The sequence below is a fragment of the Trachinotus anak genome, unplaced genomic scaffold, assembly GCF_046630095.1.
Source record: "Trachinotus anak isolate AG129_WGS33_773 ecotype Australia unplaced genomic scaffold, CSIRO_AGI_Tana_v1 ptg000005l, whole genome shotgun sequence".
Classification (NCBI taxonomy): domain Eukaryota; kingdom Metazoa; phylum Chordata; class Actinopteri; order Carangiformes; family Carangidae; genus Trachinotus; species Trachinotus anak.
The window spans coordinates 23,820,068-24,101,392 of NW_027273856.1; the positions used below are offsets into that span (position 1 = coordinate 23,820,068).

At 40.5% G+C, this 281,325-nt stretch overlaps 17 protein-coding genes across 32 annotated transcripts; 8 read left to right on the forward strand and 9 right to left on the reverse strand.

The window, feature by feature from the left end:
- Positions 1–4,904: 4,904 nt before the first annotated feature.
- Positions 4,905–17,400, forward strand: bmf2 (BCL2 modifying factor 2). The gene is made up of 4 exons (XM_071479149.1): positions 4,905–5,061; positions 8,116–8,361; positions 9,802–10,019; positions 13,393–17,400. Exons 2-4 carry the CDS (start codon positions 8,139–8,141, stop codon positions 13,507–13,509), a joined length of 558 nt encoding a protein of 185 aa, XP_071335250.1. The 5' UTR covers positions 4,905–5,061; positions 8,116–8,138; the 3' UTR covers positions 13,510–17,400.
- Positions 17,401–61,148: 43,748 nt separating this feature from the next.
- Positions 61,149–111,261, forward strand: LOC139622060 (disheveled-associated activator of morphogenesis 1-like). Of its 3 annotated transcripts, none has more exons than XM_071479151.1 (26): positions 61,149–61,286; positions 87,618–87,907; positions 90,620–90,709; positions 95,343–95,414; positions 95,859–95,953; positions 96,436–96,769; positions 96,895–97,005; positions 97,126–97,229; positions 97,549–97,615; positions 97,722–97,839; positions 99,695–99,833; positions 100,050–100,108; positions 100,204–100,391; positions 100,715–101,023; positions 101,115–101,222; positions 102,188–102,217; positions 102,662–102,759; positions 102,861–102,945; positions 103,967–104,073; positions 104,836–104,924; positions 105,196–105,364; positions 105,572–105,679; positions 106,813–106,873; positions 107,002–107,133; positions 108,667–108,837; positions 109,707–111,261. In XM_071479151.1, the coding sequence occupies exons 2-26, from the start codon at positions 87,722–87,724 to the stop codon at positions 109,917–109,919; spliced, it is 3,243 nt and encodes a 1,080-aa protein (XP_071335252.1). In that variant the 5' UTR covers positions 61,149–61,286; positions 87,618–87,721; the 3' UTR covers positions 109,920–111,261. The 3 variants fall into 3 exon arrangements, with proteins under 3 accessions (XP_071335252.1, XP_071335254.1, XP_071335253.1); XM_071479152.1 differs by lacking the exon at positions 61,149–61,286 and adding an exon at positions 76,121–76,545; XM_071479153.1 differs by lacking the exon at positions 102,188–102,217.
- Positions 111,262–111,788: 527 nt separating this feature from the next.
- On the reverse strand, positions 111,789–114,648 carry LOC139622062 (trans-L-3-hydroxyproline dehydratase). The gene is made up of 5 exons (XM_071479154.1): positions 114,171–114,648; positions 113,917–114,086; positions 113,049–113,171; positions 112,742–112,879; positions 111,789–112,110 (listed from the first exon to the last, which is right to left on the reverse strand). The coding sequence occupies exons 1-5, from the start codon at positions 114,646–114,648 to the stop codon at positions 111,985–111,987; spliced, it is 1,035 nt and encodes a 344-aa protein (XP_071335255.1). The 3' UTR covers positions 111,789–111,984.
- Positions 114,649–115,917: 1,269 nt separating this feature from the next.
- On the reverse strand, positions 115,918–132,334 carry kcnh5a (potassium voltage-gated channel, subfamily H (eag-related), member 5a). Its single transcript, XM_071479150.1, has 12 exons — positions 132,106–132,334; positions 130,617–130,740; positions 130,255–130,361; positions 129,995–130,123; positions 129,136–129,251; positions 128,229–128,621; positions 128,017–128,109; positions 127,160–127,589; positions 122,935–123,134; positions 121,709–121,961; positions 121,303–121,499; positions 115,918–118,925 (listed from the first exon to the last, which is right to left on the reverse strand). The coding sequence occupies exons 1-12, from the start codon at positions 132,176–132,178 to the stop codon at positions 117,780–117,782; spliced, it is 3,261 nt and encodes a 1,086-aa protein (XP_071335251.1). The 5' UTR covers positions 132,179–132,334; the 3' UTR covers positions 115,918–117,779.
- A 1,396-nt stretch (positions 132,335–133,730) lies between these two features.
- On the forward strand, positions 133,731–140,622 carry sgpp1a (sphingosine-1-phosphate phosphatase 1a). Its single transcript, XM_071479155.1, has 3 exons — positions 133,731–134,776; positions 137,016–137,105; positions 138,550–140,622. The coding sequence occupies exons 1-3, from the start codon at positions 134,048–134,050 to the stop codon at positions 139,099–139,101; spliced, it is 1,371 nt and encodes a 456-aa protein (XP_071335256.1). The 5' UTR covers positions 133,731–134,047; the 3' UTR covers positions 139,102–140,622.
- A 1,166-nt stretch (positions 140,623–141,788) lies between these two features.
- On the forward strand, positions 141,789–151,021 carry abcd4 (ATP-binding cassette, sub-family D (ALD), member 4). Of its 2 annotated transcripts, XM_071479158.1 has the most exons (19): positions 141,789–142,145; positions 142,500–142,618; positions 142,952–143,079; positions 143,676–143,815; positions 144,099–144,215; positions 144,767–144,892; positions 145,363–145,413; positions 145,608–145,702; positions 145,793–145,914; positions 147,247–147,338; positions 147,466–147,555; positions 147,727–147,932; positions 148,696–148,787; positions 148,929–148,965; positions 149,304–149,353; positions 149,480–149,532; positions 149,611–149,687; positions 149,864–149,979; positions 150,281–151,021. In XM_071479158.1, the coding sequence occupies exons 1-19, from the start codon at positions 142,105–142,107 to the stop codon at positions 150,380–150,382; spliced, it is 1,854 nt and encodes a 617-aa protein (XP_071335259.1). In that variant the 5' UTR covers positions 141,789–142,104; the 3' UTR covers positions 150,383–151,021. The 2 variants fall into 2 exon arrangements, with proteins under 2 accessions (XP_071335259.1, XP_071335260.1); XM_071479159.1 differs by lacking the exon at positions 141,789–142,145 and having other exon boundaries at positions 142,957–143,079.
- LOC139622064 (acetyl-coenzyme A synthetase 2-like, mitochondrial) lies at positions 150,808–161,623 on the reverse strand. The gene is made up of 14 exons (XM_071479157.1): positions 161,133–161,623; positions 160,760–160,856; positions 160,471–160,670; positions 159,198–159,373; positions 158,155–158,307; positions 157,629–157,776; positions 156,984–157,121; positions 156,105–156,197; positions 152,755–152,867; positions 152,144–152,270; positions 151,892–152,019; positions 151,619–151,682; positions 151,409–151,530; positions 150,808–151,317 (listed from the first exon to the last, which is right to left on the reverse strand). Exons 1-14 carry the CDS (start codon positions 161,443–161,445, stop codon positions 151,141–151,143), a joined length of 2,049 nt encoding a protein of 682 aa, XP_071335258.1. The 5' UTR covers positions 161,446–161,623; the 3' UTR covers positions 150,808–151,140.
- Positions 161,624–162,645: 1,022 nt separating this feature from the next.
- LOC139622066 (visual system homeobox 2-like) lies at positions 162,646–169,282 on the reverse strand. Its single transcript, XM_071479160.1, has 5 exons — positions 168,701–169,282; positions 168,025–168,115; positions 167,216–167,339; positions 165,037–165,217; positions 162,646–163,826 (listed from the first exon to the last, which is right to left on the reverse strand). Exons 1-5 carry the CDS (start codon positions 169,128–169,130, stop codon positions 163,504–163,506), a joined length of 1,149 nt encoding a protein of 382 aa, XP_071335261.1. The 5' UTR covers positions 169,131–169,282; the 3' UTR covers positions 162,646–163,503.
- Positions 169,283–182,564: 13,282 nt separating this feature from the next.
- On the reverse strand, positions 182,565–185,488 carry eif2b2 (eukaryotic translation initiation factor 2B, subunit 2 beta). Its single transcript, XM_071479161.1, has 8 exons — positions 185,229–185,488; positions 184,739–184,859; positions 183,732–183,883; positions 183,433–183,596; positions 183,212–183,307; positions 182,994–183,131; positions 182,846–182,912; positions 182,565–182,759 (listed from the first exon to the last, which is right to left on the reverse strand). Exons 1-8 carry the CDS (start codon positions 185,398–185,400, stop codon positions 182,602–182,604), a joined length of 1,068 nt encoding a protein of 355 aa, XP_071335262.1. The 5' UTR covers positions 185,401–185,488; the 3' UTR covers positions 182,565–182,601.
- Positions 185,489–186,558: 1,070 nt separating this feature from the next.
- tmed10 (transmembrane p24 trafficking protein 10) lies at positions 186,559–191,659 on the reverse strand. Its single transcript, XM_071479162.1, has 5 exons — positions 191,427–191,659; positions 190,238–190,358; positions 189,977–190,050; positions 188,255–188,381; positions 186,559–187,998 (listed from the first exon to the last, which is right to left on the reverse strand). The coding sequence occupies exons 1-5, from the start codon at positions 191,601–191,603 to the stop codon at positions 187,877–187,879; spliced, it is 621 nt and encodes a 206-aa protein (XP_071335263.1). The 5' UTR covers positions 191,604–191,659; the 3' UTR covers positions 186,559–187,876.
- Positions 191,660–196,995: 5,336 nt separating this feature from the next.
- Positions 196,996–199,528, reverse strand: fosab (v-fos FBJ murine osteosarcoma viral oncogene homolog Ab). The gene is made up of 4 exons (XM_071479165.1): positions 199,218–199,528; positions 198,530–198,757; positions 198,306–198,413; positions 196,996–198,193 (listed from the first exon to the last, which is right to left on the reverse strand). Exons 1-4 carry the CDS (start codon positions 199,350–199,352, stop codon positions 197,519–197,521), a joined length of 1,146 nt encoding a protein of 381 aa, XP_071335266.1. The 5' UTR covers positions 199,353–199,528; the 3' UTR covers positions 196,996–197,518.
- Positions 199,529–204,058: 4,530 nt separating this feature from the next.
- On the forward strand, positions 204,059–207,357 carry LOC139622069 (protein c-Fos). Its single transcript, XM_071479163.1, has 4 exons — positions 204,059–204,340; positions 204,883–205,098; positions 205,747–205,854; positions 206,067–207,357. Exons 1-4 carry the CDS (start codon positions 204,212–204,214, stop codon positions 206,766–206,768), a joined length of 1,155 nt encoding a protein of 384 aa, XP_071335264.1. The 5' UTR covers positions 204,059–204,211; the 3' UTR covers positions 206,769–207,357.
- Positions 207,358–215,141: 7,784 nt separating this feature from the next.
- LOC139622075 (jun dimerization protein 2-like) lies at positions 215,142–226,023 on the forward strand. 2 transcript variants are annotated; one of them, XM_071479182.1, is made up of 5 exons: positions 215,142–215,296; positions 216,445–216,497; positions 223,836–224,053; positions 224,716–224,820; positions 225,129–226,023. In XM_071479182.1, exons 3-5 carry the CDS (start codon positions 223,859–223,861, stop codon positions 225,318–225,320), a joined length of 492 nt encoding a protein of 163 aa, XP_071335283.1. In that variant the 5' UTR covers positions 215,142–215,296; positions 216,445–216,497; positions 223,836–223,858; the 3' UTR covers positions 225,321–226,023. The 2 variants fall into 2 exon arrangements, with proteins under 2 accessions (XP_071335283.1, XP_071335282.1); XM_071479181.1 differs by lacking the exon at positions 215,142–215,296 and adding an exon at positions 215,390–216,113.
- A 1,213-nt stretch (positions 226,024–227,236) lies between these two features.
- LOC139622073 (leucine-rich repeat-containing protein 74A-like) lies at positions 227,237–232,846 on the forward strand. Of its 7 annotated transcripts, none has more exons than XM_071479175.1 (14): positions 227,239–227,460; positions 227,747–227,988; positions 228,391–228,566; positions 228,661–228,768; positions 228,952–229,045; positions 229,171–229,220; positions 229,304–229,385; positions 229,909–229,994; positions 230,093–230,287; positions 230,436–230,531; positions 230,635–230,763; positions 230,958–231,062; positions 231,231–231,316; positions 232,152–232,846. In XM_071479175.1, the coding sequence occupies exons 2-14, from the start codon at positions 227,796–227,798 to the stop codon at positions 232,156–232,158; spliced, it is 1,407 nt and encodes a 468-aa protein (XP_071335276.1). In that variant the 5' UTR covers positions 227,239–227,460; positions 227,747–227,795; the 3' UTR covers positions 232,159–232,846. The 7 variants fall into 7 exon arrangements, 5 of the variants coding, with proteins under 5 accessions (XP_071335277.1, XP_071335276.1, XP_071335278.1 ...); XM_071479177.1 differs by lacking the exon at positions 232,152–232,846 and adding an exon at positions 231,874–232,133 and having other exon boundaries at positions 227,240–227,460; positions 227,747–227,856; XM_071479172.1 differs by lacking the exon at positions 232,152–232,846 and adding an exon at positions 231,874–232,132 and having other exon boundaries at positions 227,241–227,460.
- Positions 232,847–235,416: 2,570 nt separating this feature from the next.
- Positions 235,417–242,583, reverse strand: LOC139622074 (dihydrolipoyllysine-residue succinyltransferase component of 2-oxoglutarate dehydrogenase complex, mitochondrial). Of its 2 annotated transcripts, none has more exons than XM_071479180.1 (15): positions 242,332–242,583; positions 240,340–240,373; positions 239,968–240,010; positions 239,764–239,828; positions 239,597–239,671; positions 239,415–239,470; positions 239,202–239,310; positions 238,414–238,551; positions 238,219–238,292; positions 238,029–238,126; positions 237,754–237,884; positions 237,518–237,591; positions 237,337–237,420; positions 237,019–237,186; positions 235,417–236,692 (listed from the first exon to the last, which is right to left on the reverse strand). In XM_071479180.1, exons 1-15 carry the CDS (start codon positions 242,392–242,394, stop codon positions 236,558–236,560), a joined length of 1,347 nt encoding a protein of 448 aa, XP_071335281.1. In that variant the 5' UTR covers positions 242,395–242,583; the 3' UTR covers positions 235,417–236,557. The 2 variants fall into 2 exon arrangements, with proteins under 2 accessions (XP_071335281.1, XP_071335280.1); XM_071479179.1 differs by having other exon boundaries at positions 238,414–238,557; positions 242,332–242,578.
- Positions 242,584–242,612: 29 nt separating this feature from the next.
- LOC139622072 (prospero homeobox protein 1-like) lies at positions 242,613–250,357 on the forward strand. Of its 2 annotated transcripts, XM_071479171.1 has the most exons (5): positions 242,613–242,975; positions 243,585–244,978; positions 245,381–245,482; positions 246,063–246,257; positions 250,100–250,357. In XM_071479171.1, exons 2-5 carry the CDS (start codon positions 243,590–243,592, stop codon positions 250,265–250,267), a joined length of 1,854 nt encoding a protein of 617 aa, XP_071335272.1. In that variant the 5' UTR covers positions 242,613–242,975; positions 243,585–243,589; the 3' UTR covers positions 250,268–250,357. The 2 variants fall into 2 exon arrangements, with proteins under 2 accessions (XP_071335272.1, XP_071335271.1); XM_071479170.1 differs by lacking the exon at positions 242,613–242,975 and having other exon boundaries at positions 243,014–244,978.
- On the reverse strand, positions 245,764–271,621 carry ylpm1 (YLP motif containing 1). 4 transcript variants are annotated; one of them, XM_071479166.1, is made up of 23 exons: positions 270,744–271,619; positions 269,366–269,584; positions 268,267–268,305; positions 267,566–267,754; positions 266,718–267,232; positions 263,579–266,095; positions 263,090–263,213; positions 262,696–262,840; positions 262,512–262,601; positions 262,226–262,406; positions 262,091–262,114; positions 261,789–261,979; positions 261,396–261,544; positions 261,235–261,297; positions 260,911–261,030; positions 260,605–260,781; positions 260,429–260,512; positions 260,245–260,328; positions 260,083–260,157; positions 254,439–254,490; positions 253,872–253,999; positions 253,465–253,652; positions 252,567–252,889 (listed from the first exon to the last, which is right to left on the reverse strand). In XM_071479166.1, exons 1-22 carry the CDS (start codon positions 271,308–271,310, stop codon positions 253,506–253,508), a joined length of 5,880 nt encoding a protein of 1,959 aa, XP_071335267.1. In that variant the 5' UTR covers positions 271,311–271,619; the 3' UTR covers positions 252,567–252,889; positions 253,465–253,505. The 4 variants fall into 4 exon arrangements, with proteins under 4 accessions (XP_071335270.1, XP_071335267.1, XP_071335269.1 ...); XM_071479168.1 differs by lacking the exon at positions 268,267–268,305; XM_071479167.1 differs by lacking the exon at positions 262,091–262,114.
- Between the last annotated feature and the right edge of the window lie 9,704 nt (positions 271,622–281,325).

A 281,325-nucleotide genomic window follows, 5' to 3' on the forward strand; every position in this document is an offset into this window, starting at 1 on the left:
TATTACTTGGCTCTTTTACTGCGAAAGCAACCTAAGGACTCAACTAGTGTAATTTTGTAACAGTTTCTCAAGTCATTTGGAGTAAGTGATGAGTATGACTATGAACAATCTTAGTCATCTAACTCAGAGTAATGAGTGAAACGCAGCTTGACTTCCTGTTCAGTTGTGACTGATGAACTGTTGAAGTTCATCATGTTGAATAAGTAGCAAATTGTCTTCATGACCAAACAAGTCTGGTTGCTTTCTCTTACTCACTGCTCCCAGATAAATGGATGTGTATAATGTCATATGTTGTTATATGATAGAATTAATCACAACCAATTATTTCAATAAATGATGCAGCCAAAAGCATATCCAACAATAGCAATGTGACAACTATAATCTGTAGCTGTGCACCAGTGTAAGGACACTTGCAAATTGGATCTGTGAGTTGTTTTGGATGTTGCACAGGTGTCACCGTGGCTGCCAGTCTGCCTGACAAATGGTTTGTTTACCACCTGAGCTGCTGCTGCTCAGTAATCATTAAGTGTTCATTTACTGCAACTTGCCATCGCAGCTGGAAACATGTGAAGACAAACTGAAAGACACATTATAACATATTCATTTCCGCACAACCACGCTTCATCCAAAACGTGCTCGGTATTATTTCTGTATAGAATTACATTTAATTCATGGCATTAAAGTGGTGTCAAAATACGCATAATCATAGGGATGTGTTTCCCTCAGGTGGCTCTGGGCTTCAAATGTGTTACCTTTGGATGAACTCTGGGGAGAGCCGCGTTCATTGGCTGAGCCCCCCCCCCCCCCCACTGTACCTGTGGTTAAAATCAAGAGGTGTTGACAGAACAGACAGGAGGAGGAGTGGAGGCGGACAGAGGTTTCCAATAACCTGTGAAAGCTTGGCATCTCTGTCACGTAATTTCACAATCAATTTATGTGAGGAACTGGCTCCTAAAACAGGGATTTAGGTAGATAATTAAATGGCATGGCGAATGAAACCATAAAATTGTGATGCAAAAGCGAAGTGCAGTACAAGCACAAACACTGATGGAGCTGTTTGGGTGTGGAACGAATTGAAGATTGAAGACAAAGTGTCTGGACGTCTGGCACCATTAGGGAAAACGCCACAAAGCAAATTGTATCATTATGCAGTGATCTTTGAAAAAATTTCAACATCCAGAGCCTTATCACCTCCGCTGGCAGCATGTAGTCAGAAATAACTCACTGTGGAGAATTTGTGACTGCTTCACTGGGGAAAATTGCTCAGATAAAAATGGGCTGGGACACATTGTCTGCCACTGCACCTGACACATTAGAGGTACTGGAAGTTTCAGTTTATATGACAAGTTCTTAGTTCAGCGCCACCACAAAGGCTGTTTTCCCTCTTCAAAGGGGTTGAAGCTGTGCAATTGAGAGCAAAAGACAGCAAATGACTTAAAACAGTGGATGAGATTGCACAATGCATGGCGTCTGTGTTTTTGAGAATGTCTTGCATTGACAGCACATCATGTTATGTTCTCTGCCAAAACAAAACAAAAAAAAAAAAAATCCAATGTGCAACACAAATATGGTTAACAGCTCTGAGTTCAAAAAGACAACAAGACTTCACCAAACTGCAGTTTAACTGATGAAAAACTACAGGATACCACAGAGTCTTGGCAATGAGCAAAATAACTGTGATTGAAATGCACTATTCTTAGAGCTACTGTTTGGGAAAACTAATTAGTTATTGATAAAGGGAACTCGGGGGGGGGGGGGAAGCGATGTAATACTTATGGGCAATTCGATTTTTTCATTCCTTTGTTTTTCCAAAAGCAGGACACAGTGGACTAATTAACTTTTGAAAGCTTCCACCTCTCAAAAGTAGCTTTAAATGCTTGAATACCATATTAAACTGAAGTTTTTCACTAAATTCCCGTGGGGTTTTTTTTTTCACCCTTTATATTCTTCAAAAGGTGCTTTCATGTTGAGGTGTTTATTAGTAATTATTCACATAACACAGCAGTGTCCTTCAACATAAATATCTGAAAATCCGTCCACAACAGATAAAATAGTATAGTTGGCGTCCAACATGAAACTTGGGTTCATCTAAATTATTTAGCATAGGCCTATATTTGCTCTTGACACCTCTGTGACTCTTCATGCTGCCACTATGAAATGCAAACATATGACCTCAGGCTCAATGCCACTGGGTCAGAAGCTGTAGCTGAAGAAGTAGCATTATATTAGCAACCAGTCAGTAGGTCTATTTTGAAATATTTCCTTTTTAATGCAGCTTCAATGCAAAAGGAGTTTAACATTTGTTTGGTTGAGAAGATTTAAGATTTAATTAAGTGGCTGCAATCAAGATGCACTGAGTGAAGGAGTGGGCTTCTTTAGAGCAAAATAACTGAAAACACTTTTATTTTTGGCCATTCCTATCCATGCAATCTGCTTCAATATTCATCGATTGACCACTGATGAGCTTTATTGAGGTTTACAGCACAACCCCCCCCAATACAAACACATGCAGAGAGAGCAAGTGAGAGAGAGCGAGCAAAAACAACCACCATCAGATCTCCAAATTTTGGGTGGGGTCCCTTTCGCTGCAGGATTAGAGTTGGTGGGGGTTGGTGTGCATGGGGGGTTGGGAGCCATCAAGCAGCAGCTTAAACAAGGCAGAGGAGGGGTTGTTTGCTGGTCTGCCAATAAACTGTGCATGGGAATTTTGTTGAAAGTTGAGAAAATCACACTTCACACATTACCAGCTGTACGACAAAGGAGTGGGTTAGTGTGAAAACACAACAACCTGCACGAGCTGACCAGTGCTCCACAGAGCAGCATTTGCTTTCATCCAGATATTGTCTCTTGGGAAAAATCTGACTCACACCATGGATCAAATAGTCTCACTCCTCTTGCCTGGCTGTTTTGCACTCAATAACCCATTTTTACAGATCAGGCTTCGTTTCACTGTACTTTTTTTTCTTCCTCTTTTGAGTGATGCCATGCGTAGGCGTGCCCCCACCCTGCACCCTGTGAGGGTCACCAGCCATGGCTGCTGTTTATTTCACTGTCACTGTAGATCCATCAGAGAGGGATGCCATGTCCAACAATGGATGCCCTCAGGGGCTGAACTGAAAATGGCTCAATGCTAATATCAATACACTGTTGTCATGCCATTGCCAAGCCAGGATGCATTTAAGGACATCCTACCATGTTACTTAAGTAATAGTAAAGCTGTATCATCAGCAAAATGTACTAACAGTATCAAAAGTAAAAGTACTCATTATGCATAAGGAAATGGCCTGCTGCATAGTTCATTACATGTTTGCATAATTGTTACTGTTGTCATAGTAATACAATTGTTGGAGGTAGTGCATGTTATGTATAGATGCTGGTAATTTCATCTGTAAAAAATGCATTGTATTTTATAAGATGACCACAGATAGGCTATATGTAAAATCATAATGTGCAGTGTTGCTGGCACGAAGCTGTCACATAAATAGAGTGAAGTAAAAAGATCAATATTTGCCTTTGAAATATAGAAGAGTAGAAGTATAAAGTAGCTTTACATGATAATATTCATGTGCAAGTGACTCAAAACTGTACTACAAGTACAATAAATGTACAGTTACATTTCACCAGTATGATGTTATGTTATGTTATGTTATGTTATGATGTTGGTTTGACACGTTTATACAAACAGAGAATATCATTCTATATAATCAGATACAATGATAATAACAATATCAAACTTAAAATAAATAAAATCTGTTTCACTGACATGCATGTGTAACCATTGAATTCGTGAACCTATTATTTATTTATTTATTTTTTGCCTTGACAGTACACCTCTCATCACCACAACGACTCCAGCAATTGGGTGGGTGCTATCACTCTATCTAGCAGCGGCTCCCAATCAGCTGAGCTGAGCGCTGAGAGCAGTCACATGTCCGACCCGGGTTTGTGTTTTTCCCCCTCCACGTGTCAAGATACACGAAACAGAAGGCGGGACCAAAACAAACCATCTGATTGGTCCGCTGCGTGTCACCAGCTTATGGTCGCCAGGGGGACTGCTCTCTTAAAGGGCCAGGCACAATGTTTTTTTTTTTTTTTTTTTAAACTCAACAACAAAACAGCATCAGCTCAGCATCTCATGCAGACACCAGTTTTAGTCTCCAGCGCTTTAATTTTATACATATTTTTGTTTAAAATCAATAAAATAATTCAGCCACAAACACTCAAAATGGCAGGTGATGGATTAATTTAGCAAAAGATTATATTAACCCATTTGCACTGGACTGGTTGTAACTGAGTAAATTTACTACATTAAGTACAAATTTAAGGTACTTGTACTTTACGTGAGTATTTCCATTTGATGTCACTTAATACTCACAGTTCAGAGGAAGATATCACTTGACAGGTATAATTAGGCAACTGCAAATTTCAATTTTTCATGCAAAACATAAAATGAGTTGATATGATGTATTGTTATAGATTGAAATACCCGACATTAAATACACCACCTGATCAGCTTTAACAGTAAAATGCCACCTACACATTATCACTCAAGTAATCTGATGATGAGACTCACAAGAGCCATCTTTCTGTATTGAGTGCATGTTGCTAGTTATTTACTATTACTGAAACAATATTACAGCGATTTTACTTGTAATTCAGTAAAATATTACCAATTTTACTTAATGATCTGAATGCTTCCTCCACCGCGACCCATTTACAAAAACACAAATGTAAGATGATTTTTTTTTTTTTTTTTTTTGTAGAAATACCTGCATTTTATATCCTCTCTGTCTGCTGTATTTGCATAACAACCGTGTAGCTGACTCTGTTCCTTTCACGTTATTAAGGGGCGGGTCCCAGCCTGGAGGGCGGACCGTTTTGACACAGGGGGGGGAAAAAAAAAAAAAACAACAACCCCTCTCTACTCAGCAAACATCCATGAGTGGCTGTAATGCACAGACGGATACGAATCGCACCACCACCACCGCAATCCGTAGGAAACAAGGCACCAGCAGGCTGTCAAGATACCACCGATCGCAACGGAAAGCGCGTTTGCTGGCGGTGAGTGCAATGGTCGCATTTACAATAAATAAATAAATAAATAAATAAATAAATAGATAAAGTAAAATCCTCTCAATGCACCGCCGCTTGCTTTCGCTGTGTGGGAGAGTTTGTCAACAAATGTGCGGGGAGCCCGGTCGTGCCCGGGCAGAGACGGGATGAGGGGGCGCACGGCAGAGAGCATCCACTGCGCCTCTGCGTTTTCCGTCCCGCTCCTCATATCAGGGACGTTTTCGTCTGTAGTCTCGACGGACGACGTGAGCAAGCGACGGGCTCCGTCCATCACCTCCTGCGCGTCCCGGCATGTGTTTTCCCGGTGATTGAGACAGCGCTGGTCTGTACTTCTTTTTTTTTTTTTTTTTTTTTTTTATCATTACACAATATACAGCCAGTTGGCACAGCTGGAGACCGCAGGAAAAATGGCCTGTCCTCTGGTTATTTCACCCAGGAGGTAATATCTGCTTCGAGCGAGTGACCAGATCTACTTACTGATCTCAGGGGTGTTTGTTTTGGCGAAGAGTTGTCAGGCGAAGTGAAGAGAAAGTGTCAGAGGAGGATAATGGGAGCCAAGCGACTAACAGTTATCACAGTGCTTTCTGAAATGTTGCTGCATTGTTTGCTTAAAAAAAAAAAAAAAAAAATAGCCACAGTCCAGGTTCAAGTTGTTGGTTGCTCAAGTTGCTCCTTTATTTTTAAGCGAGAAAAAAAAAAAAAAAAAAAAACAGTGAAGGCGAAAACGGACGAAGTTTAAATTCTCAACTTTTGCAGGGGGTGTTATTATTGTTGGGCATCGCCCTGTGTCAGCATCCTGTTTGGACAGGTTTCTTCAGTAGACGCCGTGTTGCCACTTTGTGGATTTTGTGTCTACAGTGATGAGCGGTCAGACTTTGCGTGTTTACGCAGTGAGCTGCCCCCGGGCAGTGTGCTCCTGATGCGGATAAAGATGCAGCATGTCTCCGGTGGTCATCCGGAGCCCACATATAAACAACATCTCAACCTAATTAAAATATAAGTTGGTTATTATTTTTTGTGCAGCCACAGCAGTTCTGTAACAAAAACGTCGTTCACTATACAAATTCACCGTTTAGCTGAATGAGCTCTTGTCCCTCTCCAGGGATGGGTACAGTAGGGTTCATGGCTTCATTGGAGCATGTCACCTGCACACTGATATCCACGGGATATGCATTGCTAGTTACATGAGGACAGTGGGTGAAAACGCAGCAGAGCTCACCTTGTGTGCACCCCCAGTCCGAGCTGTGGGTGGAGGGGAGCCTGGTGCACAGATGGTGCAGCAGAGGGAGCCACTTTCTGCTCCAGCTCTGAGCCTCTGACCAGCACTGCGTGTTGGCTGCCAGGCCTCCCTGAAGCCCCAGGCAGTGTGTGTATGTGTGTGTGTCATAATGTCTTTCTGTGTGTCTCCCTGTCTATGTTTGTTTTTTGTTTTTTTTCATGTGTCTGACACTATGGTAATCCTGCCAGTCCTCTGCCTCTGTTGTCTGCCAGTGGAAATTCAAGACAGGGCTCACATTGTCATTGACCCACAACACAAGTTCACATTTGATCTCAGCGAAACTTGCTGCACAGTTACAGAGATGGCCCCACTGCTTGGATAGTACTAATTAATCACTATTAACTTGCCTGGAGGAGAGGTTAAAACAAATTCAGGCTGTGCTGAATTTCAGTAATGCACAATTACTTAGTGTGCACTGGCAAAATGGACCCATTTCATTGCCATGGAAATAAGGGTAGGGGATGTGTGGGTCAATAATTAATTTTTCTGTTTACCAGTGAATAGACAGTCTGATTAAAAGACATACATATTACATTAATAACATGGCCTAGCTAATCAGACAGTGTTTTATCACAGTTTCCTCCTTTGACTCCATATGTTGTGACATCATGCAAAGGGACAGTTTCACAAAGAGATACAAAACCTGCTGCCTTACTCAGTAAACACAATACCAGTGTATCCAGTTTCAACTTTTGCGTTTGCCAGTCAAGCCAGCTCATTTGTCTCCACTTGCACAACAAAAGGAAAAGAGAGGCACCCTTGACAAAAAGATGAAACAGTAGTTCAGATTGTGGCACGCGGCCAACAAGGAAGAGAGTGCGAGTGTTTGCTCTCAGCAGGCACAGTTGAGGATGGAGTGAAACTTGTTATCTCCCTCATGAAACGGTTTCTGCATTCAGCACATGACAGTCTAGCCAGAACTTTGGTTTCACTGAGGTTTCACTCACGCACCACCTGCTGCTGAGTGTGTGCGTGTGCTGAGAGAGTAGACAGGCAACTATCCAGTGTTTGTGTGATCGAGAGAGGAAACGGTGAGCATAGGTCTGAATGTTGAGCAGCAGAATTGTGCAGGAGGAACCTGATCCCCTGACTGTGCTCTGCCCTGTGGCACACTGTTCCAGATTAAGGTAATTTTGAGGAGAAAAAAAAAGCCTCTCTGGTGAATCTTTTGGCACTCAATTACAATTTGGCACATATTCAAGAATAGCTTGGCAAAATCAGCTGCGGGAGGGTGGCAAATCTGGCATAGCATTTTCAGCCGCCCACTGGGTCCCCCTACGCAGGGTGTTTCCATACGTGCGGCTCCTGTTGCTACTCATCACTATGTTAAAAAAAAAGAGATGATGGCTGTAGCTACATCTGGCCTCTTGTATGTTTATTGCCTTTCTGTGCATATGGATTTACATTACTAGATCCATCTGTGCTTCTGAGACGATTCATCTCTCCTTGTTTGTTTTCACGTCACACAACATAAGCCTCTTAGTGGGTATTATAATGACTAATGATTTATTTACATTTAATGTAGACAGAGTGAGATAATTTTCCATCTGCTGGAGTGCAAAGTTTCCACTGATAACAGGATGATATTGAGCACTTTTTGTTTGGTCTTGACACAAATCACACCCAAATTACCTTTGAGTCAAAGCTCGTAATCACATAGGTATGAGTCAGGCACAGTATTTACGTTACCAAAGCACTTTCAAACACACATAGTTGTTATTGCATTCTAAAGTTTCTATCTCATGTCCCCTTCTTCTCTCCAGGGAGTTTACCGCTGAGGCGTCGGATGGATGATGAGGAGGAGGACATGTCACAGCCCATCTCGCAGCTCTGGGGAACGTCCTTTAGGGACGTCAAATACGAAGACCGAGCCACACCGATTGCAGCCGGACAGGCCTTTGCTGCCGTCACTGCTGCTGTGCCCACATCACAAAGTCACAACAACAATAGCATCAGCATCAACACGCTGCCCTGCAGCTTGCACTGGCAGCCTCGCATACCCTTTCACGGTAAGGAGGGATGAGATATTTCAAAGTGATCTGGGCTTAGGGATTTAGAAACTGAGTGTACAGCATTGAATGATGTATGTGCAGCGTAACCTCAAACTATTAGTCATTCCTTTTGTTTAGCGGGTTCCTCATCGGGAACTGTCCTCAAGCACCAAAATGAATATGTGAAGGTCCTCAGAGATACCAAAAGTAATGAAAATCTTTCTCTGGTTTGAAAATATTCAGATGGTATGAGAACAGGACTGTTAGACAAACTAAATTCTACTTATTTATTAATTATTACTGCAAAACAGACAAGCCTAGATTAATTTTCCTTTTACTTGGGAGATTCCGTCGTAGTAATATATGCATGCTAAGAACTTAAAAGACATGACAAGCTGCTTGTTTTCTGTGTAGTAGTAAATTTATTTCATAATTCTTTATGTATATGTCATTAGCTTAAATTTTGTATACAATACTCACATCCCTGCCATTTTATAATGTTGAAAACAATAAAAACAAACAACAATAATTTCATACATACATAAAGGTACATACCCACACTAATATGCCCATCTATTTTAATTCAATAGTGTTTTGCCATGTGTAATCAAATCAGTGTGACATCACACTAATTGAATTGAACGAATGTTGAAGCAGAATGTTGTTTGTTCATTGACTCAGTGTCAGTGTGGTGAGGTACATGTTGTTCTGGGTTTAAAGTCATCAATACACAAGCACCACTGACTGGTATTACCTTGTCATTCATTGTAATCTAACCAGTAATGGATGTCATGCGCTCGGCTCAGTGCCATTTCTTCTCCCAAACACAGTCCGGTCCGCTCACTTCCTTAGACGTATTACGTTCCCCTGTCAGGCAGAATAGCAAGGCATTCTGCACACATGATAACACATAAAAACTATTGTTTTCCCTCCAAGTGGCATGACTGCAGAAGTGCATGCTAGAGGCAATGAGTAAACTCAGTGACACAGCCCACAGAAAGGCGGCAGTTCACTGAGGCTGTTCACTGAGGCTGTTGTTGATTTAATAAGGTGTTTGAGTTTTCCGCCTACCAAGACTCTCTCTTCTTGTTTGTGGACTCTTCAGTTGTACTTTGAGTGCCTATCTTTTAATTTGTTCATCCACAAGAAGATCTGGGGTAAATTTGATAAGATTGACTAAGCTGGGCAGACACAGCTGTGTTTGAAGGCTGTTAATAGTAATCAAGATCATTTGTCATATCTTAAGACTGTCCACAGTGTTTTCATTATCTAGTCTAAGATCAAAAAGGAAAACATTAGTGCTTTTACTGAACTGAAATCTAATATAAAATACCACTCGTATCAGAGATGTCTCTTTGCCTTGTATTCATCTTGGCACTGCCGTCAACTACAACGGCGTAGCATTTTAAAGATCCAACAACAACACAAGTTTTAAGAAGCTTGATGTTTTCCTTTTAGGCAACGCTGGATTACGCTCACATTTCCCCGCTCAGTTTGAGCCTATGGAGGACCGGGGAGAGAGGCAGATTGAAGAGGAGGAGGAAGAGGGCAGAGGGGAGGAAGATGACAGGATGGCAGAGAGGCCCCAGGAGCAGGCAGGGGTGAGCGTCGAGGCGCAAATTGGCCGTAAACTTCGGGAGATTGGCGACAAGTTCCAACAGGATCATGTTGAACCGGTAAGCCTCACTCCCAAGCAGTGAAGTGGAACCTTCAACGACCTTGCACCTCAAACAACCGACCTTTGAGCCTGTGTGCACTTTTATTCACAAAGTGTAAACAAAACGAACACAAGAGGAGTTGCATCGCCTCAAAGACGAAATGGATATCACCTAACCTATTAACTCAGTTCACTTTTATCTGCATATCACAGATAAGGACAAGCAAGGGACACTGGGTCCAGTGGGTAACTAGTACTCAGAGTATATTTTTAGACACTATATATTTTTCAGACAAAAAGTTTGCGTTTGTGTGTCCTGTGTGAACTATTTATGTGTGTCAGCTTTTACTTGATTAGAGACAAGAATCAAAGCTACTTTGTGCCAATTTGTGGCTCACTCTTGGGAAGAAAGGCGCAGAACATTTTGCCAGCTGGATTGGCCACCACCCACACTGGATAAAAATAGCCTGTGCAGTGATTCAACCACTTTTTTGGCCATACTGAAGGATAAATCCTAAATCACTAATAAGGGATAGTTTAGTTACATAGGAGACATAGGAGAATGTCCTAGGAGCACATTTTCTCACTGTAAATATCCAGATATTAACTCTTAACCTGGTATTGTGGTCATGGTCATTTTTGTCTTCTAAAACTCTGAAACCATACCTCAGTCTGGGAAGTGAGGTTACAGGCTATGCTGCCAATTTTCTGTGTCACTGTAGCACTGATACCTTGCCATTACAGTCAGTAGGAATAGGGTACGGTCCCTGGTTAAAGAATCGAAAGAAAACAAATGAGTAAAATTCCTGCCGTCGTCTGTTTGAATACTGCCAATGTTTTTTTGGATAGAGCAGATGAAATGTCACTCTCCCATTTCCGAGCAGGATCCTTTATTCCTTTGCCTCCGCTTCGCAATCTAAAAGTTTAAAAGTCGGTTTGTTACATGTATCTTTTACCTGAAAGTAGACAGACTTTTTTTTTTTTTTTTCCTCAATTGAATTCTTTATACTGAACACACCACACGAAGCATGAAGCAATTTGGGACTTGTGAAGGCTTCAGGGATGATGAAGTGAATTGAGCGTGGAGGTTCACTGTTTGCAAAGCTCCCGAGAGAGTAGTTAGGCACGCATACCCTGTGTAGTTCGTGATGTGCAGTTAATAGTGCATGTCAAGAAGTAAAATCCACATGGAAAGGAATTATGTCATAATCTTACAGATGCCCTTAGACTGAGACTATCTCAGCCGTACCTGGAACATGACAAAGACAACAACATGTTTGGTATCAAGGTGTGATGGATAACAGGTCAGATTGCTACTTGTATCAGGGTTTACAAAGCACTTACTGGTCTGACTAATAATTCACACTGGTCACGTGATCATGGACTTAGTTAATAAGTGCAGATATAATGGAGGGGGTATCATGTTTCTTATATGCTGCTGTGACTGCCATGGGGTCTGTGTTAACAACAAGGTGTGGTTGATAAGTTTTGAAAAGCACTTAACTGTGTGGTAAACAGGGTAGCAGAGACTCTACAAGAGAGAAGAGAGACTAAAAGAGAGAAAAAGGAAGACAGATAAAGAGTGAGAGAAAAAAAGGGATATATGGTTTGAGAACTTGACAAAGACTTTATAAAGATTGAGGAAGAGCAGGTGAGTTTGATGTGACTGTCACGAACAAGAGCAAGCAGCTCCTGTTCTGTGTCTGGGTAGACTTGGCCGGCTGTTTATATGCTCGTCTAAAAATAGAGTCTGACTCACACACTTATAGACGCAGCCAGTAACATGACGGCTACCCACAATACCTCAGTTGTCCCACTGACTGTCTCAGTGTGTGTGTCTTTGTGTGTGTTTTGGTTTGTGTGTGTGACTTTGTGACAGAGATAAGAGAGAAATTGATTCTTTTTTTTTCTTTTTTCTTTTTTTTTTCGCCTGCTGTCTGCGCTCGAGTTGGTTTTATCCTGCAGGATCTGATACTGCTGTTGTAGGAATAATCCAAAGGGAGAATAATCACAAGTGATCCTTCATGATATCCAATCACTTCTCTGTACGCTCTCTGCTGCTATTGTTAGACCGTTTCACTTGTTTCTCCAAGCAGAAGTTGCTGATGTGGGCTAATGTGTGGGTTTTTGTTTATGTGGAGCACATTGTGTTTGTGGTTTGAGTCGAGTACTTCTTTGAGCAATAAAATGTTAATGCTTTATTTCAGGGGGAGAAAAAGTTCACCCATCCTAACATTAAGTGAAAGAGCACAAATTCACATTGTCCGTTTTCATAATCGTTTAGTATGCGTTAACCTAAAAACGACACACAAAACAGGTCATTCTCCACTACCTACGGAAATGAGAGCAGAAAGATGAGCCTCATGTGGAACAAACCAGGGTGCTGTTTAAATAAGCTCAGCAGTGTAGAATTAAGGTAATTAAGGACAATTAGGGTTACATTTAGTGGTGCTGGTTCAATTCAATTCAGTCTGCTAGTTCTGCATCAAATAGCCTGTGGCTGGTAGAGACCTTGATGGAGAGAGCCGGGAGAGTGAGAGAGATCGTAACAAGAATGCTTATGCAACGGGCTGCAATATCTGAGTGCAACTGTTCAGAAAGCCAGTGGGAGCTGTGTGGCATCAGAGATGGGGATGGGGGGGAGAGAGGAGATTGCAGGATGCAGCAGGAATCCCTTCATCTGTCTGTAGTCCACAAGGGCTACACACCCCACTAGAAAATGACAGAGCCGGGACAAGGCAGCTCCATGGGTGGGAGAAGTTTTGGTTTCCTTTGCTTTGTTTTGGTAATTACTCAGCTGACTCTGCTGTTACAAGAGAGCTGTGATGAAATAGGAAGCATGTTCTCTGAAAGCATTTCACTTTGAGCTTCTCGTCGAAAAGTCAACAGTGCAACATTTAATAAGAGAGACTGACTCGAATGTGAGGGAGGAGGATAGAGCGATATTGTTAAGACGAGCTCCGGTGGGTTAAAAATATCTTGTTTTACAGTTGTTAGCCTGAACCTTTTCATTCTTTCATCAGCTTTTTGAGTTAAGAAAACATCCAAATTAACATGTATTATTTCTGTATTAACTTCTGTCTGGGAATGAGAGCCACTGCACTGATACTGCATATATTCCGCGGAGGTGTTGTGCAGGACGTGCATGTGAAAGACATGTTTGCTAGACACAGGTTGATGTTGTGGAAACATTCGGTCTTCTTGGTCATATGGTTTTAGCTCACAGGGTTTACCACAGTTCACAAGGCTTCACCAAGACGTGATGAAATCAGATTTCGACCAGTGATTTTCACGACTGTGATTTGTAGTGATTTAACATGTTTAAGTTTTGAACGTCCAGCCTTGCTCAATGCTAATACTTTTCTGTCTTTTTTTTTTCTGTCTTCTTGTAGTTGATGAGGCACCAGAGACAAAACCTGCCTGCCTGGATGCGCCTTACGATGGCCCTGTTTGGCTTTCTGTTTCCAAGACAGGCTCACGTCCCCCGCCTGAGAGGAGAGCAGAGATGAAGGGACTTCCTGTTGGCCCTTGCCTCGGCCCTTGTTTTCCCTCAGAAGTAACAAGGGACCAGACTTTTAGAGATGGCACTGTAAGATGGAACACGGGTTTGGATTTTGTTTTTTAATTGAATATGAAGATGAGATGAAGAAAACAATGGTCACCGCTGGACGGAGACTGAATACAATTTTTTTTTCTTTTTCTTTTTTCTTTTTTTTTTTTGTTTTGTTTGGTTTTTTTCCCGCCTCTCCAAGAAGAAGCCATTGTGTTTGAAGAGATATTTTCGAAATATTTGTAAGATTACCTATTTTGTACAGTAAACTGCTCTTTTTATTTGGTAATTCAAGTCTTGAAGGACCTCCATCAGTCCAGGGAATGCCTTATTCTCTCCTGCCACAGTACATACTCCTTTGCATCAAGGATATCGTATGAAAGAGATCAATTTTAAGATTAGGCCACTTTTTTTTGGCGAAACACTGTGGACATGGACATTTCTGTGCTGCAGTTACTGACTTAAAACCTTGAGGACTCGAGGCACATTTCTAATTTATTCTCAGAAAAACAATAAGCCCTGTACTTATCTTTTACTGTTCCACACTGGCTAATTTGAAAATGGTTGTCATGACATTGTGGCAGTGTTACACACTGGTGTTGCGCTGTTGGTCAGTTTAGATGCGTGTTTTATCCGCTTCCACTGTAGACGTAGGGACATTATATCAACCTGTGTCTGTTTCCTGGTGTCATCCATCAGCTCTCCATCTCCAGTACCACTCATGTTATTCGCCTAAAGACCCACTGTGTAGTTTAAGATCTTGTTGATTTAAAGGATAAATGCATGTATACTTGAATTGAGGTGTACTGAAGATTACAAGGTCTGATATCGTAATCGTGATTACTCTTTCAATTTGTGATCATTTGTCTGTAGGAGTGTGTGCTTACTGTTTTCAAAATGTGCAGTAATTGTGAAACCAAATAAGCACAAAGTCAAACAAATCTCCTTAGTGGGATTACGATCAGGGAACTGGAAACAATCAGACAGCTGAAAGGCTTTGGATAAATTTCATCCTTTTCTGAAGCGTTTCAGGATTTCTTTCTCTGGCTGGAATGACAATCGCAACTTTGCCCTCTGCTGCATTGTGGGTCGCCTGTGGGGGAAATTTCTCAACATTTTTAGGGGTGAGCAATATTCAAGCCAGTGGAAGGAAGAAAAATCTTAGGGATCAGCTGCATTTGCAATCAAACTGACATCCATAGAAGGACATTTCTCAAAACATGGCTGTTGTCAGTGAAATACGCCTCTTTACAAATAACTTTGTTACAGACACATTTTGGGTTCAACTTACTGAGATGCTTTTTCATTTTGTTTCACTCCAGGTGTAAATGTCTCGAGCACTGATTCAAACCTGATGTGCTAATACGTGATATCCCAACTTTAACCTCTTATTCAAGTGCTTTCTTTCACAAAACCGCCAGTTGTACATTAAGCTTCACTGAGAACTTAGTAAAACACAGCTTCTGTACAGTTCAAAAACCGTTTTACGAACACACAGACACATCTGGGTATAGGAGAACGTTTATACATCCTCGTGTGACAACTGCTAAGTTAGCATTTTGCAATGACACAGCCACTGTTTCTCAATGTAAGGTTTATCAACGAAGTCTTTGGAGACTTTAAATAAGATGTTAAAAATTCCTCATTTGATGTATTATTTCAGTTTGTTGTAGATTCATGATATGAGCTTTTGAAGACACTGATGGGTTTATTTCTGCTTTATGTTTTCTTCAGGGAGTAGTTAATAACCGTGTTCATTAACTGATGCTTCTTATGAGACGTGTGCTAAAAATCTGCCTCTCTGCAGACTCCATTCATGCTTTTAGCCGTTCATTGTTCACGTTAGGCGGCGCTGAACAAGCAAAGACACTTCGTTTTACTTTTGACATTTTCCTAAGCATTTTCCCTCAACATCAACATGGAAGTGTATTGTTAGGAGGTTTCTTCTTTAACTACGTGAGTAGCTGAACCAAAAGTTTGTTTCCTGCAAACACTGAACGCTGAGCCAATTCAGATAGTCTTCAGTCCAAAGCTTCACACTCGCACTCTCTTCTGTTCATTGAACGTCATGTTTAACTACTCCCTGTCCTTACTGAGAACATTTTGTTTGGTTTCTTTGAGATAATTTATTCTAATTTATTTTGTGTATATTTGCTCAGTGCTACTGTATAGATGCTATCTCAGTGTGTACAGTCGTTTTCTTCTCATTGTTGACGTGCATTCAGTTGTGTGTTTGATGCCTGTGTGTGGGGAGGTTGGACTAAAGCCATGTGCCTCGTGCGTTCTCACACAAATGGTGCGAGTCTTTACAAATCACGTGAACAACAGACAATCAAATGTACAAAATGTGCCTTGTGAGTAACAGACCTGCCACACTATCATCGTCATCAACACTTGGCATAATTACCCAAAGTCACTGGCCACAGCTGCTTGTTTCACTTGGGCTCTGTGAGATCAACATACTCTGATACAATGGAGTTGGCACAATCAGTACGGCGCGTTTGTTGTGCCTTGATACAAAATAAAAATCAGTTTGATTCCTCACATCAGCTCACGAGGCACAGGCTCAACCTTTGACATCTGTCAGCACGAACGGCGAGTTTCACCACGCGAAACCTTCTCAATATCAGAAACGACTGATTGCAGTCAATGTGCACTGTAAAAAAAAAACAAAAAAAAAAAAACAACTAAACAATTTTTTAGCTGTATACTGTTTTTTGCGCCTCTCTCTTTCTACTCCTGTGCTGAACTTCCCCTCTAGATTCCTGAAACTTTTTAAGATCTGTGATATGCTGGATCGGCCCAGCACGCCTGGGTCCTTGTGCTTTATTTTCTACAATCTAGCAGGGCTGTGGGTTTACATTTGAAGGAGGAATGAGCCACCATGGTGCCCAGTATTATTTGTATGTGAGATGGGTTGAACAGCCACTCAATCAGTGTGGTGTTGATCTGAGCCTGTCATTACTAGCCACTGTTGCAACCCTGACTCAGATGAAAAATTTGTTATATGTTCAGCCTTCAGTGTCTTTAATATCAAATTTCTTCAATCAGTTTTTTGAATATCCAAGAAAGAGTGCATCTTTACTGTCAAGTGCTGTGATTAGGTGTTTTTATACATTAGCGATGAATTTGACACAGCTATTGTTGCTATCTTTATGAAAAGTTTTTTGCTAAATTTTTCCATACATTTTTCTAAGAAGACGAAGAAAGAACTACAACAACATGACTTTTTTTTTTTTGCTTTTCTATGATTGCTGTTTTTTTCAATGTTGTGGCATTTTTAGTTTTGGATATTGCCAAGTCTGCTGTGTCACTCTCAGTTCAAGGGCTTTTTCAATATATGTAAATGGAGTAAAAATGCATGTCCAACATTCCTGAAAAAATCTGTATCTTAAGGGTTTGAATGTAATTTAATGGAGTGAAAAAAATATCTCTTTTAATACATGAACTGAACAGTGGAACTGATTTCAGACTCCCGGTGCGGTGTACGCAGGGAGTTTGTATTGTCTTCACATTGCTTTCTTTACGTTCAGAGTGGTCTCAAGGATTTCACATTCATGTGTCGTATGAAGTGAGACCCAGTCCAGATGTAGCAGTTTTTTGTTAAAGCATTGGCTGTGTTATCTTTGGGACTGCTCTGTGTCGGCTGCACAGTTTTCAAACAGCGCTGGACATGGAGCGATGGAGGGACTGGAGGAGGACCAGGGGATGTTTGTTCTTTTTCTAGTGCAATATGCTGTACATAAGAGCTTGGCTCTCGAAATCTTACAATTTCTCTTAATTTCTTTTGTTGTTAAATGGGTACATCGCTGGTTTTTTTTTTTTTCATTAAAACTTTATGGATAATTGACATGGCTTGTGCATCATTTCTTGTACTGAAGTTACATTTAAGTTAGAAACGAAAAAAAGTAATGATGAAGAATGTAATGACGGTTTACACAAAAGTGTAAAGATCTGACAGTGGAAGTGCAGAGGATTCTTGATGTCAATACTCATGATTAGATGGAGAAATGAATTCAGCAAAGTGAAGGCAGACAAAGACTAATACTCTCTTGTTGAAGTGACTTGGTCAGCACAGAAAAGATTAACTTCAAAATAATAAAATAAATGTCACTGGAAAAAGTAAAATAAAATAAACTGGACATGAAAGAGTTAAAAACACCTGCCCCGTCACAGACAATCAGACACCTGGATCGTGTATAAAGGGAGGTAAATAACAAGGTTTCTCATTGTTCCATGAAGACATTGTGTTCCAAATGTGATCAAATCCAGGATTAGACTTAAAACCGGGCTAACTAATGTGAATGTAAACATAAGTTAATGTAGCAGTAAAAATGAAAGCAAATAGTTCTTACCATGAGTCCTAATGTGACATAATTTTTTTTTAACATACAGCCAATAAGAATCACATGTGGCTTTTTTAATTCCCAGAAAATCACATCTCTGAATACAAATCTATTTTTTGACTTGACACCAGGGATTTAACCTCACTGATGCTCCCTAAAAAGTTAATTTAGCATTAACAATAGAGGCATTTTACAGGCCCTAGAGGCAATGATGGAGCTAAGCTCTACTTCACATGCCCTTTCCTCTGGGGAGAAAGATGCAACCTTACATAAACTATGATTCACTTTTCTGTCACCAAGTTTCTAAAGCGATCACCCCCAGGCAGTCGCTTTGTGTAGACAGGGGCAGCAAGGGAGGTTAAAGGAGTGTGCGCTTATGTATGTGTGGCTGGGGAGTGCGAAAACACATGGCCTCAGGAAAATGGAGACTTCATGTTTTCAGAGAAGGCCTGACCTGAGCCTCATCAAGATATTAACTGCAATTGTGCTGCAGGCCAAGCTGATATGAATCGATATTATAAAGTGTCAAAAGCAGTTACAGCTGTCACCTTTGGGGCATTGGGTTTGTACTACTCACGCAGACGATGAACATGGGTGTTTTTGCTTTTGTAAACAGTGCCAGTGTACGTTTAAGCACGATCAACATAAATCACTTGCAGACAGGCTGCCTGCCCTGCACAGAGCAAGTTGTCTGAGAACATCATGAGACAAATGACTAATTTTAGACTGTCAAGTTACTTCAAAGAATAATGCCATATTGTTCATATTCCCAGAAGTCACAGTACACCACATTGAACAAGGACCCAGTGAGATGGTTTTCACTCTCATTTCTAATTACAGAATAATTTAATGCCCTGGTTTATGTGAAACATTTTGATTTTGCCTGAGCAGTAAAAAAAAAAAAAAAAAAAAAAGCAAGGCTCATTCAAAAAGACGTATCAGTTGTGTTGTTGTTGCTGTTGTTTTTCTGTGTGCTCTTGGCAAACCTTCAGTGTGAAAATTGCAAGCAGACCAGTAAACACGGAGTTAGTTGTGCACAAAACACAAGTTATTTTAATCCTCATACTGAATTAGTAATGTGGCCCTGGGAGTCAAAATGCAACAACATTTCACAAAGCACAACAACATTTCAGATTATTGAAAAGGTGGAACAACACGTCTTGGTTTTAATTGGACAGTACCTGGCGACTGTTCATTGTCACTTCCTGTTTCTACTGTTACCTACTCCCAACAGTGTCCTTTGAAAGAATTTTAAAGTGAGTTTGAAAGGACGGGGAGGAGATTCTCGATATGCTTTTAATCTATCATGACTTTGAAATGTCCCGTGGAACCGTGAAAGCACGCTAGAACGAATCAGGGTGGCTAAGCTTCAACAAGTGACGTCTGCAGCTGGTCTCGCACAAGGGAGGATGAGCCTATACAGCAAAAACTCTTCAGTCAGAAATCACGACACTGCAGAGAACAAGTGGTAGTGGGAAATTGACTTGTCATGGTGTAGCTTTCTCAATAAAGCCGAAGGCCTGAACAATTGGCCAGGTAAGCCATCTAAGAGACTTCTGTGTAGCTGACCTTTGTAGTTAACTGTAACACAAGCACAGAGCGCCATCAGTTACCTGACAGTCCCTCCGGCTGATCCAGTCTAGCATCAACCCACCTAAACACACCCATTAAATAAACTCTGAATTTGCCTTGGGTTCTGCCCAATTACAAACAAGTGTCCCACCCTCTCTGTAATCAGAAATGCCGTTGTGTTTTGTAAGATGTTGTTGTGTTTTGTTAAATGTTGCATTTTGTGAAATGCTGTGTTTTTGACTGTAAGGGCCACTGTACTTTCAAGATGAGGAGTTGCCAGAGAGGATAGTCAATTTAACAGCCCAGATTGTTAGAAACTCTTTTCTGCAGTTTTGTGTTAATGCTTAAAAATGCATCCCAGAATGCAGTGCTAACATATCCAGGCTTTATGTTTTAACTACAAAACCAGCTCTGTGTTCCCCTCTTTAACCTCCCACCAGCTGGAGGGAAAGCTTCGTCCCCTGAGACTGCTGGTAAATACAGACAAGTGTGTGTATGAGCATTTGTGTGTCTTCAGGGAGAGAGAGAGAGAGAGAAAAAAAAACATGGGGGTGGGAGGGGTGATGGGGGCGAGTGAGAGCCTGCTTGGGTCAGCAGTTTTTCGCACACAGCCCTGACAAAGACCTCTCTGTTCTCCTGGCCAGTCGCTGAGGGAGACGCCCTCATGATAGCCCGGTGCCTATCTCAAGGGTCACGCCTCAGCTTCAGCAGCGAGAGAAGCTCCAGTCCCCGGCTCTTTTTGTTTACTTCTGCCTCTCTGCCTGGCAGCTCCACATATTAACCCTTTGGTGTCTGGCTGTAGCCTGAGTGGTACAGCACTCACAGGCAGACTCAAGGTTTTCTCAAGGAGCTTTCTTTGCAATAATGTGATTTTTCTCTATGTGTGATGTAAACATGTTTTCCATAGATGTCTTTAGCTTGCTCTACCATAAAACCACATCTTCACCACATTTCTTTGTTCAGTTGTTTCTTGTTTCTCCATGTGTTCTGCACTGCTGAACAAAGACAAAGTGAGAACAAGAAATGAGCTCATGATATCTCCCTGTTTTATGAACCCACTGAACAATCTCATGAGATGTATCAAAGAGTGATGACATTTCAATTATCACCTCCTGAAAGCTTCCTGTGTCTCACTGTCTCAAAAGGTCAGAGGATGCATCTTCCTGCATTGTGAGTGTCAGCAACATCCGTTTGTACTGTATGAAGTCATTGATCTTCAGTGATCTTGCCCACCACCTACAAAACTGTACAAAGTATTGATGCATATATGTTGCATATATGTTCAGTTAGTGTTAGTGTGAACCCCCCCCCCCCCCCCCCCCCCATCCTTTTCAGTGTAACAAAAAAGCATGAAGAACAGAAATAGGCCACATTTGGGTGAAAAAAAAAAACTATTGCAATATAAAATTCAATAGGTGTGGCTCCATCCTCTGAGGAAATGAACTTCCTGTCCGCAGAGAATAGGTCCTGTCGCTCAGAGAGGGCACACATGTCAGGTGTAGCACTTAAGAAGGGTGTTAGGTCAAAACACGTTGGTGCAGCTGCAGCTGAGGAGTGGCTCTGGGGAATAACATGACTTCCTTCATAGATGAGTCTCTGCTCTGTGGACCATCTTGTACTAACTGACTGACTTGAATCCAAACACCTACCTGTGTTTTGGAGGTGAGAACATCGTTGCATATGTAAGAAATTATGCAGAATATTATTGCTTGTTCATAAAAATTGGTATTAAGCAACAACATAAAAGAGTAATATAGTCAGAAAAGATCACACTCAGTTTGTTGTGGATACAGTTCTATTATTCTATTTCATTACTGAAGTTTGATATTCAACATGAGTGATGAAGCTGTAGGTAAATTCTGTCAAGTTGAGGAAAAAAACAGCCAAGGCTACTTCAGCCATCTAGCTTAGCTTAGCAGTGTGTCAGTCACTGCCATCTCAGCTTTTCACTGAGTGGATTCATAATGGGTGTGTTTAAGTCAACTCTACGCCACATATTTAAGTGCATTATGATGTATGTTCATTTTTACATTGATTACTATATAAATTGTTACAGTAAGTCAGCAGGAAGACACAGTATATGTTTATTTTCTTAAACAAACTAATTGCAATAGATAAGAAAAAAACATCCTTGTAGAAATGCCTTTTCCCTGTGAATATTATCCAAAGTGCCATATTTGTATTGTTCGGGTAGACTATATTTCAAAGATTTTCTAAAATAAACACCCTCAGAATTTGGCATAAAATGAGAACCTTTGACTTTCTGCCTTTGTTGGACAGGATGGATAATTGAAAAAAAAGACTGGGAAACAAAATGTCACAAAAAATACCTATAAATAATGTGAATGTCTGAACTAATTTCCTTATGAAAAGATCTTTGCAGCTCAAGGTCAAGAAATTTGATTTCCTTGTTCAGGGACAGTTGCAGGCAGCTGAGCAGACACTGAAATTGGGTTCCTCTAACCCATCTTAACCTTCAGTTTTAGAGATATATGCACCATCATTTTCCAAAACCAAACATGAAGGGCCTCAAGTTACTGTTTCATGACAAAAACAAGTTATCTACATTAAAAAAAAAAACACACAAATTAGCCATGAGTCACGGTTTCTTGGAGGCTAGCTGTTGCAAATTGGCTGCAGCGTTCCTCAGTTACCTGGCTCCGCTCTGACTGAGCCACGCTGCCTTCACTTTACAACCGCAGCCCCTTGTATACACACACCACACCACCAAATAAGGGTGGGGAGCAGCCAATCCATCTCCTGGGGTAATAAAAGTTAAATACAGCCCATGAGTCGAGACATGCCTCCAGGGGGGGACTTGGTTGGTGCACTGGTCGTCCACTATTGTCTCTGTCATCTCAGGCCTGTATCAGGGGAGGGTAAACTACTGAAATGATAAGTGGGTATTTATATGGTGCTGACTGCTGTCTAACTCAAGACAGATGAGTGGTAAAGACCTGTAACAGACAGCCAAACAGTCTCTAAAGACTAAAGCACAGAGACGTCCCTTGTGATGTCTCTCTGGCATAAGGGGAAGGAATGATAATATGTAATAAAATGATAACATATTTTATAGACAGCCATCAGATTGTGTGTGTTCACATTTATAATCACAAAGTATTTGCTCCAGGCTTGAAGAGGGCAGAGGGCACTCTACAGTATAATACATCTGTTGAACTCAATGTTGATGCAAATATTTTATCTAAGCACAATCCTGGCGAAATAGGGACAGATACAGTGTAGTATTGTACATGAGAGGTTGAATGTGAAATTATGATTAATCACTTGGTATATAGCAGTCTGTACTGTCATGGCTCAGATTAAGGAGGACTCAATACCACCACTCAGAGACACTGGAAAGTTCAAAACAGTCCATCTTTATTAAGGCTCGGCAGGCAGGAGCAGGCACAGGCAAATATTAGGCAAAGTCAGGGCATGAACAGTGGTCAGTAACAGGCAGATAGACCATGTGAAATCTGAAAACAGGCTGGAGAGCTGCAGTGTGGAAAGCACAATAGACAGTGTGGCTGGGAAAGAGTCCAGATGGAGTACGGAGTATAAAAACTAAGAGCTGATTAGGGAAGAGGGAACAGGTGAGTAGGTGGGTAGCTGACAGGCAGGATAGCCGGGGTTACTGCAGGGCAGGAGGGCCTGGCAGAGGGTCTGAAATGAGAAGGAAAAGGCAGGCAGGGAATGAATGACTGCACGAATGAACTGGCAGTGTGACAGCAACAAAATCAATTGGCTGTGACTGCGGTGCTTTAAGCTAAATACTAGCACCAGCATGCAAATATAATGACCATGCTAACATTCCGATTTTTTTTATTTGCAAAAATCACATCTGCCATGTTCACTGTGTTGGTTTAGCGTATCGGCACGCACAGCAAATTCGTGGACCTTCTGACAGACTGACATTGCCATGATCACAGCCACACTGCTATGTTTCAGCTGGTCCCCTCTTTACTCTCACATTAACAAAAAATCGATTGCGAAGGAACAGCAGGTTAGGATTGCTTTGAATTTTGAATGTTGTTCACTGTGGTATTACTCTACCAAGTATTCACAGACAGGTCAACAGCAAGTTAGATAATAAAATATACTATTGCTCTGTCTTTAAACATTCAAATATTATTTCTCTGAGCATTACACCTTTATTGCACTTGTTTCCAGTATCCAAAAACAGGTTTCTCTTTGTCTGATATGGAATTTGCATCTGTAGTCCCCACTCTCAGGCTTTAGCTGAGACAGCCTCTGTGGGTTTTTCTTTTCCTGATAATTACAGCGAATCTCTGGTGTGTCCCTTCCCGGAAAGTTGAGCTTATGACAGTGTGCCTGTTGGATGAGGGCCAGACTCTGATGATCGTTTGTTTGTTGGCTCTGCAAACAACCGTGAATACTTCCTGAAACCTGAGTTGGTGGCAGTATCACTGTACACAGTGACATAATGACTTGGTGACACGACACCATGCGTGTCATATACATGTGTGATACATAACTAATTGTGTAAGAACAGAGGGGTAATAATATCCTGGAGACGGCCTCTGAATCATGCATGATGATGAATTAGTTTTGCAAAAGACAGAAAACAATTATGTGTGTGTTCACAGGGACGAGTTATATGCAGGTAGTGAAAACACCACATGGGCTTTGCGGTGCTTTCAAGATGTACATGTAGACAGACAAGATATTTATAGAAAGCATAGGCCTCATGGACATGATGGAGCAGGGTAAAGGAACAAAGAAACTGACTAGTTGACTTATTGCAGGATAAACAAGAATCTACGTATTCTCTTTGATGCATGTGACAGCGTTTTTTTCAAGAGATAACTTTAAATAAACTGCATTATGTGCTGTTTATCAAAAGCACACAGCACTTTTGTATGAAAGCCCTGTTTTTGTTATTAGCTATATGAATGTGTAAAGTCATCAGCTTGTTTGTGCTTTTGTATGTTATTTTTGTTTATTAAAGGTGCACGCCACCAGTTTTACACATGAGGATCAGTTTACCTAGATTAGTTAGACAGCCAGTGAAAACAGTTGTAAACTGCTGTGTGCAGCTCTGAGTTATCTGCCTTACAAACTGGAAGTTTGCGATTTGACTGATTTGTTTGCCAGGCAGGGAGAGTCTAATGAAAGACACTATCGAGTTGCATTATAGGAACTGTAGGATTTTTTGTTTTTTGTTTCGGTTTTAGCTTTGACTTTGACCATTGTTTTATTAATCTGTTGTTGTTTTATTAAACTTTAAGGTTTCCCACCTAATATTATAACTAACTCCTCCAAACAATGAGGAGGGCAAAATATCATGAACATAACAAGTGTCTGACGTAGGCAAAATACGATCATAACATTTACAAAGAAATTGTTGCAGAGCAGTTTTAGACACATTAGATTATGATTTTATTTTTTATATTGTAAATTATGATGGTGTTTGTGGGTCCACATGCTCTGCGGATATTCAGTGACTGTATCTCAGTTATGGTTCATCTAAGAGTTGAGGTTGAATGAGGCTAAGTCATCATCAGGTTATACAGTTTGCAGAGAAACTTTCTGCTGACATTCAGTTATTAAGGGACTTTATATAAACACTATCAAGTGTCACGCTGTAGAGCAGCCAACAAGTGTAGCAATCCTACTTGCTAACCTGCTCTGGTAACAACAAATATTTCACCTTGTTCTGACCTGTAATCTTTGTACACACCTCGGAGCTGTGCCATTTCTCAGGCGTGGGAATTAATCCAAACAAAGCTCAGTCACTGCAACGCTGATTTAGAAAAGACAGAACCATACGATGGTGAACTGCATAATTTCTCTAGGTTTGGCCAAAATGTGACTAGTGGTCTCTGAGATATTGTACATAAGAGAAAATTAAGTGAAGGAGACATCAAAAGCAGCTCATGGACACAGAGAGAAGGCACGAAAAATAAATAGAAATAGATCCCAGAAACATTTTCAGCTTCTTAATTTTCACCATCTCCTTGCCTTTACCATCACCAGTATCTCATTGGCTGTTATGTTTTAGAATTGATTGACTACTTGATTGTTATTTCTTACTGTATAGCTCTCCTTCATTGCCATCTGGAGCAGAAGAGGTCTATTAGTACTGTAATATGATGTGGAGGGCAAACAATGTGAGCAGTCATTATGTCTTCCCTTAAAACACAGATCCTTTCCCTTCCAGTGTTTTCATTATAATTACTCAGCCCAAGTATAATTTCCTCTGAGTGCCCTGAAATATCTAAGGTCCCTGCATTAACTGTGGCCTTAAGAAGTCCATTGTAAACTTAAAAGAAAACGAATTGAACACTCTCCTCGTTTAGCGCAATGAACGGATATGAAATATGACTTTGGCCCTCGTGGGAATGTGCAGAAAAGCAGCTTTGGAGTCTGGGAGGAGTAACCGGGGAACTCTTCTCAGGCCAAGTTATTGTGTTTTATCAGTGTTTATATAGCAGGGAGATTGAATGTAGAAATGGGTGATGAAAGAGTACATTAATACTAAAATAATTTCAGTCTTTACATATGTTTAACGAACATCTGGAAAACTACGGGCCTCATGTCTGGTGGATGACGTGAGAGAATTTAGCTGTATATTGACTGTCCCACAGTAACTGAACATACTATTGAAACACAATGTGATGAAATGTTATAACCTCAACAAAAAAAATCAACCTTATGAGCTTCACAAAGAAAGCTGCTTTTTGTAGGACAAGTGTGTTGGATTGTGGTGAGTGTGGTGTTTTTGCCACTTCATTTTTGTTAGCACTTGAAACTCAAAAACTCAGAGTGCCTGAGACTTACTAAGCACTGTAAGTCAAAACCAGAGAGGTTAAAAGGTCACACATACTGTTATTACCCTGAACGCAAGCATCAAGCTCGAATGTGGTGTGTGTTCGCACTCTCCAGCATTTACTGCCCTGCTCTGCAGCTGGATGACCAGGGGATAGAGGCATTGTTTTATATGTTAACACAGTCTATCCCGCTGAGGTAAAAATAGTTCCCAGCTCTATTCTCTCGCAGCAGAGCCAGCGATGGCTCGGCCAAAAACAATATTTGGACATGGCAGCAGATGTCCCCAAACAAGCCCAGTGTGGGGAACTTTTGGCATTGCACGACTACGGGGAGAGGGGGGAATAAGCGGGAAACAATGTGGTTTATGAGGACACTTGAGGGAGAGCATGAGTGCCTGCTTGTATCTCGACTTGAGACACTCAATGGGAGGCTCAGATTTATAGATGATGAAGAACCTCCCTCTTTAAATGAAGTGGGGGATAGTTCACAGGGTTTGGCAACTTATTCCTGGCTGTGTGTGTCTGCACTTTTTCTTTGATTTGGGACCTGAGAAAGCAGTCTCTCCCTTTTTCTTTTGCAATTGCTTTGGTTTTATGTGGTATGATATCTGCACACTGAGACAGAAAATGACAGGAAATGAACACTAATGCTTGCCTTTCAGATACAGATAGTGTGATCACTGTCAGATTTTCCCAGTAGCAAAGTCCTTCACTGCCTCTTTTTGCTGCTCTTTTGTTTGGCTTCTGAAGGGCCATATTTAAAATGGCGTTTCTCTACCAGAGGATCTGTGAATAGAATTATGCTCCACGGACTGCATGGAAAAACAATGTAAAGCCAAGTCAAACTCCCCAGGATCTGACAAGTAAATCACTTTCATACATTTAGAAAGTATATGTCCTTATTTCCCCCATACTGACCACTAATCCACCCTCTGAAAACATTAAACAATGATGAATGTTTTCACAAATTAAAATGCATCTTCATTGTGCCTTTGCTTTGTATATCAGAGAACAGTGAGTTGTCTCTGTGACTTTCATGTTTCAGTTAATGCATGCAACCTGAGTCACCGCTGATCTGCTCTTGAATTCCTGTTTGACCCTGCACAGTGTCAGTGTGAGTAGTACACAAATTTCCACAGTAACTGATGCACTTAAAGGATAAATCTGTGAGTCTTAACCTTATTGCCCCATATTTCTGATAGCAAATGATTGCTAGGAACAAGAATTTTTGCAATCTCAAAAACTGCAACCACTAAACAGCTGCTGTGATGTCATCAAACGATGCATTTTTTTCATGTCAAATTACGTCCGCTAAGGACTGCCTGCTGTTGTCCCTCACAGGTTCAGATTGTCATTATAATGGAAAGAATTCATACAACGACAGACCTCTTTGTTAAAGAATAATAATCATTTTTGCTTAACCAGCAGAATCAGACTTTTTTTATAGCTCTGTTCAAAGCCACCAGACTCCACTGACAAAAAGAGTAACTTAACCCTGCAGAATACAGTTGCTGGTCTACCACTACCACGATTGGTTAGTTTGTTGGTGTCATTGTGTGACTCTCAGCAGTGGAAGAAGTCTTCAGATCCTTTGCTCAAGTGAAAGTAGAATAACACAAACAAACTAACCAGCAGAGGCAAACCGTTGCAAAATAGCTGTTTGTGCAGTGTCTGATGTAATAAACCAAACCCAACTGAGAGATTGTTAGACAGATTGCATATACTCTTTGATTTTTTTTACTGTTGATGCTCTATTACAAGATAGATGTGAATTTGGCAGAACGAAATTGTGACTTTTTGCTGTATACAGATGTAATTGCTGTTTGAAGTATGTTTCAGTGGCAGCATATTATTGACTGAAGGAAGCGTTACATTTGCAAGTCAGAGCAGGATTCAGACCATGTGGTTCACAGTCTTGCTTGTGGTTAGGTTTAGGCAACAAAAGCACTTTGGTAGTGAATGATCATAGTTTCAGTTAAATGTTGATGAAGTTAACCTGTTTGCCCCCTGCTTCCAGTCCCTTTTGACTTTTCAGCATCTTACCAAGACCACAATCTTTCCCTAACCTCAACCAAGTGCTGTGAGTGCCTAAACTTGACCATAAAAAACATTAAAAAAGATTCATGTGCTTAGAAAACTGTAATCCAGGCATTATTATGTTTGTGAAAATTTGATTTACATAAATGTAATTTCAAGGACACAAGGTTGGACAAACAATCATATCCGATCCGATAAAAAAAAAAACAAAGCTGTAAAATCAACTAATCAGCACCAATTCAATGGAAAACTATTGTATGTCTTATAATCTCTCTTAGAGATCTAAAACAAATGTATTTTGTCTCGCTATCTGGCCTTGACACACCACACAAAAGCCCTGCTTTGTGTACACAAAACCAACTCAGTAGAGATTTAATGTTTAATGCCAACATATAAACTTGTAGATTTAGCTACTGTAGATAAGAGAAAGTGATATCCAGGGAAACTCAAGATGGATCCAATGTATGCAGCCGGATTCCTCTATTACTCCATCCATTCCATTCACCATTTGTCACGTCTTTTCTCATGACTTCTGGAGACACTTCAACACCCTTAAGGTGTTTATCCCCCGCGATGCTGATTTTCCATCTCAATCAGCAGTATCGGCGAGAGAGAAACTTACACCACCTCCAGAGACCATCAGACAATGGCTCTCACATCAGTTTTTACTCCCCCTGCTCAACCCGACTAACAAACTGTGACCCGGACCTGGCACTCTTGACATGGCAGCAATTCAAATCGACAAGCTAAGAGACATGAGCGCTACATGATCCTGTTCTGGCAAGCTTATAATGCCTCCAACACCACTGCCAAAATGCAAAAACAGCAGGGGCTGTAGGTTTCACTCATTGGAGCCATTAAAGACATATAATATCTAATGTCTTGCATGAGCAGTGTTCAGAGCTTTTGTTATTCAAAGAATAAACATCTTAACCGTATTACTTTCATTTAAGTGCTTCTACAACATGTGACAAGTCTTTGTTGTCACACACACAATAAAACACTTGAGTGTGTACCTTTTGAGGCAGTTTTGTAACATAATGTTGTGTGACATGAGCAAGGATAATTGAGTTGTTTTTCAGTCATCAACAGATCTAACCAGCTGAACCAGAAATACATGAGGGTATATCTGAGGTTTAAGATTATGGTCAATATCACACGGCGCTGCACAGGGATCCTGTTGAGCAAGATTGTGACGAGTGCAACAGTACAGGACCAGTACAGGTGGTTTTCACGTCACAGTAGTGACATTTAATTATACAGCTTAAAACAGAGAACAAGGGTTGAAACACAGTGGCGTCATGCTCCACAGCTGTGTCCGATACTGCCATCAGGAGAAAGGGTAGAGAGAGAAGGGAAGGAAGAAGGGCGACGGAGCAGCTCTCATTGTCACCACGCCGAGTTATTGTTCACACTCCTTCACATGCAACCCTCTGCCCGGAGGCTGTTTTATCATGTTGTGGCACGTGAGCTACAGCTGAGAGGTCCTTTCTCTATCTGAGGAAAAAGCCACTTGGCTGCCGCTAAGTGAAGGTGAGGAAGGAAATGGTGACAGAATGGTCATGCGTTGGACTTCCTCTGACAAAGTTAGCCACATGTTAAGAGACTGAAACAGAGATGAAGGCTGTAAAAAGCCGTTCAGATTGTGGGAATTGCAAATACAAAGCTGTGATATGCTGCACTGCCATTAAATGTTACATAGACAGGAACGTAGTGGTGTCATGAAGCCTCTTTAGCATTTAAATGCATTCAGCGGTGGTATAATGTTGAAAGAATTACTAGCGAGTAACTTTGCATGAACTTATTACTTAAAGGTGGGTGAGTGGGGGTGGGGTCATACTTTAGTTGGGCGTCAGTTCCAGTCTGGGTCAGTTGGTTTTGACAGTTAGGTGATAAAATCCTACAATTTGCAGAATTTCATGATTTTAATCATTTACATTCTGTTCCAGTCGTTGTCAGTCGTTCTTACTAAGTGAGCACTCCACAGGTTTAGCATTGCTATCCTACAGTATAACATAACCAGGCTCATAATGGACACTTCAAAAAATACACACACACACACGCACACACACAAGTACTTGTCAAAACCTGGATTACCCACAATTCAACTTGACATCCAGCAGCGATGAGGTGCAGGCTACAGAATTTGGAGAGCTACTGTCTTTGTAAATGCACACCCCCATTTCTATTCATTTTGTGGTCTTCAGCCCCGACTGACGTGACTCAAGTGACATCACATGAGGCAATTTATCTGATTATTTGTTCAATAAGTTTCTTTCTGTCTAAAGTCAAACATGTCTGTTTGTTTGTAAAGTAAGACTGTATTGGAAGTACATCAAAAAAGTGGGCTTCATTTAGGTTGCCTTTGATGAGCATGTTAATAATACTGGCAGTCTAGAAGTGTGTGAGATCTAGACAGCCTGACTGTAGCATAAATCCTGACACATTAGTACTAGCCTTGGCCGCGGCCCAAACGTTGCACCATGTGAGGGTTTTCTGAAAGAGGCCACATTACTGTGAAAATATCCTTCTTATGATCTCCAGGAGTCAGAGCCACTCACTGGAAGCTAGCAGACAAACCCAAACTGATCCAACCACTGGCCCTGATGTTGACAGTCATACAGCTCATCGTGGGCTCTGGTTTGTTTCAGAGGAGACACAGTAGTCTGAGCCGCCTCCAGAGGATCCAACATCTGGATTTCTGCTCTTAATGGGCTTTGCTTAATGGTAAAAGCACTGAGTATGATGGACTGTGTCACTGTGAACTAAATCTCAGTCGAGTGGACATCGGCCATGATTAACGTATAATGTTTTTTTAAAAATAAGATATGTAGTAATAATGTATTTTGAAAATGTTCAAGCACATTTTAGAAATGGATTTGTGCGAATCAAAAGTGAGTGATCCCAGCGTTCCCAGTGTGTCTGTCACTGTGGCATTTTCAGCTCTTTCTCACTTTTGTGATGTGCATATTTGATCCAGTCTGTAGGTAACACTTTTCTATGTGGTTTTTGTGTCTCCCAGAGGGTTGAAAGGCCACCATTTGAAACTCATGTCTCATTATTCACAGTGTTGTTGTCTCAGTCTGGGATCATACTGTAGTTTAACAGCCAAGCTGACCACAAACCCCATATATCAGGAAACGGCAGCAAGCAGGAGAAAAGAGGCCGTGGGAAACGTGTAGAAAACAGTAATGATAAAAGTAGTCAACAGTCCTTCACCTGACACCAGTTCATTAGTCTCACTTCTGTGTGATGCAAACTCATCTTTGAAGAAGAAGAATTTGGTCTCCATAATACAGTGACTTGGGTACTGTATAATGAACCATGCTAATTATTTTCTGGTTCCACCAGTTTTTTGTGGAGGAAAATTATTGTGTTATTGCTGTGTAGAGACAGAGAACAACAGAGCTTCAGCCGCTCCAACCATAATTTTTATATTAACTATGAATAAAATAACCATTTTCCTTCACAATTTAATAAAAGCTATAACACAATTTTGAGAAAATCATCAAAAGAAAATGTGAATTAGTGCACTTTCCACTACCACATACTGTTATGTGAATATTAGGAGTTGCTGGTGGTGCTAATTCTTCAGTCGGTGCCATTAAATCATTGTGGAAAAAGAGGGCCTAACAAGATGGCCAAATGAAAAGAGCAGTCAGACCTCAAAAAGAGAAAAAAACAATGAAAACATGGTGGAAACATGGTATTTATATTTGCATTCAGATTCTTTCATCTACGACCCTTCAGTGGAGGAGATGCTTGCATGTTTCATGTATGTCTTGATTCATTTGCTACGTCAGTTTACATTGCACACTGATGCATTTTGAGTTCATTTCCTCAGACACACGTCAAAACGTTTACGCAAGATTTTAGATTTTAGATTTTTTTTAATTTAATTTTCTGTGTTCCCACTCAGTTTTGTCATGCACAAACTAAAAATGCACATAAGGAACTAAAGAGCTCCATATTTCCCTTAGGAGTTGTTAGAGACTAAAAACAGAGCTAAGAGAGGGTGAATATTGAACTGATCTGGTCGCCTGAAACATTAGAAGTGAATTCTGATGTTCCTCCATATTTACTGAATGAGTAAATAGGCAACTGTTTGCTAACACGTTAGTCATAACCAGCTTTTCAGGTGATAATGTGTCAATGTTAGACTGGCGCCCTGTCCAGGGTGTAGCCTGTAGGGATAATCAGTATAGATAATGGATGGATGGATCTGTCTGTGTTGTGTTTGCAGCTTGTTGCCCCAAGTGGTGAAAAATAATAATAATACTCTAGGTTTAATGCAGTGTTATCGTTTAAAGCTGCATTAAGCTATTTTTGACCACTAGCCTATTTTCAGGCCCAGTTAAAAAAAAAAGCTCTGATAAACGAGTTGCTGGTTGGAGAAAAGACCAAGACAATCTCTCAGTCTATATGCTAAGCTAGTCTGAAATATGTCCTGACAAATATGACCAATACATATTTTGCACAGAAACAAATCCTGCAGCAAGACCAAAGATAGGCTACATCGCTCTTCTCATGGGAAGTGTTCATATTATCCATCCATCCATCCATTATCTAAATCGTTTATCTGAAATCGGCTGGGGGGGGGGGGGGGGGGGGGGGGGGGGGGGGGGGGGGCTGGAGCCAATCTCAGCTGACATTTGGGAAGGGCAGGGTACAGGACACCAGTCTATCACAGGGCTGACATATAGAACCAAACAACCATTCACACTCACGTTCACACCTACGGGCAATTTAGTGTCACCACTTAACCTAATGTGTGTGTCTTTGGACTGTGGGAGGAAACCCTGGAAGGAACCGCAGGCCCCAGAACCTTACTGTTGTGAGGTGACAGCACTCACCACTGCACCACTGTGCTGCCCTACGTTTGTATCAATAGAATTGTAATCTATGTAGCCATCTTTCAGGCACCATGCTAAGATACAGACAGCTAACATGTAAAAATAAGACACATTGGCATAACTGCACAAACTTTCTAAGAGGAGTAAATGGCCCAGTTGCTGTGGAAAACAACTGTAAAATGAAGCTTAATCTACTCACATTAAGTATCTACTAGTCTTTTCTTTACCATGGCCATAAAGTCAGACATGTTCTTTTTATAAATCTCTTCTCATAAATGTTGTCTATGAATATCAAGATCTATGAGATATGGTCTCTTACGTGCCGAGGATGTGCTGTCACATGTCTGATTAGAGTGTGAATAGCTGTTCCCATTACATTTTCTCACAGCTTGACAGACATGGCAACCTCATGTCAGACACTGGCTGCTGCTGATAGTGTTGTGGTTTCAGACATTAGCATTCAAAGGAAAGTACATAGGCATGGTTGAAATAAACCCCCACACACTGCACATGTTGTTCTGATATTTCTCACACTCACACAGAAAACAAACCTTCTTACACAGACACTGGTTTCACTACCAGTCTAGGTCATGTCTTTACCGTAGAGTTGTGTTTTTCATGGATATGCAAGGAATTATTCATTTCTTATTTATGTTTATGAGTGTTCCCTCTTTGGTGTGGTATCGTTTTATCAGCAAACCCAGCGAGAGCGAAGTGTTGCTTACAGAGTAAATGAAGTTAAATAGTGTGACATGAAATGAAGAGGATGTGTTTCCTTTTTTCTTTTTGTTTCACAGCTTCAGGGCTTAATTAATATGAATGTCACAGTCTAAACTATGACCCATTTGGCCAAATATTTTTCGAAGATGTGGTTTGGTGTTAAACTAAACACACTGTGTGTATCCTTGAGAATCCATGAACGTGTTCCCTTCCTCACAGAACATTTTCAAAGCCAATCTATTTTAGTATTTTATAATCTGCATTGTTTACATCCATCTTAGGCAGCTTTCTTTTTCTCTGCCTTTTGCTGGTGCATTGCTGAGTTTCTTCAGAATTCCCAACTCTCGGTGTAACAGCATGAAACCAGGATGAAAGTGCTTTTGTGTGTGAATATTAGAGCATAAGATGCAAACAATCCCGCTGATAAAAACATTGCTCTCTAACATTACTACTGGTCAAGAACTCAAGACCTACACACCTTTCTTGTTTACCTACACAGTTCTTTAGGAAATATAAATTTCTGTTGCATATTAGTTGCACATGAATGTAATTCGTAGGACAAAGGGATGCCTCGTGATGTTATCTAATGGCAGTATTGCCTATAAAAGCCCCGATCATTGCTACAAATGTTAAGTGGAAAATTGAATCACAAGCTATTAAGAGTTTTCCAGAGTCATAAACAGTGTTTATAACAAAACATCCTTTAAGTCCTGGGTAACTTTTCTGACAGCTGACTAACATGCATCTTCTGATATGAAGGATTTCACTTCAAATCTAAATTACACCAAAGCCAGCTTTTCCCAGTGTGAGTCGGCCTTCTCAGAAAAAAAACACTGCGCTGACTGTCAGGACACTGAGTGATGGGGAGCTTGTCCATTTTGGCACAGGCTTAATTTTGTGTGGAGAACATTAAACTTCTGGTTGCTCAGCAGTGCACAGGGAAACAGCCTTTGGCTCCACAGACACTTACAAAAGGCCAAAAGGGGAGCTGAGCTGAGCACACGCAAACATGAGTAATGATATCCAGCTGCTGGTGCACGCACACAAGCACACACTCTCACACACACACACACACACACACACACAGTCTCACACACACACACGCACAGTCTCACACACACACACACACACACACACACACACACAGTCTCACACACATGCACACATGCACACACACACACGCTGTTAGTCAAACAACACTATTCAGTAGCCTGCAGGTTCAAGAATCAACATAATCATAGCTTTAGAGATTAAAACCCGACAGTTTATTCTGTGTGACAATACTGGTATTTTGTATTACTTGTAATCTACATTGTGTGACAAGAAACTGTCATGTAACCAACACACACCTTATTCCTACACACACGCATCGACTTGCTGCCTAAAAGGATATTTGCAAATGCAAATGCCACAGCCTGCCTTGTCTGGTTGAAAGTTGTGGGCGATGAGGTTTTTGTGTTGAACGCTGTGTTGGGCTCGTGATGTGGTTGCCAATGATCACTCTCATCTCTACACAGAAAACACACACAGTTATGAGAGACGTTATGCCAGTTCTCTGGTGACTCAGGTTTCAGTTCTGTTTACGCATGGTGGCTTCAAAAGAAGTGGGAAACACTAAGTAATATATAAGCAAATTGTAAATGTGTGTACGTGTGTTTGTCTGTGTGTGTGTGTGCACAAGTCTGTTTGCCTTAAAAAGACTACTGTAAACATGTGGGCTTTTCTTGATAAGAGTCTGCATTTGCCACTGTCTTAAAAGAGCTTGGACAGTCACGCACAGGGGACTTCCTGAGCAGCTCTAATCTAACACTTGAGGAAGTGGCATCTCTGTCCGTGGAGACAACACCGAAAGAGTTTCAGTCCTCATTATGAGATTGTGAGGTTATCACCATCTTGAGGATAGTGAGATAAAAGCTGAAATGTGACAATGCCCATTCATATATTCACTTTCCCTCCCTGCTTATTGCTGACTGGATTCTGGTATTAGTCAAAATGGGGCTTATTCTCAAATTTTACAGGATAATAACCTTATGGAAAATACTGACTCCAGCATGACTGGGGCAACCAGTACAAGTTTTCTCCAGCTTTTCAAAAAAGAAAAAAAGAAAAAAAACTTTAATCCAACAAAAACCATGTCAAACACTTGCCTCTGAGTCTGAAACTAAACAGACACAGGTATCCACTGGGAGTCCCTGTGGCAGCTGAAGTGGGTTGCACAGCATAGCAGATTCCCTTTTCTGCTCTGCTGCATTCATGCACGCTCACTGCTTTGTTTGTGTTGGTGTACGCCTTTGGTTCACTTTTGATTTAGCGCCTCTCCATGCTAGAGAAGAGGTAAAAAACTAAGCTGGGATATAAGGGAATTTTGGATTGGTAGCCCCAAAAGGCTTTTCCTCAGACACTATTATTACAAAAGAAATGTGTTAAACAATGAAACAATTTGAGCCGTTAGGTCAAATAAAAATTAACATGTCTCCAAGAGCAGTATGAGTCAATTACTATCGTTCCTTTCATGTGTGGTGTGAGTCAGCAGGAAGTCAGCCGGCTCATCCAGAAAAGGCCCCATAAGGCCAGGATATACTCAAAATAAACAAGTGATGCTGAAACCATGACCACAGACCACGTTTGTGATCAAAAGTGTTTGTAGCTGTTCCGAACAGCCACACTTGAAGGTGAGGTGAATGCAGGGCCATCAAAGAGAGGCGGGGTGACGAGATATTTGTTCAAATATGGGGACAACAGAACATTGTTGGACTGCCTATTTGGAAACACGCTATGCTTTTAGTGAGCATAGATTTGGTGTAAATTAATTCAAGGTTCACACTATGTAGTTTTCCTTTAAAGCCAATATACAATCAAGGCAGGCTCCAAATGTTGCTTCTTGGGCTAAAGTGCTATGTAATTTGACTGAACAGCCACAGGGAGTTCCAGTGGAAAACCGTCTCCTCAACATCAGGTGTCAGATGTTAAGCTGCTGTAAGAGGGTTTTGCCTTTGTTCTTGCAGGAGTCTGCTTTTCTTACATTTCTTACAAAAGGATAAAAATTACACCCCAGGCTGACATATAAGTGAATTTCCATTTAAGTGCTGCAGTCTATCCTAGTGTACATTTGTTGAGAAGCGAGAAAAGACCTTGAACAGTTCGGCAGTTCATCACAGGACACATAAACTTCTTGGCTGTATTGCAGCTGTAAGTGCCAGTGACCAGGCCAGAGCCATCATTTGTCATTATTAGACTGTCCTTGTGCTCTACTTTCTTGAAGTATTTACAGTATTTACAGTATCATCGTATTAAGCTGCAGATGTTAAGTATGTGGAGAACTGAATTTGTTTTGATAACATGATCTCCTCCAACTATACAGTGAAAATATATGCGAATCAGGTGGGAGCAGCTGTCCAATTCTGCAAAGCTATAGTGCTAAATGTATATACAGATTACTTATAAGACTCCCACCAAACTATGTTCATGAATTATATTTAAAAAGCACTTTGATGCCATCACTGCAGCTCAAATAAATAGGCTGTGGAAGGTTTTCAATTAAAGGGTTGTGTCTCCATTCAAAAGAAAACTTGGCAAAAACCACTAGCTAATGTATTTTTGCATCAGCTTGATTTTTGCATCACTTCAACCCATTTTCAGACTGTCGCGTTAGTTCAAGCCATTTTGAGATTTGGAGCTGCAGCTTGTTTTCCTGACCGGGCGCAGCCATCGTTGAGATGCCCTGTCATTGTAATCGATGACATCGGTTACATGGATGCGTCGTCCAAGCGTTGTCACTGACTGTCGTTTACCCTTTTTATTTCTCTTAAGAAGCACTCAATAAAAAAAACAAAAAAAACAATCCACAGTCAACACTGCACTTCCTAGGGTCATCAGCAATAAACACGCAAGGTTGTTTTGTCGAGAAAATTAAAGGAAAGACAGAAAAACTTTCTTCTCAAGTTTTTGTAGAATTACAAAGTAAAACAATAAAACACAGACACTGTAAGATGAGATCAGAGATGGAGGGAGTGGGGTAGAGGGAACGCAGACAAACAAATCCTTCCAGTGCTGCCAGTGTATGTTAAAGAGAGTGGTTAAGTGCGCCCAACACCCCGGCCCCCCTCCTAGACAGATAACTGCGTTTGTACAGCTAGACAAAGGAGGAGGGAGGAGGCAAGTTTAGGAGAGAGGAGCAAAAAGAAGAGAAGAAGTATGCCTTGAAGATAAAAACAACATAATAGCACATTACAGAAATGAAACCACACAGTGGGATGAAACTAAATAACTGATGTGATTTGTGATAATGTGAGGGAACATTGTGTAACCAGGTCTGTTTGGTCTGCATTATGAAAAAAAAAAAAAAAAAGTATGCTGAGGTTGTGAAACTTGAAAAACTCTGGTGATCTATTTAAAGTTCCTGTAAGATAGATCACTGATCAAATGTTGATTTTAATTTGGTTGAAGATTAATTTAATGAATTTATTCATTATATTACAATATAACCATATTTCCAAGAGTTTGGTGAGAAGATAGATGCCACGTCTCACGTCTGTGTGTGAAGTCTGAAGCTAGGGGCAGAGGGCAGTTAGCGTAGCTTTAGCATAAAGCCTGAAAGCAGGGGGAAACAGCTAGCCCAGCCCTGGTGTTTCACAAGAAAAATTTACACCAAAAGAAGAAAATTTGACCCACATATCAGAGTCTGTGAGTGATTATGCAACCAGATGTGAGGATTTTCTTGAAACTACATCAGAAAAGATTTCAGCACAATCCTGCACTTTGTTTGCAACTTCCAACAGCACATAAAAAAAATAACACAAACTTACCAAGATCACAGAGAGCAGCTTGCATGTTGCCACAAAGACCAAAGTCTCACAGTTTAATGCCCGATTAGCTAGACCTCAACGTTGATGCCAAACTCACCTCATCTTTGATTTGCTTTAATGTCTATACCGTATCCTGATTTTTTTTCTTCTATTTTGCTCTCTCTTTTGGTAAGGCTAAACTTTGGTCTTAAAATGTGCTATTTAAAAAAAAAAAGATTTGTTTATTTACTTATAATACTATGGTTTCATATTTTAAGATTGTTAGAAGAGGCCTGTCTCAGTATCACTGTGTAAACATCGGGAGCACAAGCTGTAACCCCGTGCTTGACCCCTTTGACCCTGTGACCTACATCCAAACATGCAGACATGACGGGGGAAAACAACGTGTGGCAATAAATGTGACACATTTGACACAGCCCATCACTATCACCAGGACCACAAGTACAAAAAAAAATTGTAGGTGAGACAGATGAAAAAGATAAAAAATTTGTTGCGACTGCAGACACACACACACACACACACCAACCAAAACAAAGGGGGATATCCTGTTTTTCCGGAGCCCACTCTTTCCAGAATAGCAAAGCATGGCAGGGAGGTTGTTATCGCTCTTATCGCAGCCCACATTATAATGGTCTGTGTGGCAAGGAAACATCCCTCATTGTTTTCTTACAGGCTTCCTTTCAGACTGAGGGTTGAAGTGGCTGAGGCGGCCTCGTACTGCTGGTATCACTGTCATTCTCCTCCTGCTCTGCCTGCTTCATTAAGACACCATATCTCCATCAGAGTTGTCGGCTTATGTTACACAGACTCCTCCCCCAACCTTATCTTAATACTGGGGCATGTGGAGGAGGGTGTATTGTACAAACATGTACAGACACACACTTATACAACAATCTCATCGACTCCCACTTTTACTTGTACAGCGGTATGTGTACGACATTAACTGCTACAGTTACACAGCCTCTACACAGTTGCAACCGGTGTATTTGAATTGTGCCAGCAATGCTTTAGAGGCTATAAGTAAATGGCATAGTGATGCACGAACTAACATGTCCATTGTACACATGCAGTGCATATCTTAGTAAGAATCTCGTGCACAGCACATTGCTTCCACTCAGCTATGGTTTTTGCATCATGCACTCCCAAACTTGTACACACACGAGACACAGTCACACATTAGCTACGCCCATATCTGTGTCACTCCCCTGAGCACTTCTCACATCCACACTCACTGATAGTTTGGTATGTGAAAGTATCACGGGCTCATAACAAGCAGCTTTACACAGCAGCTGCTGCTCTGCCCAAGTGCGCTCTGCTGGCACGCCTTACTCCATACGTAAACCCACGCTCCAGGTATTTGGGGCATGCGATCTGGCCCAAGCCAGGGGCATAGTGCACATGTGCAGGGGTCAAGGCAAACCTCAGCAGAGGTCAAAAAGTCAGCAATTTGAACAACAAGGTCAAAGCTTTCAGTTGGAGGGCAGGTTGGGCAGGAGGTGTGGGATGGGATGGTACTGCAGCTACATTCCTTCCCAGCAGCGGAGCTTCACTCTCCTCAGCAGTTTGTGCGCTGCCAAGGTGAAGATGTGTTTGAGAGTTTGTTGTGTTGTAAAGTTTGTTCTGGTGGGACAATAGAAACTCTGATGTTTGCTCCATTTGGCTCATGGTACATTTTCTATTTGTGTTGTTGCAATATCTGCCCTCTGGTCTTGATGTCAAATTGGATTGTTTCCAATGTGTGTATACACAGTGACCTCTAACCCTACGTTCAGACATTTGCAGCTAAAATGCACAAATCAGTCTTCAGCCATCAGTGAATTTTACTTTAATTGTCTAGTTCCATCCTGCAGCGCAAGATAGAAATTTCAAGGCAAAGGTTTTATTCTCTGGATTCACACATTACTGCAGCTGAGCTTTGCATGGCAACCCGGTGTCGTATTTGTTGTTTCGTTTTGTATTATTTTCCCTGATGATGGTCAGTGATGGTTGATGATTAGATGTGTGGTCTGCATTAATGTCACACTTTATTTCATTCATCTGAGTTATAGTATGTACAGGAACATTCTTAATAATCCTCTGAGCAAAACTGAAGATCCAGACAAAACAAACAAATGGCAGCGAGTAAACACCTACACATGCAGACTGTCCAAACAGACTGGTGGGATTGTAATTTTACTAGGCAAACATAAAATGTAAATGCAAACAGAGAGGTCCTCCCTGTCAAGGTCATTATGGTGGAGCAGCACTGACACCAAATGCACTGCATAGTGAAAGCTGTGCACCTGTCTCACTAACTGTCAGGGCCAACTGTTGAGGACAGACGGTCGTGGGAAAACTCTGAGGGCACAGCACTGTGATGTTTTGTTAGTCTGTCTCAGCTGAGTAAAGAGATGATTTGCCAGCTGAGGGCCATGAGCTAAATTTACAGTCCAGTGGAGCACTTGACCTGCCAAATGTCCCCTAGCTCTGTGTGTCAAAGATCAGCAGGAATTATATTCTAATCAGCTCAGAGTATTTTTAGAGGAACTAATTTAATGAAAGTTTACATCAGTTTCGATTGACCTACGAGCTTATATCTTTAAAAAGTGTCTCGACCGAATGAGGGGAAAGTTTGCCGCCTTTTTAAAACAGGAAAGGCCAAAAAGAAAAGGTATTGTTTTGTATTAACATGGTTGGCACCACACAAACAATTAAATTCGTTTTCAGTGAGCTCGTTGAGACCGGGGCTTCCTGCACCTTTTAATGTCAGTACACAATTATGTGTTACTCCACGAGGCATGATAGAATTTTTGATGAACGCTCGCAGTAAAGTATATTATAAATAAAGATAAATGATGGATAAATTATTCAAACTTATGTCATGCAGAAGCTGGCAACTGTGTAGCTTCTATTTCACGGTAAGGATTTTCTTTGCTGTGGTTCACAAGAGGACAGTTGACATGGTTTAGCACACCACGTCTCACACATCACCCACACTGTCTGAACATGGATGGTGGGTTCAAGGTGTCTGTCTCCAACCTGACTTCGGGTGCATGTGGTCCACCACATTTTTCAAGTGAATTGTTTACATCTCAGCAGTCACATGTTTTTTTTTTTGTTTTTTTTTAACACCAGAATTTTAAGAAACGTTAACCAACACTTGTAAACATGATGGTGTGTTATATTTCTCACAATCTGAAAGTCTCAGCGTGTGAGATCACTCACTTAAAGGGAAGTAGTCTATTGTGTGGTCAGCTTTGTTTGGCCTTGCATGGTCGTGCATGTTTCAACATGTATATGGACCGTCCAGCAGGCTGTAAAATGTGTGAGAAAACATTTCAGAGCAAGGTAAATACTGTACCTTATTGCTTCCTGTCCTTGAATGCATGGTTGGCAAATTCACCATTGTAATTAGGTGTAATTCCTCAGACAATAGGTCCTTGATTTCACAGAGAGGTAGACAAAGGAACCCTCTCATTTCTGGCTAGTGAGACTGCTGTCTGTCTGCTGAGTTTTTAATGACTTGTTTTAAAATGAAAATCCTGTGAAACGCCTCTTAAATACGGTACATTGATGGCAACATACAGTACATTTTATTGAGCTAAATGGCTGACCCTAAAGCCACATGTCCCAATAAGTCAGTTGTAAGTTTCAAGTGAGCATCATCATCACCAGTTATATATATGTAGATGACAAAAATAAAGAAACAACATTATTCTTGTGTTGCACTGTAGAACAAGTTATTCCTGTAAGTACTACACAACATAAGCACTGTACAAGATAAGAAAAATCAGGCCTTACCTGATTCAGTTTGCCACCCAGCTCTTGGTTCAGGCCTTGTTTATCTCTCCCCTTGATTACTGCCATGCCCCTCTGGCAGGCCTCCCTTCATGCACAGTGAAACCATTACAGATGGTCCAGAGTGAGCACATCACCTAAAAGACCACATGTCACTCTGCTACTCCTCGACCTACACTGGCTACCTATGGCCGCCCAAATCAAATTCAAGTCACTAATGCTTGCCTTCAGAGTGACTTCTGGGTCTGCACCCATCTACTTGAACTCAACCACACAGGCTTACACTCATTCTTCGCCATTGAGTTCCTCTAAGGTATGCCTATGAGAAATCTCTCTCTATTTTCAAGAATTCCTTGAAGACTGATTGCACCTCCTCTCCTATCCCCTCTAACACCCCAACACGCCTAACTAGCACTTACTATGCACTTCTGGTGCAATTCTTTACCTGATCTCTTTGCACTTACTGAATAGATGTCAAGGTCTCCTACTACACTGAAGCTTTAGTGATGTCCGTCACTCGTAAGTCGCTTTGGATAAAAGCATCTGCCAAATGAGTAAATGCAATGTAAAATATGATAATGGAAATATCTCTGTTACTATGTAGGTATTAAGTTTGGATGTTTGCAGCTTAAGTTACAACACACCTTTTAATCCATTCCTTACACTATGCCTCTTGTGTTTTTGTAGTTTTGAGTGGCTAGTGGACACACCACCCTCCACACTTTTAAATTACTACAGCCCCATGCACATCACCTCAACATGTGGAGAACTTCAAAGCTTTACAATCCTTACCGTTGGTGAGCTGTTATTGGACAATCGCTGTTCAGAGGAGGGGTTTAGCGAACGGTCCCTTGGACATCTAGTTGTTGCTTTGTCAGATGAAAAGGTGAAGTAATTGGTAAAGCAACTAAATCAGCTTTAGAGAAGGTGAAGGTTAATGCAGGTCTTGCTTCCTTTGATCTGCTGAGCTTGAAGGCAGATGCCTGTACTCATCCACCACATGACCTGTGTTTTCAGTGTCACCCTGTGAGACCCTGAGCCTGTTTCCAATCCTGACACCTTTGATAATCCTTTAGTGGCAGGAAAAAAAGTATTTCTCACACTTTTTATTCTGTCAGATCCATTCACAGATGATGATGAGGCAACAGGCCTGATTTGGCAAGAACAAGGTGAGAATTTAAGTAATTTTTATAAGTTTTACAACTAACTGTCAAAATGGCTTCATTAACACCAGTTCTCTCCACAGATCCGGCTGAACCAAACAAAAGAAGAAAGATGTTTAATTATCAGAACCAAAGGTTATCGTTCTGAAGTTTCTGTAGATTTTGTTGACTGTATCCCTTAATTGGTCAGGGTGCCGTGCCAAGACTCAAAGTGAGAGTGAAGTAGTGAAGCGGTGCCAGCAGAATAGCCAGGCCGCAAGAGGAAGGAGTATTGTTCTTGGCATGGATCGATGCGACCATATCCAAACACCCAGATGGACTCCAACAGGCTCCAGCAATAATACACTCACCGAGAGAGAATAGAGGTCACCTCAGGATACACACACAATAAATACATTGTGACTGGCTGTCTCTTTCTAAAGATATTTCTCTGCTCGCAGACCTTATCTACCTCAGCAACACCGAGGAGAAGTACTTGGTGAACAATTAGTCTGAAATCGAAGCAGAGACCAGGCCCTCAAAAACTGCACAAGTGGAGGTTTTAAAGCAGTGAGCTGAATGCATGGATGCTTTTACCAGTCTGATTTCTCATATAGTGAGTTCACAGAAACACTGTTTGAACTTGAAAGATCTCTCTGTGCGCACCACTAAAGGAACTGGTGCATTAAGGAGTCTGTAAAGAAAAAACAAAACAAAAAGGGCTAAAATGCATGGCTAGTAGCTCATAGTTGGTTGAGGATTATAGGAAAGAAATTATGTGAGCCAATTTAACATGAAGATGTGACTGTCTCCACTACAAACTGGAAAGTTAGTGTTAGTTCATTGATTTGCTACCACTACAGGCACAAAGTCAAAGATGGGTGGCAGCTGTGGAAAGTTTGCAGCTCCTAATGTGTATCGGTGCTTGCAGCGTGCAAACTCAAACAAGTTCATCTTCACTCAGAAGATGTGTGTATGCCAACACATTAGCAAATTAACATGATTATGATTACATAGTGGAATTAGTATATCCCGCAATATGTACTTGTGGTACCAATGTCTAGACAAAAGCAGACAGGCAGACATATGTGTACATCTAAAAAAAAAAAAAGATTGTGCTTGTTCAAACCGCAGAATGAAAAAGGTGCAAACTCAATAGACACCCACAGAATATCACACACTTACTCACACGTCACACTTAAATGAAACTTTCATATTCATGCATGGCAACACAGAACCAACACAGTTAAATATAGATTTAACTGTGCATGTGTATATTCAAAGTATGAGTGTGTTATGTGTGTGTCATATCGAATCTCTACCCTGTTGGAGCTTTACAGGACTCCTGTGAGTGGGAGAAATGTTTTCTCTCTCTCTCCATCTCCCTGTCACTCCGTCTATCTCCAGGTTTTTCTCTCAGGAAAGCAAAAAAACGCAGCAGCCATAGCGACAGAGAGCAAAGGAAGACCTGGCCCGGGCCTGTCACCTTTGGAGCGTCCTGATTGGTTGAGGCCTACTGTGTGAGCTTTGTTGCTGTGTGGACGGCGAGGCAGACAGTTCTCTGAGCGTTGCCGTGGACGCAGAGCTATCTCAGCAGTCCTGTCAGGGTGGATTTACACTGCAGGCTTTTTTTTCACTCATGACATATTCTGTGGCTGGATGAAAAAACCTCAGTGTTAATGTTCATATTAACGTCAGTACAAAAGAGAGAAAAGATCTGCTGACTTGACTCTTCATTGAAGAAAGAAATGTCAGAGAGCTGTTCAAACTAGAGAAATCTTCTGACACCCTTTATTATTATTTTTTCTTTTCATATAGAGGACAATGGAAATCTAGTCCATTCAGAGTATACAGTTTATGTAGGGATGTAGAGTAATACACTTGATAAAATGTGTTCGTTTGACTTTTTACACTTTTTCATTATTTCATGAGACAAATCAGTCATAAAATATCAGCAAGTCAAGCTGAAAGTCCCTCAGAGGAATTAGTGTCTGTAATTCATAACTCGAGTTGTGTTGCAGTGCATGCCAGCAGTAATGTAGTCATGTTTAAGACCACCAAATTGCTGCCTGCATATCAGTTTTTTTCAGCAGTTCAAATAGGTCCGCTGTTGTGTTTACTGGTGGCTGTTTCCCTAGTTGGAAAAACAACTAATCCAATGTAAGAAAGGGGGCATCATCTTCCTGTGCCTGAAAGAGAAAACTGGCACAGAGACTGACACAGCTATGTATGTTTTTGTAAATCAACTTATAGAAATAGGCATTAAACATGGAATAAATCAGCTGATGTGAAAAACTTTGAAGCTGAAAAAAGCTGCTAACATTGTCTGTCTATTGTGCAATGGGTTTATCAGAAAAACAGCTGAAGGATTAACACTGGTGAGACTGAAACAAAACAGTGAAGCTGCAGCAACATCAAACCAAAACAATGAGCTGAAAGATACTAAAATGCTCCTTAGCACTTGGTGGATCTGCAAAGTTGGGAGATAATTCTCTCTTTGTCTTTGTCAATACCATCAATACAAGTAACCCACAAGTGAGTAATGTCAAAATATTGATAAGCGAAGCAACCACTACCAGCAAGAATCTGTTGCTGCAGTGTTTCTGCAGGTTTCAACAAGCTAAATTTAGATTTTGTAAAGACCTTTTTAAAAACATTACGAACGCAATTTAAGACCCATTTCACACCCATACTGACACAAAAAGTATAAAGAATATGAAGAAAACTGGGACATCCAGTCGCCAGCCTTGATATCAGCCTCCTCTGCAAACCTATCTGCGTTTCTGGCCAGACTTCCAGAAACCTCTTGGATGGTTTCCTTTTCTTTCTTACTTCCTCCAGGTAATCCTCTGTAGCCTGTCTCTTCTGGCCCAATGTATCAGACTCCTGCTTCCTTCTCTCTCGACTGAACAGTTATAGTACGGAGCATTTAAACAAAACAAAGGGTGGTTGTCTCTTAGCATAAAATAACCATGGTCATGAAACATGTAGTTACATTCTATTGGAAGTTCAGTTTAACATGTAACCAACATGCATCTGTTGCCCCACACTGTAATTTTGTTACAGTGTGATCAATACAAATTCATAATCAAAACCATTTTAAGACCTGTCAAAATTGTATTTAAGATATTTTAAGGTCTGAAATTCAGATGATGGGATTTTAGACTGTTTAAGGACCAGCGGAAACACTGTTGACGGGACAACATATCACTTGCTACTGATTATTTAGTGGAAAACAAAACCCCCTGCCAACCAGAAAATGTTGACATGAAGACAGTGTGAGAGACAATGAATGAATTGGCAATAGATCAGTCGAGCATGACTCTTTCTCAATTCAGTGTTGGCATGAAGAACTTTTTAAACTTACCTCTGCTTTGATCTGGTGTCATGGTTAATAGGTTTAAACTCATGGACAGTATATTTTTTTCTGTTCCTATGTTCACCCATTTTTTTATACATGCACATCCTGTTCAGGGTCACAGAGTGTTTTTGTAGCATATCCCAGCATGCAGCGGGGTCATCGGTCCATGACAGTGCTGTCTTTTATACTTCCACTACAAAAAAAGTTCAGGTAGGAAACGGTGCAGATGTGAATCTGCTTTCATTGCCATTGTTAGTCATCCTAATCCCGTTTGTTATTTCCCTGTGGCACTATGTTGATAGATGAGGTTAAAATACAGTGAATAACCACTGACAGTTGTTTCCTCTGTAGGAAAGAGACATACAATGAGTTCTCTGATTTTGTTGTTCCCAGACTGAGCCCAGATTGAGGTGATGACTTCCTATGTCTCCTCTGACTCACTTTTGACTGAATCATGGATCCACAGTACAGTATGTGTATGTGTGGATGAAGTGACATGAAAAATGTTAGTTTTTTTTTCAACACTATGTGACTGATGTGATTGAAAAACATTGTTTCAAGCATATTACAAAACTGACAATTGCTCACTTCATCTCATAATGTAATGAAATGAAAAAATAATGTTTGACGAAGGTTTTATCTTAAACTGGATAAAGAGATTCATTGATCCCTGCCACAGTGCCAGCCATAAGCATCTCCGCACTAACTTCTTCCTCCTGATCTCACACTGTTTTTAAAATAGCCATAGACACAGGCAGAGAAAACCAACACAGCACAGAAAATATGGTCACGTGGTGCAGTGAGTTATCCCACGCTGGTTTGGCAGACAAAGCCAAACATGATAAGAACTGAATGTGCAACTTGAAGGCAATATCAAACAACACTTCTCCTCTTACCTTTCCTATCCAAGACATGTGCACCACAAAAAAGTATCTCATCTAAACAAGAAAAATGTCCAAAGATTGTGACTGTGTGCAGGTTTTTGATACTATTCATGGCCAGTATGATGAATGCACTTGTGTATTTGTGTCTGCATGCACAGACATGTTTCATACAGCTGCAGAGTGGTCTGTAATTACCTGCTAATATGTCACAGCATTAGACAGAGCCGTGACCTCTGATGGTTGTTAGATTCCCCAGAGAACAGCCTGAGGCGTTCTCACACTGCATTCAAGCTGAACTTTCAACTCACATCAGTAACACAAAGGATAATGGCCACATACATGGACTCATACCCAGACACACACACATACCCTACACACAAGGGCTCTTGTAAAGACTCAAAGGCATGTACATGCACATAAAAACTCAGCAATCCTGACAGGTAACAAAAGCACAATTTTCCAGCTTCCTTAATCATTGCGTTATACACTAAAGGGATAGTTTGGCATTTTTTTTCACACAATGAATTTCACAAACGCAGTGACTTCTTATGTATGTTATAGTTGAGTCTTTAATGCAGGTTGTTGTAGCCAAAAGTTGACTTACCAGACAAAACCAGTGTTAAAAAAGGCAGGAGCTAACAGAAACTGAATCATTTTTAAGACACGTTTGCCTTCAAAATTCAGCATGTAGCTCTAACTATGTGCTCTGTTGTCCTGACAGTAAACTGAGGAACCGAACACATTCAGCACTGGTACAAAGAGATCTTTCATTTACTAACTGAACTGACACTGACAAATTCAACAGCACAAATTAATGCAAAACAAGCTGCTGTTGAGCTACTTGTAAGGAGTTCACGTAAAGGCCGAGTTTTGTATGGAACTGAATGCAGTTTTAAAAATAGTGTCATTACAGACTGATTTTTGTCCCACTTTTGAAAGGTACCTTGAAATTTGACAAAAAAAAGGACCACCCCTCATTCCCATCAGTGATCTGTAAAATTTGGAATCTGGACAAGCAATGGGGATCAGTAATTGGTTGTTCACGCACATTTACTGCTCGTTCACATTTTTTTCCGGCTGCTGATTGGTGGACTTACTGGACTGTTTTCTTCTTTCTCTTTCTCTGACCAGCTGGTTGAGAGATTTCCAATTTCAGGATTCACAGCTCCAGCTAATGTTCAAGCTTTGATACCACAACCAGTGAGTAATACCACCTTAAATTAAAAAAAAAATTACTTCTTTCATACATTAATGGGCTTTTAATAGTCTTGTTACCCTTGTTCGGGCAGCAGGTGTTCAGCCGTGATTTATGCTAGAATTACTTTTGACAAGCTAATGAAGGAATTCCCCACTTAAATTCCCTTAAAGTCCTGGGACCTTCCCTGGGGGGATTTTTTCAGAACACAAGACCAGGATAAAGGAAGAAGGGTAACATTATGGACATAATGCATGGCCCTTTATGTCAACTCCTGTTGTTTAGAAGTAACAAGATTAGAGAAAATGTCAGAACTGATCTAAACTAGGCCAGGAAGAGCTCAGAAATTGCATATATACTGTTCAACAATTAATGGATGATATCCTTCCAAGATAATGAATTAAATATCACCAGAAATAACAGGGATCCAGAGGAAAAAGCTGTTATTGTGATTAGAAATTATTTCATTTCATAAACTCTGGTTTAAATCATGACATTCATTGAGAAGTCAACTTCAAATTTAATCAAAAATCCAACTAAACAGCAACTTTCTCCTGTTATATTATGTGTGATGTTGTATCATGTGGAAAAAAAGACAAACTTCTGTGTCATCAAACTCTGTTCCTCGTCATTTAGCACCCGTAATCTCCCAAGGCTTGTCTAACCCTCTGAGATAAGTCCAACTCCACAGTGTGAGCCTCCCTTCTCCCAGCCATCAGGTGTAGTGTGTCCGACAGCTTTATTCATGCAGTAACACCAGCAGTGAAGTTCACACAAAGGTAATTAATCTGGAAACCCAAGGCTGCTCCCCATTCACAGTGCACTAGATAGATAATTATAGCTACAGGCTTTTGGGGCTACAAGGGCAATGAAAGTGCTGAAAGACAGGCTTAAATGAGAGACTGGAAAGTTATGTTTAATTCTTTTTGTACTACCCTCTAGAGTTTTTTCATTTACTCTTTTAACAGCTGCCCGTAGGAGAAATGATGAATTATAACACTGTGAGAATGGCATGGAACAAGAAGGCGGCTTCTCATTTGTATTTTTTTTAACAACATAAGATAAAATTTTAAATGAATAAATCACCATTTAAAAAAAATTATTTCTCCCACCTTTGTTAACAGAAAGGTTTGGGGCAGTGCAGGGGTGGAGCTTTGTTATTGATGGTGCTGATAGATGAGTTCAGAGGACAAGGTCATAGTTCAAACCTGGAGGCCATGACTGCGAAATGACCATTTTAACAAACTTGTTGTTTGGACAGTGCACAACAACTGTGGATTCCAAATCAGCTTAAATCCTCTATTATAAGACAGTGGAAAGCCCAGACCTCTTTTAATTGCTGTTAGGATAAAGGTATTTGCTGAAATAATTAGGAGTGTATTTTAATCACAACCATTTCTTCAACAGAAAATAGCACTAAAATTTGTTTTATTGATATCCAAGCCTTCACAGCATCTTTCCATCAGCGTGTGTGTAACACCCACAGACTTATGGTAAGGCCTGGCAAAACACAATAACTGTGACACCATTACTGTAAGGCTCTAATAGCTTTGAATATTGAACACATATAGTTCATCAAATGTTTCTCCCAGTTGCACCATGTGCCAACTTACTATCCTTTTAGGCCAGTATGCTGAACATCTACAGCAGACAGTAGGATTGGCAATACCAAGAAATTTGGTTCTGATCTGATACCAAGTAATGCCAGGGCCAGAATCACAGATATCGATACTAATACCAGTACTTTTTATGACATAGGGGAGAGATATATCATGATTTATGAAGTGAATCTTTCCCAGTTCATTATGGCCCAGACTTTTACTGTTAGTCGACCTCTAGCGCTGCAGTAATTAGTTTCAATACTTTAGGTATGTGAATTTAGTAGAATTTAGTTGTCAGCTTTCTGGCTTGCTCTCACTCTTTCTCTCTTAAAGCGGTCACCACATAGAGATAATGATCAATTGAATGTTTAAATCACTTGCTGATTCCACAAATGATTTTTTTGTTGGCTCCTTCAACTCAACTGAACACATGATTGCTGTGGTCTGAAATACATACATGATTATAACTGTATTTCTGGAGCAGAATGGTTCATTAGGCTTCATGGATGAATGGATTATAATCGTCTATAGTAAATGATGTTGTTAAAAGAAATTATACATAATGGATATGATAATAATAATGTAATATTTAGGCAAGTAGCACTCAACATAAAAAATGTAGAAAAGGTGGTTATCAGAATGAACTTCTTGGGGATTTTGAGATGATTATGAGGAGAGAAAATGTGCCTAATGTCTTGTTGTTTGTGGCTTTTTCTACAAAAATGATGCTATATACTGTTTAATGTTTAATGTGTAATGCTTTAAAAGAATATTAACAGCAACCAGTACTTAATATTAGCAGCTTTGGAAGTTTGAGGAAATGTCGCTGTGTTTACAGTGAGTCACTCACAGTGAGAAACTTCACACCTACAACCCGTCTAAATGAATATTTCCTGTTGCATGGAAAAGTCCTCCATGTAGGTGTATGTGCATCTCCTATATATGCAAGAACCAGAGTGTTACAAGTCAGGATGCTGAAGATCAGCTGCAAATGATACATAAATTACAGGAAATAATAAACCTGTCAGAAGCTTTTCAGTGGAAAAACTGTAACAATAACAATAATAATAATGAATCTTTTGCAAAACCAGAAACAGGGGTCATGTTGAACTCTGATAAAAGCCAGAAGCCTAACTGAACAGCCAAAAAAGAATAGGCCACATACCCTTAACCATGAACTGACAAATAATTACCTATCTTGCAGCTTAATAAAGATATTCAAAAGCAACATGTTAATTATTATACGACTTTCACTGACCATCATATCTGAACCTTCATGAAGGAGATTAGTCTTATCAGCATCAGTGATAAACTAGCTCTGCAGGGTGTCTCATTGTGAAACTTCTCCCTCCTTCGGTCCACTGATGAAAAGCATGGCCTGGCATCCTGCTAATACTCTAATTAAAGCCAAACAGGCACACAGCTTGCTCCACCACATAATCAGTAACCCCCTTCACCAAGATTCATTTTCACAATGGCGTGTATTATCTCCCTCGTTCTGTCTTCATAAGAAGATTATCAGTTCAAATAGTCTGAACGTGATGTGCTTCATAAAGTAGGAGGGGGGAGAAAGGCTTTGTTCAAGAAGGTTGAATGTTTACTCAGAAAATACAACTTTTCTTTAAAATCTTGACAGCTACACTAGATGATGGTGTTATGAGAATGTATTATCTGAAGTGTTATTTCAGACTCTTATTTTGTGTAATTCTATAACTTCATGACCATTAGAGCAGATGCCAGGCCCTTAGAGGAATAAAAGTGTTATTGAAATCTTCAGTATTGGGAAAAATCAGGGGTTGAACCTCTTTGCAAACAAAGAGAATCCACATGTGTTGTCTATTCAAATGGGAAAATGCACTTGTCGAAGCCAACCAGCTGCAAATGCAATCAGTTGAGGTTGTTACACTACTCGGTGAGGCGTGCCAAGATGTGAAAATTTTTAACAGGCTTCAGCTGAAAGTGTCCAGAGTAGCTGCAAACTAAACCTGTCACTGGAATTGATTTAAAAAAATCTCAACAAATGCACAAATAATTGTCACAAGTCAGGATTGTGGTATTGAGACCAGGGTTAAAGCATGTCCCAGAGAGAAAATCATGTGGAAAATTAATGCACTTTTAATGTTTTAATGTATCGGGGGGAGCATCTGCACAAAATTACATTTTTTGATACTATTACAATGTGTGTACATGTCCTCATTCATGCGATGACAAGGTCAAATTGGTCAAAAAAAGTTCACAATGTTCTGTAAAATACAAATCTAAGCATCCATTGAAAGAAGGGCATCAACACCTTGCAGAGATCCAAATGCAGCAACTTCTGAACAACTGTTTTATATTTTTAGAGAAGCAATAAAAACTGAGAAAACCACATGGTCAGCTATAACCCAGAAGGCTCCTCCATTTTCAACACATCTAGGTCAGAAAAGATCTTGCATTTTGAATATGTTTTCATTGTTTTAACCTCATGCCTTGACAGTACCTCTGTCATCAACTACAATGACCTGTGATTATCAAAAAACCAAAACCATTGTCTGAACTGTAACTGTAAGCATCTTCACTTAGCAGGAGCAGCCAGTAGAAGGAAAACATATGCAAAAATGTGGTACTATCAGTGTCTGGTTTCCTGTTAGTTCTCATTAGGCAGCTTCAAATTACCAGAATTTTCACACCACATTTTTCCATATAAACAGATAAACAGATGCACCTGATGCTTTGTTTTTATGAGACATAATGAGGTTTGTGGTTTTACCACTACTTTTACAGATGACTTTCTGTGCTGTTATGCTCGAAGTCTTTGCATTTTGATTTTTGTTTTCCATTCCTCTTTATATGTTAATATTATGCAAATGCATTGTTAGAGCTGTTGCATTGTAAATTATCTAATAGCTAATAGCCTAATAGCCTTCTGTCAGATGGATTTGTCATTAGTTTGCTTGCATCTTCTTCCACAAATAAAAGTGTTGATCCATGACACATAATCTCTCCAAAAATGGTGGTGTAACACATTTTTATAAGGCCTGCTGCATCAACACAAGCCAAGTAATAAAAAGAAAACCGCAGATTTTGAGTGGAAAAGTGGGTAAAATCAGAAAACCAGAAGGCTGCATTTGCTACTTGACAACTGAGAGCTTGTTCTGCAAATATTCAGGTAGCTTAAATGTTAAAGGAATGGTTCAACAGTTTTGGGAATATGCTTTTTTGCTAATAGTTAGCTTGGAGCTGGTTAGCTAACTTAGCATAAAGACTGGAAAGGGGGGGGGGGGCTAAAGGTCACAACATCCAGGTGACCCCCTGTAAAAGCACATCTCGTTACACTTGTTACATTCGATTTTTGTACAGAAGACGTGAGCTCCCCATTTCCAGTCTTTATGCTAAGCTAAGCTAATTGGCTTTTGCTCTAGCTTCAGTGCGCGCTCGTGAAAGTGGTATCAATCGTTTCATCTAGCTATCAGCAATAAAGCAAGTACATCTATTTCCCAAAATATTGAATTATTTCTTTGAGATAAAAATGTTCTTTATTCTCAAGAAACACATCTGTGCATAATATTGAATTTGACGGATGTCCTCATATGACCCAAAAAATCCCCTTATTCTCTGCATTCAGATGATAATGATACTAAAAAATGACAATGTAGATATGTTCTTAATAAGCAGCTCATATCTCTTGAAGAAGCTACCAAAACATGCCCAGTCTGTGTGGGTGGGTGGTGAGTGTAAAAAAAAACCCATAGAAAGTAGGCTGATACAGACAGAAACAAGACATTCAGTATTCACAAATGATGCTTCTCTCCTGAGAGCCAATTAATAATAAATGTAGTGTTGTAATGAGACAACCTAAATACTGAAAAGACCACTATAACAGCACATCATGTATTGAAGACTGCAGTGCAAAGTTCACAAAGTTCATTAAAGTGGAGTTTGATATGTGGACAACTTTCTAAGATGTGTAATTCTCTACATGTGTTGTTAAGCACAAACTCAAGCCTTGACCTGCACTCCTACACAACACAACGATGGCTATTTGAAAATGTTTCCAGCTGTGTAGCCCTGACTCATCCAGACTCAGTGCTAGAGAGCCTGCAGTGAGACACCAAGTCCCTCCACTGAACCTCCAGCAGGCTTGGCAACAGTGATTAGACCAGCTGTAAATCTTAATGGGCCTTCGCTTCCTTGCCAAACTAATGAGTAAAAGCTTCACCACTCAAATGTTGTGAATCAAAACTGACTTAACCCTTAAACTTCTGGGTCTCATGTTGACCTCAGTCAACCTCCCTTGATTTCTTGACACACTGCATGACACAAAAAGTGCAAATTCAAAAAAGATGAAATTGTTGCACGCTTGGCTGCATGCAAGTTTTGATTGCACTTTGAAGTGACTGTGGTGTCTTTGTCTTTGCAGCAAACCAACAATTCCACTGAAGTTCTTTTGACATCACTTCTGCCTCACTGTCTGTGTGTTTGTGTACAAAATCTGAGCAGCTGTTTCACTGTGTGGCTCTGTATCCATGCAAATCTTATTTTCTGTGTGTGTATGTGTGTGCAGTATGAAAGCACAATTGTGTGCTGACACCCAGCTGCAGCAGCTTCATTCATGCAGGTGTCATCTTGTCCAGGAAAAGCCAGTATAAGGTTTCTTGACATTGTCAGAGCAGGTGCAATGAATTATCTTCCTGTGTGTGTCTTTGTAAAATCTTTTTTGCCTGTAACCTGCTACCTTTCCATCCTTTCTTTTACCCATTTCCAGCCTCAAGGCAGGATCTTGACTTATCCAAACTGTAACTTGACACTAAAGGGGTATTACTTTCCTTAATGGTGGACATGTTTCAGAGTGCCTCACTGTGTCGCTGGGTCAGGAGGAGACAAGAGGCCTAACCGGCAGGACTACTGTCAACACAGCACATGCGGTTGAAGAATTCATGGAAGTTTATCAGCTGATCCACAACCGAAGCCTCTAAGTGTATGACAACATTTCAAAGAAAAGGGAAGTACAATTACCACAATACTCTGTAGGTGCAGAGGGAGGCTGATGTCAGCCACATGATAACAGATTTGCGGTCACATATATATACAGTTCAGATGGTGACTAAATGCAGTTGCAGTTTGAATTTACACATAATTTCTCAGAGCTTTGTTGAGACTGCACTCTTATCTTGGTATGCTAGGAAAATTTCCATGCAAATGCAGGACACGTCACCTGGAACATTTCAAATAATGTAACACTAAAACGTATTCAAACAACAGAGACAGAGAGAAGTCACTTGTGTTTCTAATAATGTAATATCATAATAATGCTTCAACAGATAATCGTGCAACTTTATTGCCAAATTACACTGAATGAAAGTATACTATTGGTTCACAGATCAGACACAGATACACATAGTACAGGGACCTCCTCATTAAAGCATTAAAACATTGATCTGCAGCACCACCAGTGGTCAAAGACTCCACAGGTTACCTTTAATGTTATATTAGAGTAATAGGTGAATAGTCTAGGAGATACACGTGTTTCCACTTCAAGATGATAAGAAGACTGATGCCACCTCCCCAGCGCAATTTGCATTCCCTATGGAGCTAGAGCCAGGATATGGTATTTATGCTAAGCCTGGCTTAGCATAAAGTCTGTAAGCAGAGGGACACAGCTGGTCTGGCTGCATTAAAGTTCAGAAATACACCTGCCAACACTTCTAAAGCTCTCTAATGAACATACTGTACCCTGTTTGCTTAATCTGCCCTCAAAAAGTGATGACAAAAGCGGCAATCTACACTGCACCGAAATCAACCTCAGAGCATGCAGCAGGGCAGACAGGCAGTGTGTGATGGTGCAGTGCAAGAACTGTTTGCCTTTGCTGATGAATGTTATTGCAATTCCATTGTTACAAGGGTCGCTGCAGAGGTCCCATCAGTCTCTTGATCCAATTAAGAAAAAGAGAAATGAACAGCAATGAGACAGAGCACCTTTCTGCCCAGAGTTAAATTTTATTTCTGCCATATTCCAAGGTTTCTATTGGAGCTATTTCAGGTTTTTTGTTGTTGTTTTTTTTCATTTCCCACTGAAAACAGTCAAGACTGTCCTCTTCACACCCTCAACCTAATCCATCTCTCTTTACCCTTGAAGCTAAATGGAAGCTACAGTAAGTTGTGAACTTCGGTATATGTACATAGTTTCCTCATCATTACCTTGGCTGAAGCACAATTATCTGTCACCACATCACTTTGAATACAGACATTTTTATTTATGACAGTAGTGACAATATTACTGATAATTAATAATGGGAATATATGGATCCACAGAAGGCATGAGAACAAAGTAACATCTGTGGAAAAAAGGCACAGTAAAGCATCAAACAATTTCACAATTAACATAGACAGTGTGAGCAAAGCAGACAGAGAAGCTGAGCAGACAGCCATGTCTGGGAGTGTTAGACACTTGTCTAGACAGCAAGAAAGATCCTTCCCGTCATTGTTGGTTGGCACTGAGGGGCTGCAAAACAGGAAATAATTTCTAAGGGAAAACATGCAGGCATGAACATAATAAAGTAGTCACATGCTCTAAAAGGCAGCATTTTATGGCTCTCTTTAATTTAAATTATGACACTGACAGAAGTGTTTGAAGAAAGCATGGGGTGGGCTGCTTCATACACTTTTTTCCTGTTCTGTAACTTGCAACACAAGTGTGTTTTACCTGCCGCCCCTGAATGCTTTTTACTGGACACTGTTTGAAGCATGAAGTACAACAACAATGATTATGTTAGTAGGATTCACTCTTTAAATGGTCTGTCAGTGTCAGTGAGTTCAGGCTGAGGTTTCTGAATGAGTTTCGGTCATTGTTTAATGGACCCATTATTGAAATGAGTCATGTCCTAGTGGGAGGGAAACAGCGCTGTGGTGTGCTCTTAATGGTCTCTTGCACCATCTTGTGGATACAGCATTCAGATTTGAAATAGCACTTCTACTAACCTTTGCTGTCCTCTTTGCCCATGAAGAAAGGTTAAAAAAAAACTGACATTTATTCTATTTATATTTATTATGTTTTGATTTATAAGGTCACCTTGTGCCACTCTTTCAGCTTAATGTTAACCTCTGGTACATTCACTGTTCTCAGTGAATGGACACAGTGATATAGGTGGCTTGTGTGAAATTTGTGTGATTTTAAGATAAATGACTAGATTAAGCACATCATTGAACTGCACAGGTGGTGCAGTAAAGTCTGTTCTCGATCATTACAAAGATCCACAGCATAGAAGTGACAGCAAGCACAGCAAAAGTAGTAACAAAAATGACCAGCAGGTGTCGCACTGTGTGAATGTCCTCATCTATAGGTTTATACCCTCAATGTCTCCAAAAATAGATAGAAATGTGGGTATGTTGACACTTAGACCAAAAAAAACAGACCGACATCCATAAATACACTAAAAAACACTGGTTAAAAAATTACCCAACCTTAACACCACCGCTGGGTAACTATGGGACAGAACACACGCTCGGTTGGTTTAAACAAAGTGCTGGGGTTTACCATTTCACCCAGAATGCTGGGTTGTTATTTGACCCAACCTGGTGAGTGGTTGGTTACATAGATCCCATACACTGGGTTATTTCCTGTCTCATTGCCTTGATATGTTTATATTTGATAATAATAACAACAACAGCAACAACGAAAGTATTTTAAGTAACAATTATTATTGTTGTGTACTTGTGTGCCCAATAATGTGCATTTAATGGCATTTTGCAATTTTCTGCCAAAATGAGTTTGCACAAATACAAATGTACATAATATAAAATACATTGGGATGGGGAGGGACTGCTCAGAGTAATTGATGTCAAACATGAGGAAGGCCTTGAAACAAACATCTACAGCCACCAGACTCAACCATGTTGGGCCCACCCTTTTAATTACACATCAGTCACTTAGTATTGCAATATAACTGACATTAAATTATCATGCTTATCTTGTGGAAGTTTCAAAATGCAAAAAAAAAAAAAAAAAAAATGTAGGATCACCAAAGACCACTGATTGCAGATGTATATACATTTCAAAATATGGCCAAATGCAAATATGTGAAAGGCAAACTAAATCTATATTAAAACTCAGTCATTGTAAACTAAATGTCGAATTTTTTTTAAACATGGACCAATAACTTTATTACTGTTAATATTACTTTAAACTTGATATTGTCATGAAAACACACAAACCCATACACCCACATAACTATTTTGCACACACCAGATCTTACAGGCATAGTGTTTAGTGAATACATTTCATTGTTTGGAATCTCCTATTCATGACAACAGGACATGATGAAGATGATAATTAAAAGGACTGCAGATAAACCATACACAACAGCCCAAAGTAGCAATCAGTGACTGTGTTTACTTATTCTAGATCTTATCTTGTTATTGTTTTGACTGAGGGACCCCTAGTGGCAGAAGTTACATACTGTGCATTTACATTTTTGATTCCAGAATTAGCTGCTAATATTACTGTAATTTAATATAAACCTACCTATTTTCACCTGTAGGTTAACCCCTTAAAACCCAACCCATGTATTCATAGTACCATAAACAACCCAAAATTATGAATCACCATAATCAACCCTACAATGTGTTTACAGAAACAACCCAGCACTTGTTTTTACTGCATCTCTTGACCAGACTGACCACTGGTCTTAAGGGATTCCTGGATTTCCAAAGCTCTGCTTTCACCTTCCTGAGGGTGGAGTGTCTATCTGCAGACTATGACAAGAAGTCTAAGCTGGAGTTCTCCATCTAACCAGTTCCACAGGTGTCCTCTGCGGTGGTGAAGCCTTAAAACTCTGTCCTGTTCATCCACTCAATCCCAGAGCACTTTAACTGTGCCATCATGGATAACAAGGTCTTCTATGTGTCAAAGGAACCTGGATCTTGAGTGTCCTCCCCTCAGCAACATCACCAGGTTGAGATTGTGTCCTCCATTATGGCTTCCTTTCATTTTGACAGTGTTAGTCAGTATAACTTGGAATTGTATGAAATTGTGTTCAGAAAAAAGAGCTCTGGTCTGGGTTAGGGTCCAGATTTCCCCAAGGTCTGGTGCCACTAACAGGAATATTAGTCGTCCACTGTTTGTGGTAAATAAAAATCCTGGCATACACAGAGAACCTGGTTCGTTTTCTGTTTGAATTAAAACCAGTTGAAGTTGATCATTGAGAGTGAATGAGAGGAAAACCATTGGTCTTAAAGGTCTTACTTAAACTGAACACAATTGATTTAGAGTTGTTCTTGAATGCATCCCAAAAACTAATGTATGTTCAGAATAAACATTTTCCAAAATAATGCTCCCCTGTCTCATGTGAAGTTGTGCATCTGTTTATTTGTAGAGCCTGTTTTTCCCTTGGTTTTTCACTTTTGGTGATGATAAAAAAAAAACATGTGGTTGTTTGATTAGTCCTTCAAAATCTGGAAATTCTAAATCTGGAAAATTGTGGACTTGAGTTTGAGAATTTGCTGTACAACAATGAACACCACGCATCACATCTTTTGTAAAATGTATACTGTACACAATTTTATATATAACTGATATTGAAATTATTTGTAAAAAGTGTTACGGTTTGTAGTTTAAAAACTAGAGTCAGTATATCTTACCTATGGCTAAGCTATGGCTTACCTCACCAGATTCCCATTGTTTTTGTTTTTACAGTCTTTCAAAAATACAGAGAGGCCCTATGGTAAGTATAAAGCTATTAGTTATAGCATGGTGCACTATGACCATATCATAACCTGACTGTTAATACCTATTTTGTCACTAGATGGAGACATCCTATACCTTTTGGTGCCGGTTACCTTTGATACCTAATGGTTCTTGGAACAAAAATAATACCTGTCTCATAAATAAGTAGCAGAAAAATGCTATGTTTGAACTCTGGGTATCCCTGACTAAACTGGCCACACGGGCAAAGCTGTGTACTACACTTTGTATCAGGGCCTGTGGTTTAGTTTTTACATTGAGTCAGCTATGAATGTAGATGAGGGTTGCAACTATTAATTTCATTATCAGTTTCAGTCATTTTGTCAAAAATAAAGTCAAGAAAAGTGAAAAAGAAAGATTCCCCAAGCCCAAGGTGACATATTCATACTGCCTGTTTTGTCCAATCAATGGTTCTAAGGCCAAACATATATTTTACTATTTAATGTAACACATAAAAAAAGCAGAAAGCCGTCATGTTTGTGAATCTGAAAAAAAAGCACATTAATTCTACAATATCTATTTATCGTACCATGCCCAAAAAAGATGAATAAACACAGCAATTAACAAAATAAATAAAATAGCTGAATATACATAACAGAAAAGTAAACCCCACTTACAGCTGGACAGCACGTAAAGTAAGCTCTGGCTTTGTTTTGGTAAGATGCTGTTTCAATCTCACACCGGTATTTCTAACGTGTCCGTGAAAATCGTTGTTTACATCTAACACTACAACATCCATAAAGCACTGGGCTAACAAAGGATCGCGCATGCGCATTCATTTCTCGAGTAAACCAATGACATCACGAACAGCCCCGACCAACCAGTCGGTTGAATCATCTGCCTGCCGTCCGGACTCTGCGTTTTCTCTGTCGCTTTGCTCTTACCTGATGGGCTTGTGGACATAGTTAATCAGAGAAATGTTCAACGGGACGAGGTAAGGACTCTTTCTTTTAAAAAAAAAACACCTCTGCCATAACGGATGAGACAATAATAGCAGAGCAGCCACACCGGGCCGTTTGGTTGCGGTGTTGCTGGTGACCTCAGTGCCGGTGTGGCCGGTCGGCACTACAGCCATCGTTAGCTGCGGAGAGTCCCCGGGATCCTTCATAGAGCTTCAACTTCAGTGACCTAAACCTGGCCCAGACAGGAGTCGGATGACATTTGCATCTGTTTTGCAAATTGTTTTGGTTTTGTCAGCTCTGTGTGTGTGTGTGTGTGCGCGCGCGCGCGCGCGCGCGTGTGTGCGTGTGGGAGGTCGACCTGTCCAAGCAGTGAACCACACTGCAAGCGGCTTCCACTCAAGCTGTAACCCTCATGAAAACACAGCCTGAGCTGGGCTCCGGGGCCCTGCAGGGTCCCCTGAGAGAATCCCAGTGGTCCCCCAGCAGAGTGAGAAAAAGTTCAAAGCCAGTGTAGGCTGCACAGGAGAGGAGTGTAAATGCTCTTGAGAGTTATGTAAGTCAATACCAGGTCATATCTATTTTTTTTTTTTATATCTTTCTGAGGTTCTTAGTTCTTTAGATTAAAATGTTACACAGTGCTTGAAGGTGCACAAGGCAGTGTTGTTAATGCATGTGAATGGATATGGGGTTAATGTTGGAATGGGAGGCAAATGGTAATTACAGTAAATAATGAATTGTTAGCCTTAGTACCTGCACTGTAGTCTGAGCACTTCTGGATATATGGGCACAGCTATATAAGACAAGACTGTCCAACACCTCTGTCTGGCTGATATATTGGTGAGATTGTAAGCTGTAGGCACACAGATCCACAAAGGCTTGTCTTTGCAATTCTGCTGTTGTGCAGATTAAGTTTTGATTTGAGCTCTAAAATATAATCAAAATAAAAACAAATATGCACTTAACATTAAACAAACTATTTATAGATGTTTATATTGATATTCAAGGTTTATGATCTCTTCAGGTGTCCCAGTAACCTTACCATTCTCATGCTCGATTGATTAACTGAAGGTTACATACAGATGCGTGGCCCTCATAAAGGACCTAACTGCCACACTGCTCTCGATAAAAGGACCAGTCTGTGGAGCCCTTAGACATATGATACTTCACCTGTTCTGAGTTAATATTCAATTGTATTGCTCTGCTGAGAACTGGAGTGACTCACTTGTGAGCCCATGAAGTTACAGGTCAGTCAGAGAGCACAACACAGAGATTATCACAGTATAATCGTTCTAGTGGTAGGCCTATACGCAGCTAGGAGCTTATCAGAAAAGGCTTGCATTCCCGAGAATTAAAATGCTCTAAATCATTGAGGGGCCTGTATGTGCTTGTAATGGGCTGCTGCCTTGTGAGAGGGCTTACTGCTGTGGTGTGATCTGCAGGCATGTTTTCACTGTAAACATGGGAGAAGTCTTACACGATGTACCATGCTGTTATTTTGTCCACAGTGTTAATGCTCAGACAGGGAGGTGGCTGTTTCAGATCAGCATCGACAGGCCCTGACATCTGAATTACGTGTCATGTTTTTCTGAATAGGCGCACACTGTAGGTGATTACTCTGTGTTGTGACTGCATGCTTTCTCTAGTCTCAGAGCCTGGCCCTGTACACATCCATAAGCCAACATTATTGACTGATATTAACAGACATACCAGTACAAGCCTGTATGTTTTGTTCAATATAGCTTGATTAAACAATTATTATGTATTACCTGGCGTTTACCTGGCTCTTGGCCTGAAGTCCTTATCATGTCCTCTTGCCTGACAGAGGAGCAAACACAGTAGGCAGTGCATATATATTGACAATACACAAAGAATGAAAAATAGCTGTTGATCCTGTTTTAGTTCTGCTTATTAGTTTCTGTTAGCAGCGATGCCAGTCACCTTTAGCAATCATAAACACAGCAGGTGACAGAGTATGGTGTTGCTTCCTGTGCACAAGTGCAGCCTACGGCAACAGCAACCACTGTCTTGTTTTTGCTGGCACCGGTTGTTTGTTGATGTTTAACATCATCTGTCTGTTTTCACAGACACGAACATGCTCTGTGCTGCTGAAGGAAACACAAATGAACTAAAACCGTCCTTGGGGAAACTGACCGCAGCATTGTGACTCAGTTTCGGTCGGCGCTGACGGACCACCCGAGTACACATTTGTCACTTGTATCTTTTGGGATAAGCTGCTCTGTCCTTATTGTCTTCCAGTGGGGGCCATTATCAACTCTGGCAGCAGGCTGAGTTTAAATCATGTTCAAGAAAATGAATAAAATCTTAGTTTAGTTAATCTTATCTTAGCCCCACTATTCCTGTAGTTCTTCCACCATCCACTGGCATCAAAATATGTGTGGAGGCTAAAGAAAACTGCTTCAGCTGGCATTGAGAGACATGGCAAATATTTGATAGTAGATAAGATGGTAAAGTAATAGATGTATCACCATGAACTGAAGCATGAAAATTGCTCTTCCGTTCAGTTCTTGCTCTGCAGAGCAAAGCATCAACATCAACATTGCCAGTCCATAAACAGTGGCGGCGTATTGTACCTACTCTTCCGTCTATCAGCACACACAAACACTTCTTAAGTTCTCCAGGGGAACAGAGTTAATGAGCTGAGTGTTAAGTTTCACAGGACTGGCAACGTAGCAGGGGGGGACCCAGCCTCCCTGGTTGGCTCATATTAAGCACTACAGAGTGAAAGGGTAAACGACAGCACCAACAACAGGGGGGAGGTATGGACTAATTATTTTTTCAATGGTGGGTGTCATTTGGGAGTGGCTGCAACACAGCTGAGCCCCTAAGACCACCATATGTCAGCATGGTTTCTGGATGTTGTGGTGGCATTAATGTAAAGAGGCAGGTGCTGAACCGCAGCCTCGTAATGGTTTTCCTGTGAGAATAATGAAAATGTTTATCCCCGAGATCACGATTGTTATATGAGCATCCTGGACCTTCTTAGGGGCATAAATGGTGTTGTTACTGTAAATCATGCGCTGCATCAAAACCTGTTTAACCATTTGGCATGTGTTGGATATGAGTTGATGTCTAAGCATTTAGTGGGTGTTTACTTACTGGAAATATGTAAGTATTGTTACTGCCAATTAGGAGAATGGTTATAGTTTGAGAAGGTGGCAAATCCAGTTAGTATACATGCCACAGACACTTGACTTGTTTAAATATTGACTCAGGCTTTTTGCGTCACATCTAAATTCCCATTCTATGCTTCCAATGTTAGGGCAATAAGATTATATAAACACTGTGAGACAACAGAAAAATGTCTACTGTCCAAGTGACTTTGCCATAACTATTTATACCGTGCTATCTCTGTCTTTACTATCTCTGCATGTATGAGGCCATTGTGGGCAAAGGCATTCCAGTCTCTCAACAGATTTTCCAGAAACTTCACTATACCTCAAAATATATATTGGAATATTAATAGCCTATATATACATCGATAGAGGATTTTATCACAACTCCTCTTCCACATTAACGCTCCATCTAACAACTATTTTGAATGTTGATTAATCTCTCGATTATTCTCTTGATTAGCTGAAATTTCCAGATCATCACACTTGACAAGCTGAAACCATGCAATGTTTGGCAAAAATGACTGGAGCAATTAAGTTCTCTGCATTGACAAATTGTTTCACTTCTACTCAATACACAGTAATGAAGTACAAGAGGAAGTGTATATGTTGTGTTTTGTTTTTTGCTTTAGATCCATATCAGAATGTGACTCATGGGCTTCAGTTGGACTAGTCCAGGGATATTTATTGATGAAGTGAGCTAAAATGTGCCTGAATTGTTGGGGAAAGTTTCTCTAAGGCAGTGTCCTTCTTGCTGGTTCTGCCGTTGTAAGAGCTTTATGTTCTCGGATTGAGCTCTCTCTGTAAGATGTGTAGTGGATCCTGTGGGATGAACTGTGAATCTGCAGCGCTCTGCTGGCCTGCCACAACAATACGCCTGTATGACTGTTTGAATGTGCTATTCTTTGTGTGGTGTGCTTCACTTGGGCCAGACAATGGCCTCATTTAGCATCCTTTCTCTGTCGAGGCCTGCTCCGTCACCATGGCACCCCTGCCATGCCACACCCTGCCCCCAGTCTGGCCCGGCTTTGCACTTGTCCTCGCTGTTGGGACAGCTGGGGTTAGATAGCCATTGTTGGCCACACCCAAAGACCCAACCTCACATTTTGTTGTTTTGTGGCTGAGCTGGAAAACCTCTCATCTTGTTACAATTTTCATTTCTAAAAAGCTGAATGTATAAACCCGAGACTCTTCTAACCCCTAACCTTTGGCTTAGGGATGCACTCATCCAACTTTTTCACTGACAATACTGATACCTGGGCTGTGGAAAACAGCCAGTTCCAAGTACCGATCCAAGACAGGTGTTACATTAATAATATGTCTGCCATACTGTGCGGAGGAGACTGGGGTCATTCTTTTATGTGTGCTGTAACATCAGGCTTGACTAAAACACTGCTTTCTAAACTTTGTAAACCAAAACGTAACAAATAAATATATTGATGTAGATTTACTCAATTGTTTTTGATTGATAAGATAAAGTGCACACTAGCAACTTAGTAAAAAAAATCTTAAAATGGAAGAAAACAGGCATTACAATTCAAGTGCAAACTTTTTAATTTAGCAACAAATTGGTCAGGAATTAAAATTCTAGTAGGAAACCACACAACTGTGTCAAATAAGAGCATAATGTAAACATTAAATCAATGTAAAATCAATCAAGGCAAAACATAGAATTCAATCGAGTAGATCAGCCCTGCCTGATCTAGGTGGCTTCCCACTTTGGCTAAACAGTTTAATGAGGTCAACCCTGTATCATGCTGCTGATTTGGTGATATATCTTTTTTTTTTCTTGGAAAAAATCTGAAAACTTGCATCATTTTGGACAAACTATAAACTCTCAGTTAAAACATAATCACATATGCTAAACATTGACGACAGCAGATGAGTTTAGATACCCACGCCATGGCTACTCGCTCCTTGTCCCCTCCTCAGACCGTTGACTTTTGACCTCACTGATTGTTGGGAGGTGAAAGAGCAGTGCGCCCTGTTTCCAGCACAGCCACTCGGTGGTGGCAGATTTTTAATTAATGGGCTGTAGGCTGACAGCTTTGAGACCCTTTGCTGAGTAATGGATCCTTCATGGCAAGTCATTCACTCCTTACCCAATTTTATTAGCAATAAAAAAAGCATCACAGCTTCTAGACAATGTGAACTGCATCTATAGCAAAAACTGAAAGCAAAAACACTGCACTGTCATTTTTTTATGTGCACATTAGCCTCCATCCACTGAAACCAGTGTGCATTAGTTGTGTTGAGCAGCCCAGTCATTGGTGTTGCAGCACAGACTTATCTCCACAGAGCAGGCTCCCTCCAGAGAAACAAGCCTCGATCTGCAGTCTTATGGTTCTATAACTAGAACTGGGTGACCTATGAAATTATTTTTTGGGCCGTTCTGAACTTGTTGCAGTCGTACCCTTGAGAGCACAGCACAAGCTGTGCTACTTCTAATTCCTCATGCCAAGATAGTTTCCTTTTTGAGGTTGTTTAAAGAGGTAAAGACTGAATAATAATAATAATGATATGTGTGTGTGTGTAAAATGCAGCACCTACTCTTACAAACTGATGAATGGATAGTGAATCACCAAACACCAGAATTATTAAAAATACTACTTTTTAAATGGGAATTTGTGATATAAAACTTGTACCATCACTCTTAAGAAATTACTCTCATGCATACAGAATTTTTTTAGCAGGAAATTGTCAGAGCTTTCTTTATATTGCCAGTTTTATTGTTATATTTATATATAAATCAGTTATATTGCCAATCTATTCTGTTATGGAACAAGGGACATCTCCTCTTACACACTGTTAAATATATTTTATCACAGAAGAGAGCACATAATGGCCCATAAACTAAACTTGAAGCTAAAAAGATGAAGTCCTCTAACTGCTCCTAGTTCAACACAGTTTTAAATGCTCTACATACTCTTCATAAACATTTCAGTTTTGGGAAATAGGCTTTCTTGGTTGAGTGCTTGTTGTTTGGAGTGACATAATTGTCTCAGGCTGTTACATTATGTCTTATGACAGGGGCTATATTTACACTTGCTTGCCTGGTTTTGTTTCTGACTGAAGTGTTTTCATCACTTGATTTTTTTTTTTCAGCTTGTGTATTTTTTAATTAGTAGCCTGGCTTCGCTTTTTCCTGTTCAAGAGTGGAGTCAGTTGTAGTTAGCAAAGTTCAAAAGTGACTGTTCCTTTGCCAGACTGGGAGAATTAAGGCAAACCTCAGATTATCATGACAATGAGCATCAAAATTAATCACTTGTGTGCCTCCAGCCATAAGATGTGGAAAGAGTGTAGCCACGCTGCGGTTCAAACAAAGGGAGCATGTGGGTTCTGTCCTGTGTGTGTGTGTGTGTGTGTGTGTGTGTGTGTGTGTGTGTGTGTGTGTGTGTGTGTGTGTGTGTGTGTGTGTGTGTGTGTGTGTGTGTGTGTGTGTGTGGGTGTGGGTGTGGGTGTGGGGGGGGGAGTCCCATAACTGAGATGTTGGTTTGGGAGGGTAGGAGGGGGTTTATGGGCCAGGAGGGATTCATGTTTCAATCCTTGCTTGCCTCTATTCCCTTTGTCTAGGTCACACTATTAATGTCAATTCCCAAAGCAGACATGCTGGAAATGAGAATTTTGTATGAGTTTGCAGTTTTGATGGGTCTGTGTGCCCTCTGCCTGATATATTTTATTGAGTATTGTTGCAGGAGAGATTGCAGCTGGTTGGGTGCCAGCATTTTGATTAACAGCAAATTCTGCACACCCATCAATTCAGGCTGCTGCTTGTAGTTATGGTAATAACAGCTTAATCACTGTAAGATGATGCGTGTTCAACATATCAAAGCGAACCTTATCACACTCACATCACAACTTCATTGCTCAGCCCATATAACAGTATTTCATGCGTTGAATAATACAACTCAGAATGTTTCCTATAGGTCATATCTTATCAGGGCACCTTTAGAATCTCAAGATCCGGTATTTTTTGAAGGGTGGAGACCTAGTCCTCTGATCTTGATCTCTAACACCAAAATATAAAACTTGTTTTGACGTCTGCTGCTGCAGATTCTACCTGACCTGACAAATTGCGGGTTCAGTTTTCTAACTTCAAGATCTCAAGCTTTTGGGCTACGTAACGATGCTTTTTAGGAATTCCATGTGGATTTGCAGAATCCAACATGCATCTTGCTTGATTGATTTCTTCAACTGGCATAGGTCAGATGGCAACATGTTTCTTCCTCAGACACAAACCAGCGCATGTGCAAAAGGCACTGAAACAGCAGACAGATATCAGATTCAGCAGCAGACTGGGCCAGAGCACAGCATGCTTCATCCTGCTCTTAAAATGCATGCCCCCGCCCTGCAGAAAGCACGCTCAAGTTCTGACAAGTTGTTGAGCAAAAGAGCAAGGACAGAGAAAAATATGTTTAGGCTACTTCTCTTATCCTTCTGTAATTTTTGAATTGATGCAACTCAAAACTTCACAAGAGCACGGAGGAGAAAGTTTTCTAAAAGTTTCATTCTTTGGACCTGATCGTGGCTGGAGCGGGCGGCTTTGATTGGAGATAATTATCTGCATAATGTATTGAAATAAATATGATCCCCGGTTTATCAGTTTGCCTCTCTATGTCGTTGCCATACCTCTGAAGCTCATTCATCATGTCACTGGTATTTTTACCATGGTAATGTAATTTCCCGTTAACTATTTTGGCGTCTCTGGAGCCAGTAATGTCAGTCACGCACATTCTTATTGAATTTGAAGAATTCATGATTGTTTAAAAAAAAAACAGTACATTTGCTTCTTTGTTGTTTTGTTGTGAAGCATAATGTGACTTCTCACAAATGACATTCATGAAAGCCCAAAGCAATGAATCGTAGCCTGGTTACAGACTGAAACGGCTATCTTCATTCTTTCCAAATGTTTTCTGTTTACCTGAAGTATAGTCACTGGAGCCACCTACTTCACTCCAGCAGCTTAAGATGTCCTGGTTCCCTTGGGCAGGGTTTTATGTTGCTGCTACGACGAGCAGGTTCCCACAGTATAACATATCTGTGTGATAACATTACTGTAGAGAAGCCGTCAAAACAGCCATGCAGTCAGACGAAACCAGCTGCGTCAACAGCTTAATGTTCCTTGGGAGTGATTGTATTTCAGCTTTTAGTGGCGACTATTGTCCACGTCCATATTTCTTTCTTTTCTCACAGTTATGCAACTTGTTACACTTTTACCAGTGTTGTGATTTATTGGTGATCCATTACAACAACCGGTTCATCTTTCAGTGAGCTAACCCTTAAAATAAAGTGTCATTTGGGGGTGTTTTATTATTTCATCTGTGTGATTTTGGGGGAAATTACAGTGATATTGTCAGATTATAAATAAATAATTTCTCAACAAACAAACCCAGTGTTTCCATGTTGAGGTGTACTGCCACCCTGACCACTGTTGTTTGTGTCCCAGCAGTTTGCCTTGCACGGTTGATAGCTGAGATGCCACAGGGTAGAGGCTGTCAGGTCGATCCTTTCAAACAGCAGGTGTCCTTGTTAACGTTCCCAAACATCCTGTCTCTGCTGTTTCTGTTTTGGTTTCAGTTTTTCATTGCACTGCCCAGCTCTTGGGCTTCTCACCTCATTTTCCTATCATTAATATTTTGTTTTGGCTTGTGTCTAGTCTAAGGTTGTTTTGTTTTTTGTTTTTTTCCCGCTGAGATTATGACACACTTTGAGATAAGCAGCTTGTAACTCAGCCATCCAGCCATGCAAGATGGCTGCGTACTGCACGCTGGCTGGGCTTCACCGTAGACTTTGCCTCTGTGTCAGTCGCGCTGGCCGTAAGCCAGTCTCACATCCATGTTGGCGGTCAAAGATGAGGGCGAGACCTCGGACCTTTTCTCATGGATTTAGTCTGGTGAACTAATTCTCAGAGCATCCGTGTGTGACATTAGCTAATATGCACACAGTGCTTTGAAGCTGTCTTCACCCTCAGAGCAGACTGGATACTGATTGGATTATGCTGAATTAACCTTACTCTATTTGATTTGTTTGTTTATAGGCTACCTCTACTGTAACACTGCCTCCTCTTTCTGGTCCCTCTGCTCAAAACCTTAACCACTGATTTCTCAGCGCAGTGAGCTTGGCCTACATCTGGAGGGATCAACAAGTTAAGCCACAGCCTTTTAACCCTCAAATTCTGTCAATCCATTACAAGCACGTTCACTGCAGCTGCAGCCACTCACTTCATAATATTTTCACAGCAGTGTCTTCCACTTCTTCCAGGAAGATCTTTCATCTATGTAGCCCTAAATTCTCCAGGTTTTCCTGTGAATACAATGGTCAGTTTGCAATTTGAGGGTCCAGGAACTTTTGTAGTTTATTAAGATGCTGAGTACTTTCTTTACATTTCAATTATACATGTTAATTGTTTTTAGTAAATAAATGTGAGATTCGTGTGTGTTTGAGGGGGGGATCAACAGTTGAAAGTAGCCTTAATATATAATAACTGAAGAAAGAAATATACTTATAACAAGTATGTATTCAGAAGTTTGATGAAGTTCATCCACTGAGGAAGACTGTGAGATGGGTTGAACGCTCAAAGATTCGTTAGAGTTGAGATTCCTTTGTTAAAGTTCCCATATCTCACACTTTTCCAGTGTTTTCTTCGAAGTTTTGACAACCATAAGATGATATGTGGTTTTAAGTAGCAAAAACCAACTCAGTAGAGTTTTACATCTCCTCTCTCATACTTCTCTCTGACTGACACTCTGACGGCCAGACTACAGCCCACTGCAGCTGCAAAAGGCGATGGTCAGTCAGCATCAAATTTGGACTAAAAAACTCTGGTATTTCAGAAGAAATATAACCACTGGTCTCTAAAATTAATATTCTTAGGAAAGTTGTGCAATGATATATTGGCTTCCTGACATCCAGTGATTGTGCCGAGTTTCCTCAACATTTTTCTGTCTGGCAGCTTGATAGCTCAGTGACAGAATGACTGATCGGTGTTGTGTTGTTAATAAGTTAAAATAACAAAAAAGGTCGTGTGGTGGGTGTGGGTGGATCGTGATGGCACAAAACTACAGAAGTTCTGATGGTTTGTGTCTGAATATGGGCTGTGTTCATTTCTCTGGATTGAGCATTTTGATACTTTGACAGTATTATATATAGTATATGTGTTATATAGTATACACTATTTAAATAGCACCTAGACCTGCTTTATAATCAAGAGAAAAACTGAAATCGAACTTTCTACAGTATGGGACCTTTTAAGGACAAGAATGAACTTTCTCAATTATCAGACAGCTGTTCATAAACATATTCTACAAACACTCACTGATATGAATCTACTACAAATGCTAAACTTTGTAAAACTCATGAACTTTTAATGGACTCCAGGAAATACAGCCTAACTCTTTGTGATCATGTCAGATAAGAGGTGGATACTCCAGCCATGACATACTATAAACTGAAAGAGTCCATCTCTGCTGTTAGGTTAATTTTATTATCTCCCATCCAAAAGCTAGAATACGTCACATCCAGCCTCCTGTAAAAAACACTTTGTTCTTTTGCTGTTTTCTTTGACAAACTGCTCCTTTTACACCAGAGTAGAAACTTTGCAGTGTTGTATCTTTACTCTGCCTTTCTTGTCATGTTTGCAATTGCTTGGCTGCGTTGTAGAGATTAATGGGTGCAGAAAGTCGTGCACCCCTTTTGGGATGGACCTTTCTATTCCAGGGGGTAATTACAAGCCTTCCAGAGGGTGGGTTAGAGACCAGTAGGACCCTTTTTAATCCTGGCATTTAATTTGTGATCGTTAGGGTCTCGTACTAGGGAAGGGCTGCATGGGTGGAATTTATGGATATAGCCCCACCCTGAATGAAACATATGTACAGTGTGGCCCTGTTGCCTTCCACCACATGATACAAGCCATAATATAACGTTCCCCCTTCACACATTCCTTCGCAGCAGAAACTGTTTTTTATTTAGGGGCTGTCAGTTAGGATTCAGCTGAGAATATGCTTATCATTGGTGTGCAGCAGAGCTCTCTGTTCATTTTCACAAACTCGCCAAACGGAGATGCTTCACTTCAGGGCTGTCTGGCTACATTTCATTTCCACTGTGTCTGCCCTGGTTCCTGTGTGTGGCTTTTGACTGACCCAATGTTTCACACTGCAAGCAGAACGATTAACACCAGAGTATTTTTATTTCATATATAACCAGAGAAACGCGGTCAATAAGCTTGTAGTCACAGCTGAACTTTTCAGGGTCATCCACAATCTGCAGCCAATCGGATTTCCATGCTTCCTTGTTTCACTGTTGATGAACTGCAAAGCTTCAGCAGCTTTCAACTTTTAACTTAATTCTTGTTTGTTGTATCCCAAATGCAATGTTTGGAGAACAGTTGCGTTTATCATTGTAGTTAATGAAAAAGCCCTAAAGTGATTTTGATTCTGTTTATTTTTGTATGTTGCCTTGTGCTTTGTATATTGTTATGATTTCTCTGCATTGAAAAGGGTCAAGTTGAGTTTTTTCTTTCCCTTACATGCTTAATAATTGACAGAAAAGTTAAATAAAAAGAGAAAATGTTCACACAAACACCTCTAGGCTTCAGTTTCTGTAACAGTAGTTGTAGCAGACTATGTTTTACAGTTTAGCTAATTCAAATGTTGAGATGAAAAATCCTCATCCTACTCCTGGAATGAAGAGGTTGTCTTGTATTACATCGCTGATTGCTTCTATTGTAAAAGTCCTGAACAATCTGCAGCTCACTTGAAAGAAATATTAGTGAGTATTAATTAGTGGGCCAAGTATTAATGAGCGTCTAATGGAAAAAACGTTCTTAAGATTGAGTGTTGGTGATCAGTATTTTGTCCAGGGTAGAAGACATCATAGTTAAAGTCCATTTTCTAGATGTCCCTCATCCAAAGCATTCACTGGTGGTTACATTGTCTCACTGTGACACTCTCTAATACAACACAATACCACAGTCCATGACAAATGTCACCATCCCCACTGTCGCATACATTTCCTGTTGTATGTACCTGGTGCCCTGGAGGTCACCAAAACAACAGTCCTGGCTTTCAGTGACACTGATGATCCTTCCCAGCAGAACAGAAGCCCTCCATGGGAACAGGACCTGTCTGTTATTCCAGCTGCATGACATTCTTTTCAGAGGCAGCTACCCAGGACTGTACAGCCTCCACTGTTATCCATTCATGACTGCACCGGCGCGGCTCGCCATTGATGTCTGTAACACCAGTCCTGCAGAGATAAACCTTTTCCCATAAGCCCAGATTCTTGGATCAAGCTACAGTGTAGCATCTAATATGGAAATGTAAAATCTGAGAAGAAAGTTGCAGCACTTCACAAGATGAAGTAGGACAATATCAGCTGGCAATAACATGTGACTTGGAAGTGGTCCAGAAATCTTGAAGCTGCAGGCAACTTTACACGTTGGCATCTCCAAACGGCAGCTGTTGGAAGACTCTGAAGTTTCAGAAATGTTGAAATCATTCTACGTGGTTCAGTATATGCCGCTTTATTTCAAGAGGATGAGGAGAGGCAACATTTCTAATGCTGAATGAAGCTATCTGAGCGCTTGAATTCCCCCTTTTAGGTTTAATTTGTGACTTCCTTTTGGCAGAGAAGTTTGACTCTTGAATTGAATAAATCCATTGTCTCAGTTAGTCTCGGTCACAGGCCATGTGACACTGTGTTTCTGCCACATTTTCTTATTACGCTGATCGGACGCTGCTGTGTGGAGTAACATAATACACAACAGAGGCCCTCTGACATCTTGTTACTGTAATACCCATCGCTAACACTTGACTCACTTCAGCAGAACAAGAAAATAATGACTGATAGGCTTGTTGACGCTTATTTTGTCAACACCTGCACGGAAACCTGCAGGGCCTGAATCAGGTAGGTGACTTCTGCCCTCGAATGAGAATGTGTCTGATTTTCTCACCTCCTGTGTGAACAGGGCTGGACAAAGTAGTAATTAGTGTTGATGATACGGCCTCAGAAATGACGTCATAGTTGAATCAACACCCCTCTCGTATATAGTCTCAACAATATTGTGGCATTGTTGTTAGAGATAGTATTGCAGTGCTGTTGTGTTGGATTGTATGTGATTTTACAGCTGTTGCTTGTCTTTTGTCCACACACTCAGTTAAAAAAAAAAATCCTGATCACTATAGGTGCTCCTCCATCAAAACTTCATGAACTTTAGTTGCCCGAGAATTAATGATTTGTGTTTCCACAGCAGGGGGAAAGCCAAGGGAAGATTAAGCAAATTAGAGATGACAATGCAAAAACAAAGCAAACAAAATGGTCAACAAAAGCTGGACTTTGTCGTCGGCACATCGGTCATAAAATCTCTTGGGCTGCTCCCTCCTGATTATTGTTGGCTGCAAACTACAAGCAAAACAGCATGCTTGCATTTTTGGGTTTTTAAAAATGCCGGATGTAACAATGCTGCAGCAAACACTCGTATACTTTGACCAATCAGTGGCATTCGGCACGGCAAGCCCCTCCCTGAAGGTTCCTGATCCTTGAGACTGATCTTACCGTTCCCCCTTGGGAAGGGACTTATTGCTAGGTACAACTATCTCTGCAGAACTTAATTTAGATCCTGGCTCCAGGAAATAGCAGGCAGTTTTTTTTTTTGATGAATTATTTGTGCGTTTCAATAACAACATTGTGTCGTCTTTGTTCTGGATGTGTACACTATTAATGTTGCATGTGGTAGTAGAAATCATCATAGATTATTGATGCTTGAAAAAAAAACTGTATTTAAAACAATGCTCAGATTAAATCATTGATTTTTTTTTTTCTTTTTTTTGCTGCATGTCTGAATTTCACAACAAATAGAGAAGGTCTGTTACTGTCAGAATTAATCAAAAATGTTAGCAGCAGTCATATAAGGGGATTTTCAGTCAAGACAATAACCTTTTGTGATTTCAGTTATGCACTTAGTTACTTGGAAAAGACAAGAAATGAAGGACCTGATCTGACCTGACTGAAATAGTTCTTACATAATTACATTACGGGTTTGCATGTGAAGTCTTGCAGCAACAGGCCAAATTACTGTTAGGTTGTGTACATTTGATGAGCTGCCTGCATAGGAAACCAAAGTCCTTACACATTTTCATTACATTGGTGTTTATTCAGTCCAAAAAATGTCACTTTGTTGCAAAGCAGGAAAGTTTATAGATTCTGGATGCTGCGAGCCAGCACTTAGCTGAGATGCAGGAGTGACGGTTGCTCAGTAAATCATGGAGGAGTGTCCGGGACTGTTTAGATTAAAATCCTCTGGATATTTTGTCAGTAGTCTCATCATAGCCAGATTGAAAGGATGATTTCTGTTTTGTGTTATAAGCTGCTAGAGCTGAAGGTATTTTATTATATACAGGAGGACTCTAAGGTACATGGTTTGACGTAGTTTTCATACATTCATGTATGTTTCACATCTTATTTCATCTCGTCCATATCCCTGTCACACTTTCTACTGCCTCCCATTGCTCTCCCCTACCACATCCATTTACATGTTTTATACCTTCATTTTATGTCCCTCCTGCAGCTCCGCAAACAAACCCTCACCAAACAAACCCTAAACAAGTTATCCATAGCCAGTGTTGGGGGGAGGGGGTGAGCTGGGCGGTGGCCACGGCTCGGCTGCATCCTATTAGGACTGGGAGTGTTGAAAAGGGGTGTGGCCTGGAGCCAGTAACATCTGTGCCTGTCCCCTCTGCCCCCACGGCATTCTGCAGAGAAAGGCAGAGAGAAGGAGGTTAGGGAGGGAGTAGATACGCCAAAGAGAAGTACTTGCCGGCCAGCTGGCTTTGCAAGATTTCAAACAACAGCCCACGCTGTATGGCGAGTTTATCCCTTGTTTGCCCCCCCCTACCATCAGACTAGAACAGCCTCTGTCTTACTGGGATTTTCCTCTCGGCTGATATTGACAGCCTCTGTGATTCAGGGTGCTTATTAGCCGCTCCGACCCCGAGCAGACGACTTTGAACCTGCGTGGATTACATACCCTGCGCAGGAAATGCAGTGCTGCGTGCTGTGTACAAGCATCGTTTTTTCCTGTCGACAGTGCAGAAAGCTGGCAGTGAGTTGAGGATATAAAGGGAATGCTCAGAGCACAACAGAGGCGAGCTCACTCCTGGACAGGGTAAGACGAGCTCAATGAATCTTCCTGTTGTAGCCTGTAATCAAATGAGTGCAAGGAAAAGGAGTGCAGGAGCCGGCTATCTGCTGACTGGAATGTGTGTGTGTCTGTGCTTGTGTGTGTGTGTGTGTGTGTGTGTGTGTACTGTATGTGGATGGCAGATAGTCCGAGGCTATCATATCAGTCTGTGTGTGTGTGTGTGTGTGTGTGTGTGTGTGCATGTGTGCATGAGGGGAGCTGGTGGTTTGTTTTATCACTCCCCAGGATACCGGCTGGATTTCTCCCACCAAGACATAGGTGATTGTGTCATGTCTGTCTAATTAGGAGGTGTTGGTGTGGAAAATGGTGTTGCCGTAGTAACCATGGGGGAGGGGAGGATGACAGGGTGTTCCGACCGGGCCCTGGGGCTGATTTCGTGGTGAGAGAGTTGTCCTCTGTATGCGGGGAATGCCCCATAATGACAAGGCTGGTCTGTAGATAGCATGAGGTGGTGGTAGAAATATGTGTTCACATACACACACACACAGAGGCTACAGGCTGATACCTCCCACCAGCTTCTCTCTGCGGTTTGGCGAACGCAGCCCGTTATCAGTGTCAAGTGAGTGTGAGAGAGAGAGGATGGCATACTTTTTTCCACGACGGGGGTGGAGTGCAGATAATCAGGTCAATGAAAAGGAAAGTCACCTTGAGCACAGAAGGGTCTGCTCATTCTCCTCGCTCATTTCCTGTCATTGCCCATCCTTCTCAGGTTCCACTCTCACTTCCTCAGCTTCTCTCGAGAGGCCATGTATACTCCGCATCGCATGTAAACACCACACAGGCCGATTTTACGAAGCACAGACGGCTTCGTAATTCTGCGGGATTTCATGGTGCCTGTGAATGATGGCAAGCTAGATTTCACCCTGTAATCCTTAATGGTTTTGTTATTTGTTTTTGTCTGCTGAATTAGAGAGACAATCCTATTTTCTCCCCTATAAACATCCAGAGCAGATTAAAAAGGAGGGTAATGTGCAGTGGAAGGGGCTTACATTAAATCACCCACCCGCCGAGCTTGCACCGGTCACCCACCACTCTGGTTACCATGGCAACTGAAGAAGAGGCAGGGATTTTTAAAGGACAGGCTGCAGCTCAGGGTATCCTGGAAGAGATTGCAGCGCTCTCCACACCCTATCACTGACAATCTATGAGGTTGTTTTACTGCTCAGATACGTTTGTGACTAATATTGGATTGTACCCAGCTGTGGCGCACGTAACAATGTTTACTCATCCTTCTGCCACACAGAGGGAGATCATGTTGATGGCACTCGGGGATGTTTTCAGTCGCTCAGTTGTTTATATCTTGAATGTTGATAAAAGTGCAGACATAGCCCAGATCTCACTAATTCGATGACGGTACAGATTCTCTTCCCTTTCCACTAATAGTCAAAGGCTTATTGATCCTCTTGTTGAGTGGCTCCCAACCTATCAGATGAATCCATGCAGCCCTGTCAGATGAGCTAATGTGCTCCCACATCAACACCACCCATCATGTTTCAAATGGATGTTATTGATTATATTAAAGAAGATATTTTTATACCTTCCAGCTCTCAATATTTTGTCAGTTTGGTAAAGTTTGCATCCATTCAACTAACACTGGGCGTTGCAGAAGTGGACGTTTCAAGCATTTACCCATGACTTTTAGCAGACAATTCCAGCTTTTTATCCATTTCTTTGTAGTGTGGATGTACCCTGGGTCTGCATTGACTACAAACAAAGTATGACTTTTTTTCAGACTACCAAACTGTGCTTTCCGGGTTGTGAAGCGCTAGATACAACTACAGTGGGCTGACTGACAATCCATTTAAGACCCTTCTCTCATAATAAATTGAATTTCCCTCATAATCCAATCATAATGACAATACACAGCGTTTTCCCACCATCTGCTCACTGCATAATATGTTTCGGTTCATTAGATTCAAGACATTGTCGTGAGGATCTGCACATGCAGAGCATCCAGGAAATAGTGGACACAAATCAGAATGGCAAATTAATACACCTAATACACTTAAACCTCCATGACAAACATAGATCGTAAAAGTTAAGCTGCTGTTGTGAAATAGGCAAATAGTTTCAAATGCGATGTGTGTTAAACATTGCCTTTTTGGTTCAGATTTTTCATAATTAGGAAGCAGCATGATGAGGGCTACTCATGGTCTATGTGCTATTTTTAAAACTAACTTTTCTTTTTTTCTTTTTTTTTTTGGAACCTAGCCAACAAACTGAACCCAGATGAATGAGCTGAAACCCTACTAAGGATAGTGTCGCATGTTTGAGTAGTTTCCTTCTTTGCCCCAAGTCTAACCTCCACTTGAAGAGGTTGACCCGAGGAAGAATGCTAACATGTAAAGGGTGGGGGGTTGGAGAGTCTGTCTGCAGAACAAGTTTGACAACCTTGCCTGGAAAGAACAGCAGCCTTTTAACCTGCTTTTTAATCTCTGTCCTCCCTACATTTCAGCCGCACACTCCCCAATCCTAAATGGACATTTTTTGCTTTGTGCTATAATTCATTTTTGTAAGACTCAAAGAGAAATGCCACCAATTATTTTTAAGGTGTGGAACTGTTTAGTGTTAACATTTAGTCTTATAGCTTGCAAAAAAAGTTATTTTCTGTCTAATCAGTGGCCACAGGGAACTTGATGATTTTTAATTCATTCGGGAGACCATGCAGATTTGCTCAAAGCATCCAGGAAGTTTCTCTATGGATCAGAGGTGTAGTCTCTAGTTCTGTGCAAAACACACTACTCTAATACACAGCTCATTAAGTGTTAAAGTCAAAACAAACATATGGTGAGCCTGCCATTAAATGGACAATTTCCAGGCTTTTAAATCATTGTGGTTTCTTTTAGGGGAAAACAAAACCTTGTAAAAAGCTGGAAGGTACCACAAATTAGATTCTCCAGTGATTGAATCTTTCCCAAGCAACACAACAACTTTACTGACAAACATCTAACAACACTGCATTTGCACAACCCCTTTGTCCATGAAATAATGCAGTGACCTCGTAGACTAAACATGTCAACAGTTGAGATGATGATAGAACCTACTGATCAAACACACAGCGTAGCACGAGAAATGAGCACAGTGAGTTAGTCAGCTTGTATCACAGCCTCTGTCTTTCTTCTCTTCCTGTTTGATGTCAATTCTCGACCAGATTATCAACTTTGATTATTGAAAACAGGTGTGGCTAGAGATACAGAGGCTGCTCTTGAACTAATCTGAGTCACCACAGACTGTGACCATGATACAGTTTCCAGATGAAACGTGTGAGGACCATGAGGGCAACAATTAGATTAGCTCTGTGTGACATGGCCTACACAGTTCCTGTTTGCCTGGACCACAACAGCAGGGTCAGCCCTTAAAACGTTAATGTCACTGACTGACTGACTGACTGACTGATAGGATTACACCATTGGTCGGCTGGCCAAGTGTAGTTTCTCTTTCAAAATAATTTAGCACAAACAAGCAGTGTTGAGAACTTAGTACCGACTTTTTTTTCTCCCCAAAAAGCACCTTGCTGCAAATCTAGCAACTCTTTGGATAAACCTTAGCTCCTTTCTGTAAAAGAGAGTTGACACTATTGCCTCCACTGTCACACTTCTCTACGCTGACTGCATGGCGGCTGACAGGACGGGACCTTCAAGCTTTTTAGTTAGAATATGAAACATTTTTGATATTAGTTCTGGATATTAGATCTGGAAATTGGGAATAGCCTCAAATGCAATGTTTATGAGCAGCAAACAGACTAGAGGTGCAACTAAGGAATAATCTTCCACTTGATAGCTTAGTTTTGTCTGTATAATGTGGAAAAACACCCATAATTTCCACAGCCCAAAGGAGGTGTTTGTTTTGTCCGACAACATGTGAGAAACCCAAAGGCGTTCACTTTGAAATCATAACAGACACAAACAACAAATCCTTGCATTCGAGAAGCCGGGACCAGAACGTTTTGCTTTTTAGTTTGATAAATGACTTAAATAATTAATTGAGTTTTAATTTGGTTGTCAATTATGGAAGACGAAAGAACTATGGAGGGACTTGATGAAGTTGAAGTACTTAATTTTTACAGGTTGAGCAAAGATGTAGTAGAAACAGCAGCAACGCCCGGTTCCAAATCAACCCCTATATCAACCTGTACGTAGACATCCTGTATGTCATCGTAAAAACCACACCAAAAGAATCACATTACACCCCCACTTACGTAAGTCAGTCACAGCTCAGACAGACTTTGTTACAGTCAACGGTCACGACTTCAGAGTCCTGCAAGATCTGAACTTTTTTAACCCTCAGCCATGTAACAAGTGTAAAATGTGTCAGCTGGTGGAAGAAATGCTTCTTTCGTTGATCTCTGTGCTGTTACCCCCCCCCCCCCCCCCCCCCTCTCTTTCTGCACGCTCTCTGCATCTCTGTATGTTAATCCTGTAATCTGAGAGCCACTTCAACACTGCTTCCTCAACCATGTGACAATAACGCAATGCCTTTGTCTTATCTTGACATATAATCCTGTAATGTAAATGCACATGAGCACACACACACACAGACACACATCAGAGCCAAACAGCTCTGCTACTGTGACACTGCCGCTGTCACACTAAGGACAGTTTTAACAGCTCTCTGTTGTCTCACCGGCCTCAGATGAGAAATGATTGATTTTAATCTCCTCTTAACCTGCCAGTCAGCATTTCTACCATGGCCCAGTTATTCTCTGATGTGTGTCCAAGTCTGCGTGTGTTTACTCATTGTGTACTTAGGGTGCCATTAAGAGATTGGAAAAATGAGCACCATGCATGCAACTTTTGAAACACCATGTTTAACATGAAAACAATTGCCAAATAGCTACCAGTTTTTGGGATTAACATGGATTATTAATAGATCAGTTCACTGTCAGTTAGCAGTTACCAACGTTTACTTCGTTTGACCAGAAGCATGTGTAGAGATTTGGGCTTTTCTTGATAAAAAATCTTAGTAATACATGTACTACAGCTGCATTGAAAACTGGAGATTGTTTTATTACTTTTCATTGTTGTTATTGTTGCATATTTTGTGGTTGTGAACTAATGCTTCTCTCAGGTCGAAACAGTTTTGAGTTTCAGAAGTTAAGCAAGGACTCAAGCGTCTAAATCTGGGTTTCTGGTTGATTTTCATCTGGTCAGCCCAGGCTCAGGCAATGTGTTTTGATGGAAGGACTACCAATAGTCTTCACAGTGTGACTCCTGAGCCTTTTGTTTGCAGCTGTCCAAATTGATCCAAAATAAATTACCAAGTGCAGTGCACAACAATCGTGGGGGTTTCCAAAACTCCATAAGCCTCTCGAGTGAAGCACACAGGAATCCTCAAACCATGAACTGTGTCTCTACTGGGCTTTTAAGAATATAAGCACACTTCTGTGTAGTGGTTTTCAGTTTTTTTTCTACGTGTGAGAAACAATGTGCACTGCTGTGTAATGGAATAGTATGAAACGACACTACCCACAATGTCGAGTTGCTTTGCATTGGAAATACTGTGGTGACATGATCATCAAATCGCAAGTCTGATCCATCCCAAATCCTAAATCAGAAAAGAAGATTAAACTTCTGTGCGCCAAATGCCTTTCTGCTCTGCCTATAACACAGCTGCAGCTATACACTGTATACTGAAGCAGTCAGTTAACAGTGGTTACAATGAGTTTTTTTTTCTTCATCACATCTTAACCTAAAGCATCTCATGAAATGATTGAAGTTTAATCTAGTTTTTAATGTGACAGAATATATTATCATGGGTTAGAGAAACGATATGCTGTAAGGATGATAATAATAGTAACTAAACTATTCTGCTGTTCAATGAAAACAAGCACTGTTCTCATTTTCCATGACTAATCTACCAGAGAAGCCTGTCTATAAAATAATCTACTCTCATTTACACGTTCTTGGATATACAGAGTTTGTTGCTAGCGATTGACCTGCAGGCTCTGTATGTACAGCGAACCAATCATAAATGTATACACACACGTTCAGCTGTATCTTGTCCCAACCAACATTCAAGCATGGTCGGTGATATGGTCAGCCATTAGTGGCTTTAGATTTTTTTTTTAAATTAAAAGTAAAGTACATCTCAGAGCCAGAAACTGCTGAGAGATGCCAGCTGGTGCAGAAGAAGGTATTTCACACATCTGTTTTCAATACTCTACTGTCCACTGTGTTCTCTCTCCAAGGTTGAATTCCTGCTCCAAGTCAGGCACATGTCGGGGTTATTAGCATCAGCTTAAAGTTGACCTGTTACTATTTATAAATTAAACACAAAGCTACCTATTTATGATAGCAATTATTTCATGACAGTCTACATAATTCGATTGCATGTATTTAGGTGGATTTAGTTTTTTAAGAAAAGCTACTTTTTGGTTTAAATGAGTTGTTTGATTGAACACCTTCGCAAGTATTCATTACTTTAACTTTATTATCCATTTCTAAGTCTTTGGATAACAGCTCACTCAACACTGCAATGACCAGTTATTGGGCAATTAGAGATTATAAATCTATCCCCCATTGTTTCCACTTCACAGTTTTCTGTCTATGCTGAAATAAAAATGTGAACAGGAGAGGAGGTTAAATAAAACTGATAGAATACAATGAAAGAAAAGGGAAAGAGGCCTTGGCAAAGAGGAGGAGACAGCTTGATGAAAAGTTTCGGATCATCTTTGAATTCTTGCTCTCTGTTATTCATTCCTCTTCGCACATGTTTAGTAACGTGAGCGTCTCTCCGTGTTTAGCTCAAGATGCTGTTCTCGACTTCTGCCTTTTCTCCAGCGGACCTGACAGTTGTGCAGGTTTTAATGGAGAGGTCTTAGTGCAGGCACCATGCACAGGCTCACACTCATTTTACAAACACTGGGATTCTTTTTACAGTCTGGACTCATGCCAGGTCATCCACCAAACCACATGGTCAAGAAAGCAACAAGGCTATCCGAGGATAGAAATCTCCTTCAGACAAAGAGGGAAGTGTTTGTGTGAATATGGGTGGGCGGGTTTAATTACTGGATGTGTATGAATGAAGAAGTACAGAAGAATCTGCCAAAAGAAACTGCTTTATACTGTAAGCAGGAGCCTACAAAAGTCATGATGTTTCTCCACTGCAGTCCAAGACTCTATTTATGTCAGTTTAAGCAGTATTTGTCTTGATTATGTGGAGAGTGCAGCTGTTAGATATCATTATCATCATCTTACAGACTGTTAACATTTCAGACTAATACTGAGATCATTCCTGGAATAACCATTGATTCTGCTAACTTTAACTGCTGAGACAGATAAGAGTCTGTTTGACAGGTTAAAGTTGCATAGAGGTAGTCTGTGTTCTTTCTCAGTTGGAGCAGGTGACAGTGGAAGGTGTTGTTGTATGGGTGTTGTTTAGGGTCACAAGGCTCACCTGGCTATGAGAGGAATGTCCTCTTGTTCCAACAGGCCTCTGTTATGTTGGCAACCTTGACCGTCTGAAAGACAACCTCCGGGGCTTATTATCAGAGCACTCGGGTCTCACAGGTTAACAGTTAACAGCACTAACACAAAGTCTTTACATTGACACAGTCTGCATGTTCAGACCTTAAACCTTCCCTGTCTCTTTGCTCTTGTGGTTTGTGTATTTGTACCTTCCCCACATTACCGAGCTGCGGCACACCCACAGGTTCCTGTAGCTGGATGGGGACCAGCACGGTCTCGCTTCAGCTCATGGTTTATACAAAGTTTACGGCTCGCTTTAGCTAATGGAAAAGATGGGTAGTTTTGTGGACTAATATGGTCAAAGAGGGCTTTGAATTGCTTCTTCCCTTCATACTAGAATAGATGGTGAGCGTGAAGCCAAGCGGCTGCTGCTGAGGCCTCTGGTAGTCTATTTGGAAAAGTCAAGGATGTGTCAAAATAAATACGCCATGTGTGTTCATGGAGTGAGCTGCTGTGTACTTTACACCCTGTTTGGCCATTTGGCCATTTGGCCTCGGGCACCTTGTCTGTGTGGTATACTCTAAGCTTTTTCATTCACTGGACATTGGATATGTTTATACATTTGCAGTCTTCATTTAGAGAGGAGTGATTATTCGAGTTATAAATTTGGCTTTTGTTAGTTTTGCTTGACAGTTTGTCCAGTTATTGCTAATTTGTTTGCCACTAAGAGACAGAAGTTGTATTTTGGACTTGTGTCTAATGTCTCTGATCAAATGGTCATTGCAGCAATTTATTATCACAGTTTACCTCAGAATGAAATATTAAGTTGTTAAATGGTATTTTTTCTTTGTGCTTTGATTATATTCTCATTTTCCCTTCTTGAGATCAGCTTCTATTGTTTTTGTTAGCCTCAGGATATTAAAGCAGGCATGTATTAAACAAAGATTAAAGAACTTTTTAGGGAGAAAAATGAAAACCCTAGAAACTGTTCTAAGATGTAAAAACTACAGTTGCTCTATAGAGGAAAAAGATGAACAAAAAAAATGACTGAAATAGGACAGGGATGCCATCAGGCTTTATTTATGTAGACCACAAAATTAACTTTTTATAAGCTGACTCTATTTAGACAAAGTTGCCATAGGAAATGTCCTCACTTTCCCTTTTGGAAGAGGTAACTTTAGCTGTCGTCTGATGCCTCAGCCCACTAAGCATAGGAAAGATGAGGGGCGTGACCTAAACAGGTTGAATTTAGAAATGCATTATGTGGCATATGATGCATTCTGTCCGGGCGAAGCCTCTGACTTATAGGAAATCACTGGAAAAGGTCAAGTGAATGTGGTTATGTTCAGCAGGCTGCCGGTCACCAAGAAAAGACATCCAGAAATTCCTGCAGGTCAGCACAGCCTCTGTGGTTTATGATACTTGGCGTCACACCGCTGGTCCCAGCATGGAGACTGGAGAGCTGTTTTTGTGACATGCTGACGACAGTGTCCTCGCGGAAATCTGAACACCACATCTGTATTTGCTCGCAGCGGAGATGTCTTGTGCACTTATTATCTTGTCCATGATACCTGCTTGGAGACAAGCCAGCAGGTTGGAGAACACATACTGCAGCTGTCTCCTCTCTTACACAGTATGTTTGCATGAATTAGTAGTTTGTCACAAATCAGACCAGTTTATGCTTTCAGCGGTGACATCCGAGGACTGTGTTGTCTCAAAACCTTACCCCGTGTTCCAGTTTCTAGCTTTAAGTGCTAATGTTTGTATTGCTGTAACCAGAGGCCCAGATGCTCCGCATACAGCTCTATCTGATCCCAGGTCAAAGATCCTCTGAGGAGATGACCAAAGGGCCGTAACATTAAACAAGAACAAGAGTCCACAGCCATGCTAGTGGCTCTGTGAGGCTGTACTTTGGCACAGCAGTGCTATGACCTAAATACTAAAGCTAGTATGGCAACATACTCACAGTGACAATGACAACATGTTTATGTTTAGCAGGTATAATATTAATGATGTTCACATTCGTAGTTTAGCACGTTATACTAACATTTGCTAATTAGTACTTCACAGATAGTACAACTGTGATTGATAGGAATATTTTTAGTTTGGTCATAAACCATAATATTGGACACAGTGAAATTTGACCTGATGGTGGCGCTCGATGAAAGTCAAGAGCTCACAAAACATATTAGAAATCATCCTAAGAGGAACATGAATGTGGCTACCACATTTCATGGCAATCAGACCAAGAGCTGTCAAGACATTTCACTCAAAACAAATGAAAACTCAGGGTGGTGCTCGATGAAGCCAGAGGATTGGCTCAGGAGTCAGTAGCATTCATCCTTTGGGGACCATGAATTTCTGTACAGAATTTCACAGCAGTCAATATAGATGTTGAACTATTTAGTCTGGATAGTTGTGGAGAGAAACACACTGACATTGCCATTTTTTTGAGCCCCACCCTTTGCATGACTTAAAAAAAACCAAAAAAACCCTTAAGCTTTGGAAACCTACATACACGCGATGTTGTCAGGCTCACTGGCTCGCCACCTGGCAGGGGAAAACTTCCTGTAATGTGCTCAACCCGCCTCGGCAATGCTGTTTATTTATGACAGCTGATCTCTATGTAGATCTCTATGTATTTTTATCTGTCATATACAGGCGTGGCCGATGGGGCAAGAGTCCAAGAGGATTGCACACATTTCCTACTCTACAAGTAAAGCTACAGCTGCCAGGGAACAAACCAAATGTGATATCAGATAGGCAGGAAGTCTGGTGATGACGATTGAGCCAGAGTATGTTTGGAGTTTGATGCAGACTTCAAATGTTGTCAGTATTATCTGTTATTAAAAAACAATTGCAGGCCAACTTACACACCATTTAATGACTCATCTCTGGGTTTATAAGGCTTGTTGTTGCTCTTTACACCCGATGACCAAGCCAGTCTCCAAAACAACAAAAGGCCTCACACACACCTCTCACCACAGCCATTGTAAACACACCGCTCTAATCATTACTCATTAGGTCTTTAGAGGAAAGCTGATGCTGAATAGGAAGTAAGGGGAGATGAAAAGGTCTGAATAGGCTAATCCTGGCAAATTATGGTCTCTCATTTCAAAAATCACACTCTCATGGGACTCTATTGTGTAAACAATATAATTAAATCTCTCAGTGCTTGCCTTCATTGACACAGTGCTTGTAGTTTCCATTCACAAATTATGACCTTGCCTTATTAACCATTACCAGGGGCAGAGTGAACCTCTGCACACTTGCACACTTCCACCCTGAACGGGTGGAAGTGTGCAAACCTCATAGTTTTAATACATTTTGTGTCAGCTAAAAAGTAACAGCTCCGCTGATGACAACACGGAGCGAGGCAGTTTGCCCCAAGAGAACAGGAAGTATTAGTCTTTGTATTTAGTATGGTTCAAATAGATATGTCTTAGTATTTATGGACCTTATTATCCTCTATTGTTTATCTGTGTCTGGGAAAACTTTGCGTCTGTAATTGATTTTTGTGAATGCCAGTTTAAAATCACAAACCTAAGTGGGGAAGACTTAATCTCGCAGTGTGAGGCTTGATTTGTGTTTGTGTTGCAAACTCATCGTGTCCCCTCACTGTGTCCACAGTTCTCTCTGACGGAGGCCAAACTCTGAGGTGGAGGAGGCTGTAAAGGGGCCCTGAAGGAGCCTCCCACCCTCCCTACCTGACCAGCTGGACCCATCGGACAGCCATGGCTCCTCGGAAGCGCGGTGGTGGTGGGCGCGGTGGCCTCTCCTTCATCTTCTGCTGTTTTAACAGCAGCGATCACCCAGAGATCACCTACAGGCTGCGGGAGGACTTTGCCTTGCAGGCCATGGAGCCAGCACTGCCGATGCCAGGATATGATGAGCTGGATGGCATGTTCTCCGAGCTGGTGGTAAGATAATCAACAAAAGAAGCATCTAATTCATGTTTCAGTACACACCTTTTAACCTTGATGTAAATGATAAGTTTGGTGATGTTTTGAAAAGACCAAAATTAACAGTGAATTGATTGTAACAAGAATTGTCTGTGTAGCTAAAGGCTGACATAGATTATTCCTTTGTGCATCAGAGCTACATTGTTGTACAAAAAAACTATTAAAAACACATTAAGTAGTCACACAGTTGCACTGAGGTAATCTCACCTACACTGTCCTGCTGCCATAATATTCACCAGAGCACCAAATGTGTATTAATCCATGGCTGAAAATAGTCCGCAGCAAATGCACCGTTTACTCCTGTTTGGGTGATGTTTGCCAAAAACTACAATGCCCAGCTGTTTTAGCCCTTTTTAAAAATGAAAATATAAATATTTGAGCCGGTTTAAACGATTTTGATTTTGATTTAGTTGGGCTTGAGGCTGAGCAACAGGGACAGGGAAGCAAAACTGGAACTGAGAAATGAGAAACCGAGAAATACACTGTCGGGGTTCTGGTCTTTTTACGGCATTGAAAAATATTGAATAACATGAGGCTTATCCTTTAATAAAATCTTATTTGTACCCAACCAACTCAGCAAGAGTGATGCAGATTTAATGGAAAAGACCCAACGGTTCAAAAGCAAAATTATTCGCATGAGCAAAATCACAATCATTTTCTCTGTAATCACTTCAAAATAATTATGTTTAACATCACTTTGTTATTGGAACATAATTGATAATCTAGTTAATTAGCATCCCTCTGTTGATCGGTTGTCTGAAATGTTGAAGTCGTCTCAAACCTTTATTGACATAGCATATAACATTGAAAAACCAACCTGCCATACACATGACGGAGGAAAGAAGGTAAATATTAACCCAAAAATACAGATGAACTTGTTTACTTTGTTTACTCTGTTCCATTTTAAGACATTCACAAATTAACCGTCACTTCCACCCAGTTTACACTGTCTTCAGAGTAACGGGGCCAGGCTGCTATTCTTTCTCTGTCTCATTGTCACTTCTAATTTGTCGTGCTCTCCTGTCTCTTCTGGCCCCATTTTCCTCTCCCATGGTTGCCACAGTAATCTAAGCATGACATTTTTGCACATCAATAGACCATTCAGGAACTCTTAATGTCTCTGCCTCCTCCATCTGCTAATTGCTTGTTTTTGTCTACCACCCTTTATGAAGACATAATTGACTAAGTTGAGTGTGACGACAATGAGGCTTTCAGTTGCTCTGTTTACCAAAAGAAAACAGCCACGTGCTTTTCTTTTCACCCAGGATGAGCCACCATGTGCATGCGTAATTGGAACGGGTGTGCTGCAAAAACGACTCACGTTGTGGAATAAGTTGTGCTCTGCACTGTTACGATCAATAAAACCCGACCTTTGAACTTCAGCAGTTTTTCAAAAACCTGTAAATCAAGGTTAAGCTTTTTTTTTTCTCCCCATGCTGAATTCAGAGAGGCAGAGTTGCTCTTACTCACTATCAAACAGAACATTAACAACATTCAACATGTAGCTGATCTTTATGATCTAAATCATCATTAAAGCATACAGTGGAATCAGTTGCCATTTCCCCATTCAGTGCTCAAGTATTTGGACCTAATTCATTAAATCAATTGTCCCCATAACCATTTTAGGACATTTGATCATTGCACATATTGATTTCATCGACAGCTTTAGCAAAGAACATCCCCGAAGACATGTTAACTTAATCCCCATTTGTTGCATAAATAGCCATAAGATGGAATGAACCTGTGTTTAGACTCGTGTTCACACTGCTTTATTGTCTCTCTTGGAACTAAATTGCTTAAAAGCCTTCTCATGACTTTCACCACCTCTCACATGAAGCTCATCTATAGTTGTTTTAAGACTGGACTAATTTGGACTAGAACGCAAATACGTTAAAGCTCAGAAATCTCAAATAAGTGACAGGTCTACCTTTAACTCTTTGTTGTTTTTGCCATCAAATGATTTAACTGTGTCACGACCACTGTTGGCAATTTTCTCCAAATATGTGAGATGCTCAGTGGTTTTGACAAAGCATCTGATATCTTGACCCCAACTTAAATTTCAGTTTTATTCTCAGAACCAGACTCCAATTAAGACTTGTCGGTATGTTTCAACTGTCCACAATCCTCTCAGAGTTAAGCAGCTCCTAACAGCACCCTGTGTGTGCCTCAGTGAAATATCTGTTACACATTGTGACGCATGTTGTTTCCAGATGTTATTTACCACATGTCGAGCCGGCAGACCACGCCTTATCTTTCCCCACATTACTCACACGTCTGAAGCCTGCAAGACATCTGATCTGATTCAGAGTTTTACTGAATTTACGATGAGAGCACCCGGTGATGTCCCACCGAACATGGGGAGATTTAGCACAAACCGATATCGAAACTGAAAACAGAGTTCTGGTGCAACTACTCTTGGCACATGCTTTTGGTTTTGGGGGGGGGGGGGACAAAATTGATTTATGTAGATATTTCTAAATTTGCAGCATGATGGTTTGATAGCTTGTGCAACTGTACTTTGTGAAGGATGTTTTCAGAACAATGCTCTGTTTTCAAGCGGTGAATACTGTCTTGTCCATTCGATTTTTGAAGATGATATTTATTTTTTCCCCTTCCCAAACATTTATTAACCTTGTCTGTGATTTTTTTTTTTTTTCCCGCACTCTGCAGGATGAGCTTGACCTCACGGAGAAACACAGGGAAGCCATGTTTGCCCTGCCTGCAGAGAAGAAATGGCAAATCTACTGCAGCAAAAAGAAGGTAAAAGACTCACTGTGCATTATGCCAAACACCACATAAGCCTCCATAAGCTTGCTGCCGACTGGCTGCTTTTCTTGAAGAATATCTGTGAATGTCTCAGCTGTTTGTGCAATTTCCTGCGTCACTGGCTTGTTGATGGTGTCTGTTTTCGAAAACACACACCACAAAGCCTTACATCACTGTATTCCTCTGTTTACGACAGGCCCTGGCATGAGCGTGTTGTTCGCTTACTGTAGATTGCGTATGATTATTTTTTCATATTTAATGTTAGGTGTATAGTCACTGCTTATGAGACGAGAACACGCCTTAAAATCTGGGATTTAATATTGTAAATACTTTTGTTTAGAGCAAATCATATCCATTGGTCTCTGTAAAATACTGGTTGTATTGGTACTGGAGGTTGGATTTTAAGCATAACAGGGTGTGTCCTGCTGTAGTTATCCTTTATGCTATAATCCAGGGTGTGTATGGACCTATATGATGCTAAGTACAAATGTTATCTGTAGAGTAAGGGGATCCAAAAGTCTTGCCAGGACCTAATTATTTTTTTCTTTGCATCTAACCAAAAGAATATGGATAGGTCGAAAGGATTAGTTTTATATATTTTTTTTAATTCATTTATCTGCTTTAGTTAGATGAGAAGACTGATACTTCCCTTCTACTTCTGGGTCGTAAAAAGGATGCTAATATCAGGAGATTTTGGTTGAATTAGTATGAACAAATTGCGTGCTAGTTCAAATTAATTTGAACTGAATGAATTAAAAAATGTGACAGTCCTATTTTCTCACCAAACTCCCAGAAGGAAGGGTGAATAAGCAAACTGTTCACGATGTGCAACTGTTCCTTTAATGTAAAGGCTTCTCCACTGTACCTCCCTCACCTGCTTGTAATGGTTCCAACATCATTTTGCCTGGAGAAATAGCTGAGCCTGTCCCAGCAGGTCAGAAACATTTTATCAGCAAACATTTACTTAGGCTTGGTTTGATTTATTAACAACATTTCATATGTTTATAAAGTACTAGATCTTTTGGCGAATACAATTGTAAAGTCTTAGACTTATTTCCATCACTGTCACGAGTGTTTACACAGTTGATCAACTTTTATCGCGCTCACAAAACATTATGAACTCCCAATAATGTAATGGTAGGTACGCCGCCATCAGACATATGGTCGACAGAAATCCTTAAATATGTCAAACAGACAACAGAAAACATATCATTCCTGTTCCACTCAGTGTAGTTTAGTAGCTTTATGCTCCAGTCTGTTCGGTTTCTCTTCTATTACAGCCACTCTTCCCCATCACAACATAAAAGTCTTTACTACCTGATCAAAGCTCCACCATGAATAACTGACTTACTGAACGAGAATAGATGTTACACAAGGTAGATACAAAAATAGTGATGTGTATAGGGAGTAAAATGAAGGCTAAATCCCGCCTGTTCCATTAGATAATCCGCTAACAGGGAAAGCAGTGTCAGGAATTATAAAGTACTGAAATATATTGTGGGACTGTAGAATTTAATAGTAGTATCTTGTTTCCTGTGACTCCAGAGAGTGTATTTTCTCCCAGACAATAAGGTTCTTGCCTCATCGTTCGACTGTCCTACCAAAGCAAGAATTTTTTAATCATGTGGTTTCTCCTTTTAGATAATAGACCTGTTCCACTGAAGCATTCACGTAGCCATAACACACTCAGCCACTCTGTGACAGTGTCATATTTCATTATGTCTTCTCTCCCTGATAAAAGAGGCGTCAGCTGTTCCTCCTCTCCTTCTATATGAACTTATCCTCTGCATACAGGAAAACACAGACGCCTGTTCTAGTTGAGATCAAATTGAGTCGAGCTTCCCAGCTACCACTGAATATGCCCTCACATTTTGGCAGCAGTGATTGTCAAGGCCAGTGTGTAGGATATCCTGTCCTGACTAATATGCAGACGGGGCATGCAGATTTATAAATCTTTTCCGACATCCGGTAACAAACTGGACATGAGGAGGGATTGAGATTTAGTCCGACAGATGAATAGTTGGTATGTCGGTCAGTGTACAGTACAAATCCTCTGAAAACACAGCTGCGGGAAGGCATGCCATAAGTTCAAAACCCCATTAAACATACACCATAAATCTGCATTTCACATTTTTAAACTATAGTTTTTGTATGGATTAAACTAATTTGATGTAATGTGTTAATTAGTAAACTTGGAGGTGCTAGATTTTCTAATCTTATCTATAGCCAGGATAGCTGTTTCCCCTTTTTCCCTGTCATCAAGCTAAGCTAACCAGCTAAGCTAAGCTAACCAGCTAAGCTAAGCTAACTGTGGCATATTTAATGCACAGATTTAAAAAATAGCGTTGATTATCTCATCTAACTTTTGTCAAGAGAATAATTGTGTGTCGTCGTTCCCCCCCCCCCCCCAAAAAAAAAGGTATTCTGTCAAAGATTCGCATGTTAGCCAATAATGTGTGTTTATGCTGGCAGCTTGTTTTTAACGCTTTTTACGTTTTCAATACTTTTGGGTTGATGCATATGAACAGGCACGTCACAAGCCATTACATTTGTCAGAATTTTTCTTTAAGTATTGATGCACTTATGGCTCAGTTTGGCTGCACACAGCCTTCACTAGCCAGCAGCAACACAGCGAGTGATGAAAAGAAGATAGTGGAAATGGAAACAGCACATGCATGCTCCTGTTCCTACTGTGTCCCAGTTAGTGGCCTCATAGTCCTGGGGCCTAAAGTGGCCACATGATTAACCAGACAATGTTGCTCTGCCTCTGTTCAGGTTCAGTAGAACATGCAGGGATGGTTCAGTGTTGGTGTAAAGGTGGAAGTGGAATTAGTTGAGCCAAATCTTTATGTGCAGCATCGATCTAGGGGGGGAGGGACAGAAAGGCGTCAATGCTGCTGACTCGGCAGCAGGCTCTGGCCCCAACCAGACAGATACAAACTCACCATCTGAGCTCAGGGAGGAAGGGTGTGTGTGTGGAGAAAAGAGGCAAAGGAAGTGGTTCGTTGTCCAATGCAAACAGGAAGGCTTCACTTCCACAGGTGCAGCTTTTGTATGTGAGTCAGGGGGGATGATAAGGAGGAAAGCGGGGTCATTATCAGGTCGCCCCGAGCTCGCGAATGATGAGCACGCTCTTTTTCACCAGTCGTTTCTTGGCAATTAGATCCTTCAGAAGTCAGACTGGGCCGAGAGTCAATCAAAGCTTTAGCTGTTTGGTTTGGCCGGGCACCTGAGCTGATGAAATCATGCTGCAGAGAATCAATCTTCTTCCTGCTTCTTGTCAGCTCTCTTCTAGGCTACATCATCTGCCAAGAAGCAGATTTACTGATCTGGTTGTTAGCAGAGATTTTGCAGTAAGGCTTCAAATTTCATCGAGGAAAAAAAAAAAAAAATTTCCGAGAGGACAGAGCTTTTCTTTCAAGCACCCTGTCCTATAACCCCTAAATAACCGAGATTGATTCCTGTTTCCTGATGCGTCTTTGATCTTTACTTTCTCAAATGTGGCAAAAATAAATGTCCTGATATACACTCCCCTCTTTTCTCTCTCATCATGACCTTAAGTGACCTATCAGTGTTTGAAGACTGCTGACTTCCTATTTGAAAGATAAACTCTTTAAAGATGTAAAAGGAAGTGGTCCCACCTCTGCATCGGCTCCACTAATGGACTGAACTCCTTCCAGCACCAGGCTGGTCGGGCTGGCACTGGTCGCAAGTGGGACAGCAGGATCAGGCCTTCCTGTCACTGCACGATCCCTGCAGACCAGCCAAGGTCCGCAGTTTCTGCAAGAGCAGCCAAGTCTCTGCAGGCCGCTTTATTAACTGACGCCCAATTAGTTTCTTATGGTCACAGCTCGCCTGTGCTTAATGGAGCAAGAGTTGAAATGAAAGCCTGCGGGCCTTTTATGTACAAGCCAAGTTCAGGGTCAAGTCATTTTCTCCTCAGCGTTCCCCTTGAGTTTGAAAATTAAATCATCTACGAAATGTCTTGCAGTTATTTTTTTTTCACTTGTAATTCAACCATTCCTGTCATGGGATTAATCTCATCATAAGTCAGGCCACGTCCTTAATCTGAAGTTTTAGCATTCATTTGCTAATCTCAAGATTTTACCAAGCAGCTGTGCTCTCTTTTCAGCACCCCTCACCATCTCTTGAAACTCAGTGAAGTGCTGGAGGATAAAATTGGAAGGATATCTGTGTCGCCCTACTTAGAGCTCTTGCTCCATTTTTCAGCTTTTGGCTATTTATGCGCCAGACCTTCTGTTCCATGTGTGTTTGTTGGTGTTTGTGTGTTTCATGTCCTTCAAAGCTCATGATCTGAAAAACAATGGTATGAAGTTCTCCATCTGGTTTGTAGTCCGACTTTGATGGATTCAAACATGTGACATCAACCAAATAACAACTTGTCCCCTCATGTGACTTTCTGAATTACGTCCTTCAAGATCACGTTCTGTTGGGACTTTTTAAAATTCCAAGCAAGTCAAGCTCAGTTAATATGCATAAGACAACAAATTAACGACTCTCATTTCTTCCTTTTTCCCTTATCATTGTGTGGCATTACTTTAAAAAAAGAAACGTCTTCCTCTATCACAGCACAGCATCGTTCATTCTGTTATTCTCTGATTTCCAGGAACAAGAAGAAAACAAAAGTGCAACTAGTTGGCCAGAATACTACATTGACCAGCTCAATTCAATGGCAGCTGTAAGTAATAACATAAACTTTATTTATTCTTTTTTTTTGGTGTAAAAATGGTTACAAAATAGTCCTGGAAGAGGAAGAGAAAGAGTTTCTCCTCTCCTAGTGTAAGCTGTGACCATCAAGACAGCTGCATAAATACAACTTGGCTTAACAGCTAGGCTTAACGAAGAGGCTAGTAACAGCTAACAAATAACATACTTTTTAATCTAAATATGAAAGGATTTTGCTCTCACTCTCATAGGAACAACAACAGTTTCATTAAATGGTATAATACTATGATTTACACACATGCTGCTGTTTATCACATTCTTTATCTTCAATTTAAGTTTTCAATTTGACAATTATTTCGTGGTGTCGTCATAATAAAACCAAATCCAGCTTTATTTTGACTTTGAATGGTTACTCAGACTTTCAGATCTTTATGTTGTTTATTTTTTTGTTGAACAGAGAACGACGCTCCTCGCTCTGGAAAAGGAAGACGAGGAGGAGAGGAACAAAACCATAGAGAGCTTGAAGACGGCTCTGAGGACGCAACCGATGAGGTGGACAGATTTTAAGATTTATTCTCCTCTCTGCTCTTTCTGTTCTTTACATTTAATGTCTGCTATCATCGCTTTCGTTTAACCTCTAACCTTGTCCGTCACTCTTTTCTGTTCCTCACAACCATATGTAAATGTGTCCTTTAAGAATTGAAGATCCATAAAGGTCACTGCAGTGTTGGTTAAAGATTTTTTTATTGATGTCAGTGTAGGTTAAAGAGCACTAGGGAAACATTTCATTTCCATTTTAGGAACCTGAGCTTTTCCCTGCACTTTAAAAGCAAATATCCCGAGTTACTTATTACATTAACTGCAGACGTTTCAGTTACAGTCTGGATAAGTTAAGGGAATAGAGAAGATGAGTGGACAGATATATCCATACACACATTTTTCTGCATTTGTGTATTGCAGGTAAACCTCCTATTAAAACAAGTCATTTCAGAAGTACTAAATTAAAGTCCTCCCTGTGGCTGCTCTCCTCTCAGGTTCGTGACTCGTTTCATCGACCTGGACGGTCTGACATGTATCCTGAACTTCCTGAAGAGCATGGACTACGAGACCACAGAGTCACAAATCCACACTTCTCTAATTGGCTGCATCAAAGCTCTGATGAACAACTCACAGGGCCGTGCCCACGTCCTCTCTCACTCTGAGAGCATCAACATCATTGCCCAGAGCCTGGCCACAGAGAACATCAAGACCAAGGTGGCGGTGCTGGAGATCATGGGTGCTGTGTGTCTGGTGCCTGGCGGGCACAAAAAAATCCTGGAGGCCATGCTGCATTACCAGCGCTTTGCCTCTGAGAGGACACGCTTCCAGGTGGGTGGAAGAAAGCCAAACGCACAGTTGTGGTTTTAAATCTTTTGCAGATAGATAAAGTCATATAAAATCAGCACTCACCGTGTAAAGACATATAATAATTGTAACGACTTGTCTTCCCTCAGACACTTATAAATGATCTGGACCGGAGTACAGGGCGATACAGAGACGAGGTCAACCTGAAAACAGCCATCATGTCCTTTATTAATGCTGTGCTGAGTCAAGGAGCTGGAGAGGTGAGTTATATACTGTACCAGAGACAGTTTTTTGCTTCCTTTCACACTAGAAGGTCATGTCCCTTGGCAACTCACTCAAGAGACTCTTTAAACACTGTTTACATTATTTTTCAAATATAGACAAGTTTGGAATTCCGTATCCACCTCCGATATGAGTTTCTTATGCTGGGCATCCAACCTGTGATCGATAAGCTACGTTCTCATGAAAACTCCACGTTAGACAGGTAAGTTAGAATCCAACAACATGTCTGTCTAAAACACAATTTTCTCTTTCCACAATTACAAATCCTTAAAATTGTAATTTTATCCAGAAAACGCTCTCTCGGCTCCAAATGTTGTGTAAGGTGTAACGGTCATTCCAACTTTTCCATTTCATGCAAATGACATAAGATTGCATGTAAAAAAAAAAAAAAAAAGAAAACCATTTGACTGTATATTTCATCAGTACTTTTAAGAGAATTTTTTCTAAATTAAACTGAGTATGTGAGTGCATCACATTTGCAGGTGACTTTCTAATCCTGTCTTTCCCTCTGACGCTCTCAGGCATTTAGACTACTTTGAGATGCTGCGGAACGAGGATGAGCTGGCTTTGTCAAAACGATTTGAGTCGGTAAGTGAAGAAAAAAAAAAATCCTGACCTTACTCTTGTTTTATTTGTTAGTTTTAAATATTTTTTGTGTATTCATGGGTTGCTTCTTCTACTCCTTCTCCTCTAGGTACATATAGATACCAAAAGTGCCACCCAAGTTTTTGATCTCATCCGCAAGAAGATGAACCACACAGATGCATACCCGCACTTTATGTCTGTCCTCCATCACTGTCTCCTCATGCCACGTGAGTGTATTTTTAGACGTTAGAAGTTAATGGACGGCACAGACCCCTTGAAATTTTTTTCACATTTTGTGATGTTACAGCCTTATGCTAAAATTAAGATAATAATAATTTTTACCTCATCAATACCCTATAATGACAAAATGAAAAGCAGAAAGAGGCTGCAACATAACAAAATGTATGAATACTCTCTGACTAGTTGATACAAACAGAAATGCAAAATCTTTTTTATGTTGTAAAATGTCATTAAAAGAGTCAAGTGAATAAAAAAAATCTATAATACAGTTATTGGTAAAAGGCAAATTACACATTTTTGTCAAATTTTTGTTTTTGTAGATTTTGTTGATTTTTTTCCCACACTCCCATAGGAAACAGACATTAAAAATGAGCGTTTCTTCAAATTTGAATGCACTGTTAGTAATTGTGGCATGTGCAAAAGTTTGAGCACCCTTCTACTTGTAAAACACTGAGAACTTCATTTACTCATTAGGCCTTAATTGACTTGTTAGGACTTCTAAGGCAGGTTGTTGTAATTGTCATTCTCAGCTGATGATGAATTTGCTGACTCTTCAAACCTCGTGGTAACGAAATGAGGCTAATTGGTGCCCACAAAGTAGGGCAGGCTATAAAAAGTATTCAAAGTGCTTCCAGCTCGAAACTGAAATGGTATGATCTGAAAGACCGAGAAAACTTTCAGAGAAAACGTCTTGTCGCAGGCAGGTTTAGCCGACACAGCAGTAGTGGTGTAGCACTGACGCACAAACACGGTCTCATCGCATGGAAGCCTTACCTATGAAGTCATCACAAAAGCAACATCTGGCTAGGTTTAGAAGTTAAAAAGGGGCTATTTTAAACCCATGAAATAAAGAGTAACTGTGCATTAGCATTTGAAAAAAGGCTCATTTTGATGCCTGTTTGCTGCATTAGTTGTATTTACTGTCTTTTCACTTCAAAAACTGAGTAAGATATGGAATTTTCCCAGGGGTGTCCAAACTTTTGCATACAACTATATGAGGCTGCAAACAAAATACACAGAACATATGTACCTTCTGGTTTCCAGCCAAAAAAAGATAAGTATATTGACTCTGTCCAGATTAGACTGTCCAGAGGTAGGATAAGCCGGTTCCCAGCCAAACTGAATACAGTACATATTCAGAGTCAGAGACTACTGTTGACTAATATTTTTCAGTCTAGTCTTCTGCAAAAAAAAAGTCTGATTACAGTTAGCCAGCTTTCCCACATTATTTGACTGGAAAGCAAAGAGCCGTTGTTCTTGATTCTCACATTCCCCTGAGTGGCTCTTAAATAACAAAACCTGCTTGGGTTACTTTGCTGAGGCATTAAGAGTGTAATTACCACTTCAGCTGCAAACACAAGTGTCACGGTTATGCACGAGAGTTAATCAACTGTAAGCTTGTGATGGTAGTTGAATGGAAAGAGGAATCTGAATAACATTTCTGAATATGACATTGTGCATTGAACATTTGCAAATACTCTGGTGAGGAGTAATAACTGGATGTGTCCCAGTGGTGATCTGTGTGTGTTTACAGTTTTCAGGCTACACAACAAGGCAACAGTAAACATGTCCCATGACAGATGCGGTCTCACCAGTCTAACACATGTGTCACCACGCTGTAACCTTCAATCATAGTGCCTCTCTTTGGCTCATCAGTGTAATTTTGGAACATGACACTTCATTCCTTTGTGTTTCGTCATAATCAAACAGCCAGTTTAGATCTAGCTCCAATTATCAGTTTCTGGGATATTATCAAGATGTCAGTGAGGGAAGGACAATTAATTCAAACAAGAAGACTAATGAGAAGCTTGCTCCTCTTTCTGTATTTGTCTCTTTCTCCAGACAAGAGAAGTGGTAACACGGTGCAGTACTGGCTGCTGTTGGATCGGATCGTCCAGCAGATGGTCTTGCAGAATGACAAAGGTCACGACCCCGACGTCACACCGCTGGAGAATTTTAACGTGAAGAATGTCGTCCGGATGTGAGTCTTCCAGTTTCCCCGAACAGACTGACACATGAATAAGTGCATGGAGCAGATGAATTGGCTAAAGAATGTAGAGCTGTAATGTGTTTGGTGAAGATCTGAAAGCCATGTGCTCAACAGCGCTGGTTCAAAAATAGCTTTCTTCAGAAAAACAATCGCAGGAGTTGTTCTTGTAGACACTGCAGTTAATTATGTGTGTCATCCTCTCTGCAGGCTGGTCAATGAAAATGAGGTCAAGCAATGGAAAGAGCAGGCAGAGAAAATGAGAAAAGGTGTGGATGATTATGAATTGCTGAAATATTTATATAACAAAACCAGTAAATTAAAGGTGTCATATATAAGATAACTGAGTGATGTCCCTTCACAGAACACCATGAGTTGCAGCAGAGGTTTGAGAAGAAGGAGCGTGAATGTGATGCAAAGACCCAGGAGAAAGAGGACATGATGCAGACTCTCAACAAGATGAAAGAGAAGCTGGAGAAGGAGAGCACCGAGCACAAGAATGTCAAACAGCAAGTGGCCGAGCTCACTGCACGACTGCACGAACTCAGCACTGTACGTTTTCCTTTATATTCACTGGATCACTTTATAATAAGCTTTGAAATAAAACCTGACTGAACATCCTGTTGGATATTGACAACGAATGGTGGTCCAGAGCAAACACTGTGAACAATGTGTAAGATTTTAACACCTAAAATATATGAAAAGAAAGACTTGAGCAAACTCAGTATAACTTCACGAAAAAAGCAACTACCTAACTTGAAAAAGTGTTGCAAACATGTGACCACAAAAACTCATTCAGTCTTGTGTTGTCCTGTCCAGGTTTATGGGTGGAACATTAGAAACTCTTCAACTGTTGTTGTACTCTCTCTCTGCAGAGGCAGGCAGCTGTTGTTCCCGGAGGCCCCCCCCTCGCCCCTGGTCCCCCCGGCGGCCCTCTGCCTCCTCCGCCTGTGCCAGCTTTTGCTGGTCTGTGCCCACCTCCCCCACCGCCTCCTGGTGGTATGATGCCTCCTCCACCTCCCCCGCCCCCTCCTCCGGGGGGCCCTCCACCTCCTCCTGGACGTCCACCCACTGGAGGCATCCCTCCGCCGCCAGGAGCGCCACTGGGACCATCCCAGAAGAAGAAAAACATTCCTCAGCCATCCAACCCACTCAAGTCCTTCAACTGGTCCAAGTTAGCTGAGGTGAGAACAGTCGAGGCACAAAAAGACCCGAATATATTGATCCTTTGAGTGAAATTATGAGATATAAATATCTTTGTTTTCCTCTGCTCAGAATAAACTGGAGGGCACTGTGTGGATGGAGGTGGATGATGGCAAGGTTTTCAAAATCCTGGATCTGGAGGACCTTGAAAAGACCTTCTCAGCCTATCAGAGGCAGCAGGTACTGAAGATGAGGCCAGTCATCAGCTCACCAACTGTTGCCGTCAAGTGTTAGGGCGGGTGGGTGGTAGATTGGAGGGGTGGGATGGGTGGCTGAGAGCTCAGCTGTCTTGCATTTCTGGACTTAGTCTTGGCTTGTTTTCTGATTTTCTAAAAATTTCTTATGTTTTGCAACTTCTGGTTTCTTAAGAACAGTTACAGAAGGGAGGAGGGGAGAGGTCAGATAATCTACAAATCTACAAAAGCCTGAAATGAAAAAAGCAGAGGGGAGAACTTGACAGATTTGGGGGTGTACTATTACATACAAAGCTTTCATGCTTGAATCATCTTAAATATCTCCTCCCATTTGACTGGAATGCTATATTTTGCGATTTGGTTTTGATCATTTTGATCATGATTGAAAATGCATGAATGAGCTGCTCAGGATCTGCTATTTCTTTCTTGTGGCTTTAGATTGCAAGTCATTTAATTTCTAAATAATCATAATCAGTAATATCTGTACTAGTTTCACAAAAGGGAATGAGATGTCAACAGCCCCTTTTTTGCAGATCAGTCTTAAATAGCAGTGCTTAAACATGATCTTAAGCATGAATTCACATAATGAGAGGCTGAGAGTTTGTAAGTTGGTCTTTTTTTAAATGACATCCACAAATACAAAAAAAAAATATTTAGACCCTCAGTGTTGACCTGATTAGTTTCACAAAAAGCTCACAAAAAGAAAACAAGACACTCTTGACAGACTTATTTCTTATGTACACAGCATGTGAACTATAGCACGTATCGATCACCTGAACAGCCTCTCGTGTCTCACTGCTGCTCACTTCATTACTGATGGATCCATTGTCATCTAAGTGCTGAATGAGCTTTGATTCATGTGCTGTTTGTGTTTATGGGCTGCAATCACGTAACTGCTTTACTTATTCTAATGAGTGCTTACATCTTCCCTGCTTCTTGCCTGCATTTTAGGACTTCTTTATGATCAATAACAGCAAACAGGTGAGTGCACTTACAGTACAGTAGATATACAGTGTGGAGTTTTTGTCACTCGTTGTGGACTCAGTCAGACTTTGTTTATATTATCTTATATGTTATACTTGATGTCTTGTTGTACTTTTCAGCTACATGTTTCTTTAAATCTATTTCCTTTTTTGTCCAGCAGAATATATACACGTTATATACCTATACACACCTTTTGACACTTTTGTTCAAGTCCCTTGTTCAACATCCCTTGTCCGTGTGTGTCGTGTTGTTTCTTGTTTGACTGTTTTTTGAGCCTTTTTGTATGTGTTCAGCTCTTGTTTGGGATTTTAGGGCATGTGTCGGTCAATCTTTATTCTTTGTTTGTGGGTGACTGTAACCAAAAAAAAAAACAAAAAACTAACAGGTTTGTGCATGTTAAAATTGCCATTTTCCGTCTAACCTTTATTGTCTTGCTCACAGAAAGAGGCAGAGGACGACACACTGAGCTCTAAAAAAGTCAAGGAGCTGTCAGTCATTGATGGCCGTCGAGCTCAGAACTGCAACATCCTCCTCTCAAGGTAAGTTCAGAATATCAATATAACCCTTTTAAAAAGAAATGACTGACGCATCCCAGGTTATGATATGTTTTTTTAATGGACTCATCTGTTATGTACGGCAGGCTGAAGCTTTCAAACGAGGAGATGAAGCGAGCTATTTTAACTATGGACGAACAAGAGGACCTTCCCAAAGACATGCTGGAGCAGGTACTTCATCTGGTCTCCTGCATGCAGCAGTCCTTCCTCTGCTGCCACTTATTCAGTGTGTTTGTGTGCAGCAGGTTACAGTCAGCTCCAGAGAGCTGATTTCTTAAAAGTCATGGAAATGAGAAACCTGGCTACTGTAACAGGAGGAAACATTGTTTCCCCAGCAAAATTTCTCCTGGAGAACTTTTGGCCATGTATAAAAGTAACTGGGGTTTTAATTGACTTTATACATGTACTGATGTGCAGGGCAAAGATTTAAGACAGATCAGCAGGAATAAAGGTAGTCAAAATAATTCAATCTCAAGTCAGACTATAAGTTAAACGAACACAAAGTATCCTCTAGAAGACTAAATAAGTCACTTTCTATCACTGAACATCCGTGCTGTCAGTCCTCACACACCACAAAAACAAAAAACCAGGGAGCAGTGAATTGTATCAGTACTACCGTTAAAATAAGTGAGCCATACAAAATGAGGTCAGGGTAGGGGGGAAATCTGCTCACTGACCTGCTGCACGTACAGTGCATGCAGAAAGTATCCAGGCCTCTTCATCCTTTATTTCAAATTTTGTTATGTCGCAGCCTTATGCTAAAATAAAACACCCCACATTTTTCCCCACATCAATCTGCACTGAACACCCCATAACGACAAAGTGAAAACAGAATGTTAAAAATCTTTGCAAATTTATTGAAAAGGAAAAAGTGACATATCACATTGACATGAGTATTCGGACCCTTTGCTATGACGCTTGATCAAGCAACAAAAAAGTTGTAGCAAGACATGTTAGGGTTCAATTACATTGCATATCCTGTCATGTGACTATTGTGCATCCTGACCTTAAGAAGACGATGCTGAAATGATATATTGCCCCTGTTCATTGTGATATAAATATTTTGCCCAGGAAAAAAAATGTTTATTTTGAGTAAAGAGACAGTGAGATAGAGTAGCATGTTACCACTAAACAAGTACAGATGAATGTGTGTTAAATATGTTAGGTAAAGAGTTTGTTCTTGTTCCGTCAGCTGCTGAAGTTTGTCCCAGAGAAGAGCGATGTGGATCTTCTGGAGGAGCACAAACATGAGCTCGATCGAATGGCAAAACCCGACCGTTTCCTCTATGAGATGAGCAGGTACTTTCCTCATACAGTTTTTTTTTTCTCTCAAGTGTTAGTCCTGAATTTGAAAAATCAGTATTAAACAGGTAGTTATCTCAGACCTGACAGCTTCAGGTCAGTGCAGCACTGCAGATCTGCTGACAAACAATAGCCATTGTTTCCTCTTCGTCATAGCAGATAGATGAGATGACACATGGGTTTCTACTTAGCGTGGAACAATGGCTGTCTGTGTGAATCACTGTTTCTGAATTGTGTTGGTGAATAAATAGAATCAGCAATGTAATAACAGTATTTGAATTGCAGTTTAGTAAACAAAGTCCTATAAGACTGGAGGAACAAAGGAAACATGTCATGATCAGCCACTAAGTGCATAAATATTTTAAGACCAGCGTAGCAAAGATCCAAGAGATTCCCACATTTTAGTGACAATAGAAACATACTTAACAGTTTTTTTAATTCAATAATTTACTGTAGTCTGGCAGTCGCTTCAGTTGAGTTTAATCAGAAGACAGAATGGACTGGCGGACAGATGTCTCAGTGGTATTCATTAGCTCCATAAGCTGAAATCATAAACTCTGCAAAAATAAGCTTCATTACCACAACTAAAACTTTATATGTGCCATTTATTAAGCATACAGGCGGCTTGCTTTATTTTGCTCAAGCACAATGTCCATGTTTGTGGCTTTTTGTCTAAATTTGTGGATTTCCCTGTTTATTATTTATGATTTTCGTCCAGTTTTGTTCTCTTCTGACACACATTTTCCATCTCCTGTCCAGAATAAACCATTACCAGCAGAGGCTGCAGTCTCTATACTTCAAAAAGAAGTTCGCAGAGAGGATAGCTGAGCTCAAACCCAAAGTTGAAGGTGGGAAAAGTCTTATACACCATGGATATTTTTTTTATATAAAAGTGGAGGGCTGAAAAGTATTATATTCTATTAATATCTAACTCGGTAACCCTTGTGTTTTAAGTAAGGAAAGTATTGTCTTTTAAGCTTCTAAAACTTCTTATGTTTTGTATTTTTACCTTTTGATATTTGCCAAGGAATTAACAAGCAGGCTACCAAAGACAGATGTCTCCTAAGTCCAAAAATAAATTAGAATCCACTGGAAACATGAATTTCCTTTATGTTTCAGCTCTGACCAAGGCGTCTAAGGAGATCTTACACAGTAGAAACCTGAAGCAGCTGTTGGAGGTGGTGCTGGCCTTTGGAAACTACATGAACAAGGGTCAGAGAGGAAACGCTTACGGCTTCAAGGTGTCTTCACTCAACAAGATCGCTGACACCAAATCCAGTATTGACAAGTAAGAGCACTTTTTCAGTCATAACATTAAATCTTTGCAGGCAGTATGAGACTGAATGTATGGAATATAATCTGGAACTGAGAGTGTGGTATTTATGAAACTCCATATGGTTATTCAAATCTGAACCTACATAATAAGAGCAATATATTGCACATTTGATACGTTCACTCCAGCTCAGTGTGTCTGTACGTCTCTGTGTTTTTATAGAAACATCACTCTCCTACACTACCTGATCACCATCCTGGAGAAGAAATACCCCAAAGTCCTGATGTTCCAGGAGGACCTGCAGAGCATCCCAGAGGCAGCTAAAGTCAAGTAGGTGAAACCTTGGAGCAGTGGGTCCCAATCTAGGGGCGAGGACCTCTCAAGGGGCTACAAGATCAAATTTAGGGGCTACAAGATGATAAACAGCATTGTAAATAAGAAAAACGTATTCTGCTACACAAATTATGCTTACTCACTTTTGTTCAGCCTCTGCGATATATTTATTTATTGATTTTCTTTTTTTCCATAAGAAAGTAAGTAATAATAAGACAAACATGTAATCAATAGTAACATAAGCAGACAAACAAAAACAACTGAGAACAACAAACATATACAGCAGGTTACATGAAAGAGTCTTTGTAGGTAAAGAAGAATAAGAAAAAAATGAGTATAGAAGAATAATTATTGAAAGAATAAGTAAGAGTTCAGGTTCAGGAGACTCCTTGTAAAATAACAGAAAAAAAAAATCTGGTCCAAGACACAGACAGGGCTGCCAGACTTTGTGGAAGTGATCTGCTTTGATATGAAGAACACTTGTGGGATAGTTCAAAGGAACCAGCACAAATATTATTTTACATCAACCCCTAACAGAAGGGCCCTTATCACTGATCCACATTAATAATATATTTTTCTCACAGCAAAAGTAAGAACGATATAGAACCTTTTGCTATCTATAGTAATTATATTTCTACTGTGAGGGCCCAAAATCAAAAGACCAATCCATCTGTAATTTACTACATGACCATAGGCAATGGGTTAAGGAACCGATTTCAGTTTTATATTTCAGGCAGAGGAGAAAGTGAGAGATTAATAGACTGGTTACCATTAAGGAATTTATGTATTCTATGTATAATGCTTTTGTTCAAGCACAGATTTTGTTGGCATAACTCCATATATCCTCGCATGTCTCCTCATCAACATTTATGATCCTTGCTTCTTTATTTAATACTGGATAATTTGACCTTGTTATGCTTCCAAAACCATTTGATTGTGCTCATGAGTTAAGACATATGCAACTTGTGACAAGGCTTAGATTAGACACAGCTTTGTTTTAAAGTGTTTTAAAGAGTCATAAGCTGAGAGGGTTGGGAACCACTGCCTTGGAGAACCTGTTGCCTAACTTTCAACTGCTTCTTGTTTCCTTCCATTCTTTGTTCAACCTCCTTTCTTTGTTTTGTTTGCAGTATGACAGAGCTGGAAAAAGATATCTGCAACCTGCGCAGCGGCCTGAAAAGCGTTGAGAGTGTGAGTCACAAAGATTGCTCGGATACAACAGTACATGTTTTTCATCAGTCATGCAGTTGTACATTGTTTAGTGCTGATCCAGTGTAGCTCTCCTTCAAGTTCCTCTCTTGGATTTTTTTTACAAATAGGAGCTGGAGTACCAGAAGAAGCGACCGCAGGAGCTGGGCGACAAATTTGTGTCTGTGGTGAGTCAGTTCATCACTGTGGCCAGCTTCAGCTTCTCTGACGTGGAGGACTCTCTCACTGAAGCCAAAGAACTGGTAAGTCATCATGTCTGTATGTTGTGTGTCTGCCAGACTTTAAAAAAAAAAAAAACTTGTCTGTTTGAGCAGACCGGATAGAACCACTATCACTTGCAGATACAGTCGCTGAAAGCTTGCATCCCATTTCCTCTCCGTGCAGCTGTTTCTACGCGCCTTATTGACCTCATCAGTCACCTTTCTAGGAAAAGCTAACAGCAGGAGTGAAGTGTTTCAGCTTCCTGCTGCAGCGCCACTGACACTTTATTGGTCAGCCTGCTCGTTGTCCTATGTGCAGGTCAAGAGTGAAAACAGAAACAGAGGCAGAGGGTTAGATATTGTTTTACATGACTGTGTTCTGCATTGTATGGTCGTTGTGTGTCTCATTGCATCATGGTTTTAGGGGTTGTGATCACACCTGCCAACTACTTTAACATGTCATTTTATGAATGCTTTGCGAATCCATTTAAGTGCGGGTGGTCCATGTGGAAAATTAGAGGCTAAAGGTGCTGCTGTAGGCCAACAAAATGAGTATTTTCCTCATAGCTCATGTGTAGCACAAAAGCTAACAGAGAAGAACACAGAAGAAGAAACAAACCTCAGTTTTGCAGATGGCCATTTTAAGGGAAATGGGCTTTTTACTAGCAGAAACCTGAGCATATTCACCTTTTAATGGAGAGCTCGACACCCTGAAGTCAGATTTATGCGTCTGTCCACATTTATTAGTGCCAAGGCAAGAGGAGTTTTTATCTTGAGCATGTTTTTTGTGAGCATGTGCTACATTGACCTGAGCTGGTCACATGGCAACCATTAGTCTCTGTGAATCATTTACGGTGTCCCACTGTTAAATATTTGAGAGTGTTTACAGTTGTCCTCTGTACCCCTGATTGGGAACAAGAGAGCCCATGCTGACCCTCTAAACACCTCCTTCCATCTGGGGTGTGTGTGTGTGTGTGTGCGCGTGTGCATATAATGAAATGGTTGCAGAATACCAAGATGTAAAGAAAAAAAGGAGATATTTAATGTGTTTTCATCACAGAAATCACATCCCATTGATTCCTGTTGTTAAGAAGTAAAAAACCTGATATCTCATTTGAAACAAACAAACAAACAAAGCATTAATAAACGATTCATGTGACTGATGACGACTAACTTCCCTGCATCTTTGCTCCACCGGATAAGAGTTTGCGTGTCATGGGCAGAGCTGCCATTAGCCTGCAGATCTTTGAGGGTATATGTTCTCAGCATGATCTCACATCTGGATGTTCTCCTTTTTTAACTTACTGTGAAAAATACCTAACAAACACATTGCCTTAATTTGGGCTCTGGCTCCAGTCTCCAGCCTCAGCTGTAATCAGTAGCTGGTCAGATCTGGGTTAACGTGGGCTTCAAAGCCTGACTACTGGTACCCTGCTCTGATTTCAAAGAGCTGAGACCTAATGAGTCTCCTGTAAAACAGTCAAAGATGGAGTAAAACATGGTTCCACCGTGTCCTGCTGTAAATCTAAGCGCATGTGCCCCTCCCTATGTGCCCCCTTCTCTTTGGTCCCACAGTTCCTGAGGGCAGTAAAGCACTTCGGTGAAGATGCCAGTAAGATGCAGCCAGATGAGTTCTTTGGCATCTTTGACCAGTTCCTGCAGTCGTTCGGCGAGGCACAGCAGGAGAACGAGAACATGCGGAAACGCAAAGAAGAGGAGGAGCGCAGGGCCAAGATGGAAGCTCAGGTATGTAATTGTTTGCTGTAATTGTAATTGATGTAATTGATCCATATGATTCTTGACACAAAGAACCACAACTGTTATAAAACACTTATTCTGCTTCTGGGGACAGAAGTTCCCATAGTAGAACCCAACTTTCTTAAATAACATTTTGAGGAGTATAAATTGAAATATTCTAGAAAATCAGAGTTAAAGTGAAACGAGTGTAACTTTTGAAAGAGGTCCCTTTATAATTCATACATGCAGGGGTTTTGTAACCACACTCATTTTTTCTGGTATGACTTTGAAGCTTGATTTATTGTTGCTGTGTAACGTTACTGAGAGAAATAAACTCATTTACTTTCTTTCTGCGAGTTAGATGAGAAGATTGAAAGCACTCCTATGACTGTATGATAAATATACAGCTAGAGCTGGCAGCCGATTAGCTTAGCTTAGCTTAGCATAAGGAGTAGAAACAGGTCTAAACAGCTAGCCTGGCCCCTTCCAGTACCAACAAAATCCATTTAGCAGCACCTTAAAGCTCAATAATTAGCACGCCATATCTCATTTACTTAATCTGTACAAAAGCAGAAGTGTAAAAGCAAGAACTTGTAGTTTTTGTGGGGGGGTTATGTGCGTGACTATTTCTTAGCTGATGTTCTAACAACCTGACAGGAAGGAAGTCACTGCACCTGGCCATGAAACAGCTTTAAAGTGTCTTGAGATAATCTGTGTTATGATTTGGCGCTATTTAAATAAAACTGAATCCGATTGAATAACTCCTTAAAAGACAGCAAATCGTCAAACTACTCTTTTGAGGAAAATTTAATAATATGATTAAATATGATCAGAAGGACATTTTTTTATTATGATAACTTTTATATGTGTGTCACCAGCTGAGAGAACAGAGGGAGAAGGAGAGAAAGGCCCGGAAAGCAAAGGCGAACGGGGAGGATGATGGCGGCGAGTTCGATGACTTGGTGTCAGCGCTGCGATCGGGCGAAGTCTTCGACAAGGACTTGTCCAAGATGAAGCGCAACCGCAAACGCATCAACAGCCAGACCACGGACTCGAGCAGAGAGCGACCGGTCACAAAGCTCAACTTCTAAGCAGAGGCTGAGATCATCGTCCTTGTTTCGCTTGCCCACCCAGCGTCTACCCCCCCGCTCATCATTAGTTTCCCTCTGGGTCAAACTGACATTCACATTCCTCAGCACCCTCCTCCACTCCCACCCAGCGCTGCCTGAATGAACCATGGCCTTGCATCATCGCGGCAAAGCCACACACAGCACAACATGTTCAGACCTTTCATCCTCTCAGATTTTGATGCTAAACGGAGCAGAAGCCAAAAACTGTTATTAACGACCAAATCTGATAATTCCTGCTGGAGGATCAGTTTGGCCAAATGAAACGTTTTTAAGAAGATGTCGTGCAGGACCAGGATGTTCTGTCTTGTTCCAGGTGTGAGAGATGGTCACGGTTGTTTGATAGGATGCGTTCTGTGCTGTTTTTGTACGTCAGAATCTATGCACAGAGTGAAATGTGCAGCTTTTAGACTCGTTCAGGGCTTGATGCTCGATCCAAACAGGAAGATGATTCCATTAGAAACACAAGGGGCCATTTTGTACGGACTGATTTCACAGATTGAGAGGGGCTGCTTTCACACGCCTGGATGTCCAAGAGACGAAGAGAAAGACTGAGTCTGAACTTCCTCTTGACGCTGCCACTCTCTTGCAGTCAGAACCATTGGAGGACTGAGACGCTGCATCTTTAAACAGACGTGGTTTTAACTGCAAGTGACACAGTTGAGAGGCAGAGGTTTGTTTTGTTTTTTTCTATTCATCATTATTGACACGCAGCATTTATACATCTGATCACTGTTTGTTTTGTTTGAACGTTTTCCTGTTAAGAGCTGGCCTTAACTCTGTTGATTTTAATTGTTGAGTAGATACTCTCAAAGGCCTGGGCCTAATCTGCAATTTCTCAACAAGTGTGGACAGTCGTGTCATAGATTACATATATCTATATATAAGGATGCGTGCTTGTTACACATGCACATATGAGTTCATAATTACTATGCTAAATGCCATTAAAACCATACCCAGTCGATGCAATACACTTGTTTTTCCTCTCTGAAGGGAGCGCCCTCCTTTATTATTTTATTTGAACAGATGAAAGATGTTTTCTGCACGCTGGCTGGATTTACACTGCATTTAAAAAGAAAAATAATAAGAATCAACATCCTGATTTTACAGTCTGTGATCCACATGTGTGGTTTTCCACAACAACAAAAACCTCACATGTCGATATGTAAGGTCTGATTTTAATTTGTCCCCTCAGCAGCTGTGTGAATCCATCCAGTGTCATCCCCCCCCTCCCCACTGAACTTTTATAATTTAAATATTGCCTTCCATTGTACAATGACCTGAAGAAAATAAATGGGAGAAAACAGTTGTGAGTTTTCATGTTCAGTTGTGAAGCACATTTGACTGAATCCTTATGCATGAAGAATCTTTACTGTGTTTTGAAGTATTTAACTTTAAAGACCCCGACACCGACCAGGCTCAGAGCTCCACCTACAGGTCAGTATCCAAATATAATCCAAACTATTCCTATTGATCCAAACTATTGATGCTACAACCTGCAATGTTCGCACTTAAGTTTATTATTATTTACTGAGTATTATAGCTTTTAAGTTAAATGTCACAATGCAGTATAAAGAATATTATTATTATTATTATATATGTATGACGAAAATTTAGGATACCAGTACCATATTGATAGCCAGTTTCAGATCATATCCTTGGTTATTTGCCACTGACTTTGATATTGTACAGTTTTAATTGAGGAAGTAATTTGTCTATTTCTTAAAACAGGTTCAATGACGGATAATTTCACCAACAATGAAAATTAAAAAACGGGAAATACATCATTTCTACTAAGTAAATCAGGCAATAATTCACAAAACTAAACTAAACAAAACTAACAGAATATTTTAATAGTATCTCTTTAAAACATTTTATTATAGATCCAACTCTCTTCTTAGAGACTTTAAAGTTTTTCTTGCGGTACAAGCCATGAGTTTTTAAGATGCAAAAACATTTTGCAACACTAATATTTAAACTAACTTTTTTACGTAGAACCATGTGTAAATGAAAATCACACATTTGAAGCTCACTTCAGCAGAAACCCATGTGCCAGCTTGTCGTCTGCCTCCTGCACAAAGCGTGAAACACCAGTGTAAAAAGCTCTGCCCGCAACTTCCACCACGACAGCCTTGAAGTCACCACACTTGGTCTCCTGATGAGAGACACAAAAAGGAATCACCAACATGACATAAAACAGTAGTAACATGAAATAAGTTGTATTTTTTTTAACGGACAGAAAGTCTTTGGGCACTACATAAGTTCACTTCTGCCTGTTGAACTAATTCAGCTTCAGATGTAAAAACTAATTTAAAAATGAATTCATACGATGGGACAAGTGAATACTGTACAGTGTACATAAACAGTACATGTTAACTGAGGAAAAACACCTCAACAGATTAAACAATATTTCACATACAACAAGGAGGATAACCCGTGAATTTGTTGGGATATGAGGACGATCCCTGATTCACTGAATTCAAATAAAACATATAGATCAACAATATATCAAACAAATATTCACTGAGACAACAGAGTCACCAATTTAACGCCAATCCACCCACTGATTTAAGTCTTGATCTAATTTTCACCTTAAAGATGCTGACAGCTGAAAGTGTTGTATCAACTTTACCATCATAACAAATAGCACAAAGAAAATCTGTTTAAGAGTGGACTTCCCTTTTGAGGTCATATAAATATTTATGTTCATTCATCATCAAAAAATCTGCTTTTTATAATATAGTTCAGTCCTGCTGCTGAAAAACGGTTGAGTTAAGCTCAGGTACCTCCACAGCTCTTCCAGTGAACTGGGATCCAGTGGCTCCACTCTGAAACGTCCTGGTCTGGTTGAGCTGGATGAGACCTTTGTGATACTGAAGAGCCACTCGAGCCGTGACACCTGAACCAGTGGGGCTTCGGTCCACCTGAGAACATGTTTAAGGTTAAGATCATGCTAATAAGACAGACAGCATATGCTGTGTGTTCTGTACTTTTTTATCTTTTTACTTTAGTATGTTTCCAACACTTGACATTTCACTGAGCCATGCAGCAGCTCTCCTGAAAGTGTCAAATGATAAGGTGTCTGTAAAATACCTGAGCCTCTGCAAACACACAGACATTGGCAGTGGGATCTGAGGAATAATCGTCTTTTCCATCAGTGAGGATGGTGCCATAGAGGAAGGCCAGATCATCACTGGTTGGGTGGTGCAGCTTCACCTTGGAGTGAATAAGGCAAAATCAGCATGTGCAATATGCAATAGTTGGATGTTGGCCCTATGTTAGTCAGACTTCACTAATTAATGCTCTTGTGGCTGAAGGGGAGTAAAACCCCTGCTGCCAGTTTACTGTGTGTTTATAGTGTTCTGTAGTCCACATACGGTATGTTTTTGGGTAAAATCTTATTACCAGAGATTTTTCCTGGTGCATGTTCTTAAAAAATAATGATGCACACAAGGCCTCTAAAAAAAAGAACTGTCATATGTTTTATATTAATGATTAGTGATGACAAGCTCAACACAACAAACCCAAATTTGAAAAAAAAGAGAAGTAAAATAAAAAGTGCATAGTGTTGTCCAATAAAAGACGGATTTTTTGTGTAAATCTCCTCCTTCCATGGTCTAAATTGTAAACTGTGTCTTGAAATGTAGGGGTGTTCAGTTGTAAATAATTCTTAATAAGTAACAAAAAAATTGAAACTCTTAATTCCACTTTTGTGGCTTACACAGAATCTAAATTGTGGATTTTAGTTTAATTATTAGGTGAATTATTTATCAGAGATGAAACGCTGTCCATCGCAAATTGCCCTCTATTAGATTACATCTTGCACCTGTGTATTCTTGTGATTATTCCACATCTGTCTCACTTCAAGTTGACCAAAGGTTTCACATCATCACGATCACCACTACACCGTGGATCCCGTGTGTGGTGACCCCACACAGGCCGCACAATGTGAGCGTCTCACCTGAGATTTGACAGCTTGTGTCACCGCTGAGGCCGCGTCCACTAGATCCCGGGTCCTGGACTTGGTCACGTCCAGGCCAAACATCTGGGCGTCGACGAAGGCGTAGTAGGCTCCTCCGTAGCTGACGTCAACCGTGACATCACCGAACCCTTCCACGCTGACCTGCACATCTGGAGACGGGGTCATTCAGTTTAGTCCTGCGGGGCATTGAAAACACCTGGAAACAGTCTGGTGGATCAAGGTGAGTTCCCCACCTGTGGCGAATGCAAAAGCTGGCACACTGAGAAACCTCACCCCTCCCGTTTTCCCGTCAGAGTACTCAACAAACGCCTTCACCAGCCCGCAGGGACAGTGTATGTTCACTTGTGTCTCCGGCGGCCGTGGATCCCTCACCAGCTTGTAGTCGACGGCGAAGCGTCCCAGCGCGATGACGGCGTGTCCGCACATGGTGCTGTACCCCTGGTTGTGCATGAACAACACCCCCAGATCGGCCCCGGGGATCTCGCTGTCCACGATCAGGGCTCCGTACATGTCGTAGTGTCCCCGGGGCTCGTGCATCAGCAGCCTCCGGAGGTGGTCCAGATGTTCCCGGGCGTAGCGCCGCTTGGAGAGCACGCTGTCACCTTTGACCTCTGGGTAGCCGCTGAGGATGATCCGTAAAGGCTCTCCACCGGTGTGCATGTCGACCACCGAGAGCCCGTCTCCTTCGTGAGGTGGAAGCTGCATTTCCATCTCAGAGCTAATGTAAAATAAATAAATAAATAAAATGAAACAGTGCTTTGAGTCAAAATACGGACACATCTTCTTTATTTTCCAACACATGTTCAGCAAAGAGCTGATCTGAGGCCGCCACCCTGCAGACACCGTGCAATTTTTTGGCAGATTTTCATGACTAAAAGCTCCAGATGTCCAGATATATCATTACATCTGATATTATTTTCTTTAATGTTTGATTTGTTGCTCAGTGAATAAAATGAAAATCACTCTTTCTTTGTCAGACCAACACTCAAAACACCCAAACCCATGCTGAGTTTACTGTCACTGGGAAACTGGGAAAACAGAAAATATTCGCATTTCAAAAGCTGGTACCAAAGAATTTTTGGCATCTTTCCTTCAGAAAAGACTTTAATGATTAATCAGTTATAATTTATTGCCCGATTTCCTTTCAATCAGCTAACTGGTAAATCAATCAATCAATCATTTAAGCCCTACCCCGGTGGGTAACTGGGTGCTGGGTAAATAATGATGACACTATATAGTCATGTTCAGCTGGGGGCCAACAACAAATCTTTGCCCCAGGGACCTCTTGTTGCAACACAGATGTCATTCTCATAACTTGTGAAGAAAGTAGTCGTTATATATGTTATCTCCATGTTGGCCTACTGTTCCTGTAGACAACATGTTTTACCCAGCAAGTCCTCTGTTGCATTTTAGACAAGATCATGTATTACACACACATTGTTGCGTTCGCGGCACCCTAGAAAAGAGTGGAAATCTGAGAAACAGTCGCATCCGCAACAGCTGCAAAATTCCCCCAGAGGCATTCAAAACTTCAGTCGGTACTGCAGGCCATCTTATTCACAAGACACCAAACATCGATAATATTATTACTGAACTAATGATCATAAAATAAATGTTTTTCAAAAGCTGCGAGTCGCTGCAATAGAAGTGAGTGGAGTAAAACACCGACTACTCGCATGGCGAAGTGTGACGTGGCCGTGCTCTCAGATAAACTACTGCAAAAAGATCAGCGTTATTTAAACTGGTACAACTCCAGAAACAGTCATATTTACCTGCTTTACAGTTTCTCTGCACTTCGGACTCAAACTTCTGCAGGGTTCAGTCTTTTTTTTTTTTCTTGTGCACTCGTGTCTCAGTTTGCAAAGACACTAAAATGAGACTTTAGTGCCACCCTGTGTTTTGGAGGGCTGCACACATGAAACATTCAATATAGATTTTTTTTTTTTTTGTCCAGATTTGTGAAGTGGAGGCCACTCACCAGGGCTTCATGAGATGGAAGAATAATTTATGAGAAATCTATAAGCACTAAAACTAGCAGGGAAAAGTCAGTGCAAAGGAATTACCTTTGTATTTGAAAATGTGACATGTTTGCTCTGCTCATGTCAAAAGTGACAATGTTTCTGTTTTAGCTTTACTTTCAAGTGAAATGCAAGTAGTTTGATTCGAGTTGGGCACCTGTTTCCTCTCCTGTCTGTCTCTACTGTCGACCACCAAACAGAGATATTCTTAGGGAGGAAAGTCAGGTGGATTTACAGGCTCAACATTTCTGCTTCCGAAGAAACAACTCATCTTATATAATAAGCAGAGAAGCGATCTTACCTACTGATAATGAAGCACCGCAACAGCTGTTCATGCTCACAATCACTGCTTTCACTCGGCATAACAGCATACACAACAGAGGAGACTAAACAACAGATCAGGCTTCAGTTTCATTATTTACTTCACTGCTGACATGTTCCCTGGGTGCATGCAAGGTCATTTATGTATCTCAGATAAACTCATCTAACAGTCACATGCTTACATCCCAACAGGTGATGCTTTGCAGTCACACAGAAAACTAGAAAACATCATCAACGAAAACTTTACATCCTTACAATTTCTTTTTTTAATCCACACAGAATAAATAAATGCAAATGTCTGTATCACCAAATGGAGTGCGGGTTCCTTTAGATTTGCATAGTGAGGTGTGTGTAGTGACTCATAATTTAAAATCTCCTAAAAACATAATTTGCATCACTATTTGATATTATAAGCAGGCAAATATAAAATCACTACCACTGAACTAAAGACTGAAATTCAATATAAGAACAAACATACCTGAGCAAGAGGCAAAGTCACATGAAGGAACAGACAGTAAGTTTGCTACATTACCTGCTGAAGTATTAATGTCTTGTTTAAGGAAAATAAATGTTGAAATGATGAGAATTAACAATGTAAATCTTCAAATTATTGAACTGCCTTCACTGCAATCCTATTTCACATGCATGGGAATGACGCTCATACACAACTTGTTGAATTTCATAAAAGGAATGCATAGTGGAAAAAAAATATTTTCCTATCCTCTAGTTCTGTCATTTTATATTCTGTTTGTATCGTCACAACAACAGTGAATGAGGCTTTGTATTGTAAGGCACATATTCAAATACCTGACAACTGATTCATAGACAGACAGTCAACATTGTTGCTCCAGTGAGGACAAGCAACAACATCTGAGACACTGTCGAGTCTCCGCCTAAATAAGATGCAACGACACATTTACTGAAAATACAGGGTGTTTAGCTCCAGAATCAGCTATGTCCAGAATAACAAAAGCTTGAGCTGCTCCTGCTTCTCTAGGGCTTGAGTTAAGAAAGTTACGGCAGGTGAACTTTCAGGTGTTCTGCCAAAAACTGCAAACAGACATCCAGAAAAAAAAAAGTAGATCGTGAAAATGACAGCTTTACAAAAAAACCCTGACCTACCGCTACTCCACATTTTTACTGATGGTCCTATCAGGCTAAGATGTTTTAACCAAAGCCTTCATCAGAATATAATACATGTTGTTTTACAATGCTTGTAAAAATGCACTGATTTTCTAGTAATAACAGTACAAGTGAATTGTTTTTCATGAATTGTTCCTGTTACTGCTTGGCATTCTGAAATGTAACGTACACAGGACTATGAAACTGCCACAGAAGTCAAAGACTATTAGAAAAATCCCTGGGTTTTTGTTGTGCTGAGGTGATGAGGATTTCTGCATGCAGTCAAGTGTCGAATGCAAGAAATTTCTTTGGCAGGCCAGAGTCCAGCAGGACATGCATGATGCTTACAGAAATCAGTTTGTGGGTTTTTAATCAGTGAATTCAAAAAGGTCCATCGTCTGTTTTCGGTGTGACAGGCCTGGAGGCAGCAACTGAGTCTTGAGTTTTGACTCTCGCCTTTGGAGAGGAAGTCGGTGGCAGCGAGAGTCTTCTTTTCATCGACAGCAACCTGAGGATCTCGCTCACCTGAGACTCGAGGACCGACAGCCGGCCGCTCAGGGTCTGAATGTCTCCTTTCAGCTCCACCTTCGCTTCATGCAGCGTCGCCTGAAGGAGCGCTTGTTCAGACACCGGCTGCACAAAAGAGTGTTTGAGGGAGACCTCGCCGTCAACGCCGAGACTGTGCTCGAACGGATTTCTCTCCATCGGGCTCTTTTCCATCGGGCTTCGCTCGAAGGAGCTTCTTGATTCTCCAGCTCGGTCAATGCGCAGATCACTCTTTGTGATACCACTGTCGCAGGAGTCTGTTTTGTGCAAGGCGCTTGTTTCTTCGCCTGCTTCTCCTGCACGGTTGCCACTTTCTGTGCTCTGTGTCCCTCCACCTTCCTCTGAATTGCTGGCAGCTGCCAGCTGCCCTGAGGACTGTGACCCTTGCGGCCACTCCTCTGCTTTCTGTGTCTGCTTTTCTTGCTCGACAGCAGGAGGTGCTGGTGCAGCAGAAGTGGCGTTTCTAAACTTTGCCCAGCCTCTGGCACCTTTGCTGCTGGTGATACCACCTACAGCTCCCTGTGCACCTGCACCACTGCCCCGTGCAGGCGTGTTAACCCTCTGACAAAGCCTTGATATAGACTCCCCTGCCTCTTGTCCGCAGCTTGGTTCTGACTTTTCAGTGTGGACAAACGCTTGTGGAGGCGCAGCCATGTTACATCCGCTGCCTGCACTCCCTCCTCCAGTGAAGGGCGCATTATTCTGCACAGTGGAGCTGTACTCCTGCTGCTGAGAAGATACAGTCTGACACTGTGTGTAAGAGTTTGAGTCGGAGTGGTGGTGGTGGTGGTGCTGCGGCTCCACCTGCACACAGTTAGGACCAAGGTAACCATGAGACTCTCCTGGTGTTTGAGTGTCTCTCTGCTGCCTGAACCTCTGGAACAGCTTTCGGACTGGGTGGTCTTCAGGAATGGAGAGAGTCACCTCGCTCCTCTGACGCTCCTGCTCCCTCTTCACATCAGAAATCTTTCTGAAGATTATCTGCAAGAGGGAGAATCTGTGCGTGAGGACTGTGATGTGTGTCATACTTTCAATTACAGAGCTACTCTTTCTGCACATTGTGCTCTACTTGGATTTAACAGAATGTACATATATAATGCAGCTTTAAAGCAAGGATAACCATCCAGACCTGCCGTGTATGTTGAAATATTAAAGACCTGAAAGCAGCAATGCACTGGGGAAACAGTTAATGGAGCAATAATGCAATAATGGAGCAATATCCACACTCTGTGTGAGTCTGTGAAGTCCCTCAGAAGACAAAGACAGGAAAAGTTGTTCCAACTTCTCGGCATCTGACTGTCTCTTCTCACTTGGACTTTGCAAACATTTTTAGCCTATGTTTTTGAAGAAATTTATATATTGTAACAACAGGGATTTTTTCTAGGAACTACAAAGCGCTACAGCAGTCCTTTTGACAGTTCTATCAATGAGTAAATCCCACATATAAAACCACATCAACTTCTTCTATGCTACAGTATATTTTTTTAAAAGTATATCAGCTCCTAACTCATCTGTGACTCAGATGTTATGTTCAAAGCCAGCTTTGATCCAGTTTTGCTGAGAAGCCCAAGAGCAAGGCAGTTCACCGCCAACAGCTTTTAAGTGTTTGCATGGTGAAAAGAAATCAAGAACAAAAGGTTCAAAATGTTGCTCAACAAAATGATTTTCTACCACAGCAAACACCTACAGCCTGAGTCCATGACAGGTGTTAATGCACATTCATGCACATGCAAGTGAACTGAATACGGAACAGTAAAGATGTAGGGGATTAAATCTCTAAACTTCTGCAGGCATGATTTTCTGATGCTGCTCAGATTAATTATGGATGTCTTTCTTATCATTTAATACATTTTAAGTGAAAGCCATAAATCTTTGAACATTTAGCCACAATTTGCTTTGAAATTGTTTAGATTTAGATTCTGCTTCACAGAGGATATGTGTTTTCAGTGTAAATGATTACATAAGACCTTTTAGACCAGAGCTGCAGCGAACTAGAGAAGAACTGAAAAGTATATAGATACATTTTAAATATCAAAAGATCGTTATAAAGCAGAGAGAGAGCAGAGAACAGTTGTATAACAGTGCATGTTTCTGTAAACATGTTATTGTATGTCTGTGTTTTGCTTTGGTAAGCTGAGATAGAGCTGTGCAGTAGATACTGATATTATTATTAAGTAAATATGCGTCTGTTTACTTCCTTTATAAAAGTGACTATTTTAATAGATTCAGTAAAAGTCTGTTGTTTCAAATCTACTGCACCTCAGAAATATTTCATATAAGTTGCCTCTGAACAAAGAGCACAACAAATCACATGTTCCTATTACCCATGTATCCATTAAGAATTTATGTACTGTTGTTCCCATAGGATGATATTACAGAGATATATATGAGCAACTTCTCCCAAGACTGGAAAGCAATACATCACAATGTTTTAATGGGATTAATATATATAGTCTGGAAAAGCTCTATCAATTATTAATTAGATTCTGTTTCAGATGGGTTTTTTTCACTGAATTTTTCACTGAAAGATTTTGATGCCATTTCAATATTGGCAAACGGGCTGAAATCTAAATGTACATCTGCAACGTTATTTACACTTATCTCTTGAAATGATTGGTCATTTTAAAGTGGCAGTGGACATTTTTTTTTACTTGCATGGTGATTGCACAGTGTAATATCTATAGAATAATGACACCATCTGCGTTTAGATTGGTTCCCTATAAGACGCACAAACCATCTGCCACCCAGCACAAATCTTTAAAGAAGAAGGCTTGATTTGTGCCATAAAAGAAGAGGATTGTGCTTATATTTTTCCCAGTTGGGGGGGGAGTCTAAGAGTCTATTGCCTCTTTAAGTAGAGCAGGTAGTGTGTCTGCAGCTTCCAATGGATCAGCTCCAATATGCCAATTTATATGAGGCTTCTAAAACTCATTAACATACACTTTCTCCCGATTTGTTCTAGCTTATGCAGCTATACTGGTTAAAGTCATGTTGCCCAGCAGTATATATATTCTGTCTTCATTCTGTCTCTATGATGTTTACACTGAGTGAACTATTCAAAACCCAAGACTCCATGTTTTTATGGCTGCAGTATTCTACACGTCATGTGTATAATTTTATACACATTTCCCAAACATTCAGCCTGACATATTTGGTATCTCTAGGTTTATAAAGTTATAAAGTGGGGATCTCCAATATCATGTACGAGTTTGTAGTGTCTGACACAACACTAACTAACTGTATTGTTTGGTTTTATCAGTTTTAACCTTCAAGCTATGAACTTGTTTCATAATTGCTGATGATGAACTAAAAAAAGAGAGAAAGTCGCTGTAAATGTGAGTGTTTGAGTCATTTTTACCCGTTTTCGTAGATTGCAGGTGAGTATGAGGTTGCGGGAGAACGAGCTGGCAAAAGCTGTGTAAAACTCCAGCACCCTCATCAGAGCTTCTCTCCTGATGACATGCAGGTCGCAGTAAGTCAGAGCTCGAACATTCGCACAAGCACGGGCCAGCGTGGTCTCCTTCCAGAACGCATCTCCAAACACGTCACCTTTACCTGGAGGGGACATTATCGCTTTGTTCATCACATGAAAAAAGCATTGAATCCTTTGCCATGAACACCTCATGTGTCAGGTAAAAGAAAGAATTTAGTTTTAAAACATGAATAAAAGTGGCTGTATTCAAGTAAAGGACTGTCTAATTTTATCGTTGCCAGCAGATACAGATAAAACCTCTGGTCTGTTTCAAAATATTGCGTCGGATTACCTAATATTGCAATGACCTCATCATCCTGGATGACTTCGAGTGAACCAGAGACTACAAAGCAGAGGGTGTCGACGCTCTCGCCGATATGGAAGATAAGGTCTCCGGGTGCACAGTGTGTGGTCTGAAACTCCACAGCGAGAGAGCGCAGACAGCCGTCACTGGCCAGGCGAAAGGCTGGGTGGTCGTTGAACACCTGTCTGTTCAGGTGGACGCAGATGTCCGCTCGCATGTCTTTGGGACAAATTGAGAGAACCTGAGAGAGAGAGAGAGGGTGAGATACCAGAGCAGAGACACTAATTACTCATCATAAGTGGGGTGGTGTTTCAACATGGTATAAAACAACTACAGCAAAAAACACGAAACTGACTCAGTAATAGAAAATCTGATTTATGCTTTCAACTAAGTCAGACAAGCTCTGAATAATCATCTGTCAGAGCCAAAAACTAGAGCTATCACAACAGTCTCTGATTGCAGCTGAATCTTTGAAGAAATAAAACTGCACGGAGAGCTGAAAATCCAGCAGGTAAGCACGTTTCTGTACAAAACAGAGTATGGACCTGAAAGAGGTTTCAGGCCAAGAAATCCCAGCAACTAGTGAAGTCATTTTTGAGGTGAAAAGAAACTGACAACAGGAGCACTTCTGGTGCTTTTGGATGAAAAAAAATAAGTAATTTTTAAAAGGAAAAAATATGTTTTTATCAATGGGTGGGATGTTGCATAAAACAGCGCAGCACAATTATCACTTACTAACAGTCTATAATTAAAAATGATATTATATTATGACATCACTTTCCACAGCTGTGGGACCTAGTGCACAAGATCCAGCAAAGTTTCAGTGAACCCTGAGTCAAATGGTGCTCTGAATCATCTGTTGACCTTTGAGACCCCTCACTGTTTACATCACCATGGCCACCTTTCACCCAGCCCATACATTTTTATGAGACTGTAATAATGATAGTATTCTGACTGCAGTCAGTGACAGAGCGCTCACTTCTTACCTCGATCAGAAAAAATAAAACGTGTGCACTGAAAGCTCCATAGAAACAGTATATTGTGATAACCCTATAAGACTATAACTACAATGACCCACATACAATTTCACTTAATAAAACAATGGTGATATACAGTTTAAGGTACATTACATTTTGGATCATTAGAATTTTAGAGTTTGTTACTTAACACTGGGACATTTAATAAATTACTATCACTACTACTACGAATGATACCTTATCTGTGTCAATGCCCTTGGACATGGCCCAGGCGGAGACGATGAAGTCCATGACTCTCTCACTCAGACCTTTGGGAACTTGGTAAAGTTTGAGGAAGTCACGCACATTGTTGAGCATCTCATGGTAGCGGTTTGTGTTGGTGTACATCTGCTGGAAGATGGTGGTGACATTTCCAAAGATGGTGGCGTAAAGCAGGGCTAGAACAAAAGATAGAGAGTAACATCAGATACTGTGGCAACAAAAGCAGCTTTACAAACATACTGACATGCAGGGCTGATTTATTCAGCAACAGGAGAAGAGAGGACCTGTTTTATTTTAGGAAACCATTTGTGATCATTAGGATTTTATGGTCCAACTAGAATTACTGCCTCGTCGTTGTATGCCTCCACCCACTGGTTAAGTTGCAGGACATATGGTCACAATCTCCCCCTCTGCCTTAAAAGTCTTAAAATTTACAAAATAACTTTGCCCTTAACCTATACCCCCAGAGACTTTAATTTTTCATTTTAGTTTCACCCCAAACATGACTATAAATAGTGGATAAATTAATGGATTGTAATACATTAATGCATTTTAGCAGTTTTGGGGGTTTTCATCAGGTAAAACCCCATGAAATCTGATGAAGAAACGTGAAAATTATCCCTGAATTTTCAACTTAATTGGAAACTTAATTAACCCTTTCAAGGTATAAATTAAAGGATGGTTTTCATGGTTGTTTTTGATCATTTTTAGATCCCTTAAAAATCCAGCAGGCATATAATCCATTAAAATGCCATGATTTATTATAATCTATTAAATTATTTACTATCCCATTAAAATTCTATTTAAATTACCTTAAAATATAAGGATTATTTCATCCATTATTTCATCTATTATTAATCCCCTTAAAATTTACAAAAAGTTGTTTTAAGGTATAAATTAAGGGATGATTTTCACATTTATTGGTTAGTGTTTTAAAAGCCTGCGATCCATGCATATAATTCATTATAAATACATTGATATATTACAATCCATTTATTTTTATTCATTAATTTGCATTATAATACCTTGATTAATGACAATTAATGGATAAATTAATGGTAATTTAAGATGGGTTTGAATGGACAGAAAAACATGATGTAGGCTGCTATTTAGCAGTATGAATATTATTAATATAAAATAAACAAATATATCTGACTGATGACTTTCATTAAGCCGAAACTGTGGGATATTGTAGTGCAAATTTTGTTAGATAACTTCCTTTACTGTACATGTAGGGCATTCTATAAATACTTTGTTATAATGAAGTATGATACACTACAGTGGACAATACAGTTCTCATTTAAGTTAGCACAGACACGGCCACATATACACAATGAGTGGTGGGTTGAGCCCTTATAATATAATTCATAATGCACATTTCCTCAGTAGGAGTACTGCTCTGCAGCGCCGCAGTGACCTCAAAGAGTCAGTCAGTATCTCTTATCCTGAGGTTTTACCCACTCAAGAGGAAAGAGTCGTCTCCAGTCGTCACAGCAGGATCACAGAGGTTAGGATACATATCTAACGTGATGGCTCATTGTCCTTTTACTACACTCGAGCCTGCAGGCAAACTCTGCCTTTCCTCTATTCCTATTTCCTCTCACATAATTACTGTATCTGTGGCAGGAGATTTATCGGCCGTAATCGAACCTGACACTTCAGTGAAACTGAATGATCTTCGTGATCGAGACGCCACCAGTGGAATGGGTGCTTACTTTTGGAAGTACAAACCTTTAAGCGTGGCTGTCAAACTGTGTTTCCCTCACTGTTTTTATTGCATCACTTTACATGTTGTTTTAAAGGAGTGGGCCAAAGGTTAGTACACGAAGGCAAGTCGTGACAGAGGAACTGTAAGGAAAAGCTGACAGTGGAGGCAGTGACACTGAAGGTGAAGCTCTTACTGTAACTGCAGTGGGTGATGACACGTGCATAAAAATAGATGTTTCTATTTTTGTTCAGAGGTTGAAACTAATTTAAATTAGTTGAGTTGTTTTAACTTACTGATGTACATATAATAACTTAGTTAATAAATTACTTTTAACGTCCATAGACTTATTTTTGTGAATGAAACATTTGGGGAAGTTGAGATTTAGTGAATCTAAAGTTGACCAATCCCTAAATTACAGGTAGTTTAATGTAAAGTTGGAAATATGACATTGGCAGACTATTATAACAGTGTAAACTAAGTTAATAAACCAATTGCTTTACACAACATGCTGAGATATATAATATTGTACCAGTTCTGAGCTCATGTTACACAAAACCCTACATAATGTGTTCACTTTTGACCTGATTTACAGTTCTGTCCCATTAAAAACTGCAACCTCATTAGGTCTGTGTAAAATAAATTAATAAATTTAAAAGTAAAATCTATCAAATATTATGTTTTTTATCAGGACTGCCCTCATCAGTTTACATTAGTTTACTGCATCAAAAAAGGTGATGCCTGAGTTCGAACAAATGATTAAACAGAGAGGTGGTTGAATAATTTCAGTATGAGCGAATTAACACATAGACAGTGCTCTTTTCATAATGGGTAGTGATGACCAACCTTCAGACAGACACACAAAGAGCAGGCTGGGCGCCAAACATGTCACTTTTTATTATCGACAAAGTGGAGCCCTAAACCCTCCTCAGTGGTTCAAGCTCAGAGACTGCAGCTAAATGAATTACATGAGCAGAGTCAAGAGAGTCTTTGAATTTCTGTTGAGCATAAATAATTATTTAAGTGTATTATTTATGTATATCAGTGGTCAAAATATGAATAAATAAAGTAAACGTCAATTTATATCCAGGTTGAAGACTGCGTGAATTCTACCTCTGCCCTGAATACTTTATGATCCGAAACGCTTGCTTCCTCACTGATATCATGAATGTGTTGTGTTGGATTTTACTTATCATCTGTGAAGATTCCCAGGAACCTTTACAGCCTCTCTACCATATGTTGCTTGACTGCAGCTGTTGGATAGCCAGCAGGGCTGTGCAGCACATTATCTTGTTTGCATGCAAGTAAAAGCATCCAGATTGTTTCGGCTCCTGCGAGGTTCTTCTGGCATGTTATGAATGGATGAACGAGATGAAAACAGCATCAAAGGATATACGCTTCGTTTGGTGATGGAGAGACCGAAGGGTGGCTAGTGCTATGTAGCTGTTGCTCTGGCTTTTTGTACTAATGAATGACATGTTACTACATTTGTTCCACCTCCAGAAAAACAGGAGGCTTATGCCACTATACTGGCAGATATCCACCCCTCATAGGTGTGTTATCACTGTTACGCTATCACGTTGTGGTAGCTGGTTAGCGTGGGCAAGCCATGGATAATTATTTGAAAGACAAAACTATAAAGTTGTTTTATTTCAGGAGCTGGTATGTCATAATACAATGTTAAAGATGCAACATGCCACTGGTTTCAGCATTAACCTAATGCCAATAATGGCTTAAATACCAGTGTCCAAACTGGTGTGTGCTGGCAAGAAGAGGTACCTGTGAGAGGAACATACGTATGTCTGTAGAAACATCTGTGTCACTGAGGAAAACGCACACTTTTTCTAGTGAGGAGAAGATGCACAATCATAACTCTACACACAGTATTGCCTTCATACTGTATGCCAGTGAAGCGAGTGTGAAGCTGCTGTTCTTTCGTCCTCTACTCAGATTTATTTGAACTGTCAAGGTTGCTCCGTCTGTGCGCTGAAGGAGAAAAACAGTGGTCGCTTTGATTTAAGCTGTTTTGAAAAACCACACTTGAATTTCAGTGGGCAAACTGTCCACTGGCAGTTGATAAATTTATGGTTTGTGTTGTTTGTCAGATGCTTGGAGGAAAACAGGAAAGGCTGGGAGTGTTGTGTTCATGTGATAGAAAGAGTGTGTTTGTATCTATATTGGATGCCTGTGTGATTGTAATGTCTTTATAATGGCGTCCCCATTTACTGCTCCATTAACCACCACTGATACCAGGAACAGTAATGACAGAATGACACTGTTTGTTATGTAACATCAGACCTATTAGGGTTGTTGTTTTCTCCTATGTGATTTAAAAAAGATTAAACCTTTGCAATTATAATAAAGCAAATCAGCTGAAACAAAAAAGCAACAAAGCTTAAAGCGTATTTAGATGATCTGAAATATTTCTGGAGATTTTATAAAGTGGAATAAATAATAAACAAAGTGTTTAATGTTGGAAAATGACTGAGTACTTACAGCCCACCATCATCATAGCCACGGAGAAAATCTTCTCGCCATCTGTGGTTGGAGCAATGTTGCCAAATCCTATGGTGGTGAGACTTGTCATGGTGAAGTAAAGAGAAGAAATGTACAGCGTGTCCTTGTTGGGGCCACCTTCCCACTGGCCTGTGCCGCTGGCGTTGTAGCGGTAAGGAGTTCCTATACTTAAAGCCAGCTGGTATAGCCAGCTGTCGGTCTTAATGGTGTTGGTGGACTCATCGATGACCTCGTAGTCCCCAATGCTGTACCAGATGCAGGCCAGCCAGTGGGCCACCAGGCCAAACACACAGACCAGCAGAACCAGAACGGCTGCTCCGTACTCCAGGTAATGGTCCAGCTTCCGGGCCACTCGGCCCAAACGGAGCAGACGGATCACCTTCAGGGAGCTGAAGAGACTGCTGAGACCCTAAAGAGCCAGTCAGGAGGAAGAGGTTAGCAAAACACATTTCAGTGATTGTTCACAAGGTTTAATGTTTTAGATTCAGAAAGTGCAACTAAAGAAACATGTCTATTTTTATTATATTTTTTCAAAAATCACAGGTTATTAATTTCACGGGTTTTACAGGTGTTATGTGCCGGACTATTTCTTGGCTGGGATCAGTGACTTCCTGCAGTTTGCAGATTTTGTTACCTCTGGGCAGAGTCTGGATAGTGTGGTCTGTTTCCAGTCTTTGTGCTAAGCTAAACTTAACAGTCTCCTGGCTTTATGGCGTTATATTTGAACAAACAGATTCAAGAGTGGCATCAATCATCTCATCCAACTCTCAGTAAGAAAGAAAATAAGTATATTTCCCAAAATGACAAACTATGAAGAAAAATATGTGTTTCCTTACTGGTAGTACAGAATCTTCTATGCGTGTGGTATTTCTGTGGAAATTTGAAGACTCTCGAAGATGAGTAGCTGAAGATGCAGATGTGACGACATCCTTCGTAGAGACGATCAGGCAGGAATATTTTAATGTTTACAGCAGAAAACAAATCCCATATTAATGCATTTGTCAGAAAATCATCCTGCATTTAACCAACAGTCATAAAATCCGCTCACCTCATCCACATTTTCGAAGGCGTTGATGATATCATAGGGCAGACAGGACAGCAGATCAATGACAAACCACGTCTTCAGGTAGTTCATTCGTATCAGCTTCGCATCTGAAATGACCTCTCCAGCAGGACCCACAAAAGTGGTGTGGAAGTTTAGCACGATGTCAACCAGGAAGATGACGTCTACAACGCTGTCCAGCACCAGCCAAGCCAAATTGTTTTGCTTGGTCTTAAACGAGACGTTATAGGGCACCATGATGGCAGTGTAGAAGGTGAGGATGAGGATGACCCAGTCCCAAGTGGTCTTGAAGGTGCAGTAATGGAGAATGATGTGCGGAGGCGTCTTGGGGGCTTCTTGTTTATACTGAGGGAGAATGTCTGATCCCAGCTGGAGAGCCTTTCATTGAGAGGGAACATTTAGCATCATATGTACAGTGTCATCTAGCTGTGGCAGTTACTGTTTAGAGATGTGACATGAATCATACATGTGGTTTAAAAACAGATGCACCCTTGGATGTTCTTGCACTGGGAGATGAAGTATCATCAGTGAAATATGTGGTTTTTGTTATTCCCTACATTTCCCAGATGCCCTTTGACAACTTGGGAGGATGGTTTATGTTTCTGCTTTAAATCTGAGATGTGACGACAACTGGACCTCAAAACCCAACCTACCTTATTACTGCATTGCATTTTTTAGACTAAATTCTGCAGGAAATTTGGTATTTTTTCTCTTAATAATTGTTGAAAATTTTGATTCCAGAAAGAAACCATTTGACTCACAGGTTATGTTGATATTATTGCAAATGCAACCTCTTGCCTGGGGAAACATTACTTTTCAATATCTTCTATCTTGAACTTGAGGTATTTTCCACCGCTTTTTAAATCAACATCCTCATTCAGACCGGACTCACCTCAGCCAGTCTGGAGGGCTTGTGGCTGACCTCAGTCTTGCTTAGTGGTGCCAACTGCTGCACCAGGTTGCGGTTGTTGGTCAGTGCCCGTGTCAGTCTGGCAAACTTTGTCCATCCTTCTCGGAGACAAAAAGACAGATACTTTTTAATAAATTACAGAATGCATAGTATCAATGCCCTCTTTCACAAAAATTTTCCTGCATTTTTTCCCAAATTTTAATTTTACAAAAAATGTTAATGATTTGGTCACTTTTTTACACACATTTTTACAACATATACGATTGTATCCCGTCAGACTTTTAAATCCAGACTTTAAACTGCATTTCCTGGGCATATATTGTGTCTCAAAGATAGAGTTATACAGTAGCACATATATGCTCCATGGTGCATTTCAACTGTAAAGCCAGTCAGCATTACTCCGCGAGCCGGCAAATGCTTGTGTTAAAAGGGACTGACGTCTCTTCATTTCCTCCGTGTACAAGCAGTATTTTCATACAATTAGCATCCCCATGTGGTCTGAGTGTCCTTTGTTTCTGCTTGATGTATGTAATAGACTTAGTGGCACACTTAATCCCCAGGGACATGGCACTGCGTAGACCCAAAGAGACCAGTGTTCACTGACCCGCACACACAGCACCTGGACAGTTGTATGTTACATATCAGGAAATAAACGTCTCTTGAGTCATATCCACTCATGTGTGCATGAGGCTTTTGGCTGCGCTGCACCCTAAATGGTCAAGTAAATTTGAGTTTTGAGTCTCAAGAGGTTGGACCTCTTGAGACAAATGCAAGTCCTAACATTTCAGTATAAAATGCCGTGAAAACAGTTAAATACTAAATAGAATATGAACTCGCTCACCTCTTGTGGATTCATCCTCAATAGGCTGTTTGAAAAGTGTAATGTCTCTGAAGGTACAGAGAAAAAGCACCACCTTGTCCTTTTCATTTCTGATTGGAGCAACCTGCATGTAAAGCCATATCGGTGTTCCTGTAAGGAAAGGATGAAAATAAGAGTTGTGAGAGAGCAAACAGAAAAGCTAAATGTTATTTAGTCTGTTAATCTTTCAACATGCATTGAATGATTTCAGTGAAAACATTTGACTCAATAGTAATACTCACTATTCTTTGTATAGAGCAGCACTTCATAGAAATTGGACTCATAGTTGTTAAAGGTTTGTCTGATTTTGTCTATAGTATTCCTATCAGTCAGGTCACCATACATGAAACTGCAAAATAAGAGCGAAACAGGACAAGAATCATAAGGGAGCATGTCGCTCTGAGCAGGTCATGTAGAAAGAAAGGCAGAGCGTGATAGACAGACAACTGCTATTATTCATACCGCAGTTGTTGTGAATTAGCCGTTGCATCTGCATAGCAATGACAAAACACTTAAGTTCAAGTCTCTTTTGTAGATTCAACCACTCATAAACCATCAACTCAACTTTCACATTCTGTTCACATTCTTCAAAACCCCATCTCACTTGCACGTGCTGCTCCTGTGCATGACCTCGGCTCGGTGGTAACCAGACAGCTTGCAGAATCCATCGTTGCTGTATACGACTGGCCACTCCACAATCTGTGCATTTCCCAGCAGGAAACTGGTTTCTGCCACAAAACAGAAAAATACAGGAAATAAAACAGTCGCTTCTAACAACACACCTGCAGACTGCTGCATCTGATGATCAACCCTTGGGGTTTTTGAGAGTAAAAGTTGGAAATCTAGAGTTATGCAAAGGCAACTTCATTGACATTGGACGATTTTACTGTTGGCTAATATTTTTGAAAACTGTGTTAAATCAATAGTTGGTTAAATCTTACATTTTGTTGTTTTTTTTATTAACAGTTCCATTTAAATCCTGCTGACCAATGTCAAGAGAAAGCCTATCACATATGTGTATTTGCACCTCAAATATTCTGTGCAATATTTAAAGTCACTGTAAAGAAAACTCTCCGACTACATTATTTTAATAACCGTATATAATGATGTAAACAAGGGGTAAAGATCATTAATATTTAAAACAACAGGGGCAATCAGACGAGTCAGTGGGCAGAAACTGTTGTTGATAAAATGTTTATGTCCTGCCCTTAATGCTAATGAAATATTAATGACGAGTAGCAAAGTTCTCCAGCTTTATAACAGTTTGTAGTCTCCAGAGAAAAGAGCGAGGACATTTTCTCCAAATGAAAATGCATAGTCATTACCAAAGCTGTCAAACTTAAAGCACCTGCTTGTTTATCTATAAATGAACGCTAAAGTGATTATTGTCCACACAGACCAAATCTGCTCAAAACACATTATTAATGTGAACAATAACTTTACAGACTTTCACTCCACATTGCATTATATTTTAATACCACCATCCAGTTGCCTCCTATAGACTGTCAATCTGCAAAATGATTTTCTTAAAATGATTTGCAGCGAAACAATACACTCCTCAGTGAGACATAGGCTCTTATAAAGATAAAATGCCACAAAGTCCAAGTGAGTCATGAACACAAATCACATTAAATATCCCGTAAAAGAAAAAGAAAAAAGGATTCTCTTGAACATGAAATGGACTACCTCTTTAGTTTTACTTAAATCACCAAACAAAAAAAGTATTTTCAGGGAGACCGGTAAACCCACTAATGTCTACAGATAATGGTAATGGTATAAGACAAATGTAGACATTATTTTAAGGATAGCATAAAAAAAACTATGACATCCAACTGATTTTATGTTATTAATCCTGCGAATTTGAACGTGAGAGACTTATTGCATAATTCATCCGTGCACATACTATGCATTGTTGTGTAGCTTTAAAAAAACATGGAAATTACAAGGACGTGTTTGTCGATGCATCTTCCCATTAACTGACATATAAATTACATTATAGGTTCACTTTAGCATCCCAGCCCTGTGTGGCACCTGGAGTAACATGCAAAAGCAACATCCAATAATTCTTATTTCTCTTTCAGATGAAAACTCACCACTGGAGCGCCGGACAATATTTTCCAAAAAAGTGTTCTGCGGAGCCACCAGTCCTCTCTTGCCCCCATGCATTATGAGGGTCCAGGACAGAGACTCAGTGATGCTCGGTGGTCGTCCTGGTGTTAACTACTCCTCAACTATGAGCCCGACAGGAGCTTGGACCGCCAGTGTCAAGTCAACTAGAGGTAAAAGAGGTATAACCGGACTAGGATTTAAAAAAATAAAAGCCGCATAGTCAAATGCGGTATTTTTAATCTGGTAAGACTACATAGAGTCCATCTATTCTATTCTATTCTATTCTATTCTATTCTATTCTATTTTATTCAATCTATTCAATTTACTGGGATCAGAAATAAGTGGTGATCATTATTTCTAAACTATCAGTTTCACACATTTACAGTCACAATGACCTAAACATAAGAAGTCATAGGTAACAGCACTTACCAAAATGATAAATCTTTAGAGATGACTTGTACCACTATTACATGAGAGTGACATCAGCCTCAATAATGATAATAATAATAATAATAATAATAATAATAATAATAATAATAATAATAACAATAATAGGGCACTTTTATTTTGAAGGATATACCGTTGATGTTCCGGTGTTATTCTGTTTCTGGCAGCTCAGACCTGGGATTTCTGTTAAATCTCTATATGAATTTTGTTTATTTACATAGAGATTTATTAGCATGTATTATGTAACGATGTGGGACTACAATTCCTGTTTCTTGTCACTATCCATAGCTAAAAATAAAGAGCTAATGTTGACATTGGGCAAAATGTTTTGAAAAGTATAACGTGAAGAACATTTGCAATATGTTAGGAAATATATTATGTGTGTTAATATATCTTTAATCAATGCTATTTGGAGTTTCTAAAGCATTTGAATCTATACTAAACTACTATACAGTTTATACTATCATCAGCATGTATGGAGACTAGAATGAATCATTTTTATGTAAGATAGAAAGCAGCTTTGAACATTTACTCAATTACTGTTGAGGCATTGGCACTTTCATTTATTATTTCCATTTTATGTAACTTTATACTCCACTGCCCACTACATCTGAGTAATAATGTGACCGCTCATTCTGCAGCATGACAGTGACCCCGAACATACTGCCAGAACCATAAAGAGCTATCTTCAGAGACAAGACGAAGAAGGAGTTTTGCACCAGATGGTCTGAACCCCATGGGCCCCTGATCTCAACATCACGAGTCAGCCTGAAGAGACACAGGACGCTGGGGCCGCCTTAATCCAAGCTCTCCAAAACACCTGAGACCACCGGCCAGGCTCCTTGACAAAGTTGTGCAAGTGTAGGAGAGTCCAGGAGAATTTGGTCACACCAAATACTGATTAGATTTTGTTTTTTTCTGCACCTTGAATGAACTGATGAGTAGAAACATTATTAATGTTTAACAGTAGGCTAATGAGAAGTGATCAGATGACTCCATTATATTCCTGTATAATGTTTTACAACGTAGCCTGTGGACACTTTTGAGGCATTGCCATATATATTATTATTATTATTTTTATTTTTATGTGTGCAGTTCATTACACCCGCCAGCAGGGGGCGGCACTTGGAGATTTCGGACATCGGTCGACTAACAGGAAGCCGCGGAGGCAGTGAAGAAGCAGCGGGGGAGTGAGAGCAGGGCGGTCTGCGCTGTGCTGTCACACCGTGAAGTAATGGTTAACTCTAACGGACTTTGGATGCTGTCGTCCCAAACCTCTACGTCGGTGTACAAAGTCGGGGTTTTGAATGCGGTTACCGGGTAGAGGTCAGGTGTGATCACGGTGCTTTTATCCCCTCGAAGAGGAAGCGACGGCGGCCGAGCTGCACTTCTCCCTAAAGCTCAGCCGACGAACATGAACTCCATCTTTACGCAGATAGCAGAGTTGTGTATTTCAAACTAGCGCTGGTATATGAAGTCATGGCGAACGACTTTGTGAGGTCGTTTGTGCAGATGTGCAATTATCTGCAGGAGCCCTGCCATGTGGCGAGGTTTCAGAGACTCTGCGGCGTTCAAGGGACATTTCCGGACAGACCGAGCCAGCCGGAGGGCGCACGGCCGGAGGCGGACCGCCCCGGGCTCAGGAAGAGGGTCCAGGGCTCAGATGCTGCTGTCGGAAATGGAGCAGCCGTGGATGCCAACGCAGCGCAGGTTAACGGGATGCAGGGTGATGTTACCGCTAGGCCTGACGGTTCATCACCATCATCATCATCATCACCATCATCATCATCTTCAGCAGCGGCAGAAGCGGCTAATGTCGACTCGGAGACCGCCAGAGCAAAACCCCTCCGGAGAAACTCCCTGACCGGAGACGTGGGTCAGGAGTTCCTGATCCACAACAAGTTTCTCTTCTACCTGTTCACGTTTGGCACCGAGCTGGGCAACGAGATGTTCTTCATCGTCTTCTTCCCCTTCCTCTTCTGGAACATCGACCCCCTGGTCAGCCGGAGGCTCATCGTGGTCTGGGCCTGGAACCTGTTCGTGGGACAGTCCACCAAGGACATGGTCCGCTGGTCCCGGCCGGCCTCCCCGCCCGTGGTGAAGGTGGAGGTCTTCTACAACTCCGAGTACAGCATGCCCTCGACGCACGCCATGACGGGCACGGCCATACCTTTCTGTCTCTTCATGCTGACCTACGGGCGGTGGGAGGTGAGCAGAAGCAGGTGAAAGTGAAGCATTGTGGTGCAGGTGCTGCAGGGTATGTCCAAATGTCCTGCTTGAGAGATGAAGTACCCCAAGGGCAAAGAGGGTCAGCTCCCCCAGACCCTCTGGGCAGTTTTGGTAACTTGATAAATCTGTAATAGTTCAATTCTCAAATGTGAATATTCGCTCTGTTGTGATATCAGACTAAATATCTTGGGCTTTGGACAAAACAAACAATTTGAAAATGTCAACTTGGGCTTTGACAAAATGACATTGTATGGATCGAACAATGGGTCAGTTAAGTACAAATTGGAATTAACACATGAGAGATTTAATTTTGCTTGGCAAGATTTAAGATGAACACTGTCCTCTCAGGAGGTGGAAAGCTGCCCACACCCTGATTCAGCTCATCTCCTGTCAAATTAGTTGGTACACTGTCTAAACAATAGTCACACTTGTAAAATATCTTAAGTAGGAGGAACAGGAGTGGGAGGAATTGTGGGTGGGGGTTCAATGGAGTCCATTGCTCATTGTTAGCCCCCCCCCACCCCCGCCCCACCCCCGCCCCAGACTGCTGTCTCTGAGAAAATACACAATGTGGAACTGGAAATGTGTTATTACAGAATACTGGTTGGCACAATCTGATATGTCTAAGTTCACAATGCGACGCAAGTGTTATTCTTTCTGTTTTATTGGAATTCAATGAGCTGGCTTTAACCCACAGGATATGAACGTGCTTTGACTAACCCTCAGGGGAGGAGGGCAGATGCACCAAGGTCCCAGATGTTCAAAGGCCCTAAGAGCTACAGTTGCTATACACATCCAACATCTTCTTAAAAAAAATAGTTTTGTCAGGTAAAATCAGAGTTCAGGAACTATATAGGGCACCTGGCCTAATAAAATTCAAAAAGTCTATATGACTATCAGTCTTTTTTTTTTTTTTCACCACCCCTCAGTGCCAACTGAGGGTCAGTGGGTCAGTTTGGCCAAAGGATTGAAAAAGCATAGGCTTAATTCCTTTTTAATCCTTGTAGCCCAGTCTTGTAGGAAGCACAGGAGCCCAGGCTGAATAATTAGAAGAGCTTGAATACATTTAGGCTATGTGATAACTAATGCTCGCAGCTGTTGACAGCAGACATTCTTCTGTTTAAGCAGACGTGACAGGGTGTGTCCGAAAAGTACAGGTGAAGCTTGAAAAAATAGCTTTGTTTTTTTAATAAACACAGACTCACTGTTTCGCTTTGTCAGAGAGGAAAGAGAAGGAACCAGTGAATGTGATCTAGAGGAAGAGAAAGTATAGAATTAAGTTTCAGTAATTTCTTTAATGGACTGTAGCACAAATGAACAAAGTAAGAGACTCGGGTGTGAGAGAACATGAATTGTTCTGTGACAAAATATTAGGTTCAAATGGAAGGAAGGGTCTTAGGATGGTTACTGTGCTGCTGAGGAGTCAAGAGAGAGAAGAGTGCAGTGTGGTATCAACCAGGTCAGAGCTCAAAGCAACAAAACCTGTTCTGCTGATATGGCATGTAGCAGTTGGATTTTCAACCACCAGAAAGGAGATAAACTCAATAGATCTGCAGCCTCTATTCAGCCTCCCTGCAGGTGAAATGAGGCAATAAGGCAAGAGTTGGCAGAGAAAAAACGTTGTGTGGTTACAGGCAGAGACAGGCAAAAAGGATGTAACAGAGAGAGAGGGCAGGGGTTGTTGGGGAAAGAGACAGACTGACCAAAGGGGTCACCACCAGGAAGGAAGAGCTTAGCACCTCAAATGGTTTATATGTTGTTGTTGTAGCAGTTAGGGGGCTTTGAACAGAACACATGCAGCTGAACCGTCTGAACTCACCCAATGTCATCAAGTTCCCTGCAGTGTTATGACTTTGAAGGCTGAGAAACTGGAACATTTAAAAGACAGAGGTTACAGAAGGTTAGAGAAGATAAGATGCAGACCATAAACAGCCACCAGGGCAGGAGGACGATTCATAGAGTTGACTAAAGGGTATTCGAAGATACTATGCTAATACAGTGACCTTTGCCCTGATTTCTACAAAATGGACTATGCACTGTGGTTTTTTTGAAACCTAATATTTCCATTGGCAACAAACTCTTGACATTCATGTAAATTAAGTGCTAGGTTTGTAATTCCCTACAAGGGGCAGTGGTACTATAGATTCCGCGCCTCATCTTCAGACACCTTTGCAATATCCATGTTAAGTCTTTAATGTCTTTATGCTGTCTCCCACAGTACCCCTTCCTCTTCGGCTTTTGTGTGGCTCTCGGCTGGAGCGTCCTGGTCTGTGTGAGCAGAGTCTACATGGGGATGCATTCTATTCTGGTAAGCACATTGAATAAATCATATCAAATAAGCAATCCCTCACTTAAATATGAATTTAGTCATGGGTATGCACACTCGGTTTCCAGCGATACCCGTAGCCCCAGCTCAGGATGGCAACTCAGTGAGGTCAACCCCAGCTTGATCAAAAATGGTCTCTATGAAGATATGGGAAAACAAAATGCACCTCTGGCGTCATTGATCCTATATAATGCAACATTATAAGCACCTCAGACGATTATAATCACTGACATGACTCCAGTGTACCTTATGATGCATTGATAATTTTGCAGCCTTTGATGTATTATGGAGAATACCTTCAACCAACAATCCTAGCACCGGGCTTATCTATCTTTTGAACTCATCTGTGCATATTTGAAATGTCTGCAGGTGGACAGATGCATGTGAGAGTAGCCGTCAGACCAGTTGTTAAAAATAGGATTCTGTAAGGACACAAAACAAATTCCTGTGAACAGTTTTTTAGTGTTTACTTGTATGTCCTACTGTATGTAACTAAGGCATGAGAAGAAAATATGATATATTTTTGTTATCTGCTCTAAGCCAGTAGTTAGAAGGTCTTTCAAGGTGGCTATAGATAAAGAAAGGAACTTTTGCAGTAAAGGGAAAACCCAAAGACAAGGGGGGGGGGGGTCATTCATAGACCTGAAAAATCATCCAATGGAGGATTCCTCAACACAAGAACTAAGCAATAGCAATAAGATAAGCAGTAAATGAACAAACTAAACTAAAAAGCTCATTGGCTTTTTAAATGTGTGTATGTGTTTACATTGTTACATATTTTAAAATGTAAAAAATAAAATAAAAATAAAAATACATGAATGTGAATAGCATACTCTAATGACCCCATTATTTGTGTTGATAACATACACACAAACTTGTAATGTATGATGATGATGATGATGATGATGATGATATTGGAAAATTACAAGTAAACAGGGCCAATAAACACATTAAAGGCAGTCGATAAGGTTTGATTGTGGCCAGGCAACTAATGTTATGAGATATTCCTCAACACTAACACCTGATTATCAGTCAGCAGGCATCAGATTTTACAGTTTGTTTTTTTTTTTTTTTTATGACCACAAGGAAAATTGCTGCTAAAATTAAATGCCTAGGTGAAAAGTGTTGTATAGCGTCATCTACAGGGTGGAATCAGCAATTTTTTTTGTTTGTTTTTTTTGTTTTGTTAGTTGTTGTTGTTGTTGTTGTTGTTGTTGTTTATTTGATGATGCAGACGCTGATGCGTAAAGAGCTCGGTCTGAATGATGATGTCTGAATACATTTTGTTTTGAACCTGATGTCGTAAAACACATTATGAATCATAAACATGCTTTGTAAGACCATGGATATATCCAACATATGAATATAACCCTGTAAAAAATACTTCATGCTGAGTTTACAATAACCTGCTGTCCCTCTGTTACAGGAGGTAATCACCGGCTTCCTGTACAGCCTTCTCATTCTCGCCTTCTTCCAGCCAGTTCTGGGAAAGATCGACACCTTCTACATGATGGACCACTACGCTCCGCTTGTTATTATCATCTCCCACGTGAGCCTTGGACTCGTAGCTTTCTCCCTTGATTCCTGGAGCACGTCTCGGGGCGACACAGCTCAGGCCCTGGGCACCGGAGCAGGAGCTGCTTTGGCCACCCACGTGAACTATCAGCTGGGGCTGCTGCTGGATCCGCCGCTGTCCGCACTTCCTCTAACCTTACCACCAATCAGCGTTGGCGTGGTGGTTCGCTCCCTGCTGCGCTTCCTCATCGGAGTCGCCGTCCTCCTCGTCACGAGAATGGTTATGAAAGCAGTGACTATTCCCTTCTTATGCCGCCTGTTTGGGCTGCCCTCAGATGATGTAAGACGAGCGAGGCAGCACATGAAAGTAGAGTTGCCATACCGTTACATTGTCTACAGTGTTGTGGGTTTTAGTTGCGTCTCTGTGGTGCCCCTCCTCTTTAGGATCTTATACCTTGCCTGAGTGTTGTGTTGAAATGGTCAAAGTGCTGCTGACATGTTCACCTACATGGTGAAGGCAAACCGCACTTAGTTACATGCAGATTAATGCTCTGTTTCTGCATGACAGAATTGAAAGATTTAAAGGATTTATGTGATTTATATTCTATATTTTTCTTTTCTCCTATTGACAACAAATCCCAGACCCAACTCAACAATGAGTGTTTCCTACTAACAAGTATTGTCTGTGTAGCCAAAGCCTGACTTGGCTTATTCCACTGTGCCACAGAGCTCCATTGTCCAAAAGTTATTAAAAGATAGATCAGTGAGCCACACAGCTGCACTGGGTGACATGTTTATTCATTACAATGAAAACAACCACTCTAGTTATTGAGTCAGTCCCACATGTGCTGTTGTAAATACACCAAAAATGTATTAATCCGTAGCTCAAAATAGTCTCTAACAAATGAGCAATTTACTCCAGTTTGAGTATTGCCGGCTAAAAACTGCAGTGCCTGTGACTGTTTTAGAAAACAAAAAAAAATTAAACTATACATTTGTGACTCACTTTTAAAGATTTACATCTGCATTAGGAACCAGTGGGTTTGGGGCCAAGAACCACAAACTGGGGGAAGTCTGAAAGTATCAAGAGACAGACTAACACATCGTTGGTTTTGGCCTTTTCATGGGATTCATCGTCTGTATCAAAAATATAGAATATCATCTGCCTCGTCCTTTAAGGTCCTCCTGTGGTCGACACATTTAAGTGTTAACTGGAACTTTGCAAATACAAAATCTACCAGATGCTTGTATTCATTAATAAGGAGAATCAGTTGTACATTTCCATCATTTGATTGAAATATATAATATTATGTTATTGGAGAATTACATGCGCTAAGAATAAACCAAACCATGGATCAGTGTGAAGTCACTTCAATTCTCATTTGTTGCCATGTTCAAATGGAAAACAACCTGGAGCCAGCTCACAGGTATCAGATCTGAAAGATTTTTTTTTTCTCATTGAGCAGGTTTGTTGTGATATTACTGTTTTTCTACATTACCATAATCTCGCCTTCTTTTTGTACATTTCTTGCGCCACTATTGTAATTTTGGCACAAATGTAAACCGTGTTCTCTTAAATAATCATTTAAAAGTATAGAATTAAGAAAAACAAATATTTTTAATAAATTATTTTATCATTTTAACTATCTTGAGCTGAAATGTTGGTCTAGAAAGATCAAATATAAATATTACTATGAATTTCAGAGACATTTCAGCTGTCCTTATACTACAGTATATAAAACACTGACTAGCACTTGTCTAAATGTCGTGATTGTTGTTGTTGGTTTTTTTTTCCAGTTGTAATGTGATAATGGTTTGCTCTAATGTTCATGTCAGAATATGAATCACAGAGCTCTCATATTACAAGTACTCATGGAGTATTTATCAGTCTAATACAATCAACTCTCATCTTTTTTTCTGTTATGCAAGGACTGTATCTGAAAAAATGGAAACCCGAAAAATAAAATAATCCAAAAAAAGAAAACATTTCAAATGCAAGATTTTCTGTAGACTGGAAAACAACATCAGCAAAAATCCAGAATAACTGCATGTTTCTCTGGATTGCTCAAAATACAAAAGGTCAGCATTAAGGGGAGGCATGCAGTGTGGGCAAGAGTCACATTTTTACTCCCTACACCCAAATACCACAGAGGGCTCACACTCAACCTTTGAGCAACTTAGATAAGGTTTCAGGGCTATATCTGGTTTGTAATCCACATGTACAGCCAACCTAAGACAATGTTTTCTCTCTTTTTCTCTATCTTTTCTTCTCTGTTCTTATAAATTGAACTTTGGTTGATGGCCCTTTTTTGGTATCTAAAGAATTTGCAGAGGCCAGCACAGGCCCTGACCCTGCCTGAGCAATCTGTCACCAGGATACATTAATCAGCTAAAAAATATTTAAGCTGTTAATGCAAGTATTTCAAGCAGTAATACAGAAGAGACATGATTTATAAGAATTTATTTTTCCATAAAGGAATCACTTCATTTTGTGACACACTGTGTGAGTTGTTCCATAATAAAGTATTATTCAAGCACTATTTTTTTTTTTAGCTTTTTGAGTATCTCCATGGTGGGCTTCTTCCAAGTATCCATTAATAGCTCCCCTTTAAAAGCCTGTGCCCACACTGTGGTTGTCTAGATGTGACTCCTATTACATTAGTAGCCATTAGATATAGAACACTGAAACAGACTGAACAAAAAACTTTTATTATATATTATAATTAATTGATCGGGTAGCAGTAGTTTCTGGGTGTAAGAATAACTATATGCAATCAGATACAACAATAAATAAATTAAAACCTTGTTAACATTATAATGTTCAGTTTTTATTGAAACTGCATCATTTTGGAGGCAGTTGAACTGTAATGTATTATACACAGAGGTGTTTCTGTTACCATCATTGGTATAAAAGTCAAAAGTGCATTTTGTTCTACACATACAACCATGATTATTATTATAATTTTTTTTTTTTTTGTGTCTAGAGTTTGTAAAATTCAATTTTTGCCAAGATGGTTTATGATTTTTATTTTTTTATTTTTACTTCATCTATTAACGCTGTGCCGCTCGAACAAAACTCTTATTTTGAAAATCGGTGTGCATTAAACCGGAAGTCCGGGCTTTAACTTTCTCCTTCCAAAACAATCGCTGCTACCTGAGTCCACAGAGGAGACGCAAGGTAACACCGCCGTAGCCCTCAGTCAGACGATGCTATAGTTAACACGTTTGGCAGCATTTAAGCCAATTAATGAGGCCGTGAGAGTAATAAAGAAGGTAGTTATTTTAGGTAGCTTTGTAGACATTTGTTCGTCCCCTCGCTAACTATTGTTGACGCTTGCCTCACACGTTGGTCTGGAGTTAGCTTGACTAGCTGGTTAAAAGTTGCTTAACAACAACATCAAGTCGGGAAAAACGCATGTGAAGTTTTATCTGGGAGGAATATCGGTCCTCCTGGCCGGCAGAGCAGATGCCTCGTCTGGAAAAGTCAAATGTCAGAGGCGCAAAAAGGTAAGACTGGAGCTACACCTGCAGGGAGACTGGTGGAGGAGGTGGAGTCATGTTGTTCTAATTTAGGGAAACTCAGTTTTTTTTTCAGATATTTTGTAATGTAAATAATGTTGCACAGTAAAACGTCTCTTCGGGGGTTGTGTGTTAGGGATCAGCAGGATTCAGAGAGCAGTTTATGTGTTGGTTTTACAGAGTAAGGAGAAGTGGTGTAAGTGACTGATGCAAAGAAATGGAAGAATTTCCTCATAACAAAATCACATTTTCCATGCATATAAACACATGGTGTGAGTTAACAAGATTTAAAAAGTTGCAGTTTTCTAATTCACCATAATGTCTCTCTGTGCATAACTTCAGACCGAAATTGGACTGGAAGTTTGTTCAGAGGTTCTGCAGCATCCAGAAGGTCCTGTTCCCATCATGGAGCAGTCAGAGTGTCCTGATGTTTGGGACGCTGCTTGCTGTCACTCTGACAGGTAACTGCTGGACATACCTGTATGACAGCATCGCTGCCCAAGGGGGAAATAAATAGTCATAAATAGTTCATGCTATCTATCAAATGAATGTGAATGAAATAAAATCTGTCACACTAAATCATCACGAGTTCGTCAGATGTCCGCTGCCTCTTGTGTAACGCCTTTTGTGACATTGTAACACTACACTTCAGGGAACAGCATTTGCATGTTATGTTTTTTTTTCCCACTGACCTTTAGTTCAAAGTGTTGCACTATTTCCCCACGTTGTTTTACGAGTCTCTGCTGGAACTGTCTCCCAACAATGCGCCAACACATCTTTTTTTCTCTCATCAGAGCAGCTGATCATTTACCAAGTGGGTGTCCTCCCCAGTCAATTCTACAATGTGCTGGCAGACAAAGATTACTCAGGCTTCAGGAGTCTGGTGGGAAAAGCTATGGTGCTCATTTTAATCAACTCCACGGTAAGTTGATGTAGCAGGGAGGGTTGGCAGAAGTTGACCTCCCCACTGACCAGATACAGTATAATATTCATAAAGTTGACTTGGTCATAATTAAGCAGAGCCACGACAACACTCTTACTACTGCTGAAGCAAGTTATTTATTCTGTGTGTATATTAAAATACAACAGTACTTTAATCGTAATTACGATAAATCCATTGCCCTCTATGTACTAAACTAAATCAAAAATCAGGTAATCTATTCCCAGTATTTTATTGTGTGATCATATTAGATTTTTGGATTGCTGCCATAAAGGACAGTGGCAGATTTATCAGGTTAGGACAGTCTGACATGTTCATTTTATAGCCTGCATACTCTTGATCTTGGCTGTGTGTAGTTGGATTTTGAACCTGAGAAACACACTGAGTTTATTCTAAGGACACAAATATTCAACATATTTTGTCACATTGCTTAATAAGTGAACAGCTGTAGCAGGCCTCTTCCAACATGCTCTTGTTAGTCTCATATACTTACTGTTTATTGTGTCTCTGTTGCTTTTTCTCTCTAATGGACATTTTTTCTTCCTCCCTCTCTGTGTTCGTCTCTTTCTCTCTCCCAGCTGAAAAGTATCGACCAGTACATTTGTAATCAGATGTATGTTAGCTGGAGGAAGACGTTAACTGAGAGCCTCCACACGGCCTACTTCCAGGGCCGAGTCTATTACACACTCAACGTGCTCAGAGAGGACATAGACAACCCGTAAGGTTTAATGGTTTTTGTCTTTGTTGTCTTATCTAGAGCTTTTTTTTTAACAGAATATAGACACAGGTGCAATTGTGATTCACTTAAATCATCAACAGGTATGAGAGTACCAACACGAATCTGTAGTCACACTTTACATGCAAATGTGTCATTTGAAAGTTTTTTATGTATTAGATCATGTCTGTGTTTGAATATTAAGTATGATCCAGCAGTGGAAAACAATGTAAGTGGTTAATCCTGGTGACTGTTTTTCTTCATGTTGGTGTTGTGTGTATTTCAGTGACCAGCGGATCAGTCAGGATGCTGAGAGGTTGTGTAAGCAGATGAGCACCATGGCCAGTCGCTTGATCGTCTCGCCGTTCACACTGGCTTACTACACCTACCACTGTTATTACAGGTGGGTTTGTAGAGTACTGTGGCAGAATGTACATTCACATACGAGTATTTAACACTGACTCTGAAGTTGAAAAAGCATCATCATAAATATAGAAGGGATTTGAGGTTGCGAAAGGTTCATGCGAGTGAAACACTGAGAGGGAACTGAGAACGCTGTCACAAAGTAGAGCATCCATTTTTATATAAATATTTATGCTTTATCCAAATCATGTGCTGTTTTTCTGTCCTCTGTGAATCTCTCAGTATCACTGACACTAGACAGTCAAGAAAAACTGTAAAAGAGAAAGAGAGGCATCATTTCTATGAGTCTGTTTTCTTTACTGTTTAAATACTGGTTGCCATTACTTTTTGGGTTTCTTTATCATCTATGGTGGTACCGCAGTGATACTACACTTTTATTTCTTTGTTTCATCTGTTTAAGTTAACATATTTGCACTCAACTGTAATTTATTTTCCCCTTACTTTCTTTTAACATTGTTTTAATACCCAATGTTAAGTGATCTTGTGTGTTTTTGGAAGGTGCTGTAGAGATAAAGTTGTCTTGTTTTGCAGCACTGGCTGGATCGGCCCTGTGAGTATCTTTGGGTACTTTGTGATCGGGACCGTTGCCAATAAAATCCTCATGGGGCCAATTGTGTCAACTCTGTTTGAGCAAGAAAAACTGGAGGGAGACTTCAGGTAAAGTTTACTGTACTGTGTGTACACAGTGTGTCACGTGACAGAAACACATCAGAGTCTGCGTCAAGAGGAATTTTCTCTGACAGACGAGCAAAGCAGGACTGACTTAAATGGACAGTAAACATGTGTTTTCCTTGAACTTTAGCAGAGCAGTTTGGTGTTTCACTATCTTTATTTGATGCAGATATTTCCAGTATTTATTGTTAAGGAAACCAGCCCTTAGTTAAGAGGAAGTGTCTGTAAACTTTGGCGCAGTGCCTTTTGCCTCTTAGGAAATAACACAGGATATGCGTCAGCCTGCAGTGTAGTCCCCTCCTGAAAAGGAATTGTTATTTTATCTGTCACATGTTAAAACAATGTGAGTTTGTGTTAGGGGGAGGAGGGAGGTTCAAAGAATTTTGTGTTCAAATTAAAGTAAATTTAAATTGTTTGGGTTTTTTTACAGAAATGTAATGTTCTTGTATCTCCAGATTCAAGCACATGCAGATCCGTGTTAATGCAGAGTCTGCAGCTTTTTACAGGTGAGGAGATTTTTGTGTTCTACAGAGGAAGACAATGCTAGAAAGTTCAGCCAGGCATGTACAACTTAAGCAGGAAGTCTGCTTTCTCGTGGTTAAAAATATTCTCTAGGTCTGTCTGAATTGTCCTGACACCAGATCACACAGATTATGTGGTTAAAGCAGTTTGGCACAAATGCTGCTCTCTGGGTTTTTAGAGCTGGTAAAGTGGAACACACGAGGACCAATCGAAGACTGCAGGCTCTGTTAGAAACTCAGAAGAGTCTCATCAATAAAGAACTCTGGCTCTATAGTAAGATCATCTTATACACAGCCGCTCACTCATATCTATCATTATATTGTTTAAACCTGTAGAGGTAACCTCTGACCTCTCCTCTCTCAGTCGGGGTGAACACCTTTGACTACCTCGGAGGTTTCCTCAGCTACATTATAATCGCCATTCCCATCTTCACTGGTATCTATGATGGTCTCACTCCCGGCGAGCTCAGTGCCCTCATCAGTAAGGTAGGCTTTTTAACTTTTCCTTTGTCTTAGAAATGGTAGTAGAAAGCAAGACCTTGTTTGGTTTATTGATAGCAGGGATATACTGATGAAGTCCTTGGGCCTGTTCTTCGAAGCATGTTTAACATACCCAGGTTATCTTTTTGTTATCTAGTTTCACTGAACCTAATACTTGGTTTTCTGGAGAACCTTTGATATAAAGCTGGCGATCAACTGGCTCACTTAACTCTGGGTTTTCCTATCCAGCTGCAAGTGTGTTCATTTGAAAGAGGCAAAGTTGTAATGGGTAGTTATAATAATATAATAGTGGGTGATGGAACACACATCACTTACTTTGTGTAAGTGACTCATGACTCCTTTTGATTTTGTGCACGAGTTGTAGTAGAGCCCTGGTTCATAAAACTGTAAAATGCAAGGATTTCTATGTAATGTTATCAGTCAGTCATGGGCTCAATCACCATTGTGCTACCACAGTCGGGGATAGATGGTGACTTAGATGACATTGCCACTGTGAAGCAGAGCTTCTAACAAATGGACAGAGAGTTTATCACAGTTAACCTGCTCTGGAGCAGGTCATGAGTTAAGCATAAGTTGCCATGGTGATTTACCCTGGTAGGAAGTGAACCACTCCTGTAGCCCTGAAACCCAGGGTTAAACCTGAAGTTACCTCGCTAACCTCAAATCCTGTGTCATAAGTGCTGGCCTCTGGAATTATTTCCACTGTTGTCTCAGGTCTCAGTTCAACAATCTTTATCAAAAAAAAAAAAAAAAGATGGACATTCAGCATCTGACATTAAGAAATTTTAGAAAACAGGAACTAAAAAAGTAGGAACTTGAATCGTATGATCAGTGATGAAATGTTTTCAGGAAGCCGACAATGTAAAAAGTCTCAGACATACCTAAAACTAAATATTACAAAATGCTGCAGAACAGGTACAATAATCCCTCCTGATTTACATGAAGCTCAGAAGTGGGAGTGTTGCCCTCAGTCACAGTTTCCAGCACCTACCGTGAATGTTGTTTAATTCAAACACTGGGTGGCAGCAAAACCTTTCTCTCTTGAAAGACCCATTCAACTCCATTCATCTTGGGTTCATACGCCTGTCATTAGACATAAATGTCACTTCCAAATGTCTTAAGAAGCATTTTAGTAGCTTCATAACTGTCACAATGGCACATAGGCGAGTACATATGTCTTCATTATCAGCCAGTATTAAAATCCTCCAGTGTACCTTGTGGTTGGAGCCTTTTGTTCTGTGTTCAGACACTTTTTAAAATAATCATTGATTTTATTCACTCCCTGCTCTGGTTCTCTCTTCTCTTGTTCACATTCAGAACGCCTTTGTGTGCATCTACTTGATAAATGGCTTCACGCAGCTGATAGACCTGTCAACCACTCTGTCAGATGTGGCTGGGTACACCCACAGGTATCACGCAGCATACTTAAATTCAACTCCTGTAGGACAGATGATGACAGCAGTGTTGGTGCATGCCAGCCACCTTTCCTTTCTCTCAGTGAATTTGTGTGTGTGTGTGTGTGTGTGTTGTGGTCAGGATTGGGGAGCTGAGGGAGGTGATGGATGACATCCTACGCAAGCAGTGTGACTACGACCCCGCGTCAGGAGAAAGCTATGACTTTGACAGGTTCGTGTGGGCACTTTTACAATAATATCTGCTGCAGAAAAAAGTACAGTCACATCAATTTAACAGCTAGTGTTTGGCTTTAATAATAAAAAAAAGACAAGTGAAGATCAAAGAAGATGCCAAAAATTAATATAAAGTGCTTATATTAATTAATTTAATCTCTCTACACAGTGACTTCAATGTCCACGCAGGCCCAGTGGACACTGCCTTCATCCTGGACCATCTTTCATACAAATCTCCTTACTCAGACCAGCTGCTGGTGGAGGACCTGAGTCTGAAAATCAGTCAGGGAACTCATCTGCTGGTGGTGGGGAACACAGGGACGGGCAAAACTTCACTACTGAGGGTCCTCAACCGACTCTGGGAGGCAGACAGCGGTGAGACAGTAATTTCTACTATTTACAATTTTAATGTGAGCGCACATGTGATGGAGCAGACGTGGTCTCTCCTGAGCCCTTTGCACTGTAATAATAACCCCTGACTCTAATATCTGTATGAAACATTAGGAAAAGGTTAATGCATATGCATGTCCATTATATTTGGTTGTTTTGTAGTTGCCAGGTGTACCATTCTTGCTCAGTAGTGAACCCATTGCAAAGATTTTTGTCCCTATCAATCATTTACACCCAAACATGGGAAAATATGGGCCGGGTTCAAAAATCCCAGGTTTATCCTTTAAGGAAATAATAGTCCCCCAGCATTGTGGGCATCCTTCAGTTATTTTAGTTTGTATATGTAGCACAGATCATCAAAGTCAACCACGTCATTTTTTTCCTTTGTTCTTTTGTGTCTAAATCTACCTGTTTGTATCTCAGCTTACAACTTGAAACAGTATTTTTGAAAACAGCACATAGATATATGGATGCACTGACACAGAAACTCACAAGAACTGCTGCAAAAAGAAAGGGGAGGAGAAATCGGTTCACAATCTAGATTGTTTTTGTACAGCTTGTCTTGGGAGAAGGGCAGGAGGTACCGCTGGTCTTGTTTTGTCATTCATACTCATTCATACATACAATGCAAATATTCACAAAGCCAAATGACTGCAAAGAAGTCATTCTGTGATATCTGCAGACATGAGTAGCTTCTTGACACTTACTTCATGTCTGTCTCTGTCAATTTTGTTCTTCTCTTCCTCAGGTTTTGTCCAGATGACGACATGTTTTGGGCCCAGAGGAACCCTCTTCCTGCCGCAGAAACCTTACCTGACCGATGGCACGCTGCGCGAACAGGTCGATGCCTCTTCCTTCATGTCCTTTTCTTTCGGCAGTCATGTAGACACTGTGCTTGCTGTAAAATCCTGAATGCTGAGATTTACAGAAATACAAACTACCAATTAAATGAGGATTTACTGAAACTGTCTTCTCCAACAGGTGATCTACCCACTAAAGGATATTTACCCTGCATCAGGTATCAGGTTTCACTGTGACTCAACAGCATTACACTGTGTAACAGTTAGACGCTGAAAATATTAATTTATTTAATCGCAGTTAGTTGTTCTGGTAGAAAAACATACATAAAGAAGTGATGCCACAGCAGCACATTTGTTACTTAGTAAGTAACGGGGAACTTTGTGTATAATCACATAGAAAGATTAATGAATATAGAGCAATATTTCTTATTAATCTAAACTTGGTTATAGTCTTGGTTTTGTGGTCTTTGAGTCAATGCTGCCTCATAAAATGACTGAAATAGTTGCTAATCTATAATGATGAGTGATATTCATACTATCATGTTTCTTCCTTCAGGGTCAGTGGATGATGACAGAATTATACAGTTCCTCGAATTAGCTGGAGTGGTGAGTGACTTTATCTCAGAGTGAATCTTGCATTTGTTTTACCAAAGTGCTTATTCATCTTCAAGTTTATCTTGTTTTACATTTGAGCACTTGTTCATCTTGAATCAAACTTTATGTGTTCTCCAGTCTAGCCTCTTGAAGCGGACAGGTGGGCTGGATGAAAATGTGGACTGGAACTGGTGAGAGCAGCAAAGTGCAACAATAACTGTTTGTATTGTGTGTTGCTGTGCAGAGTAAAATTCAGATGTTCTCTGCAGGTATGATGTTCTGTCTCCAGGTGAAATGCAGCGTCTCTGCTTTGCACGACTTTTCTACCTGCAGCCCAAATATGCAGGTGTGTTTTTTTTTAAATGCTGTTTCATTCAGTGATTCTGACTCAGCAGTCTCAGGGGATCTAGACCAGCCCACTGTTTTTGAATTGAACACCTAGTTCAATTTGGCAATTTGTTCTCTGTGTTAGAGGCGACTTAGACAGGAGCTCTCTTAAACCAGTGTTTTTTTTCTTTGCAGTGTTGGATGAGGCCACCAGTGCTTTAACAGAGGAGGCAGAGGCACAACTGTACCGGACCTGTAAACAGCTTGGCATGACTTTGGTCAGTCTGGGACACCGCAGCAGCCTGGAGAAGGTAGACTGAACACACGAACAGTGCACATCCCTGACCAGATGTCTCAAAGCCAAATTGAGACTTAAAGAGTTTTTAAATTTCTCCTAATAATACTTGCTATATCTAAATTTTTAATTGATTAGATCCTATATCCACAAGGGCTATTTCTTCATCTGTTTCTCTGAATTGTCTGAGATTGTGCTTTTTTTAAAAATCTATATCTCCATTTTCCTTAATTTTAACACACGCTCCCTCTTGCTTTATCTGCCTAAATCCGTTCAGAATATTAGTCCTGTTTGTCTTTGTTTCATTCTTCTAACAGTACCACGATGTTCAGCTGAAGCTGTGTGGAGACGGCCGATGGGAGTTAACAAAGTTAAAAGCAGGCAGCAGCAGCCTCAATCACAGAGACGAAACCATGTGACCACAGAGTCATCTGTCTGAAATCCTGGACATGAAGGAAGCATCAGTGTGGGCAGCAACAACAGAAAACACTCCCGAATTCCTCAGTTACTAACATGTGCTCTTCGACAAGGTACTTAGACACAGATGCTCCAGTGTAGGTGGAAGTGCACATCCAGTTTTGTATGTATTCATGTCCACAGGCATTTTAAGAGCTTCATATCTTATCCTCTGCTTTCTTGACTGAAAAAGAGGTAAAGAAAATAAGTTGGAGGGCAACACTTTTACTGACAGGATGACGGTTTGGAGGAGGCTCATCTGGTAGCAGCCAAAATGTTTTGGACCCAAAGACAAACAAATGGTTTGGATAACTATGCAATAGTCAGCAGGATTTAAATATGAAAGACAAGTAAATTTAAGACTCAGTAAATCTCATGTGCCTTCATGTGGAATTACAGTGGTTTATTGTGGTATGTTCACAGTCAATACATGGGAATATTATTACAACTGTGTAATTCAGTTTTGTATGAAAAACACAAGATGTTGTTATGCTTTTAGTAATAAAGAGCAGATACATCTGTGGACAATACATACAGTTTAAAAAATGTTTACCTGATTTGATAAAAAAATTTATATGTGCAATAAAAACACCCAAAAAATATTTGGCCTTTAAAATCATTTTTGATACACAGGCACGAGTCTGTTTAAGTGAGATAGAGAGTAACGTGGGAACATCACTTTCATGTTCTGCTTTAGATGAGAATGTTTTGAGAAACCACATCATTGAGGCTGCTGTTTGCTTAAGAGGTCACGGTGACCCTGGATGATCTCCTGAACTGCAGCAGGGTCATCCAGCGTGCTGAGGTCACCCAATCCGTTCAGTTCGCGCTCCACCACCTTCCGCAGCACCCGTCGCATTATCTTACCTGAGCGTGTCTTTGGCAGACGCTGGACGAACTGTGAGAGTGACCAAAACATTACCAAGTTACTACGTACAAATTAGTTATAAATGTCTGTTTGCAATTTAAAGTGAGTGAAACAGAATTACCTGGATGCAGTCTGGACAGGCGTACTTGGCGATCTTTTTAGAAACCATGCCATTTAGCTGCCTGGACACATCCACCTCATGGACCTCTACATTCTTTTTTAGCACCACAAAAGCATAAACACCTGACAAAGCACAGAGACGGAGAATCCTGCTTTCAAATTCTTTTCCATCCTTGTGAACAGTGTAATGTGGGACAAATGTGTTGCTCACCTTGTCCTTTAATGTTATGTGAGAATCCTATGACAGCAGATTCAGCCACTGCAGAACACTGATTCTGTTACAGAAATGACAGGATCAGGATTGTGTGTACCTTCCATGGTTTAACTGCTTGAGTTTTAGATGAAAAAATGCCTCAACAACTTAAATGCATCTTTGGTTAAACATTGGAAGAAATAATTAAAATGCAATTTTAATGAAACTGAAATTACTGTAACTTTTTTCGGACATATTTAGTTGTTATTTTTCTATTTTTTTACCACCTACCACTACATCCTCTATCTCTGCCGTTCCAATCCTGTGACCGCTCACATTGATGACATCATCAAGGCGCCCAGTGATCTGGTAATATCCCTCCTCAGATCGATAGGCCCCATCGCCAGTAAAGAAATAACCTAACAAAGAGATTAGAGACTGTTAACATACAATAAAAAATGAAAAGTCCAGTAAAGAAAGTAGAGAAATATAGAAACACCGTAACAACAGAGACAGGTTGTTCTTGAATGCATCGTACAGTACCAGGATAAGGCTGACAGTAGGTCTCAGTGAATCTCTGGTGGTTGTTATGAATTGTTCGGGCCATACCAGGCCAAGGCTGAGCTATACACAGAGCTCCGGATGTGTTGTTGGAAGTCACAACTTTCCCCTGAAAAAAAAGTAGAAAGTGGATGATGTGCAAGAAAAGAAAAATGGACAACAAAATATGGCCTGATTACATAACTGATAAAATTACTGCAAGTAAGAACTCTTGTAAGGACGTATTATTGACATTTTAGGAAGTGCATTAATGTTGTTGGTACCACGTGCTCTCTAAATGCTGTGTGTGTTTGTGTTGAGAGGGAGGAAGACTGATCAGATCAGAGTCATCACTCCAACTGTCTGCACAATCTGCACATTTCAGAAACAAGAGCATTGGCAATAGCCACAAAGTAGTTAGACAGATTTTTAGTGGGGGGTTTGGCACGCACAGAATGGGACTGAATGGTGGGAGCAGGGTGGGTATCAAAAGTGACACAGCTGGTGACTATTTTATAATCCTAATCTGACCCTCTCCTCTGGGCTGTTCCCAGCCATTCAGCATTTGCAGGGTGGCATGCTACACACACACACACACACACACACCTACCTACCTCAGTGTCCATGAGCACTGGCTTTATGCCAAAGAAAGGTCTCATAGCCATTCCTGGGACAATCTCTGCGTCTGGGTCCGATGGCCTCGGGGCAATGCAGATGCCACCTGTCTCTGAGAACACAAAGGAAAAATATGACAGATTATATAAAGTAGACATATAGCAGACATATAACTTAAAAAATCATTTTTAAAAGGTTACTGTTAAACAGAAAATATCAGACCAGACTATACATATAGTTTTGTATAGAGCAATAACCAATACAAGGACGTTTTTTTTTAATTTTGCCCTAGTTTAAGGGGCAGGAAACATGGCAGAGGAGGAATAACACAAAACAAAGGTGCCAGATAGAAAAATATATATGTCTAAACCACCAGGACTCAACACGAAGACAATAACTACAGTGTCCAGGGCTGTCGAATCCCCACAAGCTGCTAAAACCCAGTTTACTCAAAAATAATGTGGGCACTCTACTGAGGACACTCAGTGGTCTTCAGTGATTGCTACAGCTCTGTGTCGCAAATGCAGTTATTGAGTAATATGAACAGACCAAAATAGTTTGCAGACTAAAACACATTTTTTTGGTCAGAGCACTGAAGATGAAATGCAGGACTGATTGTGTAAAAGTGAAATGAAAAGTGAAAGGGACAGAGAGGAGAGTAGTAGAAGCTAAATCACAGTTTGGAAATCTAACATAAGCCCATCTCACTGCTACAGATGTAGATTGTGGAATTATTGCCATACTAAGTAAATTAAATGCAATTAGGTTTGTCGGGGCCTCAGGGACTCTGGTAAATCTGCCCGGTGGTGTTAGTGGCAACAGTGTGGACAGCAGCAGAGGGGACCTGTTATAAAGTAGGACACAACAGATGATCCAACAATAGAACTGGCATCCTGCTCAGCTCAACTGTAACTGTTCTCTTGACCCCCACAACAGCATTAAGGGACCACGTCAGCATTTGGGAAATACACTTATTTGCTTTCTTGCAGGGAGGCTAGAATATTCATAACACACTCAAATCTGTCTGTTTTATATGACGTTACAGTCAGCAGCTGGGTAACTTAGCTTAGCTTAGCATGAAGACATGCTAACAGGGGAACAGTTAGTCTGGCCCCTAGCTCAAACTTTGTTACCTTTAGACATAACCAGGCATATAACTGTTTCCCCCTGTTTCCAGTCTTTATGCTAAGCTAAGCTAACCAGCTGCTAGTTGCAGCCATGTATTTAGAGAACAATATATGTCTTTGAATCTAATTCTTGGTAAGAAAGAAAATAAGCGTACAGTAGTTCCCAAAATGTCAAACGACTGCTTTAAATAAATGCTCAAAAATAAAAATTTAAATATGTAGATACCAAAATATATATATATATTTTTTGCTCATCCTCTTACCCCTCCAGTCCTGTATGATCCCTCACGGAGGCCGTATGCCAACTGTGGATCAAAATCTAATTTTCTCTCTAAACAGGCTACTTGCTCCCAGATCAACCAAATGGCATTTATGAATAATGCCACTTATTCCTAATTGGAAACAGTGGTCCAGGAAAATAACATAACAACATAATCCTTTTTACTGAGGTAGGGTATTTGGGTCATATCTGTGTCTGTAATTCTCAAGCTCATGATGCTCTGATGTTTAATTATCATCAATTAATTATAGGTTTTTGCCATTTGTATGGTAATTAACGCAGCTTTTCTCCATTTGGTCATTACTCAATCTAATTTAGAAAGACTGAGGATGAAACACATAATGTCAGTCGGGTCCTGTGTTCATCTGTGAAATTGATTTTTATTAGCGAAATCAGCTGCTTTCAAACATGTTGTTGTTATGTCCCATCATAAGCTGCTTTAGTGAAGGAATAGTGGTTATTTTGTGGTGACTTCAGAGGAGAGCAGAGGGTGAAGGACAGTTTTGTTACAAAAATGTTGTGTCACACCCACTGCAATTACTGTAATGTACTCTGCCACAGTTCAGTCACGTTTACACTATATTGTTTCTTCTTCCCACTGGTATCTTGTTATGTAACCATAAATGAAGATGGAAAATATGAAGATAATTCCAAAAATAAAGTCAGTTTACTTTTTACTTTTTACTTGGTCAATATGAAGACAAACTGGAGAGCAAATTTACATTTTTGTGGGTTTGAGAGCAAGTCAGGCCCTTTGGCAATGAGTTCATAGACTGACGGGGGTCTCTCCAGACGGCTGTGATCCCTTTTGGCTCTGTTGGCAGCTACAGTCCTAACAGCTGCAGTCTGCAGCCCAAATACATCCAACTGGCTAATGTGAGAATTTGACAAACAAACTAAAAACATGGGAGAAATTATTGCCCCCCTCTCCACATTATCTCTATGGTGCTGGTGTTGATGATGACTTGTTATTTAATATTAAGAAAAAAAAACAACTTTAATATTGACTGCTCTCAAAAGCAGAAGTTTAGCTCTGACAGGAAGACATCTGGTTTGACTGGGGAGTCCAGAGGGGATACAAAATCACCCTCTCTTTGTGTGTGTGTGTGGGAGAACATACTCCATGTGTACGCACCCATGTGCTGTAATATTGTGTATGTATGCGCACACACACCACCACATTCCTGATGTTATGTAACAGTGTTATTGTTGGAGGGACGGAGCACACTGCTCGCCCCTTTAAGACTGAGTAATGGGCCGTTATAGACCCTGCAGACGTGGCTGTGCTTGAGGAAGAGTTCGTGAACCCAACTGCCCTCTGTGGAGTCATTGTGAAAGTGATGAAAAACACACCACCAGAAACGAAACCAAACGTGATGTGAGCTGCACACAACGCGCTGTTTATGATGCAGCTGACAGCAGCAATTCATAGTAGCAAACGTGCAAAATGAATATGCAACTTTTTACTCAGCATTTCAGCATTAAATAAATAGAGTATCCCGAAAGCCAAATAACTGTTTAGCCCCTGTGTGAGGGCAGTATTTAATGCACGGCTTCTCCCATGTAATAAAACTCCAGGGTTGATTAATTAATTAATTGACGTGGCTGCTAACGTTTCTGTTGTTACAAATAGTCAGATGGATTAAAAGAAATGTTTTCTTTAGCTGTACCTGCAGCCTGAAATTCACACTGATTTGCCTTTACATCTCACTTGGTATAAATCGCTGACAAATCCGAGGTGATGAAGAGGTCTCGAACCAGGCTACTGTACATTTACTGCCTTCAAATCTGGAAAAGGACATTGTAGCTCCACAGTTTTCTGTGATCTAACATGTAAATCCCATCCACTGGCATAACCAGCTGACATTTTGGTGACAATTTAATAAAAAAAACTTGTGTCCTGTAGCTGATAAATTCCACACATCAGAGTGATCACAGTTACCTGTTTGCCACCAGGTGTCCACCACAGGACAGCGTCTGTCCCCAACCACGCTGTGGTACCACTCCCATGCTTCAGTGTTGATGGGCTCACCCACTGCAGACAAACAAAGACCGTTTCAATCCAATAATGTAGTTATGTATTGTTTTTCTAAAGTGTATGGTTTGCTTTTTCTGTAAATTTGTTAGATTGTTTCTGACAAGCCAGAGACATTTGTAAGAAATTACATCTATGTCGTTTAGTAGAAGGATTTACATTCTTTATGTTAAGCTTTGTGTTGTAACTTTAACCTTGTGTTTCTCAGGAACAGGTGTATGGTATGTATATACAGTATATATATGTGTGTGTGTGTGTGTGTGTGTGTATGTGTGTGTGTGTATTACTGAGGCATGTTGACGTACCAGCCAGGCTTAACTCTCAGTATACTGTAGGTATGTAACACGTGTGTGCCCACAGGAGAGGAATTCCTCCGGTAACTCTCCGGTACATGAACATACATGCAGTGTACTTTGACATGTGAATTTACACACTGTTAAGTCTTCCTTAATAATGCTGTATGGTACACACTGTATTTGATGCTCAACACAATTTGCAGACTGTAGTTTGTAAAGGAAGCTGGAGATCATTTTTCATGTATGTGTATTTTTAAATGAAAATAATTCAGACACCAGCACAGAAACACTTTGCAATCTGCATGGTAGCTCAAATAAGAGCATTAATGTGGCTAAACTGTGGAGTTGTTTCTGCTCTGGACTCTGTTCTTGTGCTCTTGTTGCATCCTCAGAGCTAAGTTTAATGTTATGAGCAGGTTTAAAAAAAAGATTTTTCTATTGTAGTGGGCCATTGTTCACATAATAGTATTTTCAGGTATAAAAGACATACCAGAGCCCAGAGTTTTGAGGGTGGAGCGGTCATATTTGTGCACCCACTGGTCTCCGTATTTGAGCAGCAGGCGGATCGCTGTGGGAGCCCCGTAAAACTGGTTAATCCTAAGTCTCTGAACCGTCTCCCAGTACCTTCCTGTGAAAAACAAAACATGTCCAAGTTAGCATCACCCAAAGAGATATGCTATCATGTACTGAGAAGATACTAATAATCTATGATCAGTCAGAGTCAGTTTCACCTTGACAATAACAAGGTGTGTGTGCTGACTCATATGACGATGAGGCCCTCACTCCTGTTTATACAGAAGCTTCTAATTTTAGCATAGAAGGTACGGCCAAGTTCAAGTTCGGCTGTAAACAGTTATTCATAGGCAGACACAGTGAGCAGAGCTGCTGGCGAAGGACAGAAATACCTAGAATCTGTGTGTCAATGCACTTTACACAGCACATCAGATTTTATATTAGCATGATCATGAAAATGTCATTCAAATTTTGCCAAGGTCCTAAGGTGAATGGATGAAAAATTGGAAGGTCTGCTGTGCAACTATGGGTATTTACAGTTTTTGTAATGTACGATGAACTTTCTTTTATCATGAATTTGCCAACCAATCAGATAAATTCATACATTTGCTGGTGTTCATACCAGGGTCAGGGTAAATAGGTGTGCTCTCAAACAGGACAGTGGTTCCCCCGTTGGCCAGCGGCCCATAGACACTGTAACTGTGTCCTGTTATCCAGCCAATATCTGCCACGCAGCCAAACACATCTCCATCATGGTAGCTGAAGACATACTGGGGGTAAGAAGGAAGACTGATGTGGTGATTGGATTTAAAAAGAAGTAAAAAAAAAAATGTTTATATGCTCACAACCATTGTTCAAAGATCAAAATATAGTATTTACATCCATTTTATACTGTTAGATAACCCATTTAAACATTATGTGCAATCATGTGTACTTATAAACACACCTTGAACTCACTATATTACATAACTACATGATGTTAAAACTAGAGCACCATTTTTGTGAAACTCTTCTGTAATCTCCTGTGAATGGGCTGATATTTCCTTGACAGATGACAGATCACATTTTGGCCGTCCAAGGCCTTCACATGCATCCAGTGCAGTAACTATACACTGCATGGTAAGAAGATCAAATCAGCCTGAGGTTACCCTGTGGGTGAGCGCAGCATACAGCAGATATCCAGCCTGAGTGTGGACGAGTCCTTTGGGCTTCCCTGTGCTGCCTGATGTGTAAAGCAGAAACAAAACGTCCTCGCTGTCCATGGCAGCTGGCTCACACACCACGTCCTCCTTCAGCATTTCCTATATGACCCAGTGAAGTTTATGGATTATTTGTTAAAAATCACATCCAGTAACCGCAGCATAGTGACAGGACCACAACAGAACAAACGTTATTGCTTTTTCTTGTTGAAACATTATAAGTTCCCATATTGTAGAAAGTGGGATTTCCATGTCTTTTTTTATTATAAGGCTGGTCTAGATGCTATATCAATACTATGAAAATATGAAAGTGTGCAATCAACAGAGAGAATGCAGACAGCCCATATTCAGAAACTGTGCCTTAAAATGAGCTGTCAGGACTTCTGTAACTTTGTGATGTCAAAATGATACAGTCACCACCCTCAGCTATTCCCCAGCACAGCTCACCTGGACTTTGGTTTCTCCAAGTGTTTACCTGAATTCTGCTATATTTTTATCTGATAATTCAGAAAACAGTCAGCCAATCAGAGGAAAGGCTCAGAGCCTCTCCTCTGATTGGCTGACTGCCCTGTTGTTAATGATATGCTAGAACTGTAATTAAGATGCTAGAGGACAAACCAACATTTTAAAGGCAAGTCCACTCAGTAGCTGATCTGGAGCTTTCGATCATATCACAGGGTCTTTGTCAGCAGATAGTGGATGTTCTGTTTTCCATTCTTCTTCTGCCAAGGAAAATCGTGATAAAACTCAGGAAGAGTGACTAGTGGACTGTCACCTGCTATTTCCAACATCAAGAATGAATTTTTAATCCCAAAGATTAGTTGATAAATCAAGTATTTTATAAACTCTTAAACAGTTGTGTTTAACTGAACCAAACAAAAACACTGACCATGCACCAGACATTTCTAAATCTTCATCTATCCGGGGAAGTGACTGCTGTTTTTTCCTGTTAGAATCCTAAGCAAGTTCTGATTGGCTTTCTGCTCTCTCACCTCCTCCATGGCGACGTCCCTGGCTGTCATGACAACTGGATTCTCTGTTCTCATAGCAACAAAGACCTGCTGTACTGTCGGGCAGCTCTGGACCGCTGTATCCACCGTCCTCTTCAGCTCTGTGACCTTACCCCCTCTGACTCCCTGGTTCACTGTGATGACGGTGCTGGACCGGGCTGAAAATGTGATGCATATGAAAATCAGACTGCTGATGCAGAGGTCTTTATTAGACTCAACTCACTTTTCATTCATTTTGTTAACTGCACTGAACTGAACTGAGATTAACGAGATTCAATTTAAAACTTAAATTCAACATATTGTAACACTGTGTTGACATTTTGCAATCCCCAGGTCTTCTGACAGATCACAATTCACCTTGACTGTGTTTGGAATATATCACAAAACCACCAAACCCAGAGCTATAACACGTTTGTCCTGCAAGGAAAAGCACAGGAATGATTTCTGTCCCAAACAAGAGAAAAGGCATGGAGCCGATCATAATATTTTGAACAGTGGTTCAAAAATAGACAGTATGTTGGGATGTTTTATTTCATAGTAGAACTTGCTCCGGGGAAGAGTTTCAGAATTTGTCTAAAAACAGATCAAAAAAGGACAAACGGATTTTATTATTATTTATTATGATTCTATTAGTGGCCCATCATGAGCAGTACTTATCGCCTGTCGTCACTCAGGCTTTTGGTGTCTTTCAGCTCGCTCTTTTGGTTTTATACAAAAAACTAAACTCAAACATGGACATATCACCTATATCACTATGAAGTTGTGGAGGCAAAATATTAGCAAAGTAGTCACAACAGTAGTACCTGGCTCAGTCTCCTTTTAACTCAGTGTCTGATCTTCACGAGTGACCTCTTGGGGAAAACACCTGTCTTTTTATATGCTCAATACTTCACTAGTTGCTAACTTTGTCGATCTGCTGTGTGGTGCTGGGCAAAGAGTGTATATTTGGTTTGTCAGCACTTCTACCTGAAAACAGCTGCTGCTGCTGCTGTGAACAATGCCGATGAGAAACAGTAAAGTTGTGGGACATAAGACCAAAACAAGAGCTGAGAGACACCACTAAAGACACAAATCTCCATAGAGCTCAAGTGACCCCTTTCACAGTCCGTGTAGTCATTTAATCCATTGTTGGAAAAAAATATTGATTAGTGCAGCTTTAAAATGCTCAGTGGAAATTTGTTTCCAGACTCATGCTGTCACCCAAATCTCAGTTTCTGAGTCTGACAGCATCAGCAGGTCAGTCACACTGTCTCACCGTCTCTGATTCGCTCTGCGAGGGCATCTGCACTGAACCCGGCAAACACCACATTGTGTGCTGCACCAATACGGGCACAGGCCAACATGGACGCCACAGCCAGTGGACAAGGAGGCATGTAGATGGTGACACAGTCCCCCCTGTTAACGCCACGCCGCCTTAGCAGGTTTCCCATGCGACATGTCATCTCCAGTAACTCCCTATAGAGAGACATCAGTGAGCTGAGGTGAATGAAGAAGATACACACACACACACACACACACACATACACTAAAGCCAACCTGCTAACCTGTAGGTCACCTTGACCTCTGACCCCGGCTCATCTCTCTCCCAGATCAGAGCAACTCTCTCAGGACAGGTGTGCACGTGCCGGTCCAGGCAGTTCACTGCATATGTCCACAAAGAAAACACATACACACTTACACACACACAATGTCAGTGTATCTGCTGCACTCATCACCACAGCATCATGGTGAGTTTAAGGTATTTTTGGTCAAATGTGCTGATGAGTTTTGCCTCATGATGCCTTCAATGTCTCTGGACGCGTTTTTATCATGGAAACTCTTCTTGTCAAGAGAAAGTGAAATTACACTCCATTGCCTCTGATCGTGAAAAATGTCAAATACTGGTTACATTCTACTGAAAGGTTAAGTTAACCTTACCGGACACATTCAGCTTTCCTCCTTCAAACCACTTTATCTTGCCTCGGCTCAGGTCGCAGTCCTGCACCGTGTGGAAAGGACTGATCCAGCTCAGTCTCTGACGCGCCACAGCTGCCCAGAAGCTGTCGCTGCTGGAGACCGAAAACTCCTGCAGGGCTGAGCGGCCCGACACTCCCTCAAACCCCGCAGCCTCCGGCATAAACGCCGCTGTGTTACATCTCCTTCGACCCAGGCCACTGAAACAAGACCTGACGATCCGCCGACTGAGGGGAGACATGATGTACTTCGAAGCGCACCCATGAGGGAGCCACATACCGACAGTGGCAGCACTCGGTGCGATCTGTAAAGCTTGCGAAGCACTTCCGCAACAGATAAAGGAGCGCTGAAGTAATTTTGGAAGTTACCCTGCTCAACTTAGCTGAGGTGGAAAACTTGGAAACTCCAGAGAGGAAGGACTGGAGGAGTGATGCGTTAAAGGGCGGTACAAACCCATGTGCCGACAGCTTGTTTTCCTGGAAAGCCTAAGCCGCAGCTGGATTTCAACATCAGTTGCAAAAGAGAAGAGAGTCATTTCTTTATTCAGAGATAATATCCACATATTGAAATATGATAATACTATGCTTTGAACTCCTTCTCCCTTACTGAAAAATACATTATATAGCTATAAATAGGCCTATGCAAATATTTCTTCTTTTCAAAAGTTTAAAGGTCCCATGTCTTAAACTTTTCCACTGTTTTATTTGAAGTTTGATATCCATAAGAAGATGCATTTGTGGTTTTAAGTACCAAGCTTCTCGCTAGAGCTCTAGCAAGGACAGGTTGGTGAGCCAATCAGAAGAGAGGCTCTGACCCTTTCTTTTGATTGGCTGACTTTTTTCTGAGTGGTCAAATAAAGATAGCAGATTTCAGGAAAACACTCAGAGGAACCAAATCCTGCAAGGTTGGACCCTTGGTCCAGGTGAGCCATGCTGGAAAATAGCTTAGGGTGGTGACTGTATCGCTGTGACATCACAAAGTTACAAAAGTCCTGACGGTGGGTCCGGCTGGGCCTGGCTTAGGGTATGGCTGAGAGCCGTGACTGCTTCATTGTGACATCACAAAATTACATTCGTCGTGACAGTTCATTTTAAGGCACAGTTTCTGAATATGGGCTGTGTACATTTCTCTGTGGACTGAACGTGTTGACACTTTCATAGTATTAATATAGCACCTAGTCCTGCTTTATAATTAAAAAAGATATGGAAATCTCACTTTATACAGTATGGGACCTTTAACTACTGGACACAGGATGTCCATTCTCAGTCCGGAAACTGGAGGCTTCAAGTTCCCACAACACACTCTTAAGTGTAACTTGTATCCATTTCAGACTAGTTGTAAATGTCAGAAATCATGATTGTACATAAATGTATAACTTTACCTCAAATGTATACTTTACCTAAACTGAATCATTTTGCAGTGAAGCTCAAACATCCATGTGAAGTGACAAGAAGCAAAACACTTTTTTGAGTGGAGGGGGACTTTAAATAGTAACTTTTAATACAGCTACAGTTACATTTATACAAAGACAAACAGATAATTGATGTTAACTTTACATAATTGTACAGTAATAACTATTGGACATTATTTTTAGTATTTACATCACAATTATTGAAACAGTTAGAAGAAAACAAAGGGTGTGGGACTTAACTGTGTTTTTCAGTTACCCCAGCTGAAATCTGTCATCACAGGGAGGTCAGAGGTCACAGTCAGCTCTTAATGAACACCTCTGGAGCAGGTGAAGAGGCTCAACATGCTCACTGATAGGAGGGCTTCAACCCAAGTTAAATGCAAGCTGCCATGTAACAGAACTGTAAGGTTAACAATATGTTTTAAAGAAAATAAATATATATAGCATATATTTTGAATGTAGCTTCATGTGAGACCATTTTCCAAAAACGTCAGTGAAACATCCCAGTGTTTAAGCCTCCTTCAGTCCCTTACAGTCATATAACACTGTATTGTGCAGTTTTCGTTAGCTGTACAAACATTTCTATGAGCAGTAAGGAGGAAATAATCTCTAGGTAAACAGAGTTAAATAGAGGCAAATTTCCCTTTTTTTTCCAAGTCGTCAAAGTTACCTGACAGGTATATTTGAACAAAGAAAAAAGTTGTTCTTTTTATGTATTTCCAATCATAATATTTGAACTGCGGGTTTGTGCTAAAGTCTAAGATAAGTGGTGTGTGTAACAAGTGTATGAGCGACTCCATGTGTTTTTTTTTCCCTCCACTGATGTGCAGCTCAGCCAATAAAAGAAGAACTCAGCCTTCGAGAAGTGTTTGCAAACTCCCTTCTGCAGGTATTTCACCATCAGTCTGTATCCTGTAACCTTTTTCAGTTTCTCTTCTCCGCCTCTGCTGTTTCCTGCTCTGTCATCTGATTGCCAGCTTCTTCTTTTTGCGTTAGGTGGCCGTTTGTTCTGTTTGAAACTGTCCCAAGCATCTTAGCGCTGTGCTCCTGCGCCTTCGCTCGCAGTACAGCGATACTGTTCTCCCTCAGTTCCTCTCTAGAAATTGGGGAGTTAGTGTCTTTCATCTCTTTCTCCATCTCTTCCTCCATCTCTCTGTCAAGTGGTTTCTCCTGTGCAGGTGTTGGGGTTGTACTGGTTGGTTTGCCTGGAGAAGTGTGCGTGGTTTCCACTGACTTCTTGTGCATTCCTGCAAGGAAGAAACAGTATTTTCAATTAGGCCTTGCAAAGGAAGAACTATCTGTCTAAAGACACTAAAGAGTGTAAAGAGTTGTCTTGTAGATTATCCATGGTTTTAGTGTATTTAAGTGATTTAATGTCCACAATGGAAAAAGATAAATGAAATGTAATGTTACTATAGCTTTCAAGTATGACATTCTGTCTTACAGTGAGATATTTGACATTGAAAAACTGCGAGAGAGAATAACTAGGGAGGGGATGGATGGGTGGATGAGACATCTTATTCAATTAGTCATTGAATTGATTTCAATTAATCAATTGACATGAGGTGAGAGAGGAGATTTGGTCTAATCTGTCCTGATGAAGTAGGATTATCACTGTATCGACTGCTACCTTTTATTGACACTTTTATTGGCTCCTAACATGAGCAGGGCTTAGCTCCCACTTCCTGTTGTGCATCTATTATTCAACACATCTGGAAAACTTCTTGGTTTTCTAGGCTTTGGATACAAAAAGCTTTAATTTTGCAGTGAAAATATGGGCTAAAGTCACCTATGAAGAGAAAAAGAGATGGAAAACAACGTTTTATCAGACAACAGCCTGGGTCAGGCAGCATTTGAAAATAATCTACCACCTGGCATGACAAAGAAATTAACTTTGAGTTAACTTTGAAAGACAAGTTAACCAAGTATTGTCAGATAGAGCCAATATGTTGGACTTACACAAAGTTCATTTTCAACCATTTTTATTTCCAAGCTGACTGATGGAGGATGGTGCTCTTTTTTTTTTTTTTTTTTACGTCATCACCAAACGTATGTTCTGATCTCTTTTTTAACTGTGACCTGTCAGTAACAATCTCAAAGGACAACAGAGGTGGAAGGACAGAGCTCATTCTGTTAGGATCACCAGTGTTTTCCCATGGGGAACAACAAAGGACAAAAAAGGCTTTCTTCACAACAAATATGTTTGACTTGTCACAGCAGGGAAAGTACAGGGCAGCTCTGTTTTATACAAGCGTCCCACTAAGTCAAGACAGTGTGACAGTGACCCAGCATGAACAATCCCAGCGCACTGAAACTGAAGCAGCTGAACGGAACTCGGCCTTCATTCATTTTATTTTATGATTCACACCCGTGCTTTTCTTAATCAACATGAAAAAGATCTCTGTCCATCTAAAAATGACTTTCAGCTGACACAAGCATAATTCTGCAGCAGCTCACCCAGTAACCACGGAGCATAAGAGTCTGTGATGCCCTCCTTGGCAGACTTGAGGATTGACTCGGGCAGGGGGATGGAGTGTCGGACCATGGCCCCGTACAGACCGTACTCTGCCATCACACTGCTGCGACCCCAACACTTCTCCCTTTTCCTCCACTTGGCCCTGCGGTTCTGAAACCACACCTGGAGAAAGGACAGAGATGACCGGATTAGAATAAATATGTGCAGAGCCCTTAGGCAGCCAGTCTGGGCAAATAATGTTCTATATTGATATTTATTATTGTGATCAACAAAAAAAAGATAAGACATGAAGTTATTCACTTGATTTTTTTTTCTTTTTATTTTTTTGGGGGGCTTTTTGTTACTTGTTTGATCTTCAGCTGTGCAGATTGATGGATGTACACAGTTAGACAATTGGGCTGTTTTCACATTAGTCCGCTAAAGGAAGAAAGTTTCTCTGTGCTCACTTTAAATCTTATCATGATTTTGTGACAGTGACCAGTTATGGTTAAACTTTTAAAATGAAAAATATTTGCAGATTTATAGTAGATGAATCAGGGACTTTCATTTTTTTTTGTGGCAAAACATATGAGATGAATGAAATCATTAAACAGAGGACAGTGTTTTTATATGACATAAGTATATGACATAAAATATGTGGAGGGGACCTTTGAAATATTTAAAAACCACTATGAAGGATTGCCTTCTCATCTCATCATTGATTACAGCTTCCTTTACTCGTCCTTTTTGCTAAATGCTTGTGACAGTTTGTCGTAAAATGCAGGAGTCCTTTATTTTGTGGACCAGAAGAACAATGACATCTGCTGGAGATTTAAAACAACAAAAGGCCGTGTTCGAGAAAGACTGCTCCTGAGAGCTTCCACTGTCATAATCTTGGTCTTGACTCAGATGTGAGTGTTTGCTTTGACTCTTCCTTCCTCTATTGTAAATGTATTATGGACCCAAAATGTAAGTATTGTGTGTTGTTGAAAACAGGTTAACAACACTTTAAAATTACAAATTTTCTCTCATCGTTTGCTTCATCTGTAGAACCTCAGCTTTTATCGTGTGTGTGTGTGTGTGTGTGTGTGTGTGTGTGTGTGTGTGTGTGTGTGTGTGTGTGTGTGTGTTCGTGCATTATTCTCCCTCCAGCTCCTCAAGTGCCTAAATTGATTTCCACCATGCCAGACTTTGTAATAGCCTCAGCAAGCTTGTGAATATGGATGAGGAAAACAGGAAAAAAAAGAGCATCCTAAAATGGCCGAGGAGGTTGGATGAGATTGTTGGGATGGTGTGTGCATGTGTGTGTGTGTGTGTGTGTGTGTGTGTGTGTGTGCGTCTCTTTTTCAGACCTGGAATTAAAAACGATCAAAGCCAATCCAGGAAAGCTATTCAGGTAGATCTGATGATAACCTCCATCTCATAAAAAGATGGGCCTCAGATGAGCAATCATGCCTTTTGACAGCATCGGTGTGAGTGTGAGTGTGAGAGAGTGTGTGTGTGTGTGTGTGTGTGTGTGTGTGTGATTCCAGCAAGAGGTGACCCCAGGGGCGAAGAGGCTGATTGAAAAATAAGTTAATTTCCAGGCCCGATCGATGGGAGACAGGCGCTCAAATATCACGGGAAATTAAAATGCTCATAGCAGCCAGGTAGAGGCTCTGCTCAGCCGCTGACCTCTGCTAATTATTTTCTGTGTAGTTATCATTTCATTTCAGGGCTGTGGCCCGCCTCTCACAGGGAGAGGGGTGATAAGTTCTCCTCAATTAACTAATTACACTGAGAGGTTGAATTGGCTGCTAATGTGAGAGTAGGGGAGCATTGTGAGGATGATGATGGAGGCTCCACCTGTCTGTCCCCCTGAATACCTGCTTTTTGTGTGTGTGTGTGTGTGTGTGTGTGTGTGTGTGTGTGTTACAAATCTGTCCTCACCACTCTGCAACCTGAATTTGTGGTATGCAATGTGATTGCAAGCAACTCTAACCTTGATGTAATGTTAAAGAGTCAGACATTGCAGGAAATATCTCAATTATCTGACTGGATGCACATTTCTAACTTTGAAAAAAGGGGCTATTTTTAGGGTCTTCTTCTTAAAGCAAGAAAATGAAAGGACTGTCGTGAAGGATGTAAAATTTGAGATGATGGCCCTACATGTCCTACACATCAACACACACACTAGCACACCTGTATTCTGTCCTCTGGTAGCTCGGTCTTCATGGAGAGCATTTCCCGGGCGTATACGTCAGGATAGTGAGCTTCATTAAAAGCTTTCTCCAGCTCCTCCAGCTGATAGGACGTGAAAATGGTTCTGCAGACATCAGAAGAGAATGAATACCATTTATACATCTTGTTCTCTTCAAAAACAAATCTCATTTCAGTTTCATTTTAACGTTGGTCTGTTATATGTCAATTAAATGGGGCCACAACTGGAATCTTCTGAAACAGTGAAACAGATGAATAAGAATTAATGTACATTTTCTAGCACTGAATTTCAAGTCAGATCACTGTAAAATATGAAACAGTCAGATTTTTCTTTTATGAAACAATCTTTAAGCTTGCAAGTAAGAAAAAGGGAATGGCAGAGGAGAATTATTATTTTTTCTTTGTTTACCAAATGCATAATAAAATAAAAAAATGGAATATGCCATGGATTCCTCTTCTTACTCCTAAAAAAATGTAGCAGTGTATTTCTAAAAGACAGAACAGAGAAGATCATGATGATTTCTTATGAGGAATTTTAGGCTAATTTCATATTATATAATACTATATTAATAGCATCACAGACACACACACACAAGTGAAATTAGGCTACAGGAATTAAATTGTGAACATTTTTGTTTTCGTTCGGGATTTCGACACCAACACCAGACGAAAGCCGCCTGCACTGACATCACCGCGGGGCCTGTTAGACGCCATCATCGCGGTATGAAACGAAGATATATTTCTGAATGTCTTTCGATTATCTTGTTTTAATCCACATGTTTTTGTTTTACCTGTGTCGTCGTTTCTTTCTTTTCTTGCTCTGACTCATGGATGAATTTGAGAATTTCTGATCCCCGGAGGAGAAGCTCATATCATCAGAATCTGTGAGGAGACACATCCGTGACCGACTTCAAATACCAGCACAATAGCAATAATAATAATAATAATAATAATAATAATAATAATAATTAAAATAGTCATACAATTTTTTCAAACGTCTGCTTTCTTGATGTGAAGGGGTTATTTCTACATTATTATTCTTGGGCGCGGATTTGTGCCAAAATAATTAAAATTAAAGAAGAAAATCAAGATCAAGTGTAAATGATCATTTTAGCCTCGACACACGTTTTTCAATATTTTTCCCCCCTTTTGAAAACAAAAGTTTTTTTTTTTTATGAAAAGTGCGTTTGAAAGTAAAAACGAATTTCCAAACTGTGTTTTCCTGATCAAAATGTAACTTTCCATCTCCCTGCGCTTATTGTTGCTGGATCACAGGGCGCGAAACCTTTGGCACTTGCGCTTCTTTTCTTCTTCTTTGGTGCAAGACATTTCTGCATTACTCTCATTCCGGCTCGCTTTGACTAAATACATCAACCTAATGTCATCACAGTTTATTTTAAACAGCAGACAGTCCCCGTCCCCTCCGCGACAGAAACACGACAGCATGTCATCAGACTCTTTACTCACCGGAGCTGGCGGAGTGCTGCGCATCCACCTGCGCCTCCATGTGCGCCGCTCTGTGCTGCGGCTGCAGGTGCACATTTTGCGCCTCTGACAGCACCTCCAGAAAAGCGGGCTGACTGTAAAACGGGTGTATTCCCTCCGGACCCAGCAGACCCATGCCGACCCCGAGCCCGCCGTGACCGAGGGCCGACCTTGCGGCCAGGACGTGCGCCCTGTGCGGCAGAGCCTCCAGCGGCCGCCTCGGCGCCGGTGTGGGCTCCTTGTTGAGGCCGAGCAGCTCCTGGATCCCAAAGCCGGTGCGCCGGTGCACCGTGGGGGCCATCTTCCAGACAGGAGGCGGCTGCTGGGATCCCCCGTGGTTCACGCTGGTTTGCGAAGCTGATTTCTGTTTATTCTCAGAGTCTGAAAGCACAGCTCCCTCCTTCCCTGTCATGGTTACACGATGACACTTTTTTGTTTTCACTCCCTCCAAAACAAAAAAAAACAAAAACAAAACGAAAAATCCAGAGTCCCTGGTGCAATGAGCAGAGTGCTGCTCCTCCTCATCTCTCTCCTCTTCTTTTTATCCAACAGGCAACAGGCGTCAGCCAATCACAAGAGAGGAGACACCACACTGAAGTTCCCATCAGCCCCAATGAGCTTCATCTGAGCACAAAGAAAGTATCTGGCAATTAAATGTGACACAATAGCCTGACTATATATTTGCCTTTTTGAGACTGTGAGGTTGTGGACGGACTCTTTCTAAGTCCTTGACAAACTGGCTGATAAGTGGCACCATCTCTTACAGCTGGTGACCGTCAGACACTGTGAGTTAGGCTCTTGCTTTTTTTTTTTATTTAACAGAAAATGTTTGATCTTGAATTTGATTTGTGTTTATGCCATGCGCATAAAAACCGGGGAAATTGTGACTGTTTAATATCGACTCAAGAGGGAAAGAGAGGGAAAGTGAGAGAGCGTTTTCAAGTTACAACTCACAGCCCGGGCTAGAAAAGGCGACTGAAGATCAACTCTTTAGCTCCTCGCCGCAGATCATCTGACCCGGGAGTCACCGGCTCCTCAGACAAACCCAGTCAGCCGGATGAAGCCCTCAGGTCGAGCAAATTTAGTGGGCGAACGATTTTTAGACCCAGATAATCTAAACACAAAAAAGTCAGAGGTAATCCATACTTAGAGAAAACGATGCTGCTCATTATTAGTCCTGTGTGATGCAGCACTTACATGATGGAGCCATTTTTTTTTTTTTTTTTTTTTTTTACAAAGCTGTTTTGATATTAGGCCTATATCAATAAAAAAGAAGAAGAATTTAAGATAAAATGATGAGTTAAATTACTACACCTCAGTGTTCACTTAAAAACTATTTTCATAATCTTACTTTCTATATTTCATTATTCCCCATTAGCCTAAATATGCAAATAAGAAGTCTACAGGGTCACATTGAAATGTTTGCACACAAGCAAGACAAAAAAAAAAAAAAAAAAAAAAATACAACAAAACTATAAATTTCAGTGATCATATTAAAAGAAATGCTTCAGCCAATTTCTCCAACAGTTAATTCATCGGTTCAGCTTCTCATTAGAAAGACTACAAACTGATTGATCCGTTACCGGAATCGATCTTCAGCCCCGACGTCCCTCATAAGCTCGCACCGTGATTTGCATATTCTGGTTTAGTCTGCGCATCTGTTGATATGTTATTAAGCTTTGTTCATTCTTTGACGGGTCACATGATGAAGAATACAATGTCCCAGTTCAGGGTATTTAGGACACACCAGGGTGGCAATTAAACACGAGGCGAACCGCGGAGCAAATGCCAGCGCACAGATTCATTCACCTCCTGCGGTTCAGCTGGTTTTCGCTTGAGGTCTGCTATCAGACACACACACACACACAAAAAAAAAAAAAAAAAAGCCGTGACAGAGACTGAAAGTGTTTCGGAGCACAGGCCGCATCCGATTTTGAAAGTGAGAGCAGAGACATATCGGGTGTCAGGGGAAATCACCTGCAGCTTCTCAAATTCAAACCCGCTGAAATGTGAAATGAAGCGAAAATATTCTTTTTTTTTTTTTTTGTCTGGTCTTCACAAACCTAATCCTCTCTAATCAGCTATTATTCAATTATTGCGCAGTTTTTCAATGGTTCGGGGATAATTTGCGGCACACTTCGGGACAGCTGGGCGGATAATTACGCAGAGGAGAGTTTATGGAGATGAGCGGACGCGCACGGTGGAAGCGGAGATGCCGTCTTCTGATCGGGACATGTGGTGATGAATAAATAAATGAAGAGGTGGTTCCTGCGGGACTGTCAGTGACGGTCGGACCCACCGCAGATTTAATGCTGCTGTGCAATCTGAACTGTGATCAGGAGCTGTGGCATCACCCCGGTCCCAGTCTGTTGTCCCTGCGCGTCATGTCCCTGACACATCACGCATTTTCCTTTATTACGTCGCTGAAGGAAACCGAGCCTCTCATCAACTATCATTTAGTTCAAGGCATTATTTGAAACTGTCTAAAATGTATTTGCCCAGTTTGAAAATCAAATCTTTAAAGTCAAATGGCCCGGATGTGAGGAAGAGCTGGGGGGGAGAGACTGAAATTACCTCCAGCATCTCATGAGAAGCTATTAGAGACATTTCATTAGAGGTGAATGAAGAGATCAATGCCATACCAATAGCTATGCTAATGAGGTTTCCACAGCGCACACACACACACACACACACACACACGTTCCGATGTCTTCCACCAATCACATCCTTCCGCTTAGATTAGGATGCAGCTAGAAACCAGTTTGTGCATCATACTGTACGCCTCATCCCGGCTTAATTCATGCTTCACAGGTCTGAAGTCTGCTACAAAAAGACTAGAAGAATAAAATGATCCAATCAGGAGAACTACAGTTTTGTAGAAGTAAATTTGGTAGAGGATATTTTGACTTCAGGAATTGTTTGTTCTTCATTTCTTTCTGTTTGTGAGCATTATTGTCCTTTTCTTTATCTAATAGGCATTTTCTGGCTCGGGAAGTCATAATATGATTTCCATGACCAATCACAACTTTGAAGTGCAGAAGTATGGAGGGCCAAAACTGCAAAATAAATAAATGACTCGATGAATAAATCAATACAACAAAATGCAACAACAAAAATGCAACAAAAATAATATTAGAAATAAATGTAGGCATTAGATCATTTTTAAAAAGGTGACATAAATTGATATTTCTGTTTAAATTTGCCTTTGTATTTCATTACCTTTGTATTAATTCCCCTATTCATTTACTCTCCCATTTAATTTTCCATTTGATTTATTAATTTATTCATGTTTAAATGTCTGTATTTTTTTTTACCATTTGCATTTCCCATGAAAATTAAACTGCAACCTTTTTCATACTCTAATTGTCAGTTATTTTCATATTCACTTCAAATATTCAAACAACAGTCACTGTCACTGTATTCCCCTTTACTACAGAAATAACCTTACAAGTTCATTCCATGACTATTCCAAAACTTTGCCAAAACAATTTTACCTACTTGCTTTAATTATTTTTCCAAGCCTGGAAAATTATATTTTAAAATTCCGTGACTGGGAATCCGGTAGTTAAATAAAGAAAAACAACATAAGGTTAATGCTGACAGTATGTGGAGGTCGATTACTGAATGAGGACATAAACTGTACAGACACCCTCTGACTTCATGAAGAGAAGTAATAAAATACTCCAACAGTCTTTGTCCAGTTAATTTCTTTCAGTTGTATAAATTATGAATTACAGAACACATCTCTACATGGATAATCTTTATTTTATTCATTACAGCTCTTCAATAAAAAAAGAAAAAGCTTTTGGGTTAAAACAGTCTGGGTCAGTCATACTGAGTTTCTGAACCATGGTCATCTCTTTCTGTCTGATCTATCTTTGTCTTTGTTTGAGGCTCCAGAAATGGCTCTTCTAATCTAGCTAATTGCGTTTCCCAGAGCTCGGGATTTAAGAAGAAGAGCTGGGTCACCATCTAACCGTTGATCAAAACATCCTATTAAGGTGAAGAAACAAAAGGCTCTCACAATCCTAACAATGTGCCACTGGTGATTCAACAGTTTGCTCTGTGGGCACAAAGCATTAATTAGGGCAATAACTTCATGCCATTGCCGTTCTATAGTCTCCATTTCTGTATGAGTGCATCTATTTATGCTCTGAAGTTTGTCGGGGACTCTGACTTGCCGAGTGTGCCGCATTCCCCTGTTGCATGTGCAGATGTGTTATTGGCATAATGAGGAAAATACTTTGGCAAATGTGGGAGGGAACCTCCCCAACACCAAAACTTTCCTGACAAAATAATATTCCTCATTGTGGTTACTTGTAAAAAGAATTGACATAATTACTTGGGCCCATTTCTTGTCTAATTAGCACACTTCCACAGTGGATAGGAACTAGCAGTTAGGCAGGGGAAGGGAATCGGACAGGCATGGCAGTAGCAACACAAAAAGGGGCCCCTGGTTTCAGCATAATTAGGTGAGACAATGCCCCTGACTGTTTTGAGCCATGGCAGCGGCTCAGAGCTGGGGCCGAGCGGGCGAGCAGACGCCCCGTGAGGTACATGTCCCTGAGACCCTAATAAGCCCCTAATTGTCTTTCCTGATTCACATGGGCTCCACCAGCAGACATGAAACCTGCCTATTCCTGGTCTCCCGCAGAGATCGGGTCCTCATCCCACAGAAAAAGAGAAATTTGAGTTGACTTGTGCAGGATCTTTACTGTTTGGCCCCAAAACTCCAGACAGCTTGTAGACCAACTAACATCCTGTGACAGCGTCCCAAACCTGGAGAGCTGCCAACATGTTGAAAACGGAGGCACAGCCATGTTTTTTTAATAGACATCCATTGTCATCATTGCATTATTTTTTGGTTTTGCCACTGCCAAGAAAATCCCAGCATCAGGTTTAACCAATGACAAAGTTCTTGAAAGCAGCATTAATTGTCTATTTCCACTTGGGGGCAGAGCAATCATCTGTAAACACAACAGTGACATACTGTATTATCATCCAATGAAGTTGATATGAATATCTTTCATTTATGCATTCATTCAGAACAGCTGCCTGCTGCTGTAAAGGGTGAATGAGAGTAATGAGACTGAATCGAAGCACTAAAGACGAGGGCTGTAAAACCGAAACAATGAGTTGAAAGATGCTAAAATTCACTGTAAAGTCAAGAGAAACTGCAGAGTTGTGTGATGATCATGTGTTTGCCACCTTTCACGTTCTACAAAATGATCTATGAACCTTTGTTCATAGAAAAATACGGATTGTGCAGCTTGAAAATGCGGAATGGAAATCTGTTTCCAGATTCACGCTCTGTCAGCTGCAGCTTTAAATTTAAACAATATGTTAACACTACACTGCACTACAGTAAAAAATATACAAAGTTCATGGTCATGTTTCCTGATCAGTTACATCATGTTGTTGGATTGTAAAAAAAGTTACAGGATGCAGCTTTAGATGTCTGTGGTAAAGTCAACATTTAGTTTGTGTGGAACTTATTTCAACCCTCACCCTCACACAGCTGAACTTATTATTATCAGATTCACTTTCTTTTTTCTTGAAGCTAAAGAAAACCCTGATCCACCAGCAACAGGCTGTTTAAACACACGCACACACACACACACACACACACACACACACACGAAGAACCATATGTTTGAGGCCACTTCTAATGGCAGGTGGTGCTCATTTCACAATTCGCTCTCTCTAACATCCCCTGCAGTCAAGGCCTCACAGCTCAGAGGAACGTCAATTCGATGTGCCCTCACTCCTTTAATTAGCTGTCAATTAGTGCAAATTAATCAACTCTTCGCCTAATTAAGCAATGCCACCAGGCAGCTCCCATATACAGGCCATTGTGTGAGCAGCATGAGAAAACTACTAGCTAGCAAACTCGTTTTGGATCACAAGTGCAACTTAACGATCACATTGACATACTGTGTGTGTGTGTGTGTGTGTGTGTGTCTTTGTGAGGTATAAGGGAGGGTGAAATCACACACTTTGTGGCAATGCAAAATTATTTTCCTGAATCATATGTTGGTATTTTATGCACAAGGAAAGCTTTTATGTGCAAAACAAGTACATATGGGACATTATCCCACTTTCCTAGGGTTAGCCCACTGTCACATTTCCAAAACACTTTTGTGCACATGCATACAAATACTGAACAAACTCACTGTGACATGAGCACGTAGCCCTCCATCTAGGCCTTTACATGTTAATCCCCCAAATATGTCTTGCTTCCTGTTTGATTCAGATCTGTGGATTTACCACGGAGTAGGTTGTCCTTTATTGGGAACCCCTTAATTTCATCAAGTAAACAAAACGTGTCATTCAAGGCTTTTCCTTAATGATTTCAAAATACAATGAATGTCAGTGCTTTTGGTTATAAATTTAAAGTTAAGACTGAGGGGCATGGGAAGAGTTTTTACAAGGCGTGTGTGTGTGTTTTCCACAATTTTTTCATTATTATTATTATTATTATTATATAGGACTATTCAGTTAATATTTTTTGTGTCATTTGAAAACTCTTCAGTTTACGCTGATTCAATTATAACATTCAGACAGAGCCGGACGTGTTTTTGTAAAGAGAATTTCATCAGAAAATGCAATAAAATACAAAAATAATTCACTCCAATGTGGAAGGCAGAGAACACTATTATCTTTGGTATGATGTTCTCACTAAATTACATTTTTTTTATATTCAAAATCTTTACTACCATGGTATTTCAATGGTTACATGACAAACCCTTATATGCTGTTCAGATCTTCTAGTATCTTTAGCTTAGCAGTTACTGATGATTTCTCTCCTTCCTGCTCTCTTGCACAGTGTGTCTTACGTTTAGTTATTCCTCTGCTTCCTTTAGTGTTAATGGTACATATAATAAATGTAGTTTACTTGCCATAATGGCACCCAAGCAGCCAGGAAGCCAGGGCAGCTGGGCGACTGCCAGTAACAGAAGGCATAGCCCTAAGCCCATGGTTCACACCACCGCCGTGCCAAGAAAATGTTAAATAACACTATTATGTTTTTTAATTTATTCAATTAAAGCAGTTGAAGCGTGTATTATGCCTAACTAGCACTACTGGCACCAGGAGTTTATCTCCCTCTAGTCTATATGTCCCTGCCTCTGCTGAAATGTTTTCTATCCATGGTGGGGACAAAATTCATGTGAGTTCACATGATATCCCCAGGATTAATACCCTGTCTTTTCTTGGAGCCTCTGCAGAAAGTGATTTTACCATTCAGACCATACTGCATTTACAGTTGGAGCGGAAACATAATCTCTTCAAACATCTGTTCACTTCTGACTCTCAAGACAAAACCTGCACCTTTTATTCTAGTTAAGCTGCCTTAAACGCATTGTTTATAAATGAGTTCAGATGTCATTTAATTTAGTTTCTACATTTTGACTTTACTAGGAGTGAGTATTTGTTTGAGGTTGCTTCTTTAATGTAATTTTTACTCCAAACATATGGCCTCCATATCAATATTGTACAAAGTAAATCTGTTAAGGTGTTACAAGAGGTCAACTGGGCCACTAATTTCTGTGTGAGGGAGTCCCTAACATGAGGTGACCTGAGCAGTTAGTACAGTCATAAATCAGTGAGTTATAAATTAAAGCAAATAAAGTAAAGTAAATACATTTTCTCATGGAAGGCTGCAGAAATTTATAAATTGATGGGTCATCAGCCAAAGGCACTGAAGGGACCAGGCACAGAAAGGCAGTTTTCAGTGTGTGTGTGGTCAGTTAGTGTAGTTTGTAACTGCTTGAGTTGGATGATCTGCTCTTCTTGGATAGTGACCGGGTTCAACCTTTACTGCATGTGCAGAAATTGTGCTGCACTGCCCTTGATGATGTACTCCCGCCTGTTTCCTCACGTCAAGTAACGTGTAGAAAACCGATGTTTTCTTCACTTCACAGTCGTCACTACACTTCCTTGGAAGTTGATTGAATGAACGAAATCGAAATACAGACAGAAATCGATTCCTCCATTTATAGTTACATTTTCCATATTTTATTTATGAGAAAACATATTTCATCCCAGAAAATGATTACGAAATTACAGACATGTCAAACCTTGACTATATAATGAATGAGTTTAACAAACAAGGCCTGTAAAAATATTTCTGTTCAAATCCTTTTTTTTTTTTTTTTTTCAGCCCTTAATATTATATCATTTTTATAGCCTCAAAATTGTTTTAGCCAAAAGGAGATGCAAACCTGGAGTTCTTTGTGTTCACAGTGCACAGGTTAGGCAAACCACAACACAGACCTAAAGAGAACCGAACTGAGACCACCTGAGACTTGGAAATATGATCGCTCAGTCAGTCAGGGACATTCATTGTTGCGGTCGAGCCAAAAACGGACATAGTTTTTTAATTTAGTTTGCATATTAGTGTTACTGTTGTGGCAGTATCATATGTTGTCTGTTGCTGCCGGACTGACTTGTCTCTTAGGTATAATTTCTAACCGTGCGAGGGCAACAAAACCAGTTTCCCCTCTAACCTGTTTTAAAGCCTTTTCCCCAATGAAAGGAAAGAAAATTTGTTTATGCCTACCTCAGAGTTGTTAAAACCCCCAATTTTGCCCCCAGAAAACATACAGGACAAGACAACACTATCCTCAAGGGTGGCCATAGGCCATGTGCATATTTTCACTCTTGCAATGTAGCTTCATTTTCTTCATATACGTTCTGGTGAACACATGTGTGAAAGGATGATGTGTGTCATGAAGAACCAATCTCACTGGCACGTGTGCAGTTCAGCCATGTTGCCCCCCTCCCTCCTTCTCTTCTTCCACCAGCCACTCTGAACCATTACAGGCAGTAATTGTTATTTAATGGATTAAACATTCATCCTTCCTGTGCAAACTCCCAGAGGGCCAGAGGACAGCATCACCATGTTCATACAGCTAAACATCCCCCATCACACACACACACACACACACACACGTCGACGCTCATTTGATGACAGTGTTTGTGCTTAAAATTCAATTACCCACTTATTGATAGCTCTCTGGGGTGCTAAAGAAGTGGACACCGTGCTGGTGGAGGTGTGGATGATTTCCCAGGAGGCCTCAGTCTCCTCTGCACATCTCCAGCTGGATCTATTTCATGGCTTTACTCATCAGCAGCAGACGCAGATGGAGCATAAGCAGCCGTCATACACCTGCACACACCAGCGCACTCAGACACAGAAGGAGCATCATACACACACAAACACACACACACACAAACACAAGCAATTCGTTATTGTACATGCAAACACTAAAACAAGATATGTGGTGAGTTTGGTGAGTGTTTGGTGTTTTATCTGATGGTCAATAATATTGCCTCATGAGACAAGTCCCCGACCTAAGGTATTTATGAAAAAAGGGCATAGCTGCTACATTTCATACAGAATGACAGGTTTCTAAAGTTCTAGGGCTGCAGCTAAAGACTACTTTCATTTTTGAATAATCTATTTTTTTTTCTGATGGATTCATAAACCATTTTGTCTAAAAAATTTCACAAAATAGTGAAAGAGGCCCATTACAATTTCCTATAGCCCAAAAGGACATCCACAAAGACTGGTTTATTGTCAATCATCTTATTGATTCATCATCTTGTTTGAGCTTTACTAAATTTCAACAGCTATTCGAATAAATTGATTTTGGGTGGTATTTTAAGTTTCAAGTAAAATTTTCCTCATGCTTATGTATGATTAAGAAAATGTTATGCCCCTTCTACTCTGATCCAGAAAGCAACATATCTTAATAGTGAAGTGATATAATTTTTCTGATGTTCTTTTTTCAGACTTCTGAATTTGCTTTAAGGAACATTAAAATTACATTTTGACGTTTTGACTTATCATACAGGAAAAGCACAGATATTAATAACAACTTCAACAATGGCTCAGTTCTTGTCATGAACAATACCAGGACCCTGAAACTGAAGCCTTTCCTACTGTGACATGTTGTAATGCCTTCCATGAAAAAGACCTGTTATTATTACAGTAAATCCATTTTCACCTCTACATTTTCTCCAAACATTTATCAGTCTGAACAAGCTTGGTTTCATTGCTTGGAGTGTTAGAAATAATAAAATCAGCCACAGGTAGTGGCCACAGGTTAGCCACGCGTCTTCAAGTCCCCTGAGGCCTCCAGGGGCCTCACGGGAACACTTGGCTTGCTGCTGGCCTCGTTTCCCGCTAATTACAGCACTTGTCTCTGCTCTCCCATGAGACGCTGCCACACTGATGACAGAACGCCCCAGTTTGGAGCTGTGCATCACTGTGCAACAGCTGGGGCTGACGGCTGCACATCAATACCCCGGGGGGATGCGGGGGCAACGCTGGTGTGTGTGTGTGTGTGTGTGTGTTAGGGGGGTGGTGGCTGGTAGCTGAGTTGTGTTACCATTTTACAGACACCACCCAAACTCTGATCTAGTAATTGCTACTCAGCAGTGTTTAATCTGTTGAATTGCATCTCCTCTTTGACTGAGTATGAAATTTAAAGCATAACACAATAAAATGTTGTCCAAAGTCAGATATGCGACAGCATCTAATCTAACATGAGCTCTGATTAGAAAATGAAAATGAATCTTGTTGTCCTTTGATGTGACAGGAGCAGACTAGAGGTTACACGTCCCTTAGGATGACACTGGATCGATGAGCTCCATACATACTGTACTCCTCTCAGTGTGATTGCAGTGACTGTTCATTAGCGGGCCACTAGCTTTTAATGGCCTGCACACTTCTGTTGGCTGTAAATCTCCAGACTCCACCCAGGTTTGCTCCCCTGTCCCATCAAAGGGCTGTGAAGAATGAAGTCAGTGTGATGAAAAAGAGAATGAGATTTATCTTCTCCTCCTCCTCCGTGCACCAAGACGAGCCCATGGGCAAAGAGAAATGACAAGCGGGACCTCGGCGAGACACACCCATAAATGTGATGGGGCCACTGGATGTGTTTGAGATGCTAATGAGCCTGCTGGTCAAAGAAAGACACATCAGTGCGTCTTTATTGTGTCAGCTGAATGCAGCTATAGTGGGCAAGGTGTGGACTCAAAGGCAGAGCAGGTAAGAGAAAAGGGAGGTCTACCTCAGAAGACAAGCATGAAGAGCAGGAAGAGTCTGCCGGTGTGCTATAGTGACTGAGCAGGTAAACATACTGAGCTGCAGGTGTGTCAGCAGCTGCGGGCGATTGGGGAGTGGCGGAAAGTGACTGAGGACCACTGCTGGACGAGCCGGGAACGACAGTGACTGAAAACCCAGGAAACCACTGGGAGACACGGCAGGAAAAATACAGAAAATATATGATGATGCTGTTGTTGTGACTCTGGTACAGAATAATAATGTCTTTCCCCTCATGTGTGGCCTTAACGATGACTGCGTGACTGAAAGCATCACTTTAGTGGAACAGGTAGTGTTGTGTAAGGTCATCATGTCTGGAAGGATGGACTTTGTTTACTGACTGTTACTTTAAATTAGTTGTTTTGCTAATTCTTCCAAATTCTAGTAGTTGATTTTGACATCGGGTCTTTGCAAAGCTACAAATGATTTTGAAGAACTTCCTCAAGGGCACCATCAGTAGTCTCATATTGCACTGTTGATTTACTGGAGAACAAGGATGATGAAAGATGAGATACAAGTTTAGCCACCAACAATCACTGCTGTTATTCATAACAACAGCTAAAACAAATACATTATATTCTTTAACCGCAATTCCTTAGATTTATTTAAAAAAAGGTTAAACACATTGCTTTTTATCATTCAAACAAAACAGCAATACTCGCTTTTGTTATGTTCAGATAGCTTTTCTTTCAAGTATTTATCAGAAACCTGAATCTATTTTGAAATATCTGCACCAGTTCAGATTATTATTTTTTATCTTTTATCTTTCTGTCTCTTTAAATGAAAATACAAACGAGGTGCATAGAGAGTTTTTTCTTAAATATTTATTTTCTTTTCATTTGTTAAAATGGAAAATTAAAATTAAAATGATGTATGATGTCATGGTCTGACCAGGGAGTGTGGGGCAGTGGGGAGTGAAGACATGTTGTTGCGTCCATTCTCTCTGACCTTTTTATTCTGCAGTTCCAGGTCAAGAAATCTAGGTCAGAGAACAATGCACTCTCTCTGTTGGACCATAGCGGGGTGCCAAACCCTTCACATGGTCCCCTCTGACCCTCATCCCTGCAAGCCTTCACATCCAACCACTCAACACCATGTTACACTTGGCTGACACACCAAAACTCCCAGTGGTGTTCAGCCCTGTCACACCTTAAAATAAAGCAGGGTGGGGAGTCCCCTTGTGGTCATTTTAGCAACAGATCCAGAATATTTCCCCATCAGACAGTTATTCTTGGACAAGCTTTTCACAAGACGATTTTATATTCACCGAAAATATAAGTTAACTGAATAATTAAAATATGAAAAAAGTCTAAAGTGACTGTTTTGTCTACATTTATTTATCAACAATTGACATAACAAACAATCAATAATAAAAGAGGCTAAATGAGGCTGTTATTTTGAGTCATCTATCCGCAGTTATATACATTTAGCGGAATAATATTCAGGCTTTAAAAGCGAACTGTACAATACACATTTCTCTGCGTGTTGTCTGCGTCAGTTTGATAAGGGGCCGACGTGATGACGTCACTGCAGTCAGAGTCAAAAGCCCTGTGAGCGGGTGAGCTCCTCGCCGGGAGCGGTGGCTCGCCCCTGTAATCCAAGCTGCTGGGAGGCTGAGGCTGGCGGATCGTTTGAGCTCAGGAGCTCTGAGCTGCAGCGGACTGTGCCGATCGGGTGTCCGCACTAAGTTCGGTATCGATATGGTGCTCCTGGGGGAGCCCGGGACCGCCAGGTCGCCTAAGGAGGGGTGCACCGGCCCAGGTCGGAGACGGAGCAGGTCAAAGCCCCCGTACCGCCCAGTAGTGGGATCGCGCCTGTGAATAGACGCTGTAGCGCAGCCTGAGTAACACAGCGGGACCCAGTCTTTTTTACACCCGCCAATACACAGCGGCCACGGCACACTCACATATTATATCTTCACATCACACAGCGGCTTCTACCGCTGCTTCTCTGTCTCCTTGCTCCCATCAAAACCTGCACAGAGCAGCTGCTCCACACCACCTCCCCCTGGAGAACAGAAGCTACTGCTCCACCGCTTCGTGCCTCTCACGTCCTGCAGGTGGCGTTCAGGTGCAAACTGCTGCATTTTACCTCTAGATTATCAGTGTACAAAAAAACTGAGACAACTCCCGTGCAATATCAATAAATGTTAAATTAATCAAAATTGTATCATCTCACAATCATTGTGTTATCTTTAAGTTGTATTGAAGGGTATTTGTCTATTGTGAAACGGCTCCACATGGTGAGGAACCGACTGAGCAAGAACAAACCAGACTGTGAGACTTCACAAAGATGGGAGAGGCTACAAGAGCATCAGTGGGCTACTGAATAAAAGCTGAAACACTGTGGGGGGTTGTGGTTAGGAGGAACAAGAATAGGCATACTACCAATAACACAAGGCCCAGTGGCTTTACACTACAAATGATGCCACTCACAATTCACTGTTAACACTACCTTGCCCTGAACAACAGGTCGATAAGTGCTTCTGATGTAGCACAAGGATTATCTGTGGAAATCTGTGTTTCAGTGATTGATCACACATTGCAGGAAAACAACCTCTGCCTACAGCATCCAAGAAGAAAACCAGTACTCGTAAAACTGCAAGATTAAGCTCTGCCAAAGAAGATGAAAATAAGCCTGATGAATGTTGGCAGCACATTGGTCGGTTCTAGTTTCTGATGTAAATGAGTTCACCACACATACGGCATGTCTCATTAGAATAAACATGAACAAAACTGCATTAATCATTTTATTTATTTGTTAATTAAACAGGTTAAAGTTCATGGTCTTCTGGGTGGTAAAGTTCGCTCATCAGTCGGTAGATGTACGAAGGTGCGTGTCCTCCAATGTTAGAGATGAACAGTGTGATGAGCTCAGGTGGGACATAGTCAAACACCGGACAGTGGACGTTCACCTTTGAGAGAATCTCCCCTGAAATACGAATGGTAAACTGTAAATTACTCAGAACATTAACTTTAGGACCTGTTCAAAAGCATTTCGTTGGGAATGTGCATTACCTTCAGTGAAAGGAAGCACCTCATGTGGAGAGACAAACTTGTGGAAGGTATCCTCTTCGTTCGGGAACTGAGGACACAAAATGGCTTTCCTCATCATTTATTCTCAGCAGGAATGATAAGAATCTGACAGACGGGACTTTCTTCTTACCTGAGGCGAGAGCTTGAACATGGGAGCACAAACAATGAGAGGTGTTGAGTGGTGCTTGGCCGCAAGGGCCAGAGTGTGTGTCCCATTGACCGCCCTGAGCCCCCCATTAGCTAGAACTGTCTGTGTGCCAATAATGACCTGAAAAGAGATCACCACCGCACAGGTTAACCCGCATGCTCTAACAGGACTGATTCAAAGTCTTCTGTGGTGTTGAATACCTTATTAACGCGGGACATGACTGCAAATATGGCCGCATCTGCAATCACAGTTGTCTCGATGCCAGCTTTTGAGAGACTGGTGGCCATTTCATGTCCCTGATGGGAAGTGAATAAGATCAAAAATTATGACACTTTCAAACAATCTTTTATCTCAGTAACACCAAACTGTCTTTGTTTTTCCTACATCAATATATTCTGTAATTTCACGTCTCTTCAGCTACCTGGCAGAAAGGGGCGCACTCTGCCACAATGACATGAAACTTGCGCTTGCGTGCGGCGTCTTTGAGGAAGGCCTCCACGGTGCGTGAGCGACCAATCGTCATGATGACCTCATTAGAGTGGATGTGCTCCAGGGCCTGCATGGCAATGTTGTCAGTGGTTCCCTCTGAAGAATGAAATGGTGCAGAGTGAATGAACAGAACTCCATAACTTCACAGACTTTGCTTGAGCTTAATTATTGAATATCTGGCACCAGCTGATGGACAAATGACCTGATTTTTTTAAAAAGAAACACATGTACCCAGCTCAGTCAGTAACTCATTAATGGCCTCGATGACATTGGCTTTGAGGGCGGCGAAATGTTGTCTGAAGTTCTCCTCGCTGAGTCCTCCGGAGGTCAGCAGCTTGTGGAGAGACTCCTGCTGGTCCGTCTCTTCACTGCTGCCTCGAGATCTGAAGGAAGGAAAATTAAACAATCAAGCCGAGCCATTTTAGCAAAAAATTAATTTCAACTTTAGATTGGTTCAAGTACGTCCATGCTGTATCTTTTCACTCGCTACTCTCAAGTGTGACCTTATTTACCTTTCACAGCAGACTGGAGAGAACCCCCCTTACAATGATCCCAGTCAAGATGAAGGCTGAGAGCTAAACCTAACTTGGCTCTAATTATTATTCCCTAATAACGTTCCCAATAATACATGAATAAAGAATTCATTGAGGGTTAAAATTGAGCCTTTGTTGAGGGAAAGCCATTTTCCCTTTTATTACTAACAAATTACATATTTCCAGAATCCAGAATCGTCAGAAAATATTAGGGAATTATGGACCTGTAAAATGAACCACATTGCTTACAAATATTCTGAAGAAAAAAATATCTGCACATTTTTTGGTTGACTTTTCGTTTTAAAAATCTTGAAACAGTGCCAAACTTTTTAAAATCTACTCTTGTGAATATAAAAAATATATATATATATATATATCAGGTTAGTCTGTTTAGATTGGTTCCTGGCATTGTCATGGTAAGAAAACAACAAACAAAACACGATCAATACTAAATGTACAAACAATCTAGCCAAAAATAATGGACACGGTTTTGACAACCTAACAGCAACTGCTTTTGATGAGGCTATGAGGTGACAGCCCATGGGGATTTACTGTATACATGCCTCCAATGGGCAATAAATCCTGATCAGCATTCGTAATTATCACAGCCTTTGTGTGTGTGTGTGTGTGTGTGTGTGTGTAATCAATGACATTGCTGTATAGCCTTTCCAGTGCAGTGACTGGTTTCAACAGCTGTTTAAACACCTGGCATATTCCTCTCTGATGATCTTCAGGACTCGTCTGATCATGTTGCCAACAGTTGTCTCTGATGGCTGGGCTGCAGTCATTCTCCTGCCCTCTTTACGGATTATTTCCATCAGATCTCCTGAAAGATGCAACATTTTAGTGAAAATCTAATATTTCCCCACTGTTCCTACTGTTTTGATCACATTTCAAACCTTTGGAATAAAAAACTTTATTCTTTCTTCTTCTGTTTAAGGGACATGTCTCATACAGGGAAACAGAAGCCTTGTCATCTTACCAGCTGTATTCAACCTAATAACTTCATCAGAAACTCCCTTGAACAAATCCTTCCCCGGTTACTATCAGACTATTACCACACTTTAGACAGCTGTTGCAGCAGCCACAGCAGATTTGTAGTTCAGTCACTACAATGTCAGTTTCCACAGTAGCTGCCAGCACCGCTGCAATGTCTGAGTCAAACTGTAAATGAAGAAAAAGTAGCATGACGCACCTGCGCTGCTCCACCGAGCCTGGGCTGTAATCCTGCGGAGCAGAGCCGTCGTTTCTCGGGCCGTCTCCGCCGAGCCCCGCAGCGGTCCCGTCCCGCTCCCTCCGCGTTTCAGGTCGGACAGAAACGCTTCAACTCTCTCCGTCAGGTCTGTTTCTTTGTCTGGGCCCGGCATGGTTGTGCTAAAACAGGACTTGCTGTCAGAGTAAATACTGTTTCCAATGTTTCTCCCGTGCAGTTACCGTGACAAGGAAGTACTTCAGGAGTACATCCGGGTCATTGTGACTGCGCTGTCATCTGATTGGTTGACCGCTTCCTTGACATGTTGCATCAATTTTGCGGTGTTAGCGACAAGTTGCTGTGATGTTGGCACTTGTGAAGCGTTTAATGGGCACCGAGCTTGTGTTAAACTACCACAAAGTTGGTTGTGATGTGAATTTCACTTGTTGACTGTTTTTTTACAACCACGACCAAGGCAAGCAGAATTAGACACAGAGTTAAGTCCGTATCTTCACAATCCAGTTTCCACTCGTTACAAACAATCATCTTTTACTTTGGTAACTGATAAAGTGCGCAATGTGAGCAGTTTCATGTATAAATATCGATATTGCTTATGTATTGGGGTGGACACTCTTATAGAAGTATAATACAGTCTTGATGAGAAATCATATAGAGCACTGGTAACTAAAATATGAAACTAGTCTATGCTTTCTCATTACTCCACTGTCATCAATGGGCAACATGGGTATAGCTTTATTATTTAAAATAATGTATGAATTTTCCAAATCTTTGCTGTGTCAAAGTAGAAACAGCTTACTCAGCGTCTGTTGTGGATGCACTCCTTTGATGGGTTCCAGCTTTTGTTGCTTTGGGGATTTGAAGGCGCATAAGTTGCTTTGGACAAAGCATCTTCCAAATGAATGTAATAACAGCTGTGGTCATGAGACCATTTACACCAAACAGGTAGAACGGCTCATGTCTCTTCAGGGCAAGTCGATCACAAATTATACATACATTATACTTCTTTAGAAAGTAAATTTATATTTTGAGAATAAAGATTTTATTGGTCACTATTGTGACCAGCAGAACAACCAACGCTTTGTGTCCTTCAAATACATTAAAAAACTGTAAATATCTTCAACATTTTTTCTTTTCTATATCATGGCGTTATTTTCTTCATTAGCAATTTGTGTGTACCACTCACAAAACTGTTATGGTTACAGACTATGTCTGTGCATAGGTGAAATGATTTTTAAGTCCAAACATACCTTACCAACACCAAATATCAGCATCACAAGTAGGAAATAGATGTTAAACCACATTGTAACTAATGTAAATTCATCCAATATTTTATTGAATAAAAGCCCAACACAAATTTACAAAATTTATCAGTTAACATAAAAATCATTGACTGCGCACAATGCGCATGTTCATTGTTAAAAATGTACCCATGACAGATGCCTCAATTAATCCCTGCCAAAAACAATCCGAATATTTGCAACCACCCACATTCTCATGTAACCCAAGCTTCTTCAGTATCTTTAACAAAGAGAAGCGCGCTGGATGGATCTGCAAGTACTGTACTTGGGAAGTGATACTTTCAAAATTTCAAAAGAATAATTAAATTTACCAGTGTGTAAAGAAAAGAGGCTCATGACTGAGGGAAATGTTTGGAAAGCCTACTTTACATTTCCCATCAAAACCTCGACTCCCACTGCAGTCTGACAAAAAAAAAAAAAAAAAAAAAAAAAACCAACTTGTACAAGTATACATGAACTGTATCATAGAAATCAGGTTATTAAATTGCTCAGCCATATACATATGATGCTGGAAACACCCTCCTAAGAACAAGGTTTTTGGTTTCTGGCTACTTTTGATTGGTGACAAATTGTAATTCAGATGTTCCAAAAACAAAACTAGAACGTGCAAGAGCTAATAGAAGTGACCTAATTTATAACTAAGAGAATATCACTCTGACAACTCACAACCGCCAAAAAATATACCTGTAAGAAGCAACTAAGGAGCATTTACAATATGAAAACAAACCAAAGACACCGTTAAATTTAGCTACCAAACATGTATGCAAATTAAGTGACTTAACGCAGAAGTTCAGTGGTTGCCAATTTTCTCATCATAGTAACAACAAACCACTTTTTCAAATAGCCTTCACTTGATCAAAGGGCACCAAGGATCTAGTCTGCTTGGCATGGCAAAGAATGTGTACATCAAAAGAAGGGCAAAAGACATTCGCTCATGGCACATCCATTCAAACTGAGCTCAAAATGAAACTGTTGAACTGATTGAAGGAACAAGTTCTTATTCAGTGAGCTGCAACATTCAAAACGGTGCAGACAGAAACGTGAAGTACCATGGGGATGGACGTATCTCACTAATGCAGTGCCATACGCCTCCCATGTCTCAGTGCATTTCTCCCTACAGCGCTTTTCATGTTTCAAACCCCTAAATAAGCAGGTGAATCTTTTATTTTTCAGAGGACAACCATAGTACTCTCACAGCTGTGAAAACTAGAATTTGAGCCCCTCAACCCCACTTGCTGTTGTTTGCTGAAGCTAGTCCAAGGAGGGTGGATGTTGGGATGCATTGGCTGACCGGCAAGTAGCTTCCCCCGAGGTTAGGAGCAGGGGGCCACTTTACTCGATCAGCTTCTTTGCCTTGAAGAAGCGCCGCAAGTAGAAGACCTGCCATGTAGCCAGCCCAATGAGACAGCACATGGAGAATATGCTGAAGTACAGCACACGTGTGTTAGTTGACTCTGGAAAGTGGCGGAAAAAGAAGGGTATGTTTTTGGACAGCAACAAATACTTTTTGTTCATACTATCAACAAAGAAACATAACTGATCTTTACTCCTGTTCCCTTACATAATTAAAACCTGGTGTTTCCAATGTAAACAGTAAAAATAGTACATTCACTCAGAGAGTTAGCAATTATGGTCTCAATTAAATTGTCCATTCCCTGTGGTGATTTATATGCTTTTTCAGCAAAGTGACAAATTGTGTTGTTTTCTTACCATTGGTGTCCCGCATCTCCTCCTCTCTCTTCTTCATGTAAGCAAAGTCATTGACGATGGACTCTGACAAGTCCTCCAGTCGCCTCAGCTCAACCTCAAGAGGCTTCAGTTTTTCCACCTTGGCAATCTGGAGGGACAAAACAAAGGCTGCTGAATCCACTGAGAAGTGATACCCGAGAAGCTTATCACCAAAAAGGTTGAACTACCATTCAAACAGTGTTGTTATATACTTTGTCCAGCAGGTGTCACCGTTGGCCGTGTAAACAACTCCTGTATAAACCATCTGGGTTTGGCCATTTAACGCTGGTGGACTGAGATTGAGAAGGAGGCAAGTTTGTGCTCTGAAAACAGCTGCGCCACCTAAGGTGGGCCTTGATCTTCAACAAACTGGTGTGGTTGGTTTATGATGAAAACACAAAAATCATAATTCAACTGCTTAAACAAACAAATCTTTGAGATTTATCTGATAATTATGGAAACCACTGTCCCTTGTGTAATGGTGTGGTCTAGTTGCTGTCTCAACTAATAATACTCATATCGACTATTTATGCATATACTCCTTTGGCAGGACTTGCTGTCAGCCACATGAATGAGCTCTGTGATCTATGTAATGTTAATGATACAGGACAGGTCACGAAAACTGCTAAATGAGTAGGTTAGCATGTCACTAATGTTTATAACCTTTAGTTTGTTTGTAGCAAGTCTAAGGGAACTGTAAATGGACAAAAATTAAACAGCAACAATAGCTCTGCCTTTCTGTTTGGTCTGGACCAGATGAATCAAACAATACCCTATAACGATACCCTACTGCAGCTTGCATCTGCCAAGAACACTTTCTCAAACACTGTGTACCAACAGGGACTCCTTCCAGCATACTTATCAAATACCATTACAAAAATCTACTGAACAACTCGTAAAAGTGTCTAAGGTAACACACCCTACCTACGAAAGTAAATACATGCACAAATTCAGCTCCACCCACCTGCCCACAGACAGGCATACCCACTTGAACTCTCCCTGAACATCCACCTACACACTCAGCAGAACAGAACATCATGATCGGTGCACCATGTGTGGGAAGGGGGGCAATTCTCAGCTCAAAGTCCTTATCATTTGTATACTTATGAGTGATGATGCAAAACTATGTGTCCCTGCAAAGGAAAATATTGAATGATGTGGAGGCAAAGAACCTCCTCCACTGATTTCCCCATTTTCTATTATCTGCATTGCTGCTTTCAGGAGCAAGTATTTTATGTGGTATAAATGTAACAAAGGCACCACAGCAGTAAATTCTTGTTTCCACAGCTCAGCATGATTTATCCATCTGATGGAGGCATTGCTTACTTTAATGTTGTGCAACAGTTAGAGAGGAAGATTTACATGGCTTTGGCATCTCTTGGATCTGTTGTCAGTAGATAGTCTGATAAATGAGGGCCTTTATCCTGACTAGGGGTGTGCTTGTACATGTAACAGTGTGCGTCAAACTACTTTTTTTCGGATTTCAAAACCAACTTTTCAAAAGGACTTGACTTGAAACAAGTCCAGCCTAAATTTAAAACTGTATTGAAGAGAATTATGTGCCCACCAACACTTCCAACTGGTTCAGGAAATGCTGCTAGTGAACATATGTAATAAAACTCTTGCTACAAGACAAGTGTCCTACATCCAATGACCGTATCTGTATCTATCATGCTACAAAGGCAATCAAACTCTGAAACTTACCTCTTCATAGTTTTTGGCCTCCACACCATGCTTCATGTCCAGATTGACCAGCTGGTCAGGAACTCTTCCAGTTCCTGATTAGAAAGAGTGGAGCTTTTAACATTAAATGCAAACCTTTGAAATTAAAATTTTTGGTCAATGATAAAGACAAACTAACAGTTGACAACAACTGCTTTAATATTTATATATATTGCTCAGTGAAAGACAGGGTAATGAAACTGCCTTTAGGAATGAGTGGTTTTGGTGAGTGAGCGTACTTACCCAAGGGTGATTTGCTTTCAAAGCACACCTCAAACATGTCATAATCCTCTGTGGTGAATGCAAACTTTCCTTTTGTTGCATCTTCCTTGGAGTAAAGAGTGTGGCTGGAGGAATCTGTGATCTAAAAGTTAAACAAAATAAAAAGATAAATATTAACTGAAGTGTTGAATTGTTTGACAGGAAACTAATTGCCAACAACCTGGTAAACCTAAGTCTAAGAAAAATCTAGCAATCTCTAGTTACAGCTTCTCAAATGAGAGGATTGGCTGCTTTCCTTGGTTTCAAGTGATGGTGAGGTGAAGATGCTTACATGTTGTGTCTAGTATTTTCATAATATCTGACATTTCATAGATTCAACTATCAATATAAAAAACACCTAAATTAAACGCCATAATAATAACACTAACGATAACTAGCAGCCCCAATTACCAGAATTCAAATAAGCGTAAAACACTCATCAAAACTACTAATAGCCTGTTTGATACCAGGACACCAGCAAACAATGTTTTTGACAGCTGTTACTGCATGGAGACTATTTTACAAAACCTTCTAAGTTATTTTTTCAATTAGGTTGCAATAGGTTGATAATAATGTGAGGACAGACACTCCTGTATGATGTATGGTAGAGATCGTAGAGTCCTATTTATTTAAATGATATTAAAGACAAGCTGTCGCTAACATGTAGTCAACGCTAACAGCTAATGTGCTAATGCTGCTAGCTTGTGTCTGCCAGCTGAATGGACGCTAAGACTGACGTGTAACAGCGGCCGAGCCGAGCCGAGCCGACGACAGACTGACGGCGTTATATCAAATATCCCACGACAACTGTGAAATAAACACCCACCGTCTATAACACAACTGCAATTCACTGGTTTTACATAAATTTGACTTTGCGTCAAAATGCAAATTACACCAAAGTGCTCTAAACGGCGATGTTACCACTAACGTTAGCTGGCTAATTAGCTACGGAAACCAGGAAGGCGAGTGTTCCGGGGCCTAGGTTAGCTACAATGCTAACCACAGTTGTCACAAATTTCTGCCGCACTCCACCGACAGCTGAGACCATCTTCAAGACAGGCCGTGGATATCACTTGCTTACCCACATACAGACGTTCACAGACTGAAGCCATTTCGGCCTGGATACAACCTGGGCACATTAGCCGCAGCTAGCCGCAGGTTGTGCGCTCACCTTCAGATTAGTTTTGGTGTTCGCCTGTTCGCTTATTTCATACTCCCCAGTGACGAGGACGTCTTTGTGGATCTCCTCCCGTAAACACTTTCTTGTATTGACCGGTAAAAAGAATGAAATGGAAAATACCGATTCGATAAGAACCGGTAACAGCAGTAGCGCAGCGAGTCGAGCCATGGCTACCCTCAACCAACCGACCAACCAGCCCGTGCCAGCCCACCAGCTTAACGCCGAGCTCCAGCTCACACAGCCGGCGTGACTGAGCACTGCAGCGCTGCCCCTGGCCTGGAGGGAGAACTACGCTCCAACCGCTCACTCTTCCTCTGTGAGGTTACAGTGAGGTCAGACTGTGCTCATGGTCAATTTCTGGGGGCCCCTGCATGTCTAGGAAGTGGTCCCCTTTAGGTCCAGTCTTGCCTCTGTGCGGCCACCTTAAACAAACACAGAGAAAAGGCTTTTGATCCTCATCCCCACATATTACTATAGTAAGGTTCAAACAATAGTAGCCTACATGCAGCTGAAAGCTCTGAAAACTAGTAAGTGAACCATTGAGTGTTTCAGTTTGTTGTAGGATACAGGCACCTGCTGGAAAAACAATTTGACGATTAGGACATTAGAGAACACAAAGCCAAACATGGAACTAGGACAACCTGACCCCATATTTACTGGGGACAGTCCAAAACAAACAAAAGACAATAGGCCATAAATATCAATCTTCATATGTAGAAAAAAAAACCCATCACCAGATGCGGTTGGGCAGCATAGCACACAGTACAAACAATGCCATGGGACAACACATCATGAAGTAGTGGTGGGGTTAGTGAAAATACATGGTCACATGTCCAACCAGGACCTTGCAGAGCCCCAGCAGCCACAGGCTCTTGTGTCAATACATATCAGACTTTGTAACAGGGAGGACACCCAGTAAAACAAAAAAATAAAATACAAGTTGGACCAGTCCCAGCCTGGTCAGGTGCGAGAAGGAACTGATGAAGCCTCTTGGATGAGAGGTGAAACGTCTTCCTAGACAAATAACCAAGTCCAGTTGCTTTCGATTTAAAACTCCTTTGAGAAAATACAAGCAGATATTTGCACTAAAAACTCAGTTACAAACCCAATATTCCTTTGAGGTTACCAAAGTTTCTGGTTTTGATAATATTCCAGTGGGTTTCAGAACACAGACCCGCAGCCCTCTAGTGGGCTAAAATGACAATGTTCTCGATTGGACCAGAAAGTCAACCAGTACACATCACAAATAAAGTAATTCCATAAAAAGAGACATAAAAGCATCTAACGTAATGTAGGTTTCATTATAATAAATGAGACTAATCAGAGTGACAGTAAGGAAGGCATTGTGCGAACAGTGGAAGAAAACCAAGTTAGATTGATCAGGGGCTTTCCCCTACTTTACAGAATTGAAATTTATACAAGAATTTATGGCAATGAAATGTTTTTTCAAATGGAGATTAACAGACAAAGACTCTTCTGTAGGTCCTTGACTTTACTGAGGGAGCCAGATTTGTTTTGTCTGGTCTAGAGTCTTGTCTGTTGTGTGTTATGGTAATCGGGTACTCAGCATGACAAGTTAGTCTTTTTTAATGACAATAAATGTGTGACCAATGTTTCTTATCTTCCAAACTCTCTTGAACTGTAGCCGTACACTGTAACCTAAATGAGCGACGATTGATATACTTCTACAACTGTACATATTTAACTGGTTTCCACAGAAATATATTGATACTGGTTTTATAAGATTAGAAATAATTTCTCTTTATTTTGTTTTATCCTCCTGACTGCTCACAATTAGCTTATTGATATTTATAGATTTTCACTCAAAAATTTCTTTAATATTACCATAATTGTATAATAATCCATCCAGTATGTGACTGATAAATCCGGATTATGAAACAGACATATCATGCTCAGTGTTGGCTGGGGTATTTTGAAAATCCCAAAAGCTATTATTTTTCTGTCAGCAGCTCAGGGATTACCCAATTACATATGATAGAGCTGTCCAGTTTCCAGGGAAACATCCTTGTTACGGATCCCATGAGACGAGACGAGAACAGGCGGCAGAGTGGGGAGTCTGGCACTCAGCGAACGGTAATTATTGGATAGAGAAATCCCTCCAGTATTGTAGCTTAGTGCGTCAAATAACCTCTAAGAATAGCATGTCATATACTCCTCTGTGCTACAGAGCTTTTAGACTATAAATGAGATCCACAGAACTTTATGTTCACATACCTGAGACTAATCTACATTTGTACATGCTTTAACTACACTGAAATGTGAATGTTGCACGTGTCCATTAAACCTTACTTTGTCTTTACCACTTTCACCTTTTAAAGGGGTGTGATGAGGCCTGTAAACACTTGGAAAGCTACTTGAATAATATAACTAACCTTCTTATCACCTCTTGGCATTTGTTCAGTATTACGTGCCATTAGGAAGGTCCACTTTACAGAGGCGAATACTTCCTTAAATGAGCATGCATGCTGACGCATGTGTCTACACACCCTCCAACTACCTTTTGTCCTTCTTTGAGTTGTGCTTGTAATCACTTCAAGATCCTGACAGTAAAACAAAAAGCAGACATATGCTGATAAGTACACAGCATCCAGACAGAGGTCAAACACAATTCTGATTTGTCATACACTGTCACAGATGACCACAGACTGTATCATTTTTTAATAGAATATCTGCATTGTGTCAAATGGAGTCACTCTTTTTACAACCACGATGGTGAAACATTGAAAGGAACACAGATGTTAAATAGAGAGAGAGTTTTGTCATTTGCTTCAGTATAATTTGGCATCATAACTCTGCATCATTCTGTCACTCGGACAGACACTCAGATGAAGTATTCATGGTTTCCTAAAGCTTTCATATCCTCTCTCGACAAAAGAAAGGTATTAGGGGATGGATTTCTGTGAATATGGAGCCAAGCCAAATTGAGCTCTTGCCGTCGTGTCACAGAGGCGAACTCGGCTGTTTCATCATCACTGTGCTCACAATTACACCCAGGCAGGGATCCTCTGTCTGTCTCCCTCCCTGCTATCCTCATACACTCATCGTTTGCTCCTTTCCTCCTCCTCTCTCGCCTCAGTTTCCTCTCTTTCTATCAGGCGTACACTGCCTGGTTCCTCCCCTGGGTTGCAGCACCGACGCAGGTTGGCGTCATAGTGGTCTAATTTTACTGCTGTTGATGCTGATGTTAAAAGAAGCAATAGGCACCTGCTATTTCTGCTGCTACCCCATCTCCCTGGGGTCGGCAAAGAGGTATTAATAGACAGAATTATTAAGCGCTGCATGGTCGCACATAGAGGCTTTATTGAGGAAAAAGAGGCTCTGCTTAAGTGCAAAGGAAAACAGATAGGTACTCAGAATTCAGCTGTTATGCAACAGCATAGCGCTGACAAAAGAAGGGGCTTCGAAAAATCAGCTTCAATCCAAGCATTTTAAAAGTGTACGGCAAGCAACAACCGAGGAATAAGTGGAGCAACTTAAATTCTTTAAACTGTATCAAATATTTTATCTTTTGATTTGTTTCAAGTTTTGCTCTGGGTTAGCAGGCCTGAGTCCATACAGGAAGCAGAGTAACAACTGCTGATATCTTGGCTGTATTGCACAAATGGGTGTGTTTACACTGGAAGAATTGAAACGTCAGCATTTCTGGTAGATTTTTATCCAGGAGGCCTCACACACGCACTCATCACGTATTTCCTGTGTAAAGCCGTGAAGCAATCCGCCTTTTGATGATTCTTTACATGGTGCAATTTTTGTAGTAGGTGAAGTGGGCAAGTAGAAGGGAGGGGTTGGAATTATTTTTATTGCACACTACATAACTAATGCACAATTGCACAAATGGCAGAATTTTTGACAAAGTTACAAAGTGTAGAAAAAAATTGACCATCAAAAAATGGAAAAGAACAAATCACCTCATATGATAATGGGGAATCAGTATGTTCGAATAAACGGGGCAGAAAAGTAGCACAAGACTGCCACAATGTGATAACTCACCTAGTTTAACTTGAAATGAAATGACCATTGTGTTAGTGATCAGTGGGCTGTCTCCATGTTTATAAAATAGTTTTCAGAATAACAATTTCCGGTTTAGGAAAAATGGGAGAGGCAGGATTGTGTTAGTGTTTACAGAGCCAGACAGAAGCATGGATCTCCCAGCTTTAAGAACATCTTGAGGATATAAGTTGAAACCAAAATTACTTTAAAACATTTCATAAAATTATACTTTTAAAAATCAAAATTAAGACAGTGATAGTGAAGAGGAAAACTAAAATCAAATAAGCACTTTGAAACTGCCTTTGTGTATAATCATTTCTATGTGTGTCTCACCTTGCAAATAATTAAATACAGGCCTGTGAATTGTTGCATATAGGCTAATACTGTGAATCTGTAACAAATCAGACTCGTCAGATTTTTACTCTTATTTCAAACTGAATTATCAACCACTGGCAAAGGACAATATGCTCGATTTTTTTGTGAACTATGTGGTGTCGCCATCTTCTAAATCAGGCATTTGCATGGGACCTCTTGATGAAACAACAGGTTTTGATTTGATGTTGGCACACCAGTGTGAATCTTGGCCCGCCTGTGCTTCCAGAAGAGGTGGATTTACTGTGTGGAGTTTGTCTGGTGGGAAAGACGAGTTGGAACAGGTTGAATAAAAATACCAGTGTGCAGACAGACGCTTTACACCTCACGTCCAGCTGCATCCAGCACGCCCCAGTCCGTTTGCAGGAACAGCTAATGCAGAAGTCCAGGCTGCTGTCTGTGAACTTGATGAATTATTTCTGAGGACTTTTTTTTTTTTTTTTTTTTCTTGCATTGTGCTGTAACTCACGTGTTTCCACTTTAACTGCATGTGCAAAAAAAAAAAAAAAAAAAAAGGAGAGTTCAAACCTTCCCAGAGAACAGAATAAATTAAACCAACGTAGGCTCGTGGTGAAAATGTCGCTTTCGGATCCTGATGTGATTTCTCTTGCGTAACCAAGTGTGTGCAGAGGTTGTCGCGCAGTGACAACATATGGAGCGCAATGCACAACATTTTTCCTCTTTCCTAAAAAAAAAAACATGCGGACTCACAAAATCTAATGTTTCTGGGGAGACACCTCGGAGGAAAACTCAGAGACAAACTGCCTACATGTAGTCTACGTGTTTCAGCGGAAAAGGGTGTCTGACCGAGCAGCACGTCTGCTCTTTGCTGGAAGACAGCAACAGCGAGTCCTCCTGGCACTCTATATTTGGGCAGGGAAGTGCAACGTCATCGCGCCAGGCTTGCGAATTAAAAAAATGGAAAGAACGCACTGACGTAAGAGTCCTGACGTATAGTTAACCTTGGCAACAGACGGAACAATAAATAGAGCCCTTGGAGGTGCAGGAAAAATACTTCTATTCCTTATACAAACTAATTTTAGACATTATTCTAATTGTGTTGAATACCACTGCTGTTCCATTAGACTTCTAGTTATACATCTACAGAGTAAATGTATATGTATAGATGCCTGTATATAATGAGACAAAAGCAACAGATTGAACCAGACAAACTGAATTGAATTTAAATATCACTATTTTATTTACGTCTCTTACAAACAACATTCATCTTTACTCTCTCTGTAAAAAAATAAATTGAAATTTCATAAATTAAAACCACTAATGTTTTCACAGAAAACTTCATACTAGATAGACCACTCAGACCATGGTTAAGACAAAGCACGTCAGTTTTAAAGTTTCACAAACAGGTCACAATTACTCTCACATTCCATCAACCAGAAAACAAACTGGATCAATAATATCTATTGCTCTGAACACACATCAATACTACAACAAGTTTTGTTATCTAGCACCATAAAATCATATATTAACTCATAAAACGACTAGGTGGTATTAGTTGAAACATGCTTTTTAACTTGCTACATTGGTGTAATAGGCAAGTATAGATAAAGGCAAATAAAAGTATAAATAATTTGCTTCCTGGTACAAGTCCATTCCATAGCCCTGTGATCTGCACATGTATCTCATATCATCAAGAAAATGTGCTTGATAGGAAGTATTTTTTGTTTTTGGAAGAGTCTTTAAAGGGCCAGGAGGGTTGGGGAGCTGAGGGAGTCAGAGGACTGGTCGTTGCTGTTGCTTCCTCTCCTGTGGGCAACGCCACAAGTGGGGAAGGTCTCTGCCTCTGGGAAGGTAAACACAAAAGAAGACGTGTAGGTGGTGCAGGCAGGGGTGCAGGTCACCACAGGTGTGCACAGGGGCTCAAAGTCATTGTTATTGGCTGAGGCGTGAAGGGGCTCCCAGTCCTGAGTTGTGTAGAGGGAGTTTGACAGGTCGACCTCTGGCACTGACCGCGCTGTCTCCATCTCCGTCTTTGTCAGCAGATCCAGAGACTCCTCCAGGACGGAGGCTTCTAGGTCTGCCATCTTGACTGTGCTGCTGGAGATGGTGGCAGTGGAGAGGACGGAGCTGTTGCTGGAGAAGATAGAGTTGGAGGTTGAGGTGAAGGTTGGCTGGCTGGAAGTGATGGTGGATGTCTCAGGGATGGTGGTCTGTAGCTGAGAAGACACCTCGGTGGAGAGGCAGGAGTGGACAGGAGAGATGGAGGCCACAGGGAAGTCCGTGTCCAGCTCTGAGGGGATTTTGCAGATGGGCTGGTGGGCAGCCAGAATGAACTCAAGCCTTTCCTTCTCCTTCAGAAGATTGGCAATATCGTTCTGCAGGCTGGACTTCTCATCCTCCAGCTGATCAGTTTCCTGCAATAGATAAGGAAGAAGAAGACATTAGCTTGGCTGTTGGACAACACTGCTTTTAGCCCTGGTGAGAAATATATTTTAATGAATGATGGTAAATCTGCGGGATACTTACAGCTTGCAGAGTGTCGGTAAGCTCTCGCCTCCTGTTGCGGCATTTTGCTGCTGCCTGCTTATTTCTCTCCCTGCGAACTCTTCTCTTCTCTTCCTCCTCAGCTGTCATCTGCACATAATACAAGAAAAAGGTAAGATTCCAGCTCCATGATACTTAATACACCGAAAAAGGAAAGTTATTACTTGCTAGGTAACACCTGAGGTAAATGGCTCAATGGTAATTACCTGTTCCATTCTGCCCCTCTTGGTAGAGCCGTGAGCCTTGGAGGCTGCAGACCTCATGGCTGGCCTGGAGTAGGCAGGGCTGGGGCTGGAGCTGTAGGGGTGAGCTCTGTGAGAAGGGGCCACCGAGGAGATCAAAGGCTGGACCATCCACTGCAGATCCGGGCTTGTTGAAATGGCTGTGACAGTGGGGATGAAGGAGGCACTTGATGCTGTCAGGTCAGTGAAATCCTGGAGGGAATGAAGCAAGAGGATCGTCAGTACATTAGATATACTTTCAGGAGGGGGGGGGGGGGGTGTTACAGCATTGCAGGATGTGTATGAATGAAGCAGAGGGTCTATTTAAACTGGATGGTTTAAAAATATCCATGTGATGTCAACAATGACGTTACACTCTGTCTATGGAGTTTCCAGGTGGATGAATGAAAATTGCCCTGCACTGTGTGAAGCGCAGGTCAGGAGGCTATTTTAAGTGCAATCGGCAGAGGCTATCACATTCAGTCTATTTTATGTATATAGCATATGTATCATTTTCTAACTTGACGTTTAAGCTTTTTGAGCATAATTTAGTGAATGCTATTCCAGAGCCTCGTCTTTCCAAGTTGTTCTTTTCATGCCAAACGACAACACATTTAAATATCAAAGCAGTCTATATTTCGATTAAGGTTTAGTAACATTTGGCTGGACGTACCTGAGACTGTGGAGATCCCAAGCTTGAGTAAGATCCCGCTGGTGACGGGTAGTATCCCAGATTGTCTCCCGATGGGGAGGCGGTGCTGCAGCGGGAGGAAGAATCGCACTCCGCGTTGAAACCGGTGAACATCATCGTTCCCAAAAAAAAAACAAGTAGGAAGATCCAAACAAAGTCAGCTGCGGGGGAATGTGAACTTCGGATCAGGAAATCCCTCTTGTGGGTTTGTGGAAAACTCTAAAGCGCTGCTCTCGATCTGTTCCCTCTCGTCGTTGCTCTGCTACTGAAAGTTTGACTGCCAGCTCTGTCAGCACGGAGCCCTTTTATAGTCTGACCGAGCGGCCGAATGACGTCGGCGAAGGGGAGTGTTCCTCACCAGACACCGAGAGGAAAAAAACACCAAAACAATGACTTGACAACGCAGCAATACCCCCGGACATTGTCTGTAATCCGGTTAGAAGTTGAATGTACAACACCTGCTCGCGTTGTTTAAAGGTAAAAAGTGACATTTAGAAATATATTTCAAACTTACCCTCAAGAAATGGAATATTCCAGAAACGGGATCCCCAATACGTAATTTTCCAAATATGGTGCATCCTGTAGAAGGGGCGGGCTTTGCTGGGAAATACGCCTTCCCGGATTGGCTGACAGCGACATGACGTTATGTAAGACAACAAACACAGACGCTGTTGTGAAAACTGGAGAGCTGGGATAATGGTCAGCAAAAGTACATCCTACACATCAAAGCGCATCAAAGATAAATTTGAACATGCAGATTTGTATGTTCTGAACTTAGTGTATCAAACAAACGCACTGAACTCCACGCTGCCAATATATTTTTGACTTTCCTGTTGAATAGTTATTTAAAATAGTATTAATATCAATAATGTGAATGTGGAATCACAGCAGTCCTCTTTGTATTCCCTTTCACTTAGATAGGCTTTAATGCATTTTATAGCTTACTGAGAGCTATCACTGAGACTGGAGAATAAAAAAAGCTCTGGTTTGAGGAACTGCAGGATCAGTCAGGTATACTGTTGTGTTTGAAGTCTTTAAACATCAAAGATTTACAGTTGACAGAGTTTAGAGTTTTGATTTGACACATGCTCATATATGCAATATGTGCAATGAAATGCCAGGCATTGAATGTGCAAACAATTAGAATTAGAATTAGGGTAGAAATGAGAATTTAAAAAATGTGGATAAATTGAAGATAAAAATGATTTACATATAAAATGAACTCTTTCTGTTGGCATGGAGGAATAACTCTTTTTTAAGTGAAAGCCTCTAGATCTTATATAAGACAGGCTACGTTTTGTTTATTGAAGGTGACAATTGTACGCAATTCAAAACTATTTTACATAAACATATACCAAGAATAGGCCTACCTACGATGCATGCCAGAGCAGAAGCAGTTGCGTTTGTACTGTGCCTCCAGGCAGTGCTTGTACCTTTTGTGTGTAAATCCATGCAAGGGTGTGTTTAGTTGCAGAGCAAGCTGATAACCGGTTTCTGATGTGTACTTTTCCATGCCAGCGTTTGCTTTTCTCAAGGATGTCGTAAAGGTCTTTCCCTGGGACTGTGGTCGAGGGAATCCTCACGCCTTTCCCTTTGTGATTTGCATAACAAGCTACAAGAATCACTGAAATGCAACCTGACATTAAGCCAACCTCCAGGCTTTATATTGCTCTATAAATTAATTGTTTATTTAATCTGTGGCTTTACAACATATTTTCACTGCCACAAACACCCTTATCAAGATTCTCTGTTAACTAGTCCTTATGAAAAAGTAGGACTATAGTTAGCACAAGTAACCCATTTAACTTTTGCAATTGTCAACATTTTGTTGTTGTTGATTTAGTATTAATTCAAAGCTATAACTGGGCAGAAAATATTGGGAAAGGCAAAAATTCAGACCACAGGAGTCAGATGTAGCCGACATTCAAAATAGTTAGATTTCCCTAATTTTCCTTGTTTTCTTATAGGGCCATTTAGGAATGGTCCTCTTTACCAAGCATTCCCATAAACAGTGTAAATGCTTCAGGGACCTGTTGTTAAAATTAAATAGGCATTATAAACGTCCACGTATCATTAATAAAGGTCTAAAGAGTTAATAATAGTGTTATTGTGTGAAAGTGCATCAATGTAGGTTAAAAGGAGTCGTGTTTTGTTTCCCGCGCTCGTGTTTTGTTTAACATTCCTCGTTGCCCTAGCAACACTCCACCCCTTCGCGTCAGTGACGTCCTCAATTTGCATGGCAACAAAGATCGCTTGTGCTATGGCGACGAGCCACTCAACAAAGTAAAATAAAACCGGCTGTTCAGCGTCGTCTGCGCGGGGCCCCCCATAACAACGCGTCATTACGTCAGCGAATGATCCGAAACGTCTGGTTTCAGGAAACAGCAGCAGAGTGGGAGCTCTGTCTGTCGTGTTGGTCTCAGACGGCGCTCCTCTCCATGGAGCCTGCGGGGCAGCGGAATGAAACAGGACACCAAACAACCCCTTTATTATGTGTTTATTATGTGGATTGTTTGAGTGTTTTGTTTGATTGGTTGGCAAGAAGAGCAGCTTCCCAATCAGCGATGGTGACCTAGACTATTTGTTTTGAACAATGTTTGTAGTTAGCCTATTAGGAGGTAAGAATAAAGTAATGTAAAGATGGAAATAAAAGATGGGTTAACAATTAGCAAGTAGGTCACTTGGAGACCCTAACAATTTAACTGGTGACCCTAACAACGATGATAATCAAAAAAAAATAACAATCCCAAATCAATTAGCTTGCACCAACACAGAGGAAGGTTAAATCAGAATCAGAATCAGTTTTATTGCCAAGTATGTTTTCACATACAAGGAATTTTTTCTGGTGATTGGTGCAATTGAGGATCAGGGGGATCAGCAACAGTGGGGCTCTCTAGCCTTGTTGATGAGGCTGATAGCAGATGGGAAGAAGCTATTTTTGTGGAAGAGATCGTTTTCATACAGGTTTACCATTAGCCAACATTTTGGGGAATGACTGTATTGTAATTTCTGGTGAATTACACTAGCACTCTCAATGACCTTACTGTATGCTTATTTCATTTATCTATTAAAGTCTAATGCTTATTTTCTTGTTTTATGTTTTTTGTTTTAATCTCTGAGTCACTTATTTTCTGCCCGAGTTTCACGACATTCAGCAGCAGTGCACAAGACAAGAGCACAATTAGCAAGTGATCTATTTGCCTATCTTACAAGAACTTTGAACGCTGATGTCACAGAGTCTAAAAATAAACTCTGTGCACCTTCACGCTCAAGTTGCTTTGATGAAAACAAGTCTTTGAGCTGTTGGTGAGGGGTGTCTGCAGTTATGTCCGACCTATGAACTCCTCTGGTCTTGAGCCGCCAGCGACTGAATAGGCTCAAGCTGACCACCTAATGGTGTGCCGGTAAATAAGCCCGGAGGGGGCTGTGACTGCCGGGAAGCAGCCGAGAGCGCAGCCCCTCTGAGCAGGGTGAGGCCCCCCTCTATTCAGCCATCCATCCCTTTCACTTCAGTGGATTTGTGAGGTCATCTGAAACCTAAATATAGAATATCCAGCCTATACAAGACCCCTTCCTATAGCATCTTATTTAGGCTTTACGGGAACGAGGCTTGCATAATTGGTGCCAATAAACGCCACTGAATGAAAACAGTAGGCGAATGTTGTCTCACAGGCAATGATCAGATCAATCAGTGAGTAATAGAGTAGGCCTACTTGGAGAAAAGCACAGACGTAATATTTCCAATTTGCTGCAATAAGGCATTAGTGTGATGCTATTGGCAAATCATAAATGCATTCACAGGTCAATATCTGCGTAGAATCCTATTCTTGTAGAAGAGGTGGGTCAAGCGCAGGGGTTTGCCCTCCTCTTCATGTCCTAAAAGCGGTGTCTCCGTGGCCAGCCAAGGCCCAGCTAATGACGCTGATATCAGGTAGGCCACAGTACATGACGGCCGAGCTTTTTAGCCCATGTTTCACTTTCTTTTGTGAGTGTGAGCGAGTGGGCCACACACAGCCACACGTCCGTCTGCGCGCTCTCTGTGCGCCACGGCGCGCCCCTGTTCCCCGGAAAACACCATATATGGTTCGACCGTCCATTCGGCGATTGGCTGATTTACTCCAGCAACAACTGTGTTGCTGGAGCTCTGTTCGTATGCAGAGACAGGTGAAATGCAATGTAATCCATGGATGACACTTCACTCAGCAGCTCATAAGTGATCAGCTGGCGCGCTGGAAGCTTTGCTCCATTTTATTTTCAACCCTGCTGGGTTTCACAATATTGCTCCAAACAATAATCTTGGGACAGTTGTTCCTATGATATTTCACTCTAGCCTCCATATAGAGTACACCAGCATTGTTCTAACCTGAGCCGTTCGGGGGGAACACGAAGTACTAAACACACCTGGTCCACTGTTTTAGACAGTTTATTAAGATATTGCGCTGCCATCACCTCCTTTCACCTGCAGCAGCATTTGTGTTGCCATGAATGCGCCAATACAATTCAGGCACGTCTCATGAACACATGTGGACATAAAGAGAACATGATGTATGTGATGCAGATGCTGCATACATGAGATGACGTAGTTCATTCATGGCGATGGGCACCTCTTGCAGGCGGGGGTGTCCCTTTGCACATGCTCGCTATTTTTTGGATGTTTTAAGTAAATAAAATGAACTAAAATGAAAAGGCTGCTTAATGCTGCCGTCGGACCATTTCGTGGATTGAGATGTTAAACTGGAAAACATCTGCTCGCTTTTTTTCCCTCTCACCTTTCCCTCTGTGAAATGGTTCGGTCTCACCACACAGATTTCATTCATAAAATTCCAGCTCACTATAAAAGGCGGGCCTCTCCACTATCTGCACAGTTACCATTTATGAACCTGGCAAATGGAATATAAGTAGGCGTTTAGCTGTCTTGTTTGCTCTTTAGAATAGATAAACTATCTTTTTTTTATGCAGTGATTTTAGGTGAGAACATGCATCCAGACTCCTGCACTGAGTTCGACTCCTCGTCCAGCTGTAGCACAGCATCGCCTGGCGGGGACACCCCTGGGTGCAGCCAGCATCCTCCTGACTCGCTTTCATCATCAGTGGACAGCGCCAAGGTACAAGCGGATCTGATCATCCAAGAAATATACTCTTCCCAAAACGCTGCAGAACAGCTGATACATAAGGAGAATATAGGTTGCATTCCTCAGATTCTTCACACATATCCAAGTACATTTCATAGACAGCATTTTCTTCAACTGGATTACTGTCCCGTGTTGAAAATGATTCTATGCAAATACATAGTCTACAGTCTCCACATAGGAAATCCGTGAAGTCAACGCGATAATGTTCAGTTTTATTTCAGGGAGACTTGTCTTGGTTGTGACCTTTCATTTGAGAGTGATGATGATGATGAACATGAGTGATAAGGATTTGATGACTGGACGCGAAGCTGATTTTGATGGATGTATAGACAGCACTGAATTTCGTCTTTTTTTTTTTTCTTTTTTTTTTTTGGCGTTCCTCGGCCAAATGATTGATGTAACATTTATGCACATCTAAAGGTCAGCCATGAACGTGGTTGCTCATTCATCAGATAAGCTGAATTGGTGTTTGTGTGTGTGTGTGTGCGTGCTTCTGTGATGTGGGTTTTTTCCAGGACAGTGAGACGAGTGCAGCAGACTCCTTTGTTCCGACTGTGACTGCAATCTCAACCTCGCCGGATCTAAGGTGGATGGTGCAGCCGACGGTCATCACATCTGTCTCCCCGTCGTCCGGCCGTGCGAAGACCAAAACTCACGGCGCGACGCAGCCGTCTTCACCGGCAGGTGCAAACAAGGCGAAGCCATCCAGCAGGAAAGGGCAGAGAGAGCAGGTATGCAGGGAAACCGAGGGGGGGGGGGGGGGGGGGGGGGGGCGGGGGGCGATGGAATGTCACAGGTTACAGGTAGCCAATTAATCAATCAATCAATCAATCAAACAATCAAACAATAAGTCCGTATTGCTCTTCCATAATATCCATACCCTATCCCTCCCCATGACTCTATTAGATGTATAGAGGTTAAAATGAAAACTGAGGTATCGCGACATTTTAAAAAAGGACACGAAAAAATGATTCAACTGTTTTTACAATTAGAGTAAAATTAAGGTAGAGAGCAGTGTAAATAAATGACTGCAGGGAATAGCACATAAAGTGGACGGATTAGGTCTAATTGGTGCAGCGAGTCCTGACGACTGTTGGAGCACTGTTTATGAATGGGATAGGAAATTGCATAAAATGCGCGTTCTCGTGGCTGGCTTGACCGTGCCAGTGGTGCAGCATTTTGACGCCTCGACTGAAAGAGCGTCTGCACCGACTGGATCAGTATTCCCAGCATACACTGCAACGTTTTGTTGTTGTTTTTTGTTGTTGTTGTTTTTTTCTCTTTTTTGGCGAGTGAAATGGTTGTGAGAAACCAACAGCTGATATGGGAAGACTAAGCAGGAAGCCCATTTCAAATTGTCTATTTCTGCTTGACTTCAGCCTTCCAAAGAGGAGGAGGAAAGGAGGCGGATCAGGAGGGAGAGGAACAAAATTGCTGCAGCAAAGTGTCGTAACAGACGGAGGGAGCTCATAGACACTCTACAAGCTGTAAGTACCCTGTTTTATGAGATCATATAGAGAGCATTCACACAGCACATGCACTCCTCCAAAGCTGAGGGCATTTCCACTGCTGTATGACATGTCACTAGTCGTTAAGGATCACAGGAGCACAGCAGGGAAGACTGCAGAGCACCATAGGGCAGCAGTTGTTTTCATGCTTCCCTTCCTTTTTTTCTGATTTTGTCCCCTTTGCACCTCAGGAAACCGACAAGCTCGAAGAAGAGAAGTCTGCCCTGCATGCAGAGATAGCCGACCTGCTGAAGGAGAAGGAGAGGCTGGAGCACGTCTTAGCCTCCCACAAACCATCCTGCAAGCTCCCTGCCAATGATGACGATGCTGATGAGGAGGTTAATGAAGATGATGATAACACAATGCTGCAGGATCCCCCGGACTCCCCGCAGCTGCTGTCCATCTTAGAGAATGGAAAAACACCAGAGGAGAACACGGCAGATGGAGAAGCCTCTATTGGTCAAGACATCGATGATGTCCCTTGCATTCCTGCTGCAGCCATCTTGGGGAACTCCAACATCCTCCTGTGTTCAAGTGCAGAAGAGGAGGCTCTGGAGGACTTAAAGGGAGATGACCTGGATGACTTGGTGCCCAGCCTGGAGATGGCAGTGACTTCTGAGACGGCTGTGTCCGTCCCTGACATAGACCTGAGCGGCCCCTTCTGCCTCTCAGACTGGGAAACCCTGTACAAGTCTGTGGCGAACGACCTTGAATCTTTGAGCACGCCAGTCGTGTCTTCCAGTCCCACTTGTAGCAATTACCGCACAGTGTTCTCCTTTAATTACTCTGAGATTGATTCCTTGGCTGAGGGCTGCGAGAGCCTCAAAGGCAGCCTCGCTGCGTCTGAGTTAATGAAAGATAGTCTTAACTCTCCAACACTCCTGGCCTTGTGAATGCAAACAAGTTATGCAACGATACTGTCATTGTATTGTAACCAGCCAGCAAGCTATGACCTTTCTCAAATAATCTTTTATAGTGTGAGTTTTGATGTTGTGTAAACCTGAACATCAAAGGTTGTGTAGACAACATGTTTTCTGTGACTGTAACAGGGTCGATTTCTTCCATTCTGCTGGTGCAGTTCTCCGAGATGAGACTTTGTGCCGGTGTCAAAAATGCATGCAAATACAAGTCATCTGTAATCCAAGAGGTGGTATCTTGTGTTTATAAAATCCCTAAATGTGAGTTATGTGAACTTAGGTCATGCTCAATAGCCTACTGTGTATGTAATACTGTTGACAAAGTTGTGTTGTGACAGTGAAAAAAAGAAGGGTTACTAATGTGTAGCGTATAGGTGTTACATCTTGCTGTAAGGTGTCCCCTGACTTGACATTTCCTTTCAAGTTTTCCATGAAAAAATATTATGTCATGTATTTTATCAAGATGTATTTTATGACATAGTTTATTTTTTTACTTATTACAAATGATCAGATGCAAAAAATGGTATAATGCTGGAAATAAAAAAAAAAAAGACAACTGCAAACATTTTGTTGTTGTTGTCATTGTCGTTATTCATCAGGAATATTAATTTGAATAAACAGTCTCACCCACAGCGTTCACAAGGTCCATTTAGGACCTATTGTGGAGCTTTCAATCATGGTACATGATCTTCCTAGCACTGGATAGATAGATAGATAGATAGATAGATAGATAGATAGATAGATAGATAGATAGATAGATAGATAGATACTTTATTGCCATTGTACTGATAAAACAATACAATGAAACTTGGTTCAGCAGCAATCCATGTGGCAGCATCCTAAAATATAAAAAATAGAATAGAGTGCATGGTGATGTGATTTTTTGACTGCTATTTCCATGGCTGAGAATTGAACGCTGGAACCTCAGCTTTTAGGCAAACCTTAAAAAGTAGTACATTTGATCACAAATCCATATCAACTGAGCAAACTATGTCTGATCAGATATGATCAAAAGAGCTACAACTGTAAATGGAAATCATTTTGTCTCTTAATGTGGTGATGCAGATCTACTTAATGGATCTTGTGGTGAGATTTTTTTTTTTCCTCACCTGCTATTTCCAAGGAGGAGAATGAACTTTGAACCTTAGCTTTTAAGCCAACATGGGGGCGAAATGAGCTCAAAAAAAAAAAAAAAAGAACATCTTCTGTTCAGTCTGCACCTGCTGATACACATCAGCTATGTGACATGCTTTGGAAAACCTACGAAAGAAAAACTGCAAGAAGAGGGTCATGAATGTCACGGATATTTTCAGCCCTGTATCAACCCGTGCAGATGTCAGTGTTTTCCATTTTTAGATGCAGCCTTACATAAAGCCCAAGCCCTGAGGACCGAGTCGTGTTTAAAGCGAGCGGGAGCAGCAGCGACTGCAGGTTCATTATTTATTCATTGCCCGCTCTCAGCTCGGCTGCTGTCACGGTCAAGGGAATCCACGGCGGCGCAGTGCGTGACACGCGTGACGTCAACACGCCGTTGCCATTGCCGTATCGTTGCACTTCCTTTGACCATATATGGGTAATTGCAGTTGTTTTGTTTCCATGGTGACGGGGTGTCATGTTTCGAGCGCGGCGTGTTACCGGAAAAAGTCGAAGCAGGACCGAGCGGGAGTGTTGTCGAGCACGAACAGACGAAAGCTTCTCATCGGTTGGTGTAGTGGGAGATTTAACGGCGCCATCGGTGCCAGGGCCTTCCTCGGAACAGCAAATAAGGCGCCAGTGCCCACGGCCTGTTTGCTTTAGGTCTTGAATGAGCAAATAATGTTTCAAGGCTGCAGCAGCCCGGCGGTTGCACTCAATGCAATTCAGCCCAAGGGATTACATGTTCATTGACGCGTGAGAGAAACCCCGTGTTGGACGTTTTCCAACAAACAAACGCGTCTCCATGCTCGACCTGCTCTGACAGAAGTGCGGCCTCTCCGGTCATCGATAGGGGGAGCTACAGGGTGAGCAGAGCACCCGGTGGAGAAGCACAAACATCCAGCCTCTGCACATGTGCAGTCTCAGTGGGCTCCTTTCTCCTCTTCCCCGCTTTTCTCTGCCGCTTTGATGCAATTCACTCATCAGAAACATCATTCTCACAGCTCTTAATGCAGTTCTCACAATACCAGATCACCCGTGCAAAATCCACTGAGACAACCAAAACTGTTCCCGTGTGTGGAAACTCAGCCAGTCACTTCAACATTGTCCCCACCGTATACAACCCTCTCACCAGGTGCTTTGAGACTTACACATCAAATGATTTGATATTTTAATGAAAACACCAGACCAACTGCTGCAAAAGATGTAATGTAGATCAAGAAAATGTTCAGACACAAAGTGGATGACTGACTGTGAGTATGAGAGAGGCTGGACTGAGAGTTACAGGGGCATCCACGATTCAAACCTTCAGAAATGAGAACAGGTATACACCCAACTGATGGCTACTTCAGCCTTACAGTGAGATACCAATTACTGCACTGCATTACGCAAACATTTGTAGGTCTTACTGTAGCCATTTACTGCACTGCATTGTAGGAATGGATGGTTATCATACTGAACTACAACACAGTCAACTGCAAAAAATATTTGTGTACTATATTTCGCACACCCACACTGTTATCTTGTACAGAGTGGAAAGGCAAAGACATCATGGAGAACGAGAATGAGGAGAGGTGGCTAAGTAAATATGGTTTTTACACGTGTATGGTTTTTGTACAAATTTCCATATGGTAGGAACTGAAAACACAAGATTACAGCTTCTACACTGCTTTCAAAATAATTGACTCATCTTACAGTAATACAGACAGTGATGTTAAATAACGACTTAGTCTAAGTTGTTAAAGTTCCCTGACATTGCTGAAGGTTAAGCTGGGCACATTCCAAGTTAGTGCTAGAGAAGCATCTTAACACTAGATAATATTATATAATGAAACAGACTACTTTGTGTTTCTGTGACAAATCTATTTTAAGCACAAAATGCATAAATGCTGCAACTGATGGTTTTAAATGACTTTTAGCAGCTACTTTCTGAGTTCAGCTTGTCTCAGATTCTCAGTAATGTCACAATTGTCTGTGTTTGTTTCAAGCTTACAATAAACCAATATCAATTAAATGAACTTATATTCTGGCTGAGAGATTCTAATATCGTTTTATGCAAGAAATGTTATGTCAAACATTTACTCGGTGCTGAGCACATTACATTTCAAAATAGCAGATAAAAATAAACATTGACTTTAAAGCTTTCGAGTGGTCTACCACTATTCCCTTCACTCCTACGCGACTGTTCTTTATCAGCCGTGCGTGTGAGCGAGATGTCTTGGTGCCTGGCTATTTTAGAGTGATGATAGATAGGTCTGTCAACAGCTCTGATGTCTTCTGACTCATTCTCCGTCCACTCCACTTGTTCTGTCAGATTCTGTGTCCACCAGTGTGATTCCTCTCACCTCCATAGCTTGTCTCAGAGTTGCAAAATATCACATACCGAGAGTTGTTCGCAACCACCCATCAAGCCACAACCCTGCTCTCTGAGACGTGAGCTGAGGGGAAGGGGTTTTTATTCTAAGGTGGAGATTGAGACCGGTGCCTGCTGTTACTGTGCAGCATGAGGAAGTATTTATTTGTTTAACTTTGAGTAAGAAAAATTGTCATAAAACATCACCATAAAACTACATCATTTTAGACAAAGTACCACATAGTACCACAATTAAATTTTATTCAAGCGAACGTACTGGTGATAGTACAACTGATAAAAATATTATCAGCAAATATATAAATGAAAAGTACTATATGTAGCAGAATGGCCAATGTCAGTGTTAGATTACTGTACTGATTATTATTACTGATATATTATGTACATTTATGATGTAATATAATGTGTAAGCTAATCAACAACATATTTGGGTTAGTTTAGCCATTAACATTTCCCCTTTTTTCTTCTTAATTAACTTGAAGCTAGTTAAATCATCTTATTCCACTCTGCCTGACAGGACCATGTATTCAGCCTCATGTTTCTCAAAGTTTAAAAAACAAACAAAAAAAAAAATTATTTAGTAGTAAAATACAAAACATGGAGAACGTAGAAGGGCGGTCTCACTGCAGTAATCTTTCAGCTTGAGGTTACTCCCGGCAGCATCAGCATCCTGTAATATGTCTCACATTCCCTGGTTACATATCTCTATTCTTCTATTATTTGTCGCTTGCTCACTGTTTCCACCTCTGTTATCTCATCCTCATACGCCTCCTGACCACTCTGTTTCCTGTTGGCTGCGATATTCCCAAGGAAGTGCTATATTTAAATGGATAAATCAATGTCATACAGGTTCGGGAAGGCTGGGTCACCTGACACGAGAGAACAAACTTGTAGCAGTGCCTAAAATGGTGCTGAGATGTACACGAACAATACTGTCAGGTTCAGACTGGAGATGGTATCTCCAGTGATAAGGTAGGAACGAAAAAAGATCTTGTGCTGATATGGTGCTTTATTTTGAAAAGACTCTCCTGATTTTTTTCATTATGACCATACACAGATTTCATTTCTTTGTGCGACAGGGATGTACTTTTTATACACCTTTGATTCATCAAATGGTAAAACCATTTCTCAGTACTAACACAGCAACAATGGGAGCTTTTACTCAAATGGAAATGGGGGTGGGGTGGGGGCGCTGGCGTGATAGTTGACAGCCTGTTGTTGTGAGAGGGAGATGAAAATGAAAAGGAGGGGGGTTTAAAGTCAGCCACAGCACGCAAGTGGTGCACTTAGTGATTGGGAGTCTGCCCCAGCCTCGATTCATGAAAGAGGGCTTGAATTGCAAAGCCGTCATGTTCATGTGTATGATTGGAAAGGAGAACACTAAGGAGTACTAATCATCTACAGTATTTTATGCATTTTATTATTTTAGTGTGTTGGGTGTTTTTTTTTTTGCGTGCATTCACTCCTAGATCTGCACAAACTAGACTCCGAGAACATCATTGCAAAGTTTGACGTTCGCTGAAACTATGACAAAAATAAGAATTTCCATTTACTCCTAAACTGTTGTAGTCATAAAATGGGAAGTATCACTCTGTAGTAATACACCATTTCTAAATCTAATTCCCACAGTGGCAAAATGCAGGGCACCTATCATCCAAGTTTTAAATAACCTGACTTAAAATGTGAATCTTTACAACATGCATTCTGACGTGAGCTACAACTGTCTGAGATTATTTGGAAAGAAGAAGAAAAGGGAGGAAGGAAGCCTATTAAATGGAGCGTTGGTAAAAATAAAGTTTGTCTATCAAGTCTGTAGTGTGGTGGATGATGAGTCAGGCTTGTGTCTGGAGGTGTCTGGTTTGCTGGGTATTTCCCGAAGATGTGATGTTGGATAATATTGCGACAAAACATTTTAAGTTAAAATCAACAGGTTTTAATCAAGTTGATCCTTTGAAGAAGAAAAGAAAACATGACATGTTTACATCTCATTTAACTAGGAATGTAGAGCTCATGTTTTAGCATCAAATGGTCTCATAAATACGTGTTTAAATGTCAATTATTAAAAAGACATGTCCAGTGATTTCTTGTGCAAAAAAAAAACCAAAAAACTGTTACATTTCTGACGCCCACACACCAAGAATTCCTCATGAATTTGGAAAAGCTGCAAAACCACAAACTGCTCTCCTATCCATTCATCATTTGGGCAGCTGCTGGAAACACAAGATTAAGTTTTAATGCAAAGACTCTCTGCAGGACTGAAATAAACAGAAACAAACTTGATATATATGTTGAGATATGATCCTGAACTTCCAAACAGAGCAAACTAACTACAGGCTTTAATCACTTTGTCTTCGCCACATCCTGACCCAGACCCTGTTTCTAGTCATTTTTGTGTATTCTTACACGTTCACAACTTGTTTCTGTTATGCTAAAAAACAACTTTTTGTTGAACACATTAACATGCTCTGCATACTTGGTCTGCATATCCAGACTGGTATATTTTTTTCACAGTGTCATTATCGTGGCTTATTGTTCTTGGCAGGGACAATTCCCTCTTAAAGGCTTAAAGTGCCAAATGGGCCTGCACCATGTGTGTTGATGTACTGAGTGACATCTCTGGCTGCCTTCCTGCAGGCACAGAGGAAACCAGCTGAAAGTCTACACCTGCAGAGGGAAAAGCTCTGTCTTGTCTTAATCACAGACGTCTACGACCCTCCGGTTTTGTGAAATCTGTCTGCTTGTTGGTTCAGTTCTGCTTTATTAATGTCTCCCCTAAAATTTGTCATCTATGTCGAGAGTGACTGTGACGCACCAGCGACACATCTCCCCTGCCCGACCTCCCCTTTTTTTGCGACACATAAATCACAGCAGAACCAAATTAGAATCTAAAAAAAGGAACACGGTGGGGTATTTTGGCGAACCTTTAATAACTCAGCTGCTTGTTCTAAGTGGAACAGTTGAGATGGCATCGTGTAAAACCAAACTGCCTCAGATACATAAAAAAGAAAACTAAGAAAAAAACAACCAGATATATAGACAGATATAAAAGGTGCACAGGAGAATGAACTGTTCGTGCGCAAGTTGCACTTGATTAAAATTACACTAGAACTAACTATTTAATTGCAATTTGAGGATAACACCCCCAGAACTACCTTTTTGCATATTATACTGCAGCTCAGTTGTGAGTTTGGTGTTATAATCCACAGGCTGTGTAGACTCTGGCAACATTTATATGGCTATATCATAACCAGTGCATTCTAGCAACGCAGAAAAACACAACTCAGCACTATTTTGCAGGGACTGCTTTAAGACTATGGCTGCATGTGTGTGTAAGATGCCGTGAACAGAAAGGTTTTAGTTTTCTTGGAGCGGTTCGGTGGGATGTAGTTAGAGCCGTCCACACTAGAGGGAAGCAGCAGGAAGAATGAGATTTTTCTGGAACTTTCTGGAACCACCGTCTGAAACACTTGGACGTGATTTTGTGCATGTGTGTTGTCGTTCTTTTTTTTTTTTTATGAATTAATTGACATCTTAATTGAGGTGCGTTTGAAGAAAATAAAATAGCAGCCAAAGCCACATTTGTGAATATTCTGCAAGAGTTACTGCATCAAACTTCCTGGACCAGCTGAAATAATAAGATTTCAGCTGTCTGACAAAAAATGATGCCATTGTCTCCTTTAAACACGTGTAACAGCTGGGATGAATCTGTGCAAACATCTGAGGATCACTTTGAGGGACAAATGACACTGGGGTACAGGATGAAAAACAAGGTGAAACAAATGGATTTAAATCGAGTCTTAACAGTAATAATAATAGTTGGAATAGTATGGTTTTATATTCCACTTTTTTCCTCAAGCAAAACAGGAACTGATGACTTATCTCTGTTTGGAAAAAAAGGAACAAGCAGTGGTTTGATATGAGAGGAACAATCGAAGACTGCTGTCATACTTAATAGGACTTTAGTGAAACGGCAAAACTTGCTTATTCTTGGGTTTCACAGTTATTTACCATGTTAAACATCTTCTGAAAGCAATCAGGCACTAAACCGCATCCTTCCTTTTACTTAAATAATCACAAGTGGCCTGATCTGAGTGATTTAAATGTAATTTAACTCTAACAAAGACAACAAATAACAGCATGCGCTGCAGGGTAAAATATCCCAGTGTGGGTCCTCCACACCACTGGTTCCCAGTCTGGGGCACGAGATCAAAGATAGATGAATAAAAAATGTATGTCTGCTGCACAAAATATGTATATTCACATATTTTGTGAAACACCTGAGTCTTTCACTTCTTCAGACTTCAGACGAAACAGTGTTTTACAGTGTCTATTTTCTCATAATAAAAAAGCCATAACCCGTGAGGAGGGGCCACAAGTAGACACTGATTTGTTTAAGGGCCCACAAGCCAAAAAGACTGGGAGCAGCGCCATATTACAGGGTTCAAATTCCCCGCACCTACTGACATGGATGCTTTTGTCAGACTTGATTCTCACCACTACAACAACAGTGTGTCACAGGTTATAAAAACTGATAACGACAAGCGCTTTATTGCTGGCAAGAGCTCAATTTTCTCACCTCCACTTTCTATCAAGTGATAAAACACCTGCCGCCATCAGACAGGAGTGCGAGTGCTGACAGTCATCTCTTTGTTTATTCCTTTATGTCTGAGGGCGTGTGTTTCCCCATGTGTCTGTCTCTCCCTCCGTTGAAACTTTCCTCTCCTCCAAGTCTGTGTATGTTGTTTTTTTTTTTTTTTTTTTTTTTTTTTGGTTGCTAGGGGTGGAGCAAACAAACCTCTGCGTCTCCAGCACCTCCTCTTACATTATTTTCATCCATGCTTACGTCTGGGGCAGCACTTCCGCATTCCCCAGCCCTCACAGACAAGCTCGGTACTTAAACGGGGCTGATGCAACGACCTCAGCCAGTCCCCTCACCCGACATCCGACTCCCGCATCGTGCCATCATTATTACCGCTGCGGCTTTTTGGACGCACAACAGGTACGTCTGAGTGTGAGCCGTCGAGCTGAGCGCTGCTGTTGTTTTGTTTGTGTGCTAGTTGCTAGCTTAACGTCGGCACAGACGTTACATATTTGCATATATATATATATTTGTGTGTGTACTTTTCCCCACCACGTTGTAGAGACTCCACACGCTGAATTTAGTTTGTTTTTGTGAGTTTTGCGTCAGTTAACATCAATATGCGAGCATGTACTCTTCACTTCACTGGCTGTGAAAAGTGAGAGGTTTTATTAGTTGTTTTTTTTAAAAAAGTTTTCCGTGCTCTTACCGCAGAAGTCAGTTTGTTGCCGCCGCAGTCGTTAAGTTCACTGTTGTTGCGACTGTTGTAGCAACTGTCGCCCCGCAGCTCGTTATTTACGGAGCCGTGGGCCGAGTTACTCGCCAGCCTGTGTCCGGCTGGAGGTATTTTCATCTCGGGATTCTTCACGTCGGTGTTGCTAAACAGGAGAAGTGTCGGTTAGCCCTGTGGAGACGGTTATGTAACGCCACACAAGCGGTGGGGTTTTAAAGTAACTGCTTCCTATAAAAGCCAACGTCGGGCTGCTGCTGCACCAGAGTACGCGGAGTTTGCGAGCTTTTGTAATTTCACACGGAAGAAACATGCGATTTAAACTTAGTTACTGCTGTGCAATCATGCCGTTTGTCAGGGCCCATTGAGTTATTATAATCGGCTGGTTCGTCCACATCATCTACCTCAGTCTAAATCTTAACTTGAGAGCCAACACATGGCATGTAACTGCAGGACAGACAACGAGCTAAGCAAAGCGGAATCACTGATGACAGATAAAAAGCATAGGTATGGATCGAGAGATGATAATGATGATAAGATTATTTTTAGCATTGATTAATGAATTTGGTTTTTTTTGTGTTTTTTTTCCCCATTAATCGATTAATTGTTCAGTCAAAACCAAAAACTGGCCATCAGCTTTCCAGAGCTCAGTTTTGAAACTGAAAATACTTAGACTTTAGAAACAGGAACCAGTGGATGTTTGGTACTTCTGCTTGACAATTATTAAACTATCAAAACAGTTTTTGGATCATTTTTTGTGAATAAATAAATCAAGCGTAATTACAATAATCATACTTCCACTGTGAATAACAAGAATGATGTTATTACCTTTCTACAGCGTCCAAACACAGTTGCATCATTGACAGAAGACGACTGACAAGTTTTCTTTGAGTAAGTATTGTATTGTATTGTATTGTATTGTATTTAAAACAGTCTTGTAATCAAGTAATTAGGGACACTCGAGTGTCACCTCCTGCTGCACTGAAAAATCTTTTCTTGGCATAGCTAGTTCATCTTGAAACATAAGCAATATAAATGAAGTGTGAAGTTTATTTGGCAGCATGTTAGTGCTGCAAGAATGTGCACTCTGATTGGCTTATATTTGCAGTCTTTGTTTTAGCCCATGATAGTTCTCATGCTCAGTATGTTGAACTGGATTTTTATAGATACTGAATAAAGGAACGTCTTTGTGTGTGTGTGTGTGTGTGTGTGTGTGTGTGTGTGTGTGTGTGTGTGTGTGTAGGCCTTCCATGTGAATTTGCATACTACCAGATAAACGGACGCCAGTATTACACTCCTCCTTCATTGTCACAGCAATAGTTTCTGTTAGCTGTGCTGTTGCGATGAGCCAGTAAATATCACCCTCTTGTCCACATCAGGGTCTTTTAAAGATTGACACTTTACTGTGTAACAGTAACTCTATCTTGGCCAGAGATAGCTCCAGTTATCTGACCTTGTTGGCCTGAAGGTTAAAGGCCAATCGTGGAATGGGAAATATGACTGGAAGGGGTGGATCATATGCATATATGTGGGTTTGTGACTTGCAAGTTCATAGGTTCAATGTTTTCCTATAGAGTGAGTGCATGCTCTTTAGCTGGTGCAGTGCTTGCTTGTACAGCTACGTGCCACACAGGGGAAACTATTTGTGTTTTCTTTTATATATGTGCTTCCTTTGTGTCTTGATCTGTGTTTGCGTGTGTCTAAGTGCAAAAGCGTGTGTTGCAGAGGGTTTAAATGCCCCAGCGCCTGCCCGGGCACATCCGTAGGATGGTTTCCGCATAAATGGAACGCTGCAGTGGATTAATGGGGAAGGGCTGGCGAGCCGACAAGCAGCGCAGGGCCGACAGGGCTGTGAGGCTGGACGTGGGCGCACAGGGTTTATTTTAAGTAGAAATGCCTTCCAGTGCGTCTCCGGAGAGCTGAAATTGCCAAGCTGCACCCCACTACACTGAATAGACAGCAGACGCATTGCAGGCGAGCAAGCCAACTATGCAACAGCCAGGCTCAATGATACTAATACTAATGCTGGGGGAGCAGCTATTCACTGCTGTGGGTATCACATTATCAGTATCACATTGTAGTCCCCATAAGCCTTTCCACATGGTTTGTAAAAACAGTGTGTCAAGACAGACTAGATGTACACTGTGGATGCAAATGTCCAAAGGTATAACACAGTAAACACAGTAAAAGCTCCATTTTAAAAGGCATATACATAATTATGATTTCCAGATTTCTTAAAATTATTTTGGACTTAAAGCCAGTTTTCTGTGTTTACACAAAAAAAAACAGTGTTGTCACTAAGTGTCTACCTAAGCACTGACATTTATCTCACAGCCTCTGGAAACAACAGAATGACTGAACACATTGTACAGTGTAGACACTGGGGCTTGTTTGATCAGAGCAAGCGTCTGCATGACGTGGGGCAGATGAGGAAATATCAGAGTACAAAGTATGAAACGGCATTAAAGTGACAACCACATGTTACATAATAATGGTGATTGCTTCAGCAGGGGGCATTAAATCTAATTTTCTGTGCTTGGTTGACCAATATCTCATTGTCAGGGATTGCACATACAGTGACATGCCTTAGATTTGTCATAGACGTGTCATAGACTCCATACGTTAGACACGGCCTTTGTCTGCATTTTGCATTTTGATTCATGTAATCCATGTCTGAGACAAGCCAAAGCTCTGTGCCCTGCAAAGTCTAATCCTGACTTACAATGTGGAGAAAAATAGTAACATTATAATAATTCAACCAGGACCACCCAGACGCAGAATATAGATGTGTGACTGTCTGAATGGCATGAAGCAAGCCAAGCGGGAATCCAGCCAATGATCACATAGTAATGTTTGCATGAAGGCAGCCACAGTCCTCATGCTTTGTGCATTTCTACAGGTGCCTCGTGTTTGGATTTGCCTTTAAAAAATGTCTCATTCTTAGGCTGAAGTCTACAATAAAATGCAATAGTTAAACTTCCTGCTCTCTTGTGTAATTTCACTGTGAACAAAAGATAACCCCTGCATGCACTGCACCCCCAGCTTTTCTCAAAGCAGACACATCCAGACTGTAATTGTGAGGAGAAATGAAGCTCAATCATCATCGTTGACAATATTGCAAGGTTAAATGTTCATAATTGTGTTGAATTGCTTAGGGAAGGTTTTGCTATCTTCACAAGAGGAATTTCAAAAAGGTTCCTTCTGTCTATGGGAGCTGATGAGCCCAAAAGAACGGCCAAAAGAGAAATGAAAGCTGAAATGAAAAGAGATCCTATTTTCTGTTGTGATAATCACTTCCACTCCCACACATGATCACCTTTGAGTTTAATGGCCAGAGAGGACCACAGCGTGATCATAACAACACCCATTATTATGGTGTCTCTTCTCTTCCCCTCCCTGCGTCCTATCTTGTCCCTCCAATGAAAATATAATGAGAGGTAGGAGGAATGTTGATACTGTATATTTGGACTATCCTGTCCTCAAGGAAAGTCAGTGCCAACTTCCCTGGTTTCCTCTGAGGATTGCGAAAGGCTGTAACTCAACACACAGCCTGACTGAATGCAGACGGTAATGATGATCGCTGAGACCTTGGCCAGAGATTGAGAGAGTGTGCCTTGGCCCAAGCCTCCGTGCTCATTGTTCATTTTCAGCGCTTGTGTAGAGTTAGAGCTGTAGAAGCTATTTGCAAGAGTTTTGCAAGATGCTGGTGTGTGGGCTGCGCAACGCCTTATTAGTCCAAAATTAGACTTAAATAAAGTACACTGACAGAAAGTGGTCAAATAGCATCTTGGAAAGTGTGCATGTCTTTCCCGTAATGCCATGATCCAGTGATCTAAAGTTGAGCAGTCTGGCAGCACAAAAATTTAACTTTAAGTCTCAGGGAAAGATAAATTGGCCAGCAAATACTTTTGACTCCTGCTTTCAGTCACCAAAACTACGCTGGTAGGATTTTAGCTGTGAGTGGTCCCCTTCTTAAAAAGCAACAGTATATAAAGATAATGAGTAGCCTTTGAAATGCCCCTGTAACCCCCCGCCCCCCCATACCTTTCCTTCGCCGTCTCTATAGGGGTTGAGAATAATGGGGCCTCCAGTCGTGCTGCTGGCGTTTGGTAAGGGGCTGAATTCCTCAGCACAGCTAATTGCTCTCAGGAATGACTCAGGAAATGGACACATTTGGTCGAGTTGAGGATAGATACAGTATGCAAGCAAAGAAACCAGCGGATTGTGCATATATATGTGTGTGTATATAGGTTACACTGCCTGCACGTTCATGTATAGGAGCCCTGACATGCACACTCTGACACACTCTCTTCACAAACACCTCCAGCTATCCACAGCTCACATGCCGTAAGATTAGTTTTGGGCTGAAGCCAGAACCTGCGTTGAGTATGGTCCTATATTTCATAACTAATACATGACATTTCTGCTCCCCGCCCTTGGCTTCAGTTTGTCTCCTCTCAGTTAGCCCTGAGAGGCTGTCGTGCCCACATTGCTGCTGGGCTGTGTAGGTGTCTTTGTTTGAGGCTAGTGTGGGCCTAAAAGCTGTGGCACTGGCTTTTCTGCACGACTGCAAAAGCACAGTAACCGCGTTGCATCATCAAACGCTGACCACTAATCCTCCACTGCAGCCTGCTGCTGACAGAAAAAAAGAGAAAAATACCCCTGTCCTGAAAAATGTAAAAATCATTTTGACTCATGCTTTTGGGTATAATTACGCCCTGTGACACATGCATCAGCAAACTTTCCCTGTGTTGTGGAGATGAGACCTTTTTCAGGGTTTCATGTCTCCAGGCTTGACGGGGTGTCGAATTTGCAAGGGGGATTTTCAGTCACTTGTGTGGCAGGTTGAAAGCAACGGAACAGATTAAACATAAAACCAACTTTCTACTCAGCTTAAAAGTCAAGCTTAATTCAAAAGTGAGGCAAGGCAAGTGTCTGTTATGTCAGTTTACAACTGGACTATAAATTGTCTGGAATGGTGCGTAACTCACTTTTATGTCTCATAATTGATAGGCATCTTGCTGCACACATCATTTCACCTTTGTTTTGGAGGCTGCTGGCAAAACCACCTCTGTGGGTTTTTGATTTATGTGATCTGATGTCATGCAGACAAATATGAGGTTTATATATGTTTATGTGCAGAAGAGCATTGCTGTGTGTGTGTGTGTGTGTGTGTGTGGCGAGGTCTGGCCTCAGCTGCATGTTTCAACAAGCCATAGTGAGGAATGGGGGCTTTCCTTGCAATATGTCTGACGGAGCAGGGTTCAGTTACAATGTAGTGTGTATGAGCCAGTCTAATAGACATAAAATAAGATTATTCCTGAACCAACTATTTTTACAGAGTCAGTTTCTATTGAAAAATCATGTTTGTCCAGGATGGGGCCTAATCCGAGTCTGTAAACCGGTCCTGGGTGTCTGGCCAGCTTGGATATTGGACTCCATTTTGGCTCTGAAAGCAATTCACTCAGTCATTCCTAATGGGCGCTTCAGTTCCTGTGGCTGTTTTCTCGGCCCAGGGGTTAGTTTGGATTGCATCTTTTGAATTCCAGCTCAGTTATTGGTCAGCAATGAGCAATATAAGAAAAAACATGGCACACTCTTAAGTCACATGTTGAGGTCTTCTCCACGTGCTGCCCTGATTTCTGGATAGATTTAGTAAAACATACAGATGTTTGGACACGGGGAAGCACATTTTTGTAAGTTCACAGAAGCCACTGATCTGTCAGCGACTAAATGCAGTGGTTGAGTCACTTCAGTCCAACAATTTATACTATTGTCTGGCTATTTTTTAACAGCCTTTGCTGTCATTCACCCCTGGATCAGCTGCCATATGGTTTGCCTTGTTCTTAGACAGCCTCTCTGCAGAATGAGAAGGCCTTGGCACCTTCCATTCCTCCATCCCTCCCGGGAGTTTCAGAGAGAGGGAATTTTGTCTGCGAGAGATTTTTACCAGGGCTGTCTTGTTCTTTTCCTCTCCAGCAAAAACAACAGGCTGCTGCCAAGTGCAGTGTAAATGGGAGTATACATACAGTGGGAGAGAGGGAAGGAGGTAGGAGAGGGAGAGAAAGAGGGAGAGAGGGAGGGGGCAGTCAGGATTTAAATAATAAAATGCCTCATTGGACACTGGCTCCACACACCAACTTGTCCTTGGAGCGAATAAATCATGCAAACTGAAGGTGGTAGAGAACAGCTCAAAAGTGTTATGGATATGAACTGTAAGACTTTTGAAAACACATGTACTGCATCTTCCTTTAGATGCACTGTAATATCTATAGTTTTAGGTAAGGTCTCTTCCTCTGGTTTTTAAAATAATGAGTTATAATGTAGATGATACAACATTATGGAATAAATTTTAAGCAGTATAATTGTGTACTTAATTTTAACACCAGTTAGCAGAGAAACGACACTACTGACACTCAGAAGTGACTTCCTCTTGCTATAAGTGTGCAGGTTTGGTCGCTGCCATACACAACAGTAGACCCTAGAACAACTGTAAAAACACTTTGACACCAGCCCTAAGCAGGGTGGAGTACATTAGAATACAGTTACATAACCCTGCTTTTTTCATTACCTCCTCTATAGCTTGTGTAATAGCACAAGTGTTTCTGCCCCCCCCCCCCCCCCCCCCCCCAAAAAAAAAAAAAAAAAAATAGCAAAGAAAGAAAAACTTGGTATAACTTACAATACAGTCAGCCTGTCAGCTGGTCACCCACCAGCAAAGTCAGCTGTTTTTGCAGCACCTCACAATACACGTCTTTGTTGGTTCTATATGAGAGGGGCTTTGTTCGGTTTGTGCCCAACCTGTAGAGGTCCAGGTTTGGCCGAATACTTAGGAGGCAAATGTGAATTAAGCTGCTAAAGCAGAAGTCACACTGATATCATCAATCTTTTTAAAACTCCTTGTAGTTTTGGCATTGGCCGGTAATCCTAGCTGAGCTCCTGTCATTGTGCCAAAGTTACTGAAGTATCAGTTGTATCAGTCATGCAGAGGTTTTGTCAAAAACAGATGATCCATCCAAGACCTGAGATTTGATCCATCCAGTGAGTCTGTCTTTATACAATATAATATTTCTTTAACAGAAAATATGAAATGCCAGTATTGAGTGTTTGCCTCTATCATCCATCATTTTACCTATTTTTATTTATTTTTCTACGTAATTACTGGACAATAAGAGAAACTGTTTGTTGTCAGACTTTTCTTAAATTCTCTGTTCTCACTCTGCCTCTCCTCAGAGATTGCAGGGATGGGCAGAGTAGAGTCGGCTCATGTTACACTGTTCACATCTGTAACATTTGTTTTTTATTTGGCCATCAGAAGTTTTCCAACTTAAAGTAATTAGAGAGACGTCTTAATTCTCCAGCCACTTCCTTTAGGCCCGCACAAGTTCTCCTTTTTCTCGTCTCTGCCGCTCATTCCTCCCTGATTACATTAAAAAGTGCTGCGGTCAAACCCTCTAAACTACCCAAAATTGTTGAAAGACGATGGCGGTGGAATGCATGAGTGTTACCCGCTCTGTTTTGACACAAATGCTTTTGATATCCTTTGAATCCTCTTTACACGAACCAAAATGAACATTCAAGACGAAAGCCCACTGGCCTAATGGTCAGACGCACAAGTGTAGAAGATAGCCCTCAGTTTATGTGGTCAGACTGAAGGGGTTCATGGCTTCTCTTTGCATGTGAAGCTACAGAGATGAGTGTGTAGCTGCTGACAGCGTGAAGTTTGTTTTCTCACCAGCTGCTGACTAAGAAGATAACACAGCTGTCAAAGCTGTCAACGTTTCAATGCATTCTTGGAAATGGCAACGTGTATTTAGAAAAATGTTTGATGACAAGGACCGAAGACAGTAGATTAATCAAGATCAAAGAAACTGTCGGATGGCTGCAATATGATAATGGAAGAAGTTTTAATTATAGGGCTCATGTTACCACCAGATACATTTTTTTTAACTTATGAGACCCAGGTGTTTTAGTGAATATACTTGTTTTCTATCACATTTTACAGAATGAAATGTGAATTCATTGGTAGTTTTAGGTAAGAGGGCAATAAAAACTAGAATATTTAAAAGAGGTGTGTAAACTTTGCTTTCCAGTGTACGTACTAAAAAAAGTTCAATTGAATTTTCATAGTCAGCAAATTTCTTTTAAGACTTGATTCTCTTAATTCTCCTAATAGTTCCTACCCTTCCTCTTTTCTCTTTCTCTCTCTTCCTCTCTCTCTCCCCACAGCGGCGGTGGTGGCCGGGTCGGACATGATGCCGGGACAGATACCTGACCCTTCGCTGGCGGCGGGCTCCCTGCCCAGCCTGGGCCCGCTGGCGGGCATCTCGGCCACCACGCTCACTGATCAACTCAAGCTGGCTGACTTCCGTCAACTGGGAACCATGTTGTCCCCGCTGCATTTCCTGGGGAGGCTGGGGAAGAGGCCGCTGGCCATCAAGACAGAGGTGAGCAGCAAGAGAAAAGAGGAGAAAAGAGGAAATGGAGTAGGGTGTGTGAAAGATGTATATCAGGTCAGAGGGCAGAAACAAGAAGGAGGGTGTTGGCTTCAGGATGTTTCAAAGCCCCCTATCAAAGCATTTTTTAAATATGAGTCATTTAAATGTCACTGACAAGGCATTTGGATATATGGTTGTAATCTGAAGTGACTGTAAGAATAAGAAAGAGCTACATATAATGACTGAAGTGACTTTATATTCTGGTACCAGTTGCTCAAAAAATGTTTTTTTTTTTACAAAGAATTTGATTTATCTGTCTGACAGCTAATAAACAATTTTATTTACTGATTTAAAATGTATCTAAAAACATAAAAGTTAAAGAGGCATTGGTCTGAGCTGGTTATAGGATGCTGTAATTTCCATTATTTCCATGTAAATGGCTATGGCTAATATGGTATTTAGCTGTGATAGTGAAGTATCAGATTTTGCTCCCTCTAGTGCTTGAAACAAGAATTACTGTTGAGGTTTGAGCAACATAGTTTTTCCACCAAGGTGATAACTACTATTGGTTGTAGGATTATGTAATTTAAACAGAAATTATCTGTTTTTTTCATATAAAACAGAGTCATATAATGTCTATGTCTTATATTAATGATACTCTGTGTTTGCAGATGGATGAAGATGAGGAAAGGAGGAAACGGAGACGAGAGAAAAACAAAGTAGCAGCAGCACGGTGCCGAAACAAAAAGAAGGAACGGACTGACTTCCTTCAAAGGGTGAGTTCATGACACAGCACTGCATACTAATGAGCAGAAGTAGAGCAACTAAGGGCAGTAGCCAAGAATAGCCTGATTTAAGTTAACCTGAGCATCTGATTTATGTTCAAGCCATTCAACCCATCTCCGAGCCAACACGATCAGGCTAATTCAAACCCGGTTTAACCAGTCTGGATTACTGCACCTGCACAATTTAAGGCTATGGTGCTCGTCACTTTTCAGAAGTGACAGGCATAGGATTAACAACTCAGAAGTACTGAACTATTTATTTGTCCAGCAGTATCTAATAATTCAGTGTCTCTGTCCAGGAATCAGAACGTCTGGAGATGGTGAACTCAGAGCTGAAAGCCCAGATCGAGGAGCTTCGTCTGGAAAGGCAGCAGCTAATGGTGATGCTCAATCTCCACCGGCCCACCTGCATCGTGAGAACCGATAGCGTCAAAACACCTGAGAGTGAGGCCAACCCTTTGCTGGAGCAGCTGTCCACTGACACCAAGTGAACCTGAAGCCCAACCTAGCACCACCGTGGCAGCCATTAAAATGAAAATATAACTGGCAATACATTTCTAAATAAGCACTTGAGCTCCAAGCTGGAGACTTTTGGAGACTCTGCCCAAGGACCTGGGGTTGTAGGGCATCCTCAGTACTGCTACATGAGCTGGCTCTGTCCATTGGAAGACTGGAAATACCCAGTTTCATCTCTGCATTAAGAGTTGTTGTCAACACTTAATGCGCTGTGCCTAGTTGTTACTTCAACCATCTCTACATAAAGGGACCAATGTAAACTGTAGAGTACGACTGGAAACAACGCTGAGGAAACACACTAATATCAATATGGTGCTCTGTTACAAAAGCCCTGAGTAAATTGTGTGGCATTGTTTCATTGCAGAGGCCCACAAAGGCTTAGTGTCCTGCAGTTTTCCTTTGTATGCTAGTTGAAATATACAGGTGTAGAGTTTTTAGGATACAATACTCAATACAAATACACCAAACGGAGTAGAGTTTTTTTGTTTTTTGTAATGTTGATTTCTATACCCTGCCTTGACGATGGCAGATACCGGTTGATCCGATTTGTGGTGACGCTGGCGTCATGAAAAGCACATATACACAAAATGTTTACACCTTTGTTTTTTGTACTTGTTGTCTGTCCATTATTGTACGTGTTTTATACTGCTTTGTATACATAAACATATATGAAATGCTTGTTGATCACTTGATGTGATTTGTCCTTTCAGTCTTTCCAGTCTGTCTCTGTCATGTTGCGCTGTCAAACAGCTGTGAAAACAAGCAGAAATCTTTTCGGCTGAGCAGTATTTCAATGTCTGTTCTGGACCTGTATCTGCTATGTATGACTCTGTTACCCTGAATAGATTAAATTTTATTTTCTAACTACAAGAAAGATCATGCACTTTTTCTTCAGTGAAATTAAATAATGTAATTTTATTTATTTCCACCAGTCATGACACTAGAAGCACCGAATGACAAAAGTTGTGCAATCATGTTTTCTAACAGCTGAGGCACATTGCCAAAGTCAGGGATTTACTTTAATTTGCAAAACTCAGAAAAGGTCATTCATGCTTTTATTTCTTCCAAGGCCCCCTTTGTTCAGAGCCCAGCAGGAGAAATATGTCCCATCAGCAGACAGAACAGACAGCTACTGAGATCGTGACAGGATACCTTTTAGGATTTCTCATTTTTAAAATATTTTATTACCTACTTTAATGCTGCTGAACAGTTTTCCTGATTATGAAATGATAACTTAATTTTCATTTTACTTTCCCTTTCTCTTTGTGTCTTTAATGTTTGTTTTCCTTAAGTATGTTAAGGAACACTTTGTACTATTGCTTTTAGTCTTTGTTATATAAGAATTATTATTTTTGTAATTGCAACACCAGTCAAATTGTTGCTGACATTTACTTTTGGACAAGAAAAAGTCACCACAGATTCGGGTCGTGGCCTTAAAAAAAAAAACAACACATTTTTTATTTCTCACATTTAGACTTTATACTTGGATAGAGAAAAAAAAAAAACACTCTTGCTGGATCCAAACAATAGTCTTATTATCATATTCAGTTTATATATGTAAATCAGTGAAAACCTCTTCAATACATTTATCTTCAGACATGTGGCTCCTCCTGAAACTTGCTTGCATGAGTAAATGTGTACCTCCTGTGCAATAACATTCTTTAATAATACTACAATAAGAAGAATAATAATATCCTGACAACAGAGGGTGGACTAAGTGGACTCTGACAGACCTGACAGAACAGAAACTGAGCATAAAGGTTTGTTGTGGCAGCTTTATACTGACTTATATCCACTCTATCGTAGATACAGCGTCAGCCCAGTGCATGAAGCTGTTTACGGTCAGCGGCTCCACCTACTGGACGGTTTGGTGAACTGCATGATTTGCACTAGACCTGATAAATCAATTTCAAGATTGTGGAGTAACCCACGGATTGATTCGTGATTAGTTACTGTATGAAAAACGTAACGTCGTTTTTCCGTATTATTTTTATTTTTATTTATTTTTTATTTTATTTTAAAAATTTTCAACCGGATTTTTATTGCTAAGCAACAACCTTTGGGTTTGCGCGGTTAACGGTCGTTAACGGTACAGAAGTGACAACACTGGCTCAGGTAGGCTGTAGTTTTCTTTACATTGAACAAAAAAAAAAGCTGTTTTACATTCCTGATAAACTGAGAAGTTAATGTTAAAACCAAAGTGTGTTTAAATACGAATGAGTTTTATTTTCGGTGCAGTTTAAAGGTTTCCTCCATTGGGTCGCTCAGATACACAGGGAACCTCACTGTGCTGCTAGTCCTTAAACGTCTGTCGAGAAAAGCTGCTTCGTAATATTATTTCCACAGTATTTCACGCCCACACTACTACAGGAGGCTTTCAGCACTCACCTCTCTCCTTCAGGAGTGTGTGTGCAGGTGTGTGGAAGGAGGCCTCGGGTTCTTGCAGTGTGATGGATCACTCGGAGGAGGACGGTGCACTTGTCCGGCCCGAAGAGGAAGAGGCAGAGGCGGGTAAGCAGAACCCGTCTGATCAGTCGGTCCTACCCACAGGAGGCCAGGGTGGGACGGAGGACCAGGAGGGATGCAGCCAGGGCCAAGAGCAGGACAGTGCTGAAGAATGGGAGACTGACCTGGAAACAGAGGGTGGGTTAAAATGACCACGCAGTCCAGTAATGATGGATGCCCCTTTCACCACTTATGTTATTTAAAATACAGAATTGGACAGGATATACTGTAAATATGTAATTTTTTTTAATTGGTCAATCCTTTCTGCAGTTTATCCAGTACCACTTATTTGAATTATTGTTATAAACAGCTGGGAAGTGATGACAACCAATGTGCTATAAATGTCAATAGATTCATGCACTTGGTAAATAACGTGAAGCCATATCATCCCTCCTGGTTTTCACTTTCGTGCTGTGGTTGGTGTGACCATGAAACATTTATTAAATTCCATTCTCTGTGATGTTTAAAAGTAACCCTGCAGAAACCCTGTCTGTCATGCTGTCTTCCTCCTTTTTCCTGTTTTGTCCCACCTATTTTCAGATGCCACAGATAGGAGACAGAATATGTCCTGTGCAGAGGTGTACCTGCGGGCCTGCCGGCGGACAGGGACCACTCCTATTTCCTCTTTCCTCCGTCACTTGGGTGAAGCCAACCTCAACCTGAACCACTATGGTGTAGGACCTCTGGGGGCCAAAGCTCTGGCCATAGCTCTGCAAGTAGTGGCCCTCAATCCTTTAATCTAGACTCAGGAAGGTGATAGAGAGATATTCATTTAAAGTCTAATTTTGATTTTACCTTTTTGTGTTTTAGAATAACAACTGCATCACCAACCTTGAGCTGGAGGACTGCCTACTAAAGGTAGAGGGGACACGCTACCTGATGGAGATGCTTCAAACAAACATCACCATTCAGAGCCTGGTAACTGTTCTACAAGTATCAAATCAACTGTCAAAACCTGTCTGTTTTTAAGTTGAGTGTAGATTTAATCCTCTCAAAACTAGTGCTCACCTGTAAGAGTAATGGAGTAATCTTTTATAAAATAATTCTATCATGATTTCTCTGTTTTTTGTCTGAATAATGAATTAAATGTCTTTACTTTAGAATCTCTCCACCAACCAGCTGCACCTTGAAGGAGCAGAGATCATCTGCAAAATGCTGTCAGACAATTATTACATCAAATCCATCAAACTCGCAGGTGCTCAACAAAGAGATTTTTTTTTAATGTACACCTCTGCACATCACTGTAATATAGCAGGATTTAAGAGTGCGAGTGACCTTTTTGGATTAGTAATTCAATTATTTTCCCTTTTGTTCCCATAGGAAATGATTTTGATGATTCTGCTGCTAAATACTTTGTTGATGCTCTGAAGGTCAGTATTGAATGTTCCATTCCATGGCTCCAATGAACCATCATATCTAAATGTACATTAAAATTTTCTGTCGTATCCTATAGGTTGACTATGTGATCAAAGAACTGGACCTCAGTCACAACAAATTTTGTGATACAGGAGGAGAGCACCTCGGTCAGATGTTAGGTACAGGAGTTCATTTCTGGTTTTACTGGAGGACTTTCATTGCAGATACTAAATCCTCTGTATGAATATATAAAGATTTAATCTAATTGATTTGGAACTAATGCAAACAACACACAGATATTACACATGAAAGACCAGCTGATTTTTTTTTTCAGTAAGTAAACATTGAAATTCTTCAAAAGAGGATACAACTGTTTTGGGACTGTCAACTTTCTTGGTGCATTGCTTAAAGTAGGACTCCAGAATCCAGTATTGTCTTCAAGCACTGACAGAAGGAATTTGTTCCCTCTTACCTCTAGTGTGGCTTTTGGGTGATCAATTGTGACCCATGGTGCTGTTAAATTTTCTCAAAGCTAAGCAAAAACATATTTTTCCACACATGCTAAGTATAAAAATGCATGTATGTATGTACAGTATGTGTGTGTTTGCGTGCTGGCTGATTTCTCTGTAAAAATACATTTTAATTTCAGTTTGATTTTTAAAAAACTTTTAAAAGACTAAAAATGTTTCCCCTTTCTCATAGCCACAAATGTAGGTATTGAGGTCCTAAATCTGAGCTGGAATTACATTCGTATGAAAGGTGCAGTGGTTTTGGCTGCTGGGCTGAAGGTGACAGACACAACACACCAACACACAAAACTTCAGTGTGTATTTAACGGTTTGTTTCCTATCAAATCTGTGTGTCACTCACATTTTTCTTACCTCAGGTGAACTCCACTCTGAAGGAGCTCCATCTGGCGGGGAATGGTTTTTGCCACATTGGAGCAGAGCCACTGGGTCAAGCACTGAAACAAAACAGCACACTGGAGCTGCTGGACCTCAGCTGTAACCGTATATATGATGAGGATGTCTCATTGCTCTGCCAGGGTCTGGCCACCAACCACACCCTCAGGGTCCTCAAGGTGAGTGGATGAAAGGGTGAATCATGGTGTATACTGGTATTTTATGTTGTGAGTGTCATCATCATGGTGATTTGGAACTTTTTGCACTCCAGGAAACTGTAGATTCACCTGTGTTAAATGTGAAGTTGTGTGTGTATGTTTTGTTCAGCTCTCCCAAAACCCCATGACAGAAGCAGGAGCTCTAACGCTAATCGAAACAGTTAAAAACAACACAAAATCAGCGGTGGAGAAAATCGATATTTCTGTAAGTGCAGAAAAACTAATTTTACCTCAGCTTATGAGAGTATAAATATAATTATGAAGTATTCTTCTAAGCTATGAACGTGCCTGTGTATGTGTGAGTGCAGACAGTGTTTGTGTCTGAGGCCTTCGTGGAGCTGCTGGAAGAAGCTCGTACGAGACGTCCAGCTCTGGATGTCCGCTACAGCGTCATGACTTCCACCACCAGGAACTTAGCTGCCCTCCAGATCTTTCAGGTCGGTGGTCTGGAAGAGAGAGAAACTTGGTGAGGTGCATATTAACAAAATATGATATGTTTATGCTGATGAGCTTATAAAAATTGTTCCCAGTATCCTCTTAGGACATCGCCACTTGTCCGTTTTGTTCTACAGATGCTTTAGCAACAGTTTTATGAAAAAGGAACTGAAACTTGATCTCGATTCTTTTATAGAAATTCTTCAAAGAGCGAAATGAGAGCATCATGGATTTCTTCCAGGCTTTGGATAAAGAAGGAACCATGAAGGTCTCCACGGCTGCCTTCAGGAAGGCTGTAAAGGTCAGGCTAACAATTACTCACACTGCACTGATAACGTCATTTACTAATATACACAACGAATTAATAGAGTAAATCTGGCACAGATGATTACTTAACTAAGCTGCAGTATTCAGATATTCACTCAAGCGTGGATGTGCATTGGAGAAAATGAAGTTGTCCTGCATGCAGGCAGCTAACATACCTCTGGATCAGAGACAGCTCAATTGGTTGGTCAAGAAGTTTGACAAGACGTGCACAGCCACCATAATCTACAGGTAAGTCTGTGCACTGGTGTATGTAGGATAAGTATGAAAGAGCTGACATGTAATATTCACCATGCAAACAAATTAAGTGCTTGTTGGAAAAATCTATTTGGCTGCTGGACATGAGGTAAGGTGAGCTGGACAGTCACCAGCAATAAAAAAAACCAAAAAAAACACGCTTTTCCACTGTGGTGTCTAACCATGCATATTGCTTCAGATTTATTTGCATGGGTTTTGAAAAGCATGATAAATTTTGTAAAGTGGGAAAATGTGTTTTTTGTAAAGCGTTAAAGTTCATTCTTCAACTTGGAAAACTGTAGTCCAGACAACGTAATCTAAGCTCCACTTACAAGCATTTTCTAGAGCTTTCAACCACACCTCATGGTCTCAGTTAACGCAGCTCACTTGTAATGTAGGAGTTTGTTTTAGGGTAAAGTGAGCTTTCACCCATAAGCACACAAGTGTTTCAATCACACAAATGACCTATAAACATTTTCAGGAATTGTGTTGAGTGTCAGACATTAATGTAACGTCCAGTTTTCTCTTTGAGCTGTCTCTCTTCGTTGCAGTCAGTTTGCTGAGCTGTCATAGATCCAGACGTATGACATGTACGATAACACCAGACATCTCGAAATAAATAAAAGTTTAAGCATGTTATTTTGATGTTGTTGATTGTTGTCAACTCTCACAACGGCGCAATATAAAATTTTGCAAAATATAGCAGCACTTATAATTAGGAGGAACTGACATCACAAACCCAATGGTATTGTGCACCAGTGACAGGTGTACCCTAATAGCAGCTTCCTGTGACGTCAGTGACTCCCCCTCCCTTCTTCTCCCACTGTAGTTCTTAGCTCATCCCAATTCTGTCCAGTGTGAATACTTGAACCTCTGACACCAACCAGCTGCACCCACCTCAGCACTGCCAGCTGTGTCTGCTGCTGGGCCACAGGGTCCTCTGCCTCATTCTCCCCATCCAAAAATAATCTTCTGGTATGACAACAGAACAAGAGGAGGAAGAAAAAGAGGGCTGGCGTCCATATCAAAGGACCGAGAGGAGGGAAAGAATAGGGCCAGATGCAAGCTAGTTGTTTTGCCACATCGGTTAGCTTTGAATGAAATGGCCTGTGAACGAAACGGCACACTTATGAATATGCATGTGCAGCATTACTTATGCAGGCCCTGCAGAGTGGGATTATTAAGGGTGTTCTGATGAATTGTCTCAAGGTGTCATATGCAACAGTGCAATCTGTTTCAGTCAGGTGGCTCCAGTGGCAACCACAGAAGAGACAATGACATGACGCGCTTCTCACCTCCATATATTCTTTGTATCTTGTGTAAAATGCTTAACACGATAATATTGTGGGTCATCAGGACAGGGATAACCTTTTTACACCAACATCCCATTTCAGTGATGTGCATTTATTATTATTATCATTAATAATTTATTTATTTATGTATTTTTTTACCTCTCGGAGGAGCTTTGCATCACCACTGTACAGTATATCTAAAGAGACATAATAAAACATGTGGACAATTTGATTTGTCTGAAATAAAATTTGATCATTACGCAGTAATAACAGCTGCCTAGCTGTAAAGCAAATAAAGTTCTTGTTTGTTGATTAACAAGAACATTATATTTGAGGCATGTGTCAGAAACAAAACTGCTTCATTAGCAGCTCCACACTGGTAACTACACCCTCTAGTGTAGGAGAAGTGTTACAGTCACTGTCAGCAAACCACCGCCTGCCTCTTTCATTTCATTATTCATTGGACATGTATGCAATCTACAGTATATCAATATAAATGACATCAACAAAACTCACTCCACCAGATTCAATAATATCAACGCACTTTGAAAACATATGAAACTCATTACTCCCTTAAGCTGTAAGCAAATGATATGAAAAATCCCATTTCCATTTCAGCCATATGGCTTCAGTGGGTTTACATGCTGCCAGTATTTGTGTAACATCACACCGGCAGAAGGATTGTGTTGATTTTATCCCTTTGAGCTGTATCAACTTATCAAATGTCCATAAGATATTGACACAAATTATTGGTAGAATATTCGCTGTGTGGCTCTGTGAAAGGTGTACAAGACTTAAGTTTAAATTCAGCTCCATTCCAGTGTTTCAGTACTTCAGCATCAACAAAGTTATTTTAATACTCTAGATTACATAGATTTACCTTTAAAATTACCATCCAGCGTGCGGCTCTTTTTTTTAAAAGAACTGCACTGATTTGTTCATTCTCCTAACCATCATTAATGTATGAAATGTGAGTCATGCATACAGAAATTGTGCTTTAGTTGTTGAGTATATTCATTTACCTGTAACAAATGAAGCCATTTCATGCTTTTGTCAATATCTGATTGGACAACGTTCAGATAGAAAGCATATAAAAACAATATACATATGCATTTGTGCTTTTAATTTGGCTCATTTGTTTCTGTAAAGCTATTGTTTTTAACTCATAACTTAAATGATTAATTTGTCCCTGGGATGTGTACACGTATAAAAAAAGATCAAATACACCTTAAACTACAACAGGATTTTAGAATTAGTTGCATAAAAGAGCTTTGCGTTTGACAATATGTGTGAAGATGTTCAGCTAGCCCTTGTCATACTCAAAAACTTTATAGGGTGCACTTGACTATTTAAAACTAAAAGTGTTTGAGGATTAAAAATATAAACGGCACACTTTTTACAATTGGACTAAAATACAATTCTTAATATAATGACATCGATATAATTAGCTTATTTAAAGGATAGAAAAATATAACAGAATAATTTAGGTAAATTATCTCTCTGATGTGGCTTAATGAAAACAAACAGCTAGCTGCCAATTTCTAATGGGCCATCTTTCATGTGAATGGACACAAAGACTTAAAACCCACATCTTATTGAGCAGTCCAATTGGAAATTCACAGATTTGGCCAAATTTTGAAGACGAAACAAAAACCTGCCAACAACCCCTTCAGATATCTATGCACCCACTGGCACACGCTGTCAATTAACATGATCTCGAAAGCGCTAATGGAATCTTGAGCGGTAATAAAAGTAAATAATTAAATTAAAGGAACCCTTGTATCATTGTTTGCTGTATTCAGGGCCATTAGGACCTCCAGTATTCTCATGGTAATCTAATGTTTGGGTTTTTTGTGTTCTCATAATGAATTCTGTGTTTTTCCTCCAAACAGTGTTGCTCAGACATTTGTGTAGGTGCTGGCAGAGAAACAAAGACGTACATTAGGACCCATTGTCCCTTGTGATTATTAAAGTAAACAGAAATACTGAAGGGGTATCATACACAGCTGCACACACTTGAGCCTGTGTTTGTGAAGTGGGAGAAAGGGCCAAGCAACCCTTAAGACTTTGTCAGAGATGATCCCATTATTTGGAGCTTCTCAAGAGCTGAGCGGTAGGCTGGCTAATGAGGCTTTGAAGATCAGTCTCTGGCACAGAATTCATCTGCAGCAGAGAGTTTGGGAGCAAAATAGATTTGGCAAGAGATAAAATGCTTCAGCCAAGATCGACCATGAAGACGTTCTATGCCTCAGCGTCGTGATTTTATTTTGCCGTCAGATTTCAAAGTTCTTTTCAAAAAGTCTGTTCGTGGTAGATGAAAGCCAACGTGAAATGCGCAGTCAATAGTTCCTCTGGTGCAGTGTATGCTTGGCATTACATAAAACATGATAGGCCTGAAAATAACTATTAGTAATCAGATTATCAATGAATTGATCTATGCAACTAGAGATAATAGGTAAAAAATGCCCGTTGCAGGTTCTCAAAGGCTGGTGTGATGTCTCCTCTTGTTTTGCCTGAATAACAGCTGAAAACCCAAAGGGATTCAAATTACAGTTACACAAAAACTAAAGCTGGAAAAGTTCACATTTTAGAGTCTGGAATGAAAACTTTTTGGTATTTTTGCTTGAATCTTAAACAGTTAAGCAATTATTATCAAAGTTGTTCATATTAATGATTGGTTTATTGATAGAAACTTTAATCGACTGATTTCAGGGCTAGAGAATCATTGGTGGACTAATGATGCATGTAGATGCATGCATGTAGAGTATGTACAAGGTTTGTGAAGGAAATGTGCAAGACAAGTTTCAGTACATAAAACTCTTGAGATGTTTAATGTTTAAAATTGTTTCTTTAAATAGATACAAGTATTTTATATATAGGATAGCACAATGAAAATTCCAACAATGGAGCTTAACATAAAAACCTGCTGCCAAATTGTGCGTTTTGAACATTCCTCTCAACATATCGCCCATAAAGTAACAACATATTGTATCGATACATGTTAAAAAACAAAGTGGTTTGTGTTTTGTACAATTTCTGCCAATGAACAGTGATTTCATTTGTGTGTTTTGGCCAATATTTTTGGATTTTGATGGCTTGACAACAGCGAGAAAGGTTTAAAACAAAAATCATAGTGATAGAGGACATGAGTGATCGTGCGAAGCAGGACTATAACTGAACTCAGTCACCTCCAGACACGCTCATCAGACAGTCAACATGGATTTAAACGCATGGCACTGACATGCATATGTTCCATACAAAGACCTGGTTTCCTGCTCAATGAGCCTTTTTTCCAGACTGTAGCCAGTAACAATGACCAGCAGCAATCCAAAGAAATCTTTCAGTCCTATGTTAACATTAAAACATCTTGAACTAATTTGAGTGAGCTCTGCTTGGCCCTGCTGTGGAAAAAGTGGCTCAGAAGCACCAACTAACAAGCAGGGATGAAAGTCTTGCAGCCAACTGTTGCCTGGAAAAGCCATTTGTATTTCATGATTACTGTGACAAGGATGCAGTGTGTGAGTGTTTATCTGCTGCTTCATGTCCATCTGAAGAGCACAGGGTTTTAATAAAACACCCATATGTGAGTTATCCTCAACATTTTCTCTCTGTGTATTCCAGTTTTTGTCCTAAGACGTAATGTAAATGTGACTTGTCTCTTTGCTAAATCCAAATGCAGCCAAACATTTACAGACACAAGATGGAAAGGAATCTTTTTGCCTTTTTGATTTAGTAAAGGCAGACACTTCAAATTATTCTCTATAGATAATACAACATGTTTAAGCTCCATATGACTGTTGGAACACAACCTCAGTGTCCCCCTGCAGTGTGACTGAACAGTTAAAACGACAACTATAGTTGTAGTAAGTGGTTTTGTCTGACTTGTGCGTGTTTTGTAATGTGGAGTTCATTTTATGCAGCTGAGCTATAACATACAGACACATCACATGTCTAGAAGCAGAACTCGTGGATCTTCCACCACGGCTTTTATCTTGCGTAAGAAAGTGACCGCTTCTCTACCGTCAACGAGTCGGTGGTCGTATGTCAGTGCCACGTACATCATGGGCCGGATCTCAACCTGCCAAAGCACAAAGCAGCTTAATTGTTTAATCACATTCGAGTGCATCAGATTTGAAAAAGCAGTACTTCCATTTCAGTATGTATACTAATTGCCTATCCAGGCAGATATAAATGATTTCCTGTTCATCCTTCCTCTTACACAACTTCTTTTTTGATTTGATATCATGTCACATTTAATAATTTGGGACAAGCAAAACTTACATTTCAAACCTCATCTGAACCTTTTGCATCAGTGGAACTTTTGCTAAGCCAGTAGTTAACTCTTCACTGCTTTCATAGTCACACAACATCTGTATTTATGGACACATATTTCACATATCTCACCTTGCCATTTATGGCCACAGGTCGGTCGAAGATGCCATGCATGCCCAGGATGGCAGATTGGGGAGGGTTGATGATGGGTGTGCCAAACAAGGAGCCAAACACACCACCATTGCTGATGGTGAAAGTGCCTCCATCCATATCTTCAACAGCAAGCTCATTATTACGAGCCTGAAGTGCAGAACACAAATGACTTTCTCATTTTTGTGATAAAAGTAAACAGATATTAGATATTTATCATAAAAGCAGTGTCACAGATTTAAAAGAATACCATAATCTTAGGATGCTGGTTACCACCTATAGCACAAAGCTTTTTTTTACCTTTTCTCCCAGTTCATTAATGGCTTTCTCAATGTCAGTGAAGTTCATGGTCTCAACATTACGGATCACTGGTACAACAAGCCCCTAAAGAAATGCATGTCATTCAGATGAAGTCAAAGTCAGCACTAAACAGCAACAGTTTTTACACAAAAATGTAAAGTCTCAGAGTCGAAAGCCGTACCTTTGGAGTTGCCACAGCAACACTAATGTCCACATAATCCCTGTAGATGATCTCTTTGGTTGTATCATCAATAACTGTAGCAAAAACATTTTAGGAATAATGTTTAATTAAAAAAAAAAAAAAAAAAAAACAAAAAAGAAAACTATAATATAATATTTGGTGATACCCCCAGTACTTTAAAAAGTTCAATTTCAAGCAAAGAAAAAAACATTGGAAGCAGGTCTGCATTGTCTTACCAGCATTGACGGCAGGTTGGTCAGTCAGAGCGTGTGCTGCAGCCTTCACAAACGCCGACATAAAACCCAATTTGATGGTGTGCTTCTTCAAGAAAGCATCTTTATGGAGTTTCCTCATCTCCTGAATGTTGCTGAAACAAAATTGATGATATATTACAGATTGTTTTAGTGAGGAAACATCTTAAGAAGATGTTTTGTACAGAGGCCTGTAATCCTGACTTGCTAGATTTTAGATCGAATATAAACATGATGAAGAGTTGTCTGCTGAGTCTCACCTCATGTCCACCTCGTTGAAGGTGGTCAGCATGGCGCAGGTGTTCTGAGCCTCCTTCAGCCTCTGAGCGATCCTCAGCCTCATACGGTTCATCTTCACCTGGACAGCAGGAGAACGAAAAGTTCTGTAAACCATCTTCTTTACCTTGTTGGTAGGCCATGACAAAAACTTCATTACTTCCAATGTGTTACCCTGTTTTCTCCTCTGCCTCCTGCAGCTGGAGCAGCTGGTGCTGGAGCTGCAGCCGTGGGTTTGACAGCTGGAACTACACAAAGAGAGAGAGGGAAAAACAATTTCTAGTGACTGTCTAAGCTACATACATATAGACAATATAATGAATACATAAATGCTGTCTGTAGATTTACATGACGGAGAAGGAAACACACCAGGTTTGGCTGGAGGAGCCTGTGGTGGCACTGGGGGCACTGTAGGCATGGCTGTGGGGGTTGAAGCTGGAGGTGGTGGAGGAGGAGGGGCTGCAGCTGGTGCCTCTGCAGCTGGAGAGGGAGCAGCAGCAGCAGCAGCAGCAGCTAAAGAAAAGAAGGATACATGTAGTATGAGTCAAATGATTCACAAAACACACATTTTGCTTTAGTGCAGTCACAGTGCTGTCATAACACACTTTCAACTGTACATCTTTATCCATTTAGATCAGTTTCAAAGGTACAGTGCAGTTTTCAAATTAAGGACGTGGTGAAAAGCATATCCTGTCTTTGCTTCACAACCAAGCACTGCATTCAACTACACTTGTATTGTAACTATAATGTGCACTGGATAGACAGCCTGATATTGGGCAGTAAAATACAGCACACTGTATGTCCAAATGGCCTTTCTACTGGTGAAATCTAAATATTTTGTCAGTCCCATCTGAACTGATTCTGTAGCAACAAGCATCAAAAATTAGATCTGATGTGAAAATGTTTTTAATCATAACAGTGTTAGTTTTACAATGTATTTTACTAAGCGAGGCTACACTGATACATCATACAATTTAAAAACAGCTCAACTCTCTCCCTCAGAGAATTATCACAAATGTGTGGTTTTGGTAGTCTCCTACTGACTGACAAGAGGTGACAGATATACTGCCACCAGTGTAGAGAAACTTTAAACAGTACCCAATTCTTCTAGTTCATCATTAGTGAGAAAATAATAAATGATATTTAACTAAGCACACCTCCTTTCCGGAGTTTGAAGAGGGGTGTGCCTCCTTCTACCTTCCCTCCGTCAGGCACCAGCAGTTCCTCAATTACACCAGCTGCTGGGGCAGGGACTTGTACCGAGGTCTGGAAGTAGAAAATACATGTTTTGCATAGTTTTTTCTTACCCTTTTTAAGGAAAAAAAAAACCACACAGATGATCCTAGGTTGATGTTAATTCTTGTTCGTACCTTGTCAGTCTCAATTTCACACACCACCTCATCTTCTGTCACCGAGTCGCCCACAGCTAAAACAAAAACAATGAAGAAGCATGTTTTTCATGTGCAGCATTTCAACATTTGGCTCACTAATGATACAATATAGAAGACGAACACTGTGAAATACTGACTATCATGTGTTGACAAATACCAACCTTTCTCCCACCTCACATCCCCCTCTGTAACAGATTCTGCGAATGCAGGAGTTTTGACTGTGACGACTTCATCCCCTGTACGAAGACAAAAACAACTGTCAGTATAAGTTCAACACTGAGCAGAGTTGAGTACAATAGAAGATGTTGAGAGCTGCTGCAGTACACACTGTTAACAGCAGACGTCTTGAAGTATCTGATGTGGAAGACATTTGCCGATGATGGAAATTCACATCTAAATGTCAAGAAAAAAAAGCTATTACTTTTATTTTTAGACAAACACAATTCAACAAATAATTATAAAAGATTCTACAGACGAAGGGTTTACTGAAGGACATCAGAAGACAAACATCAAAAAGGGAGGGAGCACTTACGGCTGAGAATTCCTGTAAACTAGCCGGCTGCAGACAGAGAGGCCTTAGAGGTGAAAAAAGAAAAGAGAAAAACAAGAAAGATAATCAACAAAAGCTGCAATGGCTGCTTCTGCTGAGCCTCTATCATGAGACATGAGTGGACTTCTCTGAAAGCTGCAGTTAACCACTTGTGGGCTCCTCAGGCATCTCAGCCATACAACAACAACAACAACAACAAGCATTACTGATTCTGCTTTGGATGACCCACTCATAGAGCTTGTTTATTCATGAGCAACAGAATAAAGACAGCTGTCTTAGATGTTACATTAATGCTGAGGCTCTCAAATCCTGCTAAAGGACTGGTCTATGTAGTTAGTGTAGAAACATACATACCTGATACACTTTGTCGGACCAGCACATTATTGGCCTGAACAGATACAATTTGAAAAAGAGAAAAGAAAAATCAGTTTAACAAGTATATATCTGTATAAGTGTTCTTCAATTGTATCTGGTTGTGTACTGGCAGCTTTCATAATTACATTAGTGTCATTTAAATTAATTGCCCTCCCCTATCTATCAAAGCTGAGCCTCAAACCATGCCCAAAGCCTTTTCTCTTCACCTGAACACCGAGGTTAAAGAGCTAAATGTTTTGAGCCTGCTTAAGCTGCTGTAGCACTGTGGCCTCGGCCAGTTTGATTGTAAACAGACAAGCATAAGCTGTAAGTCTCCTGAAGAGATTCAGTGGTAAATATGGACTGTGTGCACCCTCAACATGCAGGTAAAATGATTTTCTACAGTGCCATACAACATATCAATATGCTTTTATAAAATAAAACAAACCTTTAGGCAGAAAAGAGCAAATGTGCTATGTCACATAACACGTAGCATATCTTTAATGAGTACTGCTGAGGCCCTCATTTGCTAAGTAAAAATAGGGTACAAGAGGAAACGCATCAAGATCTTTGTGGCTAAACACTTTCCTGGGGGAAACCCTGATTCACTGTCATGAGTCAACCGATATCAGCAAGTATGTCTGAGAAAGTCACACAACTACTAGCTACCTTTCTTATGCGCCGCTTACTGTGTAGATGTAGGGAGAGACATCAACAACATAATCAACTTTGGAAAACTCTACTTTTCAAAAATGCCTGATAAACAATCATTGGCTTCTTAATGGAAAGGAGGCCTGACAAGCCTTCATGGCTTTAACTTTAATTTAAAACACTGGATTTTTCCAAAGCCAGCTGCTGGTTAGGGTTAACTGTTCTGCATGGCTGTATATGATGAGTCATGTGTGAAGATATTTTGATGGCTGGGCCTCTTGATCTGGCTGCTTTTACACAGATGTTTGTCAAGTGGAGTTACTCGTGACTCTAACCTAAGCGTACGATGCCAGAAAAGGGTGGAGTTTGGACTAAATTTGGACCAAATCATCCACAATACATCAAAACATGTGCAGACATGCGGCCACCCAGCCACACCAGCGGATTTTGTTTCATTTTGAATCAGTCTTCTTGCATTAACTTTTTCAGTGTGCTCCACTCGAGAACCTTCCCCGGTGAAAAATCTTCTTCACATGATTTTCAAAAAAATCTCATGTGCCATTACATACACTGGCAAGTTAATAGGTAATTAGGTTAATAGGTGGGCTAAATAACTGAAACACCCCTCTGTATAATCCAACACAATTCAACATCACAAAGCCTCAAAATGATCATAGAGTTGAATCAACACCTCTTTAAGACTCTTACAACCTTCATGAAAAAAGGCATTAACTGCAGAACTGTTGCATTAGACTACATAGGCTTGCAGTGCAACAGTTATTTCTTTTAGTGTAGTTACCTGCTGACAGCACTGGAAAGACAGCTGAGCTTGTGACAGCAAAACCATGTTGTCCCCTCGCTGCACACACGTTTTACATGACAGGGGCTATTTCTGTCAGGTCGCCTCAACCACACGACACCATAACATACCAACATGTCTGTCACGACTGGGCGTGTCGTGTCAAGACAGTCATTGAGAAAAACTAAGTAATACAAACAATATAGCTAGATAAGGTCTACTCTCTTAGCTTGCTAGCTAGCCAGTTTGTTGTGACATGCTGGCTAAAGCTAACATGTAATGCTCTTTTTGTAACTATTTTTGAAATAAAACTCGATTTTCAATAGTCAGATAGTTAATGGGAAACTGCACCCAGCTTCCTGACTGACCTGAGCCGCTTCTGAAGCTGTCTGTGTCCGTCTGTCCTTGCTGGCTGAGGCCCTGCTTCACAACAAGCTAACGCCTGCGGTACGCTAGTAGACAGCCGGCTGTGTGCTGCTACAATCAGCGGGGACGGTCTCAGGGTTTACACACAGGCTCACTTCACTTTCACTCACACCTACCTGGCTCACCGCGGACAGGGGACGGCCGAGCGTCCGGTATACACATCGGGATCGTGATAACATAGCGCTGACTGGCGGCGGTGCCCGTTGTGAGACAGCCGAGGAAGGAGCGGTATCCGGCGGCTCTGCTCGCAGGCGCGGAGGCGGTCCCACTGGGAGGAACCACTGCGGCTGGCCGGGAGGGGCGGCGGGGGGGATACCGGCCGGCGGAACCTGAGACTGGACAAAAACCCTAATGTACACCACGAACTAACCTGCTAAGCATTGTGACCAGAGCGAAATAAAACGGATTTTTCTTCGTGATAAAATAATAAAATCTACTACGCGATAACAGGACTGTACCATTGCTTGCATTGGGGGAGTAACCGATACTTTTAAAAATTCTTTCAAATAAACTTCGCAAAAAGACAGAAGAGAAAATGTAAATGTACAATTTCAGTATTCATTTATCACCCAGTTGATTCAAATGTTATCATTATGAGGTTATTGTGTGTCAGGTAGGGATGGGATAGGTTGGCATGTTTGACCACACCTCCTGGTTTCTGCAGAGCCTCTGATCTGCACCAGTACAAATAACTGACCCGTCTCTCCTCCTGCAAGTCCCAGACCTGGAGCCTCCTCTGGTCCTGTCCGACAGGCAACAGGTAGGTCATCCATCAGTTCCTCAAACTGTAGCTGTTGACTTTAATATCTTAGTTATACGTTATATTTTCACTCGAGGAATATTTTAACCTTTGGCTTTAATTCTGCATCGAAAATCGAGTAAATCTGAAATTTTAATATAGCTAGAAAATAATAATGCAAGTGAGAAACTTCCTAGGCAGTACAACACTCATAAAGAAAATCTGAGGGGAAAACAACTTCACTTTGAAAATTGTGTCTTTGTTTGCTGTGCAAAAAATCTGCTAGGTGCACTACATCAAATGCTCAAGTCACATCTAAACTTAATTTTTTCCTGGACAATATCAATAATCAATAATTGTTATGTTTAATATTTTAAAGATGAAACATGTTGAGTTCACTTGAACACACTCATAATAAATAGTGAGAACATAGGTATGCTTTATTTTATTATTTATTTACATACTTGTTTGAAAAGCAATTCAGGTTGTTGTACAAAAAAGTTAATTGATCTCTGTTAGTGTGACATTTCCAGGAAGTCCAGGAAACAACGTAATTTTAAATTTCTTACATCACCTGCATTATATCATTAATGGTGTTTTTCCCCCACTGTTGCCTTCTTTTAAACCCAGGAAGCATGAATCCAAATGTCTGGAGCAAAAGTATGTATTCTCCCAGCAGCATTTACCTTGACGACTGCACTGCGGAGCATCTCTCCTCTTTTCAACCTGACGTTGTGCTGTCAAATCCAGATGCATCAGGTATTTCTGTGACTTTTCACAACAGCGAGAACATGAAAATGCTATCGGGGAGTGATTATTACAGCAGTGATGAAGCTGGTTCAGGTTTGGTCTGTTCTAGCCATCTGGAGCTCGATCCACCCAGAGACAGCACCACAAGAAGGCACCCATCTCCTGCATCCAGTTCTTGTGGTCATCATGACTGGAACCTCGGCAGTGGCCATCAAGCAAAGCGTGCCAGAGTAGAAAATATCATCAAAGGCATGACCAGCTCTCCTGGTATGCACTGCACAGATGTGACGACAAATCAGCACCGGGAGACAGACTGCGTGCAGGAAAATGAAAGGGTTCGAGAACTGCCTTTACATCAGGAGCACATGGAAAGAAGTGGATCCGGCAGCATGAGTCACAGCCAGACAACAAGCAAGCAGCTTGAGAGTCGGCAGCAGCACCTCCGACAGCTCAGAGAAAAGTTCAACCACGTGGATGAAGTAAGTGAAAGCACAGACAGTAGTAAGGAGAAATATCCCACCTGGAACGAGTCTCCTGACACATCTCCGAGGGATGCTTTTACAGACTCGGTAAGTGAGTTTGAAAGCAGCTCAGGTAAAAAATATCAAGGTTGGAAGAAGGTGAAGCTGATGAACTACTTCCAATCCAAACCTGAGAGAATAAAGCTAATGGCAGATGTGTTGAAGTATGAACTGTCCAGAGCTGTCAGTAGGAGTGTTGACTCGGTCTTCAAAAGCATGCCACTTCTACAGACATCACTAAACAATGAGGGGAATGTAGAGACTGATATGCCTCTTCAGTCATCAGTGTGTAATGATTACAAATTAAGACGTTCATGTTGTGGGAATGCAGAGGTGCAAGCCCCAGATGTTCAAACTGAAGCTCTGTCGCTGGTTGTACAAAAACCTCAACTGGACAAGTTTATCCTACAGCCCAGGTCGAGAGCTCACCACCGTCCAAAACCTCAGGTCCCCTTCAGTCATGACTCCGCTCTGCATGACGATCAGTCAACACAGAAGATTCATACCCCTGCCCATCAACATGCCCTTACATGCTTGCAAGACAGATGCTCTGAAGTTGGCAAAGCAAAGTTTGAGATGTTTGACACACACTGGAATTCGGTCAAAGTGAGATCGAAGGTCAACTCCAGATCCGTGAGAAGCCCACAGACTCATACTGTGTCGGTGGACCCAATGCTTTTAGAAAGCCTGTGCCTCCCTCATGTCAAGATTGAGTCTGATAGCCTGGTGAAGAATAACCTGTACATGCTGAATGTATCCTTTAAAAGTTTCTAATAATAGTGTACCCGAATATTACTGTCCTCTGAAGCAGCTGCCTTTAGATACAAGTAATATTTCTTATTCTGCCTATTTGAGGTTCAAATAACAACCCACTGTCACAAACCTTGTCATCACCTCAGGGATGTGCTTTAAAATGAGTCTGTTCATCAACACCAATTTGACCTCTTTTTAAAGAAGACAGCAACTTCGCACCTTAGAGAATCCAATGAGTTTTCCCTTTGATCTTCTAGACTGTGAAGAAAATGGCATTTTTTGTCCTGAGTTGTAATGATATCTTGGAGAGAAAATGTTGCAGGCTCATTAACAAAGGAAAGTCGGACCGTTTAGTTATGTTGGACGTGTGTGTATTTCATCCTTAACACTGGTGCGTTTTAGGAGGGTCTGACCACAAACCACCTGAAGAAAGCAAAGCTGATGTTCTTCTACACTCGCTACCCGAGCTCAGTGGTGCTGAAGATGTGTTTCCACGACGTGCAGGTGAGAAAATACTTGCAATTCCACACATTTAATAATGTCATTCAATAGATTCAATTCACAAAACATGACTTAAAAATACATATTCATAGCATTCATCAGAAACTTGGGAAAGTTGATGGATTTTGCAATTTAGCTGGCATGGTTATATTTCTAAAAAAAAAAAAATCTTCCATTAATTGAAATCTTAACCATTAATTAAAAAAAAAGTTTGAAAACGTCTATGGTTTCATGCTTTCAGAATGCATCTGTCACTACAGAATGAAAACAATCAAGCAATCATAGATTTTGTATTTTATTTGTCAACACCGCTACAATAAAGCAATTCAAAATATTACATCACTATTGAATTTCTACACAAAATGCGTAAAAATGGAAACACTACATGGTAAAACACAGTTCATTCATATTTTATTAGCTTTATATCTTGAAATGTACACCACATAACCATGTTTAGCAGCAGCTTCCCCCACACAAAGACCTAATTACAGTAATTACAGTATAAGAAATTACAAAAACCAGTAATGTGATTTTAATAATCTTCGTATTTCATCAGCTGACTTACCTGTTTTTTTGTCCTCAGTTCACGCGGTGCATCACCTCTCAGCTCATCAAGTGGTTCAGTAACTTCAGGGAGTTTTACTACATCCAGATGGAAAAGTTTGCCCGCCATGCCCTCATAGAAGGAGTGGCCGACGTGAGGGGTCTGACTGTGGGGAGAGAATCAGAACTTTTCAGAGCTCTTAACATGCACTACAACAAAGCCAACGACTTCCAGGTGAGGTACACCTGAAACTAAACAGGGAATGTTATTGTGCTGTATGTACCAAGTTCTCATATCATCATCCTAAAGATGAGCTACAGTCATTTTTGTGAAGAGCAGGGATCCTAAACTCAGTTCATCACAAATTACTCAGTTATTTGATTTTTATTATTATTATTATTTCACTGTAGAAGCATTCAGTGAGATTATTTTATTGTTTAATTTTTTATTATGTGCCGTCAAACACAATTTACTTGTTTATTTCTGTTGCGGTTTATATTTTATATTTCTCAGAAGTCTCAAACTTAAATCTGTCCACTTCATTGCATCTCCTCATTTGTAGCTGATATAGATTTTAAAAGGAATCAATAGGGGGTCACTTTATAATATTAATTTAATATTTTGTAGGTTCTACTGAATAATACATGCATGAGATAGTGCACTGCTTTAATAATATTTATTTATTATATAAGTGTTATTTTTTGTAGGTGCAAAGGTAAACAAAAAGGAAAAACAAGCAAACTAAAAACAGTATTTAAAGGCATGATTGGCTACATTAGATGTATTAACGTGTACAGTTAATTCCAAGATTATGCATAAACCACGGATATTAATTTGTGATAGGTGGGTCAAATTTGAAATGTATCCATTTCAATTATTAAACTTTTCCAAAGGGTGAATCTAATCATATTATGTAATGACATGTCTACTATAAACTAAATGTACCAAACACACAGATACTCAAACTATCAAGAAACAAAAGTCTGAAAAGTGGCTCATACACATTTAGTTTGGGATATTCTGCTTCAGTAAATAGGTAATTAAATAAGCAGACAGAAGAGAATAAACTAAGAGCAGGGGTCACATCCTTAGGATTAGGATGCTTCACGTTTTATTCATTTTCTAACAACATTATGAGAAAAAAAAAACTTCTCAAGTTGAGTTTTTTTTTTTAATCCGAACTTCATAAATCTAAGTTAATAAGTCTCAACTACATTAGTGAACACCAAATAGAAAATAACCCCTCCTGACTTTATTTATCAAAAGGCTGTACAGAGTAGCATTAACAATGAAGAACAGATACATGGATAAATGCTGTAATTAAATGATTGTCAGTGTGATCAGCATTTTCTCTGTAAATTGTAAATTTTAATGAAGTTAAATAATATTTAGCCACATATTTAACATAGTGACACATACTCAGTGTACACTTAATGAAGTACACCTGTGCAGTCTAATTCAACCTAATACAACTGTTCTGCCATAAAGTCTATTTTTATGATACATACACTGTTCAGTTGTGGTTGACACTGGCATAGACTGTCATGAACTGAGCTGATTCATTAATTAATGAATAAGGATAAATAGCAGTTTCTACCATTTCCACTGTTTGAGATTAACAGTAAAAGTGTTGGAGTGTCCCTGTGGCAATTTATTACTTTTGAAATTATATGAATTAAAAACAATGCACATTCTAATCAGTGATGACGCGATTTCAAAAGTTGCCTCATAAGTGACCCTGCAGCACGGTAAATCAGTTTTAAAAATTCCTGAGAACTTTATTACATCTGCATCTTTTCCCTCGTTTTTTTTTTATTTTTATTTTTTTTTATGTGAAATATGACAAAACCTTTCTGCACATTTAGGAAGGATTCATTTTTAACTGAGTGTTTACAGGGTAAACTAGGTTCTGAAAGGTTCACCAGATTAAATTTAAAAATAAAGACATAGCACATATAATGCAATTTAATACCTGAAATGTATGAAAGTATAATAGAAAAGTAGCAGGGACAACATGGATGCAATTTCTTTCCCCCAAATACTTCCCTGCAGTATATAGTAGTAACGCATAATGATACAATTAATTGATTGTGTGTTAAGTCGGACCTGGATAAGCAAATAAAAATGGATGGATGATTTAACCAGTAAGAAATTATGAATTAATACGTTTTTATTTAAATTATCAACTGTCAATTTTGAGTTGCTGAGCTTCCTGGCTCTGCAAAGACGGACAGAACAGCCTCCTCAAACAGTCCACTGTGACAACAATCTCACATTTATTGCTGTTCATTTCTTTAAAATTTTTTCCAGATGAAACTGAATTCAATGCATTTCAAGACTTTTCAAGACCTTCAGATACCTTGTAAAAACATTTTGGATTCAATATGTGATTTGGCTCAGCGTGAGACTTCAAGGATTCCTGAGAAGAAAACCTTGATCTATCAAGATGATCGATAAAACATTTAAAAGCAACACTCCGAAACTTAAAGTTAGCTGTTAAAACCTCACCTGAGAAAAACTTTTATCACTGCTTCAAAAGATCAGAGGCAAAAACAGCAGAGCAGCAGTTACAAAGGGCAGAGAGAGGAAAGGGGTGAAATGCTGTGAGTGTGCCAAAGTCAGGAGTTGAGATTTTTTTTAAAGCACAATATGAGGAGAGTTTCTTCTCATGAAACACAGTTAATGATGACAGCTGGGTAACTGCACTGAGTAAACACGATTTAAAAAAATTTTTTTTTAAATTTTACTTCAGCTGATGTTCCATTTTTTACTCAGGAAAAATCACCATCAATGTCCTGTCAAATGTCCTGTTTTGTGTGTTTTGTGAGAGTCACCTCTGCACTGCTTACATCCCTGTTTTAAGTCAAGTCAGACAGATTACACTTACGAACACACCCAGCAGTGACGGTGTGTTTATATGGAAGCTGGAGCTGAAATCAAACATGCATGTCAGATGGAATGAAAACAGACCACCCTCTTTGTTTCAAATCGGTTTCCCCTTGCACAACTTAAATAGTAAATGCTGCAGACAAATATGTGTGGCTTTCATTTCAGAGAAGGACCTGAAGTCTGTTTTTTTTTTTAATGCATGACATATTGCCATTTTATATTTGCACCGTTTATTATATTTATCCATGGCTGTACTGGAAATAAAAGCAGCAACATACCCACATAAAGCTCATAATAAGTAAATAAATATTCATTACATACCCATCGAGGCAACCCGATCTTATATGTTACACTGGTATAGTGAGAATAAGGTTAACTGTTACCGGTTACCTTTAAAAAAAAATCTGGTGAGAATTAAGCCTCCAGAGTCCTCTTTGATGATATTTATGTTATTAACATGTCATAAATGCAACTGAATTGAAAAGTGACTTGACTTTGAGCAGCCTGAGGAACAAGGTAAAAAAATCTGATATTATTTTTATTAAACTCAAAAAAAGAAGAAGAAAAAAAAAAGTTTGTTTGTCCTGCAATGAGAGAAAAAAAAGACAAACTATATTTGAATGTATTTTAGACCAAAGCACATGGACCATTCAAAACAGAGAGGGTTTGTCCTCTGGGGATCACAAATGTAACAAAGTAAATCCTGATCAATTTTCCCAACTGAAAAACGGGAAAACATGCCACCATCAATAAAAGGAATTCATGAGCTCTGAGGTATACGATTCTGTTGCTTTGGACAATTTGGAACCAGTTCTCGAGTCCCATCCCTGGTCACGCAGTCACTGAAATCATTACAAATCATCCTCTGAGGACAATGAATATCTGTACTAAATTCCACAGAAGTCAGGCTGTAGGTTCTGATGAAAAGGTAATAAAAGCAGAGTGGGTTCTATTCAGATGTGCGTGCATTGGTCATTTCAACTGGTTTAATAATTTTTTCAATTGGTCATGGTCTATTTGACTTGTTACTTACCTGGATTTGCCAGGCCTGAGTTTTATTATCTCAAAAATCGTGCAAATCTACAATACCTGCCTTGTTGAAGACACACACGATGAGTATGGACATTATGTATGTAAGGTTTTATGTTTTGTTTTGTTTTTTTAAATCTTATCCTGTGGATTCACAGGTTCCTGACAGATTCCTTGAGGTTGCAGAGATTACGCTGAGAGAATTTTACATTGCCATTTCAATGGGCAAAGATCGTGATCCATCCTGGAAGAAAGCAATCTACAAGGTGATCTGTAAACTGGACAGTGACATACCAGCTGAATTCAAAAGTCATCATTCTGTATAAAAGCCAACCAGAAGACATCTGCATCACAGAGGCCACCGTCACAATGCGACTCTTGCTTTGATGAGCAACAATATTTACAATATCACTGTATTGTAAATCAGACAGGTTCTCTGGTAAGTGAAAGTACAGGCCAGTCCCCATTCATGTGGCAGACTGATGGCTGTGTTTGTAATTTATTATATCTGTGTTCATCACAGGCATCGCCTGATGTTATTGCTGCACCATGGGGTAATTTGACATATGTATTTTGCTATATCAGCCATATTCTATAGCAAGAATACATATTTTTCGCAATTGTGTAAACAGTTTTGTCACAAAGTGAAACAGAGAACGTATTTTGTTTTCTGAGGTGCATTTTTCTTTAATAAGCACAAAATAAGGTCCACACCACACCAGAAAAAATGTTTAATATTCAGCAGAGCTCATTATTGTCATTCTGTAGGTATGTACAGGGTATATAATACAAAAATTACATGAATTCTAAGATGAATGAATCAGTAAATCATGTCTCACCCTCCCCTTGGTAATTCTAAAACTACAAGTGTTTCTTTCTCTCTTCTATACTTACAATATAGATCCATTCGTCCACTTTCCAAAGCATAGTGCATGTAGTTGGTTGTCAACAGGCAATTCAAACATGTCTTCATCAGCAGCACTGTGTTTTCACTTGTAACTGATCCTCGCTGGGTCTTGGTGTTGATACTCCAAATGAAAATTTCTCGTGCGAAAATGCTGGATTCTCTGGTTCTCAAGTGCAAAGTTTGTAGATGTAAAATTTGCATACACCTGCATATGTTGCCATATATTAACCGTGATAATCACACACAGTCCGACTGAATTTGATTCGTTGTAACACTTATATGCAATGTAGGTGCAACTCAACTGCAACAAGAGAACCCAATATATCTATGAGTATGCTTCTGTGATGTGGCAAACTAACACATTAAATGTGACACTGTATACTTAAAATGTATCACTCTAAGAAGTAGGGCTGAAAGACATGCAAAAAATTAAAAATAATAAAAAAAATCTTATTTTGGAAGATACAGCAATTGCAGTATGAGTAGCGATTTCATTTTCAGTGAGAAAAAATAAAATAAAAATGATGATGTGATTTTTGCTCTGAACCAAACAAGCATGTTCCCTTACGTCTGGAGAATATGATTTATAGGCTAAGGCATCTCTGTAGCACCACAATGCTTCATTTATGGCATGTTGTGACACATCACACATTTTACCTTTATCAAAAAATTTTGCCGCTTTTGCGATGTAGATATTGCATTTTGCCCACATTTTATATGTATGCATATATATGCCTGTAAACTAAACCAAAAGCACTTCTTTTGCATTGTACTGTCTTACTTACATTAATATGATGGTTAATTACAATCAGCTGAATATGATACATGTATCATGTTTATATTTAAATGTTGAATGTAAGTGTGTTAAAGGAAAGGTAAGATTTAAAAATGGAATTAAAATGAAATATTCCGTCATAAAAATAAACATAATATTATTGTAATGAAAAACCACTGTGTGCTCTGCCTTGTCACTGAAGAAACCAGGTATTGACTAATTGATGCCCAATGTTCCCGGTGTTCCTGTTTATTTATCTGTGATTTACCATGGCACATTTGGTGTCTTTCAAACTGGCAACCACAGGAGCCTTGCAAGATGTCCATGCACCCTGGGACTGTTTAGCATCTGGACCTCTCTGGTATTTAATATGATTCAATATTATAAGTACATATTGTACACAAGAATGAGGCGCTTCCACAATTACACCCCATCCACTGACACCTACAACCCCATTCAAGCAACAAGCCGAGACAAAAAGAAAATACTGCAACAAGCACATACTTGTTATAAAAAGTAAACTAGTCTAAGTTCTTAGGAACTTCAAATTGGAACTGAGTTTTTAACTGCAATTTCATCTCAGTGTTGTTTGTTTTAAACTGAAATTTATATTAAATTTCAAATGTTGAGACACAGAGAAAATGGCAAAAACACCACCTTCATGGGACTACGATGCAAACCACAGAGGTGTAAAACTGGGAAGGTATGAGATAAATTAGCATATTGAATCTCATACTGAAATATGCCTTGTAAGAAACTGTTGTATGACTTGTCCAAGCCGACGTAAACGTGACTGGAGTTTTTAAAAGCACATAAAAACCCTGTGCATGCTGCCTTTTATTCTCCCTGCACTGTCATTTCTGGCACATTCTGCTTCCACTGTTAAGCGAACAAACCCTTTTAGGGCGCAGTTGACAACCTCCAGTAAGACTCCTCAAGTTGGTGGTTTTGTAAACTTTTATTGGCCTTTTTCAAGTATGCATGGACCAAGAAACAGTGCTACAGGAATACAGTACATAAAGCATGAAGAGTATAAAACAGCAAGAAACATGACTGAATACAGGATGCGTGACCAGAAGTAGCACAGAATCATAAACTACAATTTAAATTGTGAATAGCCAGAGTGGTGTTTCAAAATAACGGGAAAAACTATACTGTATCCTTAGCAATGTACAACTAAAAATTTGATATCTATTGGTGATTATCACCTTGAAGAGTCTCATGTTTCATCACGAGTCAGCTTCAGTTCTTTCACATTCTGGACACCTGTAGAAAGAAAAAGAAATCACTGATAATTTGGCCAAAGACAGATTTGTGTGAGGTATCAATACAATTAAAATTAATCAGCTTTATGTGATAATCAAAGACACTTTTCAAATGCAGACATATTCTATTATCCGTCACTTGTCAGCATGTTACAACTCTGTTTGCATCATTATAGAATTATGCCTTCAAGTGTAGTTCTTAATCAGTAAAATATATGCTCCCGTTCATAAGTTACTTTGGAATAATTCATAGCATTTTATTTACCATTTACTGTGCGTAAGCTTGGAAATGTAAGACAAGTCTTTTCGAGGAAATGGCTGGCTGAACAATGGTGAGATAAGAGGGAATTAAAAAATGCAAAACGTTTTATCATATGGATCTGGATTTAAGAATCTATTGATGACATATTTTCAATAGAGGGCATGTAATAAGAAAAGGTCTCAAACATGTCCTCATCAAGTCATTAAAAGTGTGCTACTATGAAAATATTTTAAATTGTAGAATTGGGATACAATACTATGGTTATGAAGCTCTAACAGCCGTGCTAACATTTTAAAGAAAAGCAACAAACCTACCTTTCAAAGAAGGAAAAAAAAAGGGGGATAATATTATCTTCTTAGAAATACTTGGTACGGTTGAGAGCTCTTTGTGCCAGCTGACCGCTCTCATCCGTTATTCTTTCCCAGTCCGTTTGACCCACCACAAAGCCAATAGCGCGCTTTCGATCTGCGTCCTTCTGCTCTTCAAGATCAGCCCATCGAACCTTAAACAGGAGAACAGCCAGGGTGTGGTATTACGAACAGAAAATGGATAAATTAGCATAATTTCAGATTAATCAGTTACATTATTCTAGTATAGTAAAATAGTGCCAAAAACCAAAAACAACCCCGAAGTACTTGAATTTTCATATAAAACATTTGCACAACATCACACTTCAAGATGACCAGAGTAACATCTTTGTTGCGCAGCATTGTCAAATTACCCGTTTCTTTCCTGGTTCGGACATGCGTGTAGCATAATCGTCTGGCAGCTGAAGGTAGTCCTCCAGGCCTGCCGTTTGTTCGCCTTCACGTTTCCGCTTCCCACTGCTCCCAAGACCGTCCAACTTGTCTGTATAAATGGAAGATTACTGTTCAGGTCATCCAAGCCCTTGTACAAAAGCCTCATCATCTTAACATTCAAAAATCCATGAAAAGCCAAATTCAGCCAATTGGCATTAACAGTTTTAGCAGTTATTCAGTCACATGAAAACATCTGGCAACAGCCCAAGTACAACCATACTACATAGCGAAGAGAGTGTTTCTTATTCAGTTTCTCTCCACATTTACTTTAGAAATTATAATTATTATGTTTTCTTAAAAGTTAAAAACAAACATCACAACATGAACAGCTTCGCTTGTTTTAACATAATTAGGTTACAGATACAAATATAAAACATCAGAAATCACACCAGTATTTTGAGGCTTTAAATGCAGTGTGTAATGTATTACAGAGATAAAAGACTGAGTTATCAGTTAGAAAATAAAGACTAAGAAATTGAAATACCCACCAAGTTTTGCCTCAGATGTGTCCATCTCCCATTTGCTTTTGGGAATGTAGCCCTATATTATATAAAGAAACACTGCAATGGTTAAATATCTCGGTGAGACAGGGAAAGAGGAGGAGAGAAACAGCAGGGAAAAGGGGGTTGGCTGAAAAGAGAGGAGACCGTTTATCAGAGGTAAAAAAAAAAAGACAAATACAAATGAAAGGTGAGTCTGCATGCAAAACTGTCTAGTTAAGACACATAAAGTAACATTGGCATACAAACATTTTGATCTTGCAATTTGAGAGAAACTAATGTGTTCAGACTAAGCCTTTCTCGGCCACATGCACAATGAACATAAGAATGGACAACGGCTGTGCTGTGCTCAGGAGAACACGAATTAAAAAAAACAAACAAACAAACTGTCAAGCAAATCTGCTGTCAAGTCAGAAGAAAGCAAGACTCTTGTTTAATATTCAATCATGTAGTTTGCCTGTGCTAATGAGCATGTGATTAATACATTTGACATTAATCCCCCCCCCAATTTTTTTTTTTCCCCAACTAGCATTACCAAGAACAAATTCCTGTGAGTCTGAGTCTGCAGTACTGCTGCTCAATCATTTACACCGATAAACAAGACAAGATTCATAGATAAAAAGTGCAGAATGTGCTTTTGTGTAATAGCATTTCTTTTTTCTAACCACTCCTCAGCTGTCAAGCTGCCACTGATGCAGTTTGACTGGCTAGCTAACAGCAAATTGCTGACAGTCCACTATCAGCACCAGCCAGTTAAGGACACACTACTTTATTTTTTTTTAATAAAATTACTCGGACCTGCTTTTTAGGAGCTTACAACATATTCAGATAAGATCAGGATAGTTTCTTGGTCTTGGAGTTATCTCTGATAGCTGCGTGATGCAAAAGCAACACACGAGTCAAACTTATGATCAGCGCTCATGTCAGTGACTGGCAGTTACAGAAAACAAAATAACTCAAGCTGATTGAAGTAGCATCTGGAGCCCATTTCTGTTGTGGTTTAACATGTTTGGTGTTTATTTTAGGTTAAAAAAAAAAGAAATTACACATTTATCTCATTTTGTTCTAATTTGTTTTGATGTTTTTATTGACACATTTTTTGTCTCTATATACATGATTTTTTTCTTCTAAACTCTTGATTATTTGTTAAGTGTTTGTGGTGTAAACCTGACCCCTGGCCCATCTCAGAAAATAAACTGGTATTCAAAATTTCTTTCACAGAAGAGGTGAACAGGCATGGTCCCTGCTTTGAATGGTCTGCTGCTTCTTTTAAACATGAGGTGCTGTAGCTTTGGCAGCAGCTCTGGAATAAATTTTAGCCCACTATTTAAAATGAAAAAAATCCATGTTTATGACAAATAGCGAACAATCAAATCAAGCAACTGGAGCAAAGACGTTTTTAGAGGGAAGGGACCACAGAGTACCAGGTGGGTGCTGGCTAATGAATTAAATAAAATCTGACTGCCAAGTTGGATGTCACACATATATATTTATATATGTATATAATATATTTTTGCTTTTTTTGGGTCATTTTTATGTGTAACTTTTCAATCAATCAATCAATCACACTTTATTTATATAGCACTTTTCAAACAAATCAAACGCCATAAAGTGACTGACAAAAAACTTTTGTTACTGTGCTGTTTAGTTTATCATTTTGGTTTGTTTTTTTTTTATCAAAAACTTTTAGTTTGTAATCATGTAATGTAATCCACATCCATCAAAATGTTTTTTTAACCATTTAAATTTTTTTTGCAAAACCATAAAACCCTGTACACCCACACAGGTGTTTTCAGTTACTGTTCCTGGTTTGACCTGTGCTAAGGCTGTCACAGAGATGTCAATCAAGCGCAGTCTGTACACGCCCACTCACTCCTGACAAACAGTCTAATCAGGTGCAGTAAGCGAAAACACTTGTGAAGGTGGATGCTTTGTGTGTAGGAGCAAGTTGCTATTTCTATTATTAGAAATTATTATATTTTAAGGCACATAATAATACACAGAACACAAAGTTTGTCACTGTAGACTTTCACGGAAAAATACACAAAAAAAATAATAACTACATTCAGGGTGGATACGTGCTGCTGCATGCTCGGTCCACACCCTGTGCAGTAAAGCACTTCACAATATGCTGCTGTGCAACACTACATGACCATGCTGTGGTCACAAGTACAACAGATAACATCTGACCGCGTTCAACTGTAATGCGGCGTGAGGTTAATCAAAATACCTAATATGCTGTGTGTTAACATTAGACATAAGAAGGAATGATGGTGCTACAGCAGAGTAAGATGGCGTAGCTCCATTAAACCCTCTGTTTCAAGAAAAATATCTTAACAATTGTGTTAATAAATTAATCTTATCTGATTAATGATCAACTAAACACATTTCTGAAAGTATGAAGGATTTTTGAGTTAATGTCAGTTGGCTTACAGCCAGAAAACAGTGGCTTAAACACGCTAGTTGTGTTGTTTTGTCATGTACAGGGCACCCTAACATGCACGTATGTTAGGGTGCCCTGCATCAACACACCAAAGGGCGCAGATGCACCCACTGTATGTGTTCATGTCTGTGGCCCCTAGAGTTGGTGTAGAGATAAAGGTAAAACAAAAAAAAAAAGGTTAAAAAAAGTGTAGTCTGTATTTTCTTGTTGAGACTGAGATGAACTTGTCTTTATATGATTCTACTTTGCTCATCTGAAGAATCAATATAAGGAACATTTATTTTGTATTTGCACATGGAAAAGTATCAGTTATTTTGTTTTATAGCCCTCAAACTCCCTAGTAGAAGGAAAACATGATATAAACACATATAGTGAAACATATATCTTTTAATGAAGCTGAAAATGTGCCTGTCTTCATTCCCTCGCCCACCTCACCCATCATCAGAGGTTGATGCTGAGGCTAAGATTACATCTTACATTTGGATGCAAGATTATTTCTGAGAAATCATGCCCATGTCTGATGTCGGTCCATTTCATTTGTTGTAAAAGTTTCTTGATTTTATCCAAAAGATGTCAGGAAAGATTTACAACAAAAGGAAGTAAAACTTTTTTTATAGTGATGGAAATATTATCTGCCAAAGTGTAACATTTCGAATACATTTGGCTTGAAGAAAGCTATTTTTGAGGTGTTAAGTGATGAGCACAATTGGAAACAACAAACTAACAAGTTTACAGAATATTTGTCAACTTTCTCTTAACGCTTGACAACAGACCATTAGGCCTCCACATGCTTCTCAAGTTTACTGGTGATGACTGTGTTCCTATTTGGGATTCAAACACTGGAGGTGCTAGAGATTCTCATTATGTTTTTGGAAGTATTTTGTAACAGCATAACTCTGAAAGTCACGTGCAATTTATTTGTGTTTTTATTCATAGGGCCTAGAAAACTATATATATATTTTTCGTGGTTGTCTCAGGTAATAGTGAGTTATATGCACACATGTAGAAGCATTTGAGTCACTATTTTGAATTCTGTGCAAAGCATATTTTCATCCTTTAATAAGATATATGAAGGAACATCCTGAATCAGTGACTCGGGGGTGGAATTACTGCACCATCAAACAATATTCAATGAATAACCGACAATAAATGGTCTATTTTTCATGGCCTAAATCTTTATTACATGGGAAATTTTAAACCTTATGTACCTGCTGGAGTGTTAATTGTGTGTGCTCTACCCTTTAGGGTTGCCACAAATTGAAGAAAATAATGAATTTTGTTTACACACATTTCAATCATGTAAAAGTCAACTTATGAATGTGGTCATGTTCAAAGAAATTGGACATGGTTTTTTGGCTAAGGCATGTAATGAACACAAAAGACATAAAAATGCAGTCAGCGCAGAGTTCATGTTGCTGATTTTAAAGCAATAATGGTCTGCTAAGAAATGTCTCATGTTACAACAGCATTTTCATTTATAATGCTAGTACTGTATCATATTAACAGATGTATGGTGCTACAAGGCACTGCTGAAAACTTTATGGGATGAAGGTCTGACAAGCACTGATGTAAAGTATAAAGAGCAAAAGCATGTGCAAGATTAATTTTTTTTTTTTTGTTTGGAATGAGGAACACAGGCTGTACAAAAATGTTTTTGTACTTGCAGCTCACTCAGAGCTAGCAATAGTATTTTTGGTTGTGGTTTTTGGAAGATGTATAAATAGTGTCATATGTGATTGGTTGTTAAAACAGCAAAAATATTAGATGGAAAACTTTTTTGTTTTTAGCAGTTCAAAGCTTTAGTGTTTTTAGATGAAACATTGTCAACTTTAATTGTGACGTAGGCAAGCAGTACTGTCATGTGGGAAATCCACTCCCACTATTAATGCTTTTAATTTGCACTTACATTTGAAGAAAATTAAACTAGTATATCAAGAGTCACTTTTATCAGTGACAGCTTCAAGAACCTTGGGATAGAAAAACCTGGTTTGTCTGTTTGACACATTTATTAGAACACAAAAAAACAAAAATATGACCATTCATTTTCAGGTTTAAGGTTTAGCAGATTTGTTGTTTGAGTATTAGGTGACTTTGCACACAAGGCTTTTGTTCTGTTTCACTGTTATCCTGTTTTTTACTAAAATGACATGTCATGATCACAAATTCATGACATTTGGCCCAGCTTTGTAACTCCATATGGGGACAATCCCCTCGAAGGTTGTACCAGAGGATATATTTAAGTTTCGAAACTTCGCAGGTGCTGCAGCTTTAAAGGTTTCATCCAACTGTAGACACAACGTACACTGAAACATGATGGACATTACAGGTCCATCACCCTGATTGTATCAACAACATTATGGCTTGGTAAATTTTTTTAAACTTTTCTACAGTTTGTTGAAATTTAATTAGAATAGTTGTAAAACGTCTTAAGAGCTAGATAAGAAATTATGTTAGAAACATAACTTCTAAGTTAAATCATCATCTCATCTTTGTGAAATTCATTTGGCAGAGGAATGTCATTCATTCATTGCTTTTGAAATATGACATTTAGTTATGATTTTGTAATGAAATTAATGAGCAGTTAATTACGCACAACAATGTTTAAAAACATTAAACAAAAAAATTTTAAAACAGAAATACACATTTTCAACATTTTCTCTCGTTTTTTGAATTGTGATATTTTGTTTAAAGCTTTTATTTTGTTTTAGTTTCTTTCTTTTGAAAAAAAATGCCTTACAATGAAAGAAAAGTGAGTAAAATACTTAAAAAATGATGCAGACTAACGCTTACGAAACCTTTTCCTGATGGTTGCTCTACAGCAACCCTGTGAGTTTTAAAAAAAATTTCTCAGCTGTAGTTTTATTTTTGGGCTGATTCATTACAGTATTTTGACTGTCTCCATCTTGCTCCCATCTATTTTTTCCACCTCTGCTCTTCTTTGTAAACCTGATAATTACTACATAAATATACCTCTTAATAAACAAATAAAATAAACTATAACAAATTAACCTACAGCTTTCCATGAATTTAACCTATTTTGTCTCTTTCACTGGTGTAAAATAAAACAATAATAATATTAACAGACTAATAGCTAATATTAACTTTAAAAATGTGATAGATGGGAATACAAATAAGTGGAAATGATTCTGACAACTATGTGGCTATAAATGTAAGTATTTCAGGTCCTACCAGATCACCCTCTTCTTCCTCCTCTCTCTTGGGTTCCTTGGGCTCGTCATCAGGATTGAAGTCTTCCATTTCAACCTAATAACACAACCACATGTTTGTTTAGCTCAGTTTATGATAGACAACAATAATATTTTGAAAACTGTCAAGACTTGAAGACCTCACCTCCTCTATAGCAGCATCTTGAAGCAGGGACCGGACATCTAAGCGCACCATATGGCGTGGTGAAGGCTCCCAGTTGTTGGACATCTGTGTACAAAATGCTTCGTTAAGAAGTGTTTGCTTTATGTTTATGAGCCTCAGTGGACATTCATAATTAATTTTGTGAGAGACAAATGATCTTACAGACCTTCATTATATCCTTAAGTGTTCGCCCATGGACATTTCTCTTTGCACAAGTCTGAGTGTCTGCAGTGATTTCAGCCAGATACACCTTGAAATTACAAAAAGAAAAAGAAAAAAACACCACCTCTTAAGTACATGGCAGACTGGAACAACATTTTTTCTGATTCATAAACAACTAACCTCAAATCCTTTCGTTTTGGCTGCGCTCCAGAACTGATCAAAATGTTTAACCCTGTCATTAATCGTGTCTAAAATGATGAAGGGGAAAAAGCCGTCATCCAGAGTTTTCTTAAATGTTTTAAGCATGCTGCTTCGGTAGGTATCCTCCATCTCTGGCTCGTACTCATATTCAAGAACCTGCAAAACAGATTTTTGAGTTACACTGTTTATAATGTTTACAATATTAACTGTAATACATTTTATTTTTCATTTTTCATCCAACTGAATACTTAAGTACCATTTTTGTTATTGTTGTATATCACTCACCTTAGTTTTGACCCTCCTGCCTGTATCTGGGTCTTTCTGAACTTTCTCAACCTCCGTCATGAAATAGTCGTCCAAAACAAGAACTCTTGGTGGGGCACCGCCACAATCGACTTCCTTGTCCTTGATATCATTAACAAGATTGAAAAGTTATGTTTTCATATTTCTATTCTCGTTGTTACAAAAGATGATACCATTTCTTAGGTCAAAAAATATTCTTGGGGGACACATTAACAGCTTCTATGTGCATTGTTCTTGTTGTTGTAGTAATGTGAGCTTTAAATTGAGTTATATTACACTGTGTTTTGCTGGTATAACTCCACTCACCCGTATGAGCTTTGCAACATGGCTTTTTCCGCTTCCTGGAAGCCCTCTCATTATGATGACAATCTGTTAAAATAAATAGCTTGAATGAGAACTCCTGAATATTTTGTAAACTAATAATATGATGTAGACACATCAAGAAACACTGAAGCAGTAATATGTACCCTTTCAGGCCGAGACGATCTGCCAGGTGGTTTGAGAATATCGTCAATATTCTTGATTTCTGGCTTCTTCTCAACTCGTGGAGGTGGCTGAGGTGGAGGCGGTGGTGCAGTGGGAGGCCCTCGGTCATCTGGATAACTTCTTCTGTCCACTGTATGATATTATTTGCTGTTCAAGTTTTTCTCTAAATTGCATTATCTTTTCAATTTTAAATGTACTTCAATGGTTATAAATTGTTTCTACACATTTCCTTTATCAAGCAGAAACCTCATTTTAGTCACTTTGAAAAAAACTTGTGACTTAAGGGAAAAAATTTCAATGAAATTCAACCAAATGTATGTAATTCTACCTGTGTGTGAGTGCACGTCTGCTAACAGACCTGGAACTGAACATACCGTAAGGTGAGGAGCTATGGCCATAACGCTCAGGCCCACTGCGGTCAAGTCCAGTGCGCTCATATGGAGGTCTATCATAGCTAGGCCGTCCATAGTGTTCATCTCGATCACGACTGCCACTACGGTCCCTCTCTCGAAGATCCCACTCTCTCTCCCTGTATCCTGAGCGTAGAGGAGGTGCCAGTGGAGATCTACACAGAGGAGGAGTGTTATTAGGTTTCATTTCCTCAACAGAATTTCTTGTTTGAAACTGGCACACACTGATGACTAATCACAATGTATCACACAATGTGATATAGTACCTTTCTTCAACCATGGACTGTGTGCTTGAATCAAAAACAGACAAACAGAAAAGAATATTACATATGTACGGAAGCAGCACACTTCCCCATAGTTTGGAAAAAAAGGGTGCCAGAGCCACAGAGGAAACATGTTACCTGTCATCTCTTTCTCTTGGGGGATAGCGCTCCCTCTCAAATCTTTCTCTTTCATATTCAAGTGGAGGCTTTTCTCTGTATAACTCCCTCTCTCTACTGTACTCCCGGCGGTCCATGTAAGGGTCTAATCGTCTCTCATAATATGGGTCTCTGCTGTAAGGATCTCTGGGACCAAGAGGTTCTATGGGGAGAATTAAATAGTTAATCAGTGAACAATGGTTAGAAAAGGGCATAAGCAAGCTCCATTTGAGTAGAAAAATATAAGCTTTATAGTATTGAAACTCACCTTTTTCATACCCCCTGTCTGATGGCACTGGATCAGGCCTCAGCACAATTCTCTCACCGTAAGAGATCCGCTCAACAGTGGCACCAGGCTCTGAAATGAGTGTCAATATCAGCAAAAACGTAAGGAAAGTGAACCTGCATAATCTGTTAAAATGAAGAAATGTGTTCCTCTTTGCTGCTCATACCATGTCCATGCCCATAATCCACAGTCTTTGGAATCACTGAAGCTGTGGGTGCAGCAGAGAGGACTGGCTGGCAATCTGTGGCAGCAGGCTTTGCATCCCATGGCACAGGTTCAGTTGCAGCTGTCTGTGCTGCTGCAGTCATACCCTGAGGAGGACCGATTTGATATTATATAGATTTAGCAGTTAATTATAAAATGGAAAAATAGAAATATAATCAAAATAGAATCAGTGAAAACATAAGGAAAGTGGAAAGTTTGCCTAGTGTCCTTCAGTGGCTATGGTGTTCCTTACATGCCACATAGCCAAGGTGATTTTCAACTTGCATAACCAATAGTCTTGCAATTCTTACAGCAATGCACTCAAATGAGGCTAAGATAGTGTTATTATCATTTACCTTCAAAACATTCCTGACATCCGGTGGGATCTCCAAACCAAGAAGACCAGCAGGAAGCTCAGGTAAGACATCAGCTGGTGCAGTCCGAGGCTCAGTACCAGTGGTCTTTCCCTCCTGCAGTTCCCTGTAAACCCACAAGAAAGTCATAATGTAGATAAACTACCTAAAAGTTGCACAAAATCCATTTGAGCATAAAGTAAAGTAGGGAATACAGTAAGAAATTGGCAGAAAAACAAAACACTAAACAAAACAGCCTTCTACTTTGATCACTGCCATGTGTAGATGTAAGCCAGATGAAGTTTTTTTATGTGTGCATCACATCCTGTTTTTGGATGGAGGCAGAAATCTCAGGTGAATATTTCAAAACCTTAACAAATAATAACAACAATGCAATCAGCATAACTCGATGCCACAAGAGCTAAGTCAGAATGTAATGTGAGTGAATCTAGCATTTAATGTGTTAATCAACAATGAAAGTCTAGAAATTACCTTATAAGTTTAAGCTCTTGAGCAGCTTTCAAGATGATCTCATGCTGACGTTGAGAGAGAGCAAGTACATTTGCTCCACTTGTTCCCTGTGGTGCTGATTCAACAGAGCTCTCTGGTAAGTTTGTTACAGGTGCAGCAGGAATTGGAGGTTTATCCAAAGGAAGCTCTTCCCTGTGGCCCTCATATCGAGGTCTGCGATCTTCGTAGTCAGGAGGAAACCCTCTCTCTGGTGGTGGAGGGAGTCTTGAAGGCCTATCCCATTCTGAAGGGGCTGGTGGTGGGTATGGCGGCTCTTCCTGTCGATATGGTGGCTCATCCCTGTATTCACGGATTCTAAGTTCTCCTCTTCCCCTGTCAAGCTCATCATATGGATATGGGTGACCCCTTTCTCTTTCTCTTTCCTCCAGCCAATGGCCATCCCTGTAGGGCTCTGGTGGAGGCATGCGGGGGGGGAAGTCCCTCTCAGGAGGCGCACGCTCTCTGTCCCATTCAGACTCATAGCACTTGGCCTCTTGCCGATAGTCATCAGGAGGGTAGTCCTGTGGTGGCCGCCAGCGATAACCCTCTTCCCCATGACCATAATCCTCAACGTAACCCTCATTATATCCCTCTTCATATTCCTCATGTGTTGGACCTGGTCGCCACATACCTCTTGCCATTCCTCGACCCATGGGTCTCCTCCTTATTCCTCCCCTATCTATTATCTCATGGGGAGGCATAGGGGGACCTCTGCCATGTGGTGGTCGCCACCCTAAGTCTCTCTCCATTCCTTCATCGTACAAAGGCTCCTCCATAGAATCCATCATTTCGTGGGGTGGTGGTGGCACGCGTCGCCGGCCTCTTCCTACATCAGGATGCATCGGATGGCTGTGAGGGTCATGCCCATGGTACCTGGGGTGCCTTGCTGGATCAACTTCAGTATTGTCAGCATCCATTTTATGGCCCAAGGGCTCGTGATCCATTGGCCCATGTACTGGATGAGGTGGACGTCCTCGTCCTGGGTGCAAGAAACCAGGATGACCACGTGGAGGACGACCTCGGCCAGGAGGAAATGGGGGTCTCATTCCTCTCATTGGAGGAGGTCTCCTTTCTCCCCAGTAAGACTCTTCTTCCTCTGAGTACTCCACTGATTCAGCTTCTTCCCAGTGCCTGTCCGGTGGATCTCCTCTTCCCATAGGTGGTCCTCCTCTTCCCATGGGTGGTCCTCCTCTTCCCATAGGGGGACCCCCTCTAACCATAGGTGGACCTCCTCTACCCAAAGGTGGTACACCTCTACCCATGGGTGGTCCCCCTCTACCCAAAGGTGGACCTCCTCTCCCCATAGGTGGTCTACCTCTACCCATAGGTGGACCTCCTCTACCCATTGGAGGACAACCTCTACCCATAGGTGGGCCTCCTCTTCCCAGTGGGGGCCCTCCTCTCATTATTGGGGGCACTCCTCTCCCCATAGGGGGTCCTCCTAATGGCTCTTCATAATACTCTTCCCCTGTTGGGAAGTGATGGTCCTCCGGCATCCACATTTCTTCAGGGGGCACCTCAGACTCCTCACCTCCAAACTCCTCATATGAAGGATCTTGCCAGTGATATTCTTGCTGCTCTTCTGACATCCCCAACTCCTCTTCAGGGGGCATGTAATCATAGGACATTTCTCCTATCTCCTCCCCAAGCGGGACAGCGTTTGATCCCCTGAATTCTCCACGACCCCTCTGCCCACGACCTCGCCCATGCACTTGAACAGGCACTGGGGGCTGGCCTCGTCCCCTTCCAGGGGGAGGCCTTGGAGGCTCTGGTCTTGACTGCATTTGGCCCAAAGCTTGTGGGTCCTGTTGGATTACTGGGGGCTTTAGAACCACTGGGGGTTTGTTGTTTGTCAATGGTCCATCGGATTTGAGGGTATTTTGAGCAGCAGTAATATTTAACGAAGAAGAAGCAGTTACTGAAAGCTTGCTGTTAACAGGTTTGGGATTTTCACTATTGTCAGAAGCATTATTGCCCTCCGATTCCTTAGGGTTTGTGTTTGTCTGTAATGTCTGAGGAATGGGGTCACTTTGGACAAAAAAACTGTCATTTTCTAGTAAGTTGTCATCTGTCAAGTCTTCAGTATTGACCTTATCATCTTTTCCCAATTCACTTTTTTCTTTTTCAGACTGTGACTGCGTGGATGATTTTCCTAGAGTCTTGGATTCTGCACTGGCAGGTTGTTTAGTGGCTGTTTCTGCTTTAGGTTGGGGGCCTTGCTGTTGTTTTTGCTGGGGCACAGGTGGGCGTTCCAAACGCGGTAGAGGGCCAGGGAGCCTTGGGGGTTGTTCAAACCTAGGCTGCTGCCCAAATCGAGGTTGGTCGAATCTAGGAGGACCATCAAAGCGCTGGCGTGGTTGGTCAAATCTGGGAGGACCATCAAAGCGCTGTCGTGGTTGGTCAAATCTAGGGGGTCCATCAAAGCGCTGTTGTGGCTTATCAAACCTTGGGGGCCCATCAAAACGCTGCTGTGGTTGGTCAAATCTAGGGTTGTTTCCCCTGGGACAAGTAAGACAACAGAAATAATGAGAAAACATTAAGATAATCTTTCATTTAGAGAAAATTAGCAACATCCTAATAATATAAAACAATACATACTGATTGTAAACATGAAGTACTGTCATTTTAAAAGCCCAATTGATTCTATGAAACATTTTTCTCTACATTTTTTAAAAGCCATTCTAAAATTATGACTGTCACTTTTTATTCACAATTTGAAAATTTAATGTTCAAGCTGTAATGACCTAGCATGAAGCTCATAAATAGGTAATTACCAGCAAGATAACAAGCACCAATAAGATAAGAAGATTTATATCAACGTTATATTTCAGTTTTAATTTTTTAAATAACTTTGCAGAATATTTTAAAATTCTGTTTTTACTTTGAAATTATGGGTTTGAGTGTGGAGGGAAAATTGAATTTTAACAATTTTAGCGTAAGGTTGCAACAAAACAAAATGTGAAAAAAGTCTGAAAAAGGTCTGAATATTTCCTGAATGCAGTGTAGGTGCCAGTTCCAATTTGTTCAAAATCGATCTTTTAAAAAAGTGACAGCTCTATCTCAAATCTAACAATATTCAATTAAAAAGCAATTGCAGTGGTACAAAACAATTCCTACTGACCGTGGACCTCTAATGCTATTAAAGCTTGGTGGCTGAAGAGTGGGGGGAACTGGGGGTCTGACTCCTAAGCCAGCAGGGCCACCTCCTCTCACAGGGGTTCCAGCAGGTGATTCCGAATGTGGCCCAAATGCAGTGGACCATGGACCTTGAGATCTGGGACCAACAGCAGCTGGAGAATGCTGCACACCCTGGTTTAGTGACCCCTGCTGCATTTGAGTATCTTGTCCAGGGTACTGGCCATATTGCCCCATCATCCCACTATTATACTGGCCTGAGGCGAATGGCACCATGGCAGTGAGGGTGGCCATCCTTTCCTTAAGGTGGGCATTGGTGGCATTCATCTGTTCCTGCCACTGCTTCCATTGGTGCTCATAGTCCTGTAGCTGGTCTTTGTGGGGATAGGTCTTGAACTGCTCATACCATAGGGCAAATGAACGATCCCAGTCTTGAAATAAAGGGGTGAACTGCTTCTGTTGCATTTCATAGTGCCTCAGCTGCATTTCAGCAGACATCGACTGCAACAAAGGACATTAAGGTAAATAACTTTTTCATTTTTGTAGTATTAGTATTATATTATTAAGAATTATCATAAAAGGCACATGTAAAACAATGAACCCATGAGACATCACATTAAAAATGAAAACTTATGGGCCTCCTAGATGCTGCTGGGATTAAAGATCCCTCTTATTGCTGCTCTTACACATTCCTAGACCATCTTTTGGTTCAACTGAACACACTATGCTTTCTTTTGACCTGTCATTTTCTGTACATGAAATCTTTATACCAGGGAGAATAACCGGTCTTTAACAGCCAGATAGTGGCTGTTAAAGAAACTACAATTTACCTACCTGAAGGTCTGCAGGCTGCTGAATCAGCTGTTGGTATTGTTCAAGGACCTGCTGAAGCTTTTCATGCTGTTGCATGAGAGCCTGGTATTGTAATCCTGCTCTCTGTTGTTGCACCTGTTGCCACTGTGCTGCTGCAGCCTGTAACTGCTGGAGGCGGGCAGCCTCTGCTGGGTCTTGTGGGACTTCAGGCTTTAAATAAAAACAAGGAAAAATGGAATCAAAGTATGACTCTGTTAGTCACAAAAAATTTTTTTGACATAGGTGAGGGTAGTTTGTGATGGAAGGGATGACACATTTTTGTGAGATGGAGGCAAGCCAGTACTGACAACATACTACACCATCACAGAAACCACATTCTAGGTAAATGTATTTACAATCAGCAAGGTGGGTGCATCTAAACAATTTGGTATAGAGTCTATTGTCACTGACTCCTTGTTGAATAGACAAGTAAGACAAAGGTAAAATATGTATCCCAGGGCACTTCGTGAACTTACACTGGGCACAATTAAAACCAATGTTCCCATGGATTTAATTGCCTCAGTCATTATCATAATCATTGAACGGCATTAGAAGGGGAAAGAAGAATGAATGTGTTTGAGTCCTGTGGACTTCACACATTCATTACATGAAAGTTATCACAAGACGTGGGGCTAAATATCAATGGACATGATAGTAATGAAAGAGTGGGTGGTGAGACTTACTGTATCTTTAAATATAGGTGGTTTTCCCACATTTTCACTCTGAAAATTCATGCAAAGAATATAAACAATGTTTAAATCTAGTGATTTTTGAATATGTCTGGTATACTTCATTTAAAACTGGATTTGACATGTTCTTAAAGGCTGTAATGCAATACAATGAATTGAAAAAAGTAATTAACAGCAACAAAATTATTAATAGTCATTAGTTTCCCTGCACAACTAGGAGAAGGTCACTCTGCCAATTTCAAACCACATACACCAGATTTCATTGATAAAAAGTTGAAACTCATAGTAAATCATCCAGATCTGCCCCAAAATTTAATGGGCTCCTCCCTGCCTCACACTCAACCCTCAAGTTCTGTGCAAATTCCTTCAGTACTTTTTGGGTAATCCTGCTGACAAATAAATAAACACCAGTGAAAACATAACCTACAGGGGTTCGGTTACTGTAAATGTTAGATTTAAATTAAGTGATTTTCACAGTCTTGGCCATCTTAACAGCTCAGAAGCACTGGTACGCACCAGGTGTTTTGTGATGAATCAGTGCTGGTAGAGGTATAGCCATGATAGATCAGGTCAATAAATATGAGAATCGTCTATACTAACGTACTGGTTTACAGAATTATCTGCTGCGTCATTCAGTTTACGGAATACACAGAATTGCAGCAATCATTATAGTATGTATTTATTCAATTTAAATTATCACATTGCTATAATGTTCTTGAAGTGTGAGTTGAGAATATTTTATTACAAAATTTAAACAGAGAAAATCTAAAATCCTAGCTTACAACTAAACAACCCAAGTTATTACAGGACATTGTTAACCACTTGTTGTAGTTGACAGTGCATTGACAGGGTGAACTATTCTAAAATTCTGATAAAATTTCACTCACTCATTACAGTAATAAAAGTCCAATGCAGAATATTTTTGCAACCAATCTGACAGACAGCCTTTGAGTATACACACAATTTTGAATTCATGAGCAGTGAGGGCTGACCCTGACTAAAGTGATGCCAAGTGACCTCATACTACATATGCTGTAGTATTTCCCAAGAGATATAACCATAAACAGCTCTCTGACATGTTAGCTATGCTTACCCTTAACTCCTCAGGTGGTGGAGGTGGCACCGGTGGCTCATCTTTTGGAGGGGGTGGAGGAGGTGTGCTTTTCGGTGGTTCTGATGGAGGAGGAGGAACTGCTTGGCCCGCAAGTGGCAGCACAGGACCATCACCCTCTTTCTGATTCTGCTTGGCTTTGTCTTGCTTCAACTTCTGTAGATTCTGAAGATGCTGTTTGTACCAAAGTTGCTGTTGTTCCTGGAAGAAACAATTACAAAGGCGTGTCAGACAAAACTTTCACACTGCAAATGTTAAAAGACTTTTCCTGTAATACCTCCCGGTTAAATGTTACAGGATAAAACTGTGATGGGATCACAAACTTTGTCAGTGGCTTGAAACACAATGGCTTTTATTTCAGTTTTTCAATTTTCAACTTATTTGTTTCATTTTAAAACCTAAGTTATCAGAGTGTTACTAGAAAATGGCAGAATTTTTCAGACTCAGTAATGGTCATAGTAAACCAGAGTGGGACAAAATGCACACAAATACATGATTTAACTTTTAATTTACTTAAGGGATAATTGTTTTTCTCATTAACAAGCTTAATGTTGCACATTATACTCTACTCTAATTTCATATTGACAACCTTAGAGATCTACAATACAAGTCTACGCCGCTTTTTTAAATTAATATTTTTCAGACTAATATTGTGATTACTGAAGGTACCTTATTGTTTACATATTACTGTTGTTGTATTATTATTTATAAACCAAAATAGCAAAAAATGTGTTAACAAGGTGAAACGTATTACACTGTTATAATATAATCACTTATTATTATCAGCTCTGTGGGTATTCTTTGATGAGAAGGAACAACTCCACAGTCAGTGTGATTTAAACTTAACCCTGATTTAAGCAGATACAAATCCACTGAAATAACAATATATGTTTTTGAGTGACAAATGCCTTGTTCCGACCAACATCGATCATGGTTTCAAGTCTCAGCGTATAAGTTATGACAGTTCTGAATACAAATAGTATAATAGATATACTGGTTTAGTCTGTCTGTAATATATTAATAACCTTTGATGCTCTTAATAAATACCACAATTCCCCCACTTATCTTACATACTTGAAATGCACAGTGTTATGTTTGCAAGCATTACATTTGTTATTTGCATGAGAATGACATATCCTGTCACCAAAACAGGATAGGGGAACCATTTACAGAGTGCAATCACATTTACTGGCTACAAGGTAGAAAAGGCCAACATCAATTAAATAGTTTGATAAGGTGTTCTTAGGTTGCAAGTTTCGGCTGCAGATATAGCAAAGAACGCCTGAGTATTGATCAGAACAATCACAGAGATGTGATTTAGCACCAAAGCATGTCAAAACAAACTGATGCAAGGCATTACCTGCAAAGGTAAAGATTTGTCGTCTTCTGTTGTGGATGAATCCTTCTTACTGGCCTCGGAGGCTTTGGGAGCACCGTTGTTCTCCGGCGGCTTTGATGACAGGGGCTCTGGAGGAGGAGGACACGGTTGGGGCTCAGTGGAGTGTGGCTGCGGTGGAGGCGGAGGAGGTTGTTGGTGACTTTGCTTTGGGGCAGGGGGGCCTCTCGTCGGCTGAGCCGGAGTGTCGTCTTGTTTGTAATAGAGCTGAGCTCCTGCACTGCTGTCCGTATGTCCTGAGGTCTCTGGATGCCACGGCGACGACCCTGAATACCCACCACCGTACGCATTGGCACTGTTGCCGTGTTGTAACACAGACTGGAGCTGTTTCTGGTGCAGCATTTGCAGCTGCTGCATCTGCTGGAGATGCTGCTCCTGCAGGCTGGAGAACAGCGAGCCGCCGGATGAAGCCTCAAAGCCGCCGAAACCCGCGGCGGGGCCGGCGTGGCTGGCACCCGGTTGCTTACGAGGTCCAGGCCCTCCATAGTTTTGCGACTGAGGTCCACTATAATTTCCCCAGGAGGGATACATTGTTAGAAACCGAGGCGGTGTGCACGGCCTTTGTGCTCACCTATTGCCGGGCCTCAGTTGCTAACAAGGCTAACAAAGCTAACAGCTAACGTTGACCTGCCTTTTATTAAATTAATAGTTACATTTTCAGTTCCCGACTCGAACAGGCCCCAGTAGATAAAGGCTATAAATACCACATGTGTAGTAAAAAAAAACAAAAACCAAACCGTTATTCGTGAAAGACAATAATATCCACCTTCAGCCTTGTGAACATTTGTTACACAAATCGTTCAGACCAGGTTCACGGTGGACAGCTGATGACGGAAACACGTCACATGTCGTCATGTGACCACGTCCGTTTCGCTCCTATAAAACAGCGTATACACAGTTTAGAAATGCATTTCTGAGAACACGTGTTTAATTAATTTATTGTGCTTTCCTTCTTGTCCCACTTGGGAAAAAATGGAAAATGTAAATTTATTTTTGATTAATCGTGATTTTGTCGGAAAAAAATCTACACACACATTTTATTTATTTATTTATTTATTTATTTATCAGTTCATAAGTATTTTGATAGGCATGTTCTCTACCACAGTTATGCCATGTTTATACTGTCTACTGTCACCAATTGATACATTATGCTTTTGATGCACTTCCTTATACAATGTCCCAGCACTTACTAAATAGATGTATTACCTAAAACTTACACGAAGGTTTCCCACTGCACTGTAGCTGTACTGTTGTCCACTTTTAAGTCGTTTTGGATAAACGTGTATGCCAAATAAGTAGACGTAAATATATATGTATTATGCTGGTCGCATACTAAATTCATCAAATACATGCATACGTACAAAGTAACAGACAACAATCAAATTGTATAATGTGAAAATACAACGCACAACTCGGGTCTTAAAATAAAGTAAAAAAAACAAACAAAAAAAACAAAAAAAAAAAACAACTGACCCTCGATCTGTGATTTTTCCACAAGAGGGAGACATTTACAAAGACATTCGTACTCAAGGAACCACTGACTGCAGCAGCAACAACAGCAACAACAACAACATAATAATAATAATAATAATAATAATAATAATAATAATAACTTATTAATTCCAACTAAATTTGAGGTCTAAAAACATTTCTTGGAATTTGAAATTTGTCAGGTAATGTGATATTATTTAAATGAACAACAATAATATATGTAACTACATGATTATAGTAAATTCTGTATGAAACAATACATGAAAAATTTTTTTTTAGGATAGAGCTACAGCATGTTTCCATACAACCTACTGTAGTTTGTTGTCAGAGACTCAGGGAGCAACTGTGTGAGTTCAGACAGGACTTTATGTTTAGAAACTGAGGGGGTAGGGTGGGAGGGACACCAGTGGGAGGTAAAAGACCAGTGACTTTAGGTTGCCCTTGAGGTCTGATACACATAAGAGTATTTTTTGTCTTAAGATCACCAGTAAATCTGTATTAATTTTGACCAGAACCACTTAAAAAGAATCGTTAAAGCGGATTAATCAAGCCCGTCCTGTTTAATGTCTCCCGTTAATTAGTTTGTCAGCAGTGTTTTAATATCGCCTAATGACTTCATATTTCACTGATGACATTAAAGGGGTGTTAAAAGAGGGGAAATGGCCCATTCAGGATTCAGTTCTTTCGCTTAAGACGCCCTCAATGAATAAGACAAGGTCACGGAGGCCTAGCCTTTAGGGAGAGATACATTATCAGGGGATGGGGGTGGTGAAATCCCATAGAGGAAGCTCTCTCCCCTCTAAAACAGCATGACGGGCACAATGTGATACAGTTCTGTCTTAGAACAATACACTGCACAGGGAATTCATGCTACAGCTTAGGGCAGCCACGCTGTATAGGATGGCAGGATAGCCCCACAGTGTACAATAATACTGATGCGTATTTATGCCTGGTGCTGTTTGGCAGGGAGGGGTGAAACTGATTCATTTGTGTGGTGCATTAATAACAAGCATAGCATTTTTAAATGATTTTTGGCTAATGACCAGATGAATATATGAACGAAAACAATGGCCTTATATTTACAAATGCATTAGAAGTTAGCCCTTTTCAATCTTCATCAGCACTTTCAAAAGCTTTTTAAGCAAGAACAAAGAAATCAGAAATCGTAGAGTTGTAGCTCACAGTATTGAGGACACTGCATTTTCTCTGTGATGAAAATCCTATGTTAAACAAAATGCTCAATGGAGGCTAATGGATCCCGAACAAGTCTATGCACTGCTTCCAAAATGCTTTGTTTGACAAATCAATTTTCCCATAACCCGGTGAGGAGAAAAGTGATGCGGATTGATCGCCCCCCCTGACTTTGTTTCCAGAATATTGTTTGATGGCTGGATAGATTAATTGGTATGACATTTGAAAGCCTTCTCTTGACTGTCAGCATCCAAGCTTCTATACGCCAATCGAACCTCGGTCTAATTGTCTCCTCTATAATACCTCACTTCACAAATTAGAGACGGTGCCTCTATAAACTATTCCCAATGTAAGACCCAAACAACATCACCCTGCTCAATCAGACATTGGTTTGAATAGGGGTGATGCTGGGCTGATAAGATAGAGCGCATTAAAGGGCATCACCCAAAGTGCTGTGCCAGCACATCTTCCTCTCAGCACAGTAGATCTGAAATATACAAATCAGACCCCAGCAGCTGCTTCAAGTAAACAAGCTCCAGACTCATCAATCTAGAGTAGTTATGCTATTTGAATCTTAGTGAAGAGTCTAATTTGAATTAGGACAACTACAGTGAGGAACACAAAAGGAAAATCATCTAAATCAATGACCTTGCAAAAGCTGGCTATGTAACATGTAATCCCCATATGGTATTTAAATGTGTTCTTGTATGTGAATGTTTAAGTTGTTGAAGTCTCAGGTTTATGTAATGACAGGTAACATTGCTGCTAGGCCCATATAGTCACACATAGTAAGAAAAGGTTAAATAACAAAATGAATGATGGCTGAATTTAGAGTTCAGGTATTGTTTATGGTGGCTGAACAGAGCCATTGATAATTAGGCTGGATTCCTGCAAACATAATCCCACTATATGTTCTTCTCAGGTCCAAAAATGTTTTATTATTATAGTGAGAAGAGGGAATCAAGGCTATCTGTCTCGTCTCCAGCCGCTAACTCATCCTTTATGTTCTCAGCTAACCCACGAACAAAAACACCCTGAAGAGAGGTCACATCCACCCACTCTCTGCAGCTAGTATCTTAAATTCATTAGAGTAGTCTGGAACTGACCTGTTACCCTGACTAAAGAGAGAGAGGGTGACTAGAAACCTGCTTGCCATGAATGGGGTGATCAAAACCTTTCTCAGCTCAGCCGTGAAAAGAGGAGGTGTTACAAATAGGAGAACCCTTGTTCAAAATCTATATGGGATTGATCTGAACCATATGTGACTGACTGTTGGTGAAAAACTAGGCAGCACTAAAAAAGAAAACGTCCACAAGCTCCCAGGTGACCTGAGTAATGTTCTGAAGTTGGTATGGAGGGCTCTCTGGGAAGCGGGGCTGAAGCGGCCCGGGCTGATACAGATTGCAGCGGTGGTTCAGGAGAGGAGTGGTCCGCATTAGCAGGTGGGGGGATTAGGGATGTGAGCGGGGAGTTAGTCTATGTGGGCCAAAAGCTGGGTGACACTGGTAATCAGGGCCCATACGTTGTCTACTACGTCATGGAGGACTTTACCATGATGACCAACGAAATCATATCAAAACAGAAAAACAGCAGGCGTGTGACTAGCAGTCAAACTAGCTGCCTCCCCCTTTTTTTTTGTTTTTTTCTGAAATCCCCATTTTGAAATTTAATGGGTGAGATCCTGTATTGTACATGGCTGTTTGTGTTTTTCAACTCACTTAAACAATATCACTCACATCTAAACTTCCTTCACTGCTCTCACTACAGTTTGCATTCTTCATCCCTTTTCCCTTTCAACCGCTTCTTCATACAAATTCAGGCCAGCAGTTCAGCTTCAGCTCACGCAGAGGGCAGCAATCCCACCACAATTTCTTCAGAAACTGCACTCTGTAGTATTATAAGCACCAACTTTCCTACAACGAGAGGTCTAAATATCTGCGGCGGTATCTGGCCTTCTCCTTGTCTTTTTTTCTGGTTGCATTTGTTCATTGTAGGCAATGTTGTGATGAGCAAAAATACTATGAAAAATTGTGTTTTTATCTGATTTTTGCAGTAATGTGATGAAGACTGAACTCTGACTCTGTGTATATATATATATATATATGTATACATAGATATTGTGCATAGTGATCACTTCTAATTCAAACCAATAAGTCTTCTGTTTCCTTTATAAACTATGGGATAATCATTTGTGCAGTGTACTACACTACGTACAAAATGTAATAATTCATAGCAGTAATCTCCACTTGTATTGAAGAGGAAAGGAAAATAGCCACAGAGTTTTCAAAATGAAGCATAACAATATTGTTTCCATTACATTTTTTTAGTTTACTGTTTATTGTGCAGCCTGTGGTTCTTAGTGAAAAGTTCACGCCTAACCCCAGTTGTGCCTCAGTAAACAAGGGAAGAAAATGAAAAACTTGAGTTAGAATAAGTCAAAACTGAGCATGTGCTTTCTCAGCTGTTGTTTGTGCATGTACTGTAAAGAGACTCAGACAGTTCTGTATTAAGTTACATGTAAAGATGGCATTTTTTTGTCCCATTATGGTCTAGAAAACATATTTATAAAGGCAGATGAAGACAGTTTGGTCTAAAATACCAAAACAGCCAAAAATCTATGGTCTATAGTCCAGTTATTTTTCTAAATAAAAAAGGAGCAAATTTACTTGAGTCAGATAAGACTGTAGTATCTGCCCCCCACATTTCATCACCATTTATTTATCATTCACAATGACTAATTGCCTGACTTGACTTCAATTTTGTGGGCTGGGATCCTTACAGAGCAAGCTGCTCAGCTGCCCGCCTCCCTTCACTCGCCGCACCTCCCTATCACCCCAACACACCCACTTGCCTTTGAAAAACTGTAATTGAATGAGTTTATGTCGTCAAATTGATTAATCATATTAATTTGTACTTATTAGTGGGATGGTTGAAAGTGATGACAATTAGATTAATGAAATTAGTTAATTCTTCCTACCCACACTATACTCCCAACTATAACGAACCAAAAAAAAAAAAAAAAAAAAAAGCATAGAAAGGGCGACTTATGACAAAATTGGCAATCAAGATTTGGCTGCTAATTGAATGTCTGCTTTTATTAATGATGAGGTTTGTAAAAAGACCTTGAGAAAGGAATATTAATTGATTAATCAAAGTGCTCCAAATTAAAGTGGGAGTATACAAAGCAGAGGTCTGAAAATTTTTCTCACACTTGATTGTGAAGAATGTTGCAATGTCTTTCTCAGGATGCTAAATACAAAATATACTGTTTGCTGACATCTGCATATGTAGCTGTTGTTTAAATTTCCGTGCTGACTGAAATATCTTTATTTTATTTTTCATTCATTTTAAAATCATGGAGCTGTGAATAGTCAAGTAAAAGTGAAAATTTTATCTTGTTTTCTTTCACTATATAGTGACTTCACAAACCTTGCCATCAGTCATCAGTCAGTTGTGTATCTCTATATTTTGCGAAGACATTGATGAAATCATGTCATCTTTACATTACTCTAAAGAAAAAGGTACTTTATTTGTCAGTAAGTGTTGAGATGATGAAGATGCTCCACCATAATAAAATGTTGCACAAACTGAGGCGCTCCAGACTTTACAGTAAAGTATGGATGTTGCCTGACCACAGATCAGTTCTGCGGGGCGCCACATGTCCCAGCGGGATCGCAGCCATACATTCATCATGCCTGTTTGCCTGTTGTGGGAAAACAAAATCCACATAAATATATGTAAATCTAAATAAACAGAGTGTGAGATCCCTTGAGCTGATAGACTGCTTTGAATTTCATTACGCAACAAGCTGCCTGATGGTTACAAACGATGCTCATGAAAAAGAAGTGATTGTTCGATATGATAAAGATGAAATGTAATAGTTTATGCCACCATGAATCTGATTGTAACGTCCACACTATTAGAAAGCCTGATAAGAGCATTTATGACTATTTGCTTTGTGTGATAAAGGGAAGTGGGCTGTTTGATTAATATGAGCAGCTGGCTGGCTCCAGGTTCAACAGATTGTGTTGGTGCATATAACTAACAGTAATAGGCTGGTATATACACTAAAATGTGAGCTGTCAGACATGTGAGATAAGCAGAATTATGACTAACACATTCTGCATGTTCGAAGCACGATGTTTGATATGCATGCTGTGTAAATGCAGGTGAGTAATGTTTTTGTTTTCACTGAAGAAATATTCACTTTAGTGGCAAGATGCTATCTGCTCATGTGGGCTATACAAAAGTGTAAAATAGGCTGGTTTCCACATTCAAAAAACATATAAATCTTGCTCATAGTTATGCTGCTGGAATGGATTACACTGTGACTTCACCCATTCTGTCAGAGTAGGTGGTCAGCATTGTTTTACACACTTAGCTTATATCCTTAGCCTTCTCCTTCAATATGCAGTAATTTCTTCTAGTTTAGAATAAAAAGTGAATTATCATCATTTTGTTGTTGTTTTGTGTGTAGTTATGTGACAAGCTATCATAACAATGTGATGGATAAATCTTATGAAAAAAAGTGGAAGAAAATATCTTAAAATCTATGATTTCTAAATATCTAAATATACATATATTTTTAATGCATTGCAGTTTACAACACATTTGGAGAGTTTCCACAACACCGATCATTAGTAAGCTGTGGTGAACCTCATTACCCATCTTTCATTCATATTTGTATACGATCTTAACCAGAACTTTGTTTTTTAATGTGAGTCTGATAAATCTGTTGTAATTTGGCTGCTGTTCAGCACATAAAATACTGTAACTTCTCCTGATGTCAGGATGTCAGAAAGGGTTATAATATAACCAAAAAGCCTTTTGTGAACCTCCTAATGTTTCCGTTTGAAAGTCCACTTTAGGCCCTGTGTGTGAGTTTACAATAGCACCTGGAGGTGAAAAGGCTGTTTGCCAAGGGATGGGCACAGTTAATATTATGACATCTAACTGAGAAGCTGTAAACTATATAAATAATCATACTCATGGTCCATTAAAACTGCAGAGAAGAATAATATTGCACAAAAAAAGCTGATGCCTGAAATATGGTAATGCAATTCTTCAAACATGCAGTAAAATGTTTTATTTATATAAAATCACTTTTGAAAATGCATGGGATCTAGGTTTGGTGTGGGGAATTCCAAACTGATGCAGAATAATATTGTTGAAGATGGAAAAAGATAATTTAGTCTCCACAAAGAATTGTGTGCACATATTACAGACTAATTCCTTACACTTAAACATGAAAACATTTGTGATCAGAAAGTGATGGAGAAGAGGTCCTTACCAATTAGGCTACTCATAGATAATACATTTAAACTGATATAAAACAGATAAAAGCAACAAAGCCTCACAGATGAGAAGCCAGAACTCAGGATTATTTGGTAGGCTGATATGCTAAATAAATGACTTTAAAAATTCCTTGATGATCAAAGTAGTAGCCAATTCATTTTCTTTTCATCAACTAATCAGTAAATTGCTCTAGTTTTGAGTAATGTTAGCTTGTCTTAATATTAAGACTCATGTCAACAGGAGGAATGTGTGCATTTGTCACTGTGAACTGAAAAAGGTGAATCGGCACACTGGACACCCACGGGATACTGTTACTGGACACCCATTTGCCAATACCTGCTTGCAACTCTGGATCCCTAATGGCCCAGTTCATCCTCAACTGCAACACTCCAAGAAGAAAATTATCCAAGAATTGATCACTCACCTTTGGACCCAATCCCTACACATTTCAAGATCTTGACGTCCCACAGACAGGATCCAAACCTCTCTGTGCTGAATGTATTGACAGCTATCAATGTTCGACTTGATCAAATGCTACCGCACCAGTCAGAGGCCATCAGTGGTCAAGGCATCCTCATTGGCAAGATCTATCGTCTCAATTTACACAGTCCATCCTCTTTAAACTGTGCTATTGATTTTGGCCTAGGTCATGAAGGTTTGGCATCAAGGTAGGGGAGAGATGGAGGGGAGGGTGGATGGGAGAGTAAGGACAGAGAGGGAAGAGAATAAGGGCACAGAGGAAGAGGCTTCCCCTGGGTGTCTCTAGTGCCAGTTCCTTCTTATTTAGCATTTGACCCTGGTCTTGGCTTTACTGCTCAATGCGGTGGCCTTATTTACAGCATATAGTCAATGGCTGCCAATATTTTGAACGAAGATTTGTCACTGCTCTTCAACAAAAGCTTAAAAATACTTTAAACAAACAGACTTGATCTATTTGAGGTCAAAGGTTTTAGTTTTGTTCTATTCCTCCAAAATTCCTTTTCCTGATTTTTCAGAGAGTGTCAATATCAAAAAACAACCCGGTTTTCAAATCAGATGTCCTGCTTTTTACAGCGTGACAGGTGCTCTGCACCTCCACACTTACTGTTCAGTTATGGGCACCTCTCATAGTCGCCTGTTGCTGTCGTTATTTTACAGCTCCGTGCTCCAGTCCATTAGCAACACCACCGCCGGAGCAGAGCCGATAAACCATCTGGCCAGGCTCCTGAAACAGATAGCAGCCTCTTAATGGAGTGAAAAAGTAAAAGCAATTAATGTCACATTAGCACATCACTAATAAGGCCTGCCCTCCAGTATGCTGCAGTGAGAATAATCAGTTGGTTCAGACTGAGATGCATCCCAACAATGCTTCACTGTTAGCGCTGACACTAAGTCCTGAACAAGACCATGTCAGGAGAATCAATATCCATAAACAAATGAAACACTTTCAGGTCAAGAGCATTCACTTGAAATGTAAGATCAATGTCAAATACATACATACACATCACTAACTAATAGTATGACAAAAGTGTTAGCAGCATTAGCGTTCATTTGCAATTGTATTTCTAGTCACTTTTCAGGCAAACAGAAATCCAAGCATTCATAGGCCCAGTGTCTACTACGAGTTTAGCATGTTAGCATGGCAAATTTTACTCATTAGCACTAAAACAATGCTGCTGAGGTTGAGTGGAATCTCATTAGTTTTGCAGGTATTTCTCCAGTTTACTGGAGAAATTGAAATTTTGACCTGGTGATGGTGCTAGAGGAAAAAGTAAGGATCACCTAAGTTGTTATTTGTCTTGAGGAGACCATGTATGTCCTTACATCATTTATTGTTATAAAGATATTTTAGCCTGAACCAGAGGACCCACCAACAATGCCACCCTTTGAGCCTGAAATATTGTTCATAGCTGCTTTAAAATAAATAAAGAGACACACTAATGGAATCTGGAATTAAAGACACAAGTTTCTGCAAAATTAAGAAATACGGCTCTGCTCAAGTGTTTACTATAATGAGAACATTTTGTTGTTATGACAAGATCCCAAATTATCTTTCATTTTCTTTTGTTTTCTGTTACGGTGGCAGCAATAGGCCGCCATATGGAACATTAATCTGTGCTAAAAATTAGTTCCAAGTAAAATGTCAGAATCCAAGCCCTAATGCTTTCTGTGGAGCACCAGAGGCAGAAATGATGTTGTGAAATATACAGTCATTCAGTTCTCTACAACAAACTCAACACTTACAGTAGCTGTGTGTGAGACTTCCTGTCATGACCTCCCTCACTTTCAGCTCTCGTCTTTGAACTGTAAGTCAAACTTCACACAACGGCAGTCCTGTCTCAAGAGCTTTCCCAAACACAATACATGTCCTCTGTGGCTTGAATGAGACTGGGATTTTAAGATCTGGCTTAATTGTTGTCTTTTCCAGTGTTTAATTATAAAAACACCAAAGCATGGTCTCTGCTGCTGTCTAATTCCACTATGTTCCGCTAATTATGTTGTGTTAATAGAGGTTTTTCTGTTGTGGCGTCATGCTCATTAACTCAGCGGTGACACTGCCCTTAATTGGATAAGAGGCCATTAAGTCACT

Bases quoted from the DNA above. Each gene is read 5' to 3' on its own strand.
- abcd4 (XM_071479158.1), top strand. From the start codon at position 142,105: ATGCCTCGTCTGGAAAAGTCAAATGTCAGAGGCGCAAAAAG. The intron at 142,146-142,499 runs GTAAGACTGGAG...GCATAACTTCAG, and splicing joins AATGTCAGAGGCGCAAAAAG to ACCGAAATTGGACTGGAAGT. The intron at 148,966-149,303 runs GTATCAGGTTTC...TTCTTCCTTCAG, and splicing joins GGATATTTACCCTGCATCAG to GGTCAGTGGATGATGACAGA.
- LOC139622074 (XM_071479179.1), bottom strand. From the start codon at position 242,394: ATGTTATCACGATCCCGATGTGTATACCGGACGCTCGGCCGTCCCCTG. The intron at 240,011-240,339 runs GTATGTATGTTT...TTCACCTCTAAG, and splicing joins GGTCCGACAAAGTGTATCAG to GCCTCTCTGTCTGCAGCCGG. The intron at 239,471-239,596 runs GTTGGTATTTGT...TTTTTGTTTTAG, and splicing joins GGATGTGAGGTGGGAGAAAG to CTGTGGGCGACTCGGTGACA.
- LOC139622072 (XM_071479170.1), top strand. From the start codon at position 243,545: ATGGTGTTTTTCCCCCACTGTTGCCTTCTTTTAAACCCAGGAAGCATG. The intron at 244,979-245,380 runs GTATCCTTTAAA...GGTGCGTTTTAG, and splicing joins ATAACCTGTACATGCTGAAT to GAGGGTCTGACCACAAACCA. The intron at 246,258-250,099 runs GTGAGGTACACC...GTGGATTCACAG, and splicing joins ACAAAGCCAACGACTTCCAG to GTTCCTGACAGATTCCTTGA.
- LOC139622075 (XM_071479182.1), top strand. From the start codon at position 223,859: ATGATGCCGGGACAGATACCTGACCCTTCGCTGGCGGCGGGCTCCCTG. The intron at 224,054-224,715 runs GTGAGCAGCAAG...CTGTGTTTGCAG, and splicing joins CGCTGGCCATCAAGACAGAG to ATGGATGAAGATGAGGAAAG. The intron at 224,821-225,128 runs GTGAGTTCATGA...GTCTCTGTCCAG, and splicing joins GGACTGACTTCCTTCAAAGG to GAATCAGAACGTCTGGAGAT.
- LOC139622069 (XM_071479163.1), top strand. From the start codon at position 204,212: ATGCATCCAGACTCCTGCACTGAGTTCGACTCCTCGTCCAGCTGTAGC. The intron at 204,341-204,882 runs GTACAAGCGGAT...GGTTTTTTCCAG, and splicing joins CATCAGTGGACAGCGCCAAG to GACAGTGAGACGAGTGCAGC. The intron at 205,099-205,746 runs GTATGCAGGGAA...GCTTGACTTCAG, and splicing joins GGAAAGGGCAGAGAGAGCAG to CCTTCCAAAGAGGAGGAGGA.
- LOC139622066 (XM_071479160.1), bottom strand. From the start codon at position 169,130: ATGACAGGGAAGGAGGGAGCTGTGCTTTCAGACTCTGAGAATAAACAG. The intron at 165,218-167,215 runs GTGTGCTAGTGT...TCCTTTCTCCAG, and splicing joins TACCAGAGGACAGAATACAG to GTGTGGTTTCAGAACCGCAG. The intron at 163,827-165,036 runs GTGAGCTGCTGC...TCTTCCTTGCAG, and splicing joins TTATGCTCCGTGGTTACTGG to GAATGCACAAGAAGTCAGTG.
- sgpp1a (XM_071479155.1), top strand. From the start codon at position 134,048: ATGGCGAACGACTTTGTGAGGTCGTTTGTGCAGATGTGCAATTATCTG. The intron at 134,777-137,015 runs GTGAGCAGAAGC...TGTCTCCCACAG, and splicing joins TGACCTACGGGCGGTGGGAG to TACCCCTTCCTCTTCGGCTT. The intron at 137,106-138,549 runs GTAAGCACATTG...CCTCTGTTACAG, and splicing joins TGGGGATGCATTCTATTCTG to GAGGTAATCACCGGCTTCCT.
- bmf2 (XM_071479149.1), top strand. From the start codon at position 8,139: ATGGATGATGAGGAGGAGGACATGTCACAGCCCATCTCGCAGCTCTGG. The intron at 8,362-9,801 runs GTAAGGAGGGAT...TTTTCCTTTTAG, and splicing joins GCCTCGCATACCCTTTCACG to GCAACGCTGGATTACGCTCA. The intron at 10,020-13,392 runs GTAAGCCTCACT...GTCTTCTTGTAG, and splicing joins AACAGGATCATGTTGAACCG to TTGATGAGGCACCAGAGACA.
- LOC139622062 (XM_071479154.1), bottom strand. From the start codon at position 114,648: ATGGAAATGCAGCTTCCACCTCACGAAGGAGACGGGCTCTCGGTGGTC. The intron at 114,087-114,170 runs GTGGGGAACTCA...CCCCGTCTCCAG, and splicing joins AGCTTTTGCATTCGCCACAG to ATGTGCAGGTCAGCGTGGAA. The intron at 112,880-113,048 runs GTATTTTACAGA...ACATGTTCTCAG, and splicing joins GTGTGTTTGCAGAGGCTCAG to GTGGACCGAAGCCCCACTGG.
- tmed10 (XM_071479162.1), bottom strand. From the start codon at position 191,603: ATGGCTCGACTCGCTGCGCTACTGCTGTTACCGGTTCTTATCGAATCG. The intron at 188,382-189,976 runs GTAAGTTTCAGA...TTGTCCCTCCAG, and splicing joins AGGCCAAAAACTATGAAGAG to ATTGCCAAGGTGGAAAAACT. The intron at 187,999-188,254 runs GTAAGAAAACAA...GCCACTTTCCAG, and splicing joins GGAGATGCGGGACACCAATG to AGTCAACTAACACACGTGTG.
- LOC139622073 (XM_071479172.1), top strand. From the start codon at position 227,796: ATGGATCACTCGGAGGAGGACGGTGCACTTGTCCGGCCCGAAGAGGAA. The intron at 229,386-229,908 runs GTACAGGAGTTC...CCTTTCTCATAG, and splicing joins GCACCTCGGTCAGATGTTAG to CCACAAATGTAGGTATTGAG. The intron at 230,532-230,634 runs GTAAGTGCAGAA...GTGTGAGTGCAG, and splicing joins TGGAGAAAATCGATATTTCT to ACAGTGTTTGTGTCTGAGGC.
- ylpm1 (XM_071479166.1), bottom strand. From the start codon at position 271,310: ATGTATCCCTCCTGGGGAAATTATAGTGGACCTCAGTCGCAAAACTAT. The intron at 267,233-267,565 runs GTAGGTAAATTG...CCTTTGTTGCAG, and splicing joins AGCAGCCTGCAGACCTTCAG to TCGATGTCTGCTGAAATGCA. The intron at 260,329-260,428 runs GTCTGTAAGATC...TTTTGTACACAG, and splicing joins CACTTAAGGATATAATGAAG to ATGTCCAACAACTGGGAGCC.
- LOC139622064 (XM_071479157.1), bottom strand. From the start codon at position 161,445: ATGTGGCTCCCTCATGGGTGCGCTTCGAAGTACATCATGTCTCCCCTC. The intron at 160,857-161,132 runs GTAAGGTTAACT...GGACATATGCAG, and splicing joins AGGAAAGCTGAATGTGTCCG to TGAACTGCCTGGACCGGCAC. The intron at 152,271-152,754 runs GTAGGTAGGTGT...CTTTTTTTTCAG, and splicing joins CAGTGCTCATGGACACTGAG to GGGAAAGTTGTGACTTCCAA.
- kcnh5a (XM_071479150.1), bottom strand. From the start codon at position 132,178: ATGCATGGGGGCAAGAGAGGACTGGTGGCTCCGCAGAACACTTTTTTG. The intron at 129,252-129,994 runs GTGAGCGAGTTC...GTCTCCGAGAAG, and splicing joins TGAGGATGAATCCACAAGAG to GATGGACAAAGTTTGCCAGA. The intron at 123,135-127,159 runs GTAAGTACTCAG...CTTTTGTTCTAG, and splicing joins GGCTATGATGATGGTGGGCT to CCCTGCTTTACGCCACCATC.
- LOC139622060 (XM_071479151.1), top strand. From the start codon at position 87,722: ATGGCTCCTCGGAAGCGCGGTGGTGGTGGGCGCGGTGGCCTCTCCTTC. The intron at 97,616-97,721 runs GTAAGTGAAGAA...CTTCTCCTCTAG, and splicing joins TGTCAAAACGATTTGAGTCG to GTACATATAGATACCAAAAG. The intron at 100,392-100,714 runs GTACGTTTTCCT...CTCTCTCTGCAG, and splicing joins GACTGCACGAACTCAGCACT to AGGCAGGCAGCTGTTGTTCC.
- fosab (XM_071479165.1), bottom strand. From the start codon at position 199,352: ATGATGTTCACCGGTTTCAACGCGGAGTGCGATTCTTCCTCCCGCTGC. The intron at 198,758-199,217 runs GTACGTCCAGCC...CATTCCCTCCAG, and splicing joins TGGGATCTCCACAGTCTCAG to GATTTCACTGACCTGACAGC. The intron at 198,414-198,529 runs GTAATTACCATT...TATTATGTGCAG, and splicing joins AGAGGGGCAGAATGGAACAG to ATGACAGCTGAGGAGGAAGA.
- eif2b2 (XM_071479161.1), bottom strand. From the start codon at position 185,400: ATGCCGGGCCCAGACAAAGAAACAGACCTGACGGAGAGAGTTGAAGCG. The intron at 184,860-185,228 runs GTGCGTCATGCT...TGCATCTTTCAG, and splicing joins GGCTCGGTGGAGCAGCGCAG to GAGATCTGATGGAAATAATC. The intron at 183,308-183,432 runs GTAGCTGAAGAG...ACTTCCCATCAG, and splicing joins AGTGCGCCCCTTTCTGCCAG to GGACATGAAATGGCCACCAG.